The 288,358-nt window shown below is 43.6% G+C and overlaps 6 protein-coding genes and 1 pseudogene across 10 annotated transcripts; 3 read left to right on the forward strand and 4 right to left on the reverse strand.

Moving 5' to 3' along the window:
* Nucleotides 1-6,581: 6,581 nt before the first annotated feature.
* LOC115112205 (myotubularin-related protein 13-like) lies at nt 6,582-174,585 on the reverse strand. Its single transcript, XM_029639079.2, has 42 exons — nt 174,442-174,585; nt 137,780-137,865; nt 94,408-94,545; nt 86,956-87,078; nt 86,141-86,251; nt 84,508-84,613; nt 71,815-71,947; nt 71,257-71,365; nt 70,723-70,836; nt 67,534-67,611; nt 67,107-67,220; nt 66,111-66,239; nt 65,864-65,962; nt 65,507-65,720; nt 65,203-65,312; nt 64,193-64,342; nt 48,143-48,211; nt 41,423-41,593; nt 41,038-41,312; nt 39,815-39,987; nt 39,082-39,155; nt 31,559-31,754; nt 31,233-31,360; nt 29,774-29,949; nt 28,204-28,337; nt 27,870-28,071; nt 27,499-27,695; nt 23,975-24,115; nt 22,894-22,977; nt 21,873-21,947; nt 18,307-18,485; nt 17,343-17,519; nt 16,836-16,937; nt 12,807-12,992; nt 11,705-11,831; nt 11,258-11,388; nt 10,019-10,243; nt 9,831-9,938; nt 9,427-9,617; nt 9,178-9,265; nt 8,951-9,082; nt 6,582-7,999 (listed from the first exon to the last, which is right to left on the reverse strand). The coding sequence occupies exons 1-42, from the start codon at nt 174,494-174,496 to the stop codon at nt 7,901-7,903; spliced, it is 5,709 nt and encodes a 1,902-aa protein (XP_029494939.2). The 5' UTR covers nt 174,497-174,585; the 3' UTR covers nt 6,582-7,900.
* A 3,543-nt stretch (nt 174,586-178,128) lies between these two features.
* LOC115111115 (pro-adrenomedullin-like) lies at nt 178,129-180,720 on the forward strand. Its single transcript, XM_029636995.2, has 4 exons — nt 178,129-178,243; nt 178,813-178,928; nt 179,065-179,190; nt 179,415-180,720. The coding sequence occupies exons 2-4, from the start codon at nt 178,825-178,827 to the stop codon at nt 179,716-179,718; spliced, it is 534 nt and encodes a 177-aa protein (XP_029492855.1). The 5' UTR covers nt 178,129-178,243; nt 178,813-178,824; the 3' UTR covers nt 179,719-180,720.
* A 3,403-nt stretch (nt 180,721-184,123) lies between these two features.
* LOC115112207 (AMP deaminase 3-like) lies at nt 184,124-201,668 on the forward strand. 5 transcript variants are annotated; one of them, XM_029639081.2, is made up of 16 exons: nt 184,124-184,366; nt 184,708-184,785; nt 189,046-189,268; nt 189,370-189,556; nt 192,344-192,509; nt 193,106-193,325; nt 193,407-193,536; nt 193,651-193,845; nt 197,125-197,256; nt 197,480-197,643; nt 197,773-197,899; nt 197,989-198,152; nt 198,934-199,054; nt 199,578-199,751; nt 199,852-199,962; nt 200,348-201,668. In XM_029639081.2, exons 2-16 carry the CDS (start codon nt 184,728-184,730, stop codon nt 200,525-200,527), a joined length of 2,352 nt encoding a protein of 783 aa, XP_029494941.1. In that variant the 5' UTR covers nt 184,124-184,366; nt 184,708-184,727; the 3' UTR covers nt 200,528-201,668. The 5 variants fall into 5 exon arrangements, with proteins under 5 accessions (XP_029494941.1, XP_064867987.1, XP_029494945.1 ...); XM_029639085.2 differs by lacking the exons at nt 184,124-184,366; nt 184,708-184,785 and adding exons at nt 185,973-186,112; nt 187,637-187,698; XM_065011915.1 differs by lacking the exon at nt 184,124-184,366 and having other exon boundaries at nt 184,677-184,785.
* Nucleotides 201,669-202,275: 607 nt separating this feature from the next.
* Nucleotides 202,276-204,701, reverse strand: lyve1a (lymphatic vessel endothelial hyaluronic receptor 1a). The gene is made up of 6 exons (XM_029639087.2): nt 204,471-204,701; nt 203,883-204,060; nt 203,636-203,775; nt 203,029-203,217; nt 202,810-202,888; nt 202,276-202,571 (listed from the first exon to the last, which is right to left on the reverse strand). The coding sequence occupies exons 1-6, from the start codon at nt 204,553-204,555 to the stop codon at nt 202,373-202,375; spliced, it is 870 nt and encodes a 289-aa protein (XP_029494947.2). The 5' UTR covers nt 204,556-204,701; the 3' UTR covers nt 202,276-202,372.
* A 4,193-nt stretch (nt 204,702-208,894) lies between these two features.
* LOC115112532 (inositol 1,4,5-triphosphate receptor associated 1-like) lies at nt 208,895-232,639 on the reverse strand (annotated as a pseudogene).
* A 12,403-nt stretch (nt 232,640-245,042) lies between these two features.
* LOC115112209 (RNA polymerase-associated protein CTR9 homolog) lies at nt 245,043-254,349 on the forward strand. Its single transcript, XM_029639088.2, has 22 exons — nt 245,043-245,210; nt 245,655-245,753; nt 246,591-246,830; nt 246,923-247,040; nt 247,133-247,222; nt 247,305-247,561; nt 247,652-247,759; nt 247,851-248,087; nt 248,237-248,455; nt 250,040-250,223; nt 250,314-250,588; nt 250,688-250,775; nt 250,890-251,038; nt 251,152-251,268; nt 251,848-251,993; nt 252,079-252,150; nt 252,354-252,489; nt 252,644-252,787; nt 252,936-253,063; nt 253,150-253,249; nt 253,360-253,466; nt 253,564-254,349. The coding sequence occupies exons 1-22, from the start codon at nt 245,166-245,168 to the stop codon at nt 253,967-253,969; spliced, it is 3,465 nt and encodes a 1,154-aa protein (XP_029494948.2). The 5' UTR covers nt 245,043-245,165; the 3' UTR covers nt 253,970-254,349.
* Nucleotides 254,350-255,964: 1,615 nt separating this feature from the next.
* On the reverse strand, nt 255,965-262,142 carry LOC115112533 (eukaryotic translation initiation factor 4 gamma 2-like; the record flags this gene model as incomplete). Its single annotated transcript, XM_029639621.2, has 20 exons — nt 255,965-257,326; nt 257,478-257,599; nt 257,699-257,907; nt 258,010-258,214; nt 258,310-258,568; nt 258,677-258,892; nt 258,995-259,099; nt 259,201-259,329; nt 259,447-259,554; nt 259,664-259,827; nt 259,914-260,049; nt 260,143-260,325; nt 260,405-260,515; nt 260,598-260,749; nt 260,835-260,901; nt 261,045-261,176; nt 261,274-261,376; nt 261,629-261,754; nt 261,837-261,902; nt 262,069-262,142. Coding segments are annotated over 20 exons (2,733 nt in total), but the record flags the coding sequence as incomplete, so codon positions are not given.
* Nucleotides 262,143-288,358: the final 26,216 nt, after the last annotated feature.

A 288,358-nucleotide genomic window follows, 5' to 3' on the forward strand; every position in this document is an offset into this window, starting at 1 on the left:
CACTGTGGTTCCTGGCATCTGACAGGGGAGGCGCCCTCATACACACCTTTCTGCCCCCCTCTCTACTGGAACGTCTCCTCCTTCCTGTCTGGAGTCAGCGGTAACAGAGAAGGACTGTTAAACTATCTGAAACTATTATCTGTGGGCATCAGCCGCAGCCAGCACCCATGTTCCCAATGGGGGCCTTGATATCATGGGCCAAAATGCGGTACCTTTTGCCATATTCTATGGGAACAGACAGTTCATCGCAAGGCCAGAGGGTCAGGATTGACGACAATGACAGGCATCCAATGCACCAATCTGACAACTAATACTACCACACGCCAGTCAAGGCCATCAATAGAGATAGGGTCCTGCACTAGCTTGGGCAACAGACAACACATACAAATACAGGCCTGTGCTCTCACTCAGAAACTTAAACTCCAGTTCTTGGTTGTCACATCAACCTGGAATGTGGCACATCAAAAGATAATGCAACAAATTACACCAGCTCCATTTATGGCATGGTTTGCTTGTATGATTGGCCATCATTCAAATAGTATACCTCAAGGCTTTGTCTTTCACAATGATGGAGTTTGAATCAGATTGCTGGGTCCCTGCTGAGTTAAACTTTTTCCGTAAACTTTTTTTTCTTTTCCAAAACACAATGACTGATGGGATCCAGAAGTAAATGGACAAACACCACTACACACAAACACGCAAACATGTTCTTCCTTAAAATAAAGTTTTACGACACTGTTTTTCGACCCAATGTTTAATTGCCTTTGAATGCAAATATATTTGCTGCTAACATTTATCCAGTTAAAAGTTACTGGATTTGGCTACTTCAGCTACACCTGTTGCTGACAGGTGTATATAATCAAGCACACAGCCATGCAATCTCCATAGACAAACATTGGCAGTAGACTGGCCCTACGGAAGTGCTCAGTAACTTTCAATGTGGCACCGTCAAAGGATGCCACCTTTCCAACAAGTCAGCTCGTCAAATTTCTGTACCGCTAGCGCTGCCCCGGTCAACTGTAAGTGCTGTTTTTGTGAAGTGGAAACATCTAGGGACAACAACGTCTCAGCCGTGAACTGTTCGTCGGGAGCTTCATAAATGGGTTTCCGTGGCCGAACAGCCGCACACAGCCTAAGATCACCATGCGCAATGTCAACCGTCGGCTGGAGTGGTGTAAAGATTGCCACAATTGGACTCTGGAGCAGTGGAAACAAGTTATCTGGAGTGATGAATAACGCTTCACCATCTGGCAGTCCGACGGACAAATCTGGGTTTGGGGATGCCGGAAGAACGCTACCTGCCCCAATGCATAGTGCCAGCTGTAAAGTTTCGTGGATGAGGAATAATGGTCTGGGGCTGTTTTTCATGGTTCGGGATAGGCCACTTAGTTCCAATGAAGGGAGATATTAACACTACAGCATACAATGACATTCTAGATGATTCTTTGTGGCAACAGTTTGGGGAAGGCCTTTCCTGTTTCAGCATGACAATGCCCGCGTGCACAAAGCGAGGTCCATACAGAAATGGTTTGTCGAGATTGGTGTGGGAGTACTTGACTGGCCTGCACAGAGCCCTGACCTCAACCCCATCGAACACCTTTCGGATGAATTGGAACGACAGCTGTGAGCCAGGCCTAATCGGCCAACATCAGTGCCCGACCTAACTAATGCTCTTGTGGCTGAATAAGAAGCAAGTCCCCATAGCAATGTTCCAACATCTAGTGAAAGCCTTCCCAGAAGAGTGTAGGCTGTTATAGCAGCAAAAGGGAGATCAACTCCCTATTAATGCACATGATTTTCTAATGTGATGTTCGACGAGCAGGTGTCCACATACATTTGGCGATGTATGTGTATCGTGTATCTAGCAAAGCTGCAGCTGGCTCAAAACAGAGCAGTACATCTTGCCCTTAACTGAACATACAAAACTAACATCAACAACATGCACGCCAGTATTTCCTAGTTAATGGTTGAGGAGAGATGCTTCTTTTCTAGTTTTTATAAGACATATTACTGTGATGAAAATTCCAGATGGTCTGCACAATCAAATAACAGGCAGCTCAGACACCCATACATACCTCACAAGACATGCCACTAGGGGTCTCTTCACAGTCCCCCTTTCCAAAACGAATTCACGGCAACGCACAGTACTATACAGAGCCATGATCGCATGGAACTCCCTTCCATCTCCGATTACTCAAGCAAACAGCAAAATGACCTTTAAAAAAAAAAAAGAAACATTTTATGGAACGGCGGTGACTGTGAGGGGACACACAGAAACACACCTACACACTAACACACACATTCTTTTTTTGTTTGTATATCGTTGTATTTTAAATTTGTGTGACTGTATATCAGTGTTTAGTTACTTGTCATGTGTTGTGTTTTTGTGGACACCAGGAAGAGTAGCTGCTGCTTTTGCTAAAAGCTAATGATGATCCAAATAAACAAATAAATATAATATCTAGATCTGTGGAAAATGCAGGCACGTGATTCAGCAGGGATTCAGGCCGTTCTCAGTACTCACCGTCGGGGAATGGAGGACTTCATCTCTGTGACTTAATTGCACAAGCCTCTACATTCCAAAAATAAGGCAACAATATCTCTGACCCGTCTAACCCCGTCTAACCCCGGCCCCATGTGAACCTTAATACCCACATCCAGCTTATCTGACGCCTGTCCAACAGATTCTCATCTCAATAGATTTGAAATGGGAACATTCTTTCGGATGGTCTGGTAATTAATAAATCTCTTGCAGATGCCTGGTTTCTAGTTGAAATGTCTTCCCAGAGTGACCTCACAGCTCTGAGTAGTGCACATGTTGGACCCTGGGCTCCGTGGGGTAGAGATTTAGGGCCACTAACAATGTGGGCAGATTGACATAAGTACATGGATGGCCTCAGACAAATGGCATCAAGTGGGCCGAGGAAAAGCAAACACAGCATACTCTTGTCTTACCCCCCAAAGCCAAGGAGAATCTGTCTGTCATGGCTATAAATGAACGTTAAAATCGTGCTCCAAATAGGGGTTGAGGGGTGAGGTCCAGATAAGAACATTCCATGACTGTCCTAATGATTCACAAACATGATTTCCCTGGACTAAACTGACAAGTCGTGGCTTTGTTATACGGTATATTCTCATCCTTTCTGAAGAGCGGAAATGGATTGCCCAGAGTTGAGATCAATTGTGGGAGGAGTATTTAGTGAGTGTGCCCCCTGAAACTATGGGGTTCTCAGAACTGTGAATCACCCATGTACAATCCTGAGTCACACTGAAATAGACAGTTTTGGTTAGAAATGAACTGTAGTTGTAGTTTAACTAGTAATTTCCTTACATTTTGCTGTAGCTAGTTGTACTTGAACTAAATTAAAATCTTGGTAGTGTTTTCAGTAGTTCATACATTTTTTCCATGTAGTAGTGTAGCTGACTACTGGAATTACACACTTTTTGTTGCAGAAATAAAATAAAATAAATCTGACCTGCCTAATTCTCACTTGAAACATTATATATTCTATTAACATCTGACCTTGCGATTTCAGATTTAGGGATAATAACTTAGTTTGGATGTAGTGAACTACTTTTTCAAAATAACTTTAGTTAAGTAAACTATATGTTTCTTAATAAGGGTAGATTTAGTGTAGATGAACTTATTCCAGGACATAGCCCACATTGCTGATGTGCCCTGTAAACAAACAAAAAAACAGCCATGGTGACCTGGGGATTTGGGAAGCCAATAAAAAACATTTGTTTCGAATTTATCGCCTACCGGACAATAGGGAGTTATTTTTAGGTCCATAGTCCTACAATTAGAACTTATATTATCATATGTTTATTGTGACAGGATCAAGAACTGTAACTATGACACTAGATATGATCAAAATTCATCAGAATCTTGAAATTCCAGTAGGTTTTGATTTCCATTTTGATTCGAGGGATTATTCTCCTAAACCACCAGGACTAATTACTATGAGCTAATGTGGAAAACATTCAGAATGCACAAAACTATAATGATATCTTACATTATTATATAACTTGACAATAAAACACCGTTTGGCTCAACAGTTGCAGCAAAAATACGAATCTTTTTTTTCTTGCACCTTTTGCAGTTACAGTGCCTTCGGAAAGTATTCAGACCCGTTGACTTCTTCCACATTTTGTTACGTTACAGCCTTATTCTAATTTCTATTTTTTTATTCTATTTTTCTCCTCAATCTACACCCAATACCCCATAATGGCAAAGCAAAAACAGGTTTAGATTTTTTAGCTAATTTATTAAAAATAAAAAACAGAAATACGTTATTTCTATGAGACTGGAAATTGAGCTCAGGTGCATCATGTTTCCGTTGATCATCCTTGAGATGTTTCTACAATTTGATTGGAGTACACCTGTGGTAAATTCAATTGATTGGACATGATTTGGAAAGGCACACCTGTCTATATAAGGTCCCAGAGTTGACAGCTCATGTCAGAGCAAAAACCAAGCCATGAGTTCGAAGGAATTGTCTTACGACCGCCGAGACAGGATTATGGCGAGGCACAGATCTGGGGAAGGGTACCAAAAAATGTCTGCAGCATTGAAGGTCCCCAAGATGACAGTGGCCTCCATCATTCTTAAATGGAAGAAGTTTGGAACCATCAAGACTCTTCCTAAAGCTGGCCACCCGGCCAAACTGAGCAATCGTGGGAGTAGGGCTTTGGTCAGGGAGGTGACCAGGAACCCGATGGTCACCCTGACAGAGCTTCAGAACCTTCCAGAAGGACATGAGAAACAAGATTCTCTGGTATGATGAAACCAAGATTGAACTCTTTGGCCTGAATACCAAGCGTCACGTCTGGAGGAAACCTGGCACCATCCATACATGTACACTACCATTCAAAAGTTTGGGGTGACTTAGAAATGTCCTTGTTTTTGAAAGAAAATAACATTTACTGTTCATTAAAATAACATTAAATTGATCATAAATACAGTGTAGACATTGCTAATGTTGTAAATGTAATTTGTAGCTGGAAACGGCTGATTGATTCTGGAATATCTAGATAGGTGTACAGAGGCCCATTATCAGCAACCATCACTCCTGTGTTCCAATGGCATGTTGTGTTAGCCTTTATAATGAAACTTGGATTAGCTAACTGATCATTAGAAAACCCTTTTGCAATTATGTTCGCACAGCTAAAAACTGTTCTGATTAAAGAAGCAATAAAACGGGCCTTCTTTAGACTAGTTGAGCGTCAGCATTTGTGGGTTCGATTAAAGGCTCAAAATGGCCAGAAACAAAACTTTTCTGAAACTCGTCAGTCTATTTTATGCAAGAAATTGCCAAGAAACTGAAGATCTTGTACTACTCCCTTCACAGCACAAACTGGCCCTAACCAGAATAGAAAGTGTGGGAGTTCCAGGTGCACAACTGAGCAAGAGGACAAGTACATTAGTGTCTAGTTTGAGAAACCGAGGCCTCAACTGGCAGCTTCATTACATTTCAAGTCTCATAGCCTAGGGTCTGAATACATTTGCAAGAATGTCTAATAACCGGTTTTCGCTTTGGTATTGTGTGGAGATCAATGAGGGAAAACAATGTAATCCATTTTAGAATGGTAACAAAAATGTGGAAAGGGGTCTGAATACTTACCAAATCCACTGTTGCACTTGGAGAATTGGGTAACATTAACAAGGCCTCATGTCCTGGATTATGTACTATCACAGACAATCTATTTGTGAAATAGTCATATCACAGCGGTGAACCAGTGAGTTTGGATTCATCGTCGTCCTGTTGAGTCTTAAACCACTAACTCTCCTTAAGGGACTGAGGAGTCCCAACGGCTCCATTCCTGAAAATCCAGCCGGATCCCCACTTCCGCCTCATCCCTCTCGTCATGGGCGGAGGCGTAAATCCACTCCTCCAGGGGGCAGCTAAATATGGAGAGACCTGCCAGAGAAGCGTCTGTCCAGATGTTAGCCAGCACTGCACCTGCTCGCAGTACAAGCCAGCTGGGAGAGAGTGCTCAGGATAAGGAACATGTCCACAATGTCTTCTAGAGAACTTCAGTTTAGGGCTTTCCCGCCTTCCTGCTGTGGGACAGGTCTCTCCAGGACCAGGAGTGCCTTCGAGTCCCGCCAAGCAGGCGCCAGTGGCTGTGTTGGGTTTCTTGCCCAGTTCCTTACTCATTGTTGGAAGTGAAACATCCTTGCCAAGCCCAGTTTTGGCTCGGGCCATATGAACTATCCTGCTGCAGTGGTGTCTGCTTACCTTTCATGAGAAAAGAGAGACTATTTTTAACAAGAGGAGAGGTTCATAACAAGCCAAACCTATTTCAAGTGGCTTAGATTAGGTTCAGGTTTGTTCCCTATATCTTGTAACCTATTATCTGCAAATAAATGAGGTATTTTGCAACCTACAATAGGAGACTTATGGCGCCAGAGTATGCCCTCATCCCTTTTAGATGTAGGTGGCATCTAAAGGGCTATTATTGTAAGATTGAAAAAAAGCACTCATCAGTAGCCACATAATTCATCATTAGTAAATTCTCTTCATCTCAAATATATGCAGCTGTCATATGTACTGTAAAATAATCACACAAATCATCTGGCGAGTTCAAGTACTCTTGATTTATTTCCAAAAAAAACATTAGTATCAACAAAACATGGTACAAAAGATACAGTAACATACATCTTCTCAAATAGCTTCTGAAATGACTGATGTTCTTTTTATCTCAAACTGGAAGATGCAGACAGACAACAGATGAAACAAACCACACTGACAGATTTATTTAAAAGCCCTTAAGACAGTCTTTCTGGATATTCTGAGAAATATAGTCAACTCCCCTTCATCGAACACACAATGGCTCATAGTCAGTCTCATCAAAAGACAGGCTATACTTGTACATTCAAGACAATACATACCAACATGCAGAATTGTAAAGTTGGTCTTATTACAGTTAAGATTAGAAAAGCATACACATGTTATATATAAAAAATAGGAAATATCACATGAGTATTTACATAAAACATTAAGCCACCACACTTTAACAACATGAGTTACTCTTTGAATAAAAATAATAATTTACATTACAAGAACAAACTTATCCATGAGTCAAAACATTCATAGTGTATGTTTAAAAATAGAGGGCATCACTTGCTTAAATATAAAATGTCAGGAACATGTTTGGAACTTTAGTGTTTTTTTCTCTGCCAATTTGTATAATAAAGAAAAGGTCCTTATGTACATCATCATAAAGTAATGCCTTTTGCCTGGCTGTTCGCTTCAGTAAGAAAATCTATCATTCTATATGGAGTGCATATTATAGAACTAAGTGCAAACAAATGGCCTTGTCATATTGTGCATTTTCAAAACCTCTGAGTTTTCGGTGGTTTAGACCTTTCATCAAGCAGCAATACCTTTTCCTCGTTGTAAAATATCTGAAATAAATTCTCTTGTATGCTTCATATATCTTAGTTTACTGTATATATTGAACCCACAGTTTAAAATGGCCACTGCTATTGCTTTTATCTATTTCCAACTGAAATGGCATAAACTATACTTAGCAGTGCTCAGGCATCCGTTTCAGCCATTTACTTTTCACTAGAAGTGTTGATCCCTGTAGCAGTAACAAGGAACAGTACAGAGAGCTGATGGCAGAGACAGGGGCACATTAATCAACTTATGCCAAAGCTGTCAGACAGACAACTGCCTGAAGTCCTGCAAGGCAGCAGGATGGATGGATGGATATCATAGCCTCCACTAACAGGCACTTAGATCACTGTGGTCCTCATGGTAAAACCACTACCATGGTGACAGAGCTGAATATGCACTGTATATATGTGCCCACAGTCTCTGCGCTCAGCCACCTTGCTGCACCTAGTGCTAATGCTGTGACCTGACCACGCCCTGGCTGGGGAGTTCAGAGGTCACGCGTCAGAGATGCAGCTCTGGATCTTATCCATCCACTGATGGGCGCTCTGGGCATCCGAGGCGCAGAAGTTGTACACTCGCTTGGTGGTCTTCAGCTGCAATGACAACACCCAACCAATGGTTCAACAGTGACAGGAGGTGGGATGTGACATACAGAGCCTGATACTGCCATGGCTGGAGTGTATTCTACCACAGAACACAGAACAGATCACAAGATCACAAGCAGACAGAGCCTGATACTGCCATGGCTGGAGTGTATTCTACCACAGAACACAGAACAGATCACAAGATCACAAGCAGACAGAGCCTGATACTGCCATGGCTGAAGTGTATTCTACCACAGAACATAGAACAAGCAGACAGAGCCTGATACTGCCATGGCTGGAGTGTATTCTACCACAGAACACAGAACAGATCACAAGCAGACAGAGCCTGATACTGCCATGGCTGGAGTGTATTCTACCACAGAACACAGAACAGATCACAAGCAGACAGAGCCTGATACTGCCATGGCTGGAGTGTATTCTACCACAGAACACAAGAAAAGATCACAAGCAGACAGAGCCTGATACTGCCATGGCTGGAGTGTATTCTACCACAGAACACAGAACAGATCACAAGCAGACAGAGCCTGATACTGCCATGGCTGAAGTGTATTCTACCACAGAACAGATCACAAGCAGACAGAGCCTGATACTGCCATGGCTGGAGTGTATTCTACCACAGAACACAGAACAGATCACAAGCAGACAGAGCCTGATACTGCCATGGCTGGAGTGTATTCTACCACAGAACACAGAACAGATCACAAGCAGACAGAGCCTGATACTGCCATGGCTGGAGTGTATTCTACCACAGAACACAGAACAGATCACAAGCAGACAGAGCCTGATACTGCCATGGCTGAAGTGTATTCTTCCACAGAACACAAGAAAAGATCACAAGCAGACAGAGCCTGATACTGCCATGGCTGGAGTGTATTCTACCACAGAACACAGAACAGATCACAAGCAGACAGAGGAATGGAGAACCAGAGAGACACTCACGTCGAAGAAGGCCTTCTCACTGATGTGTTTAGGAGCTCCTATGGTGGGGGTGGCGATCAGAGCTGACTCCACCTCCGCCAGGTCAATGTGTCCCCGGCAGTTAGTGTCCTCCCCCGTGTCGTAGTACCTCAGCTGGGACATCACACACACATATAACACCACTGGCATAGGAATGGAGACTACCTGGAACAGACTGGTAGCAACATACAACATGTTGTAATACTCACTTGGTGTTTTGTAATGTCCAAAACAAACCAGCGAGGTTTCCATCCTTTCAGCAGTGCTCCTCGTTTGTAAAGAATCCCCTCAAACGATCTGAAAAAAAAAAACACCATTAAGATGAATTTAAAACATCTGCTTGGTAGAGAGATTCTGTCTGTGTGTCAACGCTTTACAGAAGAGTTGGGTGAGGAAACAGGACTAATTGGAAGTCCCGGTCCCTGTTTGCCGTCTCAGTGCTGGGAGTGGAGACCCACCTGTTTTCCTCGTTCTTGGGGGTGAACTGGTTGTAGAGTGTGGCGGCCCGGCGGTTGACCCCGTTAGTGGCAATGGGGCTGGTGTCCTCCCCCAAGCCAGTGTCAGGCAGGTGCAGTATGGAACGTCTCTGGAACGCCTGCAGACTGGACGTGGGGATCAGCCCCGAGGTGGACGCAGACTGCTTGCGGAGCTGTAAAACAGACAGGACGGATGGAATAAGAAAAGCCATGACACCTCAGTCAAAACATCCTCCCGATGGTCAGTCACAGATTGACGAGTCAAACAATGCTGTCTAGCTGAACCGTCCAGTAAATGAGCGGAGTTCAGGCTAAGTGAGGTTTATGGGAAACAGGAGTCGGGGGCAGAGGAGAAAACATGGGAAAGTGCGTTGTGTTTGTCTTACATTTCCCTCCTGTTTGAGGTCCTCCTGGATACTGACTCGGACCCTCTCCAGAGTGGCCTGCCACCTCTCTGGTGCTTGGCTCATCTCCCCCTCCAGCCGCTCTATGTCCTGCAACAATAGGGCTCTCAGTGTCAGGCACATAGTCAGGCATGGATAACATCATCCCAACTCAGACTTTTAGAACTCACAGCCAGGAGCTTGGTGATGGCGTCAGGCTGGGCGCGCCCCACACTGCTGTAGCAGGGCCACACTATCCTCCTCTTGCTGGTAGCGATGGTGTCCGTCTCCTCCATGCTCTCCGACCTGACAGCCAGCATCCTCCAGTCATAGGACGGGCCTGTGCACAGAGTCTCCCCTGTGAAGAAGTCCCACATCCTCAAAGCAGGGATGCTGATAGAGGGCTTGAGCACCGGCTAAATAACATATGAAACAAATAAATAACTTATGATAATCTGATATGTTGACACTGATAATACATGAGACAAACATCTATTTTGGCTTGTTTGAAATCAAGTCTGTAGAGTAGAATTCTTTCCCCAATGATGTGAATCTGTCCAATCTCTCAGTGAGCACACCACTGTATATAGCCAGTGGGAAAGAATGTGGCCCACCGGACCTAACACTTCCCTGAGCACTTAATCACGTCGGGGCCCGGGGTGCACAAACATGCAGGCTGTTTTCCTCCACCTCCTGCTGATTTATACGCCCCTGGAATAATGGGTACAGCCACCGCGATCGCTGGCCAGCGGGAAGAGGATTTGCGGTTCCCATGAACACAACTAACCCATTGGGATGGACTTTGAAGTTGAAGACCAGACATATGCCAAGACAGAGTTAAACAGCAACATCAGAAAGTCCCTGTCAGGGAGTTGGAAGAGGCTAAGCGAGACGCTTCCTTTACGACCACAGATATTAAATGATCCCGAATAACACTGATAAGAAACTGCTAACAGAGTTCAGCTGGGCTCTCCTGGGCCTGTGACTCACGGTCTTCACCAACATCAACAGTCTGCTACAGAACATTCAGCAGGACTGGGAGAGGAACACAGGAAGGTCACCACAATAAGGCATCGTCTGGTGCAAGATAGTGGCAGACTGGCCATCCAGCATTGTGGATGTCATCTGGGAGACAACTGAAGTTTTAGGAGCTGGACTGGCTGCTCTGGAAAGTGTGAAGATCCCTGTATCTCTACCGAGGACGTTCTACCGAGGACGTTCTCCCGAGGACGTTCTCCCGAGGACGTCCAGAACAGGAGAACTTGGGTGTGCGTAAGTGTGAGTCAGTGGGTGAACTAGAGAAAAGGCCATTGGGGATCTGGCTGACATACACAAACAGAATGAAGTACCAACGCTGTATCAGAGATGGCAGCAAAGTGCTTGGGGAGTTGCAACACGCACAAACAAAGACGCCACAGACAAGCAGTCACCTCAGCCTCTGTGGGACTGTACAGGTAGTTGAAGAACAGTGGACTCCTCCGGTGCATTCTGCTGATACACTCCCAGATACAGACCCCCCTCCTGGCCTGCTTGTCTCCCGGCTTGTCCTCGAACAATGTGCCTTTTGAAGAGTGAGACAAAGGTGAGGTTGTTCAACAGGCCGAGACACACTACCACGATTAGCTGACAAATCCCTGATCTAAGATAAGAGATAGGATCTAGGTAATTTAGAAGTGCGTCACTGCAACATGTCAGTATCCTGAAATACCTGACCCATTACACTATCATTACACACCATCATTTCACAGACAGAACAGTAGTTTCAACACTCTGCCTGTTGAAGCCGGCAAATCTGCCAAAGACTTTAAATACACGTACAGATCTTAATGGCCTTACTGTTAAATCATCCCTTTACACTGTATTTGTACTATACCGACCATGCTCCAGGCGTTCGTAGTCGGAGTCCAGGAGGAAGTTCTTGAAGCGGTTGGAGATGTAGTGGTATGCCAGGAACTTCAGATAGTGCTGATTAAACTCAAACTCCAAAGGGCACTGGTCCTGGATCTGCAATGAGAGGAGATGGCGAGAGAGAGGAAGGTGACACATTGTGATGGCTGGATCATGTCCCTGTGTTATGACTACAGATGGGTCCATTATGAATACATACGCTCCCGATTACTGACAGAATAAAATGGAGACCAGGGAGCAAAGGCCAGTGACTGACATCATTCTCAGACAAAAGCAGGGCCGAGCTAGAAGGCAGCGTCCCCGTCCAGCAATGTGCAGCAGCGGCCAAGCAAGAGGACCTTGCCGCTCTTTTGCATGTTTTGGGCCATCTGGGCGTACTGGCGAAAACAACAGCTGTTTCTGAGATGAGGAACTTCTATTTTCAGAAACTCATCAAACTCCCTGTTTATCGCACTTCGGCCCCAGAGAACCTCTGTCAGGCCTCCTTGGCAGACGCCCCTCCAGTTTCAAAAGACAAACTCAGAAACTATGTGTTGATGTAAGTGTATGGGAGTTGGCCTGCCGGACCCGCGGGGAGACAGAAAACACAACGTTCTCTATAGTTAGCATTTGAGCATGTAAAACTCAATCCACTTCAGCTGCACCCTCCACATCATCCTCACAACCCCCCCCTCGCCTTCCGAGGAGAGAGACTTTTAATCCCCACAACTGCAATTTTCCCACTCAGTGCTCTAAACACTGAGGAAATGCATAGGGGATGGTGAAACACACTAGCACGGAAAGCACAGCGCTGACCGTGGGGTTCACAGACCATCTGGGCAACAGCACTGCAGCTGAAACTCCCCAGCGTACAACTCTGTCTAAATTACTTATCCGATTGGGGGGGATGCAGAGTATAAAAACTCATCTGAGTCCATAGATAATGACAGCTGAGTCTCTCTCCTCCTCTTCGATGAAGGAATGTGATGAGCTCATAGAGGAGGTAGAGTGAGGAGAGGGGGTGAAGAGGTGTGTGGATGGGGGGTTAATGAAAGGGGTGTGGGGCCTTGGAGGTGGGTGTGCAAGGTTTGCCTGGTGCACGCAATCCAGGAACTGCAGAAAGATGGGCGTGAAACCACTGCCTTGGCTGCTGGGGGTCAGGTTGGAGCGCTGGCTGAACTTGTGGCCGAAGGACAGCCACTCCTTCTCCAGCAGCACCTGGAAGCCCTCCAGAGTCCGGTAGAACGGGTCACTCAGCAGCTGGACCAGGGACACCACCTGGAGGGAGAGAGAAAGGGAGAGGGAGAAAGAGAGAGAACATCGGCAAGAGAGACACCGAGAGAGAGAGAAAGAGATACAGGGGGAGTTAGAGGGTGGGAAAAATTAAATAAAAAAAACTCTTGAAGTCCTTTAAAACTGAAGACTGACTAAGCTGCCAACTGTCGATGGCATGACATGGACTTCAGAGTTCTGTGGCAGAGGGGTAGGTGACCAGCAAAGGGCTCTATTGACCCTGTTTTCCAAACCAGTAACCTCTGTTCTCCCTGTTCTGTTACACTAACTTTCCTGTCTGTGGTTTGAATCCTCTCCCTCTATATGCAGTGGGACGGTTAGGGCTGATTTCTGTAAGAGCATGTCGTCTGACTGTACACATGCTGTCGGCACTTGGCCTGGATCCCTTGCTGTTCCAGCTAACCGATGAGCCTTGACGCATGTGGAATGAATGAGGGAAACAGATTGCGATCCCTCTCTAGTGCACCATTGTACCCTCCAAAAAAACAGTGGGCTTTCTGAAAAGGTATCTTCATCACAGCCCTGCGGTCCTCCCCAGTACAGACCTGAGCTCCTAAATGACCATAGCACCATCACTGAATAGGGGGCTATTAGAAAGGAAAGAGGGGAGAGCGAGAAACACAGGGATCTGCTTCTCCTCTGCTGGGTGTCTATGAGTTGGTCAGGAGACTGAAGAGCCAAGGCATATGGAGCCCATTTCCTGGAGCAAGGCTGATCAGGCCCCACCATGATGAGCAAGATGCTCTGGGCCTGACACGGCCAGGCACGGGAAGCGAGGCTGCGCCTGTGCTTTTACACGTTAGCCCTGGGCTTTACGGGCCCAGTAAACACATTTGGAGGCCACGCGCACACACACACAATGCCATCCCCAATAACACACACTTACTTAGCAAGACAGCATGGAAAATGTGAGCTCACAGTGCAAAAATGTGACAAAACGCTGAGCAAACAGAAAAAAAAAAAGCTGAGGATAAAAACAAGCACTTTCACGATTGAAATCCGTATATAATGACAAAGGGCCCTACAGCCTCAGCATCGTTTCACCACATTTCAGCATGGAGTACTAATCAGGTGGTCTGGTAGTGTAGTGCCAGAACAACTTTGGAAATAAGTCGTTGAAACTAAAGGCGTAGCTTTGTATTTGACCTGATAATATGATGACCTATTTCCTTATCTGTAAGTGTAGACCAGGGTTGTCAAACTCATTTTGCCATGGGGGCCAGATTCAGTCTTGAACGAGGTCTGGAGGGAAAATGTATTATCTTTCTTCAAAATTGGCCTCTATCCATCATTTTTAAAATGTTCTATGCTTCCTGAATGTCTAGCTTTCATTTAGTTGATTATTAGCTAATTATCACTGCTACACAGTTTCGATTTCGTTTTAGCCATTTCAAGTATATCGAGGTTGTCCCCCCCCCAAAAAATGATATAAACATAGCAAAAAAAGAAACATCCCCTTTTCAGGACCCTGTCTTTCAAAGATAATGAGTACAAATCCAAATAACTTCACAGATCTTCATTTGTAAAGGCTTTCAACACTGTTTCCCACTGTTTCCCATGAACCATAAACAATTAATGAACATGCACCTGTGGAACAGTCGCTAAGACACTAACAGCTTACAGACGGTAGGCAATTATGGTCACAGTTATGAAAACTTAGGACACTAAACAGGCCTTTCTACTGACTCTGGAAAAACACAAAAAGAAAGATGCCCAGGGTCCCTGCTCATCTGCGTGAACGGGCCTTAGGCATGCTGCAAGGAGGCATGAGGACTGCAAGATGTGGCCAGGGCAATAAATTGCAATGTCCGGACTGTGAGACACCTAAGACCGCGCTACAGGGAGACAGGAAGGAGAGCTGATCGTCCTCGCAGTGGCAGACCACGTGTAACAACACCTGCACAGGATCGGTACATCCGAACATCACACCTGCTGGACAGGAGCAGGATGGCAACAACTGCCCGAGTTACACCAGGAACTCTCAATCCCTCCATCAGAGCTCGGCTGAGAGAGGCTGGACTGAGGGCTTGTAGGCCTGTTATAAAGGCAGGTCCTCACCAGACCTAATCGGCAACAACGTCGCCTATGGGCACAAACCCACCGCTCGACCAGACAGGACTGGCAAAAAGTGCTCTTCTCTGACGAGTCGCGGTTTTGTCTCACCAGAGGTGATGGTCGGATTTGTGTTTATCGTCAAAGGAATGAGCGTTACATCGAGGTCTGTACTCTGGAGCGGGATCGATTTGGAGGTGGAGGGTCCGTCATGGTCTGGGCGTGGTCTGGGCGGTGTGTCATCGGACTGAGTTTGTTGTCATTGCAGGCAATCTCAACGCTGTGCGTTACAGGGAAGACATCCTCCTCCCTCATGTGGTAACCTTCCTGCAGGCTCATCCTGACATGACCCTCCAGCATGACAATGCCACCAGCCATACTGCTCGTTCTGTGCGTGACTTCCTGCAAGACAGGAATGTCAGTGTTCTGCCATGGCCAGCGAAGAGCCCGGATCTCAATCTCCTTGAGCACGTCTGGGACCTGTTGGATTGGAGGGTGAGGGCTAGGGCCATTCCCCCCCAGAAATGCCCAGGAACTTGTAGGTGCCTTGGTGGAAGAGTGGGGTAACATCTCACAGCAAGAACTGGCAAATCTGGTGCAGTCCATGAGGAGGAGATGCACTGCAGTACTTAATGCAGCTGGTGGCCACACCAGATATTGACTGTTACTTTATTCAATTTCTGTTAGTCACATGTCTGTGGAACTTGTTCAGTTTATGTCTCAGTTGTTGAATCTTTACACGTTAAGTTGGCTGAAAATAAACGCAGTTGACAGTGAGAGGACATTTCTTTTTTTGCTGAGTTTATAAACACACACAACTGTTTTAATTAGATTTTTTACTCAAACCACCCGCGGGATGGATTGGACCTCAGCCCGTAGGTTTGACACCCCTGGTGTAGACGTTTCAGCCGAGGTGTCTCTTTTCCTTTTCTTCCCCCTCTCTCTCTCCTACCCTCCTACATCCCCAGTCCCCCTCCTCCATTCCCAGTCCCCTCCATCCCCAGTCCCCCTCTCACTCCTCCATCCCCAATCCCCCTCTCACTCCTCCATCCCCAGTCCCCCTCTCACTCCTCCATCCCCAGTCCCCCTCTCACTCCTCCATCCCCAGTCCCCCTCTCACTCCTCCATCCCCAGTCCCCCTCTCACTCCTCCATCCCCAGTCCCCCTCTCACCCCTCCATCCCCAGTCCCCCTCACTCCTACATCCCCAGTCCCCCCCCACTCCTACATCCCCAGTCCCCCCCACTCCTACATCCCCAGTCCCCCCCACTCCTACATCCCCAGTCACCCCTCACTCCTACATCCCCAGTCCCCGTCTCACTCCTACCCTCCTACATCCCCAGTCCCTCTCTCCTACCTCCCCAATCCCCCTCTCACTCCTCCATCCCCAGTCTCCCCTCCATCCCCAGTCCCCTCCTCCATCCCCAGTCCCCTCCTCCATCCCCAGTCCCCCTCTCACACCTCCATCCCCAGTCCCCCTCTCACTCCTCCATCCCCAGTCCCCCTCTCACTCCTCCATCCCCAGTCCCCCTCTCACTCCTCCATCCCCAGTCCCCCTCTCACTCCTCCATCCCCAGTCCCCTCTCTCTCCTACCCACCCTTCTACCTCCCCAGTCCCCCTCTCTCCTACACCCCCAGTCCCAATCTCTCTCCTACCCACCCTTCTACCTCCCCAGTCCCCCTCTCTCTCCAACCCACCATCCTACATCCCCAGTCCCCCTCTTCCACTACTCCTGCTGGGGGGGAAACTGTGTGTGCGTGCGTGCGTGAGGCTCACCTGTGTGGTGATGTCCCAGCCATCCTCCAGACTCAGCAGGACGGACGAGCCACTGTCCAGCAGCTCCACCAAAATCAGGGCCAACTGCAGAAGCTTGTGAAGCTGCAGGGAACACACACACACAGTCAGTTCATGCCGTTAAGCTGTTCCTGTGAAGACTGTGTGGAGCCTGAGCAGGGCTTCTCCTAGAAAATATTGTTCTGTGGTTTATGACACATTTAATGCAGGGCCATAGGCTGCGAGGGTCACTATGATAACAATTTGGTAGTTCTCCATGTCTGTTTGTATCGTTATCATTTCCCTTGGGAAATAAGCTTAAAAGATGAGGAGGGAATATAGGATGAGGTCAGAGTCACACAGGAAGATCATAGAGATCACGCCGCTGGCTCGTTCTCACAGATCTCTCACTGAGGGTGAGTGAGTTGTTGTGGAAACCACAGGAGGGTGTGTATGTATGTGTATTGGTGAGTGTGTGTTGGTGTATTTGTGTATGTGATGGGAGCTCACTTGGAGGATCCACTCAGAGTCCTCCAGGGCTTTGAGGAAGGAGTCCTCTGTGTCTGAAGACGTAGCGCTCGGAGCACAGGCCCTCAGCAGCTTCTTAAAGGCACCTTTGATCTGGCGCGTGTCAGCAAAGTCCACAGGCACCAGTTCACAGTTCAGAGTAGAGTCCAGTTTGAAGCCCTGACAAAAGAAGAGAAATGTCATTGAAAATTAACAGTCCCCAAGAGTCAACTATCACAAGTAGACGCAGACATTAAAATAACACTCTGAAAGACCGATTAAAAGACACCTGAAACTGACTGACAAAAATAAACAAATGTTTAAAGCAGAAGACAAAGATAGGGAACATATTAAATACTTGGGACGTACTGTATGAGGTAAAAATAGGGCTTCTGTTATGAAATGAAGTAGAAGTTTCATTTAAGAGAAGACTGTCTCTGTCAATGTGGCCACTGGCCAATCACAGCCACCCGTACAGCTGGCGACTCCACCACGCTCACATTTATTTATAACCTCTTCTAGCCAAGGAAAAGAATATCAATTTCACATTCAACACAGACACATTGCTCCACTCAAACAAGTCATTGAAACGAGCAAAACGTTCCAACAGTCCAAAAGTAATATTATCAGAGATGTGGGACTGTATTAATAATAAATCATCATTTTGATTAATTGCAATCAAGAGTCCCCTTATCAGTTTGGAAATGTAGTCTGCTGGAACAAAACAGTGGTTACACATTCTAGACTGGAGTGACCTGATTCCCCATCCTGTAAAAATGTACCAGCCCTCCCATAGACAAATACTCCATAACTCTGTGGCACAGTCTATCTAGACCCCTACTGAGAATTTTAACTTAAGGTCCCAATAACAACAAAGCTTTACGTTGAACACACACACACACACACACACACACACTCTCTATGGACTCATCATCCCCTAAAAGTTTGGACCCAGCTCTCATCTTACCCTGAGGTGGGACTTCTCTCCAAAAATGTAGAGGGCAGCCTGCTGTTTGAGGAGCTGGGCATGCAGGCTCTCGCTGCCTGCAGGGGGCGCCAAATCCTTTCCTGCCAGCCTGGCACCAACATCGGCTGCAGAAGGGTGCTGGCTGAAGCGGCTGCTGGAACGCAGGCTGGCCCAGACACCTGCAACGAGAGAACGAGAGAGAGAAAGAACGAGAGAGAGAGAGAACGAGAGAGAGAGAGAGAGAGGTACAGTTAGAGTTGGCACCGCAGGCCTGTAGAGGGCTGAAACGCACAGGCGCTAACTAGCCTGGTTCAATAATCATGCGCTCCTCTGTCGTTATGTTTGACATGACAATGTATGACCACAGAGAGGGGTTGGTTAAGCACAAACAGCCGAGACCACCATACCGGGGAAACAGATAACGGAATGATAATGACAGAATGGCACATAATGACGTAGACTATAGCACATTGATAAATTGAAGAATAGAATTTGGACTCTAAATCTACGGGCACAGATGTATTCATTCACTAATCCAAGGGGAAGAAACTGAAGGATGCTCATTTCTCTTTGACAAACTACGACCACCAAGATAACTACAATACAGATCTGTATATCATAGAACTTTTTGTGATAAACCATACTTCCTCCACTTTGCTTATGCTGTTGTTACTGCCCTCAGGGGCCCTGTCTGAGCCAGGCTGTAAGTAGATAAGGAAAAGGACACCACATTTAGTGTTTAAGCAGCTTTGGCATCGAGTACATTGTCCAATTAAACTGCAGGATATCAATTACAACAATTTAGAGTGAGCTCTAAACCAATCAAACTATCAACCAATAGGCAGGTACCTAACATTCTAATTCCAATCTGGCCTTAAAACGGCTGGACACACATTGAACACAATGCAGAGGTTAAGCCACAGCGGCCTCATTCCCGAGCTGCCCGTCATGACTGAGCTGAGCCCATAGTACCTCCCATTGGGCCAAGACTGCTGACTGACCACATCCACAACTGCTGAGACATCACATTCAGTGACAAGTGGACCACATTTACCCTGAAGTGGACCACAGTCAGATTATTTTCCAGCACAGAAGAACCACAGCCTTGCCCAAGTGTATCAAAAGAGGAAGTGATGGGTGATACTATGAATCTCCACAGAGATACTCTCTATTACTCAAAAGAGAGATGAGCACACCAGACACAGGATACGTTTTTAACTGGTACAGGAGGCATGAGCGTGGGTTACATACAGTGGTTGCTCCACTACAATTTGTGATTGTTGCGGTACTTAAGAGGTCATTTGTGGTTTAGTACGGTACCCTGCTTCAGACCAGGGCAAGGGGGAGTTAGGAGAGCACTGATTATGCTTTTGGGTCCTACTGTGTCTCTAACTGACAATGAAAGGGTGACAAAACGAAATAGAAACTGATAATTGTGCAGTATTACTTACTAAAACTTGTCACACTAAGGTTTTTATTATTTTATTAGGATTATTTTGCTCTTACTGTAGTACTGTAGCTCACTGCCGACCAGTCACATTGTACAGCGCCTGAGTGGCGCAACGGTCTAAGACACTGCATAGCAGTGCAAGCTGTGTTGCTACAGATGCTGGTTTCTCTCTCTCTAAAAACAGAAATCATTCTAAATAACAAACTGTCTTTATTTACAAATGAGTAACAATGTCTCACCCCATGTTCAAGAATGACATTTTTCCTCACTCATTTTCTGTTATTTTAAACAAAGATTATTATTATTAATTTAGAATTCTAAAAAAGCCCCATGGATATTCTCACAGATATTATTAACCATGTTATTAGCATGACAGTATATATTGGTCAATGGGGTTGCCTTGTAGTTCTCCAGCTGTATCCACTGAAAGCACGCGGGATGGGCCGCAGAGCTGCGCACAGAAGATAGACCTAGCTCATGGGGAAGGGAGGAGGAAGGGGGAGGATGGACCCCCACCCCGCCACACTGGGTAGCACTAATAATCGTTACGGATCCATAAGGAATTACGATGGGAATAAATATCACTGAATTACAGAAATATTGGAACAAAGTTGTCTAATGAAGGTAACAAATTGTTGCTTACTGGTAAATACTCTTAAAACACACACAGTCACGTTGTACAGCGCCATTATGGCTATTAGCAGGTAGCTGGACAATAGACTTGCCTAGGAGGGTAGGGGGAGGATTTCATTGTCAAATGTATTTCTAAGTTAGGTTGGCTGTATCAAAACCGGCAGTGATTGGTTGCAATTTCATTTTATTCCACCAGAAAAGGCAAAACATAACACCACAAAAAGTATTATGTATCACATCCGACCGTGATTGGGAGTCCCATAGGGCGCCACACAACTGCCTCAGCGTTTCTCTCCCTCTAAAAACAGAAATAAATGTTTTGGCCTTTACAAACATTATTTAAGCCTTTATTCAATCACCCACTTTCGTGTTTTTGAAAACGAAATAACATTATATACTATCAAGTTGATGGCACAGTCATATAGGGGCGCCTACATGAGTGACTCACTCATTCATGGCTTTGGATCAAAATAAATAAGTACCAACATTCTTTCTGATATTTATTTATTAAAAACTGTTTTGGTTATCCTGACCTGGACACCATGTACAGTATTATAATAGCCCACTATGGGCTATTAGCAGGACAATATACCTTTACCAACACCTCTCTGTATTTTGATACTTTGTGGATGGGGCCTCCTCAGTGGCGCAGCTGCCTAAGTCACTGCATCACAATGCAAAATGTGTTGCTACAGATACCGTGCCGGCCGCCACCGGGAGACCCATGAAGCGGCTTTTGGTTTTAATTTAAAATCCTCCAATCCTCTACATGTAATTATTGGAGGAGAGTCACATCATATTTTTCAATATACTGTAGGCCTACCATAGGCGACATGAGTCTCACTAGTGTTGAGTAATGTGATGTTAAAAGTGATGTAGGGCTTATCTATTTAAAGAGCATATTGAAGTTAGAAGCAATAGGATTTCAAGCAATAGCCTCCAACTCTGTTTAGGAATTGGTTAGACTACAATTAGAAATGTTATGTTCTTAGTGTAATCTTTATTTAACTAGGCAAGTCAGTTAAGAACAAATTCTTATTTACAAAGATAGCCTACTCCTTCCTCCCCGTCGTGGAAATTGAACCCGTCTCCCGCGTATCCGCACGACACAGGGATTCTTTAGCTAAATAGCAAAGTACTGTAGCCTACTCACGACCATCACGTTGTACAGCGCCATATTTTCTGTTCCATCCTAACGGAAACCCGGGTTTTAAATTCTCTAGTACAGCCACTATTGAAGGCTATCAAATCCTTCTCAAAGCATCTGATGGTCAAACTAGCATTAATGGTACCAGTGGTTGGCACTTAAATAACGTGCCATCAAATTCTGCGGCACCACGGAACCTGTGCTGCAGTACGCTGCAACTTTTAAAGGACGAACCACTGTAGGATCAATGACTAGGAAATAAAACGAAGATGTTAATAAAGAGGGGTGGAGTAAGAGGGGGGAGAGATCTGAATAGAGTGGACATTTTCACTATACCTTGATTTTGGATGATCCCCTTAGTGGCAGGTTTTTGGTTTGAGTGAGTGAATAGCTTATCCCTGTACCCAAGCACTGGCAGGTAATGGGTACGGGGTGACGAGGAAAAGGGCACAGAAAGATCACAACATCAGATGGACATAACATACCAGCACACACTCAATCCCCCAACCGTAGGGGCAACATAGCGTGGCACGCAGTCATAAGGTCACCTGGGTGGTTACAACAAGGGGCCAGGACATGGGGAGCTAGGCTCCAAACTTAAGAGACCAACAGGGTTGGATGGTAGAAAGATATGAATAGCAAAGTAAATATTAATTTGCAATTCAGTCTTGAGATGAACAGAATAAGGGTTGACGTGCATGACATAGTAGACCATGGTGTTGTGTTGAAACAAAGACGATGATCAAAATCCCTCAGAAGCCCCATGTTATTTGAAATATTTGAAGATTATTTAGAAGACAAATCAAAATCCACTTAATGCTGCTGGCAATTACCGTGAAAGTCATCTTTGGGTGTAGCAATCTTGTGTTTGAATATTACAGGAACAGTGGCAACTAACCTAACAATACACTTGTGCACTTCAACTTCCAGAGAAGATAAACCATTACGCAGACAGCTGCATGCCAATAACAGACATCTTATAATTTCCAGAAAATCTAGGACACATCATCACTGGACATACCAGACTACTAGGTCACATTTATCTGGCATGGCACAATTAGGTAACAAAGCTGAGTCATAGACCAAAATGCCCAGTATGTTTCCAGGACTGCATTTTATTTTTTTATTTTCCTTTATTTAACCAGGCAAGTCTTATTTTCAATGACGGCCTGGGAACAGTGGGTTAACTGCCTGTTCAGGGGCAGAACGACAGATTTGTACCTTGTCAGCTCAGGGGTTTGAACTTGCAACCTTCCGGTTACTAGTCCAACGCTCTAACCACTAGGCTACCCTGCCGCCCCATTTGCAGTGTGATATATTGGACTTTGAAGAAGTGACACGTGGGTACAGCACTCACCTCCTCTGGCAAAGCTGTTGGAGAAGGGCATGTCCAAATGGACGGGGGCCATCTTTGGTATTCTAGACGTCCTCCTTTCACTGCCTGAAGAGGACACACAGACATGAAATGGGGATAACACCACCATTCAGCTGTAACCAGGACAAACACAGTAACACAGACCCAGAGAGGACAGGGAATGAAAACCATGCCTGGATGACTAACCATCTATATTTGTCAGACACAGGATCTGAGAACATAACTACCCCACAGTGCGTCTCAGATAAGTCACAAAATGGACACAGACCTGGGAGATTAGGACACATTTTTAAATGATAACACAAGGAGGGATTACTTAAGAGTTCAATTAGGTGAGCGAACAGAGAGTTGCATTACCTACATTTAGGGGGAAAAACACTGATTGCTGTGTTTCAAATTAGGCCTAAGCCTTGGGCTCACACCCGACAATCGTATCCCATTGATTAAGTTCCAATCAGCGGATCTGAACATAATCAGAAAGTCTGAAGCTATCAAGCCTTGCGAATCCTATTTCTCCCTTTAAGACAATTTGATCCCTGCAGACGTAGATCTTAAAGCTGGAAGATGGATGCAATTGACATTGATTCAAGGTGCGTTTTGATCCAGTTCCCAGAGACTAAATATCTATTGTGGTTACATGGGAAACAGAATCCCGCTGACTTTGCGTAGGGTATGTGCTGGTCACACAGCTCTCTGGACTGGCACTTGGCGGTGGGGTGAAGTCTGGGGAGATGGATGGAGGGTGACCCCTGGGTGTCCTGTTCCTCTTACATAACCACAACATTGTGCCGCAGTTCCTTCCAAACACAACGGACACAACATAAATAGCAGGCAGTGGCCCAGAGGAAACCTTACTAAGATAATCAGCAGAATAACACTGACAAACACACGAAAACAATAGTGACAGAGTGGGAAGAACACCACCAGTCTAGAGCAGAGCCCAGAGCAGAGCCCAGAGCAGAGCCCAGAGCAGAGCCCAGAGCAGAGCCCAGAGCAGAGCCCAGAGCAGAGCCCAGAGCAGAGCCCAGAGCAGAGCCCAGAGCAGAGCCCAGAGCAGGGGTACCTGGTGAGAGGCCGATGAGAGAGTGGTTGGACAGACTGTTACTGCCGTTCAGTTTGAAGTAGACAGGGATGGAGTTGAGGATGGCCTGAAGATACTTCTCCTGCTCCAGACTACTGGACAACTCAGAAGAGTTGGCAGGGGCTAGAGGGAAAGGACACCAGTCATTAGACATACAGTATTCAACATCAATGGCCTACATTTTATAACATGACTGTCTAATGCAATTCCTTTAAATTCCGTATGGTGTACGTAAGTAATATAAAGTACCAGTCAAAAGTTTGGAAACACCTACTCATTCAAGGGTTTTAGATGTTTCTACATTGTAGAATAATAGTGAAGACATCAAACTATGAAATAACACATACGGAATCAGCAGTGACAATAAAGTGTTAAACAAATATTTTACTAGTCACATGCGCCGAATACAACAGGTGTAGATCTTACAATGAAATGCTTACATACGAGCCCCTAACCAACAGCGCAATTTAAAAAATACGGATAAGAATAAGAAATAAAAGGAACAAGTAATTAAAGAGCAGCAGTAAAAAAAATATGTATACAGGGGGGTGCCGGTACAGAGTCAATGTTTAGTTGAGGTAGTGTGTACATGTAGGTAGAGTTAATTAAAGTGACTGTGCATAGATGACAGAGAGTGGCAGAGGTGTGGAGAGGAGAGGCAATGCAAATAGTCTGGGTAGCCATTTGACTAGCTGTTCAAGAGTCTTATGGCTTAGGGGTAGACTCTGTTTAGAAGCCTCTTGGACCGAGACTTGGCGCTCCGGTACCGCTTGCCGTGCGGTAGAGGAGTGAACATTCTATGACTAGGGTGGCTGGAATCTGACCATTTTTAGGGCCTTCCTGTGACACCGCCTGGTATAGAGGTCCTGGATGGCAAGAAGCTTAGCCCCAGCAATGTACTGGGCCGTTCGCACTACCCTCAAATGCCTTGCGGTCGTGTTCTTGGGCACAGGCACTATGGTGGTCTGCTTAAAACATGTTGGCATTACAGACTTTGACAGGGAGAGGTTGACAATGTCAGTGAAGACACTTGTTAGTTGGTCAGCGCATGCTCGCAGTACACGTCCTGGTAATCCGTCTGGTCCTGCAGCCTTGTGAATGTTGACTTGTCTAAAAGGTCATACACACATTGGCCAGCGGAGAGTCTGATCACACAATTGTCCGGAACAGCTGCTACTCTCATGCATGTTTCAGTGTTATTTGCCTCGAAGCGAGCATATTAGTAGTTTCGCTCGTCTGGTAGACTCGTGTCACTGGGCAGCTCTCGGCTGTGCTTCCTTTTGTATTCTGTAATGGTTTGCAGGCCCTGCCACATCCGACGAGCGTCAGAGCCGGTGTAGTACGACTCAATCTTAGTCCTGTATTGATGCTTTGCCTGTTTGATGGTTCGTCGGAGGGCATAGCGGGATATCTTATAAGCTTCAGGGTTAGAGTCCCGCTCCTTGAAAGCGGCAGCTCTAGCCTTTAGCTCAGTGTGGATGCTGCCTGTAATCCATGGCTTCTGGTTGGGGTGTGTACGTACGGTCACTGTGGGGACGACGTCATCGATGCACTTATTGATGAAGCCAATGACCGATGTGGTGTACTCCTCAATGCCATTGGAGGAATCCTGGAACATATTCCAGTTTGTCCTAGCTAAACAGTCCTGTAGCTTAGCAGCTGCTTCACCTGACCTCTTTTATTGATCTCGTCACTGGTGCTTCCTGCTTTAATTCTTGCTTGTAATCAGGAATCAGGAGGATGGAATTATGGTCAGATTTGTCAAATGGAGGGTGAGTGAGAGCTTTGTATGCGTCTCTGTGTATGGAGTACAGGTGCTCCAGAGTTATTTTCTCTCTGGTTGCACATTTAACATGCTGATAGAAATTTGGTAAAACTGATTTAAGTTTCCCTGCATTAAAGTCTACCAGGAGCGCCGCCTCTGGGTGAGCGTTTTCTTGTTTGCTTATGGCGGAATACAGCTCATTAAATGCTATCTTAGTGCCAGCCTCTGACTGTGGTGGTATGTAAACAGCTACAAAGAATACAGATGAAAACTCTCGGTAGGTAGTGTGGTCTACAGCTTATCATGAGAAACTAACTCAGGTGAGCAATAGCTCGAGACTTCCTTAGATATCGTGCACCAGCTGTTGTTTACAAACATACATAGACCGCCGCTCCTCGTCTTACCAGACGCCGCTGTTCTATCCTGCCGGTACATCGTATAACCAGCCAGCAGTATATTGATGTTGTCATTGTTCAGCAACGACTCCGTAAAACATAAGATGTTACAGTTTTTAATGTCCCGTTGGTAGTTTAATCTTAAGCGTAACTCTTCGATTTTATTGTCCAAAGATTGCACATTAAGCTAGCAGAATTGAGGGAAGTGGGGGTTTATTTGATCACCAACTTCTCAGCAGGCAGCCCGCTCTCTGGCCTCTCTTATTTTCAGTCATAAGAGACTAAGCGGCAACATTATGTACAAAGAGTAAAAAAATAAGTTAAACAATGCAGATAAACAAAAAAACACAATCGGTTGGGGGAAAGTAAAACTTTTGCCTTCTGCTCCGGTGGCATTTTATATAACCAGCTTTTCCAACAGTCTTGAAGGAGTTCCCACATATGCTGAGCACTTGTTGGCTGCTTTTCCTTCACTCTGCGGCCCAACTCATCCCAAGCCATCTCAATTGGGTTGAGGTCAGGTGATTGTGGAGGCCATGTAATCCGATGCATCACTCTCCTTCTTGGTCAAATAGCCCTTACACAGAATGGAGTTCTGTTGGGTTATTGTCCTGTTGAAAAAAAAATGACAGCCCCACTAAGCGCAAACCAGATGGGATGGCGTATCGCTGCAGAATGCTGTGGTAGCCATGCTGAATTCTAAATAAATCACCCAGTGTCACTAGCAAAGCACCCCCACACCATCACACCTCCTCTTCCATGCTTCACGGTGATAACAACACATCTGTTCACCTACTCTGCATCTCACAAAGACTTGGCGGTTGGAATAAAAAAATCTCAAATTTGGACCTTCCACCAGTCTAATGTCCAATGCTCATGTTTCTTCTTATGGGTGTCCTTAAAAGTTGTTGAAATGTTTCACATTGACTGACCTTCATGTCTTAAAGTAATGATGGACTGTCATTTCTCTTTGCTTATTTGAGCTGTTCTTGCCATAATATGGACTTAGGGCTATCTTCTGTATACCACCCCTAACATGTCACAACACATCTGATTGGCTCAAACACATTAAGGAAAGGAATTCCACAAATTAATTTTTAACAAGGCTCACCTGTTAGTTGAAATGTATTCCAGGTGACTACATCATGAAGCTGGTTTAGACAATGCCAATAGTGTGCAAAGCTGTCATCAATGCAAAGGGTGGCTACTTACTTCCATATGTGTCATTTAACAGTCTTGATGTCTTCACTATAATTCTACAATGTAGAAAATAGTAAAATAAAGAAAACCCCTGAAATGAGTATGTGTTCAAGCTTTGACTGGTATTGTATGTGTGTGTACCGTACCTGTTGAAGATTGGTTCTGGGACTTAAAGAGTCCCACCACACTTTTGCCGTGGAAGCCTCCGGATCGTAGCAGCACAGCTTTGGTGCGGGGGTGTTTCCAACACACCACTGGCAGGCGGTTATGTCTGTAACAGCGGGCCACCTTCTGCAGGCTGCTGTCCTGCACTGACTGGGGAACCACCAGGAGCCCTGGGTAACTGTGGGTTACACACACCATCAGCCCATTCAGCATGGAGACCACTACTGGGACACCTATGATGGCAGTTTGATCTGATACAACCAATAAATTAACATCGAATACACCTCTTCTACATTGCTCAGAGCGCCAACGTCTTATCTGACATGACGAAATGTATGTGCGTTGTGTGTACCTGCGGCAGAGGGAGTAGAGTCTGTTGACTGCAGTGACTCTGAACTGCTCTCCTGTCTTAGAGCGGGAGGAGCTGGCTGTGACGGTGCCCAGGCCCAGCCGCTGGTAGTCACGGAAACACGCCCGCTCCACCAGCTGCTCCATGGTGGATTTCTCTGATGCCCTCAACGTGCTACTGGGGGGTGGCTCACCCTCATCCGACACTGGAAGAGACACACAGAGCCCCCCACACACACAGAGAGAGAGACAAGGTCAGGTGACCGTTCATGAAACACCAGCTTGTCAAAACTCCCCCTCTTCTTCCTTATAGGAGTTTAACATCAGTCTGCTCCTACCTGAGATGTCATCATCCTCGTGCCAGGTCATCCGACTCCCTCGGTCGTTCTTTTTCAGCGTGGTCTGACTCTGACGGCCCATGGTGATCATCCCAGCTCTCTTGGCTCCTTTCACAATGGTCTTGGACAGCGTCCTGTGAGGAGGAGGAAAAAGAGGAGACCATAACATAATTTATCATGTCTGATTCCAGCGTCAGATAAGGAAGATTACTCAACACAGTCTGTTGTGGGAGGTATTACAGGAACCTTTCAAACACATAATGGGATTTGCCATCCAAAACAACTTTAACCTCTTGGTGTTAGGGGGCAGTATTTTCATTTTTTGAAAAAAAAAAAAACCGTTCCCGTTTTAAACGGGATATTTTGTCAGGAAAAGATGCTAGAATATGCATATAATTGACAGCTTTGGATAGAAAACACTAATGTTTCCAAAACTGTAAAGATATTGTCTGTGAGTATAACAGAACTGATGTTGCTGGCGAAAGCCTGAGAAAAATCCAATCCGGAAGTGCCCCAGGTTTTGAAAGCGCTGCGTTCCAATGAGTCCCTATTCAGCTGTGAATGTACCATCAACGAGCTTACGCTTTCTACCTATTCCCCAAGGTGTCTACAGCATTGTGACGTAGTTTTACGCATTTCTGTTGAAGAATAGCCGTAGGCAGCCACATTGCGTAAGTGGTCACATGGTGGCTCCGAGAGAGATTCCCAAGTAAAATACAGAGGTAGCCATTACTCCAATCGGTCAGAGTGAAAAACGAATTGTCCCGACTGATATATTATCTAATAGATATTAGAAAAACACCTTGAGGATAGATTCTAAACAACGTTTGCCATGTTTCTGTCGATATTATGGAGCTAATTTGGAATATTTTTCGGCGTTGTGGTGACCGCAATTTCCGGGCGATTTCTCAGCCAAATGTGAAGAACAAACGGAGCTATTTCGCTTACAAAAATAATATTTGGCTGTCTACCTGGGAGTCTCGTGAGTGAAAACATCCGAAGTTCATCAAAGGTAAACTATTTAATTTGATTGCTTTTCTGATTTCCGTGACAAGTTTGCCTGCTGCTAGCAAGGCATAATGCTATGCTAGGCTATGATAAACTTACACAAATGCTTGTCTAGCGTTGGCTGTAAAGCATCTTTTGAAAATCTGAGATGACAGGGTGATTAGCAAAAGGCTAAGCTGTGTTCCAATATATTTCACTTGTGATTTTCATGAATAGGAATATTTATGTCCGTTGCGTTATGCTAATTAGTGTCAGATGATGATAACGGTCCCGTTCACGGGCTGGGCGTCACTACAGGTTAACAGAACATTGACGAGTTGACTGGAGTGTGTCACTGTGCGCCACTCAGACAGAGGTGGGACTGACCTGAAACCTGTGTTCCTCTCCTTCTGTTTGGGAAGGATGAGTTGGGGAGCGGTCTGGCCTGCGTCACTGTGCGCCACTCAGACAGATGTGGGACTGACCTGAAACCTGTGTTCCTCTCCTTCTGTTTGGGAAGGATGAGTTGGGGAGCTGTCTGGCCTGCGTCACTATGCGCCACTCAGACAGAGGTGGGACTGACCTGAAACCTGTGTTCCTCTCCTTCTGTTTGGGAAGGATGAGTTGGGGAGCGGTCTGGCCTGCGGCGAAGGCAAATGTGCTGAAGATGGACTGAGGGTAGCGGATCCTCTGGACATGTTTCCTGAAGACCTCCACCATCTCTGAGCTCACCTCCTCGTCAAACGCCACCTTGATCAACTGGAGGGGACACAGGACGCATCAGGGAACCTGTGAGCTCATTACCTCCATATTAAACATATGGCTTTCCATGGAATGGCTGGAAAATAATAATGCATTCATAAATCAAAATGTCTCGGCAGATATGCACATCTGTGAAGCCCCAAAAAGATGACATATTTCTATTCGCATGTTGTTGTTTTTTTCCTCGCAGGGAAGCAAATACTACTAATTGCAAATCGGAAACAGAATGTACGGAATGTTCACATATTTCACACAGACTGTCTTTCCAGAGTGAGGTCCGCTTCTCATTGACCGCCCTGACCCAGTAGTCCCTCCTCTCCCCATCCATACCTCCCCCAACATCCCACCAGTTCCTGCCTGCTTTCCTGTGGATCCCCAGCAGCCTGCAGCTCTCAATAAAGGCCTGATAATGCACCCCAGACTTAGACACAGCCCTCTGGCCAGGCTTAGTAACACACACTCACACACTCTTGCTCGCTAACACACACACGCGCGCACACACACACACACAGGCCCAGCCAGGCCAAGTGACCCCCTCCCCACATAAAGGCCTGTTTTATTGTCCGTGTTACTAAAAAGATAGGAATGAACCATAAAAACTTTACAGCACTACATGAATTGTGAAAGACCAAAAACATGTGCACGGTTGCCTTTTTTCCCTTCAAATCAAACTCAACATAGGTTACTCATATAACTTCCAAGAAATGTATTGATATCAGGCTGGATATAGGGCAGAGTCTGTAGCATATGCATTCCTTTAATCTCTCCAAATGTCACAACTGATCAGTAATTCTGGGTTCTCTGTGAATCTGTTGTACATGTTCAGGCAATCTTCCACATGGTTTGGGGCAAAAGGAGAGAACACACATACTTGGACAAACTATGTTAACATCTATTTAGCATCTAAGAAATGGGACTGTGTGTACTTAATGAGAGGCAAGGGAACAGTAAACATTTAGTCGCCCATGAATGCTGCAGCGCCATGTGTGACCAACACATTTCAGCTAATTCCTACAGTTCCCGCCTTGGGCCAATCAGTGTAATTTTGTAAATGCCGGATCTCTATGGCTAGACGCTTCATTCACCAAAGTTATGTCAAAATCGTCCCAGTGCTGTTTGAATACAAACAAACGGAGACAGATTCACAGATCCACGAACAGAGACAGATCCATCCACTATGAAGTCAATAACGGAAAAGCCCAAAGCATCATAATCACCTCTTTAATAATGTATCTTCATCATCATCCACATCAACAGGAGTAGCTGTGTATGTGGATTACCTGGAAGGATGCTGAGCGGAGCTGCAGTCCCTCCTGCATGTTTTGCTGCAGTTGGTTCTGGACGCTGATCTTCTTCTCTTTGGTCAAGGTGGACACTGGGAAGCTTCTGATCACTGCCTGCTCCCCCACTGCTCAGACACACAGGACACGTCAACATACACTTCTATGCTAATGTATCTCATCCACACAACACATTCAAAACAGGCTTAATCTCAAATGATACCCTTTATAGTGCACAACATTGGGAAACTCAAACTGCACTATCAGCTTCTTATGGGTAATCTCAAGAGGGACAGATATAATTAGATGCTAGCTGGATGATTTACCTAGTGGGTCGTGTGGGGAGCCCTTGAAGATGATGCGGTAGGAGGTGAGGAAGAGGGCTCCCTCTGCTGGCAGGATGTGCGGTCCCCCGAGCATCCCCCCCGTAGCCTCCTCTCTGCCATCAGAGTCCAGGACCACTCTAAGACCCTCCGACACAAACTCTTCACCAGGGAGCAGAGCTGGGCGCAGGATCTTAGGCTGGGTGGGGCAAAGGATGCACATGTCAAACACACTCCTCCAGAACACTGCATGTACAGATACCTGCACACACACCATGTACTTAAGCATGTCAACTAGGGCTGACCCCATTTAGTCGACTGGTTGATTGTCTGATCGATAGGCTGTTGGTCGACGAGATTTCTTCAGTCGAGCAGTCGCAATTTCTTTTCTTTATGGTGCACAAGACACCTGTTGGATTCACGCCTGTCTCAGTGGACTAATTCATTGCAGAGACCACGGGGATGGCACCGTCTATCACTCTAAGACGTGATACTGAAATTGCGTATGGTTATAGTATGTAAAAAAAATAGTTCATCACTAATAAATCAAATATTTTAATACAAATTTGCTTTCTCCCTCATTGTATACGGTCGCTGTCCGCGGTTCTGAAACAATCTTCAGTGCAGCATAGAATTGGTCGCCTTTCCCTATGTGCATAATAGCACAGTTAACCAGCATATTGGGATTGAAAACAATGGTGGCGGAGGCAGCAGAGACGAGGAAACAGCCCTTGCGCATATATATATATATATATAGTCTCTGGTACACTTATTTAATGTTGTTTACACTGTTCCAAATAGTCAGGAAAGATTACAATATAATTTAACAGCAACTGTTTGGCACACAATGCTCAACGAAGTCAAACGTCTTCCACAGATCAGACTTCCCCTTTCCCTCCTGAGCAACCAGTAAACATTTGCCCGTTTCGTGTTGCTTTTTTCACGTCCTCCTGATCCATTTTACCGCCGCGTGTTATGGTACTCAAGAGTTTGTTATAACCAATTTATTGATGTAATTATGATAGGTTATAGGTCAGGCACTATTGGTCACGTGCATGCGATGCATACATTTTTCATGTAAAGAGAGCAAGCATTGAGGGAATAGGGAATGTTTCCCCCAAACAAATCAGAAACAAAAAATAAACAAAATAGCTGTGATTATGTTGCAACTTCAGCACGGACAGCGCGATAAACGCTTGCTGTGGTGCCTGTTCACTGCAGCAGGGAGGAGAGAGAGAAAACATGCACCAGCCACACAGGCAATCACTGTCAGTTCATTTGAACACAGCATAGCCATCGGGCTTCCTTAATTCATTTGTGTCTTACTTATTTCATCAAACAGTGGGCTTCAAGCATCGGAAAAGCTCAGTACATACACAGTGCCTTTTTCAAACCCCTTGACTTTTTACACATAACAGCCTTATTCTAAAATGGATTAAATAACACATTTTTCTCAGCAATCTACACACAATACCCCATAATGATGAAGTGAAAACAAGTTTTGAAATTGTTTTGCAAATGTATAAAAAATAAAAAAACAGAAATGCCTTATTTACATAAGTATTCAGACCTTTTTCTATGAAACTCAAAATTGAGCTCAGGTGCATCCCGTTTCCCATTGATCATCCTTGATGTTTCTACAACTTGATTGGAGTCCACCTGTGGTAAATTCAATTGATTGGATATGATTTGGAAAGGCACACACCGGTCTATATAAATGTTCCACAGTTGACAGTGCATGTTTGAGCAAAAACCAAGCCATGAGGTCGAAGGAATTGTCCGTAGAGCTCAGACAGGATTGTGTCAAGGTACAGATCTGGGGAAGGGTCCCAAAACATTTCTGCAGCATTGAAGGTTCAAGAACCCAGAGGTCTCCATAATTCTTAAATGGAAGAAGTTTGGAACCACCAAGACTCTTCCTAGAGCTGGCCGCCCAGCCAAACTGAGCAAAAGGGGGAGAAGGGCCTTGGTCAGGGAGATGACCAAGAACATGATGGTCATTCTGATAGAGCTCTACAGTTCCTCTGTGGAGATGGTTGTCCTTCTAGAATATTCTCCCATCTCTGCAGCATTCCACCAATCAGGCCTTTATGGTAGAGTGGCAAGACGGAAGCCGCTCATCAGTAAAATGCACATGACAGCCTGCTTGAAGTTTTCCCAAAAGGCACCTAAAGACACTCAGACCATGAGAAACAAAGCTCTGGTCTGATGAAACCAAGATTGAACTCTTTGGCCTGAATGCCAAGCGTCACGTCTGGGGGAACCTGAGTGGCAGCACCATGCTGTGGGGATGTTTTCAGCAGCAGCAACTGGGAGCCTCGTTAGGATCGAAGAAAAGATGAACGGAGCATAGAACAGAGATCCTTGATGAAAACCTGCTCCAGATGGCTCAGCACCTCAGACTGGGGCGAAGGTTCACCTTCCAACAGGACAATGACCCTAAGCACATAGCCAAGACAACACATGGGCTTCGGGACAAGTCTCTGAATGTCCTTGAGTGGCCCAGCCAGAGCCTGGACTTGAACCCAATCTAACATCTTTGGAGAGACCTGAAAATAGCTATGCAGCAACACTCCCCATCCAACCTGACAGAGCTTGAGGGGATCTGCAGAGAAGAATGGGAGAAACTCCCCTAATACCATTTCCCCATAATAGCTTATCAAGCAGAAATTTGCATCCTGTAGCACAAATTCAAAAAGTTCTGGGACACTGAAGTCCATGGAGAAGAAGAGCATCTCCTTCCAGCTGCCCACTGCACTGAGGCTAGGAAACACTGTCACCACCGATAAATCCAAGATAATTGAGAATTTCAATAAGCATTTTTCTACGGCTGGCCATGCTTTCCACCTGGCTACCCCTACCCTGTTCAACAGCCCTGCACTCCCCACAGCAACTCGCCCAAGCCTCCCCCATTTCTCTTTCACCCAAATCCAGAGAGCGGATGTTCTTAAAGAACTGCAAAACCTGGACCCCCTACAAATCAGCCGGGCTAGACAATCTCGACCCTCTCTTTTTAAAATGATCTGCCAAAATTGTTGAAACCCCTATTACTAGCCTGTTCAATCTCTCTTTTGTATCGTCTGAGATTCTCCAAAGATTGGAAAGCTGCCGCGGTCATCCCCCTCTTCAAAGGGGAGACACTCTAGACCCAAATTGCTACAGACCTATATCTATCCTAGCCTGCCTTTCTAAGGTCTTCGAAAGCCAAGTCAACAAACAGATTACCGACCATTTCGAATCCCACCGTACCTTCTCTGCTATGCAATCTGGTTTCAGAGCTGGTCATGGGTGCATCTCAGCCACGCTCAAGGTCCTAAACGATATCATAACTGACATCGATAAGAGACATAACTGTGCAGCCATATTCATCGACCTGGCCAAGGCTTTCGACTCTGTCAATCACCACATTCTTATTGGCAGAAGCAACACCAATGGTTTCTCAAATGATTGCCTCGCCTGGTTCACCACTACTTCTCTGACAGAGTTCAGTGTGCCAAATCGGAGGGCCTGTTGTCCAGACCTCTTGCAGTCTCTATGGGGGTGCCACAGGGTTCAATTCCCGGGCCGACTCTCTTCTCTGTATACATCAATGATATCGCTGCTGGTGATTCTCTGATCCACCTCTACGCAGAAGACACCATTCTGTATACTTCTTGCCCTTCGTTGGACACTGTTAACCTCCAGACGAGCTTCAATGCCATACAACTCTCCTTCCGTGGCCTCCAACTGCTCTTAAATGCAAGTAAAACTAAACGCATGCTCTTTAACCGATCACTGCCCGCACCTCCCCGCCCATCCAGCATCACTACTCGGTTCTGACTTAAAATATGCGGACAACTATAAATACCTAGGTGTCTGGCTAGACTGTAAACTCTCGTTCCAGACTCACATTAAGCATCTCCAATCCAAAATTAAATCTAGAATCGGCTACCTATTTCGCAACAAAGCATCCTTCACTCATTCTGCCAAACATACCCTCGTAAAACTGACCATCCTACCGATTCTCGACTTCGGTGATGACATCTATAAAATAGCCTCCAACACTCTACTCAACAAATTGGATAAAGTCTATCACAGTGCCATCCGGTTTGTCACCAAAGCCCCATATATTATCCACCACTGCGACCTGTATGCTCTCGTTGGTTGGTTCATACTCGTCACCAAACCCACAGGCTCCAGGTCATCTACAAGTCTCTGCTAGGTAAAGCCCTGCCTTATCTCAGCTCACTGGTCACCATAGCAGCACCCACACGTAGTACATGCTCCAGCAGGTATATCTCACTGGTCACCCCCAAAGCCAATTCCTCCTTTGGACACCATTCCTTCCAGTTCTCTGCTGCCAATGACTGGAACGAACTGCAAAAATCACTGAAGCAGGAGACCCATATCTCCCTCACTAGCTTTAAGCACCAGCTGTCAGAGCAACTCACAGATAACTGCACCTGTACGTAGCCCATGTGTAGCCCATCCAACTACCTCATCCCCATACTGTATTTATTTATCTTGCTCCTTTGCACCCCAGTATCTCTATTTGCACATTCATCTTCTGCACATCTACCATTCCAGTGTTTTATTGCTATATTGTAATTACTTCGCCACCATGGCCTATTTATTGCCTTACCTCCCTTATCTTACCTCATCTGCTACTCACTGTATATAGATTTTTCTTTTTTCTACTGTATTATTGACAGCATGTATGTTTATTCCATGTGTGACTCTGTTGTTGTTGTTTGTGTCACACTGCTTTGCTTTATCTTGGCCAGGTCGCAGTTGTAAATGAGAACTTGTTTTCAACTAGCCTACCTGGTTAAATAAAGGTGAAAAAATAATAATAATAATAACAGGTATGCCAAGCTTGTAGCGTCATACCCAAGAAGACTTGAGGCTGTAATCGCTGTCAAAGGTGTTTCAGCAAAGTACAGAGTAAAGGGTCTGAATACTTATGTAAATGTGATGGCAGTTTTTTAAATATTTTATATAAATTAGCAAACATGAAAAAATAAGAAGTTTTTGCTTTGTCATTATGGGGTATTGTGTGTAGATTGAGAAAAAAAATACAATTGAATCCATTTGAGAATAGGGCTGTAACGTAACAAAATGTGGGAAAAGGGGTCTGAATATCTTCCCAAGGCACTGTAGTTGATTTTATTCAAACACATAGGGTGTGTCTATATATGGAAAAATACACGTTTAAAAATGTAGACCAATAGATTAGTTGAAACAGAGGACTTTCGGTCGACCAACATTTTTGTTGTTGTCGGGGACAGCCCTAACGTCAACATATCAGTGCATTAGATAAGGATAGATATCAACACACGTCACACCTAAACAACAGCCGAGCATATCGAAAACAGAAATCTATCACACACACACATCATTATCATGTCATAAAAGCAACACATCAACACACAGTGTGTTGCACACACACTCAGCATCATATAGGTGTTATACACAGCTACCTACAGTCACTGATGCTTTACCAAGAAAAACAAAGCATGTGCTCCGTGGAGACTGATCATTTGGTCCTTAGGTACATGCAAGTCTTTACATTTATCTACAACTACAATAATTCATTTAGTTCATTTTGATATATGCATTGAGTGTAGTCTGCGCAACATATATTTAACACAACTCTTACCAAACACTACCACAATATATTGATTTACATGCTTCAAGAAATGCTGGAGGATCCAAAGCAAACCCCTCGTCAATGAGCACTGACAACTGCCTGAACATCTGCTTTGAGGTGCTTCGTAGCAACCTGTAAATCAAACTCCATTCCACTGTGTTGGAAGTCGGTTTCTCTTCAGCTCCCCAGCAGAGCCAGGTCTGAAGCTGGTCTAAAAATGCTCTGCCTCTCTAGCTCATCAAACTGCAGCCAAGTTGAGCACTCTAGTGTGAGGGGGCCTAGACAGTAAATGTCAGAAGGTCATGGTTCTGTGCAGTGTTCATATCTTCCATGGGGAACAGAATGGTGTCACTGGTCCCTCAGAGCACAGCCTTTACACACAGAAGGGGAGTGGGGTGGGGGGTGATACATGGAACCTGAAGGGACATCCATGCTAAGGTCAAGCCAGTCCAGTGGCTGTGCAGTTGAGTTCTGGGCTAGTCTGGCCAAAAGATAAGAGGAGGATGGTCCTGCTGATGTTGGATGGCTCAGGGCCAGTGTGTTAAAGGCCCCAACTGCTCCCCCAGCACCCCAATGAGGCTGCCAGCTGGAACTCTAAGTAATCACCCCTACACACAGACTAGACAACCCACCCAGCTCCGCCAGAGATATAAGCGCCAGCGATAGCAACTTATCACAGTGACCCTTTCACTGCTTGTAGCTTGGAGTGCCCAAGGTACACCAGTACGTCCAGCTCCCTTAACGGATTGTTTAATCCCGACAGACCCAACAGCGCTACCTCCTCCTCCCCCTGAACCTTGGGCCAAAGCAGTAGCAGGTTCCACATAGAGGCAAGGACAGCTCCAATTCCAGTCATAAATCTCTGTGCTGATGGCCCACCAGGGTCATTCCTGCACTTGTTTACAGAGTTCACAGGATTGAATGTGCTGCTGGCAGCAGAGCTGTGTGCAACGTGGTCTCAGCTATGAATGTCAGACAAGGCCCTGCCAGACAAACATACAAATCAATTACACTGGACCTGACTGGGCCCGCAGTGTCCTGGGAATGAGCCGACCAGGGGGAGAGACCTAATCAAGAGCTGGCAGTGTGATAAGGCGCACAACAGCATCACTGTAAGAACCCCAGTCTGATGGCTGATGAGTGATGACCGCAACATTACTGGAATCATAGGCACTTCAGCTACAGAACACCACTTCCAGGAGAATAGAGGTTCCGACACCACTTCCAGGAGAATAGGGGTTCCGACACCACTTCCAGGAGAATAGGGGTTCCGACACCACTTCCAGGAGAATAGGGGTTCCGACACCACTTCCAGGAGAATAGGGTTCCAGGAGAATAGGGGACACCACTTCCAGGAGAATAGGGTTCCGACACCACTTCCAGGAGAATAGGGGTTCCGACACCACTTCCAGGAGAATAGGGGTTCCGACACCACTTCCAGGAGAATAGGGGTTCCGACACCACTTCCAGGAGAATAGGGGTTCCGACACCACTTCCAGGAGAATAGGGGTTCCGACACCACTTCCAGGAGAATAGGGGTTCCGACACCACTTCCAGGAGAATAGGGGTTCTGACACCACTTCCAGGAGAATAGGGGTTCTGACACCACTTCATTATTAAAGGACACAGGTTTACTTCAAAGGCACAACAAAATTACTCCATTAATGAGATTGATAACATTTTGGATGACATTTCCGTTTAATTGTACTAATATTCATGATTGATAAACTAAATTTATATTCAGACAGACAGAGAACTCAGTGGCCCAGTGCAGGGCAGCACCTACCTTCTGAATGGGTGGCCCAGTGCAGGGCAGCACCTACCTTCTGAATGGGTGGCCCAGTGCAGGGCAGCACCTACCTTCTGAATGGGTGGCCCAGTGCAGGGCAGCACCTACCTTCTGAATGGGTGGCAGTCTCCTGCTCTCCCTGTGGACCGCCTCCAGAGTTTCCATCTGCATGGCCACGATGCCTGGGGTCAGAGGTCATGACTAGTTAGCACAATGTCATGCACACACAAAAACACATCCATAAGTTACCCAACCCAGGTAAACATAAACACATGCTTGTACACCCCTAATTACAACCCCAGGAAGTCAATATTTACAGATTTGAAGGCCACCACCTACAGTCAGCTACAAAAGTATTGGGATGATACAATGACTATGAGGTTAAAGTGCAGACTGTCAGCTTTAATTTGAGGGTATTTTCATCCTTATCAGGTGAACTGTTAAATCAAGCTTGTGACTCTACAAAGTTGTTGGATGCATTTGCTGTTTGTTTTGGTTGTGTTTCAGACGATCTTGTGCCCAATATAAATTGTAAATGATGTAGTGTCATTTTTGAGTTACTTTTATTGTAAATAAGAATATAAATGTTTCTAAACACATTAATGTGGAGTCTACCATGATTACGGATAATCCTGAATCAATCGTAAATAATGATGAGTGAGAAAGTCAGACGCACAAATACAGGGTTAAGTGATAAAGCTGACAGAATTAGGACAGCGGGAGTTTGCTACTGAAGTCAGAGGTCACGGTGCTAGCTACAGCGCTCCGGGATAGAGGTGTATTTGGGTTTAATTGACGTTGTGTTTGGTAGTTTTGAGGTTGATTGTGGGTCGTACGGTACCTGGGATCATGCTATGCAAACTCTTGATGTGGTCCTGGCTGACGCCACTCTCGGTGCACACCTTGTCAATGAAGCGGGCGATGAACCGTACCACAGAGTTGGCCACGTCGCTGTTCTCAGAGTCCTCAAAGCCACTCTCTGTGTCAAAGCTCTCCGCCATACTGCCTGCAATACTGCAAACACACATTTAGCCAGACTTTAGTCTTCATTAATGGCATGAGAATAGAACAGGCTGCAGAGAGGGATGCTTGAAGTTTTCCCAGAGATCCACATGACGATATAGTGCGTCTGAGGTCTGTGAGCATGGCAGTCTGGCGAGAGGTCAGCTGTGATGCCAGGACCGCTCACGCGGTCTCTTGGACACTTTTCACATGGGACGGTGATGTAACGTCCAGCGGGGTTTACAAAACACACAGATGAGATCCAGAAACAGGTCTGGGGCAAGAACCAAAATAGAGAAAATAACGACCAAATAAACAGCAGCGCCCCCCACTCCCACTCCCACTCATGAAACCAGCGGCAAAACAAGAACAAAAGGCTTCAACATTCTCCATGTAAACAATTCAAAGGGCCTAAAATCTCCAGTAATACGCGTCAGAGGGGACTAGCTAGGGGGCTACCGTGTAGCAGCAGTGCATACAGAAAGTGAAAGTGAGAGAAACTGGAGCTATGGCTTTGGCAGACTCTTCTCCATTTCTGAGAAAAGGCACACGTGCAGACTTTCTAAACTTGGTACACATCACATTACTCTTAGCACAGAGCACTGGAAATCCCAATCTTTGTTTCTGTTGGCTGAGTGGAGGTCACCCCCAAAGACAGGCTGAGTGTTAACCACCCTAGCAGAGCTGAGGCTGAAACTTTAGCAGGTGATAGGACAGCCAACGGGATGGACGTGGGAGTGGGCAGGATATGGCTGAGGAGGTGCTGTACACTGATCCGTTTTAGAGGCGATCATGTACACGGTAACGTCATGTCCGCCCACACACTTATCGTCACCTTATTACAAAGTACAAAATACTCCCCAAGCAAGAGCGCTATCATCCAAGATAACAGCCTTACATTTTAGTTATTTTTCCGATCAAGCGCATTTCACTCGAGGGCCATGCGCTTGTGTGCTGTGCCAAAATAACTGTTGATATAGCTGTGGGGAATAGTTAGGTGTCAGACTTAACTGACTGAATATCAGTGAGGTGCAGTGAGGCGCAACTAGCTGCTCTGCTCGCCTGTTGGTGACGATGCTGTTGCTGCCGCTCTCCCAGTCAGCGACGGGGTTGGCTCTGAGCAGCTTGTTCTTGCTGGTGTCCAGGGGGACCAGCAGGTAGACCAGGAGGCTGGCGTAGTGGATGGCCTGGCTGAACACCGTGCTCTCCTCGTTCTTCACCAGCTCCTGCTGCTTCTCCTTGCTGAGGCAGGGCCAGGCGCGCAGCTGCTCCGCCGCCAGGTCCATGGCCGTGCGCTCCAAGGCGCTGGGGGCCGCCGGGGGCAGGGGACCTTGCTCCTGAGGGGAGAGAAAGATATGTGCTTGTTAAGTGTCATTCTGCAAACGGGGCTAAAAAAGGTGATAGAAAAACAACCATTATTTGGCTTTGAAACCTCTCATTCGTTTACCTTTAACCTGGCAGTGATTCCTAGTTTGTCTTCAGGGGCAGTGAGGTACAGGGCTCGGATCTGGTTCTGGACCTCACTGTAGAATGTGGCCTCCCAGAACTGCTGATTGGTCCAAATAGGATGGTCCTGGACACAGGTGTAGGCAAACTGGCTCACGCCAGCCGGCAATTTCTGCAGACACGAGGGAATATTTTGACAGTAAGAGGCTGAGGAGTAGACTCTTTCAACAGCTTACACTGAAGCGCTGACCAGCCAAACGTTCAGACCTGCTGACTGTCTGCTTTTGACTGAACGTACAAGAGTAGTTTGGGCTCAACATCTCACAACTCGTGAAACTAACTGGGCTGTGGTGAGCATAGCTTGTAAAGACGACCATTAAAACCTGGGTGGAAATAGGAAAATAATCCAAAGCTGCCAAAGGTTTCAAGTACAATCAATCATTTCTCGTGGGCTGTAAGTTTTTAACACATACAACACCACACGAAGAACGTCACTCTCCTGCTCTCACTCTGGATGAGTACTAAAAACAGGGCCCTGCTGTTTTTCCACAGTATGAATAGTGAAGTGAAGCACCTGTTTGCCCCCAGCACCTAGAGAGAACATGCAGCTCTGCTAAAGCCATGAAGACGGTTCCTATGTCCCGATATAAACACATGAATGTTGGGCAACGGCTAAGGCACCTATTAGTCCCGGACCCAAGAACACAGAGTGCCGACACGTAATACATTAACATCCTCACACCCACCTCTATGTTCCCCTCCTCCCCCCTGGCAGAGTCTGAAGGCCATGTGTCTTCCTTGAGAGACGCTCAAGCTTCTTATTAGATTAGCTTCTGATTTCTTCCTTCGGAGCCTGACACAATACAACACGGCGCTGTTCATTATTGCCTTGGTTTCTCCCTGAATGACCAGCGGCAGTGGGGCTACCGTAGTTACCAGAGGCTGCAGAACTAAAATGGCTACAGTCCCGGCACCTTGCCGTGGCTTACCCGAGGGCAGGGGTCCGAGCACAGAGCCCTGGGGGAGTGAGAGAGTCGTGTGCGGAAGATCAAAGGTGAGACTGGGGCTGGAAGTGATTCCAGTATACGTTGGCCTGTGTATCTCATCTCTCCTCTCCAGAGAGGTTTGAAGGCCGTTGGAGGGCTGCAGTAGACCGCCTGCTCGGCTCCCTCCCTGCTCAGGACAGCCCTACACCTTGAGTAGTATCCCTCTGATGTAAATGATAAATCCACTACTAAGCCTCCTCTCCAAACCACTGTCATAAAGACATAATTCACCTCCAAATGTAAGCAGTCAGAGCGCAGCTTTATATCGTTAAAGAAGTATGGGGGATGACGCCAATGTCAAAGCTCGTACGGATAGTTTCATTTCCCCCGGGAACGTTTTATACACATTACATTTTCACAGGAAGGCCATGTCTTATGCTAGTACTCAGCCATTTACAGGGAGCAGGGAGAGCAGGGAGCTGGTCTAACAACCCTCTATCGACAGAGACAAATCTGACACGGCCACAAACTGTGGCGCTAATAGATTTACAGATTACCTGATTGGATTAACGAGTCTAGACTAAATGTACAGTGTTAAAGGATGGAAATGAATGAACCGTGGCCATTCATGGAACAGTGACCAATATGAAAAACAAAAACAGTAGACGCTTTAATGCAGCTGTTATTCTGGGGACCTGCACCAGAGAACAATATTTACAATATTAGTCATCATGCTCTCATGTCATATGGTGTGGGGGTCTTGCAGCACATTGAGTGGAGGTGTGTGTGTCCTCTCCTGTTAAACACACAGCCTGCTCAGTTGGCTGGAGGTCAGGTTGACCACGGCCGGTTGGCTCTCCCTGCTCTGATAGCAGAGGGGAATCAGGGTCTAGGCTGCAGTCAGAACCTAATACACAGTGCAGAGGGACAAGAGAAGACAGATGGAGGGATGGAGGTAGACGACCCTCAAAAGAGACCCATATGAAAGCTCCACTTGCCAAATGCAGGAGAGGAATGCAGGAAAACAAGCAGAGAGACAGACAGAGAGAGAGATAGACAGAGCCCAGAGAGAGAGCTCAGAGAGAGCCCAGAGACCGAATAAGATGTCAAGGTCTGGATAGGGGATCCCTGGATGATGATGTTCGGGTTTATTACACGACTTGAAGGAAAAGGTGGTAACTCTTCAATAATACAGTATTGCCCATATAGCTAGATAGACAGTGAGAGGGAGAGAGACGTATACAGAGAGACAGCTCAGGGTGTGTTCATCAGCTCTAAAAAGGGAGATATGATGTCTCATAGCTCTGATGGTTGACCTGTACTTATCTGGACACTGGAGGAAAAGTGCCGTGTTTGATCCGTGACCAGCCTTGGGCAACAAAATTGTGGCTGTAATGGCTGTTTTGGAGGAAATCAGTTGGCGTCCAGGGGTATAAAAATAGACATGCCTTTAGAAGTCCTTTGTGACAGAGACACTGGGGAAAGAAAATAATCCGACTTGGACCAATCAAGCTTTATAGATTTATTCCCCATTAATCCCTATTGTGTCATTGGAGTTATTTGCATTCTGTAGCACTGAAGACGTTGCCATCCAAACCATGTATTTACACAGATGTCCGAGTCAAACAAACAGAGGAGACATGTGGAAAAGCGTGGAACAAACAAGTCCATCATGCCGTACGTATTCACGCGGGATGTACTGTTAACATAAATGGTCTACGATGCAGAGTAAACAGAGACGAGTCCAGCTCCAGACGTCTCACAGGGACACAAAGGTCACGACGTAAATCATCTGCTCTCCCCAGGACCAAACGTAAAACAGCTTGACAGCCAAAACCTTCCAATCCCTCCACGCATAAACTGGGGCAGAAATGATTTAAAGAGTCCAATGGTTTTCTGTGTTGAGTCCAGAATCATGTTTGGGCTGCTGCCGCGGTGCATCCAATTGAAATGAAACCTCAAAGAGCCAAGAGGTAGGCAGATCTCTACTCTTGGTCTACATTCAATTGCAAGAATAAAAACATGATAAACAGGTGAGTTTATTAAAAAGGGCACAATAACAGTCCTGACGCTTGTAGTAAGATGCGGTTTAATCAGGAGTATGTATATTTCCTAGGAATTCAGAAACATTTATACAGAACAATTCAACAACCCGTGACTGCTAACTGAGATATGGCCTGTACAAAGGTTGCATGCAGTTTAGGTAAACTACTTACTGAGCCCAAGAGAGCACGCCAACCCAGTTTAACCCAAAAGCTCATGTCAAACACAGTTCAACCGGTTGGCTGCATTATGATGACATCACCAGACATATAGCCCTCTAAAGTAAGTAACATATGTTGTTCCAAGAGTGGTTAGTTTCGCAGACTTCACTGTGCAGCCTGCCAGACAGACCAAGGGAAGGAAGGGGCAGAATATAGAATATAGGTCAACGAAAGGCGGCTCTTCAGTTTGAACATTTGCCCAAAACACAAACCAAAACACACACAATGTCTCTCGCACAAACACTCTGTGGGAGCGGGCACATTGCTGGGAGGCTTCCCACATTCTGTAGTGAGGAGAGGTTAGGCAGCAGCACTGTGGGCTGAAGACAGTCCACTGGGGAGGGAACAGACTAGCCAGGCTACAGACTAGCCAGGCTAAAGCGAAGAGAAAGAAGACCACCGTGACAGGACAGTCCATATTCATCAGATTAAGTTGAGAAAAACCTCATAAGGCTTTCATGAATTGTCACTCTACCATAAGACTTAGGGGATTTACTATAAATATTATACTGTAAAAGGGTCATTTTAATTTAGAGTGCGTTTCTGGGGGCAGCCTTCCGATGGGGGCATTGTAGTGATTGAAGACATTACATACTGTGGTGAAAAAACCCCGGATGTGAAGCCCTGACCAAATTTCTTCCAGACCCGATCCCCATGTCTCATTGTAGTTACTGCGGGCAGCAGAGGTTGACGGATTGAGAGGCTCTGTGGAAGATGTCAATGAGGAGTGATGGATAACAGTTACAGGTGAAGCAGCGGTTTTAATAGGAAAGGGCCTTAAGCCAACTGACCTCGTTGAGAGGGGCTGAGGGAATGTACAACTACCCGATAAGGTGATTTATACTCCTGGGGGCTGGGCATGAGGACTGGCTGGAGTAAAAAACAACAACGATACAGTAACCAGCAAGGCGATTGTCGTCAATGGCACGTGCTACCGTACGGCATGTATTGTGTTGATCCCGCCTTGCCACTGCAAGACGGTATAATATGTACAATTCACTACTTACACAGATGGAATTACACCTTTTAAGGAAAGCAATAGGCCTGCTCTTGTAAAGTCATCTACATGAGAAACTCAAAATAAGAACTTGTTTATAATGAAACTGTGCAGCAAATTCACGAGGCAAGCCTGGACTACTGTGGTTACGTAAAAGGTGTAAAAAAAAAGTAGCCTAATCACTCAAAGCCCCTTGAGCACTGATTAACTACGTCTTTCCATGGAGATTACAGACAGTGTGTGTGTGTGTGTGTGTGTGTGTGAATTCCGCTGTCCAAATGCCTTTCCGGGGATACCTCTGGCCCAGTTTGAACTACCATTGTATTACAGGTTCTCCCTAACCTGGCATGACCCACAGGTAGACACCTGTCAGATCAGCTTCACCTTCTAGGAAATCTAAATGGGATCCACCGACAGCAGGTTGTCTTAACTTGAGGGCAGGGTGCTGTTGTAGTAAGGTTGGAGGGCTTAGCAGTTTAGTACTGAAGTTAGGAGGTTAGGAGTACTTGGACGCAGATGTGCAACATGTGCAACATGATGAATGAAATCAGAGCTAATCTTCCATGAAAAGGTACGCAAATAATCTTGACCATAAGACCCGTGTCAAAACCATTCCATGGCAAAGAAACAAACGGTTCTGGTTGAAATTCTCTCTTTTTGGCTTTGTAACACAACACATGTACCACTGAAAGAATATTGGACATTTCATTTAGCTTTTTTGTCACCTTTTTGTCACAATTGTCACCTGGGTACAGAGAGCATACACTCCTTCTGTTCCCTTTCTCTCAACCAACGATTCTACAAATGGTTCTCTCAGCAGTGTCCTACAGTAGACGGTCATGGTCCTCTACTACAGCGTGGCATAAACCCAACACTCCACTGGCTCCTTCATCTGCTGCCAAGCATGCTTTGAACAGCCCCATAACAGTCAGTGTGGTAAAGTGAAAGACTTTGGGGAAATGTGGCAGGATGGGGGGGGGGGGGGGTAGAGTAAAGCAGGCCAACAGACATTTTGCAAAAGCATGTAATTGACTATCGTGCGATGCTGAGATTATCCCGAGAATCTCTGTGGAACGTTGTGAACCATCACAAGGTGCTCTGTTTTTTTGGGATATGTTGTTTTTCCAGCTTTTCCATGGCGTTTTTTCATCACACAAGAGATTACACAATATGGACCGTGGTGGATTCCTGTGCTCTTGCCTTTCGCCATTTGCGTGACCACACGCTGGACTCTACAGTTAATGCCATTCCTTTGGAAATCTGGGAGAAATCTGTTGCGTTCTGGAGCTCACGATATCATTCCTTCTCATTCCTCCCATGCCAGAAACTGCTCCGTTGAGAATGCGATGCCTCTCAGGATTCGTGTCGCTTTCTGAAAATCTGGTGATAAAAGTCCTTTAACGTAATCCTTTAATCAGATTGTATGGTTACGTAAAATGGGGAAATAGGAAAAGAAACGACAGAAAATCCAATGCGTTTGGGCATTGGCTTTCAGATGCCTTAATGAAGAGGCAGAAAGCTGGAGCATAGGGTCACCGTGTTGTGTTGACAACTTGACAGTCACAGAGAGACATTGTAACTCCGTTACAGCAACAAACCAAACTATGGACAATGTGGTGTAGTGGGCTCTGTGACCACTTTACTCAGGTTGTGTACAGAGACAACTCTGCTCTCACCCCCATTACATAGCAGGTCACACTGTACACCTGTATCAACAAACAGAGACAATTCCCTTGGTTTTAGTTAGATAATTGACTATATGTGTACATTTCCAATGCCACTGGTCTGATAGAATGGTTAACCTGGCTGGGAAACAGAGAGAGCAGGCTTATCACAGAGCGTTACATCAGCCTGTCCTGTAAAAACAGTGTCATACAATGGCAGAGAGTGGGCGAGGTCGAAATTCTGTCTCTTACGGTCTGTACCCAATGCAGGGCAACAGCCCACAGTTGTGTCTGTCGCCGTAGCAACAGCAGAGAGGTGGGGACATATTTGTGGTGCGCGCCGCAGCAACCAAGTTTGATAACGGGAGGTTGGAAACCACAAACCACAGCAGCCCTCTGGGATTTGGTGTGAAGTACAGTTCTCACCCTCTTTATCCTAATGTGGCTCGTCTGAGACCAGCGGGACACTCCCCTGTCCCAGAGCTGCATGGTCAGAGGCCTGGGAAGTCTCTTGTCCTGCCTGGAACACAGCTCCTGACATGAGGTCAGAGCATGCTGCATGCACCAGAGGCAACCTTCAGAACAGGACCAGCGCCAGGACAGCTGGGTAATCACACCCCACCCCCTATTATTGCCCCCCGTTATAAACACCCTCCATTAGGACGGCCAGCTTGCAGTGAATGCCAGGCCGTCCTGCCCTTGATTGAGCAATATAATCAAAAGGACCTGCTGGCTGACTCTCTATCCGCTCTGTCTGTGTGAGAGAGGAGAAGAGCTCTGTGGAATGGAATCTCCCAGTCAGTCACTCACCCGGTAAAAGGCTGTCGTCAGGGGCAGCAGGGCGGAAGCGACCGTGTACTCTTCAGAGCTGGAGCAGTCCTGTGGGTCACACAACAGGGGAGAGGGGAGGTCAGGACACAGCATGATAATGTTACAGAAGCAGGTCGGGCCTCCAAGTACACCTGTTATATCACTATGGTTCAATAAGGTCTGGGCAGCGCACCTCTCATAAAACACATTACGTACGAGCAAAACCTGATGTCATTTTTGCAAACAACTAATAATAATTGAAGTAATTTAATTTGTTGGTCATTTCATGTTGTGCATTCCTGCTCCAGATTACATCCCAGAGTTTCCGGGATCAACATCTACAAACGCATTGAATAAAACCATGAGATTTTGTTGCATAAAATCACAAATTGTCTTGGCTTTAAAATGCAACATCCATTAGTCAAGCACCATGATGATTCCCCCAAAAAACTGACTTTTTTTTTTTTTAACAGCTAGAGCGCAGCTGACAATTTCTTCTCCCATTTTTATACCACTCACAGAATGCATCTGTACTGGGTCTATTTGAAATAAAATAAGTTGTATTCAATAGAGCATTAGAGATAAGCACGGCATTCCGGCAGATAGTACAATACATCCAGTAGAACTGGGGACTTAAGGGCCAAAATAAAATGGCTCATATTGAAAACAGAGAGACTGGATTGGAAAGGAGAAAATCTGAAAAGGACCCAATTTGGACCCAAAAGAGCTCCACACACAGGAAATTGGTACTTATATCCATGAGCTTTGTGGGATTTATTTGTTCAACTGGGAAAATGAGAATGGTCGCCGGAAACTTGATTTAAGTCCATGTCAAAACAGCAGAGCTGATCCTGATCTGGTGCTGTGTCTCATAACCCTCACAGGGACCCCAAGGGCAGGATACGTCGTAAATCACAAACACACACACTAAACACATCTGCATTCACAACCCATCTTTCATACACATACAAACACACACTTCATAACCAAGCACGCATTCGACAAACTTAGCATTTTCACAAAGACGCACACCACCTCACACACACAATCAGAGCCTCTCATTTTGGCAGGAGAGGGGGGTAAAAGGATTGTGACAGGAATGCTTTTGAATAAATCCCCCATTCCCTCATACCTTCCCAAAAAACTGAGGAATGTATAGAGAGGAGACAAATGCAAAACACACGGTCTTCAGCTCAACATGAAAGCCCCCCATGAACGAAGCGATACACTTTGTTTTCCCCTTGCAGTTGGTTTTCACTTATTTTGGGTTGCGGTTGAACGCTCCAGTTTGGAGAGCCACCAAATCTTTGTTTACCGGCATCCCTGACAATGCTGCAGGTCACAGAGGTTCAAAGAACCCAGCAAAAACTCTCCAAATAACCCCAGGAGCAGAAGTGCAAGGGCAGAAAAATGGAAACAATTAACAGAGACGTCGTTATTCAGACAAAAAGACCACAAGGTCAGAGTAGCCAAGTCTGGGCTAACATTTCATAAAGCATCGTTCTAATTTATCTTTCCAAAACACTGTACTGTAACGCCTTGAGTCGAGCTTGTCAACATCAAAAGGCAGAAGCATTGATTCAGAGCATGAAGAAGTGTCATAAGACCAAGCCGTGCTCTGCTATCTGTAAAAAAACAGACCCAGTGTACATATTCATATGTCATTCTGGCACAATCCCGTTTACTTTAGGCAACCTCAGTATCATCTACAAACAGGGCCGCGCTGTAATCTGACAGAAGAGGGAAAGTGATGTTCTTCAAGTGCCAAGTTTAGGGAAGACATGAGGTCTTAGAAGCAGCTTTCCAGGTTGGCGCCATGATTTACTGTAGTTCAGAACTTCCTAGGCCAATAGGTCACAGCAAGCCATACTGAAAGTATAGACGCCAACTACAGTGAGGCTGAATAACTGAAAGGCGGCAAGGCGTGAGGGAGACCCTGATCTGCTGATCTATGTAGGCTCTATTGCATGTGCTTGGAGTTATCCCTGGTTCACCAGCGGCACATGCCGGTTTACATTGAGACAGAGGAAGGCTGCTGTTTATGATTCGGGACACTGCAGTCGCCGCAGAGCCCAGCGCATACGAGCACATGCAAGTGTGCAGGGGTGGGGCGCACGTGTATAAAATGTATGTGCTTAAGCGCATCTGTGTACAGAAGGGTGAGGAGAGCAACGTGCTCCCCTGCAGCTCCGCTTAGGAAGGAGGAAACCATCTCCCCTCTTTTCTCCGTCTCTTTCATTCTCTCTCAAGGCTGTGGTTCACAGATGACTCATGATGTTTTGCCCCTGATAAACACGTAGGCCTATACTCAGCAAACAAAGACCCTGGACCGGCACGTTTAACATGGCCCCATGACAGGAAGTGAGCAGAGAGCAGCTTCCTGCAGACTCCAGACACCTCTCCCTCAGCGCTTTCCAGGAACCATCCGACTGAGACAGACATTTAAAAGCATAGAAGGGGAGCTGGAGGAGGCTTTTATGAGGCTGCTGTGCTGTGGTATTATTCATACTCACTGGGTCAGAAACCATAGAGCACGAGCCATACTCACTCATAAGCTGACTCATTGACAAACAAGCACAATACTGAGCACAGCCGTGCACACAGACACATATACTACAAACTTTGGTACACTAATCAAATTGAATGTCAGAAGCATGGAATAAAATCACTTCACTTCCTGGCCTGTACGGTGTTCCCTGGCTATGTTAACCTGGTCCTGCTGGCTGACATCCAAGGGGAATGGCTTTATCTGTACATGATAACGATGCTCGTGAGAACTTCCCAGTGCAGTCGTTATGTTAGCCTGTCCAACAGGTCCAGAGACATGACCGATCTACAACCAAGCAGAGCAGAGCGAGAGCTTTTCACAGCAAGAACCCACTCCTCTTCTCACAGAGGATATTAAAAGGAGAGCAGGAGAAGTGGGGGACTCTAAATTAAACGTTAACCAAGTTACTGTTCAGGTCCTGGAGGGAGATAGGCTGGAGACCCTGTGTGAGACCCTGTGTGAGACTGTCAAACACACAGCAGTACATCCTAGTAGAGAGGAGGGTGAAGAAAGATTCCCATTCATGCAATATCATGTGATGTTGTGGACACTGCTCTCTTTAGCAAAGCAAAGCCATGAGTGCAAAATATCTCTAAAACCGAATAATCTGCTAAACCTTGATTGAGGAGACTAAACTGCTGGGTGTAACCCTGGATAGCAAGCTTTATTGTCAAAACATATAGGCTCAATGGTTATTCAAATGGGAAGGGCTCTGTCCATGATAGGGCAATGCTCTGCCTTCTTGGCATCTCAGTCGGCCAGACGGGTCTTACAGGCTCTAGTTGTCGCACCTGGACTACAGCCCAGCTGTGTGGTCATGTACTGCAAAGAGGGAGTGGCTTGCAAAAGTATTCACCCCCTGGCATTTTTCCTATTTTATTGCCCAACAACCTGGAATTAAAATAGATTTTTTTGTGGTTTGTATCATTTGATTTACACAACATGCCCACCACTTTGAAGATGCAAAATATTTTTGATTGTGAAACAAACAAGAAATAAGACCAAAAAAAATGAAAACTTGAGCGTGCATAACTATTCACCCCCCTAAAGTCAATACTTTGTAGAGCCACCTTTTTCAGAAATTACAGCTGCAAGTCTCTTGGGGTATGTCTATGAGCTTGGCACATCTAGCCATTGGGATTTTTGCCCATTCTTCAAGGCAAAACTTCTCCAGCTCCTTCAAGTTGGATGGGTTCCGCTGGTGTACTGCAATCATTAAGTCATACCACAGATTCTCAATTGGATTGAGGTTGGGCTTTGACTAGGCCATTCCAAGACATTTAAATGTTTCCCCTTAAACCACTCAAGTGTTGCTTTAGCAGTATTCTTAGGGTTATTGTCCTGCTGGAAGGTGAACCTCTGTCCCAGTCTCAAATCTCTGGAAGATGAAACAGGCTTCCCTCAAGAATTTCCCTGTATTTAGCACCATCCATCATTCCTTCAATTATGACCAGTTCCCAGTCCCTGCCGATGAAAAACATTCCCCCATTATGATGCTGCCACCACCATGCTTTACTGGGGGATGGTATTCTCGGGGTGATGAGAGGTGTTGGGTTTGTGTCAGACATAGCGCTTTTCTTGATGTCCAAAAAGCTAAATTTGAGTCTCATCTGACCAGAGTACCTTCTTCCATATGTTTGGAGAGTCTCCCACATGCCTTTTGGCAAACACCAAACGTGTTTGCTTATTTTTTTCTTTAAGTAATGGCTCTTCATGGCCACTCTTCCGTAAAGCCCAGCTCTGTGGAGTGTACGGCTTAAAGTAGTCCTATGGACATATACTCCAATATCCGCTGTAGAGCTCCTTCAGCGTTATCTTTGGTCTCTTTGTTTAATGCCCTCCCCTTGCCTGGTCCGTGAGTTTTGGTGGGCGGCCCTCTCTTGGCAGGTTTGTTATGGTGCCATATTTTTCATTTTTTAAATATTGGATTTAAAATGGTGCTCCGTGGGATGTTCAAAGTTAGATTTTTTTTCTATAACCCAACCCTGATCTGTACTTCTCCACAACTCTGTCCCTGACCTGTTTGGAGAGCTTCTTGGTCTTCATGGTGTCACTTGCTTGGTGGTGCCCCTTGCTTGGTCGTGTTGCAGACTCTGGGGCATTTCAGAACAAGTGTATATATATTGAGAGCATGTGACAGATCATGTGACACTTAAAGTCCACCTGTGTGCAATCTAACTCATTATGTGACTTCTGAAGGTAATTGGTTGCACCAGATCTTATTTTGGGGCTTCATAGCAAAGGGGTTGAATACATATGCACGCACCACTTTTAGAAAAAAATAAAAAATTAGAATTTTTTAGAATTTGTTTGAATTTGGACTATTTTGTGTATGTCCATGACATGAAATCCAAATAAAAATCAATTTAAATTACCGATTGTAATGCAACAAAATAGGAAAAACGCCAAGGGGGATGAATACTTTTGCAAGGCACTGTAAATTGCAGTTGGTCCAGAACAAAGCAGCAAGTATGGCACTTAGATGTACATGGAGAGAAAGTGTCAGTAACGTGTGTCAATCTCGCCTGGCTCAAAGCTGAGGAGAGATTGACTGCATCACTTTTGGTCTTTGTGCGAGGTATTGATGTGTTGAAGGTACTGAACTGTCTGTTCAAGCAGTTGGCACACTGTTCGGACGTATTAAATAGAGCCATGACTACTTTACAGTTGGCACTATACATTGGGGCAGATAGCGTTCTCCTGGCATCCGCCAAACCTAGATTTGTCCGTCAAACTGCCAGATGGTGAAGCCTGATTCATCACTCCATAGAACGCATCCAATGGCATTGCGCATGGTGACCTTAGGCTTGTGTGTGGCTGCTAGGCCATGGAAACCCATTTCATGAAGCTGACATTGCTTTCAGAGGCAGTTTGGAACTCGTTAGTGAGTGTTGGAACCGGACAGACGATTTTTACACGCTACACACTTCAGCAGTCGGTGGTCCGGTTCTGTGAGCTTGTGTGGCCTACCACTTCATGGCTGAGCCGTTGTTGCTCCTAGACGTTTCCACTTCACAATAACAGCACTTACAGTTGACAGGGGCAAATCTAACAGGGCAGAAATTTGACAAACTGACTTGTTGGAAAGGTGGCATCTTATGAACATGCCATGTTGAAAATCTATGAGCTCCTCAGTACAAGCCATTCTACTACCAATGTTTACTATGGAGATTGCATGGCCGTGTGCTCAATTTTGCACACCTGTCAGCAACAGGTGTAGCTGAAATAGCCAAAGCCACTAATTTGAAAGGCTGTCCACATACTTTAGTATAAATAATGCATGTAGGCTATGTGTGGCATTTTAAATGTATGTAGTTTAGTCCTTGACTAATAATGTTTTGTACTATGTCATGTTTCATGTGGACACCAGGAAGAGTAGCTGTTGCTTTTGATCCAAACCAAATGGGGAGAGCGCAAGCAGGTTCCCTGACTCTCACACCCTAGTCTGAATGGGGTTGTAAGCCAAGGTTCCCTCCATTGTGCACTGAGCAAATTTCAGGTCTGCTGAGCACAAACTTGGAAGTTGTGAAAATTCTATGCAACACTGAGGCTGTACACGCTTTAAGTTAGAGTTTTAACAGTGGCCAAGTAGGCTACTGTGGCTACTTGATCATAATGTAGGCCTACCAGAGTGGTCTACTATCAAAAACAATGGAGAAAAACACATCCAATAACATTTTAACATGGAAATAGCTGTTCTATCATTCAGCCTACAGTAGCAGCCAATGTGTGGTGTTCAATGCCTACATTCCATTAAGCTTGGCATTAACCTGTTTATTCACTTGTCCTTCCGACGAGGTGACTTACATTTAAAAATATTTAATCTTTAACTAGGCAAGTCAGTTAAGAACAAATTATTATTTACAATGACAGCCTACACAGGCCAAACCCGGACGATGCTGGGTCATTTGTGAGTCGCCCTAGGGGACTCCCAATCACGGCCGGTTGTGAATTCGAACGAGGTTGTCTGTAGTGACGCCTCAAGCACTGAGATGTAGTGCCTTAGACTGCTGCGCCACACAAAATGTTGTGTTTGATGTAAAAAACCACTTTACAAAATAAAATTCATTATTACAGAGAATCAGACAAATTATGCTAGGTTCTGCCTATTGGCTACTTAAGTTTATTCAAGACCGTCACAAAATACAACACTGCTCCTTTAAGATATAAAATCTCTTTACCTGACTCGCTTTTCAAAGATACCTAGAAATGCACACCTTTTGTTCTCGTTGGAAGCAATCACTCCCCCATCGTTGACTACAACCGAGCTATAACTGGGATAATAACCCCCTAACGAGCAAAGAAAATGAAGAAATATGCACACGTGGCTACATGCAGCTCTCACTTTGATCTCAAAACAAGCGCATCTAGTGACCGCTCATACTGTAATCTAAATACAGTCCAGGTCAAAGTGAATGTTCAATATGAAAATTGAATTTTTTATTTCACCTTTATTTAACCAGGTAGACCAGTTGAGAACAAGTTCTCATTTACAACTGCAACCTGGCCAAGATAAGGCAAAGCAATGCGACAAAAACAACAGTTACACATAGGATAAAGAAATGTACAGTCAATAACACAATAGAAAAATCTGTATACGGTGTGTTTAAATGAAGTAAGGAGGTAAGGCAATAAATAGGCCAATAGTGGCGAAGTAATTACAATTTAGTCATTTACACTGGAGTGATATACAGTTGAAGTCGGAAGTTTACATACAGATATAATTCACTGTATCACAATTTCAGTGGGTCAGAAGTTTACATGCATTAAGTTGACTGTGCCGCTTTGCTTGACATTGTGGGAAAATTTCAAAAAAATCAGCGAAGACCTCAGATGTTTTTGTTGTAGACCTCCACAAGTCTGGTTCATCCTTGGGAGCAATTTCCAAACGCCTGAAGGTACCACAGTCATCTGTACAACACCATGGGACCAGGTAAGCCGTCATACCGCACAGGAAAGACAAGGTGTTCTCCTAGAGATTAATTTACTTTTGTGCGAAAAGTGCAAATCAATCCCAGAACAATAGCAAAGGACATTGTGAAGATGCTGGAGGAAACAGGTACAAAAGTATCCATTTCCACAGTAAACAAGTCCTATATTGACATAACTTGAAAGGCCGCTCAACAAGGAAGAAGCCACTGCTCCAAAATCGTCATAAAAAAATCTACGGTTTGCAACTGCACATGGGGACAAAGAGCGTACTTTTTGGAGAAATGTCCTCTGGTCTGATGAAACAAAAAAATAATTGTTTCCCCATAATGACCATCCTTATGTTTGGAGGAAAAAGGGGAGCTTGCAAGCAGAAGAACACCATCCCAACCGTGAAGCACGGGGGGTGGCAGCATCATGTTGTGGGGGTGCTTTGCTGCAGGAGGGACTGGTGCACTTCACAAAATAGATGGCATCTTGAGGAGAGAAATTATGTGGATATATTAAATCAACATCTCAAGACATCAGTCAGGAAGTTAAAGCTTGGTCGCAAATGGGTCTTCCATATAGACTATGACACCAAGCACAAGGGGACAACGAAGTCAAGGCATTGGAGTACATCACAAAGCCCTGACCTCAAACCTATAGAACATTTGTGGGCACAACTGAAAAAGCATGTGAGAGCAAGGAGGCCTACAAACCTGACTCAGTTACACCAGCTCTGTCAGGAGGAATGGGCCAAAATGCACCCAACTTATTGTGGGAAGCTTGTGGAAGGCTACCCAAAATGTTTGACCCAAGTAAAAACAATTTAAAAGGCAATGCTACCAAATACTAATTCAGTGTATGTAAACTTCTGACCCACTGGGAATGTGATGAAATAAATACAAGCTGAAATAAATCCTTCTCTCTGCTATTATTCTGACATTTCACATTCTTAAAATAAAGTGGTGACCCTAACAGACCTAACTGACAGGGAATGTTTACTAGGATTAAATGTCAGGAATTGTGAAAAACTAAGTTTAGATGTACTTGGCTAGGGTGTATGTAAACTTCCGACTTCAACTGTACGTGCAGATGAGGATGTGCAAGAAGAAATACTCGTGAGCAAAAGAGCAGAAAAACAAAGACAAATATGGGGATGAGGTAGGTAGTTTGTTGGATGGGCTATTTATAGATGGGCTGTGTACAGCTGCAGCGATCGGTGAGCTGCTCTGACAGCTGACGCTTAAAGTTAGTTAGGGAGATAGAAGTCTACAACTTCAGTGATTTTTGCAATTCGTTCCAGTCATTGGCAGCAGAGAACTGGAAGGAAAGGCAGCAAAAGGAGGATTTGGCTTTGAGGATGACCAGTAGTGAAATATACCTGCTGGAGCGCATGTTACAGGTGAGTGTTGCTATGGTGACCAGTGAGCTGAGAAGGCAGAGCTTTACCTAGCAAAGACTTATAGATGACCTGGAACCAGTGGGTTTGGCAACGAATATGTAGCGAGGACCAGCCAACGAGAGCATACAGGTCGCAGTGGTGGGTAATATATGGGGCTTTGGTGACAAAACGGATGGCACTGTGATAGACTGCATCCAATTTGCTGAGAAGAGTGTTGGAGGCTATTTTGTAAATGACATCGCCGAAGTCAAGGATCGATAGGATACTCAGATTTACAAGGGTATGTTTGGCAGCATGAGGGAAGGAGTCTTTGTTGCAAAATAGGAACCCGATTCTAGATTTAATTTTGGATTGGAGATGCTTAATGCGAGTCTGGAAGGAGAGTTTACAGTCTAGCCAGACACCTAGGCATTTATAGTTTTCCACATATTCTATGTCAAAACCATCCAGAGTAGTGATGCTAGTCGGCCAGACGGGTGCGGGCAGAGATCGATTGAATAGCATGCATTAGTTTTACTTGCATTTAAGAGCAGTTGGAGGCCACGGAAGGAGTGTTGTACGGCGTCCAACCTCATTTGGAGGTTTGTTTTGCATATAGACCTACTGCAGCTCTGACTGGTTATGGTTCACCAGTCTGTGTAGAATATGGGCCCGAGTCATGCCTGTCAATGCAATAGAATCCTACTCCAATGCACTCTGCCTACAAGAAAATCTCTTACACAGTTCATTTAGCATACTAAATCTTGTATTGTTTGCTTCGTTTCAGTATATTACATTGAAAGTGACTAATATTGATTCGATCACAATTGCCGCAGTAGAGCGAAACATTGATAGTGTTAACTAAATGGGAAACTGTAGAAAGTTGAATGAAGTTCAATCTCGTGCTTCTCTGTGCGGGCTTATATTTCTCCTGCACGGAAGGCCGTTGTGAGCTGTGCGCCCTCAGCTTTGACAGAACATTGGTTATGGCCCATCTGGCCAATAGCATCAAAGCATTGGTCAGCCCAGAGTACATCTGAACATATACTAATCTAGAATGAATGGCCCTACAACTTTTCTCCTACGCCCAACAACCCCCAGCAGGTGAAGGAGCACATGGGTGAATGACATTCTGACAGTGTTTTGTGAGTACTGTCATGGGGCCCATAAGTCTCTCTCATAGGAAATGGTTGAGATGCCAGGATGCATTTTTACCCCTTTTTCCACAGCAGGGCTCTGCTCGCCTGGCCATGCCTTGTGCAATGTCCACTTTCAAACCTGCAACAGCTTGGAGGGGGAGAGAGGGAGAATAGGTGCTCTGCACAGCGGCTGCACGCACACAAAAACAAATAGGCTCCCTATTAGTGCAAATACTCCAATTAAGGTCAGTCATGTATTTGAGTCATGTGTCTGTCAAGTAGGAGATATGACATAAAACAGCTGCAGAATGTTTACCACATACACAGATAAGATGCGTCCAGCACCGATAGCACTGGCATCCACTTTGGACAGTTTAGTCAGCATCTTACTGTAACGGTTGAGGTCAAAGCACTTGAGGAATGGACAACTAATGTGTTTGGTCAGAGCTCATTGGTTTTCAAAGAAGTTGTGTAAAATGTGGGTTGAGGCATGACAGGAACAAGAAGTAGTAACACTGCATGGTCTTCATCTGATACCTCTGGCTCAATCAGCCAATCACATCACTCACACCACACAGACAGACCTGCAGGCCTCAAACGCACTGGCAGAGCATCTTATCTCATTAAAATAGCAATTGACTCAGAATGACAGTAAGGTAAATATTTACTTTGAATACTTCAAATACTTGCAATAAATTGAAAAAAAATGGAGTAAGGTATGTAAACAAACCTTGAAGCATTTAATGAGAGCAGGGAAAATGCGTCACTAACAGTCAGTCTCAGCAGGCACAGGTTCACTGTCTCTCCTGTAGGGACAAACATGGGCATGTTCTGCACCAGGGAATGACATTTCCTCAGAAATATTTTTTTCTTCAGATTTCTGAAGAAAACACAGAAATTACAATAAAGTCCAGTCTTGAAGGCTCACTTGGTCCTCCATGGACTGACAAGTACTTGAGGTGACTTATGTTGTGCCTTGAGTGCACTGCTTCAGGCAAGTGTGGAGTTGAGGACGGCCAAGCTGGGGCTCAGTGGCTGTACACAGACATCCACTGAGTTACAGTACAGCCTGATTTAACTTCTTATGGCTGCAGGGGCAGTATTGAGTAGCTTGGATGAAAGGTGCCCAGAGTCAACAGCCTGCTCCTCAGTCCCAGTTGCTAATATATGCATATTATTATTAGTATTGGATCGAAAACACACTGAAGTTTCTAAAACTGTTTGAATGATGTCTGTGAGTATATGGATGAAGTTGCACTTCCTAGGGCTTCCACTAGATGTCAACCGTCAAGAAACTTGAATGAGGCTTCTGTGTTGTGGGGCTGAATGAGCCAGGTGTCTGGCAGAGAGCCAAGGGCTGGTCATGCGCAATTCACATGATAGTGTTCCATGGCTTCTCTACACACAAAGGAATTATCCGGTTGGAATTTTATTGAAGATTTATGATGACACCCTAAAGATTGATTTTATACTTAGTTGGACAAGTTTCTCCGACCTGTAATATAACTTTTAAAAGTTTTCATCCGACGTTCGGATGGCCCTGCACGAGCGGTTGGATTTGTGTACTAAACGCGCTAACAAAAGTAGCTACTTGAACATAAATAATGGACATTATCGAACAAATCAAGCATTTATTGTGGAACTAGGATTCCTGGGAGTGCATTCTGATGAAGATCATCAAAGGGAATATTTATAATGTGATTTCAGATTTCTGTTGACTCCAACATGGCGGATAATTTTATTTTCTGAGCTGTCTCAGATTATTGCGTGGTTCGTTTTTTTGAAATCTGACACAGCGGTTCCATTAAGGAGAGGTATATCTATAATTCCATGTGTATAACTTGTATTTTCATCTACATTTATGATGAGTATTTCTGTTGAATTAATGTGGCTATGCAAAATCACTGGATGTTTTTGGAACTAGTGAACGTACGCGCCAATGTAAACTCAGATTTTATTTATTTATATAAATATGAACTTTATCAAACAAAACATACATGTATTGTGTAAAATGAAGTCCTATGAGTGTCATCTGATGAAGATCAAAGGTTAGTGATTAATTGTATCTCTATTTGTGCTTTTTGTGACTCCTCTCTTTGGCTGGAAAGATGGCTGGGTTGTTCTGTGAGTTCGTGGTCACCTAACATAGTCATTTGTGGTGCTTTCGCTGTAAAGCCTATTTGAAATCGGACACTGTGGTGGGATTAACAACAAGATGACCTTTAAATTGTATAAGATACATGTATGTTTGAGGAATTTTAAATTATGAGATTTCTGTTGTTTTGAATTTGGCGCCCTGCACTTTCACTGGCTATTGTCATATCATCCCGTTAACGGGATTGCAGCCCTAAGAAGTTTTAAAGAACTACTCTGAGTGATGAGATCCCACACCTACTTCCATTAGAAAGGACTATCCCCACTCTCACCTGGTTGTCTGTCAGTAAGCAGAAACGTATCGTACTGTATACACACACTGCTTTGACTCATACTGTAGTACAGAGGAACTCAGCAGAACAAACACTGCTCCCTGTGGACAAGTGCCCCTTCAAAACAGTTTGAACTGCTAATGCTAACCTTCTAACAGTCAACAGAACCAGGGCAACACAGGGGGCGGCAGGTAGCCTAAGAGTGTTCGGCCAGTAACCGAAAAGTTGTGGGTTCAAATCAGGTGGAAAAATCTGCCGTTCTGTCCTTTAACAAGGCAGTTAACCCCCAACAACAGCAGCTCCCTGGGTGCCGATGACGTGGACGTCAATTAAGGCAGCCCCCGCATCTCTCTGATTCAGAGAGAGGTTGGGTTAAATGCAGAAGACATTCTTCGGTTGAATCCATTCAGTTGTGCAACTGGACTAGGTATCACCTTTCCTAGTACGCACCCCTACGATTAGCCCCAAACTGACATGTTACATGTGGCCCATAAACTCTTGATTGGCCTCAGAATGATGATATCATCAGGAATGTGAGATGTTTTTAGATAGAAACACACATGCCTCCCATCTCGTTCTAATGAGGCATCATTCTGTCACTGTACAGAGACTGTGGTGCATAGCACACTGTAGAGGTCACACTAGCTTTGTGGGGTGTTGAGGGATCACACACACACAATCACTGGCATCAGTGCAATCTGTGATATATCTCCAAGGGCTTTTTGACAGGGAAGGGTGTTGAGAGGAGAGGGTTGAAAGTGAAATACGAGAGTAATTACTGCCGAGGCAATATGCTATTTCTGTTCCTATTACAGCCCATCTGAGACAAATCCATGGACCTGGGCTACGGATCAGGAAACAGAATCAGGACCAAATAACTGCAGAATGGATGGACCTCTGGCTTGTTGTTGCCTTAGTGAAAATATAGGGGAGAAATAACACAGTATTACACCGTAAAGCTAAATGAAATTATAGAGAAATGCTTGCTATGTTTTAGCTAACCTTTTGGCAAGGAAACCCTCGCTCCATTGTAAATACCAGCTCCATGAGTAAAATTGTTGCTTATTTTGTTTTGCGAGGCAAAGCAGAGATTAAATCAAAATAAGACAGGAATGTCTGGTGAAATGAGAACCCTGAAGGTTTGGAGATAATATACACACTGGACTCTATCCATCTACCTTAAAGGGTGAAGTCACAACAGTAGGTCACCAGTAGTGCCGTATTATGCTGGACAGGCAGTTCCTCTCAGATGCACTGGGGATGTTTTGGTGTGGAGATGTCCATCTCTAATGGTGGACTCTATCTGCAAGTCTCCATCTGTTGTTTGGGTTTGAATAGTGGTTGTTGAGGAGAGACAAGGGCCCTGGACTGATGCTGATCCGAGTCTTCGTGCCACAGCCAGACAGAACCTCTCTGCTCCCCTCTCTCCAGTCCGTCACCCTCTCCCTCTACTGACATATTCCATGCTGTATTATGGGAAACCCTGCCAAGTGCCCCCTGGACCAAACACGGTACTAGAGAGACAGTCTGTATAAATCCACACGAAGTCACTCCGCTGCACTTGGCTCTAAATAACAATCCTCTGGTCCAGGGTGCACACACTCACACGTGGTTGTTATCCTGACTAATCAACTCTGAAGGTTGGTATTGAATGCATCTCACATGCTTCGTTTTATAGCATCTGCCTAGGGATTCAGTATTCCCAATGCGATGTCACTGAAAATGCTCATGTCCAGTTTGAGGGGGAGATTATTTATTCTGCAGAAATACTGTTAATCTGTTCCTTGAACAATTTTTTTAAAACTCCACATCAGGATCCCATTTTGGGGAGAAACACAATACATGTCAGACACGCTCGCAGGCCAGCTATCAGATAACACAGCCACATTAAGCAACCTAATAGACAAGCATTTCTACATTGTTCTGTATATTCCAGAACGGTCCGGTATTCGCCAGACAGATCTTGCAACAAAGAAGACTAATCTGCAGTTATTATCGAGAGAGTCCCAGTGTCATTGTGGTGTCTTTCAACAGCTCTGTACCACAGGGAGACTACTGTAGGACCAGCAGCTTCATCACATCACCTCCTTGGCTTGGACAGAGTGGGACCTGGACTCAGATACTGAAGACATGTGGTTAGCTATGCATGCAGGGGGCAACTGAAACCAGGTGGTATGGCACAGCTCCTAGAACCCGTGTTGCTGACAGGAGCACAGGAAGGGAGAGCCTATATACCTCTGTCATGTATAAATTACACAGCCACTAGTCGGCTGGCTGGCTCTTAAGCTATTTTACAAGTTGGGAGGCCAGTGACCTCTACACACCCAGGCGAAAGGCAGATGGTGGGATTAATTGGCTCGCCGTCCTCGATCATTTGGCCAGAAGAATGCGTGGAATCCAGAGCCACTCCATTAAAAGTTGCTCTCTGTGAACACTGCTCCGAATCATTAAATCCCCGTGGCAACGGCCATGTGAGGCTGTAAAACATGAGGAACTACCACTGAGGCCTCAGCTCTGAGCTCTGGCTCCGAGCCCTCCTCTCCCACCTGATTGATGGCAGAGTGAAACTTTATGGGGCGTGTGCAGCACAGGGAGAGCAGAATAAACCACTAATCGCTTTGTCTAATAACCGAAGTGATAGCGCAAAAACCCAATAGCACCCAGGTATATCAAACACCAACCTTTACTAGATATGTGGTGCGCAGTGAGCACTCACTTTTGACAATCTGTCAAACTATTGCAAATGAAGACTAACTTGAGCATAAATCACTGGGAAAATTTATGATTTGGCCATTCTTCCACCTGCAGCAGCATGACTAAAGTAAGGGAGAAGGGAAGTAACAGCATGTATGGTGCAGTAGCAGCACGTGTTGTTGCCAGAGACCTGTGTACCCTAGGAAGCTATCTGAGTGGTGGAACAAGTAGAGCTCTACATCACATTACCTTGCCAGAGCTGTCTGCTTAGCACTTGGTCAGCCGGCACATGCTCTCGCTGTCTCGTACAGCTTCCATTATAGACAACTTCAGACACGCTAAATTAGAACCAGTTAAAGCCCATGAAAACACATCACCGCACCCAGAGTGGGATTGTTTAAAGGGTAGTGCCTGGAAACAAACTCCAGCTTCCTGCTACTCAAATATTTTGTGGTTTACCTGTTATTGCCTCTGAGAATGTTAGGGGACACCCAAGACAAAAGTCTGCCACTGACATCTGGACACTTACTGTGCATTAGCTATTAGAAAACAGTGTTCCATCCTTTGTAGAAGGAGTATGTTGACATTCAGAGAGACTTTTTGGAGGGATGTTAACTACCTCGTGGAGGGACATACCGCACGCACACTGAACTTTAATAGCTCCCAAGTGTCTAAGACACTGCATCTCAGTGCAAGACGTGTCACTGCAGTACCTGGTTCGAATCCAGGCTGCATCACATCTGGCTGTGATTGGGAATCACAACTGGCCCAGTGTCGTCCGTGTTTGACTGGGGTAGGCCGTCATTGTAAATAATAATTTGTTCTTAACTGACTTGCCTAGTTAAATAAAGGTTCAAATAAAATTAAAATAACACAGCCAGTGGATTGTTCTGGAAGAGTCACATTACTTAGGTATGACAGGGACAGACTGGCTGAGCTTTGACCCACCTGGAGGGCACAGTTCATCATGCGGATGACGTAGTCAAACTGTTGGTGGTCCAGTATGGCCCGGTTCTGCTGGACATGCAGACTGAGCTCCTCAGTCAGACACTGGCGAGCCGCCTTGCCTTTCAGAGCACGCAGCGCAGCCGGCAGGGTCTGGGAACACAGCACAGCAGACACAGAGCCTGTTTTTAAAACCATAAGACACCACGACATACATGAACAAATCATCTTCTGAAATGATTTCTTAATATCCCAGAATTCTAGAACCAGCTACAGCCAAGAACAGGTACAATAGCAGCTACAATATTAACAGTCCAGACAGTGAATTGTTGACCTCTGGGAAATATTAATACGACACATTTCATACTAATGTCAAAGTATGAGAACAAATGTGATGGTAACGCGTCTGGGTAATGGGTTTCACATTGGCTGTATAATGTATATTGAGGTAAAGGGTTTATAGGCTCGGGGGAGGTGGGTCTATAGCTGGCGTACTGCGTGTTCCTCTATTAACACAGGGATGCATGTCTGCCTTATATAACCTGCTTATTACAGCCAGAGGTGCAGGCATAAAGGAACTGGCTCCATTTCATGCAGTACACACGGGACACCTGCATCAACGTTCCTATGGGCTCTTCTATAGGGGGTGTCACTGTGCGGGGAAATCAAAGAGCATCCTTTACGTGTAAATGTTTTACGGGAAAAAGCAGAAAGCAAAACAGCTATGTCATTAACCTCAGTGTTAAAACAATGGGGTTATTTCTGCTGATAACGAGGAGATTATGAAGCTAGTCTAAGTGTTTGATTATCTGTCTCCAGTGTGGTCCTGTCTCCCAGCTGGGAGGTATAATTAGCCTGATAGAGTTGAGAGCGCTAACTCCAGACAGACACACACGGTTGGCTGCCTGCTGTAATCGGAGGGATGGATGTCAGTCCAGGTGTCTGGGCCATTACAGACGTGGCTGATTACACTGTGCTGAGAGACAGGGATTAGGGAGGATGCCGTGCGTCACCTTCTCCGTCTCCTGGGTCTTGTTGTCGAAGATGAAGGAGATGCAGCTCCTTACCACCTCTAGCCTGCGAGCGCTGTTGAACACTGAGCCCATCTTCCCCATGATGGACACTGCACAGATGAGGGGTGAGCAGGTTAGGAATACAAGAGTGGTAGAAATACTAGCTACGCTAGTACAGACGCCATTCAATACTCAGAAACTAAGTACTTACAGCTATTAACACATTATAGACAGACTCCTGCCAAGCCATGTGTCTCACACAGGAGCAGGCATGAAGTAGAGCTGATGTTTGTGTCTCACGTACCCACGGGAGGGCCGGCAGGCACCACACACTTCCTCTCTGCACGGGTGGTGGTAGTGATGGCAGGGGCGCTGGGATGCTTGGCCAGGCCCTCTGCCAGCAGCCGCTCCACCTTCTCATCGTCCAGCAGGGGGAAGGGCACCACATGCACCCGCAGGTGGGAGCCCTCTGTGGGCCGAGGCACTTTTTGGAACGCCATGTGGGGGTTGGGATTCTCCTGTAATGGACCATTCAATAATAAAACATACAGACAAGAACAACATCTGTGACGGCCATAGGACATGTTAGAACACTGAAGAGTACAGAAAGTGCCTAATGTGAACACTATAGCATACAGGCCCAAAGGCTGAGTTAACTCACGTTTTTGTACAGTTGGTCAGAGAGTTCCCTCATGTGCTTCTGCAGCTTGGCAGGGCTGGCCGCCTCTTCCTTAAAGCGCTCCATGTCAAAGGCCACCAGCTACAAAACCAACGAGAAGTCAGTCAAGCTGTTCCCGAATGATACAATCTCTCGACAAGCCCAGTTGCATACAACAGTGAAATTAGAAAAAATGTTGTTAAATCATACTGGAGCTGCAAAACATGCAGTCTGCTTACAGTAGCCATACCTCATCAAAGAGATCACAGGCTCTGTAAGGCGGACCCCTTTCAGACACGAAGCCAGCGAAGGCCATGCCATCCAGAACCTTGGTCAGGAAGTCGTTTTCAATCAGGCCTCTCTGGCCCAGGAAGGCAGTCTGTAGGGGGACAGGGTCAAAGGTTAAATAATGTTAGGTACATTAAGATGTACTTTTAGGACTGTAACAGCCAAACCTTCCTTTTCTGAGTTGCTTCTCTTCATTTGACTTTTTATTTTATTTACAATGAACCCAGTCACAAAAGTGAAACAAATGACTGAAGATATGCTGAATCAGGCCTGTGATTCATGCTAGTGGGTGAAAGAGATAGAAAACGGGGGCAGTTTTTCTAGACGCCCCAGTCTACGTCTCTCCATAAAAAAGCGTAGAGTTTCTGTAGATTCGTGATGAATTCCTGGCCCATAATCCGAGCCATGTGGGGTACTTTGTGAGGGATGTGCTGAGAGGTTACCACGGAGACACCGCAGACACAAACAAATACAAACCCAGCTACTTTTCTATTTTTATTTGATATATTTCATATGGCTCATCACGAGGCCATTGGCCAAGGCTGACAGCACTTAACACAAACAAGCAGATAGCATGGTGAAGAGTCATACGGTCAGTCACTAAAGCGCATCCCAAGAACACACACGCTAAAACAAAAACACCTCCAAACAGCTTTATCAAACAGGATAAGACAGGATAGGAGAGAATCCTCTTGTTCTTAGATTCTCTACAAACATTATTTTACAGGCTGAGCGGAACAAGGGATACACATCAGCCTATCAAATGTTAATGGGGACAAACAAATTGAATAAGGTAACCACCTATATTGCAGTGATCAGTGAAATGTGATCTTTTCTGCAATGACAACAGCATGGTTGACAAACGTGCGTCATTAGGAGACACATTGAGGGTGTGATGGAGCACATGGCTTCAGTTGGCAATAGGACTTTTGACCCACCCAGATTGAGTTGATCTCACCTTGTGAAAGTGGATAACAGGTTCGGAATGGATGCGAATGAGCTGCAGGCAGGACCTGTAGCCCTGGAAGAGTTGTGCAAACAGCCTGAGGAACACGGCTCGCACCTCCTTATCCTGAAAACACAAGGGAGAGAGGGGAGAGTCACCTCACAAACATGCCATGAATACCCCCTTGTTAATTCAGTTCACATCTTAACGTGATTATTCTACCATCTGAAGAAATGGAAACCCCCACTGAAGAACACATTTTTGTGCTATTCATAGGTCGGACAAGAGACGAGCGTGCTACAGGAGATATCTCAGAGCAGTGGTGTCCTCCTCATATCACAAACACATGATGTTCTGGGAAAAGGCTCCATCTATTACAATGAGACATGGCCAGGAGTAAAGGGTGAAGACACTGTTTACTGGAATGATGGTGCCTTACCAATAGTTTGAGGTTGGAGGGGGCTGTGCGAGGGGGTGGGAAGGCAGTGTCAGCTATCTCCAAATCAGGATGCAAAACCTGAAAATAATAAAATGCCTCTTAGGAATAAACAAAGTCAAGACTAAGTACACTTTTATGGTTCAGATTACATGAACAAAATCATTACAATGACTATACTAGTTACATAAGGACAGAACATTATACAACTGTTTGCAAAAAAACACATTCTCATTATGATCTAATGTGAAATGTCTAATGGGGATATGTGATTTCCAAGGATGAGTATTGGTGTACAGTGGGGCAAAAAAGTATTTAGTCAGCCACCAATTGTGCAAGTTCTCCCACTGAAAAAGATGAGGCCTGTAATTTTCATCATAGGTACACTTCAACTATGACAGACAAAATGAGAAAAAAAAATCCAGAAAATCACATTGTAGGATTTTTAAAGAATTTATTTGCAAATTATGGTGGAAAATAAGTATTTGGTCAATAACAAAAGTTTCTCAATACTTTGTTATATACCCTTTGTTGGCCTATGACAGAGGTCAAACGTTTTCTGTAAGTATTCACAAGGTTTTCACACACGATTGCTGGTATTTTGGCCCATTCCTCCATGCAGATCTCCTCTAGAGCAGTGATGTTTTGGGGCTGTTGCTGGGCAACACAGACTTTCAACTCCCTCCAAAGATTTTCTATGGGGTTGAGATCTGGAGACTGGCTAGGCCACTCCAGGACCTTGAAATGAGTCTTACGAAGCCACTCCTTCGTTGCCTGGCGGTGTGTTTGGGATCATTGTAATGCTGAAAGACCCAGCCACGTTTCATCTTCAATGCCCTTGCTGATGGAAGGAGGTTTTCACTCAAAATCTCACGATACATGGCCCCATTCATTCTTTCCTTTACACGGATCAGTCGTCCTGGTCCCTTTGCAGAAAAACAGCCCCAAAGCATGATGTTTCCACCCCCATGCTTCACAGTAGGTATGGTGTTCTTTGGATGCAACTCAGCATTCTTTGTCCTCCAAACACGACGAGTTGAGTTTTTACCAAAAAGTTCTATTTTGGTTTCATCTGACCATATGACATTCTCCCAATCTTCTTCTGGATCATCCAAATGCTCTCTAGCAAACTTCAGACGGGCCTGGACATGTACTGGCTTAAGCAAGGGGACACGTCTGGCACTGCAGGATTTGAGTCCCTGGTGGCGCAGTGTGTTAATGATGGTAGTCTTTGTTACTTTGGTTCCAGCTCTCTGCAGGTCATTCACTAGGTCCCACCGTGTGGTTCTGGGATTTTTGCTCACCGTTCTTGTGATCATTTAGACCCCACGGGGTGAGATCTTGCGTGGAGCCCCAGATCGAGGGAGATTATCAGTGGTCTTGTATGTCTTCCATTTCCTAATAATTGCTCCCACAGTTGATTTCTTCAAACCAAGCTGCTTACCTATTGCAGATTCAGTCTTCCCAGCCTGGTGCAGGTCTACAATTTTGTTTCTGGTGTCCTTTGACAGCTATTTGGTCTTGTCCATAGTAGAGTTTGGAGTGTGACTGTTTGAGGTTGTGGACAGGTGTCTTTTATACTGATAACAAGTTCAAACAGGTGCCATTAATACAGGTAACGCGTGGAGGACAGAGGAGCCTCTTGAATAAGTTACAGGTCTGTGAGAGCCAGAAATCTTGCTTGTTTTGTAGGTGACCAAATACTTATTTTCCACCATAATTTGCAAATAAATTCATTAAATATCCTACAATGTGATTTTCTGGATTTTTTTCCCTCATTTTGTCTGTCATAGTTGAAGTGTACCTATGATGAAAATTACAGGACTCATCTTTTTAAGTGAGAGAACTTGCACAATTGGTGGCTGACTAAATACTTTTTTGCCCCACTGTATGCTGGGTACGTACGTACCAGAGACCGGGCAGTCTGTGTGGTGTGTAACAGGTATGTACCAGAGACAGGGCAGTCTGTGTAGTGTGTAACAGGTATGTACCAGAGACAGGGCAGTCTGTGTAGTGTGTAACAGGTATGTACCAGAGACAGGGCAGTCTGTGTAGTGTGTAACAGGTATGTACCAGAGACAGGGCAGTCTGTGTAGTGTGTAACAGGTATGTACCAGAGACAGGGCAGTCTGTGTAGTGTGTAACAGGTATGTACCAGAGACAGGGCAGTCTGTGTAGTGTGTGTAACAGGTATGTACCAGAGACAGGGCAGTCTGTGTAGTGTGTAACAGGTATGTACCAGAGACAGGGCAGTCTGTGTAGTGTGTAACAGGTATGTACCAGAGACAGGGCAGTCTGTGTAGTGTGTAACAGGTATGTACCAGAGACAGGGCAGTCTGTGTAGTGTGTAACAGGTATGTACCAGAGACAGGGCAGTCTGTGTAGTGTGTGTGTAGGGCAGTCAGGTATGTACCAGAGACAGGGCAGTCTGTGTGGTGTGTAACAGGTACGTACCAGAGACAGGGCAGTCTGTGTAGTGTGTAACAGGTACGTACCAGAGACAGGGCAGTCTGTGTGGTGTTTAACAGGTACGTACCAGAGACAGGGCGGTCTGTGTGGTGTGTAACAGGTACGTACCAGAGACAGGGCTGTCTGTGTGGTGTGTAACAGGTACGTACCAGAGACAGGGCAGTCTGTGTAGTGTGTAACAGGTACGTACCAGAGACAGGGCAGTCTGTGTGGTGTGTAACAGGTATGTACCAGAGACAGGGCAGTCTGTGTGGTGTGTAACAGGTATGTACCAGAGACAGGGCAGTCTGTGTGGTGTGTAACAGGTATGTACCAGAGACAGGGCAGTCTGTGTAGTGTGTAACAGGTATGTACCAGAGACAGGGCAGTCTGTGTGGTGTGTAACAGGTATGTACCAGAGACAGGGCAGTCTGTGTAGTGTGTAACAGGTATGTACCAGAGACAGGGCAGTCTGTGTAGTGTGTAACAGGTATGTACCAGAGACAGGGCAGTCTGTGTGGTGTGTAACAGGTATGTACCAGAGACAGGGTAGTCTGTGTAGTGTGTAACAGGTATGTACCAGAGACAGGGCAGTCTGTGTAGTGTGTAACAGGTATGTACCAGAGACAGGGCAGTCTGTGTGGTGTGTAACAGGTATGTACCAGAGACAGGGCAGTCCGTGTAGTGTGTAACAGGTATGTACCAGAGACAGGGCAGTATGTGTGGTGTGTAACAGGTATGTACCAGAGACAGGGCAGTCTGTGTGGTGTGTAACAGTGGTTCAGGGAGCTGGGACAGGTGGATGCACTCTGGAATCTTTATGGTTCCTCCATCCAGATCAGCTATGATAACGTCCAACTGTAAGACAGACAACACACATCACTAAACAACCCTTTCGAGTTAGTTAGATTCCTATTTTAGCTGTAGAGCACGTTCTACATTACTATGGCAGAGCATATAAGAGAAACTAAGGCCGAAACCTGCCAAAACAGGCTCTTGGCCAACACAGTGGAGGAGTCACAACTCCCTGAATCTAAGGGACTCAGGAGGCCGCATCAATCGGCCCAAGGAATGTCAGCTCAACATAGCATTTCCTTAAAATGTACAGTGACTCAAATATATCACACGGCTCCATTATTCACTGACAACTGGTTACATTGGGCAAGCGTTCAATGAATCGGTTTAAATAAAGGTATGTTGTTATCCCTGGTGTACTGTACATGTTGAATCAGGGTCAGAGGCAGTTCATGTCTGGAAAAGGTGCTAAGGATCCCTCACCAGTTCTTGGATCTCGCTCTGGAACATGGAGTGGACCCCGATGATGAAGGGGGTGGGTGAGCTCAGCACCTCTAGCAGCCGTGACGGCAGGATGGGGATGTATGGGTAACTGAGTTTCAAACGGGAGACGACAGTGAGGAAACACAACACTTGCCAGGTCAAATTCCACATCAAACTTCTTTAACCAGGTAGGCTAGTTGAGAACAAGTTCTCATTTACAACTGCAACCTGGCGGTTGTAAAGTGTTTTCACCTTAAAGACATATGAGAACAGATAACCAAGACCATTTTGGAATGTTGTTTGGTTTAGTCACAAAACGTCAGAAAGTCAGATGGCAACGCAATCAACATGAACATCTTAATACGTTTGAACTTTCAATGGACTCCTAATCAAAGCCAGCCTAAGTGTAACAATTTTACAGAGGAACAAACAAATCACGATAATAAGAAACGATCAAAAAAAAGAAAGTCACATTTGGTGCAAGGCAAGTCATGTCAATAAACGAGGTGTAATGGGGACTGATGGGGGACCGTGGAGACCGACGGGCCAATCACGTACCTGTATTTGAGGGGGAACATGAGCGCCTCCAGGGCACGCGACGCCTCCCCTAGTCTCTGGTAGCTCGTAGAATGGAACAAAACCTTGTGTTCGGTCAGAACCGCACAGAAAAGACTCAGAACATTCTGGATTCCTGGAAAAAGAAAGTAGAAAGAATGTGTAATTAAATGAGGTATTCGGTTGGACAATTGATTAAAGACAAAACATACTGTTGGGGGTGGATTTTATTTCTAAGCTGAGCAAACAATACTCAGAGTAAATTATATATCTTTGGTAGAACATGTGGTGATAGAATGATTGAGAACACCACATGTTCTATGTGACTAGCTGTTTGTTGAAATGATTGGAGGAAAGATCTGTTTTGTAAAGACATACTGTATGAAAACCAAAGTACTGTACATGTATCACAATATTTTGAAAACATCTCCCTCTTTACTCAGTATATTATTCCCCATTACATTCTGACTTATAACAAACAAATGGCTGAGAAAACATTGTTCTTCTTGCCAACAGTGATAACAAGTGGGTAAACAATGCAATTTCAGCTACAAAACGGTACAGTGAATATTATATACTGAGTGGACAAAACATTAGGAGCACCTGCACTTTCCATGACAGACTGAACAGGTGAAAGCTATGATCCCTTATTGGTGTCACTTGTTAAATCCACTTCAATCTGTGTAGATGAAGATGAGGAGACAGGTTAAAGAAGGATTGCTCGCCTCCCTACCACTGAGGAAGTACAGTTCCCGCTCAGCCCAGTCAAAACTGTTCGCTGCTCTGGCCCCCAATGGTGGAACAAACTCCCTCACGACGCCAGGACAGCGGAGTCAATCACCACCTTCCGGAGACACCTGAAACCCCACCTCTTTAAGGAATACCTAGGATAGGATAAAGTAATCCTTCTCACCCCCCCCCCCCTTAAAAGATTTAGATGCACTATTGTAAAGTGGCTGCTCCACTGGATGTCATAAGGTGAATGCACCAATTTGTAAGTCGCTCTGGATAAGAGCGTCTGCTAAATGACTTAAATGTAAATGTAATGGATTGTTCAGCCTTGAAACAGATTGAGTATGTGTGCCATTCAGAGGGTGAAAAAAAATATATTTAAGTGTCTTTAAACAGGGTTTTGTAGTAGGTGCCAGGTGCACCGGTTTGAGTGTGTTAAGAACTGCAATGCTGCTGGGTTTCTCAAGCTCAACAGTTTCCCGTGTGTATCAAGAATGGTCAACCACCCAAAGGACATCCAACTAACTGACAACTGCGGGAAGCATTGAAGTCAACATGGGCCAGCATCCCTTTGGAGCACTTTCGACACCTTGTGGAGTCCATGCCCTAAAGAATAGAGGCTGTTCTGAGGGGCAAAAGGGTCAAATCAAATCAAATTTTATTTGTCACATACACATGGTTAGCAGATGTTAATGCGAGTGTAGTGAAATGCTTGTGCTTCTAGTTCCGACAATGCAGTGATAACCAACAAGTAATCTAACTAACAATTCTAAAACTACTGTCTTATACACAGTGTAAGGGGATAAAGAATATGTACATAAGGATATATGAGTGAGTGATGGTACAGAGCAGCATACAGTAGATGGTATCGAGTACAGTATATACATATGAGATGAGTATGTAGACAATGTAAACAAAGTGGCATAGTTAATGTGGCTAGTGATACATGTATTACATAAGGATGCAGTCGATGATGTAGAGTACAGTATATACGTATGCATATGAGATGAATAATGTAGGGTAAGTAACATTATATAAGGTAGCATTGTTTAAAGTGGCTAGTGATATATTTACATCATTTCCCATCAATTCCCATTATTAAAGTGGCTGGAGTTGGGTCAGTGTCAATGACAGTGTGTTGGCAGCAGCCACTCAATGGTGGCTGTTTAACAGTCTGATAGCCTTGAGATAGAAGCTGTTTTTCAGTCTCTCAGTCCCAGCTTTGATGCACCTGTACTGACCTCGCCTTCTGGATGATAGCGGGGTGAACAGGCAGTGGTTCGGGTGGTTGATGTCCTTGATGATCTTTATGGCCTTCCTGTAACATCGGGTGGTGTAGGTGTCCTGGAGGGCAGGTAGTTTGCCCCGGTGATGCGTTGTGCAGACCTCACTACCCTCTGGAGAGCCTTACGGTTGAGGGCGGAGCAGTTGCCGTACCAGGCGGTGATACAGCCCGCCAGGATGCTCTCGATTGTGCATCTGTAGAAGTTTGTGAGTGCTTTTGGTGACAAGCCGAATTTCTTCAGCCTCCTGAGGTTGAAGAGGCGCTGCTGCGCCTTCTTCACGACGCTGTCAGTGTGAGTGGACCAATTCAGTTTGTCTGTGATGTGTATGCCGAGGAACTTAAAACTTGCTACCCTCTCCACTACTGTTCCATCGATGTGGATAGGGGTGTTCCCTCTGCTGTTTCCTGAAGTCCACAATCATCTCCTTAGTTTTGTTGACGTTGAGTGTGAGGTTATTTTCCTGACACCACACTCCGAGGGCCCTCACCTCCTCCCTGTAGGCCGTCTCGTCGTTGTTGGTAATCAAGCCTACCACTGTTGTGTCGTCCGCAAACTTGATGATTGAGTTGGAGGCGTGCGTGGCCACGCAGTCGTGGGTGAACAGGGAGTACAGGAGAGGGCTCAGAACGCACCCTTGTGGGGCCCCCGTGTTGAGGATCAGCGGGGAGGAGATGTTGTTGCCTACCCTCACCACCTGGGGGCGGCCCGTCAGGAAGTCCAGTACCCAGTTGCACAGGGCGGGGTCGAGACCCAGGGTCTCGAGCTTGATGACGAGCTTGGAGGGTACTATGGTGTTGAATGCCGAGCTGTAGTCGATGAACAGCATTCTCACATAGGTATTCCTCTTGTCCAGGTGGGTTAGGGCAGTGTGCAGTGTGGTTGAGATTGCATCGTCTGTGGACCTATTTGGGCGGTAAGCAAATTGGAGTGGGTCTAGGGTGTCCGGTAGGGTGGAGGTGATATGGTCCTTGACTGGTCTCTCAAAGCACTTCATGATGACGGAAGTGAGTGCTACGGGGCGGTAGTCGTTTAGCTCAGTTACCTTAGCTTTCTTGGGAACAGGAACAATGGTGGGAACAGCAGACTGGTATAGGGATTGATTGAATATGTCCGTAAACACACCGGCCAGCTGGTCTGCGCATGCTCTGAGGGCGCGGCTGGGGATGCCGTCTGGGCCTGCAGCCTTGCGAGGGTTAACACGTTTAAATGTCTTACTCACCTCGGCTGCAGTGAAGGAGAGACCGCATGTTTTCGTTGCAGGCCGTGTCAGTGGCACTGTATTGTCCTCAAAGCGGGCAAAAAAGTTATTTAGTCTGCCTGGGAGCAAGACATCCTGGTCCGTGACTGGGCTGGGTTTCTTCTTGTAGTCCGTGATTGACTGTAGACCCTGCCACATGCCTCTTGTGTCTGAGCCATTGAATTGAGATTCCACTTTGTCTCTGTACTGACGCTTAGCTTGTTTAATAGCCTTGCGGAGGGAATAGCTGCATTGTTTATATTCGGACATGTTACCAGACACCTTGCCCTGATTAAAAGCAGTGGTTCGCGCTTTCAGTTTCACGCGAATGCTGCCATCAATCCACGGTTTCTGGTTTGGGAATGTTTTTATCGTTGCTATGGGAACGACATCTTCGACGCACGTTCTAATGAACTCGCACACCGAATCAGCGTATTCGTCAATATTTTCATCTGACGCAATACGAAACATGTCCCAGTCCACGTGATGGAAGCAGTCTTGGAGTGTGGAGTCAGCTTGGTCTGACCAGCGTTGGACAGACCTCAGCGTGGGAGCCTCTTGTTTAAGTTTCTGCCTGTAGGCAGGGATCAACAAAATGGAGTCGTGGTCAGCTTTTCCGAAGGGGGCGGGGCAGGGCCTTATATGCGTCGCGGAAGTTAGAGTAACAATGATCCAAGGTTTTACCACCCCTGGTTGCGCAATCGATATGCTGATAAAATTTAGGGAGTCTTGTTTTCAGATTAGCTTTGTTAAAATCCCCAGCTACAATGAATGCAGCCTCCGGATAAATGGTTTCCAGTTTGCAAAGAGTTAAATAAAGTTCGTTCAGAGCCATCGATGTGTCTGCTTGGGGGGATATATACGGCTGTGATTATAATCGAAGAGAATTCTCTTGGAAGATAATGCGGTCTACATTTGATTGTGAGGAATTCTAAATCAGGTGAACAGAAGGATTTGAGTTCCTGTATGTTTCCTTCATCACACCATGTCTCGTTAGTCATGAGGCATACGCCCCCGCCGCTCTTCTTACCAGAAAGATGTTTGTTTCTGTCGGCGCGATGCGTGGAGAAACCCGTTGGCTGCACCGCACCGGATAGCGTCTTCCCAGTAAGCCATGTTTCCGTGAAGCAGAGAACATTGCAGTCTCTGATGTCCCTCTGGAATGCTACCCTTGCTCGGATTTCATCAACCTTGTTGTCAAGAGACTGGACATTGGTAAGAAGAATGCTGGGGAGTGGTGCGCGATGTGCCCTTGTCAGGAGTCTGACCAGAAGACCGCTACGTTTCCCTCTTTTTCGGAGTCGTTTTCTTGGGTCGCTGCATGCGATCCATTCCGTTGTCCTGTTTGTAAGGCAGAACACAGGATCCGCGTCGCGGAAAACATATTCTTGGTCGTACTGATGGTGAGTTGACGCTGATCTTATATTCAGTAGTTCTTCTCGACTGTATGTAATGAAACCTAAGATGACCTGGGGTACTAATGTAAGAAATAACACGTAAAAAAACAAAAAACTGCATAGTTTCCTAGGAACGCGAAGCGAGGCGGCCATCTCTGTCGGCGCCGGAAGTACAGTGTCCCTAATGTTTTGTACAGTCAGTGTATATCATTAATGATAAGGAAAATACAATCTGAAAATTAGCCAGAGGAAATGACACGCTATGAGACGATATAATCTGTGAAATACCAATATGACAGTCCAGACAAATTCTCAAGTTTACAGTTCCTGTTATTGTTTCCTATCAACATAGTGTTAGACTCATCAATCACACACTACAGAGATGAAGACAACGGATTACTGGCAAACATATCAGCAGTCCGCTACAAACTGAGGTCCCCGATTCTGTGTCTGCCTCCAGCTCAGATATTCCTGTTTATCAGGGCCTCGGAACATAGACATCATGTGTTCCGTTGTTGACGGAATAACAGGATCTCGCAAGAGACACAGGCTGGTCACTTGGCTCATTCTGTGTCATCTCAACATGACTTCCTGTGTGGAAGTGCATAGGTCTGAGGTGACGAATCTGGCATTTTTTCGTTTGGCAGCCAATTAGGTTTCATAAATGGCATCCTGAGGTAAGCAGCCTGGCTCGTGTAGTGTCCTTGAGGTGTTTACATATCTACGGGAAACAGCGACACATTTCTGACCATAAATAACAAGAGACCGACCGGGCCAAGACAAAGGCAGCAACAATAAACAGCCCAGCAGCCTGTCCAGGGCCTGTCCATTCTATCCCCTTGGGGGCCACACTTCCTGAGCAGTGTGACATGTTGGACAGACATTCCTCTAGGATGACCTCTGGACACAGTGGTGCGTAGACATGATACACATATATGCACCACACCACCCACTAGGTCTGGGCCTTTTCCCCAGGTCTCGTTTGGTCATAAGGTGGACTGAATAACAGTACCTGACAGGCTGGGGGAGAGACAAATCACACACAGGAGGAAAGGGGGGAGGTGTAGTCTACTGCAAGTTGTACTGTATTTCATGTTAGAATTCAAATCTGTGTTTAATCATTTGTTCTTACAGATTTGACTGACTGTCATGATGAATCACATAGCTTTAGCATGTTACACGAAACACATGGCTTTAAATAGACACTCCAACCAGAGGTGGAAGACGACACAGCCCAGCCAACATGTAGAGCAAATCTGTTGCTGATTCATAGAAAACAACCATGGAAGTATGAGAGATTATAAATAATGAGAGAATATGTTCTGACATATGATCGACCTTGGGCTGTGCAGCGGTTGCATCGTCACGATACTCAAACACGCGCAGTGCTTCCCCTATCATTTTTTGGGTCAGTGGTGGCAAAGGAAGAACAAATGATGGCACTAGAGATGATGGCGCCGACAGATGGTCGCCTCGTTTCAGGTCCTTAGAAAACTATGCCGTTATCACAAGCATTTTGCTACACTCGCATTAACATCTGATATCCATGTGTATGTGACCAATAACATTTTATCTGAATGACTTTTGGTGACTTTTCGAAAGGACATTCTACAAAGAAAAATATGAAAATAAAAAATGTTAAATGTTGACACCATCTGAAATAACATTTAGCTCAACTGATGCAGCATAGCGGCTTTAAAGCACTAATGCGGTCTTTGTAAAAAAAAATATATAATAATCTATCACCATATGTCTAATAAATCACTGTTTATTTAACTCCAAAATATATTTGGTAAAACAAAATCCAGAGGCTCCTCTTGGCCCTTGAAATGCTCAGTCTGATCACGTGGATGTAAGGAAACACATTTGAAGATGCTGTATTTTACATACACAGCCCTGATTGGGTTGATAGGATGGTCTAGAGCCTACCCCCTTACCTAGATGAACAGTCATGGTCTATTATAACTGTAAACAGCTCTTACACAAAAGGCCATTATCAGAATGTCAGTGTTATTTGGACCTCATACGATCACGTTTTTAACTGCACTGGCCCTTTAAATAAATAGGCTGAAGCATGGGGTTTACATCTGCATTTACTTCATTGAAAAATCTCAAAAGACTCTAAATGCATCCAATGCTACTTGGTACAAATAAACATTGTAACTTGTCACAACTTAAAATGACACAACGACTAGGTTCAAGTTTAACAACGTTTACTAAACCGTATTTCCACAATACATAGTTGCCACTGCACTCAGGCCAGGTCCATCAGCAGTGAGACTACCACACAGGCGTACTAATAAGAGTGATAGCGCCATATTAACAGAAATATAGAGATACTTAAAACATGAATGTAACAGTCACTCTGATCTTAAGTGTGTCTCGGCAGAGATTTTTTTTTAAAAATGTGGCGGCAACAAATTTGCAGCAGCGGCCCGCCCCTGCTAATATAGGGGAAACACTGATTCTGCACTCAGAACATACTCTCAGCCCGCATTGTATAACAGTAGTGATGGATGGGCGATGCAAGGTGCTTCTCTTACACGAGTCGCATGATCTGATCGCTTCAGGTGCTGTTGGAATGCTTATCCTTAATGTGATATCATGCAGTACTGATCAGTTTTTACAGGACATCGGTCACATCACCTGTAGCCCAAGAACATGAAGAGAGCATCTCTTAAGAGTTGCATGCAGTCCTGCCCAAGGGTATTGTAAGCAAACAGCAGTGGCGTGAGGTGCCCAGGCCTCTCTGTCTGCCCGTCATCTTCATCGGTCAGGGACAGGGTCCATGTTCAGATCCAGCGTAGAGGGGAATGGACACACTACTGTACACATCACAACACGCAGACACATTCCTCCTGATGGTTGGACTGAGCTGCACAGTAACAAGCCCCATCTCCTCCTGTTACTCCAAAAACAGCTGTCTAGACCTGAGGAGTTTAGCCCTTATCCTCTATCAAGCTCCGGGTAAATTCTAAACGTTGGAATGTAAAATTAAGAGAGAGACATGAATCTGGTCCATTTTATTAGCTTTGTGGACTGTTCCTGGATAACATGTGCAGTATTTGGTAACAAAAACAAAGTCGTGAGGACTGACACAAACCATGGCTGAGGATAATGTCAAGGTACAGGCCATTTGTCTTCCTCCATCTTTGTGTGTATCCAGATTGGCTACAAACACATGACTTGAACATGACCCTGATAACTTGTGTATCAGTAAAGTACACCCCCCACCCCCCCATGTGCACGTCCACTGCTCGCTGTCCAAATAAACACAAAGGAGCATGCAAACTATTATTGAATTCCTCAAGGGGTTCAGGGACTAATGCTTACAAGAAACATAATCTATTTAGTTTTGTAACACATTCTTCTAATCACACTAAATGAGGGCCTATTTTCCATTACAAATAAAAGAAAGCATCAGAAAAATGTGTTTGGAGTTCACTTATTTACTAACTGGCCCCCAACATCGGCCCCTGGAATGTAGACTTGACTGCTGCAGTGATTTGTGTGTATTAAGGACATGATAAAACCACATACTTGAGTCCAGTGTATGAACGAATGCAGTGAGCAGGAATTTGGGACAATATACGGTAATGCCCAGGTGAAGCCACCAAACCACCGCAAAGCGGTGAACTAGAATGCAAAACAGACAAAGCAAATCCTAGTAAAGGAGGAAACATACAGTGCCTTGAGAAAGTATTCACACCCCTTGACTTTTTCCACATAACTCGGCCACTCAAGAACATTCACGGCATCTTGGTAAGCAAATCCAGTGCATATTTGTCTTTGTCTTTTAGGTTATTGTCCTGCTTAATTAATCTCCCAAAGTCTGGTGGAAAGCACACAACCAGGTTTTCCTCTAGGATTTTGCCTGTGTTTAGCTCCATTCCACTTCTTTTTTTAATGTGAAAAACTCCCCAGTCCTTAATAATTACAAGCATACCCATAACATGATGCAGCCACCACTATGTTTGAAAATATCGCGAGTTTTACTCAGTAATGTGTTGTATTGGGTTTGTCCCAAACATAACACTGTGTTCAGGACAAAAAGAGAATTGCTTTGCCACATTTTTTGCCGTATTACTTTAGTGCCTTGTTGGAAACAGGATGCATGTTCTGATATATTTTTTACTGTGTACTGTGGATATTATTGTGGATTAACTACAATGTTGATACATCAATGTTAACTACAATGTTGATACATCCTCAGCCAATTAACTAACTGTTTAAAGTCACCATTGGCCTCATGGTGAATTTCCTGAACAGTTTCCTTCCTCTCCAGCAACAGAGTTAGGAAGGTTGTTTGTATCTTTGTAGTGACTGGGTGCATTGACACCCCATCCAAAGTGTAATTAATAACTTCACCATGCTCAAAGGGATATTCAATGTCTGCTTTTTTAAATTATTTTTTTACCCATGTACCAATAGGTGCCCTTCTTTGCAAGGCATTAGAAAACCTCTCTGGTCTTTGTGGTTGAATCTGTGTTTGAAATTCACTGCTCGACTGAGGGACCTTACAGATAATTGTACAGGTCAAGTCGGAAGTTCACATACACCTTCGCCAAAAACATTTAGACTCAGTTTCACAATTCCTGACATTTAATCCTAGTAAAAATACCTTGTTTTAGGTCAGTTAGGATCACCACTTTATTTTAAGAATGTGACATGTCAGAATAATAGCAGAGAGAATGATTTATTTCAGCTTTTATTTCTTTCATCACATTCCCAGTGGGTCAGAAGTTTACATACACTGAATTAGTATTTTGTAGCATTGCCTTTAAATTGTTTAACTTCGGTCAAATGTTTTGGGTAGCCTTCCACAAGCTTCCCACAATAAGTTGGGTGCATTTTGGCCCATTCCACCTGGCAGAGCTGGAGTAACTGAGTCAGGTTTGTAGACCTCCTTGCTCGCACACGCTTTTTCAGTTCGGCCCACACATTTGCTATGGGATTGAGGTCAGGGCTTTGTGATGGCCACTCCAATACCTTGACTTGGTTGTCCTTAAGCCATTTTGCCACAACTTTGGAAGTATGCTTGGGGTCATTGTCCATTTGGAAGACCCATTTGCAACCAAGCTTCAACTTCCTGGCTGAGGTTTTGAGATGTTGCTTCAATATATCCACAATTGTCCTTCCTGATGATGCCATCTATTTGGTGAAGTGCACCAGTCCCTCCTGCAGAAAAGCCCCCCCACACAGCATGATGCTGCCATCCCCGTGCTTCACGGTTGGGATGGTGTTCTTCGGCTTGCAAGCATCCCCTTTTTCCTCCAAACATAACGATGGTGATTATGCCCAAATAGTTCTATTTTTGTTTTATCAGAGCAGAGGACATTACTCCAAAAATTACGATCTTTGTCCCCATGTGCAGTTGCAAACCATAGTCTGGCTTTTTTTATGGCGGTTTTGGAGCAGTGGCTTCTTTCTTGCTGAGCAGCCTTTCAGGTTATGTCGATATAGGACTCGTTTCACTGTGGATATAAACACTTTTGTACCAGTTTCCTCCAGCATGTTAACAAGGTCCTTTGGTGTTGATCTGGGATTGATTTGCACTTTTCGCAGCAAAGTACGTTCATCTCTAGGAGACAGAATGAGTCTCCTTTCTGAGCGGTATGGCGGCTGCGTGGTTCCATGACGCTTATACTTGCGTACTATTGTTTGTACAGATGAACGTTATACCTTCAGGCATTTGGAAATTGCTCCCAGATTTGTGGAGCTCTACACTTTTTTTTCTGAGGTCTTGGCTGATTTCCTTTGATTTTCCCATGACGTCAAGCAAAGAGGTGCTGAGTTTGAAGGTAGGCCTTGAAATACATCCACAGGTACACCTCCAATTGACTCAAATGGTGTCAATTAGCATATCAGAAGCTTCTAAAGCTATGACATCCTTTTCTGGAATTTTCCAAGCTGTTTAATGTCAGTCAACTTATTGTATGTAAACTTCTGACACACTGGAATTGTGATACAGTGAATTATAAGTGAAATAATCTGTCTGTAAACAATTGTTGGAAAAATGACTGTGCATGACATACCAGACTTGCCAAAACGATAGTCTGTTAACAAGAAATGTTTGGAGTGGTTGAAAAACAAGTTTTAATGACTCCAGCCTAAGTGTATGTAAACTTATGACTGGCTACAGAGGTAGTCATTCAAAACTCATGTTAAACACTATTCTCGCACAGAGTGAGTCCATGCAACTTATTATGGGTTGAATACTTATTGACTCAAGACATTTCAGCTTTTCATTTTTTAATAATTTGTAAACATGAAAAATAAATAAAAAATCCACTTTGATATTATAGAGTATAGTGTGTAGGCCAGTGAACCAAAAAAATCTAAATTTGAACAACAAAATTAGGAAAAAGTCAAGGGGTGTGAATACTTTCTGAAGGCACTGTACATGTTAATTTGTACAGCATTAATCCAACTGCTTAGTGGCTATTCAATTTGAGAGTTTAAAATTGTGATTTGGACAGATGCTTTATTCATTCGTGTTGTAACTCTAAACCTCAATGTTGGAGTTGAACCTAAAAAAGTTTAATACCGTCAAGGATCAAGACCGGATAACCTGTCATACAACGAAGCTACTTACTAAAATAATCGGGGGGAAAAACTATGCAAACAATAGGATTAAGAGGGATATTCCTAATATCTGGCACTACAGTTCGTATTCAGCTGTGAGGTTATTTGAGTCGCCCGCGATATCATGTTAACAGGAAACATAAGCTAAATTACAATGCGAGTTGTGTATACTGTGACTGTACCTGACCAACAGGCAGAGCAGCCTAGAGCTACTGTACTGCAACCAAGTAGACCCGATACACACCAGACTGTAAATAACGGAGCGAACATGATGGTGCCATAAAGTGGAGTGGAGTTCATGAAGTTTGGGATTGACTGATTGTACTGTAGTGCAGTGTCGTGTCTTTGGCATCATTAAAGTGAAAACTTAGTTTATCAAATCAATTCTCTGTAATTATTATTACGTGATTAAACTAATCATGTAAATGTAATTAACCAGGAAGTCATAATTACAATTCATATATATTTACGCTCAGTGGGTCGTTGGAAACGTCCGTCTTTCTGTTGGAAAGTTAATCCGCCCGTCTCTCTCTTCCACAAAGTCTTTGGTTAGAATGGATACTTCAGAGTAACATTCAGAAATGTTCTTATAGGATAGATGTTTCGGGCGGTTGTCGGTCTTCGCATTCAGTCGACATAAATTCAAGCTGCAGACTAGTAATTAGTATTGAAGATTTGCTCTTATTCTGTCTGTATTAATAGTCTCAAAGTTGAACTACTTACACCAGTGTAGCCAATGCTCCACATGGTTTGGTTAGGAATTCAACAAACGAGGAATGCATGGTCTCTACTCAAACCTTTGCGCTCTTGGTAATTGAGGTACGAATGGTCTCTACTTAAACCTTTGCCCTCTCGGAAATCGAGGTACACATGGTCTGAAGCGGGCTTCTCCAGGTGGGGGTTATATTCGGAACAGCAGAAAAGGTTGTCTCATGACGCCAGATCAATGTCTGTGCTCATAGGGCGGGTCAATGACTTAGTTAACTTTAAAGGGAATTGGATTGTCTTTCATTAAACAGTTTAAAATCACATTACATAATTTCACAAATAGTTTCATCTTTACTCATTCATTTTATACAATAATTAGATGCAAAACTCATAACGGAGACTCTTGTATAAACAGAGTTATGGTAATGTGGCTGTATTGTCTCTCATGAGGTCACAAACATTAAACAAAATGGACCGGTTGTAGCTGGATTCTCCACGACCGTTTACACATTCTCCAAAACATGGATATTGTTCAGTTCTCAAGTTCTGTGAGATAGAAGTTAATTTATTCTACTGTGAAACCCTCTTTCTATACTGCATGAGGGAGAGAGTCTCTTCCAGGAATTTACAACCTGAGATAACAGAACCTGGGTGTAAGAGGGAGAGAGAGAGAGAGGATATGCACTCTCTATACCCAAAGAGGGCCACGTCATGACAGCAGTAATGAGGAAGCAGAAGCCCAGTGACATACCAAGCTGCTGGAAGAGCAGGGCCACACTCTTGCATGTAACAGGCAGGTTGTCATTCAGAGGGGTTTGGATTAGCTGTCGGTCGCCCACTCCCAGGGAAAACAGTTTCTGTGAGAAAATCACAAAACACACAAAAGTGAAAAGTCAGGTTATATGAAAAACCATTGGATGGATCTATCATAGAACTAGACAAGACTGTTTCAGTAGAGGGACATTTTTTTGCTAACAGACAAAACATGTTTTCATGGTACTGTAAATATCATTAGGAAAATGAACAAGACTGTACCTCAGTACAAGGCCAAAGGTCATATAGGCAAGGATGAAATGACAGTACAATGGCAGTTAAGGGATCCACTGTGTGAGAGTTTTATTGACGATCTCCCAGAAAAATGAATAAAACACGTGTTGTTGAACCCGATGGACATCGCAGCTGCATGACTGAATTAGCCTTTTGAATCAGTCTGGCGGCAATGGGAGAAACCTCAATGGCATATTAACCTACATTTCACTGGCACGGCACAACGCCTCTGCAATCCAATAGGGACAGCAGCGTCCGTCGCCGTATCCAGTGTGGCTGAGGGTAGAGAAGTAAGCGTACCAGTGGAAACAGTGTGTTCGCATGAACGCAATCAGTATGTCTAATTCAGCTAAACCAATGTTGAACATGATAGGGGTAGACAGTGGTTCAACGGAGTTTGGCTTTTGACCTGACAAAGATCCTAGTGGATTGAACCATGGTCAATAAAGGTATTAATTGGGATCATAGCATTTCAACTGAGTTTGAACCAGCTAGAGAACAACTCTCTGTTCCCAGATTCATGACATTCCTTCATGTTTGACAGTCTGTTGAAGGATGAGTCTGTTCCACTCCTGAGGTTTCTAACTCATGTTGTGTCACTACCACCGAAAGCCCTTGGCTCTGTGGGGAGCGGCAATAATTTGAGGAGGAACACTGACATGTGTTGGTAAATTACATTAAAACAACGAAATTACCCTAAGGTTCAGGATGTGAACTTAATCATGGGCCACATTCCTTCCTCTTTACAAATAGTTTAAATATTGTCTAGTTTTTTAAAGCCACATTGATCACCATTGTCTAGACTTTAAGGGAACAGACCAGCGTAGGGTTTTTGTTATAGGACAGCTTCAGATGTAGGTTTCAATAACCTAGTAAGAAGTGAAAATATAAAAACAGGCCCCCTAATCTGTTTTTTTGTACCCTAGCTTCACTAAGTAATGTCATCAGAGGAGCAGCTAGAAAAATAAAATAGTATTATGAGGACATTTCTGCACGCGGTGGTATAGCAATCTATGGCACCATCTAGACGAGGAATGCATGATTGAATGGAAAGCAAACGCAAATCATTTTTCTGGACTCTCACATGGGCCAAAACATGACTTCCTTCCTTCCTTCCCTCACTCACTCCCACTCTACTACTATAATAAGCATTAGGCCATCAGTGAGTAACCAGCACCTTGTGTGGGTCTAGCAGCAACATTAACCCAGACTGACCCCTATTCTGGGGTGGATTCATGCCTCTGTGGAGAGCAGGCCAGGGGGGTTGAGAGGGGGTTAGACAAGCCCTCTAAGATGGAATATTTGAGGAATTGTTTGCTTTAGTAAGGCCTGTTTACCTGGGAGCCACCAGCCACAGGAACCATGCACGTGAAGAGGTTGGAAACCAGCCCCTCCAGAGGGAACGGCAGGCTGTCGACGTACACCGTGTAGATCAGGCCCAAGCAGCCCTGGGGAGGTCAGGAGGAGACAGACACACAACCAGGTCAATCAACACACTCACATACAGATGTATCACAAGATACATACACCCAATCACAGTTTGGCGCCTAAAATGGACAATTAAAGACACTGTGGGAATTTATCATCGAATACCATCAGATTTCTAGTATTTTATGTAATATTCCGAATGTACAGCTGAGATGTGTGGTTTAATGGCAAATGCCATTTGCAAAGCTAAAAATAAATGCTAAATCAATATGTGTGTCGGAGACATTTGAATGCCAAAGTTGAATACCGTAGTGGTCCAGTGGAGTGCCTAGGGACAGGAGAGATCCGCTAAGCCCCACTGTTCTTAAGTGAGGGATTGGCTGGATATCCTGGCCTTGAGAGTACTTGCAGAATTCACTCTATAAAGCCAATATGTTCATTCTCCGCACACAGGACACAACATGATGCATTCTATCACCATCATGAGACAATTGATAGTCAATGCACTAATTGACGCCCTACCGTTTATCATGCCAATGCTAATTAGGCAGAGATAAGTAAAGTGAAGTCATGAACCTCATGAATAGGACCAAGAAAGTTCCTGGCCAGGTAACCTTAGATAGCAAATAAACCCGCAAAAACTGAAATGACTACTATGCATGGTCATCTGACATTTTGAAAGGAACCTATGTTAGTCAGGAATCAATCAGTGTTATCATGTTACCCGGAATATTTCAGGATAATCCAGCCTGGAGACCAGAATGAGACTTTTGGGTGCAAAGACTTGAGCGGGCTGGATCAAGCCATCCTCTTCCTCATCCTCATCTGCTTCGGTGGTCTTTGTTCCCTGAAACAGCAAAACAGAAGAAGTTCTTTAAATGGGAGAGTTCAACAGTGATATGGGGGTGAGTTAAGACCATGTGCAGTGGTAAGCTAACATAGCAGGCGTAAAAACGCCTGAGCGGGGACGGAAAGAAAAACAACTGCTTACCCGCTGAGGGTGGCTCTAGTGTTATCTACTTCCAGGTCAAACCACAGCGTGTACATTCTACAGTACATCACATACTGTAGCCTATTTTTGGAAACGTGCATGTGCCACCCCCTCCTCGAGAATTCTGATTGACGCAGGCACAGAGTACAGTTCACACAGTACGAGTCCTATTCAAATCAGTCAAAAGAACACAGTATGGAAAAGTCCCCTCAGAACTGTGTCAGTATGTCTGCAAAAAACTCTAAATCCGGTGTTTTAGCAATGAGATATATAGACTTATTTTAAAAAGATCCTCACCAATCAGTAGTACCCATTAAAAGAGATACTCATTGCAGTTGAGGAGTTGAAAGAGCAAAGAGGATTTTCTTCAAATCACCATGGGGTTCATAAAAGATTACTAAACCCCAAAAAATAGAGCATAAAACATTTATTGTCGTGGAGACCGTTTGAACAAAACCAGCAGCTTAAGAGAGGAGTGTCATTTGCCTTCCAGAGTCACATACTGACTGTAAATCAGCAGTGAGATGTATATGAAATCAAGTCAACTATGTATCAAGTCACTTTACTCGGTTTACTAAAATAGTTGTGAAAACACTAATAAACACAGTATGAATAGGCTACTTCCAATTTACCCATACTGCTTTCATCTGTTCAGTTGTTTCTTCACAAAATAGCGTATTTATTTTAAAGACTACAATGTCATTAATTTGGTTCCTTTATTTGTCGAGGAATAATATTTTGTGGTTTGGAGATGTTATTCTAAACTATGGCTACAAACCCAGAGCTGGTAGTTTGAAACATGTTAAATTCAAATTGGCTGGGGTTATAGTTCAAAAATTACATTTCCTACAAAACGGAGTCACAAGATGTAATCAGTATAGAAATAGCTATAATAAACCCCCTGAAGCCTGAATTAAGAAAAAAAACAAAGATAATTAAAGCAAAAGCTACTTGACCTCTGACACCTCTGATCCAGTAACCACACTGGAGATAGACCTACTGTAGGCCTACCTGTAGGATATTAATCATTCAAAACCTAGCCAAAATACGATGCAGACACTTGGGTTGGAAGTACATTGCGTAATGTACCATAAATAGCAATTGAGTGACCACGTAAAATAACAGCATATGGGTTAAGTCATTAAGGTGAATGAGTTGAACAAAGATACCTCCCACTCCTTCCCAAAGTGCTCCACTGGGACACAGAGGTCAAGTCTCAGTGGTCTCAATCTGGTTCCAATTGTCCCATACCAGGAGCCGTCAGTCCTATCAGTTTACAGAGATAGCAGCAAAGCAACCTCACAGGGCTCGTTCCTGGCTAAACCCTTTATCAGAATCACATATATTCCTTCAGACAATGAAAACATGCCACAAGAGCTCTGGCATGCAGGGAACACACGATCTAAATATCCCATCAGATGGGAAACACATTTCTACAGCATTCTGAAGATTTGGTTCAATTATCGGCGAAAATACATTTCTGCCTCTCGAATCCAATCACATAGTGAAAAGCCACGCTGGTTTAAAATTTACAGGGTAAGGCTCATGATAACGCCCAAATAAACAAACAAAAAACTGCTGTATGCTGGCTTACAGGGTCTACAAAAACCATGTGTGCCCTTCTCAATAAAATGCTTTGCAGAGTAGGCCCAATATACTATCCAAGTTAGGTGTATTTGACAAAACACATGATTCACCTCAAACTAGTGCTGTCATCATACCAACATTTTATTTATGATAAGATAGCAGGCCAAGTATCACAATACCAGAGATAATTCTGATTGGACTAGCATCCTGTTCGCCCCCCCGACACTTTTCCAGTTGTCAATTTTATGTGCAAGTGCTACACAAAAAAGCTGTCACTGATATTCACACTTCTCAATAAAACAGATATTAAATGGCTAATTTGCTCATATTTGCAAAGGTCTACTTGTGATTTGTCTGGAGGAATGGGGGAAAAGAACCATACATGTATAATGATCTGTGTGTGGCAGTAAGGAGAAAACACTGCATGAAACCCTCGCAGTCTCTCGGTCTCCCTCAAACACACACACACACCACTCTCTCTCCCACAAACACGTACACACTGCTCTGTCTGTCTCCCTCAAAACACACACCACTCTCTCTCCCACAAACACGTACACACTGCTCTCTCTCTGTCTGCCTACCTCAAAACACACACCACTCTCTCTCCCACAAACACGTACACACTGCTCTCTCTGTCTGTCTCCCTCAAACACACACCACTCTCTCTCCCACAAACACGTACACACTGCTCTCTCTCTGTCTGTCTCCCTCAAAACACACACCACTCTCTCTCCCACAAACACGTACACACTGCTCTCTCTCGCTGTCTGCCTACCTCAAAACACACACCACTCTCTCTCCCACAAACACGTACACACTGCTCTCTCTCTCTGTCTGTCTCCCTCAAAACACACACCACTCTCTCTCCCACAAACACGTACACACTGCTCTCTCTCTGTCTGCCTACCTCAAAAACACACCACTCTCTCTCCCACAAACACGTACACACTGCTCTCTCTCTGTCTGCCTACCTCAAAACACACACCACTCTCTCTCCCACAAACACGTACACACTGCTCTCTCTCTGTCTGTCTACCTCAAAACACACACCACTCTCTCTCACTCACACAAACACACTGCTCTCTCTCTGTCTACCTCAAAACACACACCACTCTCTCTCGCTCACACAAACACACTGCTCTCTCTCTCTCTCCGTCTACCTCAAAACACACACCACTCTCTCTCGCTCCCACAAACACGTACACACTGCTCCCAACTTTAAAAACGTTATGCACCAAAACAGAATGTAAGGAGCACAAGAAAGAGATGATGAATCCTACTTTTGAAGCACATCCCATGAGAAGCAGACCCTTTTCTTCCTGGGCCAATCAAATGTGCCTTAACCTACTGTCACGTTACACCAGGTTGTTAGCTAGCTAGGTAATATGACTGAACAACATTGTTATCATTCCAGCAATGTGGTTTGTGAAATTAGATGAAATGAGCGCAAAATCGCGCAGGAAGGAAAAAAGGTCCGGTAAAAGCCCTTTTCTTTGCCGTAAATCTGTAAACACGACTGTTGCGAAGCTGTTTTTACTCTCTGTTCCGGCTGCGTGACCGTGAACTTTCAAAGACCATCAGACTGGCCTGTGCACTTGGTTATACCAGGGATGAACTTCTATACAATGTATCAACTTTGCTCGCACTGCTCCAATGTATGAAATGTAGAAATGTAACCTGCAGCAGACTGATCAGGGTCTGCATGCCCAGGAGTAGATGAGCAGAAAGAGCGGACGGAGAGGAGAAAAGCAGGTGAGTGATGGCTGGATGGGGATGTGGCTGGCTGATTACAGCTGCCACGGGTGATGTGCGCATGAACGTGAAGTGGACATTCTTGGACCTACGCATACAAGAGACTAGTGTTGCTTAAATTCAACTTAATGTCTAAACAAAACTGACTTCATAAACATTTGATCATTTTTGTAATATAATATGAAACGGTAGTATGTTATTCTAAAATGTTGGCATAATAAGTACCATGATGTTTTGGTACTGTGGTATAACACTAACTCAAACTACTAACTCAAACTACTTCAGCATTTTGCTAACCTTGTGAATAGTGTAAATGTGAATATTGAGGACATAGGTCCTGGCTCTGGTACAAACTTTTGCAGTGGATGGTATACTGTATCAAGCTGGTCCCTAAACCATAAGACACCGCAACAGTCACCTACACAGTGAAAAACCAGCCTCACATCTGTCCAGTGTGTGTGATCCAAACTCCTATCCTTATCTGAGCCATTACCAAGTGCACAAAGGGGTCTGGGAACAGTTCCTGGAAAGAAATCAAACCAAAACAGAGAGGTGGGGCCATGATGAAGAGGCAGTGAGGTGACCGGCCACATTTAGCCCTGTAATCAAGACCTCTAACGATCCTGTATTAATGTCTGCGATGACACTGCACTGATCGTTACGGGTGGCCTTCACCTCTTCTCCCTCAGTAGACCGGCCGGCGTGTGAGGAGGACACAAAACAAATAAGGGAGGATTAAAGTCTGATCACGAGAAGAGGGTCCAGTCGGCCAGAAAGACAGAGTGGACAGCTGCAGGACATCACCAAACAGCGCCTGACAGGGGAATTATTCACACTACTGCAGGGCCGGTTATGTAACCTTCCAGCCCAGGCATAGACCAGGCCAGGCTAGAGAGACCCAGTCGCAGCTAACCTAGCCATTATCACGCTTATTTAATGAAGGATGTTGTGGTTTATACCTTGTCTCATGCCAAGGCTTTGTTTGAACTCCACATGGAAAATCAGTGGTTCCACATCCAGGCACAAGGGATGTTTGTGAAAATTGGTCTGATTCATACAGTACACTGTGTAATGGTAAACTAATGTTAAACTCATCAACATGCTAGGATGTTGAGTCTGAGCATTCATGTAAACAGAATCATCACATCAGAATGTGACATGCCATCATGACCACGCAGTTAATAAAGGTTAGAATTCCACCGGAATTTATGTAAGAGGATATGATCAGATTTCAATTAACTTTTTCATAAGCCTCCTTGAATTAACATGACTAATGGTCAGAAGAATTGCACCTGATTGAATGGGGCCTGTCAAGGAATGTCAGATTTCAATTAACTAAAGGTCACTGACTTGAATTAATATGACTAATGGCCATGGTTGTCATGTGTTTAATATGAGGCAGGGGACACATCCTACTCAGAGACAGTCTGGAGGGTGATGTCAGGCCATTGTGTCAGGCCACAATTAGACATCCATCCAGGCATTCTGTGTAATGTATCAGGGCAAACCTTAGGAGGATTGAGGTCATTTCATTAGTTTATTTCAGGGGTTTGTGAAATTGTGTGGAAGAAAAAACATCAAAGATAGAATTGAATTCATATGAGGATGGGTGCATCCAAGAGCCAGTGCTAGAGGGGATGAGATGTCAGCTCATTGGATAAGTCTTTTCTCCCATCACACCAAAACCCTTCATTATGTGAAGTGTTGTTCACTTCATCTCAATTCATCCAGAGTGCTGTTATTGTCCCACTTTAGTGGGTTCTGGAACACATCATGCCGTGACACAAATTCCTAATAGTAGAAAAATGCGCCATGCAAGAAAACAAAACAATTACAACATTGAAAAACAAAAAGAAAATCAAAACCCCCCAAAAAATTCCCAAGAATTAACAAACAGCCCCCGCTGGATGCTCGGAATCAAGTATTAAACCAGAGAGGGAGAGAGAAGCTTGAAATGATAAAGAAATGAACGGACATAACCCCGTGCTGCTTATCGAGAGATGCATCAACCTGCCAGCCGAGGCAGTAGGCACTATCTACTCTACCGTGGTTCACTTATTTTGCCCTTATGACCCAGATCCTAAACCCAGGACCTGTAGGACGTAGTCCTATTCAGCAAGTGTGAAAGTGTTTTAAAGGCATGAAAATCCACCAAATGTCTTTGAATAAGGTAATTATGGGTAAGCTGTAACAGATATACAGTGGGGCAAAAAAGTATTTAGTCAGCCACCAATTGTGCAAGTTCTCCCACGTAAAAAGATGAGAGAGGCCTGTAATTTTCATCATAGGTACACTTCAACTATGACAGACAAAATGAGAATAAAAAATCCAGAAAATCACATTGTAGGATTTTGAATGAATTTATTTGCAAATTATGGTGGAATATAAGTATTTGGTCAATAACAAAAGTATCTCAATACTTTGTTATATACCCTTTGTTGGCAATGACAGAGAAACGTTTTCACAAGGTTTTCACACACTGTTGCTGGTATTTTGGCCCATTCCTCCATGCAGATCTCCTCTAGAGCAGTGATGTTTTGGGGCTGTTGCTGGGCAACACGGACTTTCAGCTCCCTCCAAAGATTTTCTATGGGGTTGAGATCTGGAGACTGGCTAGGCCACTCCAGGACCTTGAAATGCTTCTTACGAAGCCACTCCTTCGTTGCCCGGGCAGTGAGTTTGGGATCATTGTCATGCTGAAAGACCTAGCCACGTTTCATCTTCAATGCCCTTGCTGATGGGAGGTTTTCACTCAAAATCTCACGATACCTGGCCCCATTCATTCTTTCCTTTACACGGATCAGTCGTCCTGGTCCCTTTGCAGAAAAAAAGCCCGAAAGCATGATGTTTCCACCCCCATGCTTCACAGTAGGTATGGTGTTCTTTGGATGCAACTCAGCATTCTTTGTCCTCCAAACACGACGAGTTGAGTTTTTACCAAAAAGTTCTATTTTGGTTTCATCTGACCATATGACATTCTCCCAATCTTCTTCTGGATCATCCAAATGCTCTCTAACAAACTTCAGATGGGCCTGGACATGTATTGGCTTAAGCAGGGGGACACGTCTGGCACTGCAGGATTTGAGTCCCTGGCAGCGTAGTGTGTTACTGATGGTAGGCTTTGTTACTTTGGTCCCAGCTCTCTGCAGGTCATTCACTAGGTCCCCCCGTGTGGTTCTGGGATTTTTGCTCACCATTCTTGTGATAATTTTGACCCCACAGTGTGAGATCTTGCGTGGAGCCCCAGATCGAGGGAGATTATCAGTGGTCTTGTATGTCTTCAATTTCCTAATAATTGCTCCCACAGTTGATTTCTTCAAACCAAGCTGCTTACCTATTGTAGATTCAGTCTTCCCAGCCTGGTGCAGGTCTACAAGTTTGTTTCTGGTGTACTTTGACAGTTCTTTGGTCTTGGCCATAGTGGAGTTTGGAGTGTGACTGTTTTTTTAGGTTGTGGACAGGTGTCTTTTAAACTGATAAGTTCAAACAGGTACCATTAATACAGGTAACGAGTAGAGGACAGAGGAGCCTCTTAAAGAATAAGTTACAGGTCTGTGAGAGCCAGAAACTTATATTGTTTGTAGGTGACCAAATACTTATTTTCCACCATAATTTGCAAATAAATTCATTTAAAAAATGATGAAAAAAGTGTACCTATGATGAAAATTACAGGCCTCTCATCTTTTTAAGTGGGAGAACTTGCACAATTGGTGGCTGACTAAATACTTTTTTGCCCCACTGTACATTATATTTTATATAACATTTAGCATAATGCCCTTGTAAGTGGATAAGATATGCATGAAGGGGAGTTGGGTCGAGGTTGAGGAGTACAACAGGCCATCTCACCTGCAGGTTGACCTCTGCCTCGTAGAAGGTGAGGCAGGAGCAGTAGTGTCTGTCTGAGTCGATGTCCGTCAACACCACCGTGAAGAAGGTGGGAGCTTTCCTCTCTCGGGACAGCCTCCATCCTCCTGGCTGGCAGAACTGGAAAAAACACAAAGTATAACACACCATTATACATGAGCACCTGTACTAGAACAGTCTGCCCTCAGCGTGCAGATGAAATGGGGGCAGGCAGAGTACAAAACACCCTGTGGCTTTTCCAGATTTGTTACTGGAAGCCAGTGTTGTTGTGTTGAGAGGGGAGCCCCAAATCTAGCCCCCCGTGTCCCCAGGAGATCCTCTGCTGGTAATCTTTCACTATGAATGGGGAAGTATTACGTTAGTTAGGGGGACATTGACGCCATTGTCGATGCACAGGATGTCCTGTTTCAGTGCATTAGTACTACTGCTGAATACTCTCACCACAGAGAGGGAAATGTCTCTGGTTCACGTTCCTCACAGAGAGGGAAATGGCTCTGGTTCACGTTCCTCACAGAGAGGGAAATGGCTCTGGTTCACGTTCTTCACAGAGAGGGAAATGGCACTGGTTCACGTTCTTCACAGAGAGGGAAATGGCTCTGGTTCACGTTCTTCACAGAGAGGGAAATGGCTCTGGTTCACATTCCTCACAGAGAGGGAAATGGCTCTGGTTCACGTTCTTCACAGAGAGGGAAATGGCACTGGTTCACGTTCTTCACAGAGAGGGAAATGGCTCTGGTTCACGTTCTTCACAGAGAGGGAAATGGCTCTGGTTCACGTTCCTCACAGAGAGGGAAATGGCTCTGGTTCACGTTCTTCACAGAGAGGGAAATGGCTCTGGTTCACGTTCCTCACAGAGAGGGAAATGGCTCTGGTTCAAGTTCCTCACAGAGGGAAATGGCTCTGGTTCACGTTCCTCACAGAGAGGGAAATGGCTCTGGTTCAAGTTCCTCACAGAGAGGGAAATGGCTCTGGTTCAAGTTCCTCACAGAGAGGGAAATGGCTCTGGTTCAAGTTCCTCACAGAGAGGGAAATGGCACTGGTTAAAGTTCCTCACAGAGAGGGAAATGGCACCGGTTCACGTTTCTCACAGAGAGGGAAATGGTATTGGTTCACGTTCCTCACAGAGGGAAATGGCACTGGTTCACGTTCCTCACAGAGGGAAATGGCACTGGTTCACGTTCCTCACAGAGGGAAATGGCACTGGTTCACGTTCCTCACAGAGGGAAATGGCACTGGTTCACGTTCCTCACAGAGGGAAATGGCACTGGTTCACGTTCCTCACAGAGGGAAATGGCACTGGTTCACGTTCCTCACAGAGGGAAATGGCACTGGTTCACGTTCCTCACAGAGGGAAATGGCACTGGTTCACGTTCCTCACAGAGGGAAATGGCACTGGTTCACGTTCCTCACAGAGGGAAATGGCACTGGTTCACGTTCCTCACAGAGAGGGAAATGGCACTGGTTCACATTCCTCACAGAGAGGGAAATGGCACTGGTTCACGTTCCTCACAGAGGGAAAAGGCACTGGTTCACATTCCTCACAGAGGGAAATGGCACTGGTTCACGTTCCTCACAGAGGGAAATGGCACTGGTTCACGTTCCTCACAGAGGGAAATGGCACTGGTTCACGTTCCTCACAGAGAGGGAAATGGCACTGGTTCACATTCCTCACAGAGAGGGAAATGGCACTGGTTCACGTTCCTCACAGAGGGAAATGGCACTGGTTTACGTTCCTCACTGCTCGTCAGAGGGGTTTGATATCAGTCTGGTTCTAGACACAAAGAAAAGTATGAGGAAAGGTACTGAAACCAAAAGTACCGACTTTCACTGTGAAACAGTAGGCTGCTATGTGCTCAGTTAGATAAGCATTAAAACGTTTAGGATAAGATGAACATGACTAAAGTAGGATTGTATTGGATAACACTGGGATTAACATGAAGAATGTAATAGTGGATATTTAGGCTAACTCTGGTTGTTCAAGCAGGAAATCCCATGTTATCATTAAAACATAAACAAGATAATGACTAATTGACAGAAAACCCCATTTCATTTTTTTAAAATGCACCACTTCTTCCTTTTTCTGGGACAAAACGTATCAGTTAGGGATCCTGTTGTTTTAATCTTTACTCCACTACTGAACCATCTCAACTTGATTTGTAAATGTTAGAAACAACACAAAATAAATGCAATCTAAAGGGAAAATGGAGTACTGGTGAGCAAGAGAAGGGAGAGGTGATGCAAGGGACGGAGAAGGGAGAGAGAGAGAGAAATACGGGAAGATTGAAGAAGAGGAGTGCAGATGGATAGAAAAGAGAGAGATGTGCGAGGATAGAAAAGAGAGAGATGTGCGAGGATAGAAAAGAGAGAGATGTGCGAGGATAGAAAAGAGAGAGATGTGCGAGGATAGAAAAGAGAGAGATGTGCGAGGATAGAAAAGAGAGAGATGTGCGAGGATAGAAAAGAGAGAGATGTGCGAGGATAGAAAAGAGAGAGATGTGCGAGGATAGAAAAGAGAGAGATGTGCGAGGATAGAAAAGAGAGAGATGTGCGAGGATAGAAAAGAGAGAGATGTGCGAGGATAGAAAAGAGAGAGATGTGCGAGGATAGAAAAGAGAGAGATGTGCGAGGATAGAAAAGAGAGAGATGTGCGAGGATAGAAACCATGCAGGCATAGAAGAAAAACAGAGTAATGATGAGGATGATGGAGTGTCGAGAGCAGCATGTGAGAGGCAGGCAGGCAGCCAGAGTGAGTAAATCTTGTGTGTTTGTGCTGGAGGCCGAGCTGGCCTGGCTGTGGGACAGTATTTAGACTGCTCCTCAGGCGTTTCACTGGGAGAACATTGGACTGACGGAGGGAGAGTAGAGGGGGGACGAGAGGAGAGATAGAGAGAGAGAGAAAATAAAATGAAAAGATAAGGTGGGTGGGTGGGTGGCGTAAGATAGGATGAGAGAGAGGAAGAGAGCGCAATATAGGAAAAGAGAGGGGGAGCTGTGCTCGACTAGCCCGGGGACTTGAACCAGGATACCACCATCCTCCAACAGACACAATAGACAGCAGGAAATCTGGAAAATCTGCATTGTGGGGGAGTGTCATACATTCTGGGCCAGGGCCCAGACAGGACCTAAGGACAATTGCAGATAACTGTGAACACATCCAAAAATATTCTAACTATATGTCATTAATCACTGTCGGAAAGGAGATAAACAGCATTCGGACCGCATACCTTGGGAGATAAGTGGAGATACGATAAAATGGGGGATGGAAGCAGAGGTGTGAGTGTGTAGGAGGAAGAAAGGGGTATTGTTTTGCTTAAATGATACCAATGGCCATCTTCTGCAAAGCTGTTATGCTCACACTACCCCGGAGGTCTGAGGAGAGGCTCTGGACTGGGTTTCTCCACGTGCCCAGTGCCTTTAGTGGGCTGAATAACAGCCAGACAGTCTACTACCTAACACCAATGGAGATATCCTATCTGTTTTCACATGCCAGTGACTGACTGGAAGGCAATCATGTTTGAAGGATTTTCTCTCTGTAAATATTAGCTTAGACTCAAGTAGCTAGACTTACTAGGGAGTCTGAATATGGAAAAACAGACGGAATAAGAGTTGACTGGCAGGGCCTTTAGTCACAACATCTGATACACTAATATCAGCACCAGTAATATGGGTGGAGAGGGGGAAAATGGAATAAAAAGCAGAGTAGATGAGGACTGAGGGTAGTGGGTTCGATTCCCAGGACCACCAATATGTAAAATGTCTGCAGGCATGAATAAGTCGCTTTGGATAAAAGCACCTGCTTAATGGCACTGTATATTATTATATTAACCAGAGGGCAGAGAGGAGGATTACTTGCATAAAAGAGAAGAAAAAAAACAAGTCCAATGACCAGTAGCTGTCTAACTGACAAAGAAAAAGGAGCTGAAAACTTACTCTACTGTCAATCATTCTATAGTAAGAAGAAGTGCATCCAAGCATGCCCTGAACGCGTGTAGTCTCTCTTGCGGTGTGACGGCCTATCTGCCACACACACACACACACACACACACACACACACATACACAGAGAGCAGAGCAGTAATTCTAGGCACCACTCCAGGTAGCAGCTCCAGGGAGCCCCTGCCTGCCGCCAGCTGTGACTGACACACACAGTACCAGCAGACTGTTTGGAGAGATCAAGCAAAATATGTTCACTGCAGTGCAACAGGTGCGTGGCTTGTCTAGAAACATACAGTGCAAAAACAAAACCACATACGCATGGTGTAAACGTACACGACTACACGCACACACCCACGTGTATATATATATGCATGGTGTACGGACACGCACGCACACACAAGCTGAGTCATGGCGAGGACAGTCCCTGGTCTCAAATTAGACCACAGTCAAGTGACAATGGAACTCATTGGCTAACCGACTCTGGGATCTTTGTCCTTTAGCACATTGCTGCCCTGCCACCGATTGAGCTCTCTGCATCATGTGGCTCTGTGTGGCATGGCTCCCCCCTAGTCCACCCTCCACCCTTTCAGATAGCGACACCAGATCTGCAACTTGACCTGGTAAGAATCGGCACAGAAAAGCATGGGGAACAGTCCCACCGAACTCAAGCCTAGTTTGTGGTCAGGGCTGTATTCTAATACTGTGAAAATGTACTGTATGCCACTGTAATAACTACACAGGGGACAAACAAACAGCTATGCTGTGGGCACTGGGGCTGAAACTCCAGACCGTCAGTCAGGGACACACACACTGGGCAGTCTTTACAAGGAGACAACCCTAGAAAGAAATCTGATGCAACCTTCACTTGTGTTGCTACAGTTGAAAAATGGGGAATGGAGTTAATATAGGCTTATGACATAGTATGAAATGGTACATCTCCACGCCTCAAATTCCAAGAAATAAATACTGGTTTCAAAGTTTGATTTCCTAAGTTGACATAGCCAAACAAACAAATATCAAAGTATTCTTGAGTTCCTCTGTATGGTAATAAAATGTAGATGTCTCCTCCCTTCTGAGCATTAACAAATGTGACGCAAGACTGAACTGGGTGAAAGAGAAGGAAGTCTGGAACTGGAAAAAAAGGACAAGTTGATGGGAAAACACTTTCCCAACTCCACCGACAGGAATGAAGAGCATTCCCAGGGTGAAATCTCTCCAACACAACATTCTCTGTCGATTTAGACAGAGATTTAAACCAAGTTTACCTGGCCGGTTCTGATGAGAATACTACACAAGAGCAATGCATATCGAGATCCAACTGTCTGAATTAAAGCCTTTGAGGACACTTTGTTTACCAAATACATTAAGTTCTATTATCCAACAAGAGTGGCTGACTAGGTAGGTATTTGTAAGGCAACAAGGTAAATGTAATGAAGGACAACAGTAATACCGCATGCTGCATGAGCATAAAACATGTTTCCAAAACAAAGTGCATCCAACCAATGCTAGTGAAGTGCTGACAGAGTCAAAGCAAAGTGATTGCCAAGACGTTGTGGTCAGGACAAAAACACGGCAACAGATGTGTTGTGTTGTGTACGCTCCTCTCTTTCGCTCCCTCCCTCCCTCTCCATCTATCTTTGAGTTCCATCTTATCCTCCTCTATCTCTTCCCGCTTCACTTCGAGGGCCTGTTTCTCAGGAAGACAAGACAATGACTTGCAGGAAAGTGGTGTCTGAGGTGAAAGGGGGTTGGCCGGAGGTGAGCGGGTCATTACCGGGCTGCAACCTGGCCGGCCAAAAGATCTGCTGCTTTATAAACTCTGGAAGATGGACAGGACAGTGGACAGAGCTGAACTCCAAACATGTGCCAGGGCTATTTGAGTTTCCCCAGCAGCCGGGGCCACACAGAGCAGCCACATGGTAGGAAGTCTTGAGCTGAGCCGAGATGGAGGCTATATTCATAGGAGGCCAGGATGAAGACCAGCAAACAGGAGGCACACGCACACACACACACACACTTCCTGAGAACATCTTCAGGGTCAGCGCGACACAAACAGAACGAAACAAAGCTAGCCAGCTTCAACCCACAGGTACCAGAGTGCAAAGTGGAGCTCAGGTAGCCCTGTGATGTACTGTAGGCCAACTGGTCTGACTGGAGAGCTCCATCACACTGCAAGCGACTGCCCACAACTGGCATCTCACATCCATCCTTATTTCCCTCGGTCCCCACAGCTCTGTGGTTCCCTGTGATCTGTTATGCAACCCGGAACATATGGTTCATTTTAGAGATGGATATTTTTAGCTGGTCATAAAGGACCGCAATAATTCAACAGATAGCTAGGCCAGGAAGATGGGGAAGAGAGTAATAGGCTAGGAGGTCAATGTCTAAAACTGCAACGTGTACAACGTGAAGGATTTCAGGGTCCATATCTCATATGGCGATCATTTCTAGAAGTGGCGGGGGGGGGTGTAATTTGTTGTGCTAGCACAACATGAAAATACCGACAGCTCTGCCGAGTAACTCACATTATTTATTTTAAAACACAATAAATTAAAAACATATGGCTGGTTCACCACATGTAACTTATTTAAATCCGAGATGCATTAAAAATGCAAAAAGAAAAAGGATTAGGCATTCCTTCTCTTAAACCAATCTACTGTCAGTTTAATTTCAGCTTAATTCTGCTCCAATCACTGCAACCGCTCAAATCTCGCCTTGAGCACTCATGCTATTCACTATACTTAAGGGTGTCCCAAACCATAAGAGGTGAATGTTGGTGACCAGATATGGACTTTTTTTAGAGTTTTGTTTTAGGAAAACTATGTTAATAAACCTAGTTAACTAAGGTTGCCTTAGTAAGATCTTTCAAACACGTGTTTCCTGGGGAAAAGGCTAGAACTACATGCCATTCCAACATGGGACAAGCGGATGGAGTGTAAGTTCAGAGAAGACTCGGTCTTAAAAGCAGGGATGGATGCTCTTCAGTGCTGAAATCCACCTCGACAGTCCAAGAAAACTCCATGGATTTTCCCGAGACCACTGATGGCGGGATATAAGCAGAGCCTGGCTTTTCCATCTTAATCCAAACCTGACATTACGCTGTCTCCATTGTTGTGCTGCATCCTCACACACTCTCCCACACACACACACACACACCCCGTGGATGGCGCTGGCCTACAGGTGGAGTGCTGTACCCTGCTCTCGGACCTGTGCTTAATGCACAGCCTGTGAGATGCGCCCCATTCATTGTTTTGTAACACATTGACTAACACAATGAGTTACACATTCATGACAAGCACAGTTATGTAACACGTATAGTTAACTTTCAAGAGCTTTACTGTGTTTGAAGAATTCACTCATCGTTATATAGTTCTTAGTGTGTGCAGTGCTGTTTACAGTTTATTCTACGCAGTTGTGTGAAGCAAAGCAAACACAAAAACAACAACAGGTCGGCCCATTTGAAGAGCACAGTGTGTTTGATGAGGAGACAGCAGAGGGTAAACAGCTTTGTCTTGGGCCGTAGAGAAACACAATGTGCTTATGCGTCAGCCTGTTGAGCCCCTGCCTGGGAGCCCTGTGATAATGGCCCTGGGACAGGTGCTTCCTGCCGGGCCCAGGCCCACTCCCTTCTCCCTATCGCTGTCACTAAGTCACCCTCCAACCGTGGCCTTTCTTCTTTTTATACCTCCGCTTTTGTTTTTCACCTGAAAAAACAGTGAGCCCCCCCCCCCCAAACTTTATATGTTTAGCTCAGAGTTATACACCCCTCACGAGGACCAGTAGCACGTTCTACTGTTGTGGTACCACCCCAGGCCAGGAAGACAAAAGTGAGTGTGTGCTATATCCCTGATGGTGTTTTTTCCAGTGGCACTTTTCACACTCTAACACAATGGCAGTGCATTACACAGGGGACACTGGCCTTTAGTTTTCCAGCTGACTGCCTCCCCAGGGCTCTGGGTCTACGGTACTGCACTCTACCCGCCACACAGGATGAGGGCTGTGGGAGGTCAATGACCTGGCATTGGAGAAAGACATGGCCTCACAGACAGGGTCAAGCACTGGTGCCGTTTCATACTTCATTTAAATGGCAATACATGACTGTTGTGACATGCTGCTATTAAACACAGCAGTTGAGATAAGTCAACAATACAGCATTTATAAACTCAGCAAAAAAAGAAACATCCTCTCACTGTCAACTGCGTTTATTTTCAGCAAACTTAACATGTGTAAATATTTGTATGAACATAAGATTCAACAACTGTGGCAAACTGAACAAGTTCCACAGACATGTGACTAACAGAAATGGAATAATGTGTCCCTGAACAAAGGGGAGGGAGGGTCAAAATCAAAAGTAACCGTCAGTATCTGGTTTGGCCACCAGCTGCATTAAGTACTGCAGTGAATCTCCTCCTCATGGACTGCACCAGATTTGCCAGTTCTTGCTGTGAGATGTTACCCCACTCTTCCACCAAGGCACCTGCAAGTTCCCAGACATTTCCGCGGGGAATGGCCCTAGCCCTCACCCTCCGATCCAACAGGTCCCAGACGTGCTCAATGAGATTAAGATCCGGGCTCTTCGCTGGCCATGGCAGAACACTGACATTCCTGTCTTGCAAGAAATCACGCACAGAACGAGCAGTATGGCTGGTGGCATTGTCATGCTGGAGGGTCACGTCAGGATGAGCCTGTAGGACCTGTAGGAAGGGTACCACCACGTTCCCTGTAACGCACAGCATTGAGATTGCCTGCAGTGATAACAAGCTCAGTCCAATGATGCTGTGACACACCACCCCAGACCATGACAGACCCTCCACCTCCAAATCGATCCCGCTCCAGAGTACAGGCCTTGGTGTAACGCTCAATCCTTCGACAACAAAGGCAAATTCGACCATCACCCCCGGTGAGACAAATCCACAATTCATCAGTAGAGAGCACTTTTTGCCAGTATTGTCTGGTCCAACGACGATGGGTTTGTGCCCATAGGCAACATTGTTGCCGGTGATGTCTGGTGATGACCTGCCTTTACAACAGGCCTACAAGCCCTCAGTCCAGCCTCTCTCAGCCTATTGCGAACAGTCTGAGCACTGATGGAGGGATTGTGCATTCCTAGTGTAACTCGGGAAGTTGTTGTTGCCATCCTGTACCTGTCTCGCAGGTGTGATGTACCGATCCTATGCAGGTGTTGTTACACGTGGTCTTCCACTGCGAGGATGATCAGCTGTCCGTCCTGTCTCCCTGTAGCGCTGTCTTAGGCATCTCACAGTCCGGACATTGCAATTTATTGCCCTGGCCGCATCTGCAGTCCTCATGCTTCCTTGCAGCATGCCTAAGGCACGTTCACGCAGATGAGCACGGACCCTGGCATCTTTATTTTGGTGTTTATCAGAGTCCGTAGAAAGGCCTCTTTAGTGTCCTATATTTTCATAACTGTGACCTTAAATTGCCTACCGTCTGTAAGCTGATATTGTTTTAACTACTGTTCCACAGGTGCATGTTCATTAATTGTTTATGGGTCATTGAACAAGCCTGGGAAACAGTGTTTACACCCTTTACAATGAAGATCTGTGAAGTTATTTGGATTTTTACGAATTATCTTTGAAAAGACATGGTTCTGAAAAAGGGACCATTCTTTTTTTGCTGAGTTTAGCTGTCTATCATATAGCACTCTTAGCTGGTTAGGCACAAGAGCTGCTTCTGCTATGACAACAGGGAGCTCTGAAACTGGGCTGGAAAATGTGAAACATAGGTCTCTTCTGCAGTGCCACTGGTGAACTTTACCCAACTATGGTATCTGCGAAGAAGCTCTTGTGACAAGGGGAATGGTTTGAGTAAAATGTCTGGGTGTCGTGGTTTCACCCGTGGACCTCTCATACAGAGTGAAGGCAGACAGAAGGTGTAGGACAAGACACCGTGATTTACAGGTGGGTCATGTCAAGAGAACGGATATTCCAGACAAATTAGGGGCATCTCTTAGCACTGCGAGGAATCTCAGGTATGTCCGCAGGCATTTTGGTCTTGCAGTCAGCACATTCCCACTGCTCCACGTAAACAGAGGCGGTGGCTGGCAGGGGAGAGCCACCATGGAGCAGGGCAGTGAGGAAGGGGAAGGCCACAGGAGGCTATGTGGCTTCTGCGCTGTGCTCCTGTGCCAAAAGCTGCGGCTGACTCCCCTCCTGGCTCCTATCCACGTATTTTCCAGTTCCAGCTCCAAGCCCAGGACGGACGGAGAGGAGGACCGTGGACGGTCACACTGCTCAAATGGCTTGTTTTGATTCAGTGGAGCTGGAATGAATCCCTTGAGCATATTTCCGTTTTATGAAAATAAAAAAAGGGAAGTGTTTTTTGGTGTGTGCGAGCACAAGAGTGCTTCTAATTACTCCAACAGAGGGGTTTGTTTCTGCTAAACTGTGTAACATAACTATGTGCTCCCAGAATAAGGAACTCTTCAGACTACAACATATTAGCTCCATGTATCCTGAGTATTCACATTTCCTGATGAGCTCACTGTGGTTTTCATCATGGACAAGGCTGCCATGCACTCCAGCCCACTGCCAGTGCCGTTTCCTGGGGATTTTCTGTTTCGCTGGCAGCCAAAGCATTGATTACTCATGAACATCTTCCTGACAAACACATGATTCTATTATCCCCGACTTGGACGACATCCTGTATGTGGAATGCACTGTTGTATTTAGTTTTACAAACGTACAGGAACGACGTGCTGTGCGACATGTCAGCATTGGTCACTCAGTCTGGTGAAGTAACCAGCCAAGCCCAGCACCTATCCCTGGGTCTCTGGACTGGCCAGGAGAAGACAGCAATACTGCAACATGTGGCAAGCTTCCTAGTCTGAAGCATGCTGTTTCAGACCCCGACACCCTGAAACAATAACACCCAGAGATGCCTGTTCCCCCAATACCCCCCAGTCAAGATCAATCCACTTGCGCAGGTATTCCCAAACTGGGATACAAGATTAACATTTTTCAAATAAAATATTTTTAAAAATCTTCACATTTTCAAACAGCCCATTTTTATTTGACAATGGGGCTATACATTTGGGTGAGTTTTTCCCCCCTCGCCTGAATAGCCTCATTTCACTGCCTAAAATAAAATTAAACCATCTAGTGTTCAGCAAAATAACAACACATTGTCAAATACAGGTAGCCTCGTGAAATAATTAACATCCAATCACATTAACTGTTACTCTCTCGTGGGAATTCCACTAACGGTCCGTATGTAGCCAAACGTAACTGCTGCTCATGTTGGTCTCTGTACTGATGGCGCAAAAGCCATGACAGGGAGACATAGTGGAGTGCTAATGCGCGTGCAAGCAGTTACTACCGATGCCACTTGGGTACACTGCAGCATCCACCGAGAGGCTCTTGCTGCCAATGGAATGCCTGACAGCTTGAAAGAAAGACATTTTGGACACTATAGTGAAAATAATTAACTTTGTAAAAGCAAGACCCCTGAACTCTCGTGTATTTTCTGCACTGTGCAATGATATGGGCAGCGACCATGTAACACTAACAATATACAGAAGCGCGCTGGTTATCAAGGGGAAAAGTATTGACGTGATTTTTTTTTTAATTGAGAGACGAGCTTAAAGGCTTCTTCACTGGCCCTATTTTTCACTTGTCTGACCGCTTGCACGATGACGAGTTTCTCACACGACTGGCTTATCTGGGTGATGTTTTTTCTCGCCTGAATGATCTGAATCTAGGATTACAGGGACTCTCCGCAACAAAATTGAGGCTGATTTAGAAGTTTGATCTCTTCTGTCTGCATTAACAAGGACAACACACAGGTCTTTCCATCATTATGATTTTTTGTGTGCAAATGAACTCAAGCTACAGACTATGTCAAATATGATATAGCGAAGCACCTGAGTGAGTTGGGTGCGCAATCACGCAGGTACTTATCCAAAACGGATGACAAACTGGATCCGTTATCCCTTCCATGCCCTGCCTCCAGTCCACTTACCGATACCGATATATCTGAACAAGAGAGCCTCATCGAAATTGCAACAAGAGGTTCTGTGAAAATTGTATTTAAAAATCAGAAGCCACTGCCAGACTTCTGGATTGGGCTGCGCTCAGAGTATCCTGCCTTAGCAAATCACGCTGTTAAGACACCGATGCCCTTTGCAACCACGTACCTATGTGAGGGTGGATTCTCGGCCTTCACTAGCATTAAAACTAAATACAGGCACAGACTGTGTGGGAAATGATTTAATACTGACTCTCTCCAATACAACATTGCAGAGTTACAGTATGTGAATCCTTTCAAGCACACCGTTCTCATTAACCTGTGGTGAGTTATTCACAATTTCCGATGAACAAATAAGGTTTTATTTGTAAGATGGTTAAATAAAGAGCTAAATTATTGATTATTATTATTATTTGTGCTCTGGTCCTATAAGAGCTCTTTGTCACTTCCCACAAGCCGGGTTGTGACAAACTCACACTCATTCTTATGTTTAATAAATGTATGGTATAGTGTGAGTGTGTGGCAGTCTTATAATGATGGAAAAAAAACAATATTTGAGTGCGCGCTGACCCTGGTAATAGAAGGGGTACGCAGCTGGAGGTTGAATGTTTGAAGGGGTGCGGGACTATAAAAAGTTTGGGAACCACTGAACTAGCACATAGCTATGCTAACCTTAGTCACCTAACCTTCTACTGCCCACTCTGCACCAACAGTATACACAGTCTGAATAACTCCAGCATCCTTCCCGGAAGTACGTGCCACATTCCACATTACAACAGGGATTTGGGGGGAGACAAGAGAAATGAAACAAATGCTTACTGGTCATGTCTGGTCAAATTCCTTCATTAGAGGAAGTCAGGCCCCAAGGAGGAATTTTATGTTTTATATAGGTACACAGTTTTGTAAAAACAAAACAAGCAGAAGAAGATTAAAACGGTGTTTTGCTGTTGGTGACTTCAAAGAATGTGTCAATTTTTTTTTTGTTACAGTCATGACCAGATTACATTCTGCTCGTGTACACTATGAATTCCACTGATTTAAACTCAGGGGGGCAGATGATCGAGCAGCACGAGGCCTGGTAATCATTGCAGGGGGCAACAGTTCTATCAATCTCTTTATAGTATTGAGGCAAACAAGTGGCAATGAGTGTCAGCTGGAAACAGAACCTGCATCATAATTCATTAATTCCCCACGCAGCCAGGTGAGGAAGGAGGAAAGTAGGCAAATATGCACAGAGAGACCCTACAAAGCTTCATCAGGCAAACTAAACATTGCCCCTATGGATTAGGCAATGCAAATAGTTGAAACCATAAAATAAATGATATCAATCCATTGCTAGCACAAAATGCTCTGCATTTTAATTTGAAAAAAAATGGTTAGTGGACATGCACACATGAAAGTGACACCAGACAAAATAAAATAGGGGGGGGATCTTTACTTTTTGCTTAATATTTAAGGAGTCTCTCGCCATTTTAGTAAAGCATATCCACTTGGTCCTGTGCAGATTCTCCACTGAAAAGTACATCTTCAGCCAAGACTTGAACAAGAGACCAAACAGAGATCATCAGAGACAAATATCTAAGATCAAACTATGTTTTACTTCCACGACAAGAAGTTGCTGTACTTTCAGCCATTTTCATTCAAGGCCGTTTCAGTTCGTTTTTGGTTTTTTTCATCTTCAAAAAAATACAGCTGTCCTCTGTTCTGTGTGTGTGGCACAAGAAAGTACAGTGGCCTCTACACACAAACACGTAGCGCTCTTACAGAGCTGCCAGTGGGTGTGTTACATTCCTTGCACGTTGAGGCAGAAAAGTTGTGAGAAGCGTGGTGCTGACATAGAAGCCAACCATGAGGAAAATGTCCTTGGGATCAAATGACATCCATCAGGCTACTAGGATATGGTTAAACATACTGACAAGGGCTTTCCGGGTAAGGCCTCACGATCAATGGAACAGTACAACAAATGCAAGATTGTACCAAGGTGTAGACCTCAGGATGTACAGTGCTGCTACTTTGATAGGAATCAGATTCCCCTTAACCCAGTGGGGGACACCTGACTGGCACTTGGTGCTTCAGTTTCACAAAATGTCCAATATGCAGGGCTTCAGACTGCGACCCTTTGACTTGGCTGTGTGAGTAAAAAAATGGAATTGGCGACATTGGTGCGAGTTGCACATTCTACCTGGTCACCTCAGTCAAAACATTGGGGCTGGGAATTGCCACGGAGCTGACGATACGATCATGATACTTAGGTGCCGATACAATATGTATTGCTATTCTTACTGTTCTGTGTGTATTGCGATTCTATACTGTGATTTGATTGCGATCAAGAGATGAATGTGCTCAAAGCTGACCTATTTTGCATACCCCACCATGAGACATCCATACCTTAATCACTGGAGAAGATAAACGGTTGAGATTTGTATCATTTAAAAGCTTACAAACAGGGTTGACATACTATTTTCAAATTTCATGGAAGAAATTTGTTTTCTTAAAAGAAACTCATTTTTGAGCTGCCTTGGTAACAGCTAATGGGGATCTTAATAAAATAGTCAATCTAAAAATGCATAAACTCAGATTTTTTTCTTCTTCTTCATATTGACGTGTTGTAGCTTTGACCAGTAGTTCCCAACCGGGGGTACTAGGGCCTCTGGAGGGTCCTTGGTCTATCCACAGAGGGTACCTTGAGAAGACTCATGAGACCATAGGGTTACTGGTAAAAATGCACATGAGGGGGTACTTCAGGGGTACTCTGGATGGAGCAAAAATCAGTTGGTAGTACAGTAACAGTTTTGGAACCACTGGCTTAGACCTTCTAGGTTTTTCAGTTGTGCCCGCCATCGGTTGAGACCCATGCTCTTGAATACGGGCCGCTCTGGGTGTCATGTTTTGGATGATACATTTACTAAAATGGGAATAAAATTGACATTTCACCTGGTACCACAAAGATGGTTGGGAGCTCCACACATCAGAGAATGTTGACTTGAATAGGAATCTGTTGTTTTAAATTATACTGTCAATCCTTCATAGGAAACCTATGGAAACCATAGAAATATAGATAATAGAATAGACATGAGCATTTAAGTTGACATTCGACGGTGGATGGACCGGCAGCTATCAGTGGCAGTAATTAGAAGTTAAAATGACAATTCACTTAAAATATCTAATGGTGTACCAGCTAAATTGCAGTGGTCTGAAGGGATAGGTCTATTCTATTAATTACATTTCTATGAATGAAATGACACCGTAAATGGAAAGAGGGTATGGGTAGATGTCAGTAAAAGCTGAGAGAGGTGACATTAAATGGTGAGTGAGAAAGAGAGAGGAAGGGGTTGTCCAGACTGTTATAACACTCTTGGTTTGACCTCCAGACAACAGAAAGAGGAAGATAACAGTATGTCAGTGGAAGGGAGAACAGTAGCAGGTGACCCAACTGTTGTTTGTGACTATTATGATTTCCCATTGTAGCCAATTCAGTGGCAGTAATTCAGTTAGATTTTTTTGTAATCCCATTATCAATTTGGCATTACCAGTTTTAAAATCACTTAATTCATAAACAAAATTGATTAGTAAAATCACTATAACTAATTGGTAGGTCTACCATTACTTGTTACTTCTGTGAACTTTCATTATACTGGACAGTCTGAGCACAGATGGAGGGATTGTGCATTTCCCTCCATCTGTGTATAATGAGTATAATGAAAGTTCACAGAAGTAACAAGTAATGGTAGACCTACCAATTAGTTATAGTGATTTTACTAATCAATTTTGTTTATGAATTAAGTGATTTTAAAAGAGAAATGTGAAAATATCTTAAAGGTAAACAATATCTCCAAAACTAAATATACCCAGGAAAAAAAAATTATTGTCCCTTTTTCAGGACCCTGTCTTTCAAATATGATTCGTAAAAATCCAAATAACTTCACAGATCTTCATTTGTAAAGGTATTCTGCCCTTGAGTTGCGTTCCCATGCAAAACTAGACAGATAGCTAACAACTAAGTCTTCAATAAAACTCCCAAGGCGTGACTTTTCTTGAATGAATATATTGAAAACGTTTATGTTGTGAAACTGCAAAATACAGAAAAGAATATACTTTAGTATTCAATTCACACCGACATACTGTAGCTGCACATTATACATTTGAAGTTGCATAAATACAAAGCACGTGCCAAGGTACCATGCATCTGACATGATGCCAAACCATATAGCGAAGTCAGTTAAGAACAAATTCTTATTTTCAATGACGGCCTAGGAACAGTGGGTTAACTGCCTGTTCAGGGGCAGAACGACAGATTTGTACCTTGTCAGCTCAGGGATTCGAACTTGCAACCTTTCGGTTACTAGTCCAATGCTCTAACCACTAGGCTACCCTGCCGCCCTCCTCTAATAATGTACAACCATTTATGTAGAATAAAGCATATTACACTAGAAACAGTAACAAAACTACAGTATTGTATATTTTACAATTCGTTTGCATGACGCACGAGCAAAGTAATACAGCTAACGACATACATGAAAGGCATTGCAATTTGTGAGTAAATGCAACCAACCAACATTTGTATGTAAGCAACTCTATTAATAACAAGATTATCATCATTAGCTAAATGCTTGAATCGAACTTACAAACAAATATATTCCAAGGCTGAAGCGTGACAAGAAATAACTACATTGAAAGACCTGCACCGTAGCGTTGTTTGTAGCTGCTTCTATGCGTGCAGAACAAATTCTCTACTTCCTGTTTGCGTAGTCTTTCTAAGTACCAGAAACATCCACTAGGGGACAAATAACACCATTGAACACAATGAAAATCCAATTTAAACATTATTTTATTACAATCTGTTACCTTCTAACAGGATGGCAGCACAAAAGGGTTTAAACACTGTTTCGCATGCTTGTTAAATGAACCATAAACAATTAATGAACATGCACCTGTGGAACAGTCGTTAGGACACTAACAGCTTACAGACGGTAGGCAATTTAAGGTCACAGTTATGAAAACTTAGGACACTAAAGTGGCCTTTCTACGGACTCAAAAAATGCCAAAAGAAAGATGCCCAGGGTCCTTACTCATCTGCGTGAACATGCCTTAGGCATGCTGCAAGGAGGCATGAGGACTGCAGATGTGGCCAGGGCAATAAATTGTAATGTCCGGACTGTGAGACGCCAAAAACAGCGCTACAGGGAGACAGGACGGACAGCTGATCGTCCTCGCAGTGGCAGACCAGGTGTAACAACACCTGCACAGGATTGGTACATCCCAAAATCACACCTGCGAGACAGGTACAAGATGGCAACAACAACTTCCCGAGTTACACCAGGAATGCACAATCCCTCCATCTGTGCTCAGACTGTCCACAATAGGCTGAAAGGGGCTGGACTGGGGGCTTGTAGGACTGTTGTAAGGCAGGTCCTCACCGGCAACAACATCGCCTATGGGCACAAACCCACCGTCGCTGGACCAGATAGGACTAGCAAAAAGTGCTCTTCACCGATGAGTCATGGTTTTGTCTCACCAGGGGTGATGGTCGGATTTGCGTTTATCGTCGAAGGAATGAGCGTTACACCGAGGCCTGTACTCTGGAGCGGGATCGATTTGGAGGTGGAGGATCCGTCATGGTCTGGGGCGGTGTGTCACAGCATCATCGGACTGAGCTTGTTGTCGTTGCAGGCAATCTCAACGCTGTGCGTTCAGAGTGAAGACATCCTCCTCCCTCATGTGGTACCCTTCTTGCAGGCTCATCCTGACATGACCCTCTAGCATGACAATGCCAACAGCCATACTGCTCGTTCTGTGCGTGATTTCCTGCAAGACAGGAATGTTAGTGATCTGCCATGGCCAGCGAAGAGCCCGGATCTCAATCCCATTGAGCACGTCTGAGATCTGTTGGATCGGAGGGTGAGGGATAGGGCCATTCCCGCAGAAATGTCCGGGAACTTGCAGGTGCCTTGGTGGAAGAGTGGGGTAACATCTCACAGAAGAACTGGCAAATCTGGTGCAGTCCATGAGGAGGAGACTGTTACTTTTCATTTTGACCCCCCCCCCCCTTTGTTCAGGGACACATTTTTCCATTTCTGTTAGTCAGATGTCTGTGGAACTTGTTCAGTTTGTCTCAGTTGTTGAATCTTATGTTCATACAAATATTTACACGTTAAGTTGCTGAAAAATAAAACGCAGTTGACAGTGAGAGGACATTTCCATTTTCTTTTGCTTAGTTTATAAATGTTGACATTTCAGTAGTTGGCAGTGGTCTTTTCATCAACGCGGTGTTTTGTCTGCATTTCTGATACCTTAAGACTTTCTGGTAAATGTTTAAGACCCATTTTCCATCTGTTTATATAGAAATCAAAGCCTTTACTCATAAAATTCTTTAAAAGGAAAATGGTAAAACAAATGTAAAAAGTATTTATACCTTTATTTCCCCCAAAATATAGACTTAGCTTTCATTTGATACCCAATTTAATATGCTCCTATGAACTTCACTTTTGTGCCTATGGGTACTTTGATGGAAATGGCCATCTCTTAAGTGAAGGGTGGTATCTAACCTCCAAAGAGCGTCCACCCCTGACATCCTAATCACAGCAATTTGAGGTAAGGCGTCCAAATGGAAATCCCAGCCTGATCTCTTTCGGTCCAGAAGTGAAAATATGCAAGAACATTTGAAAAAATGTGTTATCAATATTTTTGGTGTTTGAAGGAACATTACTCTTACCTTGCATTCCTGAAATGACAGACTCCCAATTTGCAAGGCTAATTTAACTTAATATATCAAACAAATAAAAGACTGTTGTAGATCATGTCATATCCCTAAATTGGGAGGAAACAAATGCACTGCAATGATTTGGGCTAAAAGTACTTTTCCATATTTCACAATGGACTTGCGTTACAGATGTGTATTGAGGACATAGAGCTAAAAACCAATCCCAAAATGAGTTCATACCCCACCACCTGACCAAATATCAGGCACACTACATCCTCAATCTTTTTAGAAAAACACTGAACAACTGGGAGACAAACATGACCATGTTGTCCACACTCCATTTTTGGACAGGCATCCAACTTCTATAAATCAAGAGGCAGCTGCTATGCAGCCTTTATGAAAATACCTCACCATTAACTAAAAGCTCACCAAGTCTTACTCAGTCCCTCCAGGATTCCATGGCTATTTTTCTGTCGCAAAATTAAACGATTCCTTGCATATTATGCAATCACCACACTATTTCCTCATAAAACAGTCAAATTATCACAATATTATCGAAGTTCAAAGGAGGGCTTTCAATTTCAACCAATCACCACACTATTTCCTCATAATGTGGTCCATCATATGGTACCTAAAGGGCAGCAGGTAGCCTAACGGTTAGAGCGTGGGGACAGAAACCGAAAGGTCGCTGTTTCAAATACCCGAGCTGACAAGGCACATAACTCTTATTTGCACTAGGGGCCCCATACTACTATAGCTAGCCCTGTAAAACAACACATAAAATAACATGTTTTTCATTTTTTAACAAGATACACGTCAAACTATTCCCTCGTCAGTGCATTTACGTGACAAATTGGTCAAAATCATTGCATATTGCCATGCAAAATGTCAGAATTGCCACAGCACAATCTAGCATTTATGCCGGCAAATATAATTAAAAAATCCCCAATAAATCCTGGAATGGACTGCTCATTATAGCATCTAGAGAAAGTACTGTTGATTCTCTCCATTCTGATTGAGATAGAGAGCATCATAAAAGAGAAATTGTTAATGTGGAGATTTAGGTAATGGGGTAGTGTTTTAGGTGAGAGTCCAATGAGAGACTAGCTGGAATCCTGAGGAATGAGAGGAGCTCTAAACATCCACTAAGTGGATCTATAAATCTAACAACACCTCCAGCTTACATATCTGAGTAAACGGCAGGATAGTAAAGCAGAGGAGAGGCCTAGCGGGGTATGCCAGAGACACAGAGGAGAGGCCTAGCGGGGTATGCCAGAGACACAGAGGAGAGGCCTGGCGGGGTATGCCAGAGACACAGAGGAGAGGCCTGGCGGGGTATGCCAGAGACACAGAGGAGAGGCCTGGCGGGGTATGCCAGAGACACAGAGGAGAGGCCTGGCGGGGTATGCCAGAGACACAGAGGAGAGGCCTGGCGGGGTATGCCAGAGACACAGAGGAGAGGCCTGGCAGGGTATGCCAGAGACACAGAGGAGAGGCCTGGCGGGGTATGCCAGAGACACCAAAGAGAAGCAGCTTAGTCTGACTGGAGCATGGGAGTCGGTCGGACAGGACCTCCATTGTTTACTTGGTCAGCATCTCGCCCACAGCCCCAGCACAACAACCGCAGTTTAGCAGTGACATTTTCAGCAGTGTTCAGTTACGTCACTGGAAACAAAAGCTCTGCATGTACCTGCCTCATCCTTCACGTCGCATGAGGTGAGGAGGGGGGTCTTAAAACTCAACCAACACAAAATGAAGACAGTCACAGAGGGAGAATGCGTGATGGTTGTGAGGTGTCCAAGTGTGGGATGTGTTGGGAAGCCAGGGCCTTTAGCAGATCCTATGATGAAGTGCCGCCTGCTTCATTTATTGGGCTTAGAAAGGTCAAATGGTATTGTGGAGAATTTACAGCTTTACAGACTTCACCAAACCAACGTCACAAGTGTCCTTGAGAGAAGAACATGGTTCTATTGACACCTTTTAAATTAACTGGTATGCTACAATGTAGCCCTTTCAACCTCAATGAGACTGGTTGAAGTGCACATTGGGCTGTATGAAAGCTTCTTCTTTACAGAGTAATAGACCTTTTGGAAACAATATGACACACACCCCTTCCAAAGCATTTATCTACCATCAGTTCTATCAGTCTTGTTAAGATGGACAGAGGCAGCACAATTTCAGTCTGAAATGCTCCAAATTATATTCAATAATTACAGGTACTAAATTATGTTTGTTATCAGACTGTCACATATTTCCATGTAGGAGACAAGACGAATTGCGTCTAGTAATTCAGTGACCCTGACGTTCAGTGTTGAATGCTCTCTGGAATGTGAGTGACCTCTCTCCCAGTGTTTTGCCTAGAGCTCAGCAACACACAAGTTAATAACCTCTTAGGGCTAGGGGGCAGTGTTCTGAAGTTCGGATGAAAGACGTTCCCAAAGTAAACTGATGGTTACTCAGGCCCAGAAGCTAGGATATGCATATAATTGGTAGCATTGGATAGAAAACTCGGAAGTTTCTAAAACTGTTAACCTCTCTGGTACAAGTGGGCGTCACACCTCGACAACAGCCAGTGAAATTGCAGTGCGCCAAATTCAAAAACACAAATCCCATAATTAAAATTCCTCAAACATAGAAGTATTATACACCATTTTAAAGTTAACTTCTTGTAAATCCAACCACGTGTCCGATTTCAAAAAGGCTTTACGGCGAAAGCACACCAAACGATTATGTTAGGCCAGCATCTAGTCACAGAAAACCATACAGCCATTTTCCAGCCAAGGAGAGGGCTCGGAAAAGTCAGAAATAGCGATTAAATGAATCACTAACCTTTGATGATCTTCATCAGATGGCACTCACAGGACTTCATGTTACACAATACATGTGTGTTTTGTTTGATAAAGTTAATCTTTATGTCCAAAAACCTTGGTGCGTTATGTTCAGAAATGCATTGTCTCAAACAAACATCCGGTGAAAGTGCAGAGAGCCACATCAAATTACAGAAATACTCATCATAAACATTGATAAAATATACAAGTGTTAAACATACAATTTAAAAAGATACTTCTCCTTAATGCAACCGCTGTGTCAGATTTCAAAAAGGCTTTAAGGCGAAAGCACACTTTGCGATTATGTTAAGTTAGCTCCTAGCCACAGAAACCCATACAGCAATTTTCCAAACAAGGAGAGGTGTCATAAATGTCAGAAATAGTTAAAAATGAATCACTTACCTTTGATGATCTTCATCTGGTGGTACTCCCAGGTCTCCATGTTTAGACAATAAATGTTTGTTTTGTTTGATAATGCCCCTCTTTATGACCAAAAACCTCCTTTTTGTTAGTGCGTTTAGTCTAGTAATCCATATTTTTAATTTTAATTTTACCTTTATTTAACCAGGCAAGTCAGTTAAGAACACATTCTTATTTTCAATGACGGCCTGGGAACAGTGGGTTAACTGCCTGTTCAGGGGTAGAACGACAGATTTGTACCTTGTCAACTCGGGGGTTTGAACTCGCAACCTTACCAGTCCAACGCTCTAACCACGAGGCTACGCTGCCGCCCCGAGCACAAGGCACTAGGTCCAGACTAAAAATTTTAAAGTACAATAAAAGTTTGTAGAAACATGTCAAACAATGTTTAAAATCAATCCTCAGGTTGTTTTTGTCATAAATAAATCAATAATACTTCAACCGGACAAAAGCTTCGTCAATAGAAAAGGAGAAATAAGAAAGGCGCGCTCCCGATCACGTGCTTGGCTCATGTCTGGAAATTTCCACTGTCTCCCTCATTTTTCAGAGTAAAAGCCTGAAACAATGCCTAAAGACTGGCCACATGTAGAGGAAACCATAGAGATCGTGAACTGGGTCCTAAGTATGGTGTATGGTGGATAGGCTTTCAATGGAAAAACAGCCTTTCAAAATAATAGTATTTCCTGGTTGTATTTCTCAGGTTTTCGACTGCCATATCAGTTATGTTATACTCACAGACATTATTTTAACTTTGAACTTTTCTATCCAAATCTACTAATTATATGCATATCCTAGGTTATGGGCCTGAGTAGCAGGCAGTTTAATTTGGGCACGCTTTTCATCCAGAGGTGAAAATACTGCCACCTACCCAAGAGAGGTCAAAATAATATCTGAGTATAACATAACTGATTTGGCAGGCGAAAACACAAGGAATCCATCCGGACAATGTTTGAAGTCACTGTCCATTTCAATGTTTGTCTATGGGATATTCAAAGGAATTCCTCCCAGATTGCAGTTCCGATGGCATCCACCAGATTTCAACAGTCTTTAGAAAGGGTTTCAGGCTTGTTTTTGAGTAGTTTTTCCAAGGTGTCTCTCATTAGAAATGTAGTCTTGTTGCGCACGTAAATGAGGTGTGCGCTCTTCGTTATTTATCTTCCCTATCGAACATACTATTCTCCGTCTTAAATTGTATTGTTTATTTAGATAGAGCACCTGAGGATTAATTATAAACATCATTTGACTTGTTTGGATGAACTCTTCTGGTAACTTATGGATTTGTTTGTATGCATGTTGAACGAGTGAATTACTGAATCAAGCGCGCCAACTAAACAGACATTTTTGGGATATAAAGAAAGACTTTATCGAACAAAACAACCATTTGTTGTGTAGCTGGGACCCTTGGGATTGCAAACAGAGGAAGATCTTTAAAAGGTAAGTGAATTATTTTATCGCTATTTGTTACTTTTGTGAGGCCTGTGCTGGTTTGGAAAAGTATTTGTGTGGGGCACTGTCCTCAGATAGTCGCATGGTATGCTTTCGCCATAAAGCCTTTTTGAAATCTGACAACGCGGTTGGATTAACAAGAAGTTAAGCTTTTAAATGATGTAGGACACTTGTATGTTCATGAATGTTTAATATTACAATTTTGTCATTTGAATTTGGCCTGCTCCAGCTTCACCGGATGTTGTCGATTTTGATCCCGTTAACGGGGTCCGTGCACTAAGTCTGTAGTGTTGACATAAGTGAGAAAGAGAGAAACAAATAGAAGGAGAGTTGGGTATATGTTGGGGGTTGATTAAGAATCAATCAATCAATGCCACATAAATACCTGAAATAACAAACTTATCGAATTTAAAATACTATAAGACTGATGTGAATGGATATGGGCCTGCAATTCACTTCAACAAAGCATTATACAAAGGGTCCATGTAATGAAATTAGCATACTCAACAATTTTGTAATAAACATCGGTCATTCCGATCATTTCTCTGGCATTTGTGTGGCACATGTTTCTTTTCCTCGTTGTGGACTTGATGGTAGTAAATTCAAATATAGGAGAGATAAAGGCGCCGGAAGTGTCCGATTCCAATACAAACATAAAACACTCACGATAACCATCACAACACACTGAAATTATTTCAGCATATTGATTCCATTACCCCTGAATCCCAAGGCAGAAATATAGAGGGCCGGATGGAGTAAAAGTCAAACGATTTGTGATTAGGCCTTTCCTTTGGCATCATCAGAGAGCAATTCCTTAACCAGACTGATGTTGGAGCAGCCAGAGCAGAATATACACTGCACCTGGCACCTATTACCATAACCTGTTCAAAATGCACTGGCACCTACTACCATAACCTGTTCAAAGGCATTTCTATCTTTTGTCTTGACTATTGACCCTCAAAAGGCACACACAATCCATGTCTCAATTGTCCCAAGGCCTAAAAATCATTATTTAACCCATTTCCTCCCCTTCATCAACACTGATTGAAGTGGATTTAACAAGTGACATCATTAAAGGATAATAGCTTTCCCCGGGTCAGTCTGTCATGGAAAGAGCAGGTGTATACAGTACCAGTCAAAAGTTTAGACACCTACTCATTCAACTGTTTTCTACATTGTAAAATAGTAGTGAAGACAACAAAACTATGAAATCACACATATGGAATCATGTAGTAACTAAAAGTGTTAAACAAATCCAAATATATTTTAATATAACTTAACTGGTACTGTATATGTGACTCACCACCTGGATCAGGTCTTATGTGTTGTTTACATTGGATAAAAGTGAAGACTCAGAGCTACAACATGGTAAAAATCATACACTGCATTGTTGAGGGACAACGGGAAAGTTATTCTGCTTTGAAAGTTGATCAATTATAAACTTGTAAAGTTACTTTTGAGAAATGGCTTTTGATTGTTTTGGTAGTGAAGAGCCCTACTTTGTCTACACCCATTCAGCATCGTTCACACCCTCTTAAGCATTAGCCCCAACCATTTTGTTTCACCCTCGGAGCGTTCAGAGCGCACACTTGACACTCTGGCCAATGATTTGTTAACCTATGGATAACATGAAGACAGCCTAACCAGCCCTGCTGACAATTTCATTACGCTTTTTTGCGGACGTTTACTGACACCGGCCATATTCAACGCATGTTGTACACTTTAGCTTAACTTAAATTCTGAACGGTTAGTCCTCTGGGTTTTGCCTGCTACATAAGTTGTTATACTCACAGACATGATTCAAACAGTTTTAGAAACTTCAGAGTGTTTTCTATCCAAATCTACTAATAATATGCATACCTTATATTCTTGGCATGAGTAGCAGGAAGTTGAAATTGGGCATGCTATTTATCCAAAAGTGAAAATGCTGCCCCCTATACCTTAAGAAGTTAAGACATGTAGCTAGCTAGGTAAACAATTAATCTAGCTAGGTAAACATGTAAGATCACACACACGTCACGTTAGCTAACGAGCCAGCCAGCTAACGTTAGCTAGTTAAACAACAATAAACTATGCCAAATCATGTCGTTACTACCATGCATGAATATGCTAGGAGCTAACCACCCAGGTTCAATGTTAGCTAGCTAACATTAGGCTCTAACTAGCGAAGCAAACAGCTGTGGGATATGAATAACTTCAGCTAGGGTGCCAGCCAGCTAACGTTAGATAGCCAGCTAACAGTACACTTTAGCTTGAAATGAAACCACTGTCAAAATTAGAAATGTGTCATATCTGAAAATGTAGTCTAGCGTTAGCTAGTTATCTTACCTGTAAACATCATCATGCATGATGGACGCGTATCCCTATCATGGATGGCATGCCACAGCCCTTAGTTTGAAGATGTAATCCGGAGACAGGTGTTTTCTCCATCTCTTTAGCTATCATACTCTAATTCCACTGATTACAAAACTTTATCCTCCAGAAAGTGGAGAGCAACACTTAGCTATAAAGCTCCACTACACATTTAAAAAAAGCAGCGTTCAACAGGATTACCAACACAGACTGACCAACTCAAATAGACATAAGACATTTATATGGCAAACCAATCCGAACTCCTCTGTCTGCATGTCCAGCCAAATCATTATCTCAGCCAATCATGACTAGTGGGAAGGTTGTTGATTTTTTCTGTGGCTTAACCAACAAGGCCTATAAATTTAACAATTTTATTCATATTTACAGATGGCATACGTTTGTTATTAAGGCAAATGAAAGTTCACATGTTCCAGAAGGTATTTCATCCCCAAAAAAACAATTTTGATAAAAAAAAATTAAAAAATATCTCCTGCCGTGACTTGTGGGATATATATCTAGTTTCCTGAAACGAGCCACATATGTAGGCTATATATTGTCCTAGTTTCAAAAGAAAACCGTAGAACGTCTAGGTGGGGGTCTCAGCTTAAGTCTTCATTGCATGAAAGTAAAAATGTGTTAAGTGAATGATAGACCTACACTCTATCCATATCAAAACACCCTCATTCACAAGGGTAGGGAGAATTATATTTCAGACAATCTAGGAAATGAACTTGAATCTAGGGTATGTCATACAGTGAATTGATGAATCCTCATTAGGGCTGGTATTGCTGTCAGAGGTACGCCAAAATAAAAATGTGATTCATATTAAAAAAACTTGACTGAGTAGCTTCATTTCACTGCCAAAAAATACAATTAAACCACCTAGTGTTCAGCAAAACACCACCACAATGTCAAATACAGGTAACCTAGTGAAATAATTAACATCCAATCACATTAACTGTTACTCTCGTGGGAATTCCACTAACGGTCCGTATGTAGCCAAACGTAGCTGCTGCTCATGTTGGTCTCTGTACTGATGGCGCAAAAGCCATGACAGGGAGACATAGTGGAACATGTGGTAACGCACATGCAAGCAGTTGCTCACGACACCACTTGGGTACACGGCAGCATCCACCAAGAGGCTCTTGTTGCCAATGCAATGCCTGACAGCTTGAAAGACATTTTGAACACTACAGTGAAAATGGTTAACTTTGTTAAAGCAAGGCCCCTGAACTCTCGTGTATTTTCTGCACTATGCAATGATATGGGCAGCGACCATGTAACTATTTTACAACATACAGAAGTGCGCTGGTTAAGTATTGACACTTTTTTTTTATTGAGACATCTGGGTGATGTTTTTTCCTCGCCTGAATGATCTGAATCTAGGATTACAGTGACTCTCCTTAACTATAGTCAATGTGAAGGACGAAATTGAGCCTGTTTGGAGCTCTTCTGTCTGCCTTAGCAAGGACAACACAGGTATTTCCATCATTGTATGATTTGTGTGCAAATGAACTCAAGCTTACGAACAATGTCAATTGGCGAATATAGCGAAGCACCTGAGTGAGTTGGGTGCGCAATTACGCAGGTAATTTCCCAAAACGGATGACACAACCAACTGGATTTGTTATCCCTTTCATGCCCTGCCTCCAGTCCACTTACCGATATCTAAACAAGAGAGCCTCATCGAAATTGCAAAAAGCGGTTCTGTGAAAATTGAATATTAAATCAGATGCCACTGCCAGATTTCTGGATTGGGCTGCGCTCAGAGTATCCTGCCTTGGCAAATCGCACTGTTAAGACACTGATGCCCTTTGCAACCACGTACCTATGTGAGAGTGGATTCTCGGCCTTCACTAGCATTAAAACTAAATACAGGCACAGACTGTGTGGGAAATGATTTAATACTGACACTCTCTCCAATACAACATTGCAGAGTTACAGTATGTTCAAGCACACCCTTCTCATTTACCTGTTGTGAGTTATTCACAATTTTCGATGAACAAATAAGGTTTTATATGTAAGATGGTTAAATAAAGAGCTAAATGATTTATTATATTATTTGTGCCCTGGTCCTATAAGAGCTCTTTGTCACTTCCCACGAGCCGGGTTGTGACAAAAACTGTCTCCTTCTTATGTTTAATAAATGTATGGTATAGTGTGAGTGTGTGGCAGTCTTACAATGATGGAAAAAAACAATATTTGAGTGCGCGCTGACCCTGGTAATGGAAGGGGTACGCAGCTGGAGGTTGAATGTTTGAAGGGGTGCGGGACTATAACAAGTTTGGGAACCACTGTCATAGGTTCTCAATGGATGAATTGCAAGCAAGTGAAATCGAATCAGTCTTGACATTCTGAATGCAGTAATCAATGTCAGTGGTGCTGTGGTTGGTCTCTGGTTACGGAGTTGAGGTGTATCCACCCTGAACTTGAGCTGGCCACACGTCACTCCTGTTTATGGGATACATGTTGTCCTTGTATGTCTGTTGCATCTTAATTCCCTAGTCACAACAAGGACCAGACTTCTGAATCTATGACATTCCAATCCTGATGACTCCAGTTAATGTTTACCGTCTGTGCACCTCCCCCTTTACCATCCTCTTTCTGTGCCTCTATCCATCCTACTGTACATCAAGAGGTCAATGCTACAGCTGGGAATTTCCAGAGACCTCACTATACAACATTATCATGATACCTAGGTGCCGATACGATATACATTGCGATTCGCACAATTTTATATGTATTGTGATTCAATACTGAGATTTTTTTTTGCAATTTCATGTTCCAAACATGTTGCTCACTATACACTGAGTTTACAAACACTAGGAACGCCTGCTCTTTCCACAATTGAGACATGGATTGTGTATGTGTGCCATTCAGAGGGTGAATGGGCAAAAAGAGATTTAAGTGCCACTGAACAGGGCATGGAAGTAATACCAGGCGCACCGGTATGAGTGTGTTAAGAACTGCAACGCTGCTGGGTTTTTCCACACAACAGTTTCCCGTGTGTATATAGAATAGTCCACCACTCAAAGGACATCCAGACAACTGTGGAAAGCATTGGAGTCAACATGGGCCAGCATCCCTGTGGAACACTTTTAGCACCTTGTAGAGTCCATGCCGACGAATTAAGGCTGTTCTGAGAGAAAACAGGGGTGCAACTCAATATTATGAAGGTGTTCCCAATGTTTTGTAAACTCACGTGTATGTTTGCTGCAGACGAGAGAGCATGAGAAAACGAGTTTTGATCAAAATCAGGGAAATAAGTGCTGAAAACATGTTGGCTCACCATTTAAAAAGATTGAGAACAAGTTATAGATTGGAAAATACTAGAGCTAGCTAACGCTACCTACACTAGCAAAAAAGTCAAATATCGATATATCGGGCCAAAATAATATTGCGATATGTACAGTTGAAGTCGGAAGTTTACATACACTTAGGTTGGAGTCATTAAAACTTGTTTTTCAACCTCTCCACAAATTTCTTGTTAACAAACTATAGTTTTGGCTAAAGTCGGTTAGGACATCTACTTTGTGCATGACGCAAGTAATTTTTCCAACAAAAGATTTCACTGTATCACAATTCCAGTGAGTCAAAAGTTTACATACACTAAGTTGACTGACATTAATCAGCTTGGAAAATTCCAGAAAATGATGTCATGGCTTTAGAAGCTTCTGAAAGGCTAATTGACATCATTTGAGTCAATTGGAGGTGTACATGTGGATGTATTTCAAGGCCTACCTTCAAACTCAGCACCTCTTTGCTTGACATCATGGGAAAATCAAAAGAAATCAGCCAAGACCTCAAAATTGTAGAGCTCCACAAGTCTGGTTCGTCCTAGGGAGCAATTTCCAAACGTTGAAGGTACCACGTTCATCTGTACAAACAATAGTATGCAAGTATAAACACCATGGGACCACGCAGCCATCATACCGCTCAGGAAAAAGACTCATTCTGTCTCCTAGAGATTAAAGTACTTTGGTGTGAAAAGTGCAAATCAATCCCAGAACAACAGCAAAGGACCTTGTGAAGATACTGGTAGAAACAGGTACAAAAGTATGTATATCCACAGTAAAACGACTCCTATATTGACATAACCTAAAAGGCCGCTCAGCAAGGAAGAAGCCACTGCTCCAAAACCCCCATAAAAAATCCAGACTATGGTTTGCAACTGCACATGGGGACAAAGATCATACTTTTTGGAGAAATGTCCTCTTTGTCTGATTAAACAAAAATGGAACGGTTTGGCTATAATGACCATCATTATGTTTGGAGGAAAAAGGGGGAGGCTTGCAAGCCGAAGTACACCATCCCAACCGTGAAGCACGGGGGTGGCAGTATCATGTTGTGGGAGTGCTTTGCTGCAGGATGGACTGGTGCACTACACAAAATAGATGGCATCATGAGGGAGGAAAATTATGTGGATATTTTGAAGCAACATCAAGAAATCAGTTAAAGCTTGGTCGCAAATGGGTCTTCCAAATGGACAATGACCGCATGCATACTTCCAAAGTTGTGGCAAAATGGCTTAAGGACAACAAAGTCAAGGTATTGGAGTGGCCATCATAAAGCCCTGACCTCAATCCTATAGAAAAATGCGTGGGCAGAACTGAAAGTGTGTGCGAGCAAGCAGGCCTAGTAACCTGACTCCGTTACACCAGCTCTGTCAGGAGGAATGGGCCAAAATTCAGCCAATTTATTGTGGGAAGCTTGTGGAAGGCTACAAAAAAACATTGGACCCAAGTTAAACAATTTAAAAGGCAATGCTACCAAATACGAATTAAGTGCACATAAACTTCTGACCCACTGGGAATGTGATGAAAGAAATAATAGCTTAAATAAATCATTCTACACTGTTATTCAGACATTTAACATTCTTAAACAAAAAAGTTGTGATCCTATCTGACCTAAGACAGGGAATTATAACTAAGATTAAATGTCAGGAATTGTGAAAAACTGAGTTAAATTGTATTTGGCTAAGGTGCATGTAAACCTCCGACTTCAACCTTATCTGTATCCATTTTCTCCCCCTTCACTAGTCAATGCAACAGTAGAGGTAAGCTTGTGTGTGGAGAGGAATATTGCAACAAGTGGCCTGCAGTGAACAAATCTCTGTGTTTGGGACAATAACATCGTTTTGACACACATCGACAATTTCACTCAAGAAGTCCCTAACACCACAGGCTCTAGGCCTATGCAGAGCAGGCCAGCCTGTCAGATGAGAGGAGTGGAGCTTGGCGAGATATATATATATATAGAGCCTAATCGTCACTTGCCTGAAAAGATTAGAAACACATTTTCAGAGCTTGAGTTGTAAACGCTTTTTCTTGGTGCATTCTTCATCTGTGGTTATTTAGTTTGCTGGGGGCCTGTTTTGACCACAAAATGCATTTCGTGCTAAGCCCCATCCGTTTTTTTTTTTTCATTCTACAGATGTATTCCAAGCGTTAGTAAATGACTCATTTTCTTTTTTATGGCGTGGAGGAAATCTGCAAATAATAACAATTTACATACCAGCTAAAACTGGAGCCAAATTGCTTGGTGGGGTATGTTAAAACACTATGGTGTATCTTCATTAAAAAGTTCAAAGCTAGAATCCCATTCATTTGGCCTTTGACCAAAGTGTGTCACACCGCAGTGGGGACACCAGAACTGGCCCCCTTATAGGCTGCGTGCTGCCTCACTTGTCTGTACTTTCTCCATTTGCAAAAAATAAATACATCAACAACATATGAATGCTATTGGTTTCATCCAATTCTCTAATTGTCTTAAACATATCATTTTAGAGGAAGCGCACAATTTAGAAACCATGGAGTGTATTAGTCCAAATGTGGCTGTTATAAATGTTCATATTTACTCAGCTTTTGGTAGCTTACTGTAATGCAATCTAATGTGTCACATATGGGCCAGTATATCTTCTCTCCAGTCTCAGATACATTGACTGAAGCTGCTCTTGGGGGTCTTCCACACGCACAATGCCTCCTGAATACCACATCACCACAAATCAACATGGAAGTATTAGGGGGGGGGTGTAATACGATAAACAAACACACACGGACCATATATTGGAACCCAAGCACACATGGGTGTCCAAGGACATCTGAAGACATGAGTGATGTTTGGCTGAACTACTGGTACTGCTTCTATATTTAACTACCACCCTACTGGGGATGGATGTTTGGAGGATGATGCTGTGAGGATGCACTCATAGCTCATTGATCCCTAGGAGACGGAGCGTGAAGATGGCTCTGCAGTGTGATACATTAGTGCTATAACTCACAGAGCAGCTCAGCCATGACGGCCACCACCAGAGCAGACCCAGTGACTCACAGGAAGAGACCACAATACCCCACAGCACAACATCCTCAAAATAAGTATATTTGTTCTTCACTAAGAGCTTGTGTCTCCTTTGTAAAATCCCATAAATACCCATGCATAAACAAGGTCTCTGGAATGTTCACCTAAAACCATTGACACTGGCCAGAGACCTTCAGACTTCCGCTGTAGCTCTGACATCTACATTGCATTCATGTAGATTTCTGTCATTCATTAAAAGCACTTATTTTATTTATTTTTTAAAGGTCCCGAAGTCATTCTGATTCCCATGCAAAATAGCCATTTGAGTGACTAAAATATCACCCATAATATTTTGGGGGGATAGAAAATGTAAATATTTGAGAAAAAGTACTCTCTCACATGGCTAACTACAAGGAAGTTTGAAAAGACAGGCTGTGGGCGGGAAGCTTAGATTCATGAGCTCACCTTGACTGACAGCTCTTTGAAATGCGTACCTATTAAGCCCAATTCCATCTTTTCTGTTGTTTAATGTTTCAACTAATTCATCTGGTTGTTATATACATACATTTTGTTATTCTAAGCCAATCAGATGTTTAATAAAAATGTATGGCTTGGGGGCTAGAAAGGTTAAGTTACACATAATTGTCTAAGTTCCCATTAAGTGGCCAAATTCAAAGCTCGGATAAATGAATTGTTCTGATATTTTTAGTATCTTTTGAGATAAGTCAGCATACTTTATTTAAAATTGAGATGTGAAAAATAAAAATGTATTTGAATGCACCAAATACAACAGGTTGACCTTACAGTGCAGTAGACCTTACAGTGCAGTAGACCTTACAACAGGTTGCCCTTACAACAGGTTGCCCTTACAACAGGTTGACCTTACAGTGCAGTAGACCTTACAACAGGTAGACCTTACAACAGGTAGACCTTACAACAGGTTGCCCTTACAACAGGTTGACCTTACAGTGCAGTAGACCTTACAACAGGTAGACCTTACAACAGGTAGACCTTACAACAGGTTGCCCTTACAACAGGTTGCCCTTACAACAGGTTGACCTTACAACAGGTTGCCCTTACAACAGTTGACCTTACAGTGCAGTAGACCTTACAGTGCAGTAGACCTTACAGTGCAGTAGACCTTACAGTGAAATATGCTTACTTACAAGCATTTAACCAACAATGCAGTTTTAAGAAAACACCTAAAAAAAATAAACAGAGTAGCAGAGCGTAAAAGAGGGGGGGGGGGTTGCAAATAGTCTGGGTAGTCATTTGATTAGATGTTCAGGAGTCTTATGGCTTGGGGGTAGAAGCTGTTTAGAAGGCACAGGACCTAGACTTGGCACTCCAAGAACAGTCTATGACTAGGGTAGCTGGAGTCTGACCATTTTTAGGGCCTTCCTCTGACACTGCCTGGTATAGAAGTCTTGGATGGCAGGAAGCTTGGCCCTAGTGATGTACTGGGCCGTACGCACTACCATCTGTAGTGCCTTGCGTTCAGAGGCCGAGCAGTTGCCTGATGCAAACCGTCAGGATGCTCTCGATGGTGCAGCTGTTAAAGCTTCTGAAGATCCGAGGACCCATGCCAAATCTTTTCAGTCTCCTGAAGGGGGAATAGGTTTTGTCGTGCCCTCTTCACGACTGTCTTGGTGTGCTTGGACCATGTTAGTTTGTTGGTGATGTGGACGCCAAGGAACTTAAAGCTCTCAACCTGCTCCACTACAGCTTTGTCGATGAGAATGTGGCATGCTTGGTCCTCATTTTCCTCCGCAATTATCTCCTTTGGCTTGATCACATTGAGGGAGAGGTTGTTGTCCTTGCACTACATGGTCAGGTCTCTGACTTCCTCCCGAGAGGCTGCCTCATCGTTGTCGGTGATCAGTGTCTACCCTTACCACCTGGGGGCGGCCCGTCAGGAAGTCCAGGATCCAGTTGCAGAGGGAGGTGTTTAGTCCCAGGGTCCCTAGCTTAGTGTTGAACGCTGAGCTGTAGTCAATGAATAGCATTCCCACATAGGTGTTCCCCTTGTCCAGGTGTGAAAGGGCAGTGTGGAGTGCAATAGAGATTGCATCATCTGTGGATCTGTTGGGGCGGTATGCAATTTGGAGTGGGTTTAGGGTTTCTGGGATAATGGTGTTGATGTGAGCCTTGTCCAGCATTTCAAAGCATTTCATGGCTACAGACATGAGTGCTACGGGTCGGTAGTCATTTAGGCAGGTTACCTTTGTGTTCTTGGGCACAAGGACTATGGTGGTCTGCTTGAAACATGTTGAAACATGTTCAGACTTGTGAAAAGGCAGTGCTAATATATGCACATGGCATATTTCATGAGCATTCCTTGATGATATGGGTTTTTCATGCTAGCAGTCGTACCTGCATGTCACATTCTCACAGTAGCAGCATATCTTGGCGAACTACAATTAAGTAATAATGCCAGAAAAGCAAGTGTTTGGAGGATATACTGTCACGGGTGTTAGGCCCAAGATGAAGTCGGGTGCTGGCAAACCGTGCCAATATATCCTCCAAACACCGGCTTAGAGGGCAATATCACTTTTATACAACAGATTATAAACATATTCAAATAACGATTGACATATTTTCATTCAAATATGCAAGGTTTATTCAAATCTCCGCTGTTGAAAAATTGTTAGTCTAAAAGAAATGTTAGATAATGTCTAGAGGCTTTTATAGTGGAGATCAAGTTTATAAATTGCTTGGCTGGGCTGATGAGACAGTGGATTGCGCAGTCAGATGAAACAGAGTAAATAGTAGAGTAAATGGTAACTGGTTAAATGGTAACTTGTGGAATAGACACCGGCTGCAATGCGGTTTTAGCCAATCAGCATTCAGGATTAGACCCACCTCTTGTATAACACGTTAATTGATTTCAGGTATCACAGCTTACATTTAATGCATTTTGCCTTATTTAACTGTTAAAAAAAAAGTTTTTTACTGTAATATTAAATTTACGTAAGTATTCAGACCCTTTACTAGTACCTTTGTTGAAGCACCTTCCTCAATCTACTCACAATACCTCAATGACAAAGCGAAAACAGGTTATAAATATTTGCATATTTATTACAAATAAAAAACTGAAATACCTTATTTACATAAGTATTCAGACATAGCTATGAGACTCGAAATTGAGCTCAGGTGCATCCTGTTTCCATTGATCATCCTTGAGATGTTTCTACAACTTGGAGTCCAACTGCGGTAAATTCAATTGACTGGACATGATTTGGAAAGGCACACACTTTCTTAAATAAGTACAGCCTTGTAACCAACATCGGCGAAGGTGTGTTTGCGGAGAGGCGTGGTTTAAATAGCTACTCTACTGATGTCAACATTTGACTGTAGGGTGTCAGCAAATATAATTAAGTTTACACTATTCATTTATGGCAAAGATAATTATATATATCTCCCCTTTCATCTGTGTCTGGTGTTAGCTAGTTACTGGCTAGCTAGGTCTTCAGCCAGCATGGAACAAAAGGGCGGGGTGGGGGTCGTTCAGAACTCTGACTCAGTTGTCATGTCAACACATCCGTCAGTGCTGCTGTGAACCACATCACAAGAGACATGCTGAACAGGAGATCTATTAAATCTTTTACATTATTAATGCAATTTCAATGTTTGAGATGCTTTGTGTATCACCAAAATTAGCTTGATGATTTTACTGCTACACTGCATCAATGTTTCTTGACACAGGGTAAGTGTACCTATTAAGACCACCAAAATCTATGTCTATAAACTTAACATAATATAAACTGCCTAAATTATTATAAGAAAAGTGGATATCAAATGAATTATTAATCTTGTTAAGTTTAATGCCTTGTACTTACAACATATTTTAATAAGACATACAAATAATTGATAAAATGTGAAAAGTCCAGACTCGGATTAATGTGCACCAAATGTACCCTTTAAGCCCATGGGTGTTTCAAATAAAAATGTCAACATTTACAAACTTACATTTCTAATATAAAATGTGATTATATTAAACTCCCCTAAAGTCATTCAAAAAAACTGATCATTGCTATTCATCATGAAAGTAGCACTTCCAGTGTCTTCGGAAAGCATTCAGACCACATTACTTTCTCCACATTCTGTTACGTTACAGCCTTACTCGGGTCTCTCCAGAAATGTTCGATTGGGTTCAAGAGACTTGTCCCAAAGCGACTCCTGCGTTGTCTTGGCTGTGTGCTTACGGTTGTTCTCCTGTTGGAAGGTGAACCTTCGCCCCAGTCTGAAGTCCTGAGAACTCTGGAGCAGGTTTTCATCATCAAGAAACTCTGTACCTTGCTCCGTTCATCTTTCCCTTCAATCCCGACTACTCTCCCAGTCCATGCCGCTGACAAACATCTCCACAGCATGATGCTGCCACCATCATGCATCACCGTAGGGATGTTATTGGCCAGGTGCCTGGTTTCTTCCAGACGTGACGCTTGGCGTTCAGCCCAAATAGTTAAATCTTGGTTTCATCAGACCAGAGAATCTGGTTTCTGATGGTCAGAGTCCTTTAGGTGCCTTTTGGCAAATTCCAAGCAGGCTGCCATGTGCCTTTACTGGCCTGATTGGTGGAGTACTGCAGAGATGGTTGTCCTTCTGGAAGGTTCTCCCATCTCCACAGAGGAACTCTAGAGCTATGGCAGAGTGACCATCGGGTTCTTGGTCACTTCCTTGACCAAGGCCCTTCTCCCCAGATTGCTCAGTTTGGCCGGGCGGCCAGCTCTAGGAAGAGTCTTGGTGGTTCCAAACTTCTTCCATTTAAGAATGATGGAGGCCACTGGGTTCTTGCGGAACTTCAATGCTGCAGAAATGTTTTAGTACCCTTCCCCAGATCAGTGCCGCGACACAATCCTGTCTGAGCTCTACGGACAATTCCGTCGACCTCATGGCTTGGTTTTTGACCTGATATACACTGTCAACTGTGAGACCTTATTTAAATTTGGTAAGAGAATATCATGTTACCATTGGAGTATTAATCCCACCTCCTGAATCCAAGTGTTTGACATGGGGGAGGGGACCATTCATTTTATGATCAAATATTTTTTCAATGTAGAAGCAGTCATTTGTCATACCTGGTTCATCCAATTTCATGAAAAACAAGACTGACTGTTCATAACCTTTAAAAGTACATCTGCCAACAAAAATATGTAGGCAGTATATTGCTGCATCCATACTGGTCTGTTTTTCCTTGAAAAGGAACATCGAACCATTAATGGAAATCACTGAGGTTTACAAATATTTCCCATTCCCACTGAAAAAAAATAGGCTCCACTCTCAATCCATCCTGGCTTCCACAACATTGACATAGATTATGCAACAGGTAGGCTGCTCACGGGCTCCTCCACCTGCCGGTCTGGTTCGTTAGGGTCCGGTCTGGTCTATTTCACTATACCTCTTGAAAGGCCTGGATGAGACTGACTGACTGCTATCAAAGTCAGATGGCTGTTGTGATTAGAGGTCGACCGATTAATCGGAATGGCCGATTAATTAGGGCCGATTTCAAGTTCTCATAGCAATCGGAAATCGGTATTTTTGGGCGCTGATTTCAGATTATTAAAAAAAATATTCCTTTTATTTAACTAGGAAAGTCAGTTAAGAACACATTCTTATTTTCAATGACTGCCTAGGAACTGTGGGTTAACTGCCTTGTTCAGGGGCGGAACGACAGATTTTCACCTTGTCAGCTCAGGGGTTCCAATCTTGCAACCGCACAGTTAACTAGTCCAACGCTCTAACCATTGCACCCCACGAGTAGCCTGCCTGTTACGCGAATGTAGTAGAAGCCAAGGTAAATTGCTAGCTAGCATTAAACTTATCTTATAAAAACAACCAATCATAATCACTAGTTATAACTACTGATCCAGTTTAGCAGGCAATATTAACCAGGTGAAATTGTGTCATTTCTCTTGCGTTCATTGCACGCAGAGTCAGGGTATATGCAACAGTTTGGGCTGCCTGGCTCATTGCGAAACAATTTGCCAGAATTTTACTTAATTATGACATACATTGAAGGTTGTGCAATGTAAACAAGAATATTTAGACTTCTGGATGCCACCCGTTAGATAAAATACCGAACGGTTCCGTATTTCACTGAAATAAACGTTTTGTTTTCGAAATGATAGTTTCCGGATTCTATCATATTAATGACCAAAGGCTCGTATTACTGTGTTTTATTATGTTATAATTAAGTCTGATTTGTTAGAGCAGTCTGACTGAGTAGCAGCAGGCCCGTAATCATTCATTCAAACAGCACTTTTGTGCGTTTTGCCAGCAGCTCTTCGCAAGCACAGCGCTGTTTATGACTTCAAGCCTATCAGCCTAATGGCTGGTGTAACCAATGTGAAATGGCTAGCTAGTTAGCGGGATGCGCGCTAATACTGTTTCAAACGTCACTCGCTTTTAGACAAGTTTCGAGTAGTAGGACATGTATAAAAGTAACAGATACCATTAATAAAAAGGGGCTAGAAGCATCTTATATGGTGAGCTACCGAGTGGCTAGGACAGGCAAGCCCCATACTATTGCGGAGGACTTAACTCTTCCTGCTGCCGCAGATAAGGCAGAGACAATGCTGGGGGAAAACACCAAAAAACTACACAGACAATGCCATCATCAAAAACACTTTCACAACACATCAGTGACATGGCAGGAGATGTTTTGAAATAATTACGGCATGCGTTACAGCTGGATGAGTCAGACGTGGTGGGCCTGGCATAGCTTCTGGTATATGTCCGTAACGTTTATGGGGGTCAATTAAGGAAGACGTCCTCTTCCGCAAAGCACTGGAAACCAGATCAACAGGAGAGGATCTTTTTAAAGTACTGGAAAGCTTGGTAATGGACTTTGGTGGACAAGATGTGTTGGTATCTGTACTGATGGCGCAAAAGCCATGACAGGGAGACATAGTGGAGTGGTAACGCACATGCAAGCAGTTGCTCACGACACCACTTGGGTACACGGCAGCATCCACCGGGAGGCTCTTGTTGCCAATGCAATGCCTGACAGTTTGAAAGAAGTTTTGGACACTACAGGGAAAATTGTTAACTTTGTTAAAGGCCCCTGAACTCTTGTGTATTTTCTGCACTATGCAATGATATGGGCAGCGACCATGTAACACTTTTACAACATACAAAAGTGCGCTGGTTTTCAAGGGGCAAAGTATTGACACTTTTTTTTCACTGATCTGAATCTAGTATTACAGGGACTCTCCGCAACTTAACTCAATGTGCGGGACCAAATTGAGGCTAAGATTAAGAAGTTAGAGCTCTTCTCTGTCTGCCTTAACAAGGACAACACACAGGTCTTTCCATCATTGTATGATTTTTGTGTGCAAATGATCAAGCTTACGGACAATGTCAAATGTGATATAGCAAAGCACCCGAGTGAGTTGGGTGCGCAATTACACACTTTCCCGAAACGGACGACACAACCAACTGGATTCGTTATCCCTTTCATGCCCTTCCTCCAGTCCACTTTCCGATATCAGAACAAGAGAGCCTCATCGAAATTGCAACAAGCGATTCTGTGAAAATTGAATTTTAAATCAGAAGCTACTGCCAGATTTCAGGATTGGGCTGCTCTCAGAGTATCCTGCCTTGGCAAATCGCGCTGTTAAGACACTGATGCCCTTTGCAAACATGTACCTATGTGAGAGTGTATTCTCAGCCCTCACTTGCATGAAAATGAAATACAAGCACAGACTGTGTGGAAAATGATTTAAGATGGACTCTCTGTCCAATACAACATTGCAGAGTTACAGTATGTGCATCCTTTCAAGCACACGGTTCTCATTAACCTGTGGTGAGTTATTCACAATTTTCAATGAACTACTAAGGTTTTAAATGTAAGATGGTTAAATAAAATAGCAAAATCGATTTTTATCATATTTTTTGTGCCCTGGTCCTATAGGAGTTTGTCACTTCCCACGAGCCGGGTTTGACAAACACTCACACTAATTCTTACGTTTAATAAATGTATCGTATAGTGTGTGTGGCAGTCTTACAATGGCAAAAAATGCTGACCCTGGTGCTAGAGGGGGTACTCAGATGGAGGTTGAATGTTTGAAGGTGTACGGGACTATAAAACGTTTGGGAACCACTGATCTAGGCCAATAGCCAAAGTCTATTTTTATAGCAGACACCAATGTTCCTTCAAAAAAAATTCTGGTCTGCTGATCAAACTTTTGTGTAACTTCCAGCACGAGTTCACTGTGAACACTGAGGCTGTACAGGCTTTAAGTACATTTTAAAAGTTGCCAAGTAGGCTACTGTGGCTATTTCATCATAATGTAGGCCTACCAGACTGGCCTACCATCAAAAACAATGGAGAAAATGCATCCCATAACATTTTAACCTGGATATAGTAGTTTGATCATTCAGCCTACATTTTCTCAACATTTGATATGGACTTGGCCTATTAAGACACTTTCAGTTTAATGCCTGCCGCACTATGATCAAACGATGAATGAATTTGATGGAGTTCTTGGCGCTCAGAAGGTTTAAAAGTTATTTTTAAATAACCCCAAAACATGGGAGGCCTAATGTAATAATGAGAGAGACAGAAGAAACAATAGCAGGATATAAAAATCTCATGAGAAATTTGAAAACCTTACAGTTAAGCAAAGCATTAAAGACTAAAAACGTATGCATGCATGAGGCCAGAAAATTAAAAATCCCTTCTTGCCGTTGTGAACCAAACAACCAAAAGCCTGATCCTACTAACTGAAACATCATAAAAGCATTAAGACAAAGTTATGAAGAGTATTCTGAAAGCTATTCAAATAGTGTTTATTGCCCTAAAGTTGCCACTTTTAAAAATGGGAATAATTATGAAAGTCGGAGTCTGTTATTCTCATTCATAGATTTATTTTGAATTAATATTTTTTAGGCCACAAGAAGTGAAATTTAGCAAACAATATCAAGATGACGAGTCCAAAGAAAAGCTTAAACTGGCCTAAACTCATTTGCATATTATTCTAGCAATGTGCAACCTACCTACAACACAACATATATAGAGCCCAGGCTAATAACATAGAAGAGGATGAGCTAAAAATACAACTCAGTTTATAATTATTCAGTTTTGAGGAAAGCAGAGTCTCTCTGCAGCCCATTATGATTTACAACCCATCACAAAACCTACAGTCAGCTAGACTCATTGCCTGTGTCACTCGCTCCATCTTCACGATTCGGCACACACAGACATCCAAGATAGCCAAGGCCTCTCTCTTTCATGCCACAGCTCCACCAGATGGAATAGGCTATTTGAAAAGATTTGGGTCTTGAAAATATATTCTGTCAATGTCACGATACTTTTCACTGCTGAATACCAACTGCTGAAGTCCTATTTTCAGGTTCGTGAAGCAACTGCTTTCTATACCGCTCGATCTGGTCTTCCCTCAGTCTCCCGTGTTTTTCGCCGCACAGACCGGACAAGTTTAAGCAGGAGTTCAATGGATTATGGTCATTGTAGTTAATTACTACAATTTCTGCACTAAACTATGTAGAAAATTGGCCTGTTGGAAACTACAACTCCCTACTACATCGCACAGTTCAGGCTTCATCTGATTTCTCTCTCTCATCTTGCTCACAGGGGAAAAAACTAAATGGAATTTTAAAAAAATTGAACAGTCAAATTAGCTGTTTAAAAAAACAAAAAACTGATTGTTTAAAATTAATAATAATAAATAAAACATATATATATATATTTGTATTAAAATCATATATATATATATATATATATATATTTTTTTAAATGTATTTATTAAATTTAAAAGAAAATCACTCAGCACTACTATGCCAAAAATGTGGACATTACCAAAAACATGTGGCCAGTTTGTGGGTTATGTGAAAGCATTGAGTGCTAAATGTAACAAAATCCATAGTTGGGTGTTGAGGAGAGAGAAAAAATGAAATTGACAGAACTAGAACATACTGTATAACAGAGGAAGAAGAAATGTCCATGTGTATCCACTTGGCATTAAAAAGGCAGAGTAGTTTAGCCTCCATGAGGGGAGAAGTGCATATGTGAACATAAACAAATGTTCAAAATGATGCAGCGATCGCATCTTTAAGAAATTGTGCTGATTTTGCTTGTTCTAACTAAATGTTTAACTAGTTCCTGGAATCTGTCAAAATTATCGGGTAATTAGGGTCTTCGCGGGACAGCGGCATTCAAGAGGCGCCTCGCTCTCCTCGCTGTTGACTGTGGGCCAAAAGCATCCTAATTTAAATCATTTAGTATGTCCAAGTAAACAAACAAATAAACAAACACGCGGGCAGGCCCCATTGGCCATGAGCTGTCAGGAGAAAGAACACTGTTGAACTGTGGGAGGCTGCCTGGGCCAGTGAGTTTACTGCTACTGCTGCCCTGGATATTGATTTCCAGATCTCTCCAGACCCAGATAAGCAAATATTTGGTCACAATGAGTGCAATGATTTGTGCATGATGGTAATAGGCCCTATGTCTCGAGTCAAGGACCCCCCTAAGTCACCCTCGGAGGAGAGGGGGCTGGAGAAAGATAATGAGAGTGACCAAAGGGAGAGAGAGGGATGCAACTCCCTAATGCAACCAAAAAAAGGAAGATTGGGACACCCAGCAGAGAGAGCGATAACAGGCTGGACATAGCTGAGGATTCTGGGAGGTGGGTAAGAATGTCCCAATTAGTGGGTTGGCGGAAAGGGTTGAAAGGGTTGAAACAAACTCTTGAATAAACAATCATTATGCATTTGTTGATATAGGAAATGCCAATATTTGCTCTGCACCCTCCAGAAGAACATGCGTCCTGGGAACATAGGAAGATGCCTCAACTGCTGCTCCACTCCTGGGGTTCTTGTCAGTATGATATGGCAACAGAACATTTCGCAGTGCACTTCACAGGATTTTTTTTAATTAAAAAATTGGTCAAAACTGTTCCGGCAAGTCAGGAAGTTGGCACTGTGAGAAGATTAACCAGGGGAACACTGCACAACCTGTACAAATGACACATCAACCTCCAGAAAGTTCCAGAAGAGCTACTAGAGAGGGCTCCCTGAGTGAACAGAGCGCTCCAACAGCATGATTGGTTGGAGCACCGTAGCTTAACAAGCACATTTTCCATTTGCAGACAAAATAACCACTAAAATGGTGCTCACAGTCACAACAGGAGATTATGCAAATCTCTCCATTTTTGTTCTGTCAGGCAGTGCCCCGTGTGTCCATTAGGTCAACTCAAGTTCTGCGACGAGAAACCAGAGCTATCTTCAATCTTTGCTTGCAGTATTAAACCCACACCCATCAAACATGCAGACTGAGGTAGGGAGGTTAATGTGGGGAAGCAAGCAACTCACTACCACAGCTATCACACAGGGTGCATGAATAAGTCAGTTTCAGTAAAATGTTATGTACTCACCATCTCCACCCCCTGGGGAAACACTGTGCCCTCCCAGTCCTTTTTGGGGAAGCGCTGGATTATCTTCCCACATCCTTCTCCTGCACCTGGAAATGAAACAGCAATCAATGGCAGGGAAACCTGGCATGCCAAGGATCTGATCTGATGTCAAAGTGTCCTCCACCTAAGAAGTAGCCTGAATAATATCTACAATATTATGGAATTCATAACAGAGCTCTAGGGCCTATACCACCCACAGGAAGATGGAAGAGATAAGCTCCTCTAGTTACCAGACAGATGCACTGTGTACGGTGAATGATGCATGGGTCAAGATAATGTTCTGTGGAATGGACGCTTTACATAATAAAGGTCAGCTTTTCACATTGTTAAAAGGACATACTGGTTGTGAATGGCCCTAATAAAACAAGTTTTCCAAACAGTAGAGGTGAAGGGGGCATTCAAGGACGCACAAATAATTTTGATGTAAGATCACATTTCCAGACTTCCTAATTGGCACAAATCGGTTTGGTGCATTCTTTCAGGTCCACAGTGATGATTCTCCTTACATTTTCCATCTTTCTCTTCATTCTGTAGGAACACTTCAACCACAAGAGGAAAGCACTAAGGAGTAGCACTACAGGGTCATAACGGCAGAACATTCATCCTGTGCTTCTCCAGTGGTAATGTATGAGGGATTGTGTTGCTCCTGAGTGCTAACAAATAACCCAAGAGTGCCATGTTAAAGAGATACTTCTGGATTTTGGCAATAATGCCCTTTATCTACGTCCTCAGAGTCAGATGAACTCATGGATACCATTTTAATATGTCTCTGTGTCCAGTATGAAGGAAGTTAGAGGTAGTTTTGCGAGCCAATGCTAACTAGTGTTAGCGCAATGACTGGAAGTCTATGGGTATCTGCTAGCATGCACATAGACACAAAAATGGTATCCACGAGTTGGTATCGGACTCTGGGTGAGTAGATAAAGGGCTTCATTGCGAAAATCCCACAGTAGAACTTCAAAATGTAAATGGTGAAGCAATCCTACAAGCCAATTGCCAACCCACACTAAGGGGAAGACAAAACAGATATGTTTACAAACTTAGCCTATTATTTGCATCTGCACTAGCAGATGCCGCAATAAATAAATAGGCCTATTTCCAAATCAGTGAGCATGGAGCCAAAGCCCTAATGTAGCAAAGTCGCCATTGAACAAATATAAACTTGAAAGCATCCAGAACCAATGTGCAGGGAGTGTAAATGAGTTGACTGACAGTGAAATTGAATTCAAATGTGACACTGCCATCGACATGAGAAACAAACACGCATAGAGGTTAAAAGAATGAAGGTGAAATGCATCAACAGATCTGGAATCGGTCACGGCCAATAAATAAATTACAGGGTTGGATTAAATCAAGATGTTTCACCGAGAAAGTGGCCAAAGATTAAGTGCGAGAAACTGAACGCGGACAGCTAACACAGCAAATTACAGAAGTGGGAAGGCCATCCATTTGGGAGTGATCCACTCTGACAGCATGATTCAAGGAGAGGAGGAACAAAAGAAGGAAAAAGGGAGAGAGAACCCCCCTCAACCCCAGCATCTGTCAGGTAGGTCACCTATTAGACAGCCCAGGGAAATATCTGCAAACAAGAGGTCAGATCAATAGATTGTGGTGGCAGAGAGAGATGCAGTACATGGCTGATCTGCTGAACACTGTCATCTCTTTATTCTCAGTTCGGTATTCAATGCATGGTTGAGCCGACAATGCCACAACATGGACTGCATAGATTCAAAGTGTTGTCTGGTCTATTTTAAGAGCCAATTTATCATGAAAAAGAACAGGGTCACCGTCACATAATGGCAGACTTACAATTGTTTTGGGGAATTTGAAAAATTTGATGTAATTACGTGTCAACAAAATGTAATGAGTCACAACAAACTGCAACCTATTTAAGGTGGCGATTGAAGAGGATTTGAAAGAACAATCTGGAAAGCTAAGAAATGGAAAAATAATCTAAGAAATTTAAAAGATGCCAAGACCATCTACAAATGCTTTCCTTTCCAACGTGCCGTTTGACACAGTGACTTCATTTACATTTAGTTTAAGCTCTGTCAAACATACATTTAGCACACAGTTTTCCTTCAATCTCTGTTGAGAAGAAACCTATCAAGAATGACAAAAGGATGATTGCTGCGCGAAGCCTATTGTTCTGGATTTTGATTGGTAGAGAGATGAAATAGGTCCATTCAGTCTATTAATGCAGACTATATGGGGCAATATATACTGAACACAAATATAAATGTAATATGCTAAAAAATGTATTGACTTACAGTTCAAATCAGTCAATTGAAATAAAGAAATTAAGCCCTTTATCTATTGATTTCACATGACTGGGCAGGTGTGTAGCCATGGCATAGGCCCACCCACTTGGGAGCCAGGCCCAGCCAATCAGAATTATTTGTTTCCAACAAAACTGCATTAGAGAGAGAAATAATCAGCTGTCCGGGTGGCTGGTCTCAGACGATCACGCAGGTGAAGAAGCCGGATGTGGCGGTCCAGGATTGGCGTGGTTACACATGCTCTGCAGTTATGGGGCCGGTTGGACGTACTGCCAAATTCTCTTAAAACAACGTTGGATGCAGTTTATGGTAGCAACATTACCATTACATTCTCTGGCAACAGCTCTGGTGGTCATTAATGCAGTCAGCATGCCAATTCCATGCTCCCTCAAAACTTGTGACATCTGTGGCATTGTGTTGTGTGATAAAACTGCACATTTTAAAATGGCCTTTTATTGTCCCCAGCACAAGATGCACCGTTGTAATGATCATACTGTTTAATCAGTTCTTGATATGCCACACCTGTCAGGTGGATGGATTATTTTTGGCAAAGGAGATATGCTCACTAACAGGGATTTTAAAAGTATTCAGATCCCTTGACTTTTTCCACATTTTGTTACGTTACAGCCTTATTCTAAAATTGATTAAATAAATTCTCTGCAAACTACATAATTTTTGCAAATGTATTAAAAACAAAAAACAGAAATACCTTATTTACTTAAGATTCAGACCCTTTGCTATGAGACTCAAAATTGAACTCAGGTGCATCCTGTTTCCATTGATCATCCTTGAGATGTTTCAACTGGATTGGAGTCTACCTGGGTAAATTCAATTGATTTGACATTATTGGAAAAGCACACACACCGGTCTATATAAGGTCACACAGTTGACCGTGCATGTCAGAGCAAAAACCAAGCCATGAGATGGAAGGAATTGTCCTTAGAGCTCTGAGACAGGATTGTGTCCAAGCACAGATCTGGGAAAGGGTACCAAAAACCATTCCAGTTTTGGCTTTGTAATTATTGGGTAGTGTGTAGATTGATCAGGAACATTTTAGAATACAGGTCTTAATCTAACAATATGTGGAAAAAGTCAAGGGGTCTGAATACTTTCCAAAGTCACCATAAAATACATTTGTGCACAACATTTGAGAGAAAAAAAGCTTTGTGTGTGTATGGAGAATTTCTGAGATCTTTTATTTCAGCTCATTTTACATGCTGCGTTTATATTTTTGTTCAGGATAGTTCAACATCTCAATGATGTTCAGTACACCACTTTACACTTCCCTTCTGCTAAATCCTTCTTCCTTGTCTCCCGATTCCCTTTCAGCATCCTATGACTTGCACGGTCTGCTTTCTATCCCAGTCGGCTCCGCCATCCCCTCCTGCTCCGTGGCGGAGTGACTTATTGCGAGCTTACAGAACAGGAATCCTGGCAGCTGAGCAAAAACAGAGAAACTAAACTTGCGGAGGACCTATCGTGCATTCACCTACTCGTCTCTACCTCTGCACCTACTGCTAAAACCACTTTCTACCACTAAATGTCAAGCTTCTGCCTCTAACACTAGGAAACTCTTTCCCCACCTTCTCCTCCCTCCTTAAATCCTCCACCCCTCAACCACTTTCAATGAGTAGCAGATGTTGTCAACCTTTTTAACCACTCAGCCTATTGAGTCCACTGGTCTCACTCACACAGAACTACCCTACTCCTTGACCTCTTTCTCCCCTCTCTCCAGATGACATCCTGCGACTAGTGAGGTCTGGCCACCTGACAACTTGCCCGCTCGATCCCATCCCCTCCATCCTTTTCCAGACCATCTCTGGATACCTCACTTCCCTCATCAACTCATCCCCGACCACTGGCTGCATCCGCTCGGACTTCAAAATGGCCCGAGTTGCTGCCCTCCTCAAAAAACCAACACTCGACTCATCTGACGTCAAACTATAGACCTGTATCCCTCCTTTTTCTTTCCAAAACACTTGACGGTGCTGTTGCTGACCAACTTTCTTATCTCTCAGAACGATCTTCATGACCCTAACCAGTCAATCTTCAAGACGGGTCACTCAACCGAGAATGCTATTCTCGTGTCAGAGGCTCTCCTTACTGCCAAAGCTGGCTCTCTCTCCTTTGTTCTTATCCTCCTAGATTTATCTACTGCCTTAGACTAGAGGTCGACCGATTAATCGGAATGGCCGAATAATTAGGGCGATTTCAAGTTTTTCATAACAAATCAAAAATCGGTATTTTTGGGTGCCGATTTGCCAATTTTTTTATATATATTTTTTAAATATATATTTTTTTACTCCTTTATTTAATCTTTATTTAACTTGGCAAGTCAGTTAAGAACACATTCTTATTTTCAATGACGGCCTAGGAACAGTGGGTTAACTGCCTTGTTCAGGGGCAGAACGACAGATTTTCACCTCGTCAGCTCTTGCAACCTTAACTAGTCCAACGCAATAACGACCTGCCTCGTTCTCGTTGCACTCCACAAGGAGGCTGCCTGTTATGCGAATTCAGTAAGCCAAGGTAAGTTGCTAGCTAGCATTAAACTTATCTTATAAAAAACAATCAATCATAATCACTAGTTAACTACACATGGATGATGATATTACTAGATATTATCTAGCGTGTCCTGCGTTGCATATAATCTGACTGAGCATACAAGTATGACTGAGCGGTGGTAGGCAGAAGCAGGCGCGTACACATTCATTCAAACAGCACTTTCGTGCGTTTTGTCAGCAGCTCTTCGTTGTGAGTCAAGCATTGCGCTGTTTATGACTTCAAGTTTATCAACTCCCGAGATGAGGCTGGTGTAACCGAAGTGAAATGGCTAGCTAGTTAGCACGCTAATTGTCGTTGTGTTGATGGTTTGAGCCCAGGCAGGAGCGAGGAGAGGGACGGAAGCTATACTGTTACACTGGCAATACTAAAGTGCCTATAAGAACATCCAATAGTCAAAGGTTAATGAAATACAAATGGTATAGAGGGAAATAGTCCTATAATAACTACAACCTAAATCTTCTTACCTGGGAATATTGAAGACTCCTGTTAAAAAAGGAACCACCAGCTTTCATATGTTCTCATGTTCTGAGCAAGGAACTGAAACGATCGCTTTCTTACATGGTATATATTTTACATGGAACATATTGCACTTTTACTTTCTTCTCCAACACTTTGTTTTTGCATTATTTAAACCAATTTGAACATGTTTCATTATTTACTTGAGGCTAAATTGATTTTGATGTATTCTATTAAGTTAAAATAAGTGTTCATTCAGTCTTGTTGTAATTGTCATTATTACAAATAAATACATTTAAAAAACGGCAGATTAAATTGGCATCGGCTTTTATGGTCCTCCAATCATCGGTATCGGCGTTAAAAAATCATAATCTGTCGACCTCTACCTTAGACACCATGAACCATAAGATCCTCCTCTCCACCCTCTCAGGGCTGTGCACACTCTTGGATTGTATCCTACCTGGCAGGCTACTCCTTCCAGGTGACAGGAAGAGGATCAGTGCCTGCACCAAGTACTCGGTTCTAGGCCCTCTTCTCTATATACACACACACACACCAAGTCACTGTGACACCGATGACACAACTACTTTTCTCTTTTTCCCCCTTCTTACACTCAGGTGGTGACACCCATCTCTGCATGTCTGGCAGATATCTCAACTTGGATGTTGGCCCACCACCTCAAGACAGAACTGTTCTTCCTCCCGGGGAAGGCATGCCTGCTCAAAGACCTCTTCATCACAGTTGACAACTTCACACAGTCGCCCTCCCAGAGTGCAAAGAACCTTGGCGTGACCCTGGGCCTATGGACAGATACTCCAATCTCCGCTGTGGAGCTTTGCAGCTCCTTCAGGGTTCTCTTTTGTCTCTGTTGCCTCTCTGATTAATTCTCTCCTTGCCTGTTCCGTGAGTTTTGGTGGGCGGCCCTCTCTTGGCAGGTTTGTTGTGGTGACATTCTTTCCATTTTTTTATTATGGTATTTAAAATGGTGCTCTGTGGGATGTTCAAAGTTTGATTTTTCTTTTATAACCCAACCCTGATCTGTACTTCTCCACAACTTTGTCCCTGACCTGTTTGGAGACCTCCTTGGTCTTCATGGTGTTGCCCCTAAGCGCGTGCATATATTATATATATATATATATATATATATACACACACACACACATACATACATATATATACATACATATATACATACATATATACATACATATATATATATACATACACACACACAGCTCAAAAAAATAAAGGAACCCATGGAGGTCTGGATTTGGAGTCACACTCAAAATTAAATTGGAAAACCACACTACAGGCTGATCCAACTGATGTAATGTCCTTAAAACAAGTCAAAATGAGGCTCAGTAGTGTGTGTGGCCTCCACGTGCCTGTATGACCTCCCTACAACGCCTGGGCATGCTCCTGATGAGGTGGCGGATGGTCTCCTGAGGGATCTCCTCCCAGACCTGGACTAAAGCATCCGCCAACTCCTGGACAGTCTGTGGTGCAACTTGGCGTTGGTGGATGGAGCGAGACATGATGTCCCAGATGTGCTCAATTGGAGTCAGGTCTGGGGAACGAGAGGGCCAGTCCATAGCATCAATGCCTTCCTCTTGCAGGAACTGCTGACACACTCCAGCCACATGAGGTCTAGCATTATCTTGCATTAGGAGGAACCCAGGGCCAACCGCACCAGCATATGGTCTCACAAGGGGTCTGAGGATCATCTCGGTACCTAATGGCAGTCATGCTACCTCTGGCGAGCACATGGAGGGCTGTGCGGCCCTCCAAACTAATCCCATCCCACACCATGACTGACCCACCGCCAAACCGGTCATGCTGGAGGATGTTGCAGGCAGCAGAACGTTCTCCACGGCGTCTCCATGTCACATGTGCTCAGTGTGAACCTGCTTTTATCTGTGAAGAGCACAGGGCGCCAGTGGCGAATTTGCCAATCTTGGTGTTCTCTGGCAAATGCCAAACGTCCTGCACGGTGTTGGGCTGTAAGCACAACCCCCACCTGTGGACGTTGGGCCCTCATACCACCCTCATGGAGTTTGAGCAGACACATGCACATTTGTGGCCTGCTGGAGGTCATTTTGCAGGGCTCTGGCAGTGCTCCTCCTTGCACAAAGGCGGAGGTAGCGGTCCTGCTGCTGGGTTGTTGCCCTCCTACGGCCTCCTCCACGTCTCCTGATGTACTGGCCTGTCTCCTGGTAACGCCTCCATGCTCTGGACACTACTCTGACAGACACAGCAAACCTTCTTGCCACAGCTCGCATTGATGTGCCACCCTGCATGAGCTGCACTACCTGAGCCACTTGTGTGGGTTGTAGACTCCGTCTCATGCTACCACTAGAGTGAAAGCACCGCCAGCATTCAAAAGTGACCAAAACATCAGCCAGGAAGCATAGGAACTGAGAAGTGGTCTGTGGTCACCACCTGCAGAACCACTCCTTTTTGGGGGGTGTCTTGCTAATTGCCTATAATTTCCACCTGTTGTCTACTCCATTTGCACAACAGCATGTGAAATTTATTGTCAATCAGTGTTGCTTCCTAAGTGGACATTTTGATTTCACAGAAGTGTGATTGACTTGGAGTTACATTGTGTTGTTCAAGTGTTCCCTTTATTTTTTTGAGCAGTGTATATACACACACTGATCATGTGACACCTAAATGAAGTCCACCTGTGTGCTATCTAATAATAATAAGACTTCTGAAGGCAATTCTTTGCACCAGATCTTATTTAGCGGCCTCATAGCAAAGGGGATGAATACATAGGCACGCACCACTTTTCCGGTTTTTATTTTGTATAATTCTTTGAAAACAACTTGTTTTTTTCATTTCACTTCACCAATTTGGACTATTTTGTGCATGTCCATTACATTAAATCCAAATAAAAATCCATTTAAATTACAGATTGTAATGCAACAAAATACAAAATAGGAAAAATGACAAGGGGATGAATACTTTTGCAAGGCATGGTTGACGTGTAAGAGTGACAGTAAAGATAATTTGCTGACAAGAGAGTCTACTGTACATCATGGCATTGCTGCCTTAAAAATAGACCGATCTCTTTCCACAAAACACTTTTTATCCCCATATTGACGTTGATTCTGCTTCCTGTAAACATGTCAGCCAAGTGGAGAGTGGCAATGCCGAGTGCTCTCCCCTGATCTAAACTGGAACAGCAGACATTTCAGGAAACCACTGGCTCACAGAACATGCTAATAGCCATGTTGGTAATTGAAATTGTAACCAGCAGTAAAAACAGGCACTAGACCTTGTATTACAACAAAAATAAATGACAGCCTAGCATTTCCTCTCACAGTACGTAAAGTACCATGAAGACCAGGCCTGAACTACTGTCTAAAACACACACGTTAAGTACCATCCTCTGTTTTATCATGGTGGAGCAGTGGTCCACGAGTCAGGCAGGTCATGTAGAGGGGAGAGATTAGGAATCCAATAGGAGGGACTGCTACACCTAATCACCAGTATCATTTGGCTGCTGCCCTGCTGCCCTCAGCGGCTCAAGCCAGCAGTCAGCTGCCCCTTAACACGTTGACCTCTGTCAGGGATTTGGAGACAGAGGGGAGCCGTTAATCTTCATGAGGGTTTTGGGCCTGTGTGGAGGGCTGAGTAGGGCCCCGAGGAGCCCGTCCCCTGTCCTGACCATGACATCGCATCAAGTGTCAGCAGTATGTGCCCATTCCCTGATTGAGATCACATGCTTAGAATCTTTCAGCGGTCCAAGCTCTACTTTCCACTCATGGATGACAAATTACAGAATTCCTGACATTTGGTGAGGCTGCACTCTGTAAACAATTAAAAGTAGTCCAGACCATCAGATATTACCCCTTAGATAACAATAAAGCAGCCGGACAGCTGTGGTTAATACAAGCCAGGTCAGCCTAGAACAGAAACATGCTAATTTCAGGATCCTCTTGTAATAACAAACAGAGGAATTCCAAACAACTGGTAGATTTTCCACACTGTTAACCTGCTTGGGGGTCATGACAAAAAATAAACAAGTGAATAACATTCGGTTTATAGAAGTGCTGAATAATATTGATCACTTTCTGGAGAAGACTAAGCAGACTTGGTCTGTTTAGTAACACCATGGGCCCAATCACTAGTCTACATGGGATTTACTCCATGTTTAACAAGGGTTGCAAAAAAATGACAGACAGGCTTAGTCAAACATTATTTTGGCACTGAAAGTGTTGCCTGAACAGGGGCCTGAGTTAACAGTAGCAATTAATAATACGGATTTAGGCCTATGCCTAGTGTGTCTTAGAAAAATATTAATTTCTCAGGGGTTCTTTTAAAAAAAATGATTACATTGACAAAAATGGCTGCATAATTCTGTGGTAGCCATGCTGGTTAACTGTGCCTTGAATTCTAAATGAAATCAGACAGTGTCACCAGCAAAGCACGCCCACACTATCACACCTCTTCCTACATGCTTCACGGTGGGAACCACACATGCGGAGATTATCCATTCACCTACTCTGCATCTCAAAGACACGGCGGTTGGAACCAAAAATCTAACATTTGGACTACCAAAAAGGACAGATTTCCACCGGTCTAATGTCCATTGCTCGTGTTTCTTGGCCCAAGCAAGTCTCTTATCGATGTCCTTTAGTAGTGGTTTCTTTGCAGCAATTCAACCACAAAGGCCCGATTCAGTCTCCTCTGAACAGTTGATGTCGAGATGTGTCGGTTACTTGAACTCTGTGAAGAATTTATTTTGGGCTGCAATTTCTGAGGCTAGTAACTAATGAACTTATCCTCTGAAGCAGAGGTAACTCTGGGTCTTCCATTCCTGTGGCGGTCCTCATGAGTCAGTTTCACCATAGAGCTTGATGGTTTTTGCGACTGCACTTGAAGAAACTTTCAAAGTTCTTGAAATGTTCCGCATTGACTGACCATGTCTTGGAGTATCGTCTCGTTTCGCTTATTTGGAGTTGTTCTTGCCATAATATGGAATAGGGCCATCTTCTGCATACCACCCCTACATTGTCACAACACAACTGATTGGCACATTAAGAAGAAAGAAATTCCACAAATTAACTTTTTACAAGGCACATCTGTTAATTGAAAGGCATTCCAGGTGACTACCTCATGAAGCTGGTTGAGAGAATGCCAAGCGTGTGCAAATCTGTCATTAAGGCGAAGGCTGGCCATTTGAAGAATTTCAAATATAAAATATTTAGATTCCAAATGTGTTATTCGTCATTTTGATGTGTTCACTATTATTAGAAAATAGTAAGAATAAAGAAAAACCCTTCAATGAGTAGGTGTTCTAAAGATTTTGACCGGTAGTGTATTACATTCGAAAATCTTGTAAAACTTACAAAAACAAAACAAATGTCAAACCCCCAAAACCAAATTGTAAACCAAACCATTAAACAATGTTTCCCCGAATCCTCCACATAGGTCTCCTGTGTGTCCTAAAAACCTGTTTTTCATAGACTCACGGTGTTAATGAGTTGGCCAGGGTATTTTCACAGTATTGTAATGACCAGAATAAGACAGCGGTTATATCACTGGGTCTGCTGAGAGTTTTCTACACAGTCTGTTAGTGCAACACAGACTATCAGAGCTGGAGGTTACTGCTGCGTGCATTCCACAGCTAACTCATGCCATTTTTACAATTTTGGCCTGTGGTAAAATACACGAAAGATGTGAGTGTTGAGCAAATTTGGGACAAGAGACAAAAGGTGTGCTGAGAGTAAGATGAGCAAATATTTGCATACACTTGCAACACAACAGCTTAAATGAAAACAAGCTCAAATGAAAAACCTAAGAGACAAAAAAATATATATATATATTTTTTCAATATATTTTTTAAAAAGAGGCCAAAGACATAATGCTCTAGACATTATTAATCATTGACTGATTCGGTTTCCAAAACAACCATAGGATGGTCGTTGGTCTCTCTTGATATATTCTTGATTAGCGCAGGTGGTTCTTCTACTGGAAAAAGGTTAATCCATCTTCCTGGCCTTGGTCTTCTAGCAGAGCTGCTCAATAAATCAGCTCTAGGAGGCCTGGGCAGGCCCTAGGCCGGCGGCTAGCCGCCAGCTGTCGTCATCTCCACGTCAATTTCCTAACCTACATCTGGCCCAGTGTGTGGACAGGTGTGCCGATTGGTCGGAGACAGGTTGGCAGGTGCTGCCAACTCTGTTTTCCTCTGTTCCACAAGAAGGGTTTTATTAAAATCCCCCACCGCTGCTTCACGTAATGAAACCCAGTTAGTGCTGAATGCTATTTTTTCAGCAAGAGTTATTACGTAAAGCCCCTAATCACTCCAACAACCTGTCCAAAAGCTTTCCACCACCCCCATCCTAAAACTAAACACACTGGACTGGATGTTCCAAAGAGAAGATTTGCAAAGGACTATGCCATGGTTTGCATAGGAAAGGGTATCAAAGATGATCAAGTGAATGATGTCAGAGATCCAATTCCAGGAAGCATTCCAGTGTCTGAAAGCAGCTGCAGAACTAGGAAAATATTTGGAAGGAAAGGCATCAGGAGCATCACAGGAAAAGATGGACCAAAATGCACATCAACCATCAAAATAATACGGGTCAAATGAATTAAGAGCCGTGGAAGGTTAACCATACAACCAGTGACGTACCTAGCACACCATTTGTTAACTTGTCCTTTATGGATGACGAATGGTGGCCATAACATTTTCCTAAATAAGTGGTTTTGTTTTGGTTTAATTTCCCTAAAAGAGCAAGGCATATGAATGAAAAGGTTTCATTGAGTTCAATCCTCTGGCCTCCATTACAACTAGTCTATAGCTATGATCTGAACATTGACAGATATCTGATCAAGAGACTAGGCAATTACTGATTAGGGAGTGGGACTTGCCATGGCTTCTTTTGCAATCCTTCCTACAGTACCACACTGACAATCAGCAACCTACTTTTCCATCATACAATATGCAAATGCTTTTCCTAACTGATTACTTGACTTTCATAAGTACTTGAATGGAATGTTAATATTTGTGGAAAACAGAATCCCCATCTGGATAGCTGCTCTGAAGCAGTGTATTCAGTGGAGTTTCCCTGGACAAGCTTTGGCTATCACCCCTCCTGCACTCTCCACTCTGACGAAGAAAGGAAGGAACTCCTCCATTGTGGTCAGGATGCCTCATCACAAAGCGCAAAACCAAAAGGGAAGCTGCCCAAAGTTCATCAGCCAATCAATAGAGGTAACAAATCCCTGGTGTTCAATAACATAAGAGACATTTCCACATCTGACATTTTGTCAATTCTACAACCACCACAACCGGAGTACCTCACCTCTATTGGCCAAAAGCAGAAACTGAATGAAAGCTACGGACTTACTCTGACAGAGCACATCACAAATTCCTTTAAAATATGATTGAAATAATATTAGGTTAAGATATTCATAACACTAAGGCCTTGCACAAGCTTCCAGAACTGTAACAAGAATTAGGGCTGGCACAATTACCGTATAAGCACGTATGAATAGAACAGGCTTGGAACCCTGACAATTTAACTGCATACAATCATTTTCATTGTAATGTAGAATGTTTATTCAAATGATGTGGCTCTAGCAATGGAATTTATTTTTTGTAATGTCAGTTGAATCAACAAATCACAGCACATATTGATGGGTACACTTCTTTATCTTCCTGATTTGCACCTGCGGGTACACTCGCAATGGCAGCCAGTCCACCCATTAACAATAAGAAGAATTTATTCAAATTTTATAGCGCTATTCATTGATATAAAAATGGAAGCACTTTAAAGCAAAAAAATATATACTAATTTAGAAGAACATCATTCATGAGAAGGGTGGTCATGAGAGGGTCAGGAAAGTTAATGGCTTGAGGGGTCATCGGAGGAAGGTGGTCATAAAGGGGGAGAGTAAGCAAAGCTGGTCTGTGTCATCAAAGCGTCTTGCGACCCTGCCGTCTGTATGGCTTCGCCATAGCAGGACTAGGATGAAGTTTGACCTCAGCCACTGCAGTTCATGGACTCCAGACTAGGTGTAGCTAGCTAGCGACTCCTTCACAACTACCAAAATGAAGCACCCACTTGGATGAAGCTACAGGAGTCAAGTGGCACCAGAAAGCATACCACATGTCAATAATAATTCAAAAGTAGCCTAGTAACTTAGTCCTCCCTACTATCCTCATCACTCCACACCTCGGCTATGCCGTCTTGCTTGAGGCTTCTCCATCCTCAACCTCCGGACACAGGCTGGCATTCGAATCAAAACAATTGACAGCTAACATTAGCTAGCTAGCCAAACGAATGAGTGACCAGCTTCAGTCTTCAAACTCTGTGGTGGATTCTGATCATATTAATTAGCTATATTCATTCTTAAAACAAAAAAATACATAAAATAAGAATAATTTACAAAATGTACAGAAGCTCTCTGCCTAGGCTACCTGATGGCGCCATTGCAACCACAGAAACTCATGCCATCATTGACTTGAATGAGGACGCCCGTTCTATTCTACGTCACGTAGCTAACATATTCATGCTTTGCATACTCCTCTTTGATTTAGAAGATACTGTTGCACAAACAACATGCTGATTTAAGTCTACACAATCACAGGTATTATCAGGCTGTATAGCTAATTATGTTTGCTCTGACTCAGTACATGTATTAGCTAGTTAGTGGCTAACAAGATTGAGATCCAACCTGCTAAATTGACAAACTAGCTGTTTGCAGATGTAAGAAACATCTGCTAGGTCTGTGTGGAAAGCGGCATCGAGAGAGCGGAGAGAGATGACTCAAGTAGCTAAGTAAACTTTAAAAATGGATGTACCACATTTAACGGTATTTGAATGTTAGATATGTTAAAAGGTAAAGTAAAAACGGTATGCCGTTCAAAAGACGCTCCTGAAGTAGTGACACACAACATAAGCCTAGTTTCCTGAAACGAGGCGATAAACCGTTTATACCGGGGTATTTCAAAATACCGACGGTATGATTTAATTACCGGGGGGCTTGGGGCAGTGCTACGTTACTACTTATAACCACAATATAAGTTAATGATGCAATATACCCAAAATCGCTCTAACATTTCCCGGTTGTAAAAGGATTAACTTCACTGGGGTAGGGGGCAGCATTTGGAAAATTGGATGAAAAGCATGCCCAAATTAAACTGCCTGCTACTCAGTCCCAGAAGACAGGATATGCATATAATTAGAAGATTTGGATAGAAAACACTAAAGTTTCCAAAACTGTTAAAATAATGTCTGTGAGTATAACAGAACTGATGTGGCAGGCGAAAACCTGAGGAAAATCCAACCAGGAAGTACTATTATTTTGATTGGCTGTTTTTCCATTGAAAGCCTTTTTGAAATCAGACACGGTGGTTGGAATTACAAGAAGTTTATCTTTAAATCAAAATATATTTTAGATTCTTCATAGTAGCCACCCTTTGCCTTGATGACAGCGTCAAACACTCTTGGCATTCACTCAACCATCTTCACCTGGAATGCTTTTCCAACAGTCTTGAGGGACTTATACATATGCTGAGCACTTGTTGGCTGCTTTTCCTTCCTTCACTCTGCAGTCCCAAACCATCTCAATTGGGTTGAGGTCGAGTGATTGTGGAGGCCAGGACATCTGATGCAGCACTCCATCACTCTCCTTCTTGGTCAAATAACCCTTACACAGCCTGGAGGTGTGTGGGTCATTGTCCTGTTGAAAAACAGATGATAGTGGGACTAAGCGCAAACCAGATGGGATGGTGTATTGCTGCAGAATTCCATGCTAGCCATGCTGGTTAAGTGTGCCTTGAATTCTAAATAAGTCAGATAGTATTACCAGCAAAGCACCCCCACACAAACACACCTCCTCCATGCTTCACGGTGGGAACCACACATGCGGAGGTCATCCGTTTCCCTACTCTGCATCACAAAGATACAGCGGTTAGAAACAAACATCTACCATTTGGATTCATCAGACCAAAAGGACAGATTTCCACCGGTCTAATGTCCATTGCTTGTGTTTCTTGGCCCAAGCAAGTGTCTACATCTTATTGGTGTCCTTTAGTAGTGTTTTTTTTACAGCAATTCGACCATGAAGGCCTGATTCACAGTCTCCTCTGAACAGTTGATGTTGAGATGTGTCTGTTACTTGAACTCTGAAGCATTAATTTGGGCTGCAATTTCTGGAGGCTGGTAACTCTGGGTCTTCCTTTCCTGTGGCGCTTGATGATTTTGCGACTGCACTTGAAGAAACTTACAAAATTCTTAGAATGTGTTAATGTAATGAACTGTTGTTTCTCTTTGCTTATTTAAGCTGTTCTTGCCATAATATGGACTTGGGTCTTTTAGCAAAAAATCTGTATACCACCCCGACCCTGTCACAACACAACGAATTGGCTCAAACACATTAAAAGGCTGCAAACAAGAAAAATATCGGTATGGGCCAAAAATGTAATGTTGGTGCATCACTAGTTAATTTCTCATTTACAATGTTTGTTACTTTCTCTTCATGCAGTCAATGTTATTCCAGTCTTCCCGTTATCATTGTTGATTTGGACACGTTGTTAGCAGAGTGCGCAACCAATGCTACACTTGAGAGAAGTTTTTTTTTTTTCATTCCATTTAATTTTGTCAATTTAGTAATTGTTTGGAGTGCTCCCGTCAATGTTGAGTAAGGATGCACACACAGATTTAGGCCTATAGGCTGAACACAAATGTAGGCATATAAATGTACCCATTTGGGGATCTGATTGGCTTAACGCACCACCACTAAATGACCCTAGGAGCTTTTCAAAGTAATGTTTTCTTCACCTCAAACAGCAAGCAAACAGTCTTATTCTCAATGGATGTAAAAACACAATAGTTCCTCAATGTATTTAAAAAAAATCTTTCCAGCTCTATCCCTTTCGATAACCACTCAATGTGAAAGGGAAAAATGTCATGCTCTGATCCAGTGGAAAGGTCATAAAATAGGTGTACCCGATTACTACTTCTTATCAGTGCTTGACTTGGACAGAGAGGTTCCGGTACTCATTTTGTATGCTGATACTGTTGATATTTTAGGTGCAGGAGCTCCACAATACTTTTGAGCTAATATTCTGTAAGAGGAACAGGAGCTCAAGCAGTAGAACATTTGAGGTGCCGGTACTCCGCTCAGGTGAGCTCCTGCCCAAGTCGAGCACTGCTTCTTATCTCTTTCGCAAATAGCCTAAAGCTGTGTCTGTCCAGGGCTCACTGGCGCTGGAAACTGAGAGCCCAGAATATTTTATGCAATGTTGCAATGTTGCTGTTTTATTTTACGTAGTTGGCCATGGCAATCAAAGTTACTTTTTTTAGGTTTAGATTTTCATTTTGATTAACCGCATGACAATAGTTGAGATATGAAGACGTTACTATAAATTAAATTAAACTGTTTCACGAAAATATGCTTATGAAAACTGTAACTGGCACGCAGATCAGTAGAAATGGTCAAATACATTGGCATTCCACATGAGAATGGTTGACGACTCCTCGTGTAGCTTATTACCGGCAACTTCAGGAGAGTAATGGCAGAATCTGCAGGAGCGGGAGACTAATAGTTGGGTCAGGTTAATTTTTTTTAATGTATTCTGGTTATCTCGATCTCTGACGCACTCTTGAGGCATTTGTCTTTTTTTCATTAAACTGTAAGCTTTAAGTGTCAGACAAGCTCAATGCATATCGTTGATTTTATTAAAACACAGTGTCTGTATATGGAAAAATATACCTTTTTAAAAATTTTAGACCAATTGAAAGAACAGTAGACTTTTCGACCAAGTTGTTGTCGGTGACGGCCCTAATTGATGAAATATTGATTATGACACTGGCCAGTATAATAAAAGACAAACAAACATTCATACATCCACTCTCTCATACTCAGCACCCTCCCCCCCTTTGGCAGATCTCCAAAGCTGGTGTGGTAGGATAACATTTATCCTTCCATGTTGCACAACATCATGGGCCTAGCCTATGGTCTACATCAGTGCTTCTCAACTAGTTTTGCCTCAGTACCCAAATTGAACCAGATTGTCTCAGTCGTGACCTAATATTCGCGTCGCAAAAAATAATCACAAATACAATCCTGATTTTTTTAAATATATATTTTTATGTTGATAGTAAATTTAGCAATTATATGACAAGGGAGCATTGTATTGTAAGTCTATTCTGAGTGTTTACAATTTGCTTAAAGTATCCTTCCTTCTGAAAGTTACCTGCCTCTCGGGTAGACGGATGAATGCCCGCCGAGTCTGTGTGATTGAGGGTGTTGGAATGCATGCACTGTTATCTCAGACCCAGTTGTGGAGAATGAAATTGGTCCTGATCGAAATCACAGGGGGGAAAGTATGGACAAATGGAGGGGAATACCCCACCCCAGACAAAGGATTTATTATACTGACCACTACCCCCCCACACACACCTCAGTTAAACAGTTTGTGTAGGCAACAAGCAACGGCTTAAACAAATTGTCCCGAGATAAGAGCCGCCTCACCCTTTACTTTTTTTATTTAAGGTGAAAGTTTTGTTTGCAGGATGGGAGATAAGAACTAGCTTTTTTACTCAGGGGTGACATTATAGCCTAGTAGCCTACATTAAATCAACATTATGCTGCGTACAGTAGTATGTTATCAGATCAAGCTCCACTCTGCAGACGTACAAACAGGATATTTTTTACAAATGATTTGAGAGACTGACATTCCATGTTTCCTGTTGGTCAAAAGTAGTGTTAATACAAAACATGCATCTCAGGTGTTGACAGGTGTTATTGGAGGGTGTTATTGACTGTTTTACCAGGGACATCCAAAGGTGTAGAGGAAATGTTTACCAGCTGTTTTCAAAGAACATAGGAAAAGAGAGTTGGCATGTCACATCAAACACTTTGCTTTTATGACTAGTGACTCAGACCAGGATTATCCACTTGGCCAAGGACTTGTGGGCCTACACACTGCAATAGGCAATGTTAAAAAAAACATTGTTCCTTAAAACTGTCCACACTTTTTATTACGACCCTGTAGCATTGGTAACGATAATACTTTTCTGAAATCGCAGAGGTTTGACTGTAAATGAAGGATCCTGTCACATGAACCTTTTTGCTGTAGTGTAATGCTTTTGTCATTGAAATCTCCACAAATTATTGTGTTATACTTTCATTAAGTTACCATGATGGCAGGGATGAGCATTTGAATTATTCTACTATTCGAATACGTTAATGTTATTACATTTTTTTCGGATATCCGCACAGGGTAAATACAAAATATATAAATAAGTTAAAATAAGGAATTTGGTATCGACTCTCAATCAGAATAATGCAATTGCACATGGCAGAGGTAAACATACTGCTTGTCTCCGTTACTATGGCTAACTGCAGCAGTGAAAGATTGAGAGCTTAAAAAACAGCTTATTTTACTAGGCCATCACTGTTGAACAGCCATCTACCAGGTGATGCACAATCACTTACACACTAGGGTTGGGCGGTATCCACTAGGGTTGGGCGGTAATTCTACAAAAATAATAATAAAATGTATTATTATTATGAATAAAAAGTGTTATTTTTACATACAAAACAATTTAGTCAACTGGGATCTCGATCCAGAAGAGGAGTGAATGTCTCTGCTGTAACCAAGAAGCTTGATCTTTACTTCTAGCCGCAAGTTAGCAAGCCAAATGCATAGCTGGAGCCCTGAGCTTGATATAATTTGACACATCTTTGATTTCTTATACTTAAGTTCAAAAATTAAATTATAAATATTAGTTATAGATCTGTCACTCTCATTGAAAGCATGTCTAAGAAGCGATAGAACAGACCTGTTTCCCATTCCCTTTCATTTTTGCGTATTTCTTTCGGTTTTGTACACCAGCTTCAAACAGCTGAAAATACTATATATTTGGTTATTGAAAATATACACTACATGACAAATGAAGGACACCTGCTCGTCGTACATCTCATTCCAAAATCATGGGCATTAATAGGGGGTTGGGTCCCCCCCTTTTCTGTTGTAACAGCCTCCACGGTGGGTTAACAAGGCAGTTAACCCACTGTTCCTAGGCCATCATTGAAAATAAGAATGTGTTCTTAACTGACTTGCCTAGTTAAATAAAGATTAAATGAAGGTGTAAAAAAACAAAAACGGCCAAATCGGCGTCCAAAAATACCGATTTCCGATTGAAAACTTGAAATCGGCCCTAATTAAATCAGCAATTCCGATTAATCGGTCGACCTCTACCCCAGACCATTATTCCTCGTGATTAACGTGATTAATCACTCCAGAGAACGTGTTTCTACTGCTCCAGAGTCTAATGGCGGCGAGCTTTACACCACTCCAAACTGACATTTGCCATTGTGCATGATGATCTTAGGCTTGTGTGCGGCTGCTCGGCCATGGCAACCCATTTCAAGAAGCTTCTGACTAAAAGTTATTGTGCTGATGTTGCTTCCAGAGGCAGTTTGGAACTCTGTAGTGAGTCATGCAACCGATAACAGACAATTTTTTTCACTCTTTAGCACTCAGCGGTCCCGGTCTGTGAGCTTGTGTGCGTTGTTGCTCCTAGACATTTCCACTTCACAATAACAGCACATACAGTGGACCAGGGCAGAAATTTGAGGAACTGACTTGTTGGAAAGGTGGTATTCTATGATGGTGCCACGTTGAAAGTTACTGAGCTCTTCAGTAAGGCCATTCTACTGTCTATGGAGATGCATGGTTGTGTGCTTCATAAAAATAAATTATACACACCGGTCAGCAACAGGTGTGGCTGACATAGCCGAATCCACTAATTTGAAGGGGTGTCCACATACTTTTGTATGCACACACACACACACACACACACACACACACACAGAGAGAACCAGTCAAAAGTTTGGACACCTACTCATTCTAGGGTTTCTTTGATTTGACTATTTTCTACATTGTAGTAACCAAAAAAGTGTTAACCTCTTGAACCTTTGGGGGCAGCATTTCAAACGTTCCCGTTTTAAACAAGATATTTTGTCACAAAAAGATGCGACTATGCATATAATTGACAGCTTTGGAAAGAAAACACTGACGTTTCCAAAACTGCAAAGATATTGTCTGTGAGTGCCACAGAACTAATGCTACAGGCGAAACCAAGATTAAATTTCATACAGGAAGTGAGCCAGATTTGAGGCGCTGTGTTCCAATGTCTCCTTATATGGCTGTGAATGCGCAAGGAATGAGCCTACACTTTGTCTTTTCCCCAAGGTGTTTGCAGCATTGTGACGTATTTGTAGGCATATCATTGGAAAATTGACCATAAGAGACTACATTTACCAGGTGTCCGCTCGGTGTCCTCCGTCGAAACTATTGCGTAATCTCCAGGTGCGTGCATTTTTCCATTTTGAACAGAGGAGAAACCGAACTGCCACGAGTGACTTATCATCGAATAGATATGTGAAAAACACCTTGAGGATTGATTCTAAACAACGTTTGCCATGTTTCTGTCGATATTATGGAGTTAATTTTGAAAAAAGTTTGCATTGTAATGACTGAATTTTCGGGGGGTTTTCTTAGCCAAACGTGATGAACAAAAACGGAGCGATTTCTCCTACACAAATAATCTTTTTGGAAAAACTGAACATTTGCTATCTAACTGAGAGTCTCCTCATTGAAAACATCCAAAGTTCTTCAAAGGTAAATTATTTTATTTGAATGCTTTTCTTGTTTTTGTGAAAATGTTGCCTGCTGAATGCTAGGCTTAATGCTATGCTAGCTATCAATACTCTTACACAAATGCTTGTGTAGCTATGGTTGAAAAGCATTTTTTGAAAATCTGAGATGACAGTGTTGTTAACAAAAGGCTAAGCTTGTGAGCCAATATATTTATTTCATTTCATTTGCGATTTTCATGAATAGTTAACGTTGCGTTATGGTAATGAGCTTGAGGCTATAATTACGCTCCCGGATACGGGATTGCTCGTCGCAAAAGGTTAAACAAATCAAAATATATTTCAGATTCTTCAAAGTAGCCACCCTTTGCCTTGATGGCAGCTTTGCACACTCTTGGCATTCTCTCAAACAGATTCATGCGGTAGTCACCTGGATTGCATTTCAATTAACAGGTGTGCCTTGTTAAAAGTTTATTCTTGGAATTTCTTTCCTTAAGCATTCTAGTACAGTTAAATAATTAACACACACACACACACACACAGCCGTCTAAGGTATGGCATCTCAGTGCCAGAGGCATAACAGTCCCTGGTTCAAATCCAGGCTGTATCACATCCGGCCGTGATTGGGAGTCCCATAGGGCGACACACAATTGGCACAGCATCGTCCGGGTTTGGCCGTCACCGTAAATAACAATTTGTTCTTAACCGACTTGCCTAGTTAAAATGTTACACACACACACACACACACACAACTGACCAAAAAGTTGTTGGCATTTACACATGTCCCCATTACCAGTAAAACAATCAAAACCTATATTTCTTTCACTTACTTACTTTCGTAAGCATTCATTCAAACGGCACTTTCGTGCGTTTTCCAGCAGCTCTTTGCTGTGCTTCAAGCATTTCACTGTTTATGACTTCAAGCTTATCAACTCCCGAGATTAGGCTGGCAATACTAAAGTACCTATTAGAACATCCAATAGTCAAAAGGTATATGAAATGCAAATGGTAGAGAGAGAAACAGTCCTATAATAACTACAACCTAAAAACTTCTTACCTGGGCATAGTGAAGACTCATGTTAAAAGGAACCACCAGCTTTCATATGTTCTCAGCAAGGAACTTAAACTTTTACTTTCTTCTCCAACACTTTGTTTTTGCATTATTTAAACCAAATTGAACATGTTTTATTATTTGAGACTAAATAGATTGATGTATTATATTAAAAGTTAAAATAAGTGTTCATTCAGTATTGTTGTAAATGTCATTATTACAAATAAATAATATATAAAAAATAAATAAAAAATATTTTAAAAATCGGATTAATTGGTTTCTGCTTTTTTTGGTCCTCCAATAAAATCGGTATCAGCGTTGAAAAATCATAAAATCGGTCGACCTCTAGTATGTATGTCTTGAAGCTAATAGCAGTGACGCCATTACTGTGCAACTCCGGCAGGGCAACTGAAAAATAGCGCACTTGGTAGTGTGTACCGGTGCTCGACCAGTCGACGAAAGCCAACATCACCCACGACAGTCAATGGCAATGAATACCATTATCATGGATTTCGACTTTTGAGTTGTCTCACTGAACTGTTCTTACTCTTTCAAATGACTACTCGACTTGTTGACTGCTCGATCCACACAGCAGACATTGTGGGCTAGGTTATGAATGCTGTGTTGCACGTGTAGTGCAACATTTTACATGGCGTTGTTACAGCATGTACCTACACTACCGTTCAGAGGTTTGGGGTCACTTAGAAATGTCCTTGTTTTTGAAAGAAAAGCAAAATTTTTGTCCATTAAAATAACATCAAATTGATCCGAAATACAGTGTAGACATTGTTAATGTTGTAAATGACTATTGTAGCTGGAAATGGCTGTTTTTTTATGGAATATTTACATAAGAGTACAGAGGCCCATTATCAGCAACCATCACTCATGTGTTCCAAAGGCATGTTGTGTTAGAAAGGCTAACTGATCATTAGAAAACCCTTTTGCAATTATGTTAGCACAGCTGAAAACTGTTGTGCCGATTAAAAGCAATAAAACTGGCCGCCTTTAGACTAATTGAGTATCTGGAGCATCAGCATTTGTGGGTTTGATTACAGGCTCAAAAATGGCCAGAAACAAATAACTTTCTTCTGAAACTCGTCAGTCTAGTCTTGTTCTGAGAAATGAAGACTATTCCATGCGAGAAATTGCCAAGAAACTGAACATCTGGTACAACGCTGTGTACTACTCCCTTCACAGGACAACGCAAACTGGCGCTAACCATAATAGAAAAAGGAGTGGGAGGCCCCGGTGCACAACTAAGCAAGAGGACAAATACATTAGAGTGTCTAGTTTGAGAAACAGACGCCTCACAAGTCCTTAAGTGGCAGCTTCTAATAGTACCCACAAAACACCAGTCTCAACAGTGAAGAGGCGACTCCAGGATGCTGGCCTTTTTAACATTTAATTGTTAGATTAATACATGTCTACTAGCAGTACATGTTATATTTAGAGTTAGCGATCTAGCTAATGTGTTTTGAGTTCACACTTCCTCTGGTGGTTAATTAGCACCAATCGAATTATGCCTATATATAATATTAGTACACAAAGATAAAGGCAAATTAATGAACAAAAACATCTGAAAAGCCTGGAGCCCGATTTTGATAGTAAAATAACAAAAATAGCCTAATTGTCAATACAAAATTCATGACAATCACTGGATTAGGTCACATATGAAAAGATTTGGAATCATGCATTCCTGCTTGGACATGTTAAATCTAACAATGCATTTATTGAATACCATCTCAGTAGTTTATTCCACTTCTTAATATATCAACATTTCTCCCAGGGATAATGTTAGTCTGGAGCCCTGGAAATGGATAACCCCTCTTCTAAATGACCTATTGACATGTCATTCAGCACTCACACAGTACAGTACAAAATGTACTGTTGACAATAAAACCTTAGTCAACTAAAGCCAAGAATGCTGGCTGCAGTAGCGTCTTTCGACAAATGGCTGTTTGCTGTATTTTGCTTGTGCAAATAGGCAAGCACAAGTGACGCAAGTGTCAGATAAATCACATTGTAAAGCCCAGTCAAGAAAATACAAATCAGCTTTGTGATAAATCTTTGTATATGGCAATTTGCCAATTTTTTTAAACCTGCAATTATTCACAGAGCTACACTTAAGCAACAAAATCAACAAAACATTACTCATCAAGAGGCAGCAATCTCGAGCTGAACAGTACAACAGCCAAAGCCAAGTGTGGAGAAACCATTCGAGTCATGCTACAGTATATGCTGATGAAGACATTCCACCCCACATTGACCTCTAGCATTCGTGCATCCCTAAAAAGTGCACAGCTAAAATTATAGAACCATCAGGCATCGGCATATGGAAGCAGTTTGTTCTTGCTCGCAATGAATGAGAGGGTATTTTTTCTTGCAGGTTTGAGTCACATTATGCAAGCCATTTCCTGTGTCCACAACCTTAATAAAAGGGAGCAAGGTCTGTCATAAAGCCAGGATTGGCCAGTAAATGCCTCAAACACATCTATGTAGCTCTAATTGGAGAGGTTATCATTTCTGTCACATACAGTATGAGTGAGGCAGGCAGCAGGGCAAACTCCTCCATTTCACTTTGCAAATTACGATTTATGGCACACAGTAAGCCAGAGAATATTTACTACAGCTCCAACGCCAAATACCCAGAAAGAGTATCCTTCAGTAAGGAGAAAGACACACTACTTATTCAAGTCTGCATCCAAGGTTCATGGATCAATTCAGACATTAGTCCCCAGGGAAACAAAGCCCTAGTACAACCTCTGGAGGTACAGTTTAGGTTAAGATGATGTAAAACTTCGTCCTATCATGTTTATGTACTTGGGATGCGCATTTTTCCCTTTCAAGATGATTTGATACGTATCTAGATACATGGGCTCTGATACAGGAACGATTATAGTTTGAAACGAGTCGGTGCTATTCGGTTTGACATTTTATTGTAAATTCAAATCTGTTGCTGATGGAACTCAAGAGCCTGGCTTCTCTGAGCTAGCTGTCTGTCTAAAGGATGTACAATGCATTCGGAAAGTATTCAGACCCCTTGACTTTTTCCACATTTTGTTACATTACAGCCTTACTATAAAATGTATTAAATTATAATTCAAAACTATGAAATAATACATATGGAATCATGAAGCAACCAAAAATAAAGGAAAAAAACTATATTTGAGATTCTTTAAAGTAGCCAACCTTTGCCTTGACAACTTTCCACACTCTTGGCATTCTCAAACAGCTTCATGAGGTAATCACTGGAATGCATTTCAATTAACAGGTGTGCCTTGTTGAAAGAAATTCCACGAATGAACTTTTCTTAATGCGTTTGAGCCAATCAGTTGTGTTGTGACAGGGTCGGAGTGGTATACAGATGATAGCCCTATTTGGTAAAAGACCAAGTCTATGTTATGGCAAGAACAGCTTAAATAAGCAAAGAGAAAAACAGTTCATCATTCTATTAAGACATGAAGGTAAATGTGAAAATTTCCAATAATTTTGTACATTTCTTCAACTGCAGTCGCAAAAATCATCAAGTGCTAAGATGAAACTGGCTCTCATGAGGACCGCCACAGGAAAGGAAGACCCAGAGTTACCTCTGCTGCAGAGGATAAGTTTATTATAATTACCAGCCTCAGAAATTGCAGCCCAAATAAATGCTTCAGAGTTCAAGTAACAGACATCTCAAACATCAACTGTTCAGAAGAGACTGCGTTAATCAGGCCTTCGTGGTCGAATTGCTTCAAAGAAACCACAACAATAAGAGACTTGCTTGGGCCAAGGAACACGAGCAATGGACATTAGAACGGTGGAAATCTGTCCTTTTGTCTGATGAATCTAAATGTTAGATTTTTGGTTCCAACCGCTGTGTCTTTGTGAGATGCGGAGTAGGTGAACGAATTATCTCCGCCTGTGTGGTTCCCACCGTGAAGCATGGAGGTGGTGTGATGGTGCTTTGCTGGTGACACAGGCTGTGATTTATTTAGCATTCAAGGCACACTTAACCAGCATGGCTACCACAGTATTCTGCAGCGATATGCCATCCCATCTGGTTTGCACTTAGTGGGACTATCATTTGTTTGTCAACAGGACAACGACACAACACACCAGGCTGTGTAAGAGCTATAACCAAGGAGGAGAGTGATTGAGTGCTGCATCAGATGCTCAACCCAAATGAGATGGTTTGGGATGAGTTGGGCTGCAGAGTGAAAGGAAAAACAGTCAACAAGTGCTCAGCATATGTGGGAACTCATTCGAGACTATTGGAAAAGCATTCCAGGTGAAGCCGTTTGAAACAATGCCCAGAGTGTGCAAAGCTGTCAAGGCAAAGGTTGGCTACTTTAAAGAATCTTAAATATAACATCTTTTTTTGATTTGAGCTTTATTTATTTGGTTGCTTAATAATTCCATACGTGTTATTTCACAGTTGATGTCTTCACTATTATTCTACAATGTAAAACAAATAAAAACCCTGGAATGAGGTGTGTCCAAACTTTTGAGTAAGTATTCAGACCTTTTGCTATGAGACTCAAAATTGAGCTCGGGTGCATCCTGTTTCCATTGCTCATGCTTAAGATGTCTCTACAACTTGATCGGAATCCACCATTGGTAAATCAAAGTGATTGGATATAATTTGGAAAGGCACAGAGTTGACAGTGAAATTCGGAGCAAAAACCAAGCCCTGCGGTCGAAGGAATTGTCCGTAGAGCTCCGAGACAGGATTTTGTCGAGGTACAGATCTGGGGAAGGGTACCTTTCCTACATGGAAGTGGTTTGGAAGCACAAAGGCTATTCGTGGAGCTGGGCGCCCAGCCAAAATGGGCAATTGGGGGAAAAGCGCCTTGGTCAGGGAGGTGACCAAGAACTCAAAGGTCACTCTGAGGTCACTTCGGTAAAAGGCACAACAGCCCGCTTGAAGTTTGCCAAAAGGCACCTAAAGACTCTCAGACCATGAGAATCAAGATTTTGAATGCCAAGCGTCACTTCTGGAGGGAACCTGGCACCATCCCTACAGTGAAGCATGGCGGTGGCAGAATCATGCGATAGGGATGTTTTTCAGTGGCAGGGACTGGGAGACTAGTCAGGATAAGACCATGGTGCTTGCCTACGGAGCTGTGAGGGGAACGGCACCTCAGTACCTCCAGGCTCTGATCAGGCCCTACACCCAAACAAGGGCACTGCGTTCATCCACCTCTGGCCTGCGCGCCTCCCTACCACTGAGGAAGTACAGTTCCTGCTCAGCCCAGTCAAAACTGTTCGCTGCTCTGGCCCCCCAATGGTGAAACAAACTCCCTCACGACGCCAGGACAGCGGAGTCAATCACCACCTTCCGGAGACACCTGAAACCCCACCTCTTTAAGGAATACCTAGGATAGGATAAAGTAATCCTTCTCACCCCCCCTTAAAAGATTTAGATGCACTATTGTAAAGTGGCTGTTCCACTGGATGTCATAAGGTGAATGCACCAATTTGTAAGTCGCTCTGGATAAGAGCGTCTGCTAAATGACTTAAATGTAAATGTAAATAAGATGAACGGAGCAAAAGTACAGAAAGATCCTTGATGAAAACCTGCTCCAGATGGCTCAGGACCTCAGACTGACGCTAAGGTTCACCTTCGAACAGGACAACAACCCTAAGCACACAGAAAAGACAATGCAGGAATGATTCAGAACAAGTTTCAATGTCCTTGAGTGGCCCAGCCACAGACCAGAATTGAAAACCGATCAAACATCTCTGGAAAGACCTGAAAATAGCTGTGGAGCAACGCACCCCATCCAACCTGACAGAGCTTGAGAGGATCTACAAAGAATACAGGTGGGCCGAGCTTGTAGCGTCATACCTAAGAAGACTCAAGGTTGAAACACTGCCATAGGTGCTTCAACAAAAGTACTGAGCAAAGGGTCTGAATACTTTATATATATATATAAAAACAGTCATCTTAAATGTACATACATAACACACATCTATACATATATATATATGCAAACATTTCTAAAACTTGTTTTTGCTTTGTCACTATTGGGTATTATGTGTAGATTTATGAGGGGGGGGGGCGATTTAATACATAAGGCTGTAACATAACAAAATCTGGAAAAGGTCAAGGGGTCTGATTAATTTCCGAATGCACTGTATATGTCTATGGTGTCTGTAGGCACTTTAGCTGAGCCATAAGAGATACTGGGCATCTACCCACACACTATCAGTTTGGGGGAGAAACGTTTGCTTTTTAATCTGAAATCACCGTCACAAACTCATTTATTGGTCATTCTCGCAGATTCATTATTACAGAGAATCAGACAAATTAGCTACTTATCTTATTCAAGCCAGTCTCAAAATACAACACTTCCCCTTTGAGACAAAAAAAAGCTTTTACCCGACTTGCTTTTCAAAGATGTCTAGAAATGTACACGGTTGTGCTCTTGTAGGAAGCATTCCCTCACCTATCGCTGACTACATTATCTATAACTGGGTTAATAACAAAGGATATGAAGAAAATGTTCACACGTGGCTACATGCAGCTCTTGCTTTGATCTCAAAACAAGCTCAACTACTCACGACCACAGCTGTGGGCTCCCGAGTGGTGCGTCGGTCTAAGGCACTGCATCTCAGTAATTGCGGCGTCACAACAGGCCGTGATTGGGAGACCCATAGGGCAGGGCACAATTGGCCCAGCATCGTCCATGTTTGGCTGGTGTAGGGTGCCATTGTAAATGAGAATTTGTTCTGAACTGATTTGCCTAGTTATATATAAAATAAAATGTAAACAGTCCAGTTCAAAGTAAATGGCACAGATCCATATATGGCAATAGCCTATTTGCATATAGACCTACTGCAGCTCTGATTGGTTATGCCACACTGGTCCGGGCTGAGTCGTGTACAATAAAATCTACTCAGATTACTTCTGCCTACAACATTTCTTGCATAGTTATTTTTGTTTATGGAATGTTGCATTGAAAGTGGTTATTGATTCGATCACAATTGCCACAGTAAAAGGAAACATTGACAGTGTTAACAGGGAAAAATCTACAATGTTGAGTGAAGATCAATCTCGTGCTTCTCTCCTTGCGTTGACTTCTCTTCTGCACTCTGCGCTGGCAGTCCCGGGGAGCTGTGCTGCAAGGGGGGAACATTGGTCATAGCCAATGAATATATGGCACTAGGGTTGCAAAGGGTCGGAAACTTTACAGTAAATTTCCAGAAATTTTCCATGGGAAGTTTAGTTGCCTTATAACGGTGAACCTTTTTTTGTGGGATACACAATTCTAGGTCTTGTGGCATATTTTGGTTAAACTATCCCCAATTCAATGGAATTGTCACCCTCTGCATTTACAGTGCATTCTTCCATCACGTGCAGCTGATTCTCAAGATCCTCCACACTAATGAGATGTTATTGAGCCCACAACTACACTGTCAGAGCCAGGAAAAACATGCTTTCTGGTACGTTTTGATTACAATACTGGGTGGGGTGAATATATTGTACATGACATACATGACTTTTTGAAAACTAGTAAATTGTAGTCTACAGCAAAGTGTTTAAATAATTTCTAACTTAATTTCTGCTGGTAGTTTTTGCTACCATGTGGGTTTTAGCTTGCTTGAGCCTGCTAACTGAGGTGTTAATTCACCTGTTTCCATACATGTTTCATTTTAAAACATTTATCTTACAAAGGAGTTGTTTAATCTAACTGCTTAACAATGTATCTGTACATGGAATTTGTTTTGTTATTTTACTCATTTTTTTCTAATCTTTGCAGGAAAATGCCACAGGCACTATCTGATGTGTGGAGACATTTCACTGTAGCTAATGTAGAAAGAAAAGCTATGTACATTTGCAAATACTGTCACAAATCATATGTGAAGAACGCAACAAAGATGCAGAATCCTCTGGCCAAGTGCATAAAGTTCTCCCAGCGCTCACAACAAGCAACCTCTGATAAGTCCCTCTACTTCTATTCGAGGTGAAAATGGTGAATCAGACACTTTACCGATAGCAACAGCTCATGGTCCTCCAGGAATCAGAAGTTTTTTTTGACTCAATGGAGGAACGTAGTCAGAGAAATGCTGATGAATGTCTTGCTCGAGCTGTGTATGCAACTGGTTCACCTCTGATGCTCACAGGCAATGTGTATTGGAAGACATTTCTGAATGTTATTCGCCCAGCATACACCCCTCCAACCAGACATGCTTATCTACTCATTTGCTGGATGCAGAGTTCAACAAAGTTCAGGTGAAGGTCAAGCAAATCATAGAGAAAGCAGACTGTATTGCAATCATCTCTGATGGGTGGTCGAATGTTTGTGGGCAAGGAATAATGAACTACATCATCTCCACCCTTCAACCAGTATTCTACAAGAGCACAGACAAGGGACAACAGACACACCGATCTCTACAATGCAGATGAGCTGAAGGTAGTCATCAATGACCTTGGACCACAGAAGGTATTTGCACTGGTGACAGACAATGCTGCCAAAATTAAGGCTGCTTGGTCTAAAGTGAAGGAGTCCTACCCTCACATCACACCCATTGGCTGTGCTGCTCATGCAATGACTATGCTCCTCAAGGAGGTCTTGGCACTGAAAACAATGGATACACTCTACAAGAGAGACAAGGAAATGGTTAGGTATGTGAAGGATCATCAAGTTATAGCAGCAGTCTACCTCGCCAAGAAAAGTGAGAAGAATAAGAGTGCCACATTGAAGTTGCCCAGCAACACCCATTAGGGTGGTGTTGTCATCATGTTTGACAGTCTCCTGGAGGGGAAGGAGTCTCGCCAAGAAATGGCCATACCACAGTCTGCCGATATGGACAGCCCAATCAAGAGGATCCTCCTGGATGATGTATTTTGGGAGAGAGTGGTAAGCAGCCTGAAACCTATAGCAGTAGCCATTGCACGGATTAAGGGAGACAATATCATCCTGTCTGATGTTCAGACACTGCTTGCAGGTGTAAGAGAATAAATCTGTACTGCCCTGCCCACTTCACTGTTGCTCTAACCAGAGGAAACTGCAGTTCTGAAATACATCAAAAAGCAAAGACTTCTGCCTGAAGCCCATACTCGCCACAGCGTACCTGTTGGACCCCAAGCATGCTGGCAAAAGCATCCTGTCTGGTGCAGAGATCAACAAGACCTATGGTGTCATCACTACCATGTCTCTGGCCTGGATGAGGGCAAGGTTCTTGGCAGTCTGGCAATGTACACTTCCAAGCAAGGGCTTTGGGATGGAGATGCAATATGGCAGTCGTGCCAACATATCTCATCAGCCACCTGATGGAAGGGACTTTGTGGATCTGAGGCTCTTTCCCCTGTTGCCTCCATCATCCTCCAAATCCCACCAACATCCGCAGCCTGAGAGCGCAACTGGTCCTTGTATGGGAACACACACACTAAAGCACGCAACATGCTGACCAATACAAGGGTTGAAAAATTGGTGGCCATCTAGGCAGATTTCAGGCTTTTTGAGCCTGACATCGAGCCATCCTCAACAAGGTTGGAAAGTGACAGTGAAGATGAGGCCTCAGAGTCTGATGTTCAAGAGGTGGACATTGAGAAGGTACAGGGAGAAGATATGGAAGCCTGAGAGGAAGACAAATTAAGCTTTAGTTTGTAGACTATCATTTTACAGATGTTGAAAATGTTTTTGGGAGATGCGATGGATCATTGGGATCATTCAATATTCCCTTTTGTTGTTCAGTGAAATTATCCCATAAGTCAACTCATTTAATTGAAGTTCAATTCGTAACTAAATAGTTTTTTATTTCTATTGGTGGGATTTAATCATTTGCAATTATGTCTACTTATGATAAAGTAAAAGGTTTATGTTTGTCTCCATATGATGAATATATCCAATGCAAAAAAACATCTACATTTGAATGGTATTAATATTAATTTGCATACATTTCCATTAATTCCCACAGAAAATGTCCACCTCTGAATATTCCCCAAAATGTGCAACCCTATATAGCACAACTTTGGATTTCACCTCTCCCCAGTCTCATAACCTAATGTTTTAGAGCGTTTGGGAGTTGACAGACACGGAGTGATCTTCTCGGGATGTCTTTGGCCCATCGCGCTCTAGAGACTCCTGTGGTGGGCCGGGCGCATGCATGCTGACACGGTCACCAGCTGTACGGTGTTTCCTCCAACACATTGGTGCGCCTGGCTTCTGGGTTAAGCAAGCAGTGTGTCAAGAAGCAGTGCGGCTTGGCAGGGTCGTGTTTCAGAGGATCCATGGCTCTCGACCGTCGCCTCTCCCGAGTCCGTAAGGGAGTTGGGACAAGAGTGTAATTACCAATTGATCTCACGAAAAAGTGGGGAGGAAAAAAGTGTACAAAAAAAAAATGCATGTAGCCTACCAATAGCCTACTTTTATTCTGGTAAAACAACCTTTTGAACAGTGTCTTTGATTTTAAAAAAGAACCTAGCAAATTACATTGGTTGTCACTCAACTAGTAAAGCCGATTGCGCAAACAATGCATAAAATGATGAAGCGTAGCCTTCAGTCATATAGCCAATCGAAGGAAATAGGCTACATTTCTTTAAAACAGATCAAACGCAAGACAGTTAAGAAGTGTCCGCTATTATTAAGTATAGGCTATAGCCTAAAAACCAAGCATCCGACCAGGGGGTAGGGGAGAAGAGAAACCATATATTCTGACAGGAATTCTCCGCTGTGTCTGGCCTGCATTACTCTCTTGCGTTGTGTAACATATTGAAATAGGTAATAGCAAATAGGAATAGGCAAATTACTCGGAATGTCACTTGTGTGCTGCCCTGCTGTGCTCTACCAGACACTGTTCTATACTGTGGGGTGCCAGTCAAATTCAAATAGGCTAAACCGTTGTCTGTCACATCACGAAGTCGTCACCATCAACAATGGCTGTCAATCACTGTCGATATTAACGTAATGACCATATCACCTCCACCCTACCTGACACCCTAGACCCACTCCAATTTGCTTACCGCCCAAATAGGTCCACAGACGATGCAATCTCAACCACACTGCACACTGCCCTAACCCACCTGGACAAGAGGAATACCTATGTGAGAATGCTGTTCATCGACTACAGCTCGGCATTCAACACCATAGTACCCTCCAAGCTCGAGACCCTGGGTCTCGACCCCGCCCTGTGCAACTGGGTACTGGACTTCCTGACGGGCCGCCCCCAGGTGGTGAGGGTAGGCAACAACATCTCCTCCCCGCTGATCCTCAACACGGGGGCCCCACAAGGGTGCGTTCTGAGCCCTCTCCTGTACTCCCTGTTCACCCACGACTGCGTGGCCACGCACGCCTCCAACTCAATCATCAAGTTTGCGGACGACACAACAGTGGTAGGCTTGATTACCAACAACGACGAGACGGCCTACAGGGAGGAGGTGAGGGCCCTCGGAGTGTGGTGTCAGGAAAATAACCTCACACTCAACGTCAACAAAACTAAGGAGATGATTGTGGACTATAGGAAACAGCAGAGGGAACACCCCCTATCCACATCGATGGATCAGTAGTGGAGAGGGTAGCAAGTTTTAAGTTCCTCGGCATACACATCACAGACAAACTGAATTGGTCCACTCACACTGACAGCGTCGTGAAGAAGGCGCAGCAGCGCCTCTTCAACCTCAGGAGGCTGAAGAAATTCGGCTTGTCACCAAAAGCACTCACAAACTTCTACAGATGCACAATCGAGAGCATCCTGGCGGGCTGTATCACCGCCTGGTACGGCAACTGCTCCGCCCTCAACCGTAAGGCTCTCCAGAGGGTAGTGAGGTCTGCACAACGCATCACCGGGGGCAGACTACCTGCCCTCCAGGACACCTACACCACCCGATGTTACAGGAAGGCCATAAAGATCATCAAGGACATCAACCACCCGAACCACTGCCTGTTCACCCCGCTATCATCCAGAAGGCGAGGTCAGTACAGGTGCATCAAAGCTGGGACCGAGAGACTGAAAAACAGCTTCTATCTCAAGGCCATCAGACTGTTAAACAGCCACCACTAACATTGAGTGGCTGCTGCCAACACACTGTCATTGACACTGACCCAACTCCAGCCACTTTAATAATGGGAATTGATGGGAAATGATGTAAATATATCACTAGCCACTTTAAACAATGCTACCTTATATAATGTTACTTACCCTACATTATTCATCTCATATGCATACGTATATACTGTACTCTAGATCATCGACTGCATCCTTATGTCACTAGCCACTTTAACTATGCCACTTTGTTTACTTTGTCTACATACTCATCTCATATGTATATACTGTACTCGATACCATCTACTGTATGCTGCTCTGTACCATCACTCATTCATATATCCTTATGTACATATTCCTTATCCCCTTACACTGTGTATAAGACAGTAGTTTTGGAATTGTTAGTTAGATTACTTGTTGGTTATCACTGCATTGTCGGAACTAGAAGCACAAGCATTTCGCTACACTCGCATTAACATCTGCTAACCATGTGTATGTGACAAATAAAATTTGATTTGATTTAATATCGTCCAACCCAACTTCTATTCATTGTTATCTATGTGACCACAGTGATGCAGACACAAAAGACAAAAAATAATTTCCATCAAAAGCTGCCATCATCATCATAAAAGGTTCCTTTCCAGGTAGGGCCTACCTCTCACCCATGCTGAAGTCAAATTTAGTGGTATGACAAACTGAATGTAGTGGGTTGATGTTGGCTAGATACGTGCCTTTATTAAGGTCTCCAAGGAATGTAAGCTACAGATCTGAAGAGTTTGTGTACTTTACTAGGCTGAAAATCCATTAAATTATACCTTGGACAATATGTGGCTCGTCCTGTTGGTTTAATGTCTTACCTGACCAATGTATTTATTCCCAATCTTCCTACACGGAGGGAGGCTCCCATTAGTAAAATATCACTGGAGTAGAAATAGCCTAACCTAGCTTATGCCATGGACTGGCTGGGCCGCTCTCTTTACAGCAGACTTATCCTTCAACAAATGACAACTAGCATCAACATGATTTTTTACGAGTCAGTCATTTGGAACAGAATTGGGTCAAGTGTGGAGCAGGAGCCACAATAAAGCTGGGAAGTGATCATGACTTCTGTGTGGATCCCTGGCTGGACTTAACCATCAAGGTGGAGAAGAAAGCAGCTGTTGTCTGTCTACTCAGCTCACTGTCTGCAGTCCAGCTTTACAAAAGAAGGGCAAAGCAATTAAGTGAAATGCATTCTCAGGATGACATGTTCTTGTTTGTTTTCTTTTTATGAGAGTCTGTATTAACTCTAAAAAGCATTTCCAGTTTTCTAGTAGAATAGAGAATGCAACTGCAGTTCACAAAAAGGGATATCTATGCAGTACAACTCCTGATTCCCCCCAGGTCCAGACATCCCTGGGTGTACATAATCCCACACCTCAGTAACACATGAGAAGAGGATGGGAAAATAAACAGAGGATGGACAGAGATACTTTTTTTATCTGGAAATCCCCATCCCTACTAGAGGTGTATTCAATCACCTCTGGCTGTAACAAGCATCCTCTTATCAGGGGGATCCACCACTCTCTCAGTCTATTCATCATTATCCATCTCAGTCAGAACTAGGGGTTTTATGAACAGGCAGAATCCATCTAGGCTCCAGCGATGCCTAGATGGATGAACATTTTGTTCCTACGGCACAGAAGTTGTTTGTCAGTTGAGTGACATTGGGGCCACTATTTACCTATTCATGTGGCTGCCTCTAGTGAGTGAGTTGATTCAGCTGGATTGGTTGGTTGATTGGTTGTCTCCCTCTCACACATGGGCCTGGAAAGATGCCACTGCACTTGGGATGTGTCTTTACTCCCTTACGGGTAGCCTACGTTCCTTCATCATTCTTCGAATGCAGGCCATACTTTGGGCTCAGTATAAACAGTATAAACATCCTCTTTCTTGTTTGCTCTTCTTCAGTAGGTTCCTCTTTCAACCAAGCCAATTCAAAAGGAATGTTCCAACTGTAGGCCAAGTATTTTTTTTTTACAAAAGTACAGTATAACAATGGTTTAGCAGACCAGAGTGTGGGTCTGGTTTGGGAACCTCAGTTCTGGGCCTCACTTTTGAGACCCCCCCAAAAATACAGAAATAACAAGTAATTGACTTCCCTATGCCCAGCCCATCTTGTAGGAACGTTGGATAAAAACAATGTCGTATAAGACAGGAAGTTAGGATTTCTATTCTCATTCTGCCGGTGTCAAACAAAATATGATATCCGACAAGTTGCAAATGATGTGAGATTGTAAATGATATGAGACTCATGCAAACCTTACAGCTGAATGCATTCTCCAAAATCATGATACCAAAGCTGCTCCCGGTGCAAGCCACGCGCGTCACGAACTACAATTCCAAAGGGCTGGATTTGTCACATCAACAGGATGTTACAGTTCGTCTCAATGAAACTCCAGTTTGTGGTTTAAATATCTACAACACTCATCTACAACACTCAACACCCCCCCCCCCCCCCAATAGTTCAACAATGATACGCTGCAGACTGCTTCAAATCTCAGATATCAATAGCTAACCACCTAGCTAGTCTAAGCTAACCAGCAAGCATTATCAACACTGACGGCCTGGATAAACCCAAGCATTTGAAGTTCAATGTAGCATTCGTGTTCCAAGTGTTACATTCAAAAACTTACCAGTTTTGTCCTGATCTAATCTCACGACAATCAAATAATCAGCCAATCTCGCCATGTTTGCTTCTTATTCCGAAATCTACCAACACAATTCAGCATTTTTCTTTCTTCAAAAGCACAGCCATGTTTGACAGAAGGAGTGATATTGCGCCTGCGTGTAGAAGTAGCGACATCCATGGGCGTGGGCGCTAGGTTTACAAATAGAAACTGTGTGGCAGCAAACAGGGTCACACCCTGCCACACCGCTTGTTGGCCAGCACGGAAAACCATCTGATGACCACTCGAATCCCGTTAGCATGCTCATTAAAAAAAAGTTACCTACCAATTGGGGAGAAAAGGGGTAAACAAAAAAAAAAAAGTACATTGAAAAAAAATAAGTTTCCCAAATATTTCCAAGTCCATTCGAGAGTAGATGAGACTAGCCTAGATTAGAAAAAATAGTAGCCTAATTTTCTTTGCAAGAATGTGGGTTATAATACATTAAGATAAATTAAAAGTATTGTAGGTTGTGGCATCCAGTATTTCTTAAACATGTATTGAATTAATTGTATAGGATATTTAGTTTGCTAGAAGCACTTAGCAGAGGGTGCTGGTGGGAAAATCTGTGTCAATAGCATGATTACTATTTTCCATAATCACACTGCGTCAAACTTAAACATCCCCTCCCTTCTTTCTTTCTTTCTTTCTTTCTTTCTTTCTTTCTTTCTTTCTTTCTTTCTTTCTCTCTCTCTCTCTCTCTCTCTCTCTCTCTCTCTCTCTCTCAGACAAAAACACGCGCATTACCTTTAAATGTCTATGGCGCACACACACAAACACACACACCGGGGGGGCATTAGGGTCACTCACACACAAGACTTGGGGATAAGGTCAGGCAAAATGTGAAATAAGAGCGCACAACTCCACTCACTTCTGGAATTCTGTGGACAGTGAGTGACCTTTCCTGCCAATTAATAGGGGAGGGAGACGCTGCTGGGTGGAAAACACCGGTGTGCGGGAATCCTTCTCTTGTGCTGTTTTTGCCAACATCTCAACGACTTGGACTGAACATGTTCCACAACATCATGGTCCCTAGCGTACTAGGGCAATTTGAGAGATAATCTCTTCATTAACAAGTAGCCTATTGTTAAGTTCATTTAGATGATTCCATTTCGCCAACCATTATGCTTATGCTATCAGCTGCTTCTCTCCTGTAAGGTGTTATCATATCTGTCATGATAGGGTCTTCACTTCAACACCAGACATGTAGCTTAGTTATATTTTGCACAATAGCATAATATTTCTGAATAGAAAGTATTTTACAATAATACAGTATGTCTGCCGCTCCGTCTGCAGTTGAAATAATAAATCAGGACTTTCGTCATCTACTCTACAGAATTTGGTATTTGAGTTGTTGAATTTTTTTTTTTTTAATTGTTCCAGGTCAATGGGGTTCAAGGGAGCAGAATGAAAGAATGAATGACTATACAGGTGCAAACCCCACAAAGCTTCCAGGTCTATCAAATCACCATGACAACATTGAGGAACATTTCCATAACATATCAATATCTAGGTATGTGTTCATCTATTCCTCTATAAACCTTCCAAGACATAGCTTCCTAGTTTACATTCCTTCCCACCTTACCTGTTACATTAACATACCACAGCTGTGACTGAACAAATTGCGGTCATGTACCTGACACCTGTCTTACAAGAAGATAACAAATGATTGCTCCATATAAAGAGCCACTGAACAATGATGCTGTCATGGTTGCGCAATATTCTTCTCTCCATATTAGGAGATTAAATGACTTGGGTACTTGGGGATTACTTGTCTGGCAGAGGCAATTATCATTACAAATGGTTACAAAATGTTTGCTGGTTTACAACACGTGTTTCACATTTATGTATTTACAGTAACACAAGGGACACCAGGTAAGCAAGGAAGCCGTAAGAATTTTGTATAGAATTGTGTGTAGTAGGATTTCTATTCAAGGCTGAAGGGAGATTTAGGTGACTTTCTGTCTGAATTACTGCACGTGACATAGTAAAATGCGATACACACAGATATGTTCTATTCAGCACGTACAAGGTTCTTTATCAGTTGTTTGAGATACATTCTGAGCACTGAGAAAGCATTTCACATGTTGTTCCCAAAATACTTACGTATTTGCTATTAAAGACATTACACATTGAAAGCCACAAATTGTGATTATCTGATCACATCTAGGCTTACATGTTTTTCAGTGTTCTTGAGATTTAAGACCAAGTCTTGGGGACTACACAAGCTAATTTCAATGCACTGTTCCCATCCCCAGACATACCCTCACCAGACACCAGCTTTGGGTCAGCTGTGTGGTTGACTGGAATGAAAAAACAAAAATCTTTACACTCTGTGCTAATCCTGATGGCATCTTGTGCAGATATCTGTCCCCATGGGCCTGTAATCAACATCTGCCTTATGACCCTCGCTGACATTGTTTTGACCCCGCTGCATATCTCACTTTATTTCACTGTCTCGCCATTCATTCGGAATGGTTTAATTTAGCTAAGCACATATGAAAAGTAAATGTACTTTTATTAAGGTCAAAGAGCTAAAGGGGTTCAGTGCAATCATTATACTTTGGTTTGAGATGAAGTCATATAATCAGTGATTGTGAGGAGCAGATATCAGTAACACAGGGATCAGACTTGCTGTCTCTTGTGACTTAACCTATTATCCCCTTGATTTAATGGATCTCAGTTGTGATGTGTTGAGCACGTATCAAAGAAGTCATCCTAATTGTTTTTGAAATACCATGTTAGTTAGAGATTATGTAAAGCCAACAGATATAATATTTTGATAAATAACCTTCTTGATTTATTTGAGATAATTGCTAGATTCCTCTAAACATTTACATTAGTACAGCCAAATATTTGCCCTAATGTCTAAACAAATGCAGACACGGAGAATGTTGTGGTTATAATTTGACACACTTACTATTAATGAATAACTACTAAGTGTTCTTGTGTTATCTCGTGTCAAGCCCACTAATCAACTTTTCCTCAAGATGACTAAACTTGTAATCAGATCATTTTTTGCCCCTTGAGAGGGCATTGTGTCAACATTGAAGAAATTATATATGACAAAAATGTGCCGGAATGCAGGTGGACCAAAGTTAATAACCCCTTGACCTCAAAGCTCAGTTATGTCTAAAATGTTTAATTATGTCAGTGGACATAATAATTTGGTTTAGAATGTTCTCTGCCTCCTCCCCAAATACCAAAGGAATGAGCACTCACCATTTTCTCTGTTGGGAGTGAGAATCATTATTTCCTCATGTGTTTGAGAAGACATACTTTTTTAAATGTAATCTTAATAAATGCATTTGATAAAAAGAAAGTTGTAAATATGTGAATTTCAAATCACAATGAAAGATTCTGTCAATGAAAAGCAGGAAACAACAACAACATTCCTTAACAAGTATTACAGTAAATCACTCTCATATGACCCAAATATTTATTGAATTACTTCTGGCTTATTTAAACTTTATTATTCTCCTGGGTTTGCTATGTTGTTGCATTATCCCACTGATAAAGCAGGCTTCCAGCAGTCCTGGTCTGTGTGGGGTGGAGTAGTGGGACTGGGATGAGTCTGTGTGTGTCAGTCAGTGAGCCCCTCCCACCTCCACTATAAAGGCTCATCGTCTGGTGTGTAGAGACTATTAGCACAGTGTCACAGCTTCCTTTCAGCACCAACAGCAACTTCAAGAAGCCTTTGGAATACTCTCTCCACATTGACTCTACTATAACTACTTTATCACCCAAGTGAATTATTGAAGGATTTCAGGTATGTACTTTCAATTGAACCAGATATTGACTGTTGCTCTGTTTGCTACAGATGGCTTTATCAGGAGCTCAAGTGCGTTAGACAAGGACAGGTTATCAATCTTATTATATAAGGAGTGCCGGTCTTCTTGTGCATGACTGTGGTGGGTGGTGGACGTCAGGCAAAAATACCAAATAAGGCTTATCTCTCTCTATCCAACCTTAGGTTTACCTGTTCTTTTTGGGTTATGGATATAATTGACTGAATGGGATTGACTTTGCTCAGGGGAGGTTAAAGCTTACTCTAGTTGAGGAAACTCTGTCATCTATAGACTGTGTCCTGCTTTTCACTGGCCAGGGCCTGCAACTTGGTTGTAAAGTTTACTTGAGAGAACAAAATGTGACCTTAGTGTGACATTTAAAATAAATGAATGATAAGTGCAAATAACTTGGCTTTTGGACTCTTCTGTAAGCAACAACAAGAGGTTTGTGTGTGGGGGGGGGGGCTCACATGTAATGATAGGAGGTTACTAAGTAAGTTATCGTTAATAAGTAAATAACTAACAAGTTTTTTTCCCACTTTCCCCACAGGTACCAGTCAAAATGAACCTGATCCTGCAGTCTTTCCTCTACGGCTGTCTGCTGGCCACCATTGCACAGAGTGTGGCTGGATTCCAACTTGAAATTAGCCCAGAGCTCAAAAAGAGGTGAGCTAATTGATGAGCTATTTGTCAAGATAAGTCTGCTACAATGCATAGTGACCATGATATCAGCACATACTGTTGTGTATTTTTGTGGACTTCTTTGAACAGTTTTTAATGAGTTGGATTTCTTCTTTCCCAGGTTGAGCATATGGATGCAGAGCAGATCGAGACAAGATCTAAACAGTTTTTCTGCAGAGAGGATAGCAGAGTCTGTACAGTTTGTCAGCCCAGAAGACGTCAGGGACACCCTGATTCCTCATTCCAGGTAAAAGCCTATACCATACAAACCTTTAAATAACTCAATGTGCATGGTGCTATTTCGTTATCCTTGTGAAATCAAGATTTCAAATCGAATTAAGAGACTAATCACCATTGTCAAACAAGGGTCATTAAAGTAAGCAAGCTGCGGAGGGGATCTCTGAGCCAAGTTGTGTCCGCTCAGGAATGCAAGGCATTAATTAATGGTCCTCTCCCTCCTCTCTCTTCCAGCACTGACATCAGTGTCCGAACCAAGAGGTCCAAAAATTCAGTGAACCAGGCCTGGAGACCAGGCTGCTCTCTGGGCACCTGCACTGTGCATGACCTGGCCCACCGCATCCACCAGCTCAACAACAAGCTAAAGATTGGTAGTGCACCCATCGACAAGATCAGCCCACACGGCTACGGCCGGAGGCGTCGTTCCCTCCCTGAGCGCAGGGCCACACTGAGGCTGGAGGGAGGCAGGCTGAGGCCTGTGTGGGGCAACGCAGACTCACACGTTCACAAGCTGGAGGAGCTGCTCAGACGGACATAAGCTGGACTTGTACGGGGGAGGAACAGGGGAGGAGAGCAGCAGCCGAGGCTTAGTGTCTCTGCCCTGTTCTAAAATTCTCCAAATGCCTCAGACTTTTTCCAAATGTTCTCCAGTGCATTTTTTCCAGACGTGAGTACTGAGCGATAGCTGCAGCGCCTCTGGAAGCTGGACTTAGCAGAGGCATTGGCGATGCAGAGCGCCAAAACGACAGCTGGTCTACAGGCACTGGATGGCACCGTGAAGAGAGAGAAGGAGAGATGCTGAGGATGGTGCTATCTCTGCCCAGCTGTGGGAGAGGAACAAGTTCAATACAGCGGTACAGACTCAGAGAAGAGTCCACTGCGTAAATACTGGGACTCTATAAACCTGTTCTGCAGATCCTGAACTTTGAGTTTTACCCTGTGGATTTACAGGAGCCAATTTCACCAAACCCTCTATACTCATCTGCACTTTTCAGTCCCAGCCTTCTCAGTCAGACATCTACGTGGACCTAAAATACATCCAAAGACATCTGGTCCATGCCAAACAGGGAGATAAGACATAAGGAGATGGACGTATAATAAAGAGCTATGAAGCTGAAGTTTTTGGTCACTGTATGAGGGAAATGCATTAGAGATTGTATGAAATATCTGTGCCAGTCCACAATGGATGGAACTATACTTGAATATGTTTTGTATAAAACACATGTGCAATCTATGTATGTATATTTTTGTTTGCCAGTTTGTATATAAGATATTTCAGATATCATTATTTAAATATTATATAGGTTAGATTCAACTACTTATGGAGATAGAACTATTTTTGTACAGGAAGAAAATATAAGGGCATTGTAACTATTTGTTGTTTCCACTATTGTTTGCATCATGGATGTTATATGTTTCGAACTGTGCTAATAGGATAAATGGTTTTATAGCTATGGTATAATATATTTGTGAATGTGGTCTATTTTATTTGTGTCGAAGCAATTAACATTGTCATACAATAAACATTTTGCATATACAAGTTGACTCTGTCCAGACTTTCTCTTTTCCACAGGAAATTACTGTTGTAAATTGAAAGTGGCATTCTATTGTCTGCCCAGCTCCAGTGAAACATGTAGCACCTGGTCTGGGTTAAGTGATTTTAGGGTCTCATTAAATCAATTCCCCTTCCACTCTCCCTGTGGCCCCCCTGGAGGGCAGACAGGAGTGCCAGGCGCATTCCTGCATAGTACAGTGCATATTTGCTGGCTCGCTCCACACTGCAGCGTGGCCCTTCAGCCATTACGGGAGGATGAGAGACACAGCTCCATCTGCACACAATGGTAGACGGTCTGGACATCAGGATGCAGCGCTATGAGGGGGATGGAGGGGGGTCTGTGTAACATTCCTGCGAGGCACGCAGAGAGCATCGAAAAAACAGCCATCGCGAAGCGCGTTCATGAGCTGTGCAGACAGACAGACAGACAGACAGAAAGACAGACAGTCATTGCTATTAATCAGCCACAGGAAGGTTGCAGTCACTCCATGGATGTTTGAAATATCAAATCCTGTAAAAGATTATGTCTGTTATTTAAATATGCCCATTAGGTCAGGAACAGTTATTAATGCCAATAACAACATTCAATTTGATTTCATTCAACTTTACTCTTCCACAGGCAAATTCTAAATGAAACTTTGAATAAGGGTTTCCAACAACTGTCTGTGGTAAACCCTACCTAGGTTGGTTTGCTTGCTGACCAAATCTATCGAATATGTTGCCGCACAAGTGAAGTGTACACCAGAACTCTATTTGATTGGTATGCCAGATACAATTTGGATGAATGTATGGTTCAAGAAGAGGCCATTGTACTTCCTTCCTGTCTTTTTCAAAACATGGTCATTAGTAACTCCACAGGGCCAGAAAGAGGTTATGGATTGTCTTGGGTCATTGTAAAAGTCAGGGATAGGTGCCAATGGAATTGCAATGCAATTATAATCTGATTGTATAAGAAGGCATGCACTACAAGACAGCTTGCCAGAGACATGTTTAATTACATTGTTTTGGTTCTAATGCCATCTAGTGACTTAAAATGGCACCAGCTTGACAAGGTGATTGCTTTCGCCACCTACACAAAAGCACCATTTTTAAATGGTACTAATGGAAAATACATATGTCACCTATTCATTCTCCAGAAATGGTTTATGAAATCCCTAAAGAGTAGTGAAACATCCTGGGCCTGTTACAGTTGGACCACAGCAGTGCTGAAATCCAGACAGGCAACACTGAGGACAGTAGCAGTCTATAAGGTGACATATGAGCTAAATGATGAGTATACTCAGGTAAATGTCTCCCTAACCAGTGTTTGGACACCTCATCATCAATCCTCCTTCCTCCAGGGGACACCTGGACAGTTAGAGGCGTGGCAATCCTATAAGCCTGGGGGCCATGCATCTCAAGTTCATTACTTTCCTTCATGTAAGGAATGTAATTCTTAAATGTGAGAACCGAAAAACAGTGGAAATATGCCAAGAGGCTAAAACATGCAATGGACCTCTCCATCTTCAAAGCCTCTGACAGTAATAATTAGAGTTGAAGAGGTGAGAATCTCTTTGCTTTTGAACAGGGTGATCTGACTACAGATGTCACAGGACAGACGGTGCAGCAGGCCTCTAACTTCTTGGTGACCCATTCCACCATGGGTCACCAAGAAGGCCCTGCTAGCCAAAAGTTCAAGGCTTTTCCTGGAACTATGCAGACAGAACAAACACAAGACTTCTGTCCAAGTGAGACAACAAACTACCTAAATACTACCCCGACCCCAAAATCTGCAAGCTATGTCAAGTTTCCAGGATTATTTTTAGAAACTAAGTGGCTAGCCAGGTAGAAGTTCAGCGTATGTAAAACCATCAAGCCCAGACAGTTGTCCATAAAGCCAAGAAGTTACCCATCACACAGTAAGACGGCACGGTACTAATGCCTTAGGGCTGTCATTCATCATATAACTGTAATGTACATTAGAAAGGAATATCACACGTCTCATACTGTACTGTAGAATATAGAATATACATGACAATACGCTTGCCCACACATGTTCATATTAGCTCACACTTTGGATTTATTTCAACAGTATCAGGCCTTAGGTTCCGCTCTATCAATAGACATATGTATATGACGGTACGGTACTACGCTCTTCTTTCTTGGCAACTCTGCCCCCTGGTGGTGGGTACAGTATCTGACGCTTGCCATACGCTGCTCTACAGTCAGTTGAACGACTGCTCACATAGGAAAACTCAACACGGGTCCTGTCATTGTTCTGTTAAAAATCTGAGAAGACAATTAAATGGATAGATGTGCCTTGCCATAGGGACACAAGGGATCATCCAATGGTGTGATAGCGTCTACAAACTGACTAGTGCAGGTCTCCAAATCAGTCAAAATAATAACTCTCCCAGGCCCTCCTAGATGCTTGATAAGATCCCATGGATTTGTAAGAGGTGTGATTCTTGTGTTCCTCTTAGACGGTTATCACAAAGTCACAAGAGGGCCATTCTTTCACAATGTCATTGGAGATACTGTATGTCAACTACTAAATATCACGAGATATCAATGCATAATTGAATCATCCAAATTAATGTAATCAATTGGTTAGCACAGCATGGCACGTGTGATATAAACACAGTCTGAAGCTGTCAGGGAAGCCAAACACCAGCATACAACAAGGCTTTGATAAGATCACATACCTATGCTGTTTATGGACGCAGCCAGATCACTTCCACAGTCATATCGGTGGGACTCCATCTCCTTTCCCAAGCTTCACATGGAAACATGATGCAGATTTCCATTCTAGTTATGGAAGAAGTAAAGCATATGGCCAACTGTGACATGCTTTTCTCTACCCCAGGAGGACAACTAGAGGAGCCCAGGGCAGATTCATACAGTACAAGCCCATATCATTCTGTCCTGCTGTCTGTCAGTCATTCAGGAGCAGCAGATCGATGGCTCTGTGAGTGAGTCTTCCCCAGTCAACTCTAAAAGTGCCCTGATAAGTGGAGCAGGGGAGGATTAGTATTGTAATCCAGCACAGTGCCAGGCTAAATCAACACCACGGGGCCTGTGGCGGAAAAGGGCACAGCGGTAAAGCTGGATCGCCTCCTAGGCGTAGTTGGAGTTGACATGATACCAGATCTGGGACCAGGCTAATCTCACCCTAATATCCTGCAATAACAAATCCTCCACATGAGGGCCCTCTGTGTCTACAGTTGACAGAGGACTCTTCACAAAGTACTGATGTTTAACGATATGCTCTTTGCAAAACGTCAGCACCTCTTTTTCATTTTTTATCTCAGACCGAAGAGGGAGTTGCCAAAATGAGGGGCAGCAGTAGAATATACAGAGAGGGACGGTGAGAGGACAACAATGGTAGTGTAACCTATGTGAGTTATGACCAACTCATACTCATTTGCATTCTGGATAAGTAGTAAGAATGAACACTTCACTTTATGTCATTTTCTATGCAGCAGCAGTGAAAGAGTTAAGGATGGTGTCTTGTGCACTGGAGGGCGATGAGTGAGTTATCTCCTTACCACCACAGGAGCAGATAATGACTGAGGGTTTTCTCTCAGGGAACTTCCAGAGTTCAAATAGTCTGCCTGACTGCAGAAGGTACGGAGGCACGGAGACAGAGGAGGTGAGTGAACAGCTATGGTCTAAAAATGTTATTGTATCTCACAAAGACTCAAATGATGGATCATTGACATATGTTGGTGATATGTTGATGCTACATATTGAATGTGCATTGTGTTTCTTACATATTCTTACTGATTCAGCAACTTGCTGTCTTCTCCAGTTTCTCTGTCTAAGATCATATCAAAGTGATAAATGACTTGTATGTTTATGAGCATCAATCTGTCAACGCTATGAGACTAATGTAAATGCATTAAGGGCCCATCCAATTGTGTCTGAGGAACACTCTGGGTGAAGCTGCGTTGCGCTCGTGCATGACTGCACTGTTTTGTTTTTCTCTCCCAGCCCCAAACACTGTGAGGAAGATGAGGAGAGGAGACACCCCTCTGCTAAAGCAGCAGTCAAGCCCCTGCTTGGGAAACGGTAAGCTTGCTCTCACCCTCCCCCCCTCTCCTTTTCTCTCCCTCTCTCAGGCTTATTCATTCACTCAATCTCTCACATGCTCTCTCACTCATACATGTAGACCCTCAGACATGTAGACATCAGCCCTATAAATAAAACAACACCACTCCAACCAGTGCTCATAAATGTTGATGTACTGTACTGTACTCTCTTAAAATATCTTTAGCCAGGGTGATGCGTGTCTTTCTCATACACAGACTGACAGAGATGTAGTTGACCTTCTCTTATAGAGGTGTAAATCAGGACTGGACCCCCACCAGTGACAACAGGCGGGTGTCTGAGAGAGCCCAGAGAGGACATGATAAAAACAGTGTGTGACAGCTGTGTTTGAGGCAAGAGAACGACTAATGGCTGCCCAGAGACAGGGAGCACTACGGTAAATGATCCAACACAGACAGGAAGATAGCAGGGATACAATGACCAGCCCATTAGGAAACAACCCATTCAGGAGATGCTCAAATTCCTTTTTGCTCCAATGTGCTAACATCATGGTATCAAAATGCCACTCGCAAACTCAAAGGGGCTTCCTGGAACGTACAGAGGCTTGGAACAACAGAGCTCAACATGATCATGGCTCAGTTCTCTCTCATTCTCTCTGTCTCTCAGTCCCCACATCACACTATCATAAGTACATCTGTGCAGAGGGGAACCATTGAGATCAGACTGTGTCTGTGCCTACATTTAATCTCCTGTAATGCTCTCTATGGAGCTGCAGCAGAAATGCCCTCGGTCACATGATCTAATGCTCCCAAAACCAGATGTGCAGATCAATAATAGGAAGTCAGCTCCAATGCAGAACAACATTATTTCTCCATGTAATGAAGCTCTGAATGAAATATAGAGCAAGCTGAATGACATTGTTGCTGTCCAAAGATACTGTAAATCATTCTGCTGTGAGGCATTAGACCTTCAACTTCAACAGGCCAGGTAAAAATAAACACGGATTGTTAACATTGTGACCTGCATGTTGGAGTGTGTGTGTGTGTGTGTGTGTGTGTGTGTGTGTGTGTGTGTGTGTGTGTGTGTGTGTGTGTGTGTGTGTGTGTGTGTGTGTGTGTGTGTGTGTGTGTGTGTGTGTGTGTGTGTGTGTGTGTGTGTGTGTGTGTGTGAGCCGAGGGGGTTGGACATGCAGCTGGGATGTGAATTGTAGTCATGTGGGGGTAATCAGAGCTGCAGCAGTTGTCCATTGGGGGAAACAACAGGACCTTATCGACAACACTGAGTTTAATCTGCCCTACATCTCTCTTTCTGGACCTCTACTGGGAACGCTGAACAACACCAATACCAGGTAGGGAATGGAGTCCTATGTCATGTATTTACAGCATACACTACAAGCTATGTGAGTGTCTCTGCCGAAGCCAGTGTCAGATAGGATCAGCCTGGACTGAAATCACACAGATCAGGGTAAAGGGTCCTATATGGTTTCAAATTGGCAGCTTTGAGCACAAACATGAAGGACAGTGTGTGCATGGGTCAACATGGGTTTGTGGGTCACGGTTTTGTCATCACCTATTCTAATTGGGCGATGTTAGAGTGTGAGGTAGTCTGATCCTTTAATGAGGATGATTACCCATCAGCTGACTGACATGATGCCAGAGAACAACAGCAGAATGATTCATTCTAACACTATGCACCTAAACCAAGGTCAGTCAGAGCTGAGATCATGTGTGCGTGGGTCTGTCGAGGCTCTGAGGCAAAGCAGTGATGCATGGCTGCGCAGCGGCAGTCCTCTCAATCAGGGCTGCCTGGGTAATGTTTACAATACTTGCAACGGCTGCATAGCTTGCTATCTGGCTCCTTAAGGAGGAAGGCTGCGGCTACCAGCTTGTGATTTATCACTGTCCCAAAGGTGGAGAGGAGTGTATGAGGAGTGTTTGTGTGTGAGTGTGTGTGAGCCCAGCCAGCTGAGGGGAGCGCCGGTGGCTCGCCTCTGGGCTCTCTCTTTGTTGACAGCCAGTTGTGACATATCCCAAGGATTAGTGGCTCTGTCGACATGATGCCATTGGCTTCTTAAAATAGATAGAGAAGGACACTCAAAGAAAACAGAACCGCAGTCGTGAACCACGGCAGGCTCAGAGTGGGACCGACCCACATCGCAGCCAGCCCGTCAGAGTCAGGCGACCAGCCTGTTAGCCAGTCTCTACCGCAGAGAGCCTGTACAGAGTCACTGTGATCCTAGCTGAGATCTCCATCATCAGGACTCCCAGTGGTGACTGTACAGCACAGAGAGATGGCTGTGAACAGACCGGAAGGTAAGGCACGCAGATGATAACGAGTTAAGGTACACTACATACTGTTCTAGCAGCTAGAGCCTTGGAAACTATTGTGTTGCTGTTTGAGAGAGTGTGTTAAAGTGCATAATGTGTGATAGAAATGAGATGGCTATTACTCTGGGAGGAATACTGATGGCTTGTGGGTGTCTCTGACTGAGAAAATGAAGTATAACTGATGCTGAGGCAGCAGTATAAGCAGAGAGACAGAGAGAGAGAGAGAGAGAGAGGCAGACAGTGTGTGTGTGTGTGTGTGTGTGTGTGTGTGTGTGTGTGTGTGTGTGTGTGTGTGTGTGTGTGTGTGTGTGTGTGTGTGTGTGTGTGTGTGTGTGTGTGTGTGTGTGTGTGTGTGTGTGTGTGTGTGTGCGTGTGTGTGAGAGTGAGGCAGCATTCCAATTCATTGAGAGGAAGAAGCGGTGCTAAATTATTTATGAGAACCCATCTATTAATCAATGCTGCTGCTTCACAGAAACTCTCTCAGCTTTCAGAGTTCACCTGTGGTCTTTGCTGTAATGTGCTGCTCTCTCTCTGTCTGTCTGCAGTGCAGTGGGCAGTGGACAGGCGCTAGTTTGATCCACAAAGCTGTTCTTGGAACTGGCTTAGGGTGAGCAGTGGGGTGTTTGTGGCACAGAATTTTGGCAGGAATGGCAGCCCGCTTGGAAAGGCTTGGCAGAACGGAGCTTTGACATGACTTTGTCACTGATAACACCAGAGCTTTTCTCTCAGGGGCACCAAGTCTGTATGGCCACAGTGCTGCCTGGGTGGATAGGGTTTTATGTCATTTGGGGTATCAAAAACCCCTCGCGGTTTGGTCACTCGGTGCAGACACGTCCCTGAATGGGACAACAGTGTGGTAATTGGACCAGTGACCGACAATCAGACACTGGGCTATAAAGTCTACAGTACAACAGCTACTGTCACGGTTACACAGGTTATTATGATTAGGACCATAAATCTGAAAGGAATAGAGCTGGTATGTGTCTGGAGACAAATCAAAATGGCAGTCATACTATATAAGTCGAGTTTTCAATTTTGAAAATCACGTTGAGCCACTTATGACAGCAGATTTTTTTCAATGTGATCTGCCAGCTCAAGATTTGTGTCCCTAGCCTCATCTTGATACATGACCAACAAACATGTTCATGAAACAGTATAAACAACATCGTGGCAGCCTGAGTGTACCACTGCAGATACTCTGGTCTTCAGAAAAATGAAAAGAATGATGGAACAGCTGGGAATTAAAACTTCATTAAATCCCAGGGGTAATAAGATGACCTCTGACAGTACAATTCACTCAGCAGACAGTCTATGAATAAGATAAACACTAACCTGATGTCATTCTCTACCCTGTCTCTATGTTGTCCTCAGAGAGGATAGTATGGTGCCTGGCATTGACCCTAAAGGTCATAATTGAAAATAGCATATTGTCTCGGAGGCAAGTACAGTTAGCATGTTGGATGTAACGTGATCAGTTGTCAGTATTTATGTCGGTCACAAGTGCTCAAGGATCCGCTTACCAGAGTCGTTTCAAAAGGAGATTGCAGTACGCCACAATTTGTCAATCTGTTGTTTTGCCTTGCCTCGAGGTAACTCTGCTAAGCAAATAAATGAATATATGCTAATAGATCTAATATTAGCTAACACATTGTGCTAATAGTTCTCCTTTAATACTAGGTGAATATGCAAAGCAATGCTTATAGCAGAGGGATGTCATGACAGTGAGGTGTCGTGATGACAATGCAGATTTGAGTTCTGAGTGGATAGAAACGCCGGAAATGGCCGCTATTTCCGGGGAGAGATTAGGTGGCAGCTCCACCTCCTACAATAACAAAACTCCAATCTAACCCCTCCAAAACTCCAATCTAACCCCTCCAAAACTCCAAAGTGTATACGTGTATATGTACATCTGTACAGTGTTTAGACTAAGCTGCTACACCTGGTGTTTTTACAGACATGCCGAGACAATTCCCTAAGATCACGCTGAGCGAGGTGGATGAGGAGACACGTCTGCTGGCTGAGAAGGTGTACGCGTCAGCGCTGAAGGAGGAGGACACTAAGGATGCCCTGTCCATGTTCACCGTCCCTGAGGACTGTCCCATCGGCCTGCACCAGGCCAAGGAGAGGGAGCTGCTCAAAGAGCTGGCAGAGCAGCATTCAGAAGAGAGCGCCAAGAGGTGAGTCTGGCTCTCAACAACACAGGACCTCATGGAATCTAAACTAGCTGATCAATTCAGTACTGGAGTGTTAAGTATTTATAAGAATGTTTGTTTTCCAGGAAGAAGAGTTTCAAGATGATCCGTTCGCAGTCAGCGTCCTTGCAGGGTCTGCAGATCCCTGTGACTGCAGAGTGGGCCCGTTCTGTGGTGACCCCATTCCTCTCACCCTCCTCCACCTGCTCCTCACTTCCAGAGAACTGCCCTGAGTACCAGAGGGTCACCATCAGTGGAGACTACTGCGCTGGTGTAAGTGCTCCAAGCAGGTGGCATACAGTTCATACACAACTCATACAGTATTTCACTGCATACTGGAAGAGTTCCAATGAAATGGGACAGTAATGATTGTGTTTAGCTTTTCGTGTATTGATGTGAATATTGATGTGTATAGTGTATATTGATGTTTTTGGTACATCTGTAAAAGAGAACTTGGACTCTTTATTTTATTTTTTATTTCACTAGGTAGACTAGTTGAAAACAAGTTCTCATTTGCAACTGCGACCTGGCCAAGATAAAGCAAAGCAGTTCGACACATACAACAACACAGAGTTGCACATGGAATAAATAAACATACAATCAATAATACAGTAGAAAAATCTTTATACAGCATGAGCAAATGAGGTAGGATAAGAGAGGTAAGGCAATAAATAGGCCGTGGTGGCAAAGTAATTACAATATAGCAATTAAACACTGGAATGGTAGGATGTGCAGAAGATTAATATGCAAGTTGAGATACTGGGGTGCAAAGGAGCAAGATAAATAAATAAATATAGTATGGGGATGAGGTAGATTGGATGGGCTATTTACAGATGAGCTATGTACAGGTGCAGTGATCTGTGAGCTGCTCTGACAGCTGGTGCTTAAAGCTAGTGAGGGAGGTAAGAGGCTCCAGCTTCAGAGATTTTTGAACTGGAAGGAGAGGTGGCCAAAGGAAGAATTGGCTTTGGGGGTGACCAGTGAGATATGCCTGCTGGAGCGCGTGCTATGGGTGGGTGCTGCTATGGTGACCAGTGAGCTGAGATAAGGTGGGGGGCTTTACCTAGCAGAGACTTGTAGATGACCTGGAGCCAGTGGGTTTGGCGACGAGTATGAAGCCAGGGCAAGCCAACGAGATCATACAGGTCGCAGTGGTGGGTAGTATATGGGGCTTTGGTGACAAAACAGATGGTACTGTGATAGACTGCATCCAATTTGTGTTGGAGGCTATTTTGTAAATGACATCGCCGAAGTCGAGGATCGGTAGGATGGTCAGTTATACGAGGGTATGTTTGGCAGCATGAGTGAAGGATGCTTTGTTGCGAAATTGGAAGCCGATTCTAGATTTAATTTTGGATTGGAGATGTTTAATGTCAGTCTGGAAGGAGAGTTTACAGTCTAACCAGACACCTAGGTATTTGTAGTTGTCCACATATTCTAAGTCAGAACCGTGATGCTGGACGGGCGGGCAGGTGCAGGAAGTGATCGGTTGAAGAGCATGCATTTAGTTTTACTTGCATTTAAGAGCAGTTGGGGGCCACAGAAGGAGAGTTGTATGACATTGAAGCTCATCTGGAGGTTAGTTAACACAGTGTCCAACGAAGGGCCAGAAGTATACAGAATGGTGCCTGGAGGTGGGTCGTAGAGGTGGATCAAATAATCACCAGCAGCGAGAGCAACGTCATTGATGTATACAGAGAAGAGAGTCGGCCCGAGAATTTAACCCTGTGGCACCCCCATAGAGACTGCCAGAGGTCCGGACAACAGGCCCTCCGATTTGACATACTGAACTCTATCGGAGAAGAGAAACCAAGGCTATTAAGTCTGCCAATAAAAATGTTGTGATTGACAGAGTCGAAAGCCTTAGCCAGGTCGATGAATACGGCTGCACAGTAATGTCTCTTTTCGATGGCGGTTATGATGTCGTTTAGGACCTTGAGCGTGGCTGAGGTGCACCCATGACCAGCTCTGAAACCAGATTGCATAGCGGAGAAGGTACGGTGAGATTTGAAATGGTCGGTAATCTGTTTGTTAACTTGGCTTTCAAAGACCTTAGAAAGGCAGGGTAGAATAGATATAGGTCTGTAGCAGTTTGGGTCTAGAGTGTCACCCCCTTTGAAGAGGGGGATGACAGACGATTCCCCAGACGAGGGGAATCTCAGACGATACGAAAGAGAGGTTGAACAGGTTAGTAATAGGGGTTGCAATAATTTCGGCAGATAATTATAGAAAGAGAGGGTGCAGATTGTCTAGCCCGGCTGATTTGTAGGGGTCCAGATTTTGCAGCTCTTTCAGAACATCAGCTGTCTGGATTTGGGTGAAGGAGAAGTGGCGGAGGTTTGGGCGAGTTGCTGTGGGGAACGCAGGGCTGTTGACCGGGGGTAGGGGTAGCCAGGTGGAAAGCATAGCCAGCCGTAGAAAAATGCTTCTTGAAATTCTCAATTATTGTGGATTTATCGGTAGTGACAGTGATTCCTAGCCTCAGTGCAGTAGGCAGCTGGGAGGAGGTGCTCTTATTCTCCATGGACTTTACAGTGTCCCAGAACTTTTTTGAGTTTGTACTACAGGATGCAAATTTCTGTTTGAAAAAGCTAGCCTTAGCTTTCCTAACTGCCGGTGTATATTGGTTCCTAACTTCCCTAAAAAGTTGCATATCACGGGGGCTATTTCGATGCTAATGCAGAACGCCACAGGATGTTTTTGTTCTGTTCAAGGACAGACAGGTCTGGAGTGAACCAAAGGCTTTATCTATTCCTAATTCTACATTTTTTTGAATGGAGCATGAATAACCAGGCATCCTCCACTGACGGGATGAGGTCAATGTCATTCCAGGATACCCCAGTCCAGGTCAATTAGAAAGGCCTGTTCGCAGAAGTGCACTCAGCATGACTCCCTGTCAAAATAGAAGTTTGATAAACAATTTAAGTAATAAAAGTGGTACTTTGGTACGACTTTAAATCCCCAGGTGGTTAGGAATACATTTGTGTGGCAGAGAGTCCACGGGATGAAATGGAAAGCCATGTGGGAAGACTAGTAATGACAGCTCTCTCCTCTCCCCAGATTACAGTAGAGGACTATGAACAGGCAGCAAAAACCCTGATGAAAGCCCTGTTCATTAGGGAGAAGTACTCCAGACTGGCCTACCATCGCTTTCCCCGGACCGTCGCTCAGTTCCTCCGCAGCGCTGAGAACCAGACGTGGAAGGAAGAGGACGAGGTTCTACCAGGTATACACTGAGTGTACAAAACATTCAGAACACCTTCCTACTATTGAGTTGCAACCCCCTTTTGCTCTCAGAACAGCCTCAATTCGTTGGGGCATGGACTCTATAAGGTGTTGAAAGCGTTCCACAGGGATGCTGGCCAATGTTGACTCCAGTGCTTCCCACAGTTGTGACAATTTGTCTGGATGTCCTTTAGGTGGTGGACCATTCTTGATACACGGGAAACTGTTGAGCGTGAAAAACCAAGCAGCGTTGTAGTTCTTGACACAAACTGGTGCACCTGGCACCTACGACCATACCCCGTTCAAAGACAGTTAAATCTTTTGTCTTGCCCATTCACCCTCTGAATGGCACACATACACAGTCCATGTCTCAATTGTCTCAAGCGAATTTAACAAGTGACATCAATAACTGAACATAGCTTTCACCCTGAATTTCCCTGGTCAGTCTATGTCATGGTATTCATAATGTTTTGTACACTCAGTGTATACTCAAACAGTGCCCATAAATTAACTATATGTACATAATGTGTTCTTAACGTCCTGTACAAGTGGAGTCCATTGTATTAGTCTATGTCAGTCATACTGGTCTCCCCACAGATGTCTGCCCTTGCCCTAGGGAGGGGGAGGACCCTTACAGCAATGAGAATATCCCAGACAACCTGAGCTATGAGCTGCAGACGAAAGATGGCATAGTGTATGTGTATGAGAACGCAGAGGCTCTAAGTCAGAATAGGCCCCGCAGCCTGCCCTACCCTGACCTGGAGACCTTTGCCATAGACCTCAGCCATGTGCTGGCCATGATCGTTGATGGACCCACGTGAGTGACCACCACTTCCTGAACTCACCACTGTGTAATGGAGCTTTATTTGTGTCTCTGTATAACTAATGTGCTTTACAGGAAGACCTATTGTCACAGACGCCTGAACTTCCTGGGCTCAAAGTTCTACCTGCATGAAATGCTCAATGAGATGGCTGAGCTAAAGGAACTGAAGGGTGTTCCACACAGAGACTTCTACAATGTCAGAAAGGCAAGTTCCAACACATGAAGGTGAAAGCTAAATTTGTCATGTAAAAAGTGAAAGTCCACCATTTAGACTCAATCTGATTTGTCCACTTTCCGACTGTGATGTCTCTTTCCCCAGGTGGACACACACATCCATGCAGCCGCCTGCATGTCCCAGAAGCACCTTCTAAACTTCATCCAGACCACCTACAAGACGGAGGCAGACCGTGTGGTGCTGGAGAAGGGTGGGCGGAAGCTGACCCTCAGAGAGGTGTTTGAACACCTCAACATGGACCCCTATGACCTCACTGTGGACTCCCTGGATGTACACGCTGTAAGACCCTCCCTCTCTCTATCTATTTCTCCTGCCATCATGCAATACCCTTACAAAGAAAAACAAATTAAACATTTGAAAAAAAGTGTTTTTCAGACACGTGTGAAGTTTCACATGTTAATTTTCCATGTATTTGTCCCTCGTGTGAAAATATATAACTCTAGTACTCTATTAGGTGTATAAAGCGGCAATCCTTAATTGAAACATGAACAAAGGGGTCTCCGCACCACAGTTTCAGTAAAAAGCCAAGGTTTGGGGCTGGAGAAATGCAACCACTCTCAAATCCTTACCCTACGCTACGGATGCAAGGACTGTACATCCATGATACACTACATGGCCAAATGTATGTGAACACTTGCTCGTCGAACATCTCATTCCAAAATCATGTGCATTAATATGGAGTCGGTCCTCCCTTTGCAGCTATAACAGCCTCCACTCTTCTGGGAAGGCTTTCCACTAGATGTTGGAACACTGAATTTTCTACAATGTCATTGTATGCTGTACCATTAAGCTTTCCCTTCACTGGAACTAAGTGGCCTAGCCCGAACCATGAAAAACAGCCCCAGACCACTATTCCTCCTCCACCAAACTTTACAGTTGGCACTATGCATTGGGGCAGGTAGCGTTCTCCTGGCATCCGCCAAACCCAGATTTGTCTGTTGGACTGCCAGATGGTGAAGCGTGATTCATCACTCCAGAGAACTCGTTTCAACTGCTCCAGAGTCCAATGACAGCGAGCTTTACACCACTCCAGCCGATGCTTGACATTGCACATGGTGATTTTATGAAGCTCCCAACGAACAGTTATTGTGCTGACGTTGTTTCCAGAGGCAGTTTGGAACTCGGTAGTTGCAACCAAGGACAGACCAACTCCAGAGTGTTGCAACCGAGGACAGACCATTTTTAAGCGCTACGCACTTCAGCACTCAGCACTGAGGCAACATATTTTATATTCTTCAAGAATCAATTGGTAAATATGACTAATTCATAAATCCCAAAATGGATGTAGTCGCTAAGGATTGCCCCTTTAATAACAGGCAGTGACTTTCATACAGCACAACCACACGGAGTGTACAAAACATTAAAAACACCTTTCCATGACAGACTGACCAGGTGAATCCAGGTGAAAGCCATGATCCCTTATTGATGTCAGTGGTTAAATCCACCTCAATCAGTGTAGAAGAAGGGGAGGAGACAGGTTAAAGAAGAGTTTTTAAGCCTTGAGACAATTGAGACATTGATTGTGTATGTGTGCCATTCAGGAAGTGAAAGAGCAAGACAAAAGATTTAAGTGACTTTGAACGGGGTATGGTCGTAGGTGCCAGGCTCACTGGTTTGTGTCAAGAACTGCATTGCTGCTGGGGTTTTCAGTTTCCCGTGTGTATCAAGACTGGTCAACCACCCAAAGGACATCCAGCCAACTGTGGGAAGCATTGAAGTCAACACGGGCCAGCATCCCTGTGGAACACTTACGACACCTTGTAGAGTTCATGCCCTGATTGATTGAGGCTGTTCTGAGGGCAAAAGGGGGTTGCAACTCAATATTAGGAAGGTGTTTTTAATGTTTTGTAAACTCAGTGTATGTCGCCATTTGAACGTGATCCATTAACATGCCCGAAAAGAGAAATAATGTTGTCCACTGTTCTGCGAATGTCCCGCATAATTTGTAATGCATTTAGGATTTTTAGATGCAGGCACCCTAATTCTAGGGGTGGAAACATTGCTACTGCAACATGTTAACAGAATAACATTATTTCAACCCCACATGTGAACTTGCAACTCCACATGTGAAGTTTTCTTACATGTGAAACTGCACATTTTAATTATTTGTCATTTTTATCATGAAGTGTTCACATACAGTGCCTTCAGAAAGTATTCAGACCCCTTGACCTTTTTCACATTTTGTTACATTACAGCTTTATTCTAAAATATATTAAATAGTTTTTTCCCCCCTCATCAATCTACAATCTACCCCATAATGACAAAGCAAAAACATTTACTTATGTAAATGTGAAATATCACAGTATTCAGACCCTTTACTTAGTACTTGAAGCACCTTTGGCAGCGATTACAGCCTTGAGTCTTCCTGGGTAAGACACTACAAGCTTGGCACACCTGTATTTGGGGAGTTTCTACCACTCTTCTCTGCCGATCCTCTCAAGCTCTGTCAGGTTGGATGGGGAGAACAGCGACCCTAAACACACAGCCAAGACAACGCAGGTGTTGCTTAGGGACAAGTCTCTCCAGTGATGTTCGATCGGGTTCAAGTCTCGGCTCTGGTTGGGCCACTCAAGGACATTCAGAGACTTGTCCCGGAGCCACTCCTGCGTTGTCTTGGCTATGTGCTTAGGGTCGCTTTCCTGTTGGAAGGTAAACTTTCGTGTCAGTCGGAGTTCCTGAGCGCTCTGAAGCAGGTTTTCATCATGGATCCCTCATTACTTTGCTCCGTTCACCTTTCCCCCTGACTAGTCTCCTAGTCCCTGCCGCTGAAAACCATCCCCACAGCTTGATGCTGCCACCACCATGCATCACCATGGGGAAGGTATTGGCCAGGTGATGAGCAGTGCCTGGTTTCTTCCAGACGTGATGCTTGGCATTCAGGCCAAAGAGTTCAATCTTGGTTTCATCAGATCAGAGAATTTTGTTTCTCATGGTCTGAGAGTCTAAAGTGCCTTTTGGCAAACTCCAAGTGGGCTGTCGTGCTTTTTACTGAGGAGTGGTTTCCGTCTGGCCACTCTACCATAAATGTCTGATTGGTGGAGTGATTCCACAGAGGAACTCTAGACCTCTGTCAGAGTGACCATCGGGTTCTTATCGGGTTCTTATGTCCCCCTGTTGCTCAGTTTGGCTGGGCGGCCAGCTCTAGGAAGACTCTTAGTGGTTCCAAACTTCTTCCATTAAAGAATGATAGAGGCCACTGTGTTCTTTGGGACCTTCAATGCTGTAGAAATGTTTTGGTACCCCTCTATAGATCTGTGCTTCAACACAATCCTGTCTCTCAGCTCTATGGCCAATTCCTTCGACCTCATGGCTTGGTTTTTGCTGGTGAAGCCAGGTGTGATAAAACAAAGACAGAACAAATGGAAAATTAAAAGTGGATCGGCGGTGGCTAGAAAGCCGGTGACGTCGACCGCCGAATGCCTCCCGAACAAGGAGAGGGACCGACTTCGGCGGAAGGGAAGTCGTGACACTATAGCTAGAGACACGTGTTCGTTTTGGAGATCTGTTAGCACCATCCATAAGCTAATATTAGATCGCTGTGTGTGTCTCACCCCACAGGGCAGACAAACCTTTCACAGATTCGATAAGTTCAACTCCAAGTATAACCCAGTGGGGGCCAGTGAACTCCGAGAAATCTACCTGAAAACAGACAACCTCATAGATGGAGAGTACTTTGCACGCATTATCAAGGTATAGTTCATTCATACAGAAAACATTCTGATTCTCTCAAATTGATAACACATGTTATGTTGCATAAGCTATCATTATTATGCAACAACAACATGTGCAGCAACACATTTGCACATGTGTTACTCTGATGGCCGGGAGGTGACAGAAACCCAGAATAATGGTGTTTGGAGATGAGAGAACTTCTCATTTATTTGATCTTTCTACCCCGTCTTGCCCTTGACAGGAAGTGTCCCATGACCTAGAGGAGAGTAAGTACCAGCATGCTGAGCCTCGCCTGTCCATCTACGGACGCTCTGCAGACGAATGGGACAGCCTCTCCAAGTGGTTCATCCAGCACAAAGTGCACTCTACCAACATGCAGTGGATCATCCAAGTCCCCAGGATCTAGTAAGTGCTGCTGCCTGAGTGACCGCTGAAGGCAAAGAGTTACATTTCACTTTCAACTGGCGGAAGAATGTAACATGGCTACTATGGAAGAGATGTTTGTCATGCTTAAAAATGTTTCACTTCTTTCAGTGATATTTTCAAGTCAAAGAAGTTGATCACGAACTTTGCCAAGATGTTGGAGAACATATTTCTTCCTCTGTTTGAGGCTACAGTCAATCCACAGAAGCATAAGGAGCTACATGTATTTCTCAAATATGTGAGTATAATTAATTTTAGATTTTCCTGCAAAAACTATCCTGATAGTGTCAACCATTCACCATTCAACCCCATATTCTTCCTGTACAGGTGACAGGCTTTGACAGTGTGGATGATGAGTCCAAGCACAGTGACCACATGTTCTCCTACAAGAGCCCCAAGCCTGAGCAGTGGACAGCAGATGAAAACCCTCCCTACAGCTACTACCTCTTCCACATGTACGCCAACATCATGGTGCTCAACAATCTGAGGAAGTAAGTACCTGTTGTTGTCTCAGGCCTCTGGTAACGGACCCAAACCATTATATCTCTTTCAAGAGAAATCAAGAGTTCCAACCGTCCTTCTACTGATGTTGCTGAGGGGAATATGTAGGTGTTACATTGTTCAGTTGCTATTATTCATTGAATTTCCAGTAAGGCACTTCAGAATGTCCTGAGGGCAACCAAGGGGAGCAGAACAGGTGTCTGATTGCAGGCATGCTACATTGCTGCACAGTGTAATGCACCAACGCATCTATAAATAAATTCCCTATGATAATACAAAGGAATAGAATTACAGTCTCTGACAGACTTGAATTACTGGCACATTGTCACGACTTCCGCTGAAGTTGGTGCCTCTCCTTGTTCGGGCGGTGATCGATGTCACTGGCTTTCTTGCCTCCTCCGATCTACGTTTCCTTTTCCATTTGTTTTGTCTTGATTGTACACACCTGGTTTCCATTGCGTTATTCCCTATTTAACCCTCTGGCTCCCACATGGTTTTGTGCTGGTTTGTTCTTTAAGTGGTCAAGATATCTGTGAGCTGGTGTGGTTTTTCCCAGAGTGGAAATTATTGTTTTATTTTCAAGGAAAGTATGTTTTTACTCAGTTCTACTGTAGGCCTACATAATACACGTGTGTGTGTGTGTGTGTGTGTGTGTGTGTGTGTGTGTGTGTGTGTGTGTGTGTGTGTGTGTGTGTGTGTGTGTGTGTGTGTGTGTGTGTGTGTGTGTGTTTGTGAATACAACCACTGAATATTCCCCTGGGTCTCTTCCAGAGAGCGGGGCTTAAGCACCTTCCAGTTCCGTCCACACTGCGGGGAGGCTGGATCCATCACCCACCTGGTCTCTGCTTTCCTCACCGCTGACAACATCTCCCACGGCCTCAACCTCAAGAAGGTCCTTTACTACTAGACTGAATCCTGCATCATCTGTCCTCAACACACTCTAGCCTACATGCACTTATTTGCCATCAAATATACTGTAATCGCTCAACTCCCCAGCATGTTTGAGTGGAGCACTCTCATGCTGATCTCCCATGTGATACAGTAGGTGCTACTCACATGAATAGTGGATGTCATGAGATGACCCTAAAGAAATGCAAAGCTATCTAATATTCTCACATGAAAGCATGCTGTATAAATGCTAGTCATTGTAATGCAGTAACAGTGTTCAGCCCTTTAGGCCTCACTGTTTGCTTCATTTTCCTGTCTATCTGTGGGCCCAACCAGCACACAGACAAAGGCCCTGTCTACCAGGCCTGCTCCATGCAAATACAGCCACTGAATATAACCGAGCCAGGGACAGGAGCTAGTTATCAACTTCCAACATTTTAGCATCCACCGTGTCTGCTGAGCAGGTGACAGCGAGGTATGTGTGAGTCTGTGTGTATGTACTGAGTGTCTGTCTCTCTCTGCCACAGAGCCCCGTCCTACAGTACCTGTACTACCTGGCCCAGGTGCCCATTGCCATGTCTCCTCTGAGCAATAACAGCTTGTTCCTGGAATATTCCAAAAACCCTCTCAGGGAGTTCCTACACAAGGGGCTGTGTGTGTCTCTATCAACAGATGATCCTATGCAGTTCCACTATACCAAGGTAAACTGTTGGAGAAAACAGTAGCTCAAATCAGCTCCAGCTGAGTGTTCCATAGCTGTTTTGTAGGACAGTACTTGATGACAGTGTGTCCTGTCTGTAGGAGGCACTGATGGAGGAGTATGCCATTGCGGCCCAGCTGTGGAAGCTCAGCACCTGTGATGTCTGTGAGATTGCCAGGAACAGTGTGCTGCAGAGTGGCCTGTCTCACCAGGTAGAGCCCTGGGCATTGATATCTACCCTCTTAGAAAAAAGGTTTCCAAAAGGGTTCGTTGCTGTCCCAACAGGAGAACCCTCTTTGTTCCAGGTAGAACCCTTTTTGGTTCTAGGTAGAAACCCTCTGTGGAAAGTATTCTACATGAAACCCAAAAGTTCTCTACCAGGAACCGAAAAGGGTACTTCAAAGGGTTCTCCTATGGGGACAGCCAATTAACTTTTACGTTCTAGATAACACCTTTTTTACAAGAGTTTATCATAGCATGAATGCAAAATAACATTAAAATATCCTTCCCCTGTCCCCCATCTCATGGAGTGATTATACCTAAGGAGCTTACATGATATACAATCTCTGGTAATACTGTATGATTCATTTTGTGCAGGAGAAGAAGCACTTTATTGGGGCCAATTACTTGAAGGATGGACCTGAGGGGAACGACATTCGGCGGACCAATGTGGCTCAGATCCGCATGGCCTACCGCCACGAGACCCTGTGCAATGAGCTCAGCTTCCTAGTGGATGCAGTGAAAACTGAAGCGGCCATTGGCACACAACCCGAGTGACCACAATAACATGGGATTTAGCTCAATCTGTGCATGTAAGCTCTCAACCCTCACAACGATATCTCTTGCATTCACGGGAGAAAAAACCCAATGGTTTGAATGAATAAGTGTGTCTCTTGTTTCTCTGGCTGTATGTGTGCTAGTAGTGCTCAAGTGGCAAAGTGGTCCCTGAAAATTGTGTACTATGTGCAGATATATGCCTAAGTGGCTGGCCCACATGGAGGAATATGTAGGCCAAGCACAGTTTCCAGAAAAGCAGTTGCTTTCAAACTAGGCATTTCATGGATAATTGAGGTAAGACAGTAATTCTGCTAATAGATCATGCATGTATGAACTACACATTGACACATCCAAAGCAGGAGGCTTAATAAATACTTATTAGTCGCCAAAGTTCCGGAGCATGTCTTTAACAGTATAAAAATAGTTTGGAGAGGTAGCAGTAAGAGCCAACTACATCTTAGTGTCTAAATTATGTATGTTCACAGTACAAGGGTTTCCTTCTACAGTGCAGCAACATCATCTGCATTAAGGCTGGCTCACTCTGCAGAGCACTTACTCACAGTTCAGTAATGGTACAAAGTATTTGGGAGAGAAAAAAACACTTCTATTTTGATGTCCGACACTCACTGTATCATGCCTTAGTGATGGGCGGTCCCAGCTGTTGGCGGAACCTGACAGTGTTTATCTCTGGAGCTGGAACACTGCTTTAGCTGTGATGAATGGTACATTTCCACTGTCCCTTTCCATGTGAGCTCGTTTTTTTACAGGATGTCATGCAGTAGGTTGCAAGGAGGACACTGAAGTCAGTTGTGGACACTGTAGGTACAAAACATTGTACTTGTATGCACTGTACGATATTTGCGTGAAATATTTGTGTGAATGTTTTATTTCAATTTGAATGAAAACGGGCATTTCTATTGGTCAGAGTATGCAATATTTAATTTGAATGTACTGTATGTATAACTTTGGAAAGCAACTATGAAAAATGTGAAGGCATATCTTCTCTAGTTGCACTGAGATACAAGTGTCCAAAGATGTTATACTGCTCTCACCTCTTGCTCGTTAATGGCTGACAGAATGCTGTGAAATAGCCTGTTCTTAATTATGTTACTTTTGTTATCAATAAAGATATTCAAACATGGATTATTCCCTTTTTTTTGTCATGCAGCAATTTAAAACTGTGAGATGATGGAATACATTGTTTATTTGAACACGAACACTACGACTTATCATGGCAGTAGCCTGACACATTTCCAAAAAGGCTAAGAAGTAACTGCAAGGCAGGGAAACAAAAAGTTTGAATGTATTGCATCAGTTCAAGATTGGCATTAGTTAAAACACATGATTTACACATGCAATGGCCATGGCATACTGACTAACTTTATCTGAAGTCATCAAATGAATCTGTGTAGCAGAAAATATGAACCCATTTTCAACTCAGCTACTTAACTCATCCAAGCTGCAGCGATAATTGCCTTGATGACATCGCCATCTAGTGGTTAAAATATAGGATGGTCTCTAGAACAATCTATTTTGAATATTTTGAATATGAACGACACAAAGTCACTTTTTAAAGCAAAATTGTAAAGGCATCCCATGCTATAAATAAATGCATTTGAATAACATCAATGCACACTTTGTACAAACTACTAAACAAAACTTCCATAAACAGGAACATAACTTTAAAAAAGCAGCATGACCTTATCTTTGGTTTTACATAATCTAAAGCATCAAGGTTTTGTCTCTGATGCTGAATCAGTGTTGGTCTCATCACTGATGTTTACACTGATGTCATTGGCTGTCTCTTTGCACACATCCTCCTCAGGCTCAGCCTTAGCTTCTCCCTTAGACTGGGCTTCCTTTGTGTCCTTCATACAGGTGTGTGCTGCACACATCCTCCTCAGGCTCAGCCTTAGCTTCTCCCTTAGTCTGGGCTTCCTTTGTGTCCTTCATACAGGTGTGTGCTGCACATTCCTCTGTCTCAATGTACTCTTTCTGCTGCTCCCCATCCCAGCAGGGGAGAATAGTCTTGAGGCCATTGATCCTTTTTAAAGAGGAAAAATAAAATTTGACTTTTTTTAAACACAGTTAACACAGCATCAACTTACATCCCTAAAGTCACTCTGATATAAATCAAACGTATGCATGACCATGTCAACAGGTATATGTTATAGTAATTGTGCTTAATGAATTACCTTGATCTAAATAATGGCTTTCAATTCAAGGGATCTTACATATCTATTTTTTTCCCCTTTTACAAAAAAAGTTGTAAAACCACTTACGTTCTAAAGTACAAGAGAATGGCCATTGCAGTCAGAAGAAGAACAATAGCCGAGGTGATAAGTAATGCTTTTGGCACCGCTAAAACAACAGAGCACAGGAGAGGGAAGAGATTAATCATACAAAATGAACCTTGTCTCTTTCACTCCCAATGGTAATGATGACAGAACATAGGAGTGGTTTGATGGACAACAGCAATGTTGGTAGTTAATGTCTCAAACCTCCAATTGAAGACTTTGCACTGCTCATGGACTGGGGTAGTTCTACCTCTACCTCCTCTGGGTTATCAGAAAAACTACTGAGAGAGAGAAGGGAGGAGCGAGAATGAGGGGTGGGCCGTGCGGACTGTGTGGAAGGGACAAGATGGATGATGGCTGGAGAGAGGGAGGTAGAGGGGGGTGAGGCCGCTCCTGAAGGAGAAGGATTTGGTTAGCAATTTTATTCACATTCAATTAAATGAATAAATTGATATCCAGAATTGACATCACAGTGGCTGTTTGCCAAATATTTTAACTTCACTCAATTCCTAAAACTTGGTCAAACCACCCCAGGGACAGTTCAGGAAGTTAATGTAGGATGTTTTTCACGCTCAAATGTTCCCTTTTCCTCTCACGTTCATACAATTGTTAGTTTCAGAAAGGAAATGAAAGTACATGATTTGACTTTCTGGAAAAATTCCAATTACCTCAGAGTTTAGGGTCAACAAAAAGGCACAGAGCAATTAGATTATCTATCCATGAATCACCATACCATAACATTTCTCTACTTGATCTTTGATCCATTGACTGCATGGAAATTAAGATTTAAAAAAAAAATCCTTTACTGTACCTGAAGCATTGAAGCAGAACACATCAAAAAGTTTGGTGACAGAGGCTCTCCATTTGATGACACCGGTCTGGTTTTGACCACAGGTTTTACTGGCCTCAATACGAGGTATCACTGCAAAATGTTCATCAATCCACCCAAACCTAGAGACACAGCCGATTTAAAATGGATTCGTTCATTCTCAGAGGTTATCTATGATGAAAAGGATCACTAGCATACAAAGAAGAATCGAATCCAAAAGCCATTTTACCTGCATGTTTCCAAGCCCAGTCTCTGAGCCTCCTCAACCTGGGAATTGGAGGCCATGGTTACACCCAGAGACCAGCACACCTCCCTGGCCTCAGAGGCATTAAAGGCATAGGTAAACTGGTTGAGGTCATTTGTGTAGCTGACCAGAAACACCCCGGCTATGTGTCTCTCTGGGAAAGCTGGTGATAAGGGAATTGAAGATACGTTTCTGTGCATATTTGCTGGTTTTAAAACACTAGCAATATTTCACTGCTCTTGTTTCTAATTAGTCAAGTTTATCAATTTGAAAATCCAATAATAAGTCTGAATATTTTAAAGTCCTTTTTTGTTTAGATCATTTAGTGAAAAAGATCTCTTAATGCATTTCCATGCCTTGTATTATTTCATGTATTTTTATATCAATGTTAAAGAAGATAATAAAATCACTTCAAAATGATGTTCAAAATAATTCTCCAAAAGCACAGTGCATATTTGAGAACTGATTTTGATTAGTGAAAGAAGGCAACATCTTTGAGCTTTGAGGCACATTTCTGAGCTTTGAGGCACATGCAGTATAATTAAAATAATCAAAACAAAAAATAATTCTTACCATGAATTTTGCTAGGATCAACATGTAGACCAGAGAATGACAGTGTGAGAGGCAGCAGTAGTGAAAGTATCCAAACCTGCATCATGGTTACCAATGGTCAGAGACACAGGACTGGGAGCTACTGGGGTGACAAGTGTTCCACTGTGTGTTCCACTGTGTGTCTGTGAGCCAAAATGAAGAGGTTAGTGAGAGGTGATTCTCTTCAGATCGGAAGGGTGGGTTCATGAAGTAAACAAGGCTGTTGCATAAATGACCAGTCAGACGAGGTGGTGACAAGGCCACGGAACCACCAGGAACGGGAAGCAGGAAATACGTTGTACAGACCATTCAGTATGGGCACTTTAGGATCCAACCATGTCCAAGAATAAGATAAATGTAGCAAGGCGTTAACATAACATGGAGCAGAAGCTTCAGAAGTGTGGCATAAACTGCTGAAGTAGTTCATTAATTGAGAATACGACCATGACTCATAATAGTCTGTAATAACGCATTATGCTTGAAAAGACGTATGGAGGATTCCATCCAAACTGATCTTCAGAACTCCTTCACCAATTTCAGGAAAACATTTGAGATGATCATGTAAACTACTAACATCAAAACATTGAACATGCGGTAAATTTGTTTTAATAGATAGGCACGTCAAATTGGGAGATTGCCCAAAAAAACGTATGAATACAGAATAAGCAAAAATCAAACAAGCTAGTCCTTAAGTTGTATTCTTTCAAGAGAGTACAGGATGAGTGTTTGGCACAGATAGATGTTGGGCAAATTGTTTATTTTTATTGGCTTTGGCACCTCAGACAATGATTTCCTCCCTCTGCCCATTGCTCAGTCATTAACAAGCTCATGATCCCTGGCATCCTCTGATGTGACTCTGACCCACAGCGAAATCCCACTTCCAGCAAACACCTCACCTCAACCTAGTACAGTAGGAAATGACGCAGGCAGAACTGAAAAATAAGCAAAAGTAGTTGTTTGCTGTATGAGAAGAGTCAATGACATTTAAACATCCCCAAAAAATTGACATCTAAAGAGAACATTTATATTTTATTTTGTGACATTAATTTAATATTAAAATAGAGAGAATCACTCAAGCAGCCTTGACACACTGCAGCTACAGCTTAATGGAGCCAAGTAGATTACATAAGTGGTTTCCTGAGAGATATGAAAGGTTCAAAAGATCTTTCATTTTCATAAGTGCAGGGAGGAAGAGAATAAGCGCTGTGCTGAAAAATACACTCATTCCTCCAAGGAAACGACTGATTTGGGAGGTTAGCATGAGAACTCTGCCAACACACCTGTTTGCTTCATGGAAACTGCACCTGTCTGTGTGACATACATTATTCACTATGGAAATGAATGCTGCAAGTTTTAAGGCACCTTTATTTCAAGGCGAAAATGACACAACAGAAAACCCTGGCACGCATGCGGGAAGAAGATTTCTCATGCTGTCTAAAAGTGCTCTCGTACATTAAAGAAATCTTTCAAGGCTCGGAGGACGCAAACCAACACAGTAACAACACAAACCAACAAGAACCATCAGCTGCTAAATATTGCACTTGAGGAACTACTTTGGAATGTGTTAATATTATAGATTTTCCAAAAAGTATCTGCTTAAATACCACAAATATAGATATTTTACTAAAGATAAAAACAAAATATATCTATGTCTTTAAATATCTCTGTAAATCTCTTCAGGGGATGTCCTCTTACTGGACCTGAGAGAATGAACATAAAATAACAGAGTGGTAGATGAATGTACATTAGTTTAATGTCTACTGTGACATTTGTCTTAGGGAACTCATCAGGAATCTTCCATTTTCGCCCATGGGGCCACATTCAGTCCTCCAGGCTGGCATTCAGAGTAGGACACGGAATAATAACAATACATTGTGAATACATACAGTGAGGTCCAAAAGTATTTGGACAATGAAAAATATATATATTTTTGGGAGGCTCTGTACATCAGCACTTTGGATTTGAAATGATACAATGACTATGAAGTGCAAACTGTCAGCTTTGGTTTGAGGGTATTTTCATCCATATTTCATCCATTCAAAATTACAGCACTGTTTTGTACATAGTCCCCCATTTTAGGGAACCCAAACTATTTTGACAAATTCACTTCTATGTGTAACAAGTAGTCAAAAGTTTAGTATTTGGTCCCATATTCATAGCAAGCAATGACTACATCAAGCTCGTGAATACAAACTTGTTGAATGCATTTTCAGTTTGTGTGTCAGATTATTTTGTGCCTAATAGAAATTAATGGTAAATAATGTATTGTGTATTTTGGAGTCAATTTTATTGTAAATAATAATAGAACATGTTTCTAAACACTTTTAAATGAATGTGGATGCTACCATGATTACGGAAAATTATGAATGAATCGTGAATAATGATGAGTGTGAAAGTTACTGAGGTATAAATATCATACCCCCCAAAATGCTAATCCTCCCTGTTCATTCTGTTCATTGTGTCATTCAGGGTTATCTGCAATCATGGTAACAGGGCTCCGGGCAGCCGAGCGGAAATGGAGGAAAACTCGCCTCCCTGCGGACCTGGCATCCTTTCACTCCCTCCTCTCTACATTTTCCTCTTCTGTCTCTGCTGCTAAAGCCACTTTCTACCACTCTAAATTACAAGCATCTGCCTCTAACCCTAGGAAGCTCTTTGCCACCTTCTCCTCCCTCCTGAATCCTCCTCCCCCTCCTCCCTCTCTGCAGATGACTTCGTCAACCATTTTGAAAAGAAGGTCGACGACATCCGATCCTCGTTTGCTAAGTCAAACGACACCGCTGGTTCTGCTCACACTGCCCTACCCTGTGCTCTGACCTCTTTCTCCCCTCTCTCTCCAGATGAAATCTCGCGTCTTGTGACGGCCGGCCGCCCAACAACCTGCCCGCTTGACCATATCCCCTCCTCTCTTCTCCAGACCATTTCCGGAGACCTTCTCCCTTACCTCACCTCGCTCATCAACTCATCCCTGACCGCTGGCTACGTCCCTTCCGTCTTCAAGAGAGCGAGAGTTGCACCCCTTCTGAAAAAACCTACACTCGATCCCTCCGATGTCAACAACTACAGACCAGTATCCCTTCTTTCTTTTCTCTCCAAAACTCTTGAACGTGCCGTCCTTGGCCAGCTCTCCCGCTATCTCTCTCAGAATGACCTTCTTGATCCAAATCAGTCAGGTTTCAAGACTAGTCATTCAACTGAGACTGCTCTTCTCTGTATCACGGAGGCGCTCCGCACTGCTAAAGCTAACTCTCTCCTCTGCTCTCATCCTTCTAGACCTATCGGCTGCCTTCGATACTGTGAACCATCAGATCCTCCTCTCCACCCTCTCCGAGTTGGGCATCTCCGGCGCGGCCCACGCTTGGATTGCGTCCTACCTGACAGGTCGCTCCTACCAGGTGGCGTGGCGAGAATCTGTCTCCTCACCACGCGCTCTCACCACTGGCGTCCCCCAGGGCTCTGTTCTAGGCCCTCTCCTATTCTCGCTATACACCAAGTCACTTGGCTCTGTCATAACCTCACATGGTCTCTCCTATCATTGCTATGCAGACGACACACAATTAATCTTCTCCTTTCCCCCTTCTGATGACCAGGTGGCGAATCGCATCTCTGCATGTCTGGCAGACATATCAGTGTGGATGACGGATCACCACCTCAAGCTGAACCTCGGCAAGACGGAGCTGCTCTTCCTCCCGGGGAAGGACTGCCCGTTCCATGATCTCGCCATCACGGTTGACAACTCCATTGTGTCCTCCTCCCAGAGCGCTAAGAACCTTGGCGTGATCCTGGACAACACCCTGTCGTTCTCAACTAACATCAAGGCGGTGGCCCGTTCCTGTAGGTTCATGCTCTACAACATCCGCAGAGTACGACCCTGCCTCACACAGGAAGCGGCGCAGGTCCTAATCCAGGCACTTGTCATCTCCCGTCTGGATTACTGCAACTCGCTGTTGGCTGGGCTCCCTGCCTGTGCCATTAAACCCCTACAACTCATCCAGAACGCGCAGCCCGTCTGGTGTTCAACCTTCCCAAGTTCTCTCACGTCACCCCGCTCCTCCGCTCCCTCCACTGGCTTCCAGTTGAAGCTCGCATCCGCTACAAGACCATGGTGCTTGCCTACGGAGCTGTGAGGGGAACGGCACCTCAGTACCTCCAGGCTCTGATCAGGCCCTACACCCAAACAAGGGCACTGCGTTCATCCACCTCTGGCCTGCTCGCCTCCCTACCACTGAGGAAGTACAGTTCCCGCTCAGCCCAGTCAAAACTGTTCGCTGCTCTGGCCCCCCAATGGTGGAACAAACTCCCTCACGACGCCAGGACAGCGGAGTCAATCACCACCTTCCGGAGACACCTGAAACCCCACCTCTTTAAGGAATACCTAGGATAGGATAAAGTAATCCTTCTCACCCCCCCTTAAAAGATTTAGATGCACTATTGTAAAGTGGCTGTTCCACTGGATGTCATAAGGTGAACGCACCAATTTGTAAGTCTAAATGACTTAAATGTAAATGTAAATGTAAATGTAACATCCACATTAAAGTAGAAGAGTTATTATATTAATATTATAATATTATATTCTTATTTATAACATCAAAATTACACAATACATTATTTACCATTAATTTCTATTGGGCACAAAATAATCTGAAACACAACCGAAACAAACTGTGAATGCATCCAACAGATTAGTAGAGTCATACGCCAAATACTACACGTTGGACTTCTATAATATGCATATAAGTGAATTTGTCCAAAACCTTCTGGCTCCCTGAAATGGGGGGACTGTGTTGTAATTTCTAAACAGTTCACCTGGTATGAATGAAAATGCCCACATATTAAAGCTGACAAAATAGCTTAAAATCCAAAGTCCTGGATCTCACTGTACATAAGAAAATATTTCATCACACTATTATACTTGGCCCCCAAAGCAACAATCATATATCACCATCACAAACACTTGGGCAGCTTTCCTAACAGGACATAAATATGCCTTGATAAAGTTTATGATCATTAGAAGGCTTGTCCTCTGAAACCAATCAAAAAACCTCAATAAACGCTCCTGAAGATACATCGCCAAACCAAATCAAAACCCGATATTCAAGTTCAGCTCTTGTATGGTGATGTATCATGGAAAGAATTGTCTGTGGACTGAGAGAAGTATGAGACAGGCTCTTTGTTATTCTGGAGTGGGATTCTTTGGCTGTACTCCTACATTCAGTTCAAAGATCTTCTTCTTGCCCTGGACCATGGCTTTTTCTGCCGACATGTCCCCGTGGTTGTTATAGCGATCACTAAAGTATGTGAAAACATTGACGACCAGAAACGTGACCAGGAACAACGTCAAAACAATCCAGAGAAGTCGGTTACGGCGGAAAATCTTGGGGCAAAGCCGGTCCAGGACAACTAGGACCTCTTCAACCTTACTGTAAAGGAAAAATTGAGAGGGGATTCAGAACAATTCAAGTTATACACCCAGTCACCATACAGCGGCTAGTATAACTACATAATAATTCATTTACAATTGATCTACATGAAGTGAAAATCACCTGCTGAACTTTTCTTTTCTGATGATTTCTTTTCCTTTTCCTTCATCCTTCTTTTCTGTCTTTTCCTCTACTTTCTCCTCCTCTTCCTCCACCTCTTTGATTTCTTTGCTTCTCTTCAGTCCCTCTTGGTAGCTGTATTTGGAACATTACAGTTGTTTTCTCTTTAAAAAGGCACATGAGCTGATAGTAGAGGAAGTATCAGCAGTGGCACATTACTACCATTCAAAAGTTTGGGGTCACTTTGAAATGTCCTTGTTTTTGAAAGGAAATAAACATTTTTGTTTTGCTTCATTAAATAGTACCCGCAAAACACCAGTCTAAACGTCAACAGTGAAGAGGTGACTCCAGGATGCTGGCCTTCTAGGCAGAGTTCCTCTGTCCATTGTTTGTGTTCTTTTGCCCATCTTAATAATTTATTTTTATTGGCCAGTCTGAGATATGGCTTTTTCTTTGCAACTCTGTCTAGAAGGCCAGCATCCCAGAGTCGCCTATTCACTGTTGACTTTGAGACTGGTGTTTTGCAGGTACTCTTTAATGAAGCTTCCAGTTGAGGACTTGAGTCCTCTGTTTCTCAAACTAGACACTCTAATGTACTTGTCCTCTGGCTCAGTTGTGCACCGGGGCCTCCCACTCCTCTTTCATTCTGGTTAGGGCTAGTTTGTGCTGTTTTGTAAAGGGAGTAGTACACAGCGTTGTACGAGATCTTCAGTTTCTTGGCAATTTCTCGCATGGAATAGCTTTCATTTCTCAGAACAAGAATAGACTGACGAGTTTCAGAAGGAAGTTATTTGTTTCTGGTCATTTTGAGTCTGTAATCGAACCAACAAATGCTGATGCTCCAGATACTCAACTAGTCTAAAGAAGGACAGTTGTATTGCTTCTTTAATTAGCACAACAGTTTTCAGCTGTGCTAACATTATTGCAAAAGGGTTTTCTAATGATCAATTAGCCTTTTAAAATGATAAACTTGGATAAGCTAACACAATGTTCCATTGGAACACAGGAATGATGGTTGCTGATAATGGGACTCTGTACGCCTATGTAGATATTCCATTAAAAAATCTGTCATTCCCAGCTACAATAGTCACTTACAACATTAACATTATCTACACTGTATTTCTGATCAATTTGATGTAATTTCAATGGACAAAGAAAATAGCTTTTCTTTCAAAAACAATGTACTTGTCCTTTCTAAGTGACCCTAAAATTTTGAACGGTAGTGTATAAACTACTTTACTTTATTGCAATGCTGACTGTACTGAATGTACAGTATATTTCGTTGAGTATTCATATTCTATTATGTACTGGGGCTATTATGTCAGTAGAGTACAGCCAGTGTTGAGCCACTCCCCTGTCAGCTTGCACAGGGTGTGTGACTGTGGGTATGTGTGTGGGTGGTCAGTGTGAGTGGGTACATAGAAAAGGGCCTCACCCTTTATTGTAGGCCTCCTCCTCGATCTTTGCCTTGATCTCTGATCTGATCTCTGATCGGATCTCCTCTAGGTTGACGGAGGGCTTGGCTGGGGCAGATGGCTCAGCTTCCTGCTCTGCTACACTCTTTCCACTGCATTGTTTCATAGCGGAAAAAACACATAGAACATTTTACCAACAGACATCATGATGAGAGTGAGGAGTGCATCATGGTCATTAGGCTTTCCATCATAACACTGTGGCCTTGTGTTAATGAACAGGCTGGAACACAGTTGAATGGCAGCGTGCGGGGATGGCACCATCACTGCCAGGCAAGCTTGCGTAAAAACAAAAGTACGAAGGCAAAATGTGTACATGGGGACTCTTAAAACGTCCCTGGCTTTTACTGAGCAGACACTTAATACATTGTTATTGTCTCTCTTGCTTTGAGAGATCCTGAGATTTTGGCATGGGGCGAACTAAGAGAGCACATCTCCCTCTCCCTCTCCCTCTCTCCTGGCTTTTGTCAAGCTCCCCAGCCCAAATGTTTAGATTACATCTCAGAATAGCCCATCAGCCAGTTGCAGTTGGATTTTTATGGAATGTTGCACAGTTATTTTGGGTGCATAGACAATCTGGGAGTTGCATAAGGGTAGTGCAGTTATCTGCTGTGTATGGCCCCTGGTATCCGGATGGCAATGATTAATCAAGTTACTCCCGCGGGAACACTTCCTGAAGGTCAAGTACATGAGGCAAATATTCTGATACAGCACAAGATGTCTTCTGATAAGGGTGTACATATATTAAGGCCCCGCATCGCACATTGTTTCACAGCGCTGTGAACTGACCTTGGGAACCAGTCAATACAGGCAAGGAGATAGATTGTGCTGAGTACAGTATGTACAGTATATTTGTGGGTATGCATTAGGTCAACCTTATGACAGAGGATGGAGGAACATACCTCTCATCTATAGCTGGATGTGTAGGCTCAGTGGGAAAGTTGCTTTTCACACTGTTGGCTTCACACTGTAATTAACAAGAACGAACAACATGCATGTAGACGAAGCAGACTAATAAACTTAAATAGACAGGATATTACCACTTAATCACGTGGTCAGGTTGACAGGCTGAGAAGGTTGTGATTGGGTAGAAAACATACCAGGACAGGAAGTGCTTGGCCCATGGTGGGTTGGGGGCTGGGTCCCATGGCAACGCTGGGGCCGGGTCCTGCCATGACCGGGGTCTGACCAGGGATGTTCAGGAGGTTAAATTTGGGGACTACCGCAACACTGACCCTCCGTCTGGGCAAAGCCTGATAAGGAACAATTGGAAAGGAGGCAGAGAGAGAGGGTGAGAGATAGAGGGAAGAAGAAAATTGGCCTAGCGTCGTCCGGGTTAGGGAGGGCTTGGTCGGTAGGGATGTCCTTGTCTCATCGCGCACCAGCGACTCCTGTGGCGGGCCGGGCGCAGTGCGCGCTAACCAAGGTTGCCAGGTGCACGGTGTTTCCTCCGACACATTGGTGCGGCTGGCTTCCGGGTTGGATGCGCGCTGTGTTAAGAAGCAGTGCGGCTAGGTTGGGTTGTATATCACATGACTTTCAACCTTCGTCTCTCCCGAGCCCGTATGGGAGTTGTAGCGATGAGACAAGATAGTAGCTACTACAACAATTGGATACCACAAAATTGGGGAGAAAAAGGGGTAAAAACACTACAAAACCAACCTTTCCCAGGGTCAGCGACATTGATCTGGATGGCCGTGGGACTCCATCATCTAACCAAAGGACACAGGAGAATGCAGTTTAATTAAGTCAATTAACATTTGCAACAACTCACCTATCTGGAGATAAAGGGTTTGTGCAGGTGTACCTCCAGTGTCTATGGATCCTCCATAGCAGCGACTGGAGTTCTGGTTGGCCAGCTTCTTGAACTCCATCAACTCAGCGTGGTCCTTCTCATAGGTCCTCTTCAGATTCTCCACGTACTGCATCATCACCTCTGTGGCCTTGTTCATACGTTTCTCCTGTCACACAAAGGGTTCCAAAAGGGTTCTTTGGCTGTCCCCATAGGATAATCCTTTTTGGGTTCCATGTAGAACCGTCTGTGGAAAGCGTTTTACTTGGAACCCAAAAGGGTTCTACCTGGAACCAAAAAGGGTTCTCCTATGGGGACAGAGAAATAACCATTTTATGTTCTAGATAGCAGCAACGACAGAGTCATTACTCTCTATGGGCAGGAGAGTTAACCATACAGTCACGAGAGAGAGCGAGAGAGAGAGAGACTCCAACACTGTAGAAAGCCATCATCATGTCAGGTCTGGGATCAGGTTTGGGGTCAGCAGCAATATGTTGTTAGTCTATAAATCACAAGGGACTTGTGTGACGTCTAACAACGGACATACCCCTGAGTCCTTCCCTAGTCATTTATTGGAGTTGGCTTTGGCGTGAACGATAACCTGAGGGAAAGCATAACATCAGACTAAATCGTTCATAAACATAACTTATCTGTCCAAAAACAAACATACCCATGGCCCTGAACATCCCAAAGTGTTTTTCTCATGACAGGATCATGGAAAAGTTTTCACTCAATGTTTTCTTCTCTCATTCATGGGTTTCCTCGAATCATTAGTGTACCCCGTGGATGGCCTATCCTATCCTATCCTATGCCTGCGTTCCAGTACCTGTCTGACTGCTCCAACCACCTCAGCTCTGCTGGAGAGCCTGGTGGCCAGACGGTGCAGTACTGCTACTGTCTCCATGAGGCACTGGTAGGTCTCCCGCTGCTCCATGTTACTCCACTGTGGTGCCGTGCACTGAGGAGACAACACCAACAAAACACAGGTCTTTTATAAGTGAAAGTGAATCACAACTCATTTATTTTCCTGTGTCATCATGGCCGACTAAAGGCTGACCTTCAGAGAGCCTTTGAATTCTTCCAGTTCCTTCTCCGTGTTCTCCTCGGTCAGGGTCCGCTCCCGCTCCGCCTGTTTGAGCCGTGTCTCCAGAGTGTAGTTGTCGTTCCGGAACGCCAGCGACAGTTGAACAAACGCGTTCTGTGGGGAGGATATGACTGTGTTTAATGTTCATGAAACGGTCCCCGGGGACACATTAGATACCATTATTCAGGACTGTGACACACCAACTCACTGGACCTCCACAAAACTGTAACATAACTGTTATGCTAGCAATGTACAGTATGCGGTAATGTAAAGCACAACTACACCAGCTGGCTACCCAGCTGCCATATAGAGCACCAACTAGCCAGTGTGTTGACAGTGCTGCCTGCTACCAGGCCTGAGATGAGCCTATAACGTGCAGCGATGCTGACAGATGAACTCCTGGTGCCATGCTGTCATGATCAAACGGTCTTTGCTGCAGAATCCCAAACATCGTCGCAGAGTACCGAGACAAGCGTTGAGAGGAAATCGGGGACTTCGACTGTCCTAGTGCACAACATGTATCCCCCTGGGAGGAACCGGTGTCTGGGCAGGTGGGGCTATAGCCTAGGCCAAGTGCTCTGCACTCAAACAACACAGCCATGTTTGCATTTTCTTCTTAGAGACAGGAAATCATTAAGGCTCTCATTAGTCTCAATCATGGGTAGGTACTAGGGGCTTCCTGTACACTACATTCATGAGGCCACAGACAGAGGGAGAACATGCACTATAAAACTGTTACTGTTGTATAATACACTCTCCAGAGTAGATACTAACCTCAACTTCTTTTTCCGTGAGTGGAGGTGCACTACAAAATAATCAGAGAGGAAATATAGGTTCAGTATGTAAGTAGAAAAAAACTAAATATATGGTCAAAGGTCAATCCCTGTCAGTCTAAATACTGTGATACCCACCAGCCTGGTAGCCCTCTGTGCAGTTTGAGTTTCCTCAGCATGATGTCTGAGATGTTGGGCATGGCGTCTGACTTCTCTTTAGCCTCCTCATCAGTAGGAGACCCTGCAGGGGGCAGAAGAGAGGGACCAGGCCACACACACACACACACACAACCATTAGATAGTTACAACGTGGCAATCTGATCTCTATGGGAAACCCTAATTTATTTAAATGATCAGATTACTATTTTGATAATCGACCTACTTCTGAACAACATTGTACTGCAATTTTCTTGGATCACAAACTACTTCACTGATGTCTTTTCAAAGTTTGGGCAAACCAATATTAGCTGACTGGGTTCTCTCATGTTTTAGTTAACACTCACACCATCTGCTGGTGCAAACTAAAAATAACATTTCAGGTTGCCAATAAATTGCAGCTCTGTGCAAACTTAGAACAGAACATGCCCTCAGTTCTAAGGAAAATCTCTCGGGGTCAGTAAGGACTAGCATCCTGTGACGTAGCTGGGAGCCTTGACTCCTTTCCCCCTCACTAGATAAAAGTCTACTGTCCACAACCAATGGTCTGTTACACAGCACTGTCTCCTCTCCAGGTCAGACACGGGGTAACACAGTACCTCTTTCCTGTTCAGCTGTTTCACTCAAGTCTGCCAACTTTGACCCCACAATGCTTTGGTTCCGCATCAGCTTGTGCTCCTGTATACAGAAGAACAGTGCACATTTAGATTTTTAAGAGCTTTCATGTTGTAATAACTGTGTCGCACAAAGATGTTTACAAGACCAAAACATTACAAGAACAAAACATTCTCTCTCATGATTTTAGCATTTACTAAAAGGCTTTTAAATCCCCAAAACATGCAATAAATGTCATATTAATGCTGTCTGGTGAAACTCAAGGGATGAGCCCCGGTCGTTAAAAGGCTCCCATCGTACCTCTCTTATTTTGGACAGCTTCTGCACGTTGACAGGCTGTACAGGGAAGTCCTTGTACCCAGAGGACTTGAGCAGGGCATCCCGAGTCTTGTCTTGAAAGGAGAAGGTTTCCTCGTTTGTAGGGGGGAGACTTGGTGCCCCATTCCTGGCGTTGAGGGTTCCAACAGTGTCCCAGGACACAGCTCTCATGAGGGGAGGAAAGGCCCCAATTGTCTTGATCTCTGCCGTGCAGGGGGCCTGTTGAGTGGGGGGCCGAGGGACAGGCTTGGCCACCCCAGTGGCAGGGGCCTGGTTGGGGGCTCGAACCAGACCCTCCTCTGGCTTATTGACTAGTACGGGTTCATGGCAATTCTTAGCTGTTACCCGGGGGTCACAGTTCTCCTTCTGGCCCCCATTGGGCTCCCTGGGGGGTAGGGGGCCAGAGTAGCGGGGAGCCAGGGTGCCTGAGGACACCTTACGCTTCTCATTGGGCTTCCAGTCCACCAACCTCCTGGTGCTCTAAAAACAGCAATATCATAATTCCTTAAACACTGTCAATTCAGAAGAAACAAATAAGATTTTCTTGGAAAGGGGGCGCAAGAATGTCAACATTTGTTCTACCGTAAATTAATTATTGTATCCAACATAGCTATGAGCATAGCTATTCTGGAGTGTAAACTCATGAGGGTTTTACTAACTACGTATTGCATTTTCATGTTTGACTAACTGTTCCAGGGTGCCACTTGAGAATGAGAGTGGTGGTGAGAGTGCTGTGCTACCTCATGCTCTGGTGTACTGGTGTCAGCCTGCTCCCTCGTAGACAGAACCTCCAATCGCTGCCAGAGAGGAGAACAAATCAACACACATCAACATAGTGTTAAAACACCACTACTGAGTGCATCAGAAGAATCCATACTGGTCTTACCAGGCTGACAGGCGATGAGGGGGCATAGTTCACCTCTGTGGCTACAGCTGAAAGAAAAAGGTTTAGAACAAAAGCTGTTTAATTAAATGCATTTTTTATATTTTTAAGCAAGGCTTTTCATGCGCTCCATTGAAGAGAGTGAGTATTCTCTAACAGACAGAAAGATGGACGTACCTATTTGAGGGGCTGTGATTAGAGAGCTGCTTCTGGACGGTACAGGTGAGGAGGATGGTGTGAGGTTAGGAGAAAGACCTGTGGATAAAACACACACGTCTTTTATGTTTGGGCAATGAAAGTACAGTATACTGCATCAGCATCGCTTTCCAGATAACAACGCAACAATAAAACTATAGTTATTGGGACTTCATTTGATATCTGTCACTGTAGTCTGTTATGTGAGGGAAGACTGGACTTATCTGGCGTGCATTCAGAATGCTGCAAGACGAAGGCATGAGGGCACGTACGTGATGTTCAGATAACTCCGGAAGTCAAGATAGAAAAATGCAGCAATTACAATGACTCACTTACGCAACTCAGCTAGCAGACCTGAGGGTTTGTGGCTGCTCACTGTATTTCATAACCAATGTTAAGAGTCAAAATATTGTTAAACCAAATCTACACTTCAACAGCTGACTAAATCTCTACTGTGCAAATAGTGGTCTTAAAGTGAAGAGCTTACGTGACATTTCTTGTATCATCTTTCTGCCTCTTACATACTGTATACTATACAGTAAGACTTATCGTAAAGTACTTGTATATTTCCCTGTTTCACTTGTACACCAATCTGTAAACCAGTGAGTGTCTCTCACCTGTGGGGGATTCAGAGAGGCTGCAGGTGGACTTTCGACCCCTGCGGCTCAGGAAGCGGTCGCTGACTTTCTTGGCCTCCTGCAGCAGCACCAGGTTCTTCTGACGGTCCTCCTCTGAGAGCTGCAGCTCAGGCAGATGGTCTTTCACCAGGTCTATCACATTGCCTGTACTGTCTGAGAAGGATACACATGTACATACGCACGTGCACGCACACACGCACGCACGCACGCGCGCGCGCACACACACACACACACACACACACACACGTAATTAAAACACAAACAGAGACAATAAGAGACAAATGGCAACAACCAATAGTATTCTCTCTGAGCTCAGCACAGAGCAACAAGCCAACATCAATAGTAATCAAAGCAGAAGCATCCCGGCGCTGAGAGCTTGGGCTATGCTTTTCTAAGGACAAAGGGGACCAGTCAGAAACTGATGACCAAACTTAGACATTTCAATAGATGGAATTAAATTAGCCATACAATGTTATGAAGAAATAAATCCCAATGGAACTCAATGGAACATTTTGAACAATGGACTTATGTACGTTTTGTTAACACGAGGCTATATTTAGCCTTTAAGTATTTGATTGTACCCACCGACGGTAGTGATGGGTCCTCCCAGGGAGTTTCGGGACAAGCGAGATCTGGGACTGTGTGGTCTGGGAAAGAGAAACGTTTAAAATGAACAGACGCCGTGTTCTTACGACACAGTCTTTATTTACATTTAGCTACTCTAAACACTTGAAGAAGGACGGATTTTCTTTTCTAGAAATATTTCGATCCTGGCTTGGTTAAAGTGGCAAATCTTTCAAGAGGTGGTTTGCTCTCAAGCCTTTTTTGACATGAGCAGTCCTGTTCTCAGGATGAAATAACACATGTACCTGGTCTGTTCCAGAGGGCGACCGTCTGCTTGGACCACGGTCACGGTCGCTTGCTTTGGGAAGACAATGGTGGGAGCAGGCATCGCCACGGTAACTGCTCTACTTTCAACTGGTGTATACTAGATAGAAAGATATGTGAGAAACAAAAGGTTATGCAGCAAGACCAGAACTAGACTGCATGAAAAAGGTTTTGAGTGGACTTTTGAGGGACCTGGATCGCAGACATGGGATCCTGCCATAGAACAATCTGATATTGTCTCTCAAATAGAAGGCAAATTCATAGATATGGATATTGTTATTGCAATGACGTAAATTGGGGGACATTTTCATTTAAATCATTCAAAACATAAAAGCATGCAACACAAGGATTACAGAGACATTTGAGTAAACATGTCACCAATTGGCTTGTGTCACCGCAAAGGCACTTTCTCATTCTCTACCCTTTAACCTTCCTGCTTATGTACACATCTATAAAATATTGTGTACATACCTTCACAGAGATGTTTGGTGACTTGGTTCCCCAAACTGAAGACTTGGTGTTTTCATAAGCTTTTAATGTCGATATTAATGTGAAGATAGAGCCAAATATACACCTTAATGTCTCTAGACCCTTCCTGATGTTGACCATGGCTGGGACTGTATGGGGAACGTGGTGGAATCCGCAGGAGGAAAAAGACTTCAAGGCATACCCATTTCAAAGCACTTTTAAGGGGAAAAATAAATACACTTGTGGTCCTCTGTGATCGGTGGGTATTTCAGTGAGGCACTTAGCTCTGTTGACTAGCAGGTGGTCCATGGTTTCCAGCAGCAGCAGCATTTTTAGCTCAGAAGCACAATGTCAACAGCCTGAACCCCTGAACATCAGAGAAACTCTAGACAACGTCCCTCTGGACTAAACACATCCTGAACTCACTGGACCTCAGCATCCCAGGAGAGTGGAAGGACAGAATGAACACTCACTTGAACCAAGTCAACCATATGAAGTATATTTCCAACATTAAAGGTCAGGCTTATATACCCTGTACATGTTTTATTTATATCCTAGAGTCCCAGTTCTACCCTCAGAGAAAATTATGCAAATAAACAGGGAGGCATTAAATTAACCTTCACTGAGAGCTTCACTGTAACCTTTGTCCTGGAAGAGAATGTGAATAAATGTTATCCCTGTAACAGTCTAAAACTGAAAGGCCAGGGCATTTGTTTAATAAAGGAGGATCATTTTCTACGGCTGCCATACCCCCAGGTTAGATTACAGAGGCTCATTGCATTCCTCAGTGAAGTCTTATCTAGGCCGTGTTTATGACTGAGTGAAACGAGTGACAGTATACTTCTAGGAGGTGTAACTCAGTGGTTCTGGTGAGGCAGTCATCGGCTCAACACAAATCTGTATATAGGTCCTGATTGTACACAGACAGCTTTCAGGAAGCCTCTATTTTTTGTCTCAAAAACAGAGTTTCAAGAGCATGTTTTCTGGGAGACATACTGGACTAGGCAAAGCCACATTCAGAGACTCATAGAACATCCAATCTGTCCACTGCTCTGTACAAGTCTACTCAACTCAATAAACATTAGGGTGGGGAGTCACACAGGATGTGAACAGATGACAGAACAAAACAACGAGAGACAGTTCAGTCTTCAAAGTAGAGCCAAGATTTGGAGTGGTCTGGACACACTGTGCTAACCTGTCTTGACCACCAGCGCAGTGCAAATGATCTCATCAACACAAAAAACAGGTAATAAGAGGCTCTGGGGAAAAAAGGTTGTAATCTGGACAGAAGAGGAAAGAACATCCTGCTCATGTTTTTGCTGGGATTAATTACATATTTTCACTGCTGAGTGAAGCTTTGTTCCTGAGCCAAAAATGGAAGTGGATGAAACGCACCCATAAGGCACAGGAATCCCAAACTCAAATCATGAATGAATTAGTTTGGTGAAGGACAGTGAAAGGATTCATTGTTACTAAAGATACACACATCCAAAACACACTAACATGTATTAGCAATGAATATGTGAGCAACACTATGAGCATAGATATGAGCTAAGACTAATGTTCATATTGCTGATATGCTATTGTTGCTCACACATTCATTGTAAATCAGTATAGCTTGTCAATACTGAGGTTCTAGGTTCTGTATTAATGAGATAGTGTCATGTATAGCTCTGAGTGCAACATACCACAGCTTTACAGTGAAGGTTTAATGTAATGGATAGGTACTCACTGTGCTGGGTGAGCTGGAGGAACTGTCGAGCTCCTCAGGGGAATCCTCCTCTTCTTCCGGGAGGACGGGCATAACGGGGGCCGTGGGGCTCGGGGTCGTGTCAGGGGGAAGAAAAAGGGGCTCTCAGCTGGAGTGGGTTGGGTAGGGGATTCCTCTAACTGCTGTTCAGTCTGAACCCAGGGAAAGCAGTACAACTTGTGGCCCCCTCCTTCCTGAAACCAGAATTATATGCATGCAAGCAGGAAGTCACACAGGTACAGGTGAGAATACGCAGCCTCTGATAGCTTCTAACTATCAGGGAAACCACAAAGAAGCATGACGCTTCCTCAAATAGGATAAGTGTATAGATACATTTGCTTATGAACGGGTGTGCCAACTGGTGGTGGTTATGTCTGTTTGAACTTTGATGTTGGAAGACAAAAACCTATGATGTCATAAGGAAAGGGCCTTGTAGACATACATTCAAAGTAAATAGTATTGCAGTTGCAGTGTTCTGGTCATCTCTGTGTAAAAGGAGCAATGAGCACCAACATGTGACGCTTATAGGTTAAATATCACAAGTCACTATTATTAGAAGGCATAGATTTTTCAAAAAATGTGGCATATGTCAACACTTTGATTTGTGGATAAACAGATGGAAAAGGGGTCTTAGTAAACATCTTCCAGAAAAATTCTTAAAAAGGTATCAGAAATACATTAAAAACAATCATGTTGAAGAAAAGACCCCTGCCAACTAATATCAACACTTCTATTTAGTTTTGCAGAAATGATTTGCCTTCTGTAAGTTTAAGTAATATTGCCTCGTGTCTTGTCATTTTGTTATCAAAAACCCACATATCGTTAAGATGTTTTCTAATTTCTCTCCCTCATGAGGAGGGAGGATAATGACATTTCACAGAAATAACAAGAAATGGTAGACCTACCAATTAGTTATAATGTTTCTACTGATAATAATATTGGTAACAGAGTGATTGAAAAATCTGCAACATAATGACTGCAATTGAATTGGCCAAAATGGAAAATCATAGTAGTCACAAACCACAGTTGCAGTACAACAGAGTACAGGACAGTAGAGCACAGTAAAGTAGAGTACACTATAATTGATTGGACTCTACTGCACTTTACTGTACTGTACTGTGCTCTACTGTTCTCTACTGTGCTGTACGATGTCCAAACTTGTGAAACATAGACGTCTATGATTGGTACACATTTGGTCCGGTCTGTGTAGAATAATACCCAAACATGCAAAGGAGGATATTACATTTCTCTACCTTTGTGTACCTATTCAGGTTGTATCACCATGAATATAAATGACATTCACAATTGCATTTCTGTATAGTCCAGATCTCTCCAAAACTCTTGAACGTGCCGTCCTTGGCCAGCTCTCCCGCTATCTCTCTCAGAATGACCTTCTTGATCCAAATCAGTCAGGTTTCAAGACTAGTCATTCAACTGAGACTGCTCTTCTCTGTATCACGGAGGCGCTCCGCACTGCTAAAGCTAACTCTCTCTCCTCTGCTCTCATCCTTCTAGACCTATCGGCTGCCTTCGATACTGTGAACCATCAGATCCTCCTCTCCACCCTCTCCGAGTTGGGCATCTCCGGCGCGGCCCACGCTTGGATTGCGTCCTACCTGACAGGTCGCTCCTACCAGGTGGCGTGGCGAGAATCCGTCTCCACACCACGTGCTCTCACCACTGGTGTCCCCCAGGGCTCTGTTCTAGGCCCTCTCCTATTCTCGCTATACACCAAGTCACTTGGCTCTGTCATAACCTCACATGGTCTCTCCTATCATTGCTATGCAGACGACACACAATTAATCTTCTCCTTTCCCCCTTCTGATGATCAGGTGGCGAATCGCATCTCTGCATGTCTGGCAGACATATCAGTGTGGATGACGGATCACCACCTCAAGCTGAACGTCGGCAAGACGGAGCTGCTCTTCCTCCCGGGGAAGGACTGCCCGTTCCATGATCTCGCCATCACGGTTGACAACTCCATTGTGTCCTCCTCCCAGAGCGCTAAGAACCTTGGCGTGATCCTGGACAACACCCTGTCGTTCTCAACTAACAACTCAACTCAACTCTCCACTGGCTTCCAGTTGAAGCTCGCATCCGCTACAAGACCATGGTGCTTGCCTACGGAGCTGTGAGGGGAACGGCACCTCAGTACCTCCAGGCTCTGATCAGGCCCTACACCCAAACAAGGGCACTGCGTTCATCCACCTCTGGCCTGCTCGCCTCCCTACCACTGAGGAAGTACAGTTCCCGCTCAGCCCAGTCAAAACTGTTCGCTGCTCTGGCCCCCCAATGGTGGAACAAACTCCCTCACGACGCCAGGACAGCGGAGTCAATCACCACCTTCCGGAGACACCTGAAACCCCACCTCTTTAAGGAATACCTAGGATAGGATAAAGTAATCCCTCTCACCCCCCTTAAAAGATTTAGATGCACTACTGTTCCACTGGATGTCATAAGGTGAATGCACCAATTTGTAAGTCGCTCTGGATAAGAGCGTCTGCTAAATGACTTAAATGTAAAATGTAAATGTAAATGTGATTTCTGTTACCATCATTATACTATCGGGGGTTGATCCACTTCACGTACTAACCAAAATACACTGAGCAAAAATATAAATGCAACAGGTAAAGTGTAGGTCCCATGTTTCATGAGCTGAAATAAAAGATCCTAGAAATTATCCATATGAATCAAAATCGTACTTCTCTCAAATTGTGTGCACAAATGTGTTTACATCCCTGTTAGTGAGCATTTCTCCTTTGCCAAGATAATCCATCCACCTGACAGTTGTGGCATATCAAAAAGCTGATTAAACAGCATGATAATTACACAGGTGCACCTTGTGCTGAGGACAATAAATGTTCAGTTTTGTCACACAACGCAATGCCACAGATGTCTCAAGGTTTGAGGGAGCATACAATTGGCATGCTGACTGCAGGAATGTCCACCAGAGCTGTTGCTAAATAATCTTATGTTAATTTCTCTACCATAAGCCGCCCCTAACGTAATGTTAGAGAATTTGTCAGTATGTCCAACCGGCCTCATAACCTCAGACCACATGCAACCATGCCAGCCCAGGACTTCCACATCTGGCTTTTTCACCTGCAGGATCATTTGAGAGCAGCCACCCGGACAGCTGATGAAACTGTGGGTTTGTACAACCAAATAATTTCTGCACAAACTGTCAGAAACCGTCTCAGGGAAGCTCGTCTGCGTGCTCGCCGTCCTCACCAGGGTCTTTAACTGACTGCAGTTCGGCATCGTAGTTCGGCACCTTCAATGGCCACTGGCACGCTGGAGAAGTGTGCTCTTCATGGATGAATCTCGGTTTCAACTGTACCGGGCAGATGGCAGACAGTGTGTATGGCGTTGTGTGGGCGAGCGGTTTGCTGAACAGAGTGCCCCATGGTGGTACGGACAACAAACACAATTGCATTTTACAGACTGCAATTTTAATGCACAGAGATAACGTGACGAGATCCTGAGGCCCATTGTCGTGCCATTCATCCGCCTCTATCACCTCATGTTTCAGCATGATAATGCATGGCTTCATGTCGCAAGGATCTGTACACAATTCCTGGAAGCTGAAAATGTCCCAGTTCTTCCATGGCCTACATATTCACCAGACATGTCACTCATTGAGTACCTTTGGCATGCTCTGGATCGACGTGTACGACAGCGTTCCCGCCAATATCGAACAACCTCACATAGCCATTGAAAAGGAGTGGGACCAACATTCCACAGGCCACAATAAATAGCCTGATTAACTCTATGCGAAGGAGATGTGTCGCGCTGCATGAGGCACAGATACCGACTGGTTTTCTGATCTACACCGCCTACCATTTTTTAAGGTATCTATGACGACAGATGCATATCTGTATTCCCAGCCATGTGAAATCCATAGATTAGAGCAGTGTTTCCCAACCCTGGTCCTTCAGTACCCCCAACAGCACACAGTTTCGTTGTAGCCCTTGACAACCACACCTTGTTCAACTCATTGAGGGCTTGATGATTAGTTGACAAGTTGAATCAGGTGTGCTTGTCCAGGGTTACAATAAACATGTGTATTGTCGGGGGTACTCGAGGAGCAGGGTTAGGAAACATTGGATTAGTAAAATCTTTAAAATTGTTGCATGTTGCATTTCTATTTTTGTTCAGTGTAGATTTTTTTCAAACTCAAGATGCCATATCAGAGCTAACACCCAATTCTTTCTGCAGCGATATTTTACTGTCTGTTAACAAACTTTGCATCTCCACTGTTCCTCTAATAAATGTGTTTTAGTAATATTTTCAGTGGCAGTTGTTAAATGTAGACTTCTGTGTATAGGGGTGCAGTTTGGTAAAGGCTCAGTGCAGTCAAAAACGAGATCTGTCTGTCTGTGTTTTGATATATATCTCCACACTATGAGGTTGGACTAATACTGTGAAATTGTGGAAATTATAATAATGCTCTTTCAGTGTAAGAGCTGTTTGAACTGTACTTTCAGCCTGTTTTGGTGGGATGGAGTTTTGGTCTGCCTGGTGACATCACTAGGCTGTAAATTTGTTAATAATAGACCAATAAGAAAGAGAGTTCCAAACCTCTCTGCCAATAACCGCTAGTATTCAGATTTCCCATCCCCACTCAGACCACTTCCAGACAGTCCTAATTTTTGCTTGAGAAATTGCTCTTGCTGAGAAGCTTTTATTTATTTTATTTTTTTACCATTTTGATTGAAAACAATCACAGAAGTTGTATAGGGCTGGTGAACTGGCGAATACGCAGTGTCTATGGGGTCAAGTTGCACTTCCTAAGGCTTCCACTAGATGTCAACCGTCTTTAGAAACGTGTTTCAGGCTTCTGCTATAAAGGAGGTGGGAATGGGAGCTGAATAAGTCAGGTGTCTGGCAGAGTGTCTCTGGCTCGTGACGCGCGGTCCTGACAGAGTTAGCTTTCGTTACAGTGCTTTTCTACAGACAATGGAATTCTCCGGTTGGAGCATTATGGAAGTTTTATGTTAAGAACATCCTAAAGATTGATTCCATACATCGTTTGACATGTTTCTACGACTTGTAACGGAACTTTTCGAGTTTTTGTCTGGACGTAGTGCTCGCGCCTCATGAAGATGGATTACTGGGCTGAACACTAACAACAAGTGGCTATTTGGTCATAAATGATGGACTTTATGGAACAAATCAGTAATTATTGTTGTTGATTGTCAAACTGGGATTCCTGGGAGTGCATTCTGATGAAGATCATCGAAGGTAAGTGAATATTTATAATGTTATTTTGAACTTCTGTTGACTCCAACATGGCAGATATTTCTTTGGCTGGATTGGGCTCTGAGAGCCGTACTCAGATTATGCTTTTTCCGTAAAGTTTTTTAAAAATCTGCCACAGCGGTTGCATTAAGGAGAAGTCTATCTTTAATTCTGTGAATAACACTTGTATCTTTTATCAATGTTTATTATGAGTATTTCTGGGATTTGATGTGGCTATCTGCAAAATCACCGGATGTTTTGGAATCAAAACATTACTGCACGTAACACGCCAATGTAAACTAAGATTTTTGGATATAAATATGCACATTATCGAACAAAACATACATGTATTGTGTAACATGATGTCCTATGAGTGTCATCTGATGAAGATCATCAAAGGTTAGTGATTAATTTGATCTATATTTCTGCTTTTTGTGACTCTTTTTTGACTTGGCTCTGACCTAACATAATCATATGTTGTGCTTTGCTGTAACGCCTTTTTTAAATCGGACATGATGGGTAGATTAACAAGAAGTTTATCTTTTATTTGCTGTATTGGACTTGTTAATGTGTGAAAGTTACATATTTCTAAAAAATATTTTAGAATTTCAGTGGAATATTGTCGAGGGGTTCCGCTAGCGGAATGCCTGCCCTAGAAAGGTTAATAAACTGCATGCTTTCCCGAGTTGTAGTTGGAGGACCACACAACATATCATCACGATATGATAGTTAGTATATAAATATTTGCCCATGAAGGCATTTCCAGCACTATTTCTCAGATGATTAATTTAACCGACACAAAAAGATCCCACCATGACGAACAAACAAATTGTTTGTTGTCATTTATACAATCGTACCGGCATTTTATGTTTCCATCAGCCCGGTCGTGACTTTTTCAATGCGTTAATTAATCCGCATGAAATGGTTGCATACTTAATACTGAAATGGTTGCATACTTAATTGCTATCCAGAAATGATTGGATATTAAGATAGGAATGGCTGGATTGGGCTTTTAAACTTCGCAAACATTGTAAAGTGAAAGAGAGAGTCTCAGCGTCACTCTGTTACAATGGATTTGCCCTTCTCTCAAATAACTTGGTTATGATGCAATGAATTATCATTGCAATATTCCAGATCCAGCACAAATCTCTAGCGGCATATTACTGTAATAACGTATCAGACAAACCACCACACAGACATGTCAGCTGCTTCTCTCTAGTGTTAAACCTGACTAGCAAGTCCTGCAGCTTCCAGCACTGTGCATAAACAAATGTGACCTTTGTCTCCCCAGAGGCGGGGGCGGATGAGCCAAATTAATCTGGGAGAACGGGAATCCCAGAGGAACGCATTCTTCCAGCTATTAAAGTTATACTTGTTTAATTCTGAGAATGAACAAAGAAAAACAAGATACCGTTGCCTTGCAACGAATCTGAACATCTATGACAGGCAAATCAAACTGGGAGGGCAGCGAGGTAGCACAATGGAGGATGAAAGGTTAGCAGTGTCGCAATTAAATCAAGGTTAGAGCAAGGTTAGTTTGAACTACCATATTTACACTAAAACGAGCATATCTAACCACACAATTGCAATCACAGTCGCAGTTATATCGCAATCACAATCGCAATCACAATCGCAGTTATGCTTATCCTGTCATTTCAACATGCCCATGGAAATAATACACTCGGAAAATGTCATTCAGCAGAGCCAGAATCATCTAAATCAGACATGCCATCAGTCAGAGCTCTGTCGGGGTTGACGGAGGTCACATTCTTACCGGAGTCTCCCTCTCTGAGCCTAATGGTCTTTGCCAGTGCTCACTCCAGGACTCCCTGCCTCCATTCCAACCCCGCCCAGCCCAGGCCGTCCTCCCTCATCCTGCCCTGCCTCTCTATCCATCAGCCAACCCGTGCCCCCCACAGCCAGCACTCAAGCTCCACTCACTCCGCTTCTCGGTATGGGAGGTTTTTTTTGTGTAGAAAACCATGGTTTTGGAAGGATGTGGACACCTTAAATGGGTAAAATAACTTGCTTTTGTTTCTGTCTCTGCCCATTTAGAATAGTGTGTGTGTGTTTATTTTTGAACTACAATGATTTGGGAATCACTCGAGTATTTAATAATAAAAGAGGCTATCCTCATTAAAGTAATCATTAAAAAGTGTTCAGTCCTAACTTACCTTATCTGAGCCTGTTATTAAAACAGTCGGTAGAGCTCGAGAATGGAAACTCCCACAATGCTCTAGATCACACCCAATATCTGTTGGTTGTAATGCATTGCTCCTCCCACTATCTTCTGGTTCAGAGGCTTTACTACAGCACTGTCTTCTTGGTTTGATGGCTGATTCCCACAGTCTCCAGGTGGCAATGCTTGGCCACTCCCACAGTCACGGGCCTCTGGTTGACAGTAGTCACGGCAACTAGGATCCTCCGATCTGAGACTGATCAAACACATCAACACACTGTTCTTTATCCATAATCAACAGTTAAATCTCTCCAAAATCATATCAAACTCAATTATAACCAGTATATCAGCTTGAATATTTGTAATAACTTCCACAGCTTCCTGCTATGTGAAATACCACCACCTCCTCATTCTAAACCCGGAGAGGTGGGCCTTTCCTAACACACTTTATGCAATCCTCTGACAGTTCCCGCTTCCTCCTAGGAATGTACTGAGTGCCCCTGTAACTTATCGGGAGCTGGTGTGGCATCCCTGCACAGTCTCACCTTAGCCTAGCTCTTCAGTTGTGGGAGGATGTTCATCTAAACACATGCAATATCCTCTTCCTGTAAAAGAGAGAGAATATAAACACTAACCCTGCTACATTCTCCTCAGTGCGAGCGGCAGCGTGACTGACACAGGCAGACTGGGGGGGGGGGGGGGGTATCCGTTGGGACGGTAAGTGAAGGGGCACACTCGTACTGGAGGAAGACTTGTGATGGGGACACTGGGGGTGTTTGTGTCTCTGACACTGGGATGGAACCTATGAGAGGGAGGAACCAACACGGTCAGACAAGGAGGTCCCATTCACACTAACAACATGGCAGTATAGGCAGTAGCAGACATTTGAAAACAAAACGCATTAAACAAGCAGATCGACAGGAGATAGGAGCAGAAATGACAGGCAGATGAATGGTGGCACTGTATGACCTGCCAAAAGGAAGTGGAAGATATGTGAGGTGCACATGAGCATTTCACTGTACCTATTTTACCTGCTGTAAACTGTGTATGTGACGAATACATTGGATTTTGATTTGAAGACGACAGTGGATCTATTACCTAAAAATGCAGATGCAGGACCATTACTGCTGGAACTGTTGTGCTTTTGGTCTGGGACAAAGTCAGGACATTGGGCTTGGCTTGTTTTGTTGTCATCAGTGCAGGGTGCATCTGAATCGTCACAGCTCTGACAGAGCGAAAACAAGATCTTCCATTAATCCATTCATGAACTATGATGTGTCATCCACACTCAACATCTCCTAGCCCCTACCTATGTTTAATAATATTTTATGGGGCTGTTAGCTGTATCAGATCTAGCCGATTTTGACGTAATAAAAAAACAGAGAATGCATCAAATGGATTTTTCTGACATGCCGGCAATGAGGAATTCAGTGTCATGTGTTCAGTATTCACTAAGCAGAAGGGAAAAACAATAAGCTGTAGAACAGAAAACATTCACCCTCTTATCTTTGCTCATAAGTAATCCAGAGTGCACATTTCATTGAGGAATGGCTTCCTGAGTCCAGACACAGTACAGTAACAGTGTATGCTGGTAAATGTCATGACAAACATGGCTAACGTGGCTAGAGGATGCTGGGAACGTGAGGCTAATAGACCTATCCCTCACAAGGGAGGAAGTAGACTGTTTAGCGGTCTCTTAGGAACAAGAGGGATATTTAGACAAAGTCTCAGAAAGATTTTTAAAATGTATTTTTACCTTTATTTAACTAGGCAAGTCAGTTAAGAACAAATTCTTATATACAATGGCGAGGCCCCGGTGCACAACTGAGCAAGAGGACAAGTACATTAGAGTGTCTAGTTTGAGAAATAGATACCTCACAAGTCCTCAACTGGCAGCTTCATTAAATAGTACCCGCAAAACCCCAGTCTCAACGTCAACAGTGAAGAGGCGACTGGGATGCTGGCCTTAAATCACTATCCTGTTATGGCCTTCACAAAACACAATGTCCAGATAGGCCAACTTCCTACAACTGGAGCTGTGTTGAACCACTCACATACAACACAAAATGCACCCGGATCTCCTGTCTAACATACTACAATAAACATATCATTGATTTGTCATGAACGTTTATAACCAGCTGTTATAAATCTCTAGTGCATTATGAAACATCAGAGAATGCTATTTTCATTAGTGTGAGGGTATAGTGAGGTCAGGTTCAGTACCGAAGGTCTCCTCCTTATCAAGCCTGCGTATTTACTCCTACACACTTCTATATCTGTACATGATGAAGGAGATGACATAGAGAGAACACTTTCAGATACTGATAAAAACGACCATCTAAAGAACATTCACACAGTGACCTACAAAGGCAGTCCAGAAAGACTGCTGTACTGTGACTGTGCAACATTGCAAGGGTTTTGAGACACTGTAAAGCATTTTTTATTTCTTTCAAATTAATATTATTATTATTATTAATTGGTTCCACAGCTTTTTGTTTTGTTTACTCAACTTTTCGGTCAGTTTTACCTGAACTTAAAAAAAAATGTGTTGGCCCAAACTTAGCTCTAACATTTGAAAAAGTAGGCAAAAATTCAGTCAACTTTAAACAATGTTTGCTTAAATTGTCTCATATGTTCATTCAATTATTATTTGGGTGGCGTAGCAGGAAGACCAGAAGGCCTTGAACCAAGAGGTTGTGAGTTCAAATCCCAGGTGAGGACATGTTGAATAATAAGGACTGTATACATGCACAATGTAATCATGTATGTCAATGTGTGTCAAATATATAAGTTGAAAACCTTGTATGTTAACAGCACTGTGTGTGTAACTAATTCCACAGCCTTTTTTTAGGTAAGATGCCCAAATAATATTTTTGTTGTTGAATGAACACATGAGAAAGTTTAGCACACATCATTTTAAGTTGTTAGAATTGTTGCCAAAGTTTTCTCAAGTTGAAACTAAGTTTGGATCAACCCGTTTTATTTGTTCAGGTAACACTTGAGTAAACAAGTTGAGGAAACAAAAAATGTTGTGGATCCAGTTACAATTAGTTGAAACAACTAGATTTGTGGGTGCCGTTTTTTTTTTTTTTTTTTACAGTGCAACACTGGAATCTAGAAGCAATGTCCTGGACTGAGATAGTTTCTGGGAGTCCACAGTGAGAGTAAACAGAGTCGAGGGGGCCAAGCTGAGCTGAGGGCCACAGAGTTACCTCACGGCAAGGCAGAGGGCTGGCCTCGCTGCTCTCTCATGATAAAATGAGCTGAGCATAGCGTTTTCCGACCCCGTTCTCACCTGTTACGTAAGCTCTCTGCCTGTTGCCAGATTAGTTTAAAATGTGGTTGTGTAAAGCACAGGGAGGACAGAACCGGCAGAGGAAGTGGTGGTTACACAGCCACCATCCCAGATAACAGGATATGGAGGGAATGTGAGAAAGATGAGAGATGGATGGTGAGCGATAGAGGGGGATGCAAGTGAGCTTGTTCAAAATACCAATGCCATTTAGACGATCATGGCTATATACAGTATTGCAATAAAACAAATAAATCATTAGCATCTGCTGGTTCATGCATAGAATCCCAGTATCTGCAACTTTCAACCAAGTCTTGTAATTATTGTTCTCCCTTAGCAAACCATTACTATCTTCCCAATAAGTGACAGCCTGTAAACCCTCACAAGAGATATACATATTCCAACATAATCCCAAAATGATGATGAACTGCGCAACTGTTTAACATGGCTGTCAACTCGATGCACATAGCCAAAGATACTAATGATAAAGTGCATGTCATGCAGCTGCAGACTCTCTAATCTCTAAACAAATAAAACGCGCATGCAATACATCATCTCTACCTGTCCACAGAGCAGAGAATAGATCAATAGCTGTACCTGTAACCTCCTGTGAGAGATACAACCTCCACTGCTTAGCTCCACATAAACTCCACATAAAACACCCGACAGAACTTTCCCTCAGTCAAACTGTAATTCCCAGATTTTTTTCACAGAAAACCTAACTATCCCTAGCTGTCTCTTTTCCTTTCTTTTCCCTGTCTTTTTTTTTCCCAGCACCAGCCTCTCTTTCACTCCTGGGAGCTTTGACCATTTAAGGAGAAGGCTCTGTGTGCCTCTCTGGGCTGCTGCTGTGTATGTGTACAGCTTTTCTCTGAGGCTGCCGCTCCACTCCACTCAGCCCTGACTGATCACATCTCCTGAATTACACTCCAACTCTGAGCTCCAACTCTGAGCTCGTACTCTGCCTGGGAGCGCCAAGTCACTATTTTTTTTCTCTCTGTGATCATTCTTGTGGGGGCAGAGGTCTGACCAGGGAATGATAGAGTTTGATCAAAACACTGTATAACTCAAACTATCATTCCTCCATCCCCCACCAGATCGGAGTCTAGGACATGGTTTAGGGTGGAAACCAGGCAGTCACATAACCTCAAGAAATGAAGAGTGGGTGGGTAGCTCCTACTGAGCCCCTAAAATAAACACACAGACAAACAAACATTCATACTCATGCACACATGTGCATCCTCTGTTCTGTACATACAGAGGCAAACAGACTAAAAAAGCTCTTCTGATAAACTTCTCGAATATTATGGATTATCTGAGGTTTTAAGCTTTTTTTTGCGGGTAATTAATAGACCATAAGACCATAAGAGACAGTATGAGAAACAGGGGACACTACATATCACATAAAGGAAGTGGAAGGTGGAACCAGTAACAGCAGACACATTATGGAACCTATTTCCATTTTTAATCAGATCACAACAAAGAGAAAAGGCCTTCTGTTAGTGTGTGATTATTCAATGATCCAATAATGACACAGCTAGCCTGTATCTCACTGTTCTGGGAGCAGCGGTACAGTTTGCTCTAATATGGGCTGACAGGCCTCTGCTACAGTGTGAGGATAATTGTTTATCTCAGGTTTGGGTGTTTGAAGCCCAGAAAGGATTAGAGAGGAAAGGAGAAAGGGCTGTAGAAAACATTCTAGATATTCCTCTCGTATTTAACTCGATTAAAGGGTGGCAGGTAGCCTAGTGGTTAGAGCGTTGGACAAGTAACTGAAAGGTTGCAAGATCAAATCCCTTAGCCTGAAAAGGGCAGTTAACCCACTGTTCCTAGGCCGTTATTGAAAATAAGAATTTGTTCTTAACTGACTTGCCTAGTTAAATAAAGGTAGATTTTTAAAAAACATGAGCTAGCGCACACCCCGACTAATAGTTTGTGTGAAGGTGCTGACTATCGGCGAATAAATTATAAACTATCAAAATAAAGAAAGTCGCACACTCCATATGTAATCTCCCAGCAATTGAATGGGTATTTACCAACGTTTCGGCATCACTGTGCCTTCCTCGGGGTAATGTCATGAATACTTGAACCAGGTTATGTAGACACACAGTGCAATTAGTGTAACCAATGACAGTAGTGAGGGGTGTGTCAAAATTAGTAAGTTAATTCAAATTAATTAGTGAAACTGTTAAACAATAAACATCATCAACTGGGGGAACATACTGTATTAAGTGTACGCTAATAAGCTGTAAAAATAATAAACATATTTCTTCAGACACCCACATACAGGTCGAAAGATCCCTGTTAGGGGTATCATCTCATGCAAGACCAAGGGAGTAATCTATCTCATCACCTGTTCATGTGGAAAAGTCAACGTAGGACATACGAAAAGACAATTAAAACAATGCATAGCTGAACACCGCAGCAAAATCAGGTGTAAGAACATTGACTATCCAGTAGCAGCTCACTTTGTTGAAGCTAACCATCCCATCTCCTCCCTCAAATACACAGGCATTGATCATGTTGTTCTACCAAGGAGAGGAGGTAACATCGAGATCCTACTACTACAAAGGGAGGCTTACTGGAGATCCTATCTAAAAACATTGACCCTTAATGGTCTGAATATTGACTTTGATCTCAGGCCCTTCTTATGAACACATTTTCCTCTATAAACAAGTCAACAAATTATTTTTACAGCTTAATAGCATACACCTAATATGTTCCCCCAGTTGAGGATGTTTAAAGTTCTTCAAACTGGTAGGCATGTTGTGTAAATCAAATGATACAAACCCCCTAGAAATCCATTTTAATTCCAGGTTGTGAGGCAACAAAATAGGAAAAATGCCAAGGGGGTGAATACTTTTGCAAGCCACAGTAAAATATGAACTTGCAATTTTTTTTCTTATTTGTTATTTTATCCTATACAACACCAAAAGTACCAACAAAATAATATATATATCTTTCTTACCTTTCTGCCACTGTTGTTGCCTCCTCCAGTTCGTGAATAAATGGCACCTGTTTGAACCAGAGAAAGTGAGGAGGGCTCAATTTGCATGTTACTGGTACTGTACTGTATGTCATGTAAATGAATGCCATTAAAATGCACTAAATTGGGCCGTATTCCTCTGAGGATGACGCACAGAGTGAGCTGTCTGTCTAATTGGTGGACCGGACAGTATTTCAGGAAGTCCTCTACCTCACCCCCTACCTCCATTTCTAGGGGCAACAATAACCTGGCAACCAGTTTCATGGGAAGCTTGATCCTCTGGTTGAAAGCACTTGGCCCATGGCATGCCTATTGTGTCATATCCTTTTGAATCTCTCCTGAAAGACAGTGTCGTTCCGTCATTGCTAACAAACAAAAATCTAAATGACACCAATGCTACATGCTACTTGAAGCATCCTTATCACTGAAAAAGTCCTCATGGCTTTGAGATCTACAGTGCCTTGCGAAAGTATTCATTTACAGAGGGAAATACAATGATCACAAGGATCTATAATTCATTCATGCTGGGGTCAGTGGCAGGTTGAGAAAAGAAACCACATCTCAGCTACTCAACTCCAACAGTGGACAGACAGGAAAACATCCGTTCACACCACACGTTGGCAAAACATCTCCGAAGCACTTCATTCTTGTGTAGTATTTATTTTACAACGTCGCCACCAAGAGCTCTCGGCCTCAGAAAAGCATAAACGGTCATAAGAGCCCTTTTGCTTTCTGACTCTAGTAGAAATGTCACATTTGCCCCTGCAACTGCTGATTTGTTACGTGTGGATGTAAATTGAGCCATTCTCTTGATAGTGACTTACACCTGCTCCACAAGTCTTTGCTGGAGTCCTATAGGTATTTCTCACGTGAAAAAAAAAACATACGCACCTGTACAAGTGATACTGTACATAATGATAAGGCCTACAGTACTGAATGTTCAATATTGCTTCAGTTTAACGTACTACTAAATACAAATGTTTTGGCACAAAAAGTTCAGTATGAACAAAACATACTTGAATTCTAGTTAATATGTTCTAATAAACACAAGCCCATATTAAACTTGTCCTGGTTGGTATGAAACCGATGTGCAGGGGATATAAAATTGTTTTTAAGGTTTTACGGGTAAATCGGAGTAGAGGGACTTAGTAGAATGTAGATAACAAGGTAAACAGACTGTCACGACTTCCGCCGAAGTTGGTCCCTCTCCTTGTTCGGGCGGCGTTCGGCGGTCGACGTCACCGGCTTTCTAGTCACCGCCGATCCATGTTTCATTTTCGTTTTGTCTTCATTGTACACACCTGGTTTCCATTCCATAATCATGTTCCTTATTTAACCCTCTGGCTTCCATCTTTTGTTTTGTGTGTGACGAAGGCTAGTATCCAACAAGCTTATTTCAGGAGATGTTACAGTCAGTGTGTTGGAATACTGGCCTTTTACTAACACCTTAACAGGCCTACATTTGCAAGGTATATTCCAAATCTCTTCATTTCCATGCGGGGAAGGCAGGAGGTTCATCCTGTCTTACTGGATGGAATGCATTTGATTTTGAATATCAAGCTAGAGTCGATGCTGGCATCCAGAGCTCCTTTTATGGGGAGTTCCTTCTAAAGTGAAAGCAGCCAGGAGTCACATCAATTGGGCTAGATTACACACAGCCCACATCTAGAGATACTACATTAGCCTGGTGCTGGCTTTTAGTAGTCCACATATCACATATCCCACCTGCAGTGCCTGCAGTACCTACATGCAGTATGTGCCATATTCTATGGTTGTGTGAGAATGCCTGCCAGGTGAGAATGCGTAAGGTAAGTGTCATGATGTTATTTGAGCATCAGAGGATGCTTCTGGAATATTGCTGTTCTCATGGCAGATGCTTCATTTGTTAAGCAAATAGAAGACTACTCATCACCACAAAACCCTGGCAGAACAGGGGCAAGGGTCAGGTGATAAACTACACTGTACTGTAGAACTAATGTAGTGATCTGATCACCAACACACTACAAACACTGACCAGTTGGCCTGTTCATACCAAACAACTTCCACTGATCTCCAGCATTATCAAGATTTTTCAAACTCATCAACTTGACCGTGAAGAAGGCTAGGGAACAAATAAACAATAAGGCTGTGACCTTGCTTAGATGGACTCTCGTCACGGAAGTCACATGAGCATGACTCCCTTTCGTGTGAACCAAACAGAGCTGGTCTTCCCTCTAGCTGTGAGAGCAAACCACACCAAATGTTCACTGTTTACATCCTGGTGTTTCTACTGAGGGGCTTCGTCTATTCCTCCCCAGATAATAAGGCTTGGGCTCCTGAGACACAGAAAACAAGGGCAAGGCCCATGATGGCCACAGTAAAACCTTCATGATCAGTGACACTCACCAAGGGGCCTTCAGACAATCTGCGCCAAATGCTTTGTGTACGTTACAATCTGCTGGGCCTATTTCAGTAGCGTCCAAAGGGATTACGAATAAAAAAGAAAGTGGCTAACTCATTTGTTTCTTTCTGTGTTTCTCCTCTTACAATAGAATAGGCTCATTAATACTGCTACATTTAGTGACATACAAATGCTGTGTTTGCCCTGTATTTCAGTAGTCGTAGTCTCATCATACCGCTTATAAGGGGCCATCTAGACTTGCTGTAGCTTTCGGTCATAGGCTCTGGTGGAGAGGGATTCCTGGGTCTATCTCTGCCTATAGCTTCAAGACCAGGCTGGGCTGTCTGCCCTACAGGACCTGGAGGAGAGGGGTTCCTGGATCTGTCTCTGCCTATAGCTTCAACACCAGGCTGGGCTGTCTGCCCTACAGGACCTGGAGGAGAGGGGTTCCTGGATCTGTCTCTGCCTATAGCTTCAACACCAGGCTGGGCTGTCTGCCCTACAGGACCTGGAGGAGAGGGGTTCCTGGATCTGTCTCTGCCTATAGCTTCAACACCAGGCTGGGCTGTCTGCCCTACAGGACCTGGAGGAGAGGGGTTCCTGGATCTGTCTCTGCCTATAGCTTCAACACCAGGCTGGGCTGTCTGCCCTACAGGACCTGGAGGAGAGGGGTTCCTGGATCTGTCTCTGCCTATAGCTTCAACACCAGGCTGGGCTGTCTGCCCTACAGGACCTGGAGGAGAGGGGTTCCTGGATCTGTCTCTGCCTATAGCTTCAACACCAGGCTGGGCTGTCTGCCCTACAGGACCTGGAGGAGAGGGGTTCCTGGGTCTATCTCTGCCTATAGCTTCAACACCAGGCTGGGCTGTCTGCCCTACAGGACCTGGCAACTTCGGAACAGAAGAGAGAGAGGAAATGTAAATGAAACGGCTGTAAATAAATTGTACGAATTTTACCGGAGGAAAACAACCTAGTATAAAAGGTCATTGGTCATCATTGCAAAAGCAGATATGTGAACATAGATGTGGTGCTGCATATTAAACATGCAGATACTAGATTAAAGAAAATTCTAAACTTTTACTGTCAGGGCTTATTTGAGCTCACTATTCTTGTAATACACAGAATAGACTATGCAAACTGACCTGAGGTTTGGCTGTGACCCTGGCCTCCAGGGAACTGAGCTGACCTTCTGTGTGCGCTGCTCTGGTCAGAGCTTCCTCCATCTTCTGAGTGATACTTTCCATCCTCTCCTTGACCTGGCTGACCCTTCGCTGACTCTCCCTGACCAGCTCAGCTGCCTCCAGGGCACTGCTGACCATGGCCTCCATCCTCCTGAGGGTCACCAGCAGACCCTCTGAGGTCATAACCTGGGCTGCTACCTTCTCTGATCTACCTGAGTGCTCCACAGGGTCTTTAGCCACAGCCACGTCCTTACACTCCTTTGATGCCTCCTCCCCAGTCTGGCCAGGTCCCTCTCTCACCGTGTTTGTCTCCTTGTCTTTGTGAAGAAGAACACCCACCCTGTCCTGAATGTTTTTGTGCTCAGCTACGTCCTCCTGGGCAGTTCTCAGAGCCGACTCAAGGTGGCATACCTGCTCCCTAATCTTTGTAATGGTGTGCTTTGCCTGTTGGAGCTTGGAATCTGTGTCAGTGAGGGCCTTGCTGGGCTGGGTCAGCGTGTTTTCCGGCTTGACCTTGGTCCTACCCCCCTCCACCTTAAGGGTTCTCCACCAGTGCACCACAGCTGCCCTCTTGGCCTGGGGCTTCTGCCTCTGCTCCTGCTGCTCCTGTAGCCTCCGTTGTTCCGCCACCTTCTCCTCTCTCTCCTCCCACAGAGTCGTCTGCTGCTCCAGTTCCTTCAGTCTGGAAGAACAGCCTGGACTTTATAAACAACTCACTCACACATTGTTACATCTTGAAGCAACCAAGGATTCTAAAACTGCACTTATCTGCACTTATATTAGACAGAAAGCCAGTAATTACTGCTGATGATATAATGGTAGTCCTTATAATTGCTCTGGCAAGTAGCAACACCAGACTTTCTTTTTATTGTCAGAATGCGTTGCAATAAATAGCAACCATTGTCGTACTTTTATTATGTCAGTAATCACAACAGAAGAGAGAAGGGGATAAAAACTCACATACACATTAACCAGCTGCTGCTTGATGCTAGGCTGTGGCTGTTGGCTGTGGGGATATGGCCTCTCCAGGGTCTCAACAGCACAACCACCAACAGAATCCTGAGTGATTGAACAGACGTCAGACCCTAGAAACAGCTTTCTACACTTTTATCATTCATCAGACACAAGTGTGTGTGTGTGTGTGTGTTCTCACCCTCTCTGGGTAGTGTGCGTGGAGAAGGTGGGCCAGTTCAGCAGACTTGATCCTGTGAATTATGTTTTGGATATCTTCCCTCTGAGTGTGAGAGGACCAAACCCCACATATTGGACCACTCATCTCCTCCAGAACCCCACGTTGCTGAGGGAAATACATCATTATAATAAACCTATAGTAACACGATAGGGCTTTTGATAACCAACTGCAGAACTAAAGCCTTTGTCACCTGCTGAATGTCCCGGATCTCAGCATGCAGAGAGCGGTGGTTAGGAACCCCTCCACTCCTTCCCTGGAAACCTGTTGGACTACCACAGTGCCTGTCAAACCTAGGAATTACAGCAACACAGCACCAGGTTAAACACACTGACCCCACTGACCCCTAGCATGTCCCTTTGTGATTATGTCACTCACATACAGCACATTCTCAGTAACGAATGAGCCCCAACAAATATGGCACCTGAACAGCTGTTGGGTGAGATGTTGGCAACAAAAATAATGACGAGTAGCATATGGACATAGAAATGATTGACAGCACTTACTTCAAAAAAGCTTCAAATCAAATCAATCAAATCACATTTTATTTGTCACATACACATGGTTAGCAGATGTTAATGCGAGTGTAGCGAAATGCTTGTGCTTCTAGTTCCGACAATGCAGTAATAACCAACAAGTAATCTAACTAACAATTCCAAAACTACTGTCTTATACACAGTGTAAGAGGATAAGGAATATGTACATAAGGATATATGAATGAGTGATGGTACAGAGCAGCATAGGCAAGATACAGTAGATGGTATCGAGTACAGTATATACATATGAGATGAGTATGTAAACAAAGTGGCATAGTTAAAGTGGCTAGTGATACATGTGTTACATAAGGATGCAGTCGATGATATAGGGTACAGTATATACGTATGCATATGAGATTAATAATGTAGGGTAAGTAACATTATATAAGGTAGCATTGTTTAAAGTGGCTAGTGATATATTTACATAATTTCCCTTCAATTCCCATGCTGGGAATGCTCTGATAAATGCATAAACTCTGACTGTAGCCCCTTCAACGACAAGGAAAAAACAATCAGAGCTACTTTCTGCAAGTGCACAGGCATAACTACAGGAACTTGAAATGATGAATGTTATTATGAAGATACCTCAATGATTCTGTGGTTCTCCAGATGCGAGTTCTTCAGCTTATCCATCAGTATGTCTTTCTGGAAAGAAACAATAAAAAAATACAAATCTACCAATGCAGTCATTGTAAAACAGAGAATGAACCGTCTATGTGTGAAGGTATGGTATACTAACTTTAGTGAGTTCCCTGTCTCTTACAGCCAGCATGACAAGGGTTTCTTCAAGTTCCTCCTGCAAAACAAATGAGAGGATCTCCATTACTGCACTCTTATCTCAGTGACAGACAGAGATGTTCTGGCCAACAGTTCTTACCCTCATCTCAGCATTAACCTTTCTCAATTTGTTGAGACAATCTTCAAAACAAGTCCCCTCGAGTGTGAGTTGTTCATTCTGCAGATATAAAAGTGATTGTGTCACGCACATATAATATACAGTATGTGACATCACACACTTTGTACATTTATTATGAAATAATAATAAAGATCACATTTACCTTGTCTTCAAGCACTTTAATGTGTGCTTTCAGACAGTCACATTCTTTGCTCTAAAATTGAAGAAAAATAATGTATATGGAAATGTATGCAATCCAATAGAAATCATCCACCCTCTGGTCTAAGACATTTGTATACCATTTCCTTATATGCCATTTCCTTATATGTAATTTCCTGCTAAGAGCTGAGTGCAGTACCAGTTTGCAGCTGCTAGCCTGGGCTTGGCTGGCTCTCTCCTGGGCCTCCATCAGGGATCTCCTGGCATCCTCAAGCTCCTCCACAAGGGACCTGGTTCTCCTTGCTGACCGCTGGGCACTGGGGATGTCACACAGACAGTTTTACAACAGTAAATCATCAGAACTACCACGCCTTGCAATAATGAATCCATATAATGTTCCACCATATCAAAACAACATATTGTTCCATCCTCACAAACAGTTCCTGGCCAGCTTGGCACTTAGTTCAGTGATCCCCACTGTGAGCTGGAGGTTGGTGTCCTCACCCTGAGATACAGTCCTCAACAGGCTGTTGTTCTGCTTACTCATTCTACTGTGCGCATGCTTCAGCTCAGACACAGTGGCCAACAGCTCCCTGGAGTCACTAGAGCCAAAGGAGTAGTCAGATTTACAGCATTAATACATTTACATTTTACATTTTAGTAATTTAGCAGATGCTCTTATCCAGAGCGACTTGCAGTTAGTGCATTCATCTTGAGATAGCTAAGTGGGACAACCACATCTCACAGGCATAGAAAGTAACATTTTCCTCAACAACGTAGCTGTCAGTAGAGTCAGAGCTAGAAGGGTGTGTGGGTGTGTGTGTGTGTGGGGGGGGGTAAGTGTATTTAAAAAGGGGAGGTGAGGAGGACGATTATTTAAGATACTGTTTGAAGAGGTAGGGTTTCAGATGATTTCGAAAAATGGGCAGGGACTCTGCTGTACTAGCTTCAGGGGGAAGCTGGTTCCACCCCTGGGGTGCCAGGACGGAGAATAGCTTGGACTGGGCTGAGCGGGAGATGCCCTCCCGTAGGGGTGGGAGGGCCAATGCGAGCTTCAACTGGAAACCAGTTGAATACAGTAGAATACAGAAAAAGTACTGCATAGAAAGAGTCAAATCATGAGTGACTGAGAAAGCTGAATAACTTACCAATAACACTGTTCTCTCTCTGAGAAGGCAGTTTCAGGACCTGAGAAATCCATCCGTGAAAGAACAACACAATGAGTGAATTACACTGATATCTGAGACAGATTCCCAGGCTGCCTACAAAAGCAAAACCTTACCATTTATAGACACTTTACAAGGGTTTTCCCCTGAAATATGTTTGTCGTCCTCATGCATGCTGAAAGATACAAACAATCATTAGTCTCCAATTATAGATACAAAGCGGATTAGCAGGTTAACCAATGTTATATCAAAATAAATCACACAAACAGATGTAATCAACTAAAAATGTCAGTCATTTTTAGTGGCAGAATTTCTGAGGCATGTTGTTAATTATAAGGCTGCTGCAGATGAACATTCTATAGCAGTTAGCTGTCTGAAGGTTTTTTCTTTACCCATCCTGGCTGCACTGGGCAATCCACTCCCTCATGGTGGATTGGAATTTGGCCCTGCTAATAGCGGGGTACCGGCACTCAGGGTCCAGCATACAATTCAAAGCATTCAGCCTGTCCTGTTCTGGGCTCTGGCTAGTCATAGTCTGCAGGTACTGCATGATCGTGGAGGCCAGAACCTCTCCTATTGAGAACAAAGACTTAGGAAGCATGCGAGTATACAAAAAGAAAACTGATGTACAGCTGTTATTACAAGAGATGATCTGTACCTGTGCCAGTGGTATTGCATGCCTCAAATGTTATATCAAGAAGCTCTTCCTCAGAAAATGTACTTGTGTCCATGGATTCTTCAGTAGAATCCTCTGGTCCATAGCTGCTCCACACTAAAACATCCATTTGGCTATGTCATGTACAATTTCAAAATTAGCGAATGCAGAAGTCAAAATGCAGTGGTGAAAGTAGTTTTAAACTTAAATGTCTAAACTTAAGCATTCTGTTTCCTGATCTGAGAAAATAAATGCCTGGTTATCAAGATGTTCTGTATTATAATAATGTTTAGTGCCATTGACAATATGTAAATATTAACATCAATGCTTACTTTCATTGCTGTCCGGTACCAGGTAATGCTCTATGGAGCTAACTCCAGAGTCCCTTGAGAGTGCTCGTGCTATGTATCCCCTTCTGTCATCTTTCATCGGCCTGGTCTGAGTTGATGGCCGGCTGCTTTCATGGTTCTCACCGTGGCTGCTCAGAAGATTAAACTCAGAGTTTTCATTATGAAAAATTCATTAAGTTCTCCGAGGCCATAACATCTCTCTGTATAAAGAAAAATATGACATTGCATATAAAATACTTGTCATACTGGTTTACAAATGAGTCTGAAAAAGTCGGAAGTTTGAGTTTGAAGAAATTGTTAGAATCGTAGTGTTGTTTTTGTAAGTAAAATATCAAATATGTCTATTTGATTGTGGGGGGAAAGTCTGAGTTAGAATAGTCCTTAACAAGCCATCGCTGTAGAAGTGCATTATCTGCATATACTGTAATACCATACTTACATGCACGGTAATGTATTAAGATCCAGTTAGAATGGGAATATTATTTTGTTAACTTGTGTTTCCTGAACTCAGGTGTTTTTTCCTTTTGGGTCCCTGGGCAAGAGAAAGGAATGACCCCTCAGAACTTTAACCTAACCAGGGACTAGATTTGTGACAGTCATGTAACTGAAACTGCAGGTCAGTCAACAGCACACGAAGCAAAGAAAGACTGTGGAAACATTACAAAATAAAACAGAGAGAGGTTGTCTAAGCTTACTAGATGTCAAGTAGTCTACATTAGATGTTTACAGTTATTAATTAATCAAGATTGCATTATGAAGTTATACAAGACATATATACTTACCCTAACCATGTTAGATATATTAGAAAAGGGTGAGAATACATACAAATAAGGTCTTACCTCCCAGTTGAGGAATATTCCTTTGAAAGCTGCAGAAAATGTTCATTCGAAAACATATAATAACTAGCTACATCTCATCACATGCACCCTAATTTTAGACAGCTCTATTGCTGCCAGTTAGCAGTGGAAAACCTTCAAGATGCTCTTCAGTGAGTGTAGCCTTTGCCTGTTTTGATCATTCACTGCCACACATCAAAACCAGCTGACACCTCCACCCCCTCCCCTCAGCTCCACCGATTGCTGGCCCAAGCCAGCAAACAATAACACAGTTAATGGACTTTTTGAATTAACATTAGTCAGTTTAACATATCAAATTATTCTAGATCATCTGCATAACATCTCACGCATAAACCAATAGGACATCACCAGGTTTTTTTTGTTCATACAGTAGCGATCAGAATCTTTTGGATAGGACAGGGTCAATGAAGACCTGAACTGGGCACAGGTCACAGAAACACATCACAGAGGATTATCACAATTATAACAGCTTTTATTATTGTCTTATTTTTCCCTCCCTTAAGCAATCATCAATCAAATATTTATTTCCCTTTCTTGTCTTTTATTATTTGTAGATCAGTCAGTCATAATGTACCCATGATACATCACGGTTTTGATGCTCTCGAACACGACCACTATGGAGCCCGAATGGAAAGGCACACTGCATAATGAACAAATTCAAGTTCCCTACTTTGCGCATGGTAAAATAGTGAAAACAACACCATTTATTATTAACAAACATTTACAGATTTCTAAACAACTAGTATACCTACAACTTTTGAAAATACAACAAATACTACTGTGAAAATACAGAATGTTTCTCTTTCAGTCGAAAGAAGTTTAGGCTGCCAAGAAGAGAGATAAAACATTTGCTACCGGTATTACACCAGTGGGTCATATTATTCCACTAGTCGCTCGCTGTACTACCCGGACATTGTTTTGTGAACACCTATGTATTTGTTCTAGAGCGGAAGTGGAGCCAGATCCTTGAGACCACGGGGACAGCTGAACACATTTTGGGAATATATTGGAGTAGGGACGTGGATTTCCATCAGCCAATATGTCTCGGGGTTCAATTGAAATCCCCTTAAGGGACACCGACGAGGTAAGGACTAGCTACGCTGCTTTGTTTGACCGTGGATTGCTACAGCTAGCCTACTAACGTCAGCTATTAACGTAGCATTGCCCTGTGTTTGTTGACTAACGTCAGCCAGATCGCTAACAACTTCTGAGATTTTGTAAAAAACATTTTTTACTATCAGTCATGAAAATTATGGGTCATCACCCAGGTTAGACTTGTAAGTTGTCTACAGTTGATATTGTCGTTCAGATCATTCAGTAAGCGAACTAGTAAGCTAGTTAATTAGCGTGAGATACAAGTCTCAGAAACCAATAAAATGCAGCCACTTCTTGTCCCCAGTCAAAACATTTAATAAAATAACATGGGCCTCTGATCAAGCTTTTTAGCCATAGGTTAAGGTTGTATGTGTACAAACTGGTGTTCACGTAGACCTGTGTCTTGTTAGTGAATCAATGATTTGTTCTGCAGGTTATTGAGCTTGATTTCGACCAGTTGCCAGAAGGAGATGAGGTCATCAGTATCCTGAAACAGGAGCATACACAGTTGCACATATGGATTGCTCTTGCTGTAAGTATGAATACACAGACTGGTATGAGAATTCATTTACACTTAAAAAAATGTAATGGTTGAATTGATAGTTGTACATTTTACTCTGTGTGAGTGTTAAATCAAATACAGTTACATTGTAATTTGTACTGTTACCTGTAACTCCTCCCTGTAGCCCTACAGGCTTGCCACCATGTACAGTTATTTTACAGTAACATTCCGTCTTAGGGCATACCATTGGAGAGACGTGTGAGATATTTGCTGACCTGTGCCTGTTTGGAGACACTTTTCCCATGTTGGAGAGTATATCCGTGGACAGTTCTGTTAAGGAAATTGTCGTCTGCATCGCTGAAGGAAATCATTTAATCCATTTGTTAGAGGATACCCTCCCCAAATCAAAACCAAACATGGATGTCAATGTTTGCGCGCGAACACGCTCTGTTCTACTACCCGTCTGCAGCAGCATGCTGCCCAATTGTAAGGTTGATTAGCTAGACAAACAAGTGTGAAACACACAAGCGAGACACAACATAGAATGTTTTGATTGTGTGTGTGTGTGTGTGGGGGGTAGCAGCATCTAACAATTTAATGTAATCATTTCCTGGGCAAAGCCCGGTGACGTAAACCACAATTTCCTTATCAGAACTGTCCACCAACCGCTGATATATTCTCAGACGTGGGAAAAGCGTTACCAAACAGGTACGGGTCGGCAAATATCTCCCAAGGTGTCACACAGAACTCAGGTCCAGGAAATGGGCTATCCTCCCTGGTGAGTTATGTAGTTGCATTCCCACTGACTGAGGGTTTGTTCAGGGATTGTTTGTCACCAAAATAAACAAAAAATAATTTTTCTTTTAGCTGGAATATTACAAACAGACGAAGACGGAGGACTTTGTCAAGCTGCTGGAGGCGGCCCGTATCGATGGGAACCTGGACTACAGAGACCATGAGAAGGACCAGATGACCTGTCTGGACACCTTGGCAGCCTACTATGTCCAGCAGGCACGTAAAGAGAAGAACAAAGATGCCAAGAAGGAGCTCATCACTCAGGCCACCCTGCTCTACACCATGGCAGACAAGATCATCATGTACGACCAGGTAAGAAAATCTGCTTAACAATTATTGGATAATGTGAAAGTTAATTTCTCCATCATAAAAAATCATAAATGTAATCTATTTGTTTGTAACAGAACCACTTGTTGGGAAGAGCCTGTTTCTGTCTGCTGGAGGGGGACAAAATGGACCAGGCTGACGCTCAGTTCCACTTTGTCTTGAATCAGTCCACCAATAACATCCCTGCTCTACTTGGTAAGTAAATCACAAAGGGAAAGATCTACCATTACAACCACAAAGGTTCACTTTGAAATAGGGCCTAACCATTATACATTTTATTTCAACAGGTAAAGCTTGCATCTCCTTCAATAAGAAGGATTACAGGGGAGCACTGGCCTACTACAAGAAGGCTCTACGCACAAACCCTGGATGTCCTGGTAAGCATTTCACTTGCACCTGTCATATTATAAATAATATCCCTGGTGTCTCCTAATATACTGTCACTATTTATCTTTCCAGCCGAAGTGAGGCTGGGGATGGGCCACTGCTTTGTCAAGCTCAGTAAGCTGGAGAAGGCCCGTCTGGCCTTTGGGCGGGCCCTGGAGCTCAACTCCAAATGTGTGGGAGCCCTTGTGGGCTTGGCTGTGCTGGAGCTCAACAGCAAGGAGCCCGACTCCATCAAGAATGGAGTGCAGCTCTTATCCAGAGCATACACCATCGACCCCAGCAACCCCATGGTGCTCAACCACCTGGCTAACCACTTCTTCTTCAAAAAGGTGAGAGGGTTGTCATCTTATTCCTGGGAAATAGTAGCATGTCTTGACCTGAGCATCGTTTATCATTCACATTGATGTACTTATTTTCAGGACTACAGTAAAGTGCAGCACCTGGCTCTCCATGCCTTTCACAACACAGAGGTGGAAGCTATGCAGGCTGAGAGCTGCTACCAGTTGGCCCGCTCCTTTCATGTACAGGTAAGCGCTAAGGCCTCAGTTTATTTTTCGGGAAGACTTTTGCTTTTCTAATTGAATTGGCATTACATCTCTCCTTGCTTGTGTGTTTCAGGAGGACTATGACCAGGCCTTCCAGTACTACTACCAGGCCACCCAGTTTGCCTCGTCTACCTTTGTGCTGCCTTTCTTTGGCCTGGGGCAGATGTACGTGTACCGTAGAGACAAGGAGAATGCAGCCCAGTGCTTTGAGAAGGTCCTAAAGGCCTACCCCAACAACTATGAAACCATGAAGATCCTGGGCTCTCTTTATGCTACGTCAGATGATCAGGAAAAGAGAGACATTGCCAAAGTAAGTAAAACCGTGATGTGAAGGTGAACCTCGCATGAAGTATGTGTTTGTCTGATCTTTGTGGCATTATCTCTTAACTTGTAACTCTGTAGATGTCAATCAGCACTATTGCAAAAATCAATAACATGTAATGTCTTTTTGTTCTGCAGGGTCATCTGAAGAAGGTGACCGAGCAGTACCCTGATGACGTGGAGGCCTGGATCGAGCTGGCCCAGATCCTGGAGCAGACCGACATCCAGGGCGCCCTCTCTGCCTACGGCACGGCCACCCGCATTCTGCAGGAGAAGGTCCAGGCTGACGTCCCCCCTGAGATCCTCAACAACCTGGGGGCTCTCCACTTCAGACTGGGGAACCTGGGAGAGGCCAAGGTACAGTTTAGGAGGATGGCAGAGCTGCCTGACTAGAATTAGTCATTACATATTGTAGCAATGAATGAATTAACTACTTGAATGGTTATTTGTAGTTTCATAACTTGCCTTTGTGGTGATGGTAGACACTAGGGTTGGGTGATTTTCGATTGTGTCGTCTATCGACGATGTTTGACAGCCATTGTTGATAGTGACGACATCGTAATGTCACACGATAGTTTAGCGTATTTGAATTTTACTGCACCTCTGGAGTCTGGCAGCGAACAACAGTGCTGCTCAGAGCACACAGCAGGGCAACATGCCAAATGGCCTATTCCCTATTTGCCATAGCCTAAATGTTCAATACATATGAGGTTGTTAGACTGTTAACATAATGCAAGAGAACAATGTAAAAAAACGTTCTCTCACTGTCAGCTGTTTATTTTCAGAAAACTTTAACATACAAATATTTGTATGAACATAACAAGATTCAACAACTGAAACATAAACTGAACAAGTTCCACAGACATGTGACTAACAGAAATTGAATAATGTGTCCCTGAACAAAGGGGGGGTCAAAAGTAACAGCCAGTATCTGGTGTGGCCACCAACTGCGTTGAGTACTGCAGTGCATCTCCTCCTCATGGACTGCACCAGATTTGCCAGTTCTTGCTGTGAGATGTTACCACACTCTTCCACCAAGTCACCTGCAAGTTCCCGGACATTTCTGAGGGGAATGGCCCTGAACCTTTTAGGTCTATTTTTTTATTTTTTTTTATTTAAACCATGTCTTAGGCCTACCTAATGGTTTCTGGCAAGGAACACCAGCATGTTCAACTTTTCTGCCCCAGAGTAGCAAACTCAGCAGGATGATGGACTTGTAAATGTTGACGGAGGTTTGTAGTCTGTCGATCCTTTGCCCTGAATGTCTTTTTACACGTTCTGAAAGTGACTTAGGTCAGGTCTGCTGGCTCACCTTTATTCAGGTCTGCTGGCTCACCTTTATTCAGGTCTGCTGGCTCACCTTTATTCAGGTCTGCTGGCTCACCTTTATCATTCAGCCTGAAACCAAAGAGCCGCCAAACAGGCAGACAAACTTTTTTTTTTCCTCCAAGGAGCCATAGTTTTTTTTCTGTTATGGCATAAGGCAGACAGTACTATAGTGAAATCCCATCACGCCTTTTTATTTTTTTGTCTGAAACTGTTGGAAAGTAGCCTAATGAAATGACAGTAGACTACACTTGATACGGCTATAATATTAGTTTTTGACTGATATCTGAGCATTTTTTATAAACAAGAGAAACCGCTCTACCAATTTTGTATATCATTTTACAGCCTCAACTAGATAAATAACTAGGCTTTACACTGTTCAGGCCTAGAAATGTGTCCTTTATAGTGCGTTCTTCCCGCCAATCGACTGACCCCTCCTGTGCAACGTGCACCCCCCCAGATTTTTTAAAATATTTTTTATTTTTTTTACTATACAACCGTATATCAATGATGTTTGGACAGGATGATGTGTCATTCCAAGCATCGCCCAACCCTAGTAGACACAACAGAGCTATAAATAGTTTTCAGGGGTTTGTTCTGTCTGTCCATGTTTAGAAATACTTCCTGGCTTCTTTGGAGCGGGCCAAAGCTGAGGGAGAGCATGACGAGCATTACTACAACGCCATCTCTGTCACCACCTCTTACAACCTAGCCAGGCTCTACGAGGCCATGTGCGAATTCCACGAGGCGGAGAAACTCTACAAGAACATCCTGCGGGAACATCCCAACTACGTTGACTGTAAGCACTGAAGACACACTGTATGTTTTGGTTCATGGCTGTCTCCTTAGGTTGTGTGCGTATCAATTGGTCCTTTGTTGTTGCTTGCAGGTTACCTGCGTCTTGGCGCAATGGCTCGTGACAAAGGAAACTTCTATGAAGCTTCCGACTGGTTCAAAGAGGCTCTGCAGATTAATCAGGATCACCCAGACGCCTGGTCCCTGATCGGGAATCTCCACTTGGCCAAGCAGGAGTGGGGTCCAGGTCAGAAGAAGTTTGAGCGTATCCTCAAGCAGCCGTCCACTCAGAACGACACCTACTCCATGCTGGCCCTGGGCAACGTGTGGCTCCAGACCCTGCACCAGCCCACTAGGGACCGGGAGAAGGTACAGCAGAATATCAGTTGTTTTGATGTGGAGCCATAAATCATCACTGTCAGAAACATTGCCTTCATCATTTGTCTGTCTGTGGTTGTGTCCCTCCAGGAAAAGAGACATCAGGATCGAGCCCTGGCCATTTACAAACAGGTCCTACGAAACGACTCCAAGAATCTTTACGCTGCCAACGGCATAGGTTTGTTGGCCTTCACTCACTCATTGTATTAACATAGATGCTTAAGCACAGTCAAGTCTGAGTATTAACTATTAGCATGTAAATACCTCAGAGTTTGCCATCTTTTCTGTCCAGGTGCTGTCCTGGCCCATAAGGGCTACTACCGAGAGGCCCGTGACGTGTTTGCCCAGGTGAGAGAAGCCACAGCTGATATCAGCGACGTCTGGCTCAACCTGGCCCACATCTACGTGGAGCAGAAACAGTACATCAGCGCTGTGCAGATGGTAAGGTTCTGTACTGGCTCATAGTACACACTGCAGGGTTTTTTATATTCCTTTAAAAAAATGTTTTACTTGAGTTCTATTAAAATATCTTATCCACTCATTGTGCCGTTTAGTACGAGAACTGTCTGAAGAAATTCTACAAGCATCAGAACACTGAGGTGGTGCTGTACCTGGCTCGGGCACTCTTCAAATGCGGGAAACTCCAGGAGTGCAAACAGACTCTGCTGAAGGTGAGATTTGTGTGAAACGAAGCGTCTCTCATTCCTTTTAGTAACCCTATGGCTGGGCTTCATTTGCCTGAGCTTGTTTATATGAGAGCAGGGTGATCCTTGTGTGAGTGTTCTGTTACTAGGGTTGCAAAATTCTGAGAACTTTCTATAAATTCCAGGGTTTTCCTGAAATCCCGGTTGGAGGATTCCCGGAATCAGATGGGAATAAACAGGAAATTCAATATCCTCCAACCAGGATTTCTGGGAAACCAGGATTTCTGGGAAACCAGGGAATTTATTGAAAGTTCATGGAATTTTGCAACCCTGCCTTTTACTCACTGATGGCTCCCGAGTTGCGCAGCGGTCTAACACACTCCATCTCAGTGCTAGAGGCATCACTACAGACCCTGGTTCGATTCCAAGCTGTATCACAACCGGCCGTGACTGGGAGTCTCATATGGTGGCGCACAATTGGCCCAGCATCGTTAGGGTTTGGCTGGGGTAGGCCGTCATTGTAAATAAGAATTAGTTCTAAACTGACTTGCCTAGTTAAATCAAGGTTAAATGGAAGAAAACAAAAGTGGCTGGCTGTGTCCCCAGGCGCGTCACGTGGCCCCCAGTGACACGGTGCTGATGTTCAACGTGGCCCTGGTGCTGCAGAGGCTGGCCACTCTGGTGCTGAAGGACGAGAAGAGTAACCTAAAGGCTGTACTCAGTGCTGTCAAAGAGCTGGAGCTGGCCCACCGGTACACCCTAAACTCACTTTAACACCTCTCCTAAAATTATCCTTCACTTTTCTCAGTCTAATTCTGTCTTCTCTTTTTGTTTCAGGTATTTCAGCTACCTTGCCAAGGCTGGTGACAAGATGAGGTTCGACCTAGTGCTTGCTTCCACTGAGGCCAGGTCAGTTTGAACAAATATCTCCCCTCTAAAATCCAAATTCAGGCCAGTACTTACTTCATAGCCTTCAGTAAATCAATAAACTACTCTTAGCCAAAATTCAGATCATATCTCAGAGGAAATTAGAGGAATGACAGCTGAGCCCAGCCATCAGATGTCAGGCTAAGCCTGGATTGTGAGCTGTGTTTGTGTGGGGGCCGTTGCAGGCAATGCTCTGACCTGCTGAGTCAGGCCCAGTACCACGTGGCTCGGGCCAGGAAGCAGGATGAGGAGGAGAAGGAGATCCGGGCCAAACAGGATCAGGAGAGGGACTTCCTGCGCCAACAGATGCATAAAGAACAGGTCTGTCTATGGGATGTCACATCTCCACAAGTCCCTCATCCCTTACTTGAGCCTGTGATGTCTTGAGTAACACGCTTCTTTGGTCCAATGTAAATTTATTCCTTTATAACGGTTTGACTAACCCACTGACCTTGTCTTCCTCCTGCCCCACCAGGAGGAGAAGAGAACCAAGCTGGAAGAGGATCAGAAGAAGCTGCTGGAGCAGAGAGCCATGTATGTGGAGAAGACCAAGGGTCTGCTCTCCTTCGCCGATGGAATGAAGGAGGAAAGGAAAGAGAAGAAGAAAGGTGGCGGCCGAGTGAGTGTAAATGTGTCGAACAGCTAGTGCAACGCAGAGGTTTGGGTTGATCAATGATTAGCTCATTGCACATCACATTGATATGAATCTCAAACAAAGGCTCTAGGGTGCAGTGTGACCATATTGTTGTTTGTTTTGTTCTCCCCAGCGCAAGAAAGGGGGTGACTTTGATGAGTTTGTCAACGATGGCTCTGATGAGGACCTGCCAGTGAGAAGGAGGAAGAAGAGGAAGGGTGGCAGCGGAAGTGAGGAGGAGGGCCGCAAGAAGAGGAGGAGGTGAGACTGCTGTGGAAAGTGTTTTATTTGTAGTGACCGGTAGGAAAATGGCCTGGTGTGAGTGGCACTGTGACTGTGTATTTCAGACCCAACAAAGGGGGTGACGATGGCAGCGATGACGAGGAAGGAGGCTCACGGCCCAAAAAGCAACGCAAACCCAGAGCGGGCGGCAAGAAGTTCCAAAGGGTCAGCTAAATCTAGTTTGTTACTGTCTTTTTGTCTTTCTAATGGGGTTTTTTTCTCTCCCAAATGCCCGGCCTTAGGCCCAGAGTTGTAACAGTTCTGTTTTTGTCTAGGCCGAGCCTGTGCCACCGTCTCTCAAAGGCAAGATCAAGTCAAAGGCCATCATCTCATCCTCTGACTCTTCATCAGACGAGGATGGACTGAAAATTGCTGAAGACCGGTAAGGGCATAAACTCATTCGTACATAAAATGCTACATGAAAATACAACTCCGAAGAGTTTTGTGCCACTAATATGTCATATCTGTTGACCACCCAGAAACCCCAGAGACAGTGGTTCAGGCTCTGATAATGAGGGCAGCCACAAGAAGCGCATCGCCTCCGACAGTGAGTCCGACGGGGGCCGGAACCGCTCTGGCAGCGACGCTGGAAGCCCCCAACGCTCCGAAAACTCGGGTAGCGACTCAGGCAGCGAACGTCCAGTGAAGAGGAAGAGAGTGCAGCAGCAGTCTGACTCAGAGCAGTCTGATAACGAGAGCAAGAGGAGCCGCTCTGGGTCGGAGAACGAGTCCCGGCCAGGCTCACCGGCCGCAGCCTCTGGCTCTGAAGCGGGCTCTCCGGCGGGCTCCCCGGCAGGCTCCCCACGCCGCTCCGACAATGGATCAGAACCAGGAGGCTCTGCCAACGAGGCCTCCAACCACGGCTCTGGCTCTGACAGCGACTGAGGCTTCAAACTCAGAACTGACTTTTTTCAACAAAAAAAAGTTATTTTGACATTGATTTTTGTAGAGCCTTTTTTGTTCCGTCTTGGTTTGTACCATGAAATTGAAATGAGCACATGCAGTGTAGCTTTGTGGCCCATAATGTGGGTTGTCTTTAATCGTTTTTTGTCACCAGACTGTTAAGACTTGCATTGATGCTGTACCTCGTGTCCTTTTGTTTTGTTGATGATTGATGGGAAATGTGACTTGTAAGTATTCTGACAGCTGTAACCCATATATTTTATATCTTAAAATTATTGGAAGAGGTGATGTCATGGAAAATTAGTAAATTGGCCCAGATTTGGGACAAATTCTATGTAGATAATAAACAAACACAAAATAAATATTTAGTTTTTTTTCTATTTCTGATGATGAAGCTGCTTGTATGACATTGGAAAACAACTTGACACTTCTGATTATGGGGTAATGTGTCGTAATTGTTTTGGCTGCATTGGCCTTGTTTGTGTATCAACATGCCCTCTGCCATTCAGAAAAATATTGTTAGTCATGTCGAGGTGAATAAAATGCCAGATTACAAGTTCAGAATATATGTGCCATTTAAAAAAAAAAATGAACGTCCTCTATATGAAGACAAGTGCTAAGTAATCTGGCAGCAGACCTAGGTGATGCAGTTGTAAATGTAATTATAGTTGACACATCGAGACTCCGAATACATGGCCCCATTCCAGAGGTACCTCTGTGGGTCCTGTCTGTGGCCAGCCTCTGGAACTGACAACACCAGATCAGGGTGTCTGACGGGGCTGAAGAACGTATGTTGTAAAGCATGTGTCAAACTCGTTCCACGGAGGGCAGAGTATTTGCAGGTTTTCACTCCTCTCTTGTACTTGATTAGTAAGGAACTCCCCTCACCTGGTTGTCTAGGTGAAGAAAAAAAAAAAACTAGTCCGTCCATGGAATGAGTTTGACGCCTGTTTGTAGAAGTTTTCTCAGAGTTGTCACTGTGTTGGTAGCCTAAACATGGTTCTAAATATGGGTATCAGTGTAGTTCTGTTCGAAGTGCAGATGGGATGCTTAATCTAAGAATAAAAGCTCATAAGGAAATGGGACTATAGAAGTAAAGTGAACAACTAGGCCTTGGCAATAGCCTAAAGTGCATTGCAAATACTCAACACAATTCTGGTGAATACTCCCACCCCACTAAATACACTGATCCATTGCCTTATTTAGCTGTGGACATGCTGTCCAACTGCTACTAATGGTCCTCATCTTCCCCTTGCAACCACTTACTGACGTGCAAAATTGCTACAGTACTATATTTAAGCAATAAGGGCCGAGTGGGTGTGGTATATAGCCAATATACCACGGCTAAGCACTGATGCAACGCGGAGTGCCTGGATACAGCCCTTAGCTGTGGTATATTGACCATATACCATAAACTGGTTACCAATGTAATTAGAGCAGTAAAAATAAATGTTTTGTCATACCCGTGGTATACGATCTGATAATCTGTCGGCCAATCAGCATTCAGGGCTCGAACCACCCACTTTATGTGTCACATCTGTCCTTTGCAACCTACTTCAATAAGTACGTTTCTCTCTAACCATAATTTCTTACAAAATGCATACCACGTGTGGGCACTGATGATCTTTGACGTGTTCTCCAAAAGGATCAGTCCATTGCAATAAAACCTTTCAGTATGGGAATGGACAAATAATGGTGTGACAATGTGCTATATTAAGGCAAGAATTCCTTAAAAATCTAAACAAAGTTAACTTCCATGGTAGCAGGAATTTCTGTAATTGTTGGGCATTCCTCAGAGGCCTACTAAGAAACACAGGAAGTGTTTGAGAGCTTGCCTTGGTCACTGGGGAGTTATACATAGCAACCATGCACTAATACAGTAGTTGGACGTTATAAACCATATTAAGTGGCCATGTTGCTGCTCTTGGGCTGACATTTACATGCCTGAAACTCAATAAATATTACCCAGGACAAGTCTAAGTGAACACAGTGTTTAACTTTATTTGAAAGTTAAGCAATAGTGATACACAAGAACATTCTTAGCACTTACAGAACATTACAGTAACACTTTTATAGAAAGTTGTACAGTACAGATGTATACCGCATAATTTCATCAGATCATAAGTTGAGATGATTATTTTAAAAATCATGATTAAAAACGATCAATAAATATCTGGATCAGACATTATGGCAAACAGGCTTCAGATTTTCACATGGGGGGGACAGAGAAAGTAACAAAATCTAAATAATTTCTCATGTTAACATTATTCACCAATAAAACATGTTGCACTTCTGTGTAGTTTGAAAATTGTTGCATGAGAACAGACCAAGTGAGTTGGTTTTGCATGGCCAAATGCTCCGGATGGGTAACTTGCACATTTTTAGACCATTCCAGTGGACACCGAGCCATGCAAAACCAACTCACCCATTGTTTGGTTGTTCCCTGTAAAGAAAATCAGAATTCAAGTATCACAATGTTTGACAGATACCGAAGGGGGGGGGGGACACAGCAACGAGGGTTGATAAATTAACAAGGCCGCATAATTTCATCTCTCCCAGGTGATGTGCCATACATACATCCACAAAACCACTTTAAAAAGGTCTGAATTTGAATTCTTACAATCAGGATATTATTGTGCAAGTAAAACCTTTTTTTTTTATTAGAGACTTGTGCATTAGTCCAGAAGTGTTTACATTTGAAATGGAGACATGTAATTCAAACCCAGCACATGAAGCCCATAAGGAGGAGGTAGAAACACAAGCAAATAAAACCATTAAATATTATGGTAACCAATGATTACAGTTGAGGATTCTTTGTAACAATCAACGGATGAGTGAATATTGCAACGACTCATGTATGACGTTGAGCAAAGTGCATCTCTACAGTGTTGTTAATTGGTTAACAAAAAAAAAAGCATAGAATTCAGCAGCAGGAACAAGGCCCTTGCAATTTTCTTGAAGAATAACAAAGGTCTATTCAAAGCAGCTAATACCACTGATCTTAAAAAGGGGCTCTTAAAAACAGATGGCAAACCATTATTACCCTTAAGCGCTAGAAACAGCCAAAAAAAAAAAATGCATTGGCTTAACATGGCCAAAAACTTGATAGCGGAATGAAGTGTTGCAGTGGTTAGGTATGCATATCATATTGGGACAGGGAAGATGAATGAAGTGTTGCAGTGGTTAGGTATGCATATCATATTGGGACAGGGAAACAACAAAAAAAACAGTATCAATAGCATTTTTTGCACCATAAGGCTTTTGGCTGGATCTTCAGTCAGCTTCCTCCTCAGACTCCTCTTCCTCAGCAGTCTCCAGCCAGGTCAGCCACTGGTTCACCTTCACAGGGAACATACCATGAGGCCAAAACAGAGATACACCACAGACATGGGTAATACATTTCTGGTCTAATAAAAAAAAGCCAGTTTAGTATGCACCTGCAATGGTGTGAGTTGCAATACAAATTGTCTGGGAGTACGAATCTAATTACCTGGAATAATGCTTTTCCCTTTCCAGGAAACTCTTGAGTTATGTCTTCTTTCCATGCAAGGAAGGCTTCTTCTTCAATGATTTCCATATCGTAGAAGTGGACAAAATAGCGCAGTAACATGCCTAGAGAAGAAAAATCTGTATTTAAAAAAAACTTTAAACAAAAACCATGAGGCAAATGGGTTTGCATAGTAATAATTTGACCCCGTGACCATTACGTACCTTTAGGGAAAGTTTTAGCGTTGCAGTGGACCTGCAGTGCGTAGAGGGCACTGACTTGCAGGTCCTGGTGATCATGCAGGAACTTCTGCATCACTGGCTTGAAGGCCAGCAGCAGCTGCTTCTCCTGGTCCAGCTGTTCTTTAGTGGGGGCTGATAACTGGTCTTCTTCCTCATTGGCATTTATCTCTTGGGCAATGTACTGCAAGAAACTGGGGTGGGGGAGAGCAGAATTCAGACAGTCTTTAACATAAGTAATTTCAAGATGCATAACCTCAGAACTCTGCTATGTGGGCATTAGCCCTTTCCCATACCTGGTCATGAGGATGTTGACGAAGCCCTTGTCGGTGTGGAGCTTAGGGGAGATGTTGTCCTTGATCCACTTGTAGATGGACTGGGGAGAGGGGTCTGTTTTGATCTGCTTCAGCAGTTCCTTTTCCAGCTTCATGAGTGGGAATAAGAAGCTCAGGCCTTTGCCCCCCAAGATCTCTAGCATGCGATCTTTGTTTTGGTCGATTTCTGCAGATGTAAGTTTTGGCAAATGTCAAAATCACAACAATCATGTTCAAATGTGAAAACTTTCTAGGATAAGGGTTTAGGAGATGTTAACATACCAGGCAGCATCTTCTGCATGTTGACCTTGCTTTGCTGGAATAGATCAGTGAGCCACTCTCGATCCTTCAGCTTGGCAGTCTGTTGCAGACAAAGCAGGAAGAGGGGAAAATGGGTGCCATTCTCCAGAGGGTGGGCCAGCTCATCCATGCTCACCAGGTCTGCGATGATGGCTCGAGCTGCAAACTGGGCCAGGTAGGACTTCACCAGAGGAACGTCCACTTCGATCTTGGGACACTGGTCCAGAACACTGAGGAAAGCCTGTAAAAAAAAAAAAAAGTACACAGGCATGTGGTGAGTAAATTCACTGAACAGTAGAACCTTTGATATCTTACAACAAAAGCTCTTTGCCATGACTGGAAGACTGACCCGCATGAAGCTCTCCCCAGTAACAAGGCCCTCTGTGCGGAGTGTGTGGATCAAGGTGCTGGCATGCTCCTTGTCTTCATCTGGGCAGTCAAGAGAACAGATCACGATCTTGCTCAACATCTCAGGCAGGAAGTGTTTGGGAGCCTTCATCTCTCTTACACAGTTCACAGCTTCATCAATGTTTTTGCTGTTCAGGTAATCTGTCACTATGGTCTCCTGATAAGATATATGGAAGAATACTGTTAGCTTTCACCATTTCTTCTATGGGGCAAAAAGTACAACTTGAGCGAGTGCCTGAGATTGTTCCACTTAACTTACGGTCATCTTAAGCAACTCTTCCTTTGCAGGAGGCGGTTTCTTGGTGGTCTTTGGAGGTTTTTCCTGAATTGGAGGAGGGTTGGTTTTCAGACCAAGCAGAGGAGGCTGAGAAACGATAAGACCGTTTAGAGTGGGCACAGACTGTAGATAAGCATCATCTCCAGCTTAATGCTATAAAAAAAAGCAGTATGCGTGTTTGTCTTTACCTGTCCCAGTGGTGGTGTTTGAGTGCGTGGAGGTTGAGCACTTGGCGGAATCATTGTTGGTATCTGTGGCTGCAACTTTGGGACTTGGTTTGTGTTGAGAAGGAATGACTGTGCCGGCCTTAGACTGATCTAAGAAGGGGAATATAGGGTATTATGCATCGTTCTCATCTCTTGCACTAAAGTGTTTTGGCTTATTGCCTGTGCAAACGGTGGTTTAAAAGAGTGGGTATCTACCAGGTGTTGTACCTCATCAGCGTTGAGCGATCCTTTCTTGATGAAACGCGGTGCCATGTCCTTAGACTGAGCCTGCTGTTGCTGCGAGTGATTCTGGTTCTGGAAAATTTGATTCTGCCCCTTAGAAAATGTTTGAAATTACTTTGGATGCAATGTCAAATCCATCAAGATTTGAGCAGCTAAAGAATACTAAAAAGCTGCTGCTTTTAGTAAAGGGTGCAACTTTCACCTGGTTAGATTTGATTAAGGGCTTGCCTCCCATCTCGAACTGAGACTGGGTAGCAGGGGCTGTGTGCCCACTGTGGCCATTGAAGAGTGGGTTGGTGCGGTGACGGCCCATGGTGGGTGAATACCGGTCCTGAATCACTCCAGGGCCTGTGCCGATCCCACTCCCTAGTAGCCAGGACACACGTTAAACAACAGGACTCGAGATGGACAGCAATAAACTCAAACTACTCAAGAGTCAGTCATGGATGTACCTGGCATCTGTCCAAACATATCCGCCAACCCCCCAAGAGTTTCCCTGTCAAGTTTCATCCTAGGCATGAAGGGCCCCTCCAAAAAGAAGTCAGTCCTCATTCCCTGGGCCATTGGTGGAATAAAAACACCCAAATCCTGCAAGACAAAGCATACGTGTATTAAAAGACAAGCCGTGGCAATACGTTTTCATAAGATTTGGCTGCACTTAATAAAAAATGGTTAACTAACTTTTACTGCTTCCTGACGAATCTGGTTAATCGTCTTTGGTCCATTATCGATAAAAGCTTTGCGAGCCACCCAATTGTTCCCTCTCAACTCCACTGAATCCTGCACCAGGAAACGAATCCGTGCCGGCAAGTCCTTGTTGTTCATTAAGGATTTCATACGGCCAAAGTACTGATCCATTAAAGACTGCAAGAGAAACAAATTAGCCACGCCCAAATGGAAAATATTAAGACACTAAATAAAAATGACTCGAGTATATGCTTACCCTAGCCTTTTCATGATCGAGTCTAGGCCCCACTGTTCTCATTATCTGACAGAGGCACTCCAAATCTTCCCCCATATCCTTAAGTTGGACTCTCTTCTTCTTTTCCAAAAGCTGAAATAAAGACGAAAGATTAGTTAACATGCCTTTCATATGGTTTAACAACGCAAAAACAGCTCTAATATATTCAACTTACTGTTTTGATGCACTTATGAAGGATAGATTCATGGATAAGATCGAGTTTGCCAAGTTCCCCGATGAATTTGATATTGCCCAGCATCTTAAACTTGGCAATGGCGTGCTGCTCCTCTTCCTCAGAGGTAAGAGGGTTGTCATGTTTGTCATAGACTGAGGGAATAGAAAAGAGCAAAGTTTAACACAATCAACCACACAGGGCACAGAAAATATGCAAATTTTTCAAACGTTCACTCACTTTCAACATTTTTGGCGCGGTTCTCAAATTCATCTTGAAGCTTAGAAATCAAAAGTCTCCTGAATGTCTGCAACACACATTGTTGCCAAATGAAAAGATTAGAAGGGGAAAAACGACAAAACGAGATTCATCACAATGTTGTTTAAACCCCCATGATACCATTGTCTATTATGGTAGTAATCAATCTGTGATGAGGATGACGATGCTTACGGTGCTTTGTTTTTGTGGCGTTTGGATCTCTGGCGATGGGCCGTCAAAGTTCGGTGCGTCCTCTGCCAAGCGCAGACATAGCTGAGCATAAAGCGAGCTATACTTGGGCTCTTCGAGGGCTTTGTCAACAATCTGTTTGAAATGGGGTGACCGTACACTTAACAATATAGCCGTTTTCCACTCGATCAATAAACATTAATGCACACAGCGCTAATAGAATTTAAATTACCAGCAAGATCACTCCTTTTAGGACGAGTTTTGAATCTACGCCCACATTCAGGAGCTCAAGGCATAGCTTGTCAAACTTCTCGGGGGTCAGTTTATTAAGTATGCTGAGGATAGAAAGAATAGGAAACATGAAAAATACTGCATTCTGAAGACAAGGCATTATCTGGTTTTAGGAAATAGCACCACTAACACACATTCACTGAAATCTGCTGACTTGCAAATGTGCCAGTCATTTCTGATGGATTTTTTTTTTAAGCAATGGGAAGCAACCAGATTCAAGTTGTCAAACAGCCTACAAGATTACCTTTTTATTTGAATCTAATTTGTGTAGCCACAATTTATTAGGGGATACATACCCTCTCACTTTCCTGAAGATTGCATCATGTCGTTCTTTTTCATTGGAGGCATTGGCATCTCGTCTAGTGCTTCGTGAAGGAACCCATCTCTGAACGCTAGATCCTGGGGCTTTCCCCAGGAACTCGCTGCAATTAACAGCATTAGTGACATCTTAAGTAAGATTGTTTGGAGTAACATTTAGTTTTAGTAAAATGGCTTGAATAGTACCTGTTGCCGACAGTCTTGGGATGGTACTGAGAGGCACCCCTACCTCCTCCCCCACCCGAAGAAGCACTGTGGAACAAATATGATTTACTTGCAGAATAACGTGAACAAAAGAACATAGCTAGGACTATTGAAGCTATAATCTATTCTACACTGTGAGGGATATCAGTAGGAAGTGAAACAACGACCTATGAGGACTACATTGCATTTAGACTGAAACAAGTTACAATCTTACCTGAAACGAGAAGCACCCCCTTCTGCAATCACACTCTCCACTTTGGCGGCTTGACAACGATGAATTCCCGAAAATATTAATATTCAAAGGGTGGGGGTAGGCAAAAGCGACCTTTAGAAAGAAATGCCTTTTTTAGAGTACAAAGTAAATGAATACATTTGACGCATGGCATACGCTTCCTGCTAAAGCACAGAGCTAGCTAACGTTAGCTAGTTTCACTCGCAGCTAACGTTACACATCCTTTGTTGTAAATGCCTAGTAGCTAACGTTAGGCTACTACAGTAGTTAGCCATGTTTGACCCATTTAACCAACTAAACAACATGGCAAGGACGTTGTAATGCTGAGATTCCGAATCCGTGGCATGCGTAGCCATCCATGTCTGTTTTGATCAAAAGTGGTCTCAATTTACTAATGATAACGTTAGCTAACAAGCTAGATAATTAATGCTACCGGTAACTAGCTCATCATTTCCTCTCTGCCTGTTGGTTGAGGTGGACTAGTCAGCTACGTTAACTGGCTAATTAGTTAGTAAGCGGTCACTTTCAACATTTCAACATCATTGTTGTCAGCGGTCTTGTGATACGATATCAATATTTACAAAGCTTATTAGTTAACTGTTAATGATGACAGCTACCTGGTTAAATGGAAATAACAATATACCGGTTCTGTGTGGCAAGCGCTTAATATTAGTAGCATTTTACCAATGGCAAGACTCAATTTTCTACTAATGTGTCGTGATAAATTGTAGTTCAACTGCTGCACACGCAGGAAACGCCACATTGGAAAGCTAGCCAAGTAACTAGCTAGGCTAACAATCGGAAGCCATTTTAGAACAGTTAAACGGCCAACTAGCCAAACCTAAAGTTAAACAGAGACTAGATGTAACGATCATACCTTCACCGAAGGAACGTCAGTTTTGTAGGTTGTGTGGTTCCAAATGTGAGAAATAAAAATAAAGAAGGAAGGACCCTGTTTGGTCGTGATTAATTAACTGGAAATACTGAAATAAAAAGCAGTGCGTTCCAGGACGAGACCGAGCACCGGTGAAAAGAACGCTGACTGTAATCTACGTCATGCGTTGATGGGACTGCCAGCCTTTGTATCACACATAAAACAGAATCAAATGCCCCCCTCTCCAAGCGCCCCTACATATATATATATAAAAAAAACGAAATAAAAAATGTAACGTCAGTTTACTGGGGGAAATAAACGCAAGGTGTATTTATGTGTTGTATTCCTGGACGGAATGCATAAACTGCATTCTCTCTCAATTGTTATAAAGCCTTTTATCTAATTATTTTAATCCATTATATCAGAGGTTACTGTCTGTTTTTTCCATTCTATGTATTTGTGTCTGAGCTATTGTAAATGTGAGTTTGTGTTTTTATATCATTATTAGTTGCATATCTATATTTTAAAACAAAACATATGTGGTGTTCTCCAATGGTAAAACCCCTCTTCATTCAGTTTCTGTAAAGCCATGGGTAGTATGTGTCTCATTGGCACGATTATCAGAGAGCCAAAGTGCACAGGATGTGGACTCAGACAATGTGGTAATTTGCCAGTGCAGTACATTGATTGACGGGGGTTCGGTGCCTCCAGGCAGTATGTTTAGGTATAGGAGGCTCACTGACACATCTCTGATATAAGTGAAAGAGAATATTGGTTTCATGTAGCCTATTGTTGTGAGTTCTTAGGGATGAAACTTGATTCAGTGGGCTATTTTACAATTGTCATGACTTTCAGTATTCTCATTCAGTGATTTCAAAACATGAACACTATTTGATTTACAGTTAAGTGTAGTGTACAAAACGTTCTGCTCTGAGATTTCACATGGTCATGATGAACTGAGATGAGGGCCAGACTATGTTACTGAAAGAAGTTCCTGGAACTTGCTTGTTGTGACACTATTGCTTGTTGACACTATTGATCAAAATGCTCATAAGGTCATGTTAAGTCAGATCCTCATGCCTCTGGTAAATGGCTACCAGTGCTCAGGTATCTTTTTCTACCACCCACACCATACATACAATACAGTTCCTGACTTATTCACTGGTTGTACCTCAAGGCCCTCCACCAGCGGCTGAAACTTGAATCAATCTTTCTCTTGTCTATGTGTCTATTGGTTTTATGTACTGTTTGTGTTTGTCAAGGTTCATTAGATTACATCATGGTCGGTTAGAATGTTAAGCACTATATTTAAGCACTGTTTTCTAAACAACTGGGCAGAGACGTCAATTCAACGGCCATTTCACCTTGGTTCCATGTAATTTCATTGAAATGACATTAAAACAATGTTGATTCAACCAGTGTGTGCCCAGTGAGATGGAGCATAGCCCTAAATAATGGTTGAATTATCAAGGAAGTGAACATTGTGTTTCTCCCAAGTATATTTCTGTTTGGAAGATGAGGTTCTTGAGGCCGGCATGGCTCAAGGCTAGACGCATTCCATTCTGCCAGTCTGTACCTGTCTGTCTCTCTTGAAGTGTGTCATCAGCCCAGCCCATTGTCTGCCACAGTAGACATTAGGAAATGCCAGGATTGAATACAAAGACAATGATAGATACATTTAAGTTTTCTTATGCTTACTGGCAACCATTAACATTGAACAGGAAGCTGTTTTTACTACATACAGTTGAAGTCGGAAGTTGACATACACTTTAGCCAAATACATTTAAACTCAGTTTCACAATTCCTGACATTTAATCCTTGTAAAAATGCCCTGTCTTAGGTCAGTTAGGATCACAACTTTATTTTAAGAATGTGAAATGTCAGAATAATAATAGAGAGAATAATTTATTTCAGATTTTATTTTTTTCATCACATTCCCAGTGGGTCAGAAGTTTACATACACTCAATTAGTATTTGGTAGCATTGCCTTTAAATTGTTTAACTTGGGTCAAACGTTTCAGGTAGCCTTCCACAAGCTTCCCACAATAAGTTGGGTGAATTTTGGCCCATTCCTCCTGACAGAGCTGGTGTAACTGAGTCAGCTTTGCAAGCATCATTGCTCGCACACACTTTTTCAGTTCTGTCAACAAATTTTCTATAGGATGGAGGTCAATGCTTTGTGATGGCCACTCTAATACCTTGACTTTGTTGTCCTTAAGCCATTTTGCCACAACTTTGGAAGTATGCTTGGGGTCATTATCCATTTGCGACCAAGCTTTAACTTCCTGACTGATGTCTTGAGATGTTGCTTCAATATATCCACATAATTTCCCTTCTCATGATGCCATCTATTTTGTGAGGTGCACCAGTCCCTCCTGCAGAAAAGCACCCCCATAACAGGCTGCTGCCACCCCCATGCTTCACGCTTGGGATGGTGTTCTTCGGCTTGCAAGTCTCCCTGCTTTTCCTCCAAACATAACGATGATCATTATGGCCAAACATTTATGTTTTTGTTTCATCAGACCAGAGGACATTTCTCCAAAAAGTTCCATCTTTGTCCCTATGTGCAGTTGCAAACCAGTCTGGCTTTTTTATGGCGTGTTTGGAGCAGTGGCTTCTTCCATACTGAGCGGCCTTTCAGGTTATGTCGATATAGGACTTGTTTAACTGTGGATATAGATACTTTGTACCCGTTTCCTCCAGCATGTTAACAAGGTCCTTTGGTGTTGATCTGGGATCGACTTGCACTTTTCGCACCAAAGTACCTTCATCTCTAGGAGACAGAACGCGTCTCCTTCCTGAGCGGTGTGATGGCTGAGTGGTCCCATGGTGTTTATACTTGTGTACTATTGTTTGAACAGATGAACGTGGCACCTTCAGGCGTTTGGAAATTGCTCCCAAGGATGAACCAGACTCGTGGTGGACTACAATGTTTTTTCTGAGGTCTTGGTTGATTTCTTTTGGTTTTCCCATGATGTCAAGCAAAGAGGCACTGAGTTTGAAGGTAGGCCTTAAAATACATCCACAGGTACACCTCCAATTGATTCAAATGATGTCAATTAGCCTATCAGAAGCTTCTAAAGCCATGACATCATTTTATGGAATTTTTCAAGCTGTTTAAAGGCACAGTCAACTTAGTGTATATAAACTTCTGACCCACTGGAATTGTGATACAGTGAATTCTTAGTGAAATAATCTGTCTGTAAACAATTGTTGGAAAAATTACTTGTGTCATGCACAAAGTAAATGTCCTAACCGACTTGCCAAAGCTATAATTTGTTAACAAGAAATTTGTGGAGTGGTTGAAAAATGAGTTTTAATGACTCCAACCTAAGTATATGTAAACTTCCGACTTCAATTGTATATTTTGCTAAATAAATTGTGCTCCTGTCAGTGGTGACGCTGCTTTCAAGCATGTCTATTGAAGTAATCACATCAAGTATTAAGTATGGGGCTGCAGGTAGCCGAGTGGGTAGAGCGTTGGGAAAGTAACCAAAAGGTTGCTGGATTGAATATCTGAGCTGACAAGGTAAAAATCTGTTGTTCTGCCCTTGAACAAGGCAGTTAACCCACTGTTCATTGTAGGCTGTCATTGTAAATAAAAATTGGTTCTTAAATGACTTGCCTAGTTAAATAAAGGTACAATTAAAAAAACATCTGAAATGTATGGTGGACCAGAAGACCTTGACACAGTACCTGGAGGCTCTGGGGAAATGAAATCAGTTTAATCAGAGATAGTCTATGAATTATATCCACGCTGACAGACTTGCTTGACATCTGCCAAGTTTTTCTGTTTCCCTCTCTGATGAAAAGCCCATTATCTCCAGTCTTGATGGATTCCTCAATGGAAGCACAATGGTGCCATCAGGGTTGGGTAGGTTACTTTCTAAATGTAATCCGTTATAGTTACTAGTTACCTGTCCAAAATTGTAATTAATAAGGTAACTTTAGGATTACCTAAAATCAGCAATATAATATTTTGGATTACTTTCCCCTTAAGAGGCATTAGAAGAAGACAAAAAGGATCAGTCAAACACATTTGGTGTGTCATCATATTGGTCTCTGACTTGTGGTCAGACTTGCTCAGGTGGAACAACCAAACTTGCATCTGTTTTCAATGCTGAATTGAATTCCATTAAGAAAACAGAAAGGCGTCATAATGTTTTTACTTTGTTGAAAACATCCTTTCTGAATTTAAAAGTAATCCAATAAGTAATCATTTAGTTTTTCAAAAGTATCTGTAATCTGATTACAATATTTTTGGTGGTAACGTAACTGATTACAGTTACAGTTTTTTGTAATCAGATTACATGAGAGCATTGTGAGCTAATGCTATTTTGAAGGAATTATTGTACTTTATTTTTTTTTTAAATTCAAGACAATGACCAATGAACACCACATGAACACTTAAGAGTACCTTACCAAATTCTATGGTCAATAGGCCCGAGATTCCTTTGTCAATGTGGAAGCTGGCTGGTTCATGGTCAGTTCTTATTACACACTCAAATCCTTTCCTTTATCTCTCATTGTGGAGGTTGTATAGACTTTCCCTCACATTTCTACAGGCAGCTGTGTGACTGTAAGGCTTTCTTAAATCATTAAGAGAAATAGACCAGCTGTCTGGCTTTCAGCGCCCACTGCTGCTAATAAGGCCCAAAGTGATGCCATCAGAAGGCCATTTTTTATGAGCTTGTTGTAAGCAAGTTTACAGTAGGCCCTATGTATGTAGTGTTTGTGTGCGCCTGTGCTAATGTGTGTGAGTAGCAGCAGGTTTTAGTTTGGGGTCTTCAATATACAGTAGCTATTTACAGTACGAGAACTGCCTTGCTGCCCTCTTTTATATGCATTTGTCATTTTAACAGTGCTTACGTATCATCAAATATATTACTCTCTGTGACTTTTCCTGGTGCGTTGTCATTTCAGTTTCATATGCAACCTCCCACATTATACGGACTTGCCTAGTGAAATAAAGGTTGAATAAAAAAGGGCTCAGCACTTAGTAGCTCTAATAATTTCACTCACACATTGCTGCCTTGACGGTTTTGGATCCTAATGGGAGACTTATATGATCCTACAGTGTATTTATGTTTTCACATTATAGACTATCATTGCAATACTCCCCATGCAGGAAGGCCAGGGCTCAGCACTTAGTAGCTCTAATAATATCACTCACACATTGCTGCCTCGACGGTCTTGGATCCTAAAGGGAGATTTATATGGTCATACAGTGTATTTATGTTTTCACATTATAGACTATCATTGCAATACCCCCAATTTAAACAAGTTATTCATGATATTTAATTGAACCGTTATTTAACTAGGCAAGTCAGTTAAGAACAAATTGTTATTTACAAAACTGGATGAAGCTGAGCCAATTACGCACCTCCTCATGGGACTCCCAATCACGGGCAGTTGTGATACAGCCTAGATTCGAACCAGGGTGTCTGTAGTGACACCTCAAGCACTGAGATGCAGTGCCTGAGACCTTCATACATGAATCCTGACTAGCAATATGATAGGAATCTCACAAATGCAAATGTCCTAGCAACATTTACCAAATATAAATGGGATAGAGAAAAAAGAAAGACAAATGGAAGTCTTTTCAATGCATATCTTCAATGAAGAATACAGCATAAGCATAGCAAAGGTGACTCTAGAAATGTAGAAATATTTATGAATCATAAATGATAGGTACCCGTAGTAATATTTATCTGAGCTTCTATGTCTGTTAGAATGTTAGGCTATCAGTACTCAATATTTCTGTGAAGGACTCATATTATTTACTTGCTCTATTACAAATGACCAGTAGATGGTAGTGACGAGCTCTTTATAATTTGGAGCCTCTGCTCGTTTCTCTTCTCTACCTCACATGCACACGGAGTGTTCATAACAAGCTGCATGATGTGCCAGGAATCCAGGCTAACTCTTTGAGTGACTAAGTAGATCACCTATTTATAGAATTGTCCGTTTTTTACTGGTTGTTTAGCCAAGTGACTAAACAAACCGTCTGATTAAATCCCTGTGTAAAGTGAACAAATGATACCCCAGTGTGGTTCATTGGGGATGGAGTGTTTGAGTGTTGCAGTGTGGGAAGACTGAGGCACACTGGTTGATGACTGATAGGCAGGCTCTCTGACAAGCTGCACTCTGAGAGATGGAGGTCCAGCCTCAACAGTAATGGCCTGTCAACCACCTGAAAGAGTGACCCATCTCACTACACTTACATCCCCCTAAAGTTATTCATCTGTGAAAAACTCACTTCTCCCAATATTTAGGTTCAATAGCCCTTGAGGTTGTCATCATATTTCAGAGGGAATCGCTGCAAATTCTGAAATGATCCATGATCTGTGAATAATAAGCAAACAACTTTTTCTGTTTAAGTATAGTTGACTGTATCCGAGAATTAGAAACACTGTAAAGCCAGCTGATGTGAATTGTTCATTCCAAGCTGTGTTGGAATGAAAAAAACGGAGCTCCAAATGTTGCATAATATTGATTAATTTCAATCAAATCATAATGAAAGTGCCTGTGTAATCATTTCATGGGTAAAGAGCAAGGTACTGTTAGTTTAGCTGTAGTCCTGATACCCAGGAGTAGCAAGAAAGTTACAGACAGACAAAAACCTTGACCCTGCTCAAATGAGCCACTGTTATGTCACTGTATAATATTCCCAACCAAATCCCTCAGGCTTAGTGAGAAAAATGGCCGTCAGATTGGTGGTGCCAAATGACTTTGGCATGCAGAGAGGTGTCCTGTCAGGACTGAGCGATGTGGGTGCTCTATCTCCCACTCTGATACACACTACAAATTAAAGCCTGATTAAAGGACTGGCCTATCTAAACAGGCCAAGCCACCTGGGCCAGCTGGCCAAAGAAGAGAAAAGACACAGGGTAAGGAGTATTTCATTGTAAAACTTTTAAATATAGAATGGGGTTGTAATACAGTAATGTGTTATAGGCTACATTGGTAGATTTACAGAACTGGTTTCTTGATTCCCTTTCAATGTTTAGATGGACTTCATTGTCTTTGGAACTTATAGAGATGCTGACATGAAGAGAAATGTGTCCACCATCTCTGTCCACCAGAACTCAATACTTGGCCATCAAGTGGTGTTTGATGGATATTAGCTGTGGACTGAATCTTATGACAGACCCTAAACTCTAGGTATTGATCGAGAGAGGGCTTGCAGCCGTGTGGAATACTGAGACTTGAAGCAGTCTCACTCACTGACTGAACATACTGTACTGTACTTTATTTTGATTGTGTGTGATGTGTGATTTTTTTGTCATATTCAGATTATTCATATTCAAATGAATACTGAAGTCATGCAGCAGTGATGTTCTCAGGGTTTTTACTGACCGTTTTTTGGTGTTTCGGAATAGAAAAGCATACGCTCTTCTTGTTGAGAGCAATGCCGCTGTTCATAGTACACTATTTCAATAAATGCTTTCTCGCTACACTCACTATCTTATGTGCTTTGTATTTAACATGCGATGTGAAAACATTTACAAATGTTTGAGCACAGACCAAGTAAATGTGTTTATCTGAATTTAAAATCCACAACGAAGTCTGAGACATCCTCACTGGAGAGAGTTGTGCTGGGGTTTTCAATAGGTGGCCTTGGATGTAGATTTAAAGAGGACTGTCGAGGCTTGGTGAGGGATTGTCTGAGGCATGAAGAATGCAGGCACACACAGTAGAGAATTGAAATGAAATGCTTGTGTGTGATGGTACCAATTTTCAGTTCAATTGAAGAACAGCTCAAAGATGATTCTGGGTGTCTCCATCATTTTGGAAAAGTCCGTAGAAAGTTACACTCAGTTCCCATGTTGCTCGTTATGAATGAAGTGTCAAGGCTGTCAGCTCAGAGATTTTCAACACCCAGCAAAGGCTGAATTTAAAGTGGGCTTTCAGGAGATTTATCAAATACAGTGCATCCTTGATGTGATGATTTCATGGTTGTTTGTGATTGGATTCCTCAGGGACAATATGTAAATATTTTAGCCTTGCCAAATATGATAAATCTAAGTATTGACAGTCATATATATAATATCCATAGATTTTTTAAACTAATCTTCATCCACTTTCCATATCAGCGGCCTTTTCCACGAGATCTCCATGAGTGAGGTATTTGTTCTGCTGTTAGCAACACCTCCAGAACAGAGCATTTATCACATCCTCAAACACTCTCTCCAGAGTTGTTTTTACCAACAGTAAACAACTTCTGTGCCTCACACATATATGTGAGAATTGAGACAGGATGAGGCCTGGCAGTATCCTGAAAGTGTTCATACTGCGATGTGCCTAGATGTGCTGTTTATCTTGGTGCTGGCGTGCTATTTGCTGCCAAAGGTGCTCTTCATTACTCATACTGCATGTGTGTGAGTGTGTTTGCTTGCACGCCTGCAAGCATCCTCAGGTCCTTGGTTTCAGTATGTTGTTATGACGGACCTGCGCTGTATTCAGCAGTGGGGGAGGATCTATGCCAATATTCCAGGAAGGCAAGGCTGCAATCTGCACGTCTTTGATCATGTTTATATTTCAGAATACAGATTAGTTTAGCCAATACTGACCTCGTTTTGACGGGGGCAGGGTGCCTTGCCCTGCATCCTGAATCTCATATACTGAAATATCTCTGATCTGTGTGCCACAGAGCCAAAATCTCCTTCTTCTGCATTTAATATCCCTGATGAGGAGATGCGACCAGGCTTTATGGTAGCCTTGGTTTCTATGAATCCCAAGTGTGGTCAAAGAGAGCATGGCTTTTTATTACACTGAACAAAAATATAAATGCAACATGTAAAGTGTTGATCCCATGTTTCATGAGGTGAAATAAAAGATCCCAGAAAACATTTTTTCTCTCAAATGTTGTGCACACATTTGGTTACATCCCTGTTAGTGAGCATTTATCCTTTGCCAAGATAATCCATCAGTGACTGGTGTGTCATATCAAGAAGCTGATTAAACATCATGATCATTACACAGGTGCACCTTGTGCTGGGGACAATAAAAGGCCACTCTAAAATGTGCAGCTTTGTCACACAACACAATGCCACAGATATCCCATGTTTTGAGGGAGTGTGCAATTGGCATGCTGTGACTACAGGAATGTACATTATTCTACTATAAGCTGTTTGTCGTTTTAGAGAATTTGGCAATACATCCAACAGGCCACATGACCACGTGTATTGTGTTGTGTGGGAAAGCGGTTTGCTGATGTCAATGTTGTGAACAGAGTGCCCCATGGTGGCAGTGGGGTTATGGTATGGACAGCCATAATATATTTATTTTATTTAACCTTTATTTAACTAGGTAAGTCAGTTAAGAACACATTCTTATTTACAATGACGGCCTACCAAAAGGCAAAAAGCCTCCTGCGGGGACGGGGGCTGGGATTAAAAAATATATATATATATAAATATAGGACAAAACACACAACACTACATAAAAATAGACCTAAGACAAAAACATAGCAAGGCAGCAACACATGACAACAAAGCATGGTAGCAACACAACATGACAAAAACACATGGTAACAGCACAAACATGGCACAACTGTCATTAAGAGTGTCCACGATTGAGTCTTTGAATGCAGAGATTGAGATAAAACTATCCAGTTTGAGTATAGAGTGCAGTGATGTGTTCTATAGGGAGCATTTGTGGCAAATCTGATGGCCGAATGGTAAAGAACATCTAGCTGCTCGAGAGCACCCTTACCTGCCGATCTATAAATTATTTCTCCGTAATCTAGCATGGTGTCACGACTTCTCCTTGTTCAGGTGACGTTCGGTGATCGACGTCACCGGCTTTCTAGCCATCGCCGCTCCATTTTTCATATATCCATTTGTCTTGTCTTGTTTTCATACACACCTGGTTTTCATTTCCCCAATCAATCTACTTGTATTTAACCTTCTGTTTCCCATCATGTTTTGTGTGTAATTGTTTTCATGTCAAGTGGTGTTCCTTAAGCACTTTACTTTATTGTTCCGTTTTTTTGAGCGCATTTGTTGTGCTCCCGGTTTGGGACTACAATAAAGTGCGCTTTATTTAATCATACTCTGCTGTCCTGCACCTGACTTTGACTTCATACACATCTTGACAGAATTACACACCGATTGAATAGAGTCAGCAGGATCAGGTACCCCGGTTAGAGGAGTGTTTGTGCCTGTTTGTTTCCCTGAGTTTCCCCCACATTCCCAGCATAAGGCACTCGTCGATTCAGGCGCAGCTGGGAATTTTATCGACAGAGCCATTAGTTTAGGGGTCCCCATTTTTCCTATAGTTAGACCCTTCCCGGTATACGCTCTAGATAGTCGATCATTAGGGTCCGGGCTAATCAGGGAGGCCACTATCTCCTTGGCCATGGTTATGCAGGGGAATCATGAGGAGAGAATCAGTCTCTTTCTCATTGACTCACCTGCATTTCCCGTGGTATTTCCTGGCAACAGAAGGCTCTCACGGTGTGGTCGTGAGAGTGCTCAGGGAGGTTTGTAGGGGTTTCCGTTGGTGCTACTAGGGTGGAAAGTCCAGTTCAGGTCTTCACTGTGCACATCCCCCCCATCGACGGCGGATTGTGCGATAAATCTCCTGGCAGACGCTGCGCTTCCCAGGTTTCACATGTATCCCCTGTCGCAAGCAGAGATGGTGGCTATGGATACATATGTCTCTGAAACCCTGCATCAGGGGTACATTCGGCCCTCTACTTCACCTGCCTCCTCGGGTTTATTTTTTGTGAAGAAGGATGGTGGTTTACGCCCATGCATTGACTATCGACTATCGAGGTCTCAATCAAATCACGGTGGGGTACAGTTACGCTACCTCTTATCGCTATGGCGATTGAGTCAATGCATGGGGCACACATATCCAGGAGGGAGACGAGTGGAAGACAGGGTTCAGTACGACCAGAGTGCATTATGAGTTCCTTGTCATGCCGTACTGGTTGAAGAATGCTCCATCAGTTTTTCAATCCTTTGTAGACGAGATGTTCGGGGACCTGCACGGGCAGGGTGTAGTTGTGTATATAGATTCTGATTCTGATTTACTCCGCTACACGGGCCGAGCATGTGTCCTTGGTGCGCAAGGTACTTGGACGACTGTTGGAGCATGACCTGTATGTCAAGGCTGAGAAATGCCTGTTCTTTCAGCATGCCGTCTCCTTCCTAGGGTATCGCATTTCCACATCAGGGGTGGAGATGGCCGACTCCCACCACGGTAAAGGAGGTGCAGCCTACCAGAGATTTATCCAGCTGAGCATAACTATGATGTGAGGGACCGGGAGCTGTTGGCTGTGGTTAAAGCATTGAAAGCGTGGAGACATTGGCTTGAGGGGGCTAAACACCCTTTCCTCATCTGGACTGATCACTGCAACCTGGAGTACATCCGGGCAGCGAGGAGACTGAATTCTCATCAGGCAAGGTGGGCCATGTTTTTTTTTTTAACTCATTTTGGATTGACCTTATCCTACAGACCAGGTTCCCAGGATAAGAAGGCAGATGTACTGTCCAGACTGTATGACACAGAGGAGCAGCCCATGGATCAGACTTTCCATACTCCCGGCCTCCTGCCTGGTAGTCGTGTGGGATCTGGATGCGGACATTGAGCAGGCGCTGCGTACGGAGCCCGCTCCCCTCCGTTGGGCGTAAGTACGTTCCGTTTGCTGCCCATGACCAGTTAATATCTTGGGCCCACACGTCTCCCTCCTCTGGTCATCCGGGGATCGGTCGGACGGTGCACTGTCTGACTGGGAAGTACTGGTGGCCCACTTTGGCAAAGGACATGAGGGTTTGTTTCCTCCCGCTCTGTGTGTGCCCAGTGTAAGGCTCAGAGACACCTGCCCAGAGGTAAATTACATCCCTTACCCGTTCCATGACGACCTTGGTCACATCTGTCAGTGGATTTCTTAACAGATCTTCCTCTCTCACAGGGAAATACCACGATCCTGGTCGTTGTGGATCGTTTTTCTAAGTCCTGTCGTCTCCTCCCTCTGCCTCATCTCCCTACGGCCCTACAGACTGCGGAGGCCCTGTTTACACCTGTCTTCCGGCATTACGGCGTGCCTGAGGATATAGTGCCGGATCAGGGTCCCCAGTTCACGTCGAGGGTCTGGAGGGCGTTCATGGAACATCTGGGGGTATCGATCAGCCTTACCTCAGGTTTTCACCCCGAGAGTAACGGGCAGGTAGAGAGAGTCAACCAGGATGTGGGCAGGTTTCTGCGGTCCTATTGCCAGGACCGGCCGGGGGAGTGGGCAGCGTTCGTGCCCTGGGCCAAGATGGCACAGAACTCACTTCGCCACTCCTCCACTAACCTCTCCCCCTTTCAGTGTGTATTGGGGTACCAGCCGGTTCTGGCACCATGGCATCAGGGTCAGACTGATACTCCTGCGGTGGACGACTGGTTTAGGCGTGCGGAGGAAACATGGGAGACCGCTCGTGTCCATCTCCAGCGAGCCGCGGGTCGTCAGAAAACCAGTGGGACCGTCACCGTAGTGAGACCCCTGTGTTCGCACCGGGGGACTGGTTCTGGCTCTCAACCCGTAACCTGCCCCTCCGCATGCCCTACCGGAAGCTGGGTCCACAGTTTGTGGGGCCATTTAAAGTTCTGAGGAGGGTGAATGAGGTATGTTACATATTACAACTTCCCTCTTATTATCGTATTAACCCCTCGTTCCATGTGTCTCTCCTCAGGCCGGTGGTGGCTGGTCCCGCCACCCCCTTTGGACATCGAGGGGTCCCCGTGGTACACGGTTCGTTCGTTCGTTCCATCCGGGATTCGAGGTGTCGGGTGGGGGGCCTTCAGTACCTCGTGGAGTGGGTCTTTCTCATGGCTACCCATGTATTTCCATGGAAATATGTTTATTTGGAAAGTAATAAATATATAGATATTTTTAAAAGCATTCATGATTTGCTTAAATGTAATATACCAACTATTGAAAATATGAAATGGTATTACATTTGGTGAATGTAATTTGGTGAAGAGCACATTATGACTTGTTTAGGACTCGAAACTCAAAGTTTAGGACTTGACGGTCTTGACTTGGGACTTGACTTGGGACTTCAGTGCTATGACATGAGACTTACTTGTGACTTGTAAAACAATGACTTGGTCCCACCTCTGGAAATATATAACAGCTTGGGGCTAGCCATTTTAAGTACAGAATCACTCGCCCCAACAGTGCCTGTGTGCTGGAGGCAAGCAAAAGCTTGGGAGTGGGGAGTGGGGGGGGGGGGGGGGGGGTGGTAGGGGTACCTGTACCAGACTGGGGGAGACAACCAGAGCAGATGGTGAACAGATCGCCAGGTGGAATCAAAGCAGCAGTTCAGCAGGCAACGGGTACCCTCTTGGGAGAAGCTTTTATTTCTGGAGACAGACTTCTTGTAGAAAGTGCCAGTGGATGGACTGCCCAGCAGGAGGGGGCTTCAAGGCCTCTGGATTTGAGTGAGGTAGCCTACCATTTGTTAGGCTCAAAGGCTTCAACACCCCTCGCTTCACACATCAGTGCTAATTGAAGTTGTATCTCTTTGTCCTAGCAAGCTTGGTAGCCTTAGCAATCAGTCCTTATGAAGTCAAATATATCATTGTAATGTATTTTTCTTCTTGGCTTTTGAAATAAAAAAAATAGCCTCAGACTAAGCATTACTCACTCAGCTCCAGGTTGGATGGTGTTTTCGGGTCTCTGCTTGTTTGCCAGAGCATTTTCTGTATAGTTTAGGAATAATAATCCATGGGTGTAGAAGCATTCCAGGTAATTCCGATTGATATCAAGTTGTAGGTGTGGAGTTTAGATTTGGAGTGAAGGTTATGTTGTTTAGGGTAGCATCCTGTATATATTTTGTTTGTCTAACTCTAAATCAATCTATTTTTTTTTAAAAACATGATGAAAAATGTGAGAGCTCATCTGCTCATGACCTCACTCTCTCTGGACAAAGTACACAATAGCATTTTATACCATAACGACATCCTGAGGACCATTGTCGTGCCATTCATCCGCCTCCATTGCCTCATGTTTCAGCATGATAATGCACAGCCCCATGTCACAATCTGTACACAATTCCTGGAAGCTGAAAATGTCCCAGTTCGTCCATGGCCTGCATACTCATCAGACCTGTCAGACCCATTAAGCCTGCTTCGGGTGCTCTGGATTGACGTGTATGACAGCATGTTCCAGTTCCCGACAATATCCTGCAGCTTCGCACAGCCATTGAAGAGGAGTGGGACAACATTCCACAGGCCTCAATCAACAGCCTGATCAACTCTATGTGAAGTAGATGTGTTGTTCTGCATAAGGAATGGTGGCTACACCAGATACTGACTGGCTTTCCGATCCAAACCCCTACCTTTTTTTAAAGGTACAACAGATGCATATCTGTATTCCCAGTTATGAGAAATCCATAGATTAGGGCTTAATGAATATATTTCAATTTACTGATTTCCTTATATGAACTGTAACTCTGTAAAATCTTTGACATTGTTGCATGTTGCATTAATATTTTTGTTCAGTATACATAGAAATGTAATTTGGAGGTTGTCCTTTTATTAGCAAGCTGGGCTCCACATAAAGAGAAAAACATTTGTATACGTACAACCACCAATTACAGACTTCACTGTTTCGTCAATGTGTTGAAAATGTGTCTACCAGGATGAGCAATGGGCAAAATCGATAGAGGTCAGCATTGGAAACATGCCGTAGAGATGAAGACCACAGTGAAATGGAGCAGGTATCATGTTTCAGGTAAGACCCAGATGCAGACAACATCGAATTAACAACAATTTATTAATCCAACAGGGGCAGGCAGAAGACAGGTCAAGGGCAAGCAGGTCACTAATCCAGATAGGTGGGGTAAAGGTACAGGACGGTATTTAGGCTCAGGGTCAGGGCAGGAAGAAAAGGTAAAAACCAGGAAAACAGGAACAATTGAGAGACAAGAACAGAGGAAAAAATGCTGGTAGGCTTGACGAAACAAAACAAACAGACAACAGACAAACAGAGAACACAGGTATAAATACACAGGGGACAATGGGGAAGATGGGTGACACCTGGAGGGGGGTGGAGACAATCAAATGGCGATAGGCCCATGGCAGAGCAGGGAAGGGTTCTGCGGTCTTATTCCACACACACAAGCTGCTGGCTCCAGGTGGTGGAGTTGGCGGAGACCAGGCAGCGCAGAGTAGTCTCGGGGTCCTGGTTGGCTCGCTCCAACTGGCCATTGGACTGGGTGTGGAACCCAGAGGACAGGCTGGCCAGTGACCCAATGAAGGTGCAGAACGCCTTCCAGAACCGGGACGAGAACTGAGGACCCCGGTCGGAGACCATGTCCACGGGCAGTCCTGAAGACGTGCTATACCACTAGCTGGGCCGTCTCCTTGGCCGAGGGTAGTTTGTGGAGAGGAATGAAGTGGGCGGTTTTGGAAAACCGGCCGAACACTGTCAGGATGGCAGTGTTGCCCTCAGACAAGGGGAGACCCGTGATGAAACCAGGGATATGTGGGACCAGGGATGGTGAAGGACAGGCAGTGGTTGCAGAAGACCAGCCAGAGCTTGCCGAGGAGTCTTGATCTGAGCACAGACCGGCAGGCTGCAACAAACGCGGTGACATCCGGAACCATAATAGGCCACCAAAAGCATTGTCGCACGAAGGCCAGGGTCTGCCTGGAGCTCGGGTGACAGGCAAGCTGCAGGCAAGCCACTCCAAGTCCGCAGAGTGGACAGCGTCAGGCACAAACATCCGGTTACCTAGACCCTCCAGGGTTCGGCTGGGACCACTGCGCCTCCTGGACCTGTTTCCCTATACCCCAGCTTGGTGCTGTCACCAGGCATGATGTGGGAAGGATGGTCTTGGGCTCTGGCGTGGTAACCATGGGGCAATAGCGGTGAGATAGGGCATCCGGCTTGACGTTCTTGGACCCTGGCCGGTAAGAGAGGGAAAAGTTGAACCGGGTAAACAGCAGGGCCTATCTCGCTTGCCTGGAGTTGCGATGGTTGGCGGTGCGGAGATACTCCAGGTTTATGTGGTCGGTCCACACAATGCACAAATGTTCTGCCCCTTCCAGCCAGTGCCTCCATTCCTCCAACGCCATCTTCACCGTGAGAATCTGTCGAATTCCCACATCGTAATTCCTCTCCATGGCGTTGAGGCGGTGGGAGAAGAAGGCGCAGGGATGCAGCTTAAGGTCCAGGGTAGAAAGTTGGACAGGATAGCCCCCACTCAGACATCCAAGGCATCGGCCTCCACGACGAACTGACGGCAAGGGTCAGGATGAACCAAGATAGGAGAAATGGTGAAGCGGTGTTTGAGGTACCGGAATGCCTGATCAGTGGCAGAGGACCATGTGAACGGAACCATGGTAGAGGTGAGTGCAGACAGGGGGGAAGCCAGGGAGCTGTAACCCCGGATAAAGCAGCGATAAAAGTTGGAAAACCCAGGAAATGTTGCAGCTGCACCCTGGAGCCTTCTGGACGTAGGCTGAGGCCAATCCACCACTGCTCTCACTTTCCTGGGATCCATCTGGACACTCCCAGCAGAGATGATGCAACCCAGAAATGGGATAGTGGAGTGATGGAACTCTCACTTCTCCGCCTTCGCAAACAGCTGATTCTCCAGAAGGCATTGAAGAACCTACTGGACATGGAGCACGTGTTCTTGGGGGGAACGGGAGAAGACAAGGATGTCATCAATGTAGACGAAGATGAACCGGTTCAACATGTCATGGAGAACATCATTTACCAGAGCCTGGAAGACAGCAGGGGCGTTGGTGAGGCCAAAAGACATGACCAGATACTCGTAGTGGCCACTGGCCATGTTGAAGGCAGTCTTCCACACGTCCCCCTCTCGTATCCGCACCAGGTGGTAGGCGTTCCGTAGATCCAGCTTGGAAAATGCAATGGCCCCCTGGAGCGACTTGAAGGAAGAGGAAATGAGTGGTAGCGGGTAACGGTTCTTAACAGTAATGTCATTGAGTCCCCGGTAGTCAATGCACGGGCACAGGGTCTTGTCCTTTATCTCCCCGAAGAAGAACCCTGTGCCGGTGGGAGAGGAAGAGGGACGGATAAATCCTGCAGCTAGGGAGTCCCCAATGTAGGTCTCCATAGCCTTGGTGTCCGGTCCCGACAGAGAGTACAGAGGTCCCCGGGGTGGTGTGGTGTTAGGGAGATGTTCAATCCCGCAGTCATAGGGTTGGTGCGGCGGAAGCGACATGGCCTGGGCCTTGCTGAACACCTCTCAGAGGTCCTGGTACTCTGCGGGGATGGCGAAGAGATCCCGGGAACCTTCCGAGCACCCAGGAAGACGTCCCGTGGCAGGTTGCGCTGACTTCAGACAATGGCGTTGCAGAACGGACTCCAGTCCATGATGGCACCTGTAGACCAGTTGATGAGGGGATTGTGTTCGCTGGAGCGAGGAGAATCCCAAAACCATGGGAATCTGAGGAGACTTGATGAGCAGAAATTGAATAGTCTCGCTGTGATTCCCTGACACCTGTAGGTTGATGGGAGTGGTATTATGAGTGACCCAGTCTATAGAGAGCCCATCCAGCACTCTAATGGAGAGGTGCTGAGTGTGGATGTTCAGCTCGGAAGCCAGGGTAGCGTCCAAAAAGCTCTCATCGGCCCCAGAGTCAATGAGGACCCGGAGAGATTTAGACTGGCATGAAAAGGGGTGCGAGCAAGGGAAACTTGGCCCACTAGAGTACTCGCTCCTACTGGTGAGCCTGGTCTTTTTAAAGGACAAGAGGACACAAAATGCAACACAGACAACTCTTCGTGTTGATTCTGTATTGCCATTCCGCTGGTGACAGCCCAGTTCTGCCTAGTTTCATAGGATCGGGAAGCGGTGACTCGGCAGTCTTCGGTGACTCTCGGGAAGGTCAGGAATCCTCGGGTTCTCTCGGCAACGAGACCATCGGGGAGTTCCGGGATGACTTGGAGCCAAGGTGGAATCTCTGGACGTGCGAGCAAAATCAAATTTCCTCTCCCTCAATTGTTCTTGTAATTGCCCATCGATACGGATGGTCAATGCGATGAGGGAATCGAGATAGGTAGGTAACTCCCGAGCAGCAAGCTCGTCTTTGACCTCCTCCGAGACGCCGTGCAGGAACATATCAAACAGCGCTTCCTGGATTAGCTTCCTGACAGCTACTCTCCCGGAGAACGGGGCATCAAAAACCTTCTTCACCTCTCCCACGAACCCCTCCAGACTAACACATATGGTTGGCTGTTGTTCCCATACAACAGTAGCCCAGGTGAGAGCCCTCCCGGACATCAGCGTGGTGAGGTAGGCTATCTTGGAGCGATCCGAGGGGAAGGAGGAGGGCTGAAGCTCGAAGACGAGGGCACAATGAGCGTGCCTACCAATGGTGGCTCCTTGAGAGGAGATGGCATTGCACAGCTGGCCCGGGTCTGCTGTATAAGTAGGTACCAGTTCGTACTATCATGTTTCAGGTAAGACCCAGATGCAGACAACGTCGAATTAACAACAGTTTATTAATCCAACAGGGGCAGGCAAAAGACAGGTCAAGGGCAGGCAGGGGTCAGTAATCCAGATAGGTGGGGTTAAGGTACAAGACGGCAGGCAGGCTCAGGGTCAGGGTACGCAGAGGTCAGTAATCCAGATAGGTGGGGCAAAGATACAGGACGGCAGGCAAGCTCAGGGTCAGGGTACGCAGAGGTCAGTAATCCAGATAGGTGGGGCAAAGATACAGGACGGCAGGCAAGCTCAGGGTCAGGGTACGCAGAGGTCAGTAATCCAGATAGGTGGGGCAAAGATACAAGACGGCAGGCAGGCTCAGGGTCAGGGTACGCAGAGGTCAGTAATCCAGATATGTGGGGCAAAGGTACAGGACGGCAGGCAAGCTCAGGGTCAGGGAAGGCAGAAAAGATCCGAACCGGGAAAACTAGAAAACAGGAACAATCGAGAGACAGGAACAGAGGGAAAACCGCTGGTAGGCATGATGAAACAAAACGAACTGGCAACAGACAAACAGATAACTCAGGTATAAATACAAAGGGGATAATGGGGAAGATGGGCGACACCTGGAGGGGGGTGGAGACAATGACAAAGACAGGTGAAATAGATAAGGGTGTGACAGCAGGTAGCCTAGTGGTTAAACATGTTGGGCCAGTAACCAAAAGGTTGCTGGTTTGAGTCAACTGTTAAAATCTGTTTTTGTGCCCTTAAGCAAGGCACTTAACCTTAATTGTTCTGGATAAGAGTGTCTGCTAAATTACTTAAAATTAAATGGGAACTGTGTCTCAAAGTGGGGCAAATCAAGACAAAACAGAGCTCTTGAATGATATTGTGCAGCTGCCCTATGTCAATGCAGACTGGATATGTACAGAATGTGAGCAATGGAACTCAGTAGCATTGAATTCAATTGAAAAAATACTTGCTGTTAATTATTTTCTCTGTTGAAAACCCACCCCCTCATTTAACTTGTTCAGTGTATAACCAAATGTCTTGAAAACAATTCTCATTGTTCAATCCCAACCGTTTGAAAAGCCTGCATATGTGTAATTTAGAGGAACTACATTTTTCAAAATGTCATTAATAATCATAATAATGGATTACATTTTCTATTACGCTTTCACTCGTCTCAAAATGTTTAACATTGTATGGGTAGCACCCACCTGGGTAATACATGTCAGCCTCACATCAGCTTCCAATGCAAAGAAGCAAGTGTTTTTTTTTACATCCCTGCCATTGTCCTTGGGCATTGGCTTGGCCTCCACCACTTGGATGATCTCTCATTAAGGTACCCACCAGGCCTAACCCAGCTTAATTTAACATAAAGTCAACAGAGGAATGGTATGACAGCTGACTGCCACACAAACACACATTTCTCTTCAAGCCACGGGTGTTATTTACTCTTTCATATGCAATTCCACACTTGGTCCAAGGGAGGAAAGCTGTCATTCTCTTGATGGCATTTTTATGTGCCAGTCACTTTTATAGTGGTTCTCCAGAGAGACATTTTAGCGAGTGGTGAGTATTCAGTGTGCTAAAGCTCATGCTGGTGTTTTTCATTTCAAGGACACATAAATCATTACCTGCCTTTCACTGAAATCCCCTTTCCATCCTTTGAGCCCACCAAAGCACTCCAGTGATGATTGGCAGGAGGTATTGCATACATAGAGCTCAGAGTTATGAAATGAACACATGACCACCGGTTGCACTTCTCACCATCCAGGCAACTCCTTAAATGCCAACACTGGTGACAAAAGAGGGGTATCATTTGAGGGAAGAGGTGTCGGAGTGGTTCATGTTTTATAATTAGACTGAATCTATTAGAGAACAAGTACAGACAGAAAACTTTTAAGTGCAATTATTTTAAGTCACTCTGGACAAGAGCGCTTGCTGCTAAATTACTAAAATATAGTGTAAATGTCAAATATATTTTTGTTATTCTTCCTAGATTTTAAACTATACGGAACAAAAATATAAAGGCAACATGTAAAGTGTTGGTCCCATGTTTCATGAGCTGAAATAAAAGATCCCAGAAAAGTTCCACACTCAAAGCTTATTTCTGTCACGACTTCCGCCAAAGTCGGTCCCTCTCCTTGTTCGGGCGGCATTCGGCGGTCGACGTCACCGGCCTTCTAGCCATCACCGATCCACTTTTCATTTTCCATTTGTTTTGTCTTTGTTTTCTACGCACCTGGTTTCAATTCCCCCCATTACATGTTCATTATTTAACCCTCTGGTTTCCCCCATGTTTGTCAGCGTGCTTTTTAAATTGTTAGGCTGTATCTGATGGCTGGTATTATTTTTGCCGGATTTTGTTGTTATGCCCGTTTATTCATGGTACCGGTATTTTCCCTGCACCATAGTATTGTGTTTGTACTGGTGTTTTCTTGAATTAAATACCTTGTCGACGCATCTCAGCTCTCCTGCGCCTGACTCCTTTCACCAGTTACCCACAGCCTTGATAATTTCTGTCAAATTTTGTGCACACATTTGTTTACATTTTGTGCACACATTTGTTTACATGTTAGTGAGGATTTCTCCTTTACCATGATAAGATAATCCATCCATCTGGCAGGTGTGGTATATCAAGAAGCTGATTAAACAGCATGATCTTTACACAGGTGCAACTTGTGCTAGGGACAATAAAAGACCACTCTAAAATGAGCAGTTTTGTCACACAACAGAAGGCCACAGATGTCTCACGTTTTGGCATGCTGACTGCAGGAATTTCCAACACAGCTGTTGCCAGATAATTGAATGTTAATTTCTCTACCATAAGCCACCTCCAAAGTAATTTTTGAGAATTTGGCAGTTTGTCCAACTGGCCTCACAACCGCAGACCACATGTAACCATGCCAGCCCAGGACCTCCACATCCGGCTTATTCACCTGCAGGATCGTCTGAGACCAGCCACCTGGACAGCTGATGAAACTGTGGGTTTGCACCACCAAAGAATCTCAGGGAAGCTCATGTGAGTGCTCGTTGTCCTCACCAGGGTCCTGACCTGACTGCAGTTGAACGTCGTAACTGACTTCAGTAGGTAAATGCTCACTTTTGATGCCCACTGGCATGCTGGAGAAGTGTGCTTTTCACAAATGAATCCTGGTTTCAACTGGACCGGGCAGAGGGCAGACAGTGTGCATGGTGTCGTGTGGGCAAGTGGTTTGCTAATGTCAACGTTGTGAACAGAGTGCCCCATGGTGGTGGTGGTGGGGTTATGGTATGGACAGGCATAAGCTAAAGACAACGAACACAGTTGCATTTTATCGATGGCAATTTGAATACACAGAGATACAGTGACGAGATCCTCAGGCCCATTGTCGTGCCATTCAACCTCATGTTTCAGCATGATAATGCAAAGTCCCATGTTGCAAGGATCTGTACACAATTCCAGGAAGCTGAAAATGTCCCAGTTCTTCCATGGCCTGCATGCTCAAAAGTCATGTCACCCACTGAGCATGTTTGGGATGCTCTGAATTTACATGTATAAAAGCGTGTTCCAGTTCCCACCAATATCTAACAACTTCGCACAGCCAATGAAGTAGAGCGGGATAACTTTCCACAAGCTACAATCAACAGCCTGATTAACTCTATGGGAAGGTGACACTGACTGGTTTTCTGATCCACGCCCCTACCTTTTTTAAGGTATCTGTGACCAACAGATGCATATCTGTATTCCCAGTCATGTGAAATCCATAGATTAGGACCTAATGAGTTCATTTCAATTGACTGATTTCCTTATATGAAATGTAACTCAGTAAAATCTTCAAAAATTTTGCATGTTACGTTAATATTTTTGTTCAATGTAGGTCCAGGTGTATGAGGTACATCTGTAAAGTTGTCAAAGGGCAGCTGTGAGTTTGATTATGAATGTATAATTGTCAAAGGCCAGCTGTCATTATGGTTATGAATGTATAATTGTCAAAGGCCAGCTGTCATTATGGTTATGAATGTATAATTGTCAAAGGCCAGCGGTGAGTATGATTATGAATGTATAATTGTCAAAGGCCAGCTGTCAGTATGGATATGAATGTATAATTGTCAAAGGCCAGCTGTCAGTATGGTTATGAATGTATAATTTTCAAAGGCCAGCTGTCATTATGGTTATGAATGTATAATTGTCAAAGGCCAGCTGTCATTATGGTTATGAATGTATAATTGTCAAAGGCCAGCTGTCATTATGGTTATGAATGTATAATTGTCAAAGGCCAGCTGTCATTATGGTTATGAATGCATAATTGGTCATTCAGTTGTGTTTGCTAGAAATAAACAATCATTGTGCATGATGATATGGAATAAAATGCTTTACAGCTGCCTTGAGACCTATTAGTTTTAGAATACACATCCCGCAAATCATTTATGATAATCACATGATAATTTCTTCCTCGTTCACCCACATTGAAATTATTAATGAAATCAATAACTTGCTAATATCAGATAACATTCACATATTAGCCATTTCTGAGACTCACTTAGATCATTCATTTGATGATACATCAGTAGGAATACAAGGATATAACATTCATAGAAGAGACAGAAATGCTTATGGGGGAGGTGTTGCTGTATATATTCAGAGCCATATCCATATAACGCTTAAAGAAGATCTTATTGGCAGTAATAAAGTGGCAGTAATAAAGCCTCTCTTGAAAAAGCCAAACCTTGACCCAGAAAATATAAAAAAACTATCGGCCTATATCGAATCTTCCATTCCTCTCAAATTTTTTAGAAAAGGCTGTTGCGCAGCAACTCACTGCCTTCCTGAAGACAAACAATGTATACGAAATGCTTCAGTCTGGTTTTAGACCCCATCATAGCACTGAGACGGCACTTGTGAAGGTGGTAAATTACATTTTAATGGCATCGGACCGAGGCTCTGCATCTGTCCTCGTGCTCCTAGACCTTAGTGCTGCTTTTGATACCATTGATCACCACATTCTTTTGGAGAGATTGGAAACCCAAATTGGTCTACACGGACAAGTTCTGGCCTGGTTTAGATCTTATCTGTCGGAAAGATATCAGTTTGTCTCTGTGAATGGTTTGTCCTCTGACAAATCAACTGTAAATTTCGGTGTTCCTCAAGGTTCCGTTTTAGGACCACTATTGTTTTCACTATATATTTTACCTCTTGGGGATGTTATTCGAAAACATAATGTTAACTTTCACTGCTATGCGGATGACACACAGCTGTACATTTCAATGAAACATGGTGAAGCCCCAAAATTGCCCTTGCTAGAAGCATGTGTTTCAGACATAAGGAAGTGGATGGCTGCAAACTTTCTACTTTTAAACTCGGACATGCACCTGTTAAGAAACTGACTGTTAGAACTGTTAAGGCTCCATGGATTGATGAGGAATTGAAAAACTGTATGGTTGAAAGAGATGGGGCAAAATTAGCGGCTAATAAGTCTGGCTGGATTACTTACTGCAAATTGAGAAATGATGTGACTAAACTCAACAAAAAGAAGAAGAAACTTTATTATGAAGCCAAGATCAATGATATAAAGAATGATGGAAAAAAACTTTGGAGTACTTTAAATGAAATTATGGGCAGAAAGACAAACTCAACTCATCTCTCATCGAATCAGATGGCTTATTCATCACAAAACCATTTGATTTTTGCCAATTATTTCAATGATTATTTCAGTGGCAAAGTGGGCAAACTTAAGCAGGAAATGCCCACAATGAACAGTGAGCAATTGTATTCATGCATAAAAATAAAAAAAATAATGAAAGTAAAGCAGTGTAAGTTTGCAATTTGTAAAGTTAGTGTGGGAGAGGTGGAAAAATTATTGTTATCGATCAATAATGACAAACCTCCTGGCATTGACAACTTAGATGTAAAACTACTGAGGATGGTAGCTGACTCTATAGCCACTCCTATCTGTCATATTTTTAATCTGAGCCTAGAGGAAAGTCTTTGTCCTCAGGCCTGGAGGGAAGCCAAAGTAATTCCGCTACCCAAGAGTGGTAAAGCGGCCTTTACTGGTTCTAACAGCAGACCTATAAGCTTGCTGCCAGCTCTTAGCAAACTGTTAAAAAAAATGGTGTTTGACCAAATACAATGCCATTTCTCTGTAAACAAATTAACAATCCATTTTCATCATGCTTTTAGAGAAGGGCATTCAACATGTACTGCAATGACACAAATGACTGATGATTGGTTGAAAGAAATTGATAATATTAAGATTGTGGGAGCTGTACTGTTAGATTTCAGTGCAGCCTTTGATATTATTGACCATAACCTATTGTTGAAAAAATGTATGTGCTATGGCTTTTCAACCTCTGCCATATTGTGGATTCTGAGCTATCTATCTAATAGAACTCAGAGGGTTTTCTTTAATGGGAGCTTCTCTAATTGTTAAACATGTAAAGTGTGGTATACCGCAGGTCAGCATGTGTGTCCATGTATGCTGATGATTCAACCATATACGCATCAGCAACCACAGCGTATGAAGTCATTGAACCCCTTAAACAAAGAGTTGCAGTCTGTTTTGGAATGGGTGTCCAGTAATAAACTGGTCCTGAACATCTCTAAAACTAAGAGCATTGTATTTGGTAAAAATCATTCCTTAAGTTCTAGACATCAGCGGAATCTGGTAATGAATGGTGTGGCTGTTGAACAAGCTGGGGAGACTAAATTACTTGGCATTACCTTAGATTGTAAACTGTCATTGTCAAAACATATAGATTCAATGGTTGTAAAGATGGGGAGAAGTCTAGCCGTAATAAAGAGATGCTCTGCTTTTTTGACACCACACTCCAAAAACAAATTCTGCAGGCTCTAGTTTTGTCTAATCTTGATTATTCTCCAGTTGTGTGGTCCAGTGCTGCAAGGAAAGACCTAGTTCAGCTGCAGCTGGCCCAGAACAGAGCGTCACGTTTTGCTCTTAATTGTAATCAGAGGGCTGATAAAAAATACTATGCATGCCAATCTCTCTTG

Source organism: Oncorhynchus nerka, linkage group LG27, assembly GCF_034236695.1.
Source record: "Oncorhynchus nerka isolate Pitt River linkage group LG27, Oner_Uvic_2.0, whole genome shotgun sequence".
NCBI classification, from domain to species: domain Eukaryota; kingdom Metazoa; phylum Chordata; class Actinopteri; order Salmoniformes; family Salmonidae; genus Oncorhynchus; species Oncorhynchus nerka.

Coding starts and splice junctions, on each gene's coding strand:
- LOC115112205 (XM_029639079.2), bottom strand. CDS start 174,496: ATGGCGAGATTGGCTGATTATTTGATTGTCGTGAGATTAGATCAGGAC. Junction 64,343..65,202: donor AGACCCAGGAGACGGAGAAG/GTGACGCACGGC, acceptor CTGTGTTCCCAG/ACCCTGCCGGCTGCGCTGCG. Junction 39,988..41,037: donor AACAGCATCGTCACCAACAG/GCGAGCAGAGCA, acceptor GTGTGTTTGCAG/TATTGCAGGCAGTATGGCGG.
- LOC115111115 (XM_029636995.2), top strand. CDS start 178,825: ATGAACCTGATCCTGCAGTCTTTCCTCTACGGCTGTCTGCTGGCCACC. Junction 178,929..179,064: donor AGCCCAGAGCTCAAAAAGAG/GTGAGCTAATTG, acceptor CTTCTTTCCCAG/GTTGAGCATATGGATGCAGA. Junction 179,191..179,414: donor ACCCTGATTCCTCATTCCAG/GTAAAAGCCTAT, acceptor TCTCTCTTCCAG/CACTGACATCAGTGTCCGAA.
- LOC115112207 (XM_065011915.1), top strand. CDS start 184,677: ATGACTGCACTGTTTTGTTTTTCTCTCCCAGCCCCAAACACTGTGAGG. Junction 197,257..197,479: donor ACTTTGCACGCATTATCAAG/GTATAGTTCATT, acceptor TGCCCTTGACAG/GAAGTGTCCCATGACCTAGA. Junction 199,963..200,347: donor AGAGTGGCCTGTCTCACCAG/GTAGAGCCCTGG, acceptor CATTTTGTGCAG/GAGAAGAAGCACTTTATTGG.
- lyve1a (XM_029639087.2), bottom strand. CDS start 204,555: ATGATGCAGGTTTGGATACTTTCACTACTGCTGCCTCTCACACTGTCA. Junction 204,061..204,470: donor TGATCCTAGCAAAATTCATG/GTAAGAATTATT, acceptor CCTTATCACCAG/CTTTCCCAGAGAGACACATA. Junction 202,572..202,809: donor ATTCTCTTGTACTTTAGAAC/GTAAGTGGTTTT, acceptor CTCTTTAAAAAG/GATCAATGGCCTCAAGACTA.
- LOC115112209 (XM_029639088.2), top strand. CDS start 245,166: ATGTCTCGGGGTTCAATTGAAATCCCCTTAAGGGACACCGACGAG. Junction 245,754..246,590: donor ACATATGGATTGCTCTTGCT/GTAAGTATGAAT, acceptor TTTTTCTTTTAG/CTGGAATATTACAAACAGAC. Junction 251,994..252,078: donor GAGCTGGAGCTGGCCCACCG/GTACACCCTAAA, acceptor TTTTTGTTTCAG/GTATTTCAGCTACCTTGCCA.